Below are 288,358 nucleotides of genomic sequence, written 5' to 3'. Positions count from 1 at the left end.
AAATTATGAGTAAAGCTGCTATGGATATTTTTCATCAAGTCTTGTTGTGAACAAATGCTGTCATTTCTCTTTGGTAAGTGCCTAGGAGAGGCATTGTTGCATCTCCTGTGATAGGTACACACGGTATTTTTTTGTTTTTTGGTCGTACCATGCAGCTTGCGGGATCTTAGTCCCCCGACCAGAGATTGAACCTGTGCCCCCTGCAGTGGAAGCATGGACCCCTAACCACTTACCGCCAGGGAATTCCCAGTACACACACATTATGATTGTTATGTCATCTTGATGAATCTACCACTTTTATCATGATGAGAAGTCTGTCCTGGTAATAATATATTTGTTCTGACGTCTACTTTGTCTAATATTGTTATAATCACTCGAGCTTTCTTGATATTGGTGTTTGCATGGTATGTCTGTTCTCTGACCTCTGCCTTGTAATTAGACTATTTAGACCATTTACACTTGAATAATTACCAGTTTAGTTGGATTTAAATCTCGTATGTATTATTTGTTTCCTTGTTGCTTTTTTCTTCTCCAGTCTTCTTTTGGATTGAGTATATCCTAGTAAGTTGTCATCACCACTGGCTTATAATAGCTATATAGCTCTTCATTTCATTTATTTTTCTGGTGTTTCCAGGCACCTCGTCTTCCATGAACTCCTGGTGCCTTTGCCTCGGCAGGACCACCATGGTCTGCTTGGGTCCCCCTCCCAGCACCACATTTCAGAAAGTGCCTCCAGGCGAAGAGCTGACGCAGCCTGGGGTCCTCCTAGTTTGCTTCCCTTCTTTCAGGGACTCTAGCCCCTTCTGTGTCTGAAAACAGTTACTTCATATACTTTGTCCAGTTTTCTGGTTGTTATTGTGGGAGCTTAGGTTCGGCTCTGGTTACCATATTATGTTCTGAAGTGTAATTTTATTTTTGAAATAAAGTATTTGGTTCTTGGCAGGAGAATGTGTTAAATATGTGAAATTGGGACTGCCTGTAAAACCCTAGATGCATAACACCATTGTTATGACTTCACAAAGTGATGTAAAGATGGTGATGATCAGTTTCCGGCTTACGCATAGCAGCACGTGTAAACCTCAGAAGCAGAAGCTTTGAAAAGTTCTGTATCAGTCCCGTTTGAATGATAACAGCCCATAATCGAGCCCTTAGGTGCTCAGTGTTCTACATACAGATCTTTTTTAAAAAAATCATCTTACGTGTGTGTTTTTTAAATTATTTATTTATTTATTTATTTATTTTTGGCTGCGTTGAGTCTTCGTTGCTGTGCACGGGTTTTCTCTAGTTGCGGCGAGCGGGGGCTGCTCTTCGTTGTGGTGTGAGGGCTTCTCACTGTGGTAGCTTCTCTTGTTGCAGAGCACGGGCTGTAGCACGCGGGCTTCAGTAGTTGTGGTGCGTGGGCTTCAGTAGTTGTGGCTCACCGGCTCTAGAGCGCAGGCTCAGTAGTTGTAGTGCACGGGCTTAGTTGCTCCGAGGCATGTGGGATCTTCCCGGACCAGGGCTTAAACCCGTGTCCCCTGCATTGACAGGCGGATTCTTAACCACTGTGCCACCAGGGAAGCCCCTGAGGTTTTAATTTAATTTTAATTCATTTAAATTGAAATAGCCCCATGTGGCTAGTGGCTGCCGTATTAGACAGCAAAACTCCAGGTAGCAAGGGAGCAGGGGTAGAAAGACAGCCCTGTGATGGAGCAGTCAGGGGAGCCTCCCAGCAAAAGACTGACCAGCCTCTTGCCTCACTGTGGCAGGGGAAGCCCCAGGCTGGAAATGGCAAATACTTGGCACAGGCACCACTCCGAACCATTCCTGCGCCCATGGCAGACATTGCTAGTCAATCACCACACACTTTCTTGCTAGTTCAGCCATAGCTCAGGATCCTTCTCAATACAACACTCCAGGCAGTCCCCAACTACAGATCAGTAGATGCTAGCATTTGAGAGAAATATTACTGGTCATCCCTAGGCCAGGAGGCCCATCTGGGAGGTCCAGGATCTCACCAGGCTGTAAGGTGGCTGGCAAGGGACGTGTGGCCAACCTGGGTCAGTGAGGCAACCACAAATATGGAGAGTGGAGAGGCAATGTGCTGGAGGAGCCAAGATTTTTCTATTTCTTCAAGAAACACTCAGAGCATGATTTAGGGAGAGAGGAAGGGGGTGGGGGGAGAGGTGAAGACTTGTCAAAGCCAGCTGATGTGCAAAGCATTTGGAGATTTTTATTGAGCTGGGTGCAATATTGTGATTTATGAAGAAAAATACATATTTGGTCATTCAGACCAAAAATATATATTTGGCCATCTCCCACGTGGCCCAAACCTTAAAATATTTACATTTTCGCCCTTTTTGGAAAAAAAAAATTTGCGGACCCTTATTCTAGAGAGGGTTCTGAATTGCCCACAAAAGTGGACTTGCTGGATTAAAGGAAATATGCATTGAAAATTTCAGCAGATGCTGCCCTTCATACTTGCACTAGCAGTGTATGAGATTGCCTGTTCCCCAGTATCCTCACCAACACAGAGTAATATCAAACTTTTCCATGTGGCCAATTTGATAGGTGAAAATGGTATTTCACTATAGTTTTAATTGTACTTACCTTATTAGCAGTAAGATTTAGTATTAGGCAGTAGGTATAATAAAATATATATTTGGTCTTTGTCCCTCATTCCTGGCACAAAACTTCTAAACCCCGTGGAATTTCCAGATAGGAGTGTCTTTTGATATTCATAACAAAACCCTTTCAACCACACCTGAGTTTGTGTTAATGAGGTGACTTTTGGAAAGCCCCTAAGGAAGGGGCTGGTTGCCAGGGGAACCAACCAGAATTAGAGGATTGGAACTTTCAGTCTCTTCCACCCTCCCCCCCACCCCCTTGAAGGGGAGAGGGGCTTGAGGTTGAATCAGTTAATCCTGTCTACATAACGAAGCTTCAGTGAAATTAAAAGAATGGAGTTTGGGGCTTCCCTGGTGGCGCAGTGGTTGAGAGTCTGCCTGCCAATGCAGGGGACGCGGGCTCGAGCCCTGGTCTGGGAAGATGCCACATGACACGGAGCAAGTGGGCCCGTGAGCCACAACTGCTGAGCCTGCGCGTCTGGAGCCTGTGCTCCGCAACAAGAGAGGCCGCGATGGTGAGAGACCCGCGCATCGCGATGAAGAGTGGCCCCCGCTTGCCACAACTAGAGAAAGCCCTTGCACAGAAACGAAGACCCAACACAACTAAAATAAATAAATAAATAAATAATTTTTAAAAAAAGTTCTTCAAAATTATTAAAAAAAAAAAAAAAAGAATGGAGTTTGGAGAGCTTCTGGATTGGTGTACCCAGGGAGGTGCCAGGTGGGACAGCATGGAAGCTTTGCACCCCTTTCCCCATACCTTGCCCTGTGCGTCTCTTCCATATGGCTGTTCCTGAGTTAGATCTTTTTATAATAAACTGGTAATCTAGAAAGGAAAAAAAAAAATATTATATATATATATATATTTGGTCATCTCATATATATTTGGCTTTCCAAAAGTCACCTCATTAACATAACAAAAGGCACCTTTTTTAAAAAATTAATTTTATTTGAGCGTAGTTCTGCTGTACAGCAAAGTGAATCAGCTATACATATACATATATCCCCTCTTTTTTGGATTTCCTTCCCATTTAGGTCACCACAGAGCATTGAGTAGAGTTCCCTGTGCTATACAGTAGGTTCTCATTAGCCTGGAAGGGCGACGCTGCACTCTCCCCTCCGTTGCCAGGCAGGCTGTGCTTCTGTTACTGCAGCCCAAGGCCCCGAGAGCCTGCTCTGGTTCCTTAGGGGCCCCTGGGAGGGGTGTTTGTCACAGGTCTCTCCGCAAGCCCAGTTCTCTCGACCGTGACTGTCCTCGATTGCGGCGTCTGCTACACGGCCTGGGTCAAAGAGCCTAAAAGTGCGGGGATTGGGACCCAACCTGGTAGGAGGAACTTGAGTCCCGTGATCCCCCTAAGCCCCTGTAACCCTGCGGTGGGCGTGGGTCCCCCTCAAGTCACGCTGCCTCCCACACCCACAGCTTCCTTCTGTCTTTGGCTGAGTCCCCTCTGGTTCCTCAAATGGCCACCAGGTGGGAGCAGAGACCTGCGGTGAGGCTGGGACTGAGGCCTCCTTGAAGATGGGCTAGGAGGGCTCCAGGCAGGGCTGGGGGCCTCTCTCACTGGGGGTCTGGGCTTGCCGGGTGGCTGGGAGCTGGGTGCGTGCCTGGGGGTGCAGGCCTCTTTTGGGGTGAGTGTGCTGTGACTGCGTGGGGTGTAGATGGGCACACCTGTGTGCAGAGGCCTCTGCAGCTGTTGGGTGCGTGTGCCCTTGAGCATGCCCGTGTGCAAGCATGCAGGGGGTACCTGTGTGTGACTGTGACTGTGGGGCCTGGGTCTGCAGAATCCTCCCTGTTCCCCTGCAGGCCTGAGAAGGCTGACGATTGGGATAGCCTGGCCCTTGAACTTTATGTTTCCAAAGCGGCAGGTGGCTCCGAGGCTCGGACCTCAGGACCCCCTGCCCGCTGCGTTCCCTTAGGCTGTGTCCAGCCAGTGTGGCGGCTTGTCCTACTTTGCCAGGTTTGGGGTCCTGCTGAGCCTTTTTTATTTATTTATTTATTTTAACATCTTTATTGGAGTATACTTGCTTTACAATGGTGTGTTAGTTTCTGCTGTGTAACAAAGTGAATCAGTTATACATATACGTATGTTCCCATATCTCTTCCCTCTTGCATCTCCCTCCCTCCCACCCTCCCTATCCCACCCCTCTAGGTGGTCACAAAGCACCAAGCTGATCTCCCTGTGCTCTGCGGCTGCTTCCCACTAGCTCTCTATTTGACGTTTGATAGTGTATATATGTCCATGCCACTCTCTCACTTTGTCACATCTTACCCTTCCCCCTCCCCATATCCTCAGGTCCATTCTCTAGTAGGTCTGTGAGCCTTTTGATTTGTGTCAGGATGGGGACTCATTGCTGTTCCTGGGGGCCTCGGGGTAGGAAAGGCCAACAGTGCACTGGGGGTGCTCCTTAGCCCCAGGCTGGGGGTTCGGGGAGGGGGAGGGCCGCCACACCGGAGTTTGTGCCCCTGGTCCTGCCAAGCCACTGGGAGGGTGGATGCTAGCCCACTTGTCACCCGCTTAGCATCCTGGGCTTCCAAGGTCCTCCTCCAGCCAGGCCCGTTTCCCTGCTCCCTTTGGTGCCTTTCTACTGCCCTCACTACCTCCACCGCCCTCTTCCGTTCTCCCTGAAAACCACGCTAAGCAGACATTTGTCAAGGTCACAGTGACCTCCATGCTGCCAAGCCCAGTGGACAATTCTCCGGCCTCCTCTGACTTGACCCTCAGCAGCACTTCAGGGGCTGGTCCTTCCCTCCTCCTGCCATCACTCCCTTCCGCAGCTCAGGAATTCCGCTCTCCTGGTTTTCCTTCTGTCCCGCTGGCCCTCCCTCTCAGCCTCCTTTGCTGGTCCCTGATCTCTCCAAGTCTGGGTGCCCCATCCCTACACCTCTTCTGTCTCCCTCTTTAAACGCCCACTTCCTTGGTGATCTCATCCAAGCTCATGGCTTTCAAATGACTCCCGTTCAGTATAATTTAATTAGTTGGTTTTTTATCATCTGTCTTCTCCCAAAGGAAAGCAAGCTCTACAGGCAGGGCTTTTTTTGTCTTAAGTCAGGTTTATTAAGGTATAATTTACATACAGTTAATGTCACCCTTTTTAGTGTTCACTTCTGTAAGTTTTTGACAAACACGTATAGTTGTGAAACTGTCTCTGCCGTCAATTACAGGACAGTTCCCATCACCCCCAAAAGTTCTCCATACCCTTGTGGTCATCCCCTCCCCCATGTCCCGCCCTGGGCAGCCACTAATCTGTTCTTTTGTCCCTTTTCCCTAGTTGTGCCTTTTCTGAAAAGTCATATAAATGGGATTGTACTGCGTGTAACCTTTGGAATCGGCTTCTTCCACTTATCACAATGCACAGCGCATTTGAGATTCACCCATATTGTTGCAGCTGTGAGCCGTTAGTTCTTTTATTCTATTGTATTTTATTGCACAGCTTTGTTTATCTGTTCGGAGGGGGACCAGTTGTCCTGGTTTCCGTGGGAGGGAATGGTTTTTCTGGGACATGGGACTTTCAGTGCTAAAACCAGGGTGGTTGGTTATCTTAGTTCTTTAGTTGAGGGACATTTGGGTTGTTTCTAGGTTGTTGATGATTTTGAATACCTACTCAATATAACCAGTGACAGAGGGTTTTTTGGTGAACACAAATGTCCATTTCTCTTGGGTAAATACCTAGGAGTGGGGTTGCTCAGTTGTATGACGAGTGTACGTATCACTGTAAAAGAGGCTGCCAAGCTGTTCTCCAGAGTGGCTGTATTGTGTAGCATTGTGGGAGAATTCCACTTGCTCTGCATCTTAACCAGAACTTGGTAGTGTGTCAAAAAAAATTAAAAACCGGTTTTTTAGCCATCTTAATAGGTGTATAATGATATCTCCTCACGGTTGGCAGAGATTTCCTTTATTCGCCTTGAGTAGTGTTGTGCCCCCAGTGCCTGGGTTAGTGCCTGCTATGTAGTAGACACTCAATGAATTTTTTTTTTTTTTACTGAGTGAATGGATGTATGGATGGATGAATGAATGAAGTCAAAGGGGCTTCCGGTATCTAAATCTGTTATAGCAAATACATAGCACACGTACCGCCAATTCCCCCATGCCCCATTCTGTTTCCATGGCAGACGTCACTCATCAATTGAGCCATTTTATCCACCTGCTTCATTTCAGACAGGTACGATCCAGTCCTTTGTGTAGCAAGTGAGATGAGCCCCATGAGCTAATGCAGCTTTAGTTCAAGCCTCTCATTGGCTGAAGAAGAGGCCAGGTTCAGAGCAGGGTCCAAGGCTGCCCAAGGACTCACAGCGAGCCAGTGGCAGGACTAGATCTCCAGGCTGGGCTCTCCCCAGAAAAATGCACGACGTCTCTGACAAGGCTGGAGTAGGATGGGAGGCATGGACGTGGATCTGGGCCTGAGGCCGGGTTGGAGCATTGTGGAGTGCTCCCTGGGCCCCGGCTGGGTGGGAAGGCTGATGCCGGCGCTCTTCCTGCAGGTGCCCAGGAGCTGCTGGGATGGCCTACCCGCCCACGTTGGCTCCCTGGCCCAGCGGGCGTACTGGGCTCTGCTGAGCCAGCAGAGGGACCAGAGCATCGTGGCCCTGGGCCAGAGCGGTGCTGGCAAGACCACCTGCTGCGAGCAGGTCCTGGAGCACCTGGTGGGGATGGCAGGCAGTGTGGATGGCAGGGTCTCAGGTACAGTGGTCTCCAGGTGACGTGCAGCTGGGACGTGGTGGGGGCGGTGGCGTGGGGGAAGGGAAGGGAGAGTCAGAGGGGGTGCTGGGCGGCTCTTTCTTATATCTGCTCAGCTAGCGTTCACTGAGCACCTGTGTGCAGACCCTGTGCTGGCTTCTGGGCAGGGCCACCCCTAGTCTGTTGGGTACTTTTGTGTGAATTAGAAACAGGTACTCCTTGCCTAAGACACTCACTGCCACATGTGGAACCGTCGTCACGCATTGACATTGTTAGAACCAAACACTTGACCACCACGTTCTGGGCCATCATCCTAATAAGTATACAGGCCTATGGCTATCTGATATAAATGCTGTGCCCTTAGGTGTGGTGTCCTTGTGCAGCGCACAGCCCACTGGACTGTGCAGAGGACCCGATAAGTAAAAACAAAGACAAGGAGGCACTGACAGCCGGAAGGGAGACTCAGCTGCACATCTGTGCCAGACTCCAGTGCTCTGCACCGCTTGCTGGCCGAGCTGGGGAGGGGAGAGGCGGAGGGAGCACAGAGAAGGGGCCGGGGGGCTTCCTTGAGGAAATGATGTTTGAGCTGGGCATTAAAGAAAGAGTTTCAACATTGTAAATCAACTATACTTCAATAAAAAATAGTGTCAGTTGGTGATAATAATTACAATATTGATGGGGATCGTGGTAAATGCTTGCTGAGGACTTACGCGCCAGGCTCTATTCCAAGCAGGTTAACTTATTTATTATTTAAAACATCCCTATAAGGTAGACATTATTATTATTTGAATTTTATAGATGAGGCCATTAAAACGCAGGGAGGTTAACCAGCTTGCCCAAGGCCACACAGCTCATACATCCTAGCACCGAGATTCAAACACAGACAGTTTGGCTCCAGAGCTGTTACCCCTGGGCCAGTGTTCTCAATGTATTGTTGCCCCTCTGAGGAGCCTTTTTAGTTGTTCTTTCTCCTAATCGTCTCCCACCATGAAAAGTTAATGCCATAGATTCACCATATATTTGTTTATGCAGTGTGTGTGTATGTGTGTATATATATACAGACACACACAGACGTGTGTGTGTGTGTGTGTATCTGTGCTCTATTCTATACATAAGAAAGGAAAACTGCCCCCATCCTCAAGAATCAGTTTCTGCCCTCTTGGGGGCAGTATTCCCCCTGCTGAGAATATATGGCCCAGGCAGTATTGCTTTTCTAATAATAACAAACAATACTAACACCACCACATTTGGAGCATGTTCTGAGCACTTTACATTATTAAAGCTTTTAGTCTTTGTGGCAACCACATGAGGTAAGTAAGTACTATTATTACCCCCATCTTATAGATGGGGTATCTGAGGCACAGGGGGGTTAATTTATTCGCTCCAAATCAGGTGACTAACAACGGGGAGAGGCCATATTCAAGCTTGTTTAACCATTGTACTATCCTGCTTCTCCACTGGGCTTATTCCAATGCTTTATTGATCACCTGTTCTGCACCTGGCCCAGGTTAGAGCCCTGTGAGGAGCTGGGGATACAGCAAGGAGAGGCCCTCCCAGAATGTAGATCTGCTGAAAGTGTGTGTTGGGGGAGTGGGAGTCAGGCTAGGCTGTATCCAGGTGCCTAGCACATAGTGGGTGCTTGTTAAATAGTTATGTTAAAAAGCTTGGGACTGCTGGGCTTTTTGAGCTGGCTGTGATGGGCGTTCCCCGACAGCAGGTCCAAGAATGTTAATGCTCTGCCCTCCTCCTAGACTCCACCAGGCCCAGGAGGCCCTAGGGCAGCCCTTGTCACTCAGATCGTACCAATCCTAGGTGTGTGTATCTCCCCTTCTGGGCTCACTCTTGCTCACCCCGCGCCCCTGCTTGCAGCACAGGGCCAGCCCAGCAGCGGAAGAGGTGTGGCTTAGAGCTGAGTTGGGGGAGTGGAGGGGCCCCTGCTGGGGCCTGGGGCCAGAATGGGGTCCTGTGAGAGGTGGGGGTGGCAGCACCCGGGCCACGGGTGATGCCCTGTCTGTGCCCCACCAGTGGAGAAGATTCGAGCCACCTTCACTGTCCTCCGGGCCTTTGGCTCCGTGTTCACCGGCCACAGCCGCCGTGCCACCCGGTGCTCCATGGTGATGTCACTGGACTTGAACGCCACAGGCCGAGTCACGGCCGCCCAGCTCCAGGTGAGGCCTCTGGGTGGGAGGGAGAGGGGGCTCTTTAGGGCTGCAGTAGCCTCAGCCCCACTCAGCAGGGCCCACGCCTCCAGCTGGGACCCTGGAATGTGTCTAAATGGTCATCGCTCCCCAGGCCAAGGCCAGCTCCTTCCCACCTCACTCAGTGCCCAGACATCTCCTCCTGGAGCAGGCCAGCTCGTCTGTGCCTCGGAGTATCACAGGGATGAAATATTCATGAGTAGATACATAATTCAGCCGCTCATTAGCTGGGTCTTAAAAGCGTAAGCTGAAATTAAACAGGCGCTCGCTGGCCTTCTGCGGCAGCCCGTGTGTGACAGGCACATGGCCTGTTTGTTCCTCTCTCTGAAATCACCTGGCTCCTCCCCTTCCCCCCCCCCCCGCCCCCACCAACATTCTGTTTGAACAGAAAACAGGATTAGGTTATTAGAAGGGTTGTTTGTATGTGGAGCTAGGAGAATACCCAGACTCGCTGGTGCACGATAAATCCCTTTCTGTCCCGGCCCTGAAAGTCTACCGTGCATCACCATGTGGGTCAAGTTATTAAGGGCTTCGGTTGCATAAGAGTGTGTTGGAGGGCGGCTCTGGGTTAATTGTTAGTACCCTTGGATTCCTTCATCGGAATGAGCCCGTTGCATTCGTTGATTGCCTGCGTGGACTCTGAATCAGTGAGACAAAGGCCTGGCACGTTTTGATTTGGAGGCGTCCAGCCAAGTTGGGGCCTGAGGTGCTGCCTCGAAGAGTGGGCCTGGGGGTTGGTGGGGGTGTGCGGGCAGCCTAGCGGGGCCTCGTGCTGACCGGCGCCTGTCCTCTCCCCTGGCAGACGATGCTGTTGGAGAAGAGCCACGTGGCCCCGCAGCTGGAAGGGGAAGGCAATTTCGAGGTTTTCTCCCAGATGCTATCCGGATTGGACCTGGCTCTCAGGTGAGCGACTGGGCTGAGCAGGGACAGCCGAGGGCAGTGAGACAAAGGGCCTCCGCTCTCCAGGGCCCCAGCCCTGCCTCTGCCCAGAGGTGAGAGGCAGTGGAGCCCAGTGGTTAGGAATCTGGCCTCTGATTCTTGCTGCCTGGTACTGCTCCTGGGCTGGGTGAACCTGGCCAGGTGTCACCTGCTCTGAACCTCCGTTTCTTCCTCTGTAAAGTGGAAATAGTACCTTGACTGCTGACCTTACAGGATTAAGTGAGATAATTCACATATGGCTCTTTATACACGCTGGGGGGTGGTGGTGGGTGTCTGCTGTGACGGTGACATTTTGGTACAGGTTCTGACAGCAGCGTGGGAGGTGGGCAAGGAACAGCAGACCCCAAATCTTCCAGAAGCTCCTAAACTCTGTGAGAGCCTTGGGTGCACCTGAGGTAGCTCAGGGCGAGGAGGCACCAGGTGGAACAGCAGAGAAGCCACAAGACTCATCTGGGAGGGCCTTCTGGGGGAGGTGGCCCAGGGAGTCATCTCTGCCCCTCGCTGACTCCTGGGAATTCTTGGACATGTGGCTCCCTGTCTCTGAGCCTTGGTTTCCTCATCTGTTGAACGAATGAGTAAGGTTCTATCTAGTGAAGCTCCAGGGAGTGCTCACCCCAGGCGAGGGGTGATAATTTTCAATTTGCCTCTGCGTCCCCCATCATTTGTCTCCTGCCTTCCACCCCCGTCTGAAGGGCAGGCCCAACCTGTCCTGAGCCTCTTGGCTAAGGCCAGAGGGGCACCTTACCCTTTGGAGAGAGGGCAGATTAGGGAGGAAACTCCCAGTTTTCAGAGCAGGGTAACTGAGGAGTAAGGAAGCTTCTGGAAGGCCTTCACTTAAGAAGGGCCCATTGAGGGCAGCAAGTGAGGAATATTCGGGAGGCAGGGCCAGGGCCTGAGGCAGACCCCAGGGCCACCTGGGGCACTCTGTGGAGCCCCATGCCATGATGCCCACCTGCCCTGCCAGGCCACTGGTGTGGGTGGGTCCTCCCTTACTTCTGGTCCCTTCTCTGTTTCCAGGACAGAACTGTACCTGCACCAGCTGGCAGACAGCAGCTCCTTCGGCATGGGCGTGTGGCCTAAGGTAAAGAGGAGGTCCTTCTGGGTGTGAGTGGGTGTCTGTGTCCCCATGGCCAAGATGGGCGGGTCCCCTGTGTGGCTCGTCCCTCTGCCACTGGGGTAAGTAGTTGGCAAGGGCTGGTCACGTGGGGGAGGCAGGGTTGCCTTTATGGGGCCTGGGCTTGTCAGGGAAATGAGTCTTGTGCTAATAAAGGGAACCAGGAGGTGGTTTGTGTAGAGGTAAGGGCGTGGTCTCCGGGACAGGCTGTCTGGGTTCAAACCCCGGCTCTGACACTTACTGGATATGAGACCTCAGGCATGGACCCTAGCCTCTCTGAATGTCTGTGTCCTCTTTGGTAAAATAACAACAGAACGGGCGGGCAGGCTGAAGGGAGGACAGAGCGTGGCACGGCCTGCCCGCCTGGACCACGGGGAGAAGGTCGGGGCGCCGCCCGCGCCCTCGTTCCGCTGCCTGGCGTCCTTTGTGGAGGCAGGGCTCCCAAGGAGCTCAAAGGCCAGGGAAGGACACACGGGACGGTCCAGAGCCACCCTACCGCTCCAGTGGTGCAGCACCCTCTCTGAATTCCTACTGCCACCAAAACACATCCCTAAGGCCTTTGGGAAGAATTGCTAGGACCCAGGAAGGCGGCCCCTTGCTGTGGTCCAGACTTCAGCAGCTGCCGATGACCAGAGGGAGCCAGCCGGCCGGCCGTGAGCAGGAGGACAGGACACGGGGACAGGGACAGCCACAGCCGGGCTTCCCGCAGCTGTGCCCACCGCCAGAACCAGCTCCAGCCAGTCACAGCCCCCGAGATGCCAAACAGTGACGGGCGAGAGGCCGGCAGGAAACTGACACCCCCTCACTGGAGAGCCTGCCCGGTCGGGGTGCGGGGCACCATCCCCGTCTGAACTCACCCCACAGCTCAGCCGTCTCCCAGTGACCCAGACGCGTCACCACGGCCCCAGGGCTGATCCCCGACCAAGGTCAGAACTCCCCCCAGTGTGACGGCCCCCATGCCACTCCTGTGGTGGAAGGGACGGCAGGCAGAGACCAGGAGTAGAGTCTTTTTTATTAATGGCTGCGTTTTCAAAGAACCGTTTTGTTACCAGGAAAGCTCCCCAGGAAGGGATTGCATTAGTGCAACAAGGGGGAGCCTTGATGCCAGGCTTTCCAGACACTTCCAGGTGGAGACTTTTGGCCTAGGCCGGCCGCCGGGGACTCGGGGGCTGGGAGGACACACGGCCCCTCCCCCGCCCCGACGGGGCGCTAAGGCACCCGGCCCGCCTGGGGGGGCAAAACCCCGTGCCGTCAGCAGGCCGGCGGCTTGCAGCCCTCAACCTGCAGCCCTTTGCTCAGGAGGAAGGCGTCCTGCATGGGGTCACAACCCAGGAAGAGCTTCACCATGCCCTTGGCATCCTCGGAGCCCCCTGGCCTCAGAATGCAGCTTCTGTAGTCCATGGCAACCTGAGGAGAGGGGGCGGGGCTGCAGGAGGGTGGAGCACCCCCTTCACGGAGGGTGTGGATGTGGCCACCTCTGCTGTGACTCAACAAAGGGCAGGGGAGCAGGGGGTTCTGGGCAGGGCCCTCAGAGCCTGGCAGGCCCAGGCGGGCGGCACAAGCATCTAGGCCCAGGCCAAGGACCTCCGTGTTGGTCTGCACGGCAGGCCGGCCTCTCACCTTGCCACTCAGGACGCCCTCCTGCTTGAAACGAGTGTGTGGACCGTGTCCGCGGAGTACACCTCGCTGCACAGGTAGCCATAGGACTGGGCGTCGTAGCTTCCTGCCAGGTGGCCGAAGGTCGCAGGCAGGTGGGTCCCTGGGACACACGCGGAGAGGCTCCTGCCCGGCCCCCTGGCCGCTCCGTGCCCCTTCCCCAGAGCCCAGAGCTTGGGGCCTCAAAGCAGCCCTGTCTGAGTCCCCTGCCACTAGAGGGAGTATTGGCCCAACACTTCTAGAAAACGGGGACCTTGCGGGCAACTCAGTGGAGGGACACAAATCAATCTTTGCCGACTTTCTGCTGAAGCTCACGAGGGTTCACCCCTAAGCCTCTTACAGGGACAGCTGCCCGAGGCTCCGAGGGATGAGTCAGGGCTCGCCCTCCAGCACGGGGAGAGCGCGGGTTAAAGCGCTCACGAGGGAGTGAACTGCGTCTCCGCACCGACACGCTCGGGCAAACCTCGTCGACGCGTTCCGTCCAGGGTATGAAGCCCTCTCCTGCCTCTTCCAGGCTCTCCAGAAAGCACGTGCAGATACGCCCAGCCCACCCTCGGACTCCGCGGGCCACAGCTGGAGGGACCAGCCCAGGAACCCAGGCAGGAAGAGGCCAGAGGTCAGCGAGCCTCGACCAGAGCCCGTCAGTCGGTCCCCCTTCACACACCACCAGAGGATCCTCTTGACCTGGGCAGTAGCCGCCAACCGACCGCTAAGGTGGGCCCGGCGTGCGCTTGGCTACCTGGCGTGGCTGGGACCCCGAGGATCTCCTGGCAGAGGCGGGCATTGTCCTAGGCCGGGTCCGAGGGCGTCTGCGTGTGCAGGGCCTGGTCCACCTTGGCCAGGACGATCTGGCGCAGGTTGAAGAGGCCTGGAGGGCGGGAGGAAGGAGACGGGGGCGCTGGCACTGTGTCCAGGCCGCGCTTTCCAGCCGGGCGGTCCGGGAGCCCCTTTCCTTTCCCTCGGCCCGGCCGCACGGGGGTTGGCCAGCCGGGACTTGATGAGCTTGTCCAGCAGCTCCTGGGGGACGGCGCTGCTCGTGCCCCGCCGAGACTGGCAGCAGCGCCAGGGCTTCACAGGGCGCGGCGCTCCCGGCCCCAGAGCCTACCCTCTGGTTCTCATCCCCGGCTGTCACCAGAGTCGCAGGCAACGTGCCCTTCTTTTCGTTTGTCTTTTTTCCGGCCCTCGACCACGCAAAGGTGTGAAGCCCTGCCACTCGCTGCCACGTGGATGCACCGTGAGAACACGGTGCTCAGCGAGAGAAGTCAGACACAGAAGGACACACAGGGTGTGACCCCACTGAGGGGAAACGTCCAGAACAGGTAGATCCACAGAGTCAGAGTGGGTTCCTGGTTGTCAGGGACAGGGGAGGGGAGGGAATGATAACTAAGGGCGTGAGGGACCTTTTTGGGGTGAGGGAAATGTTCCAGAACAGGGCAGTAGTGACGGCTGCACAGCTCAGTAAAGTGTCCCCACGCGCTCCGGTTGCAGTCTGTGAGAGCATCGCTCTCAGGACGAAGGGCTGACTGCAGGAAGACTGAACGAGCACTGGGTCCTGGGCCCAGACGCTCATCTGGGGACCCCCCCCACATTGGGAAGTCACTGGGACTTGCTGAGCCTCCACCGAGACTGGCAGCAGCCCCAGGGCCTCACAGGGCGTGGTGCTCCCGGCCCCAGAGCCTAACCTCTGGTTCTCATCACCGCCTGTCACCAGCCTTGCATGCAACGTTCCTTTCTTCTATTTTGTCTTTTTTAAAGGCAACTCTTGAATACCTGTATTTAACATTGCAGGGAACCAGTCCTGACTCCTTGATCTGGGACTTCCAGCCTCCAGAGTCTCGAGGACATCCACTTCCGTTGTTTACGCGCCCAGTGCGTGGGGTTTGATGATGGAAACTGACACCGAGGGCGTCTCCTCGTGCGGGGTGACATCAGCGGAAGAATCCCGTGGCGAGGGCCTGCCTGAGGACCACGGGAGAGCCCGGGCCCTCCCCGCCCCCTGCCTTCAGCCCCTCGCCCGCACCCTCCTGGGAGCGGAGCTGGTGCATCGCTTGCCAGAACTCATGGAAGTAGGTCTCCAGCTCATCATGCTGGAACAGGGAGGGCGGGTTGGGCGTAGGCTTGGTGAAGTTGGCCACCATGGCCGCGATGGCAATCTGGCGCCTCCCGTCCTGCTGCAGGCAGCCCGGCTGCAGGCCAAAGCAGGCCATGTGCCCGGACTTCCCTTCCCTGGGGAGGGACGCGGGTGAGGCCCCGCTACCCCCGCTACCACAGAGGAGCCCCGGCCCACGGCCAACAGGTTCCCCCACGCATGCACCGAGGGTAGAGGTCCAGGTAGAACTTGCTGATGGATGACCTTGCCCGAGGCCGCGTCCCGGACCGTGTAGAGCCTCACATCTTCATCTTCGTGACGCATGTTGGCGCCTTCCTCCAGGTCGAAGGTCAGCCCCAGCAGCTCCTGGGAGATGCCCAGCCGCCCGCGCGTGACCACCTGCATGGGGAAGGACTCATTGAGCAGGTACTGGTCCACGTGGTAGCGCGTCTCCTCCCCCTGGTTCATGTAGTAGCGCAGGTCCTAGACGTTGATGGGCCCGTCAAAGTGCAGGCCCCGCCTCTGGCACTCAGCCTTCTTTAGCTCCAGGATCACGGCCGCTCCTGCTCCCCGAGGGGCTTCAGCTTCTGGGCCAGCTCATCTGCGGGCGGAGGGGAGAGGCTCAGCTATGTCCCTGTGGCAGCCGCCCAGCCGCCCCCCACCCCACGCCCCTCGAGGCAGAATGAAGGGTTGGGGAAGGCGACCCCCAAGGGCTGACACAGTGGGGTCTCAGGCAGCACCACGTCCAGTCAAGGTCCACCTGACCCCCGTCCCCACTGGGACTCGGGGAGGCGGGGTTACCTAGGAAAGTGGCCACCACCTGGCTGGTCTTGGCCATGTTCATCTCCAGCACAGAGTCGGCACGCGTGCTGAATCCCAGCAGGCGGGACTTCTGAGCCTGCAGCCTTACCAGCTCCCCGAGGATCGCGCAGTTCTCCTGGAACCCAGAGACAGCCAGCGCTGGGGACCGTGGGCCACGCCCTCCCCACAGGCCCCGGGCCAGGTCTCTGTGGGTGGGAGGGCTCTCAGGCCACTGGCGGGCACAGCCAAACCCCCTCCCTCCTCCTCCTGGCCTGGATTTCTAGACACTTTGGTGCTGTCCTAACATGTGGTCTTTATGAACACAGGTCCTTTTGGAACCAGAAACGGCGTGAACCATGATGAGCTCTAAGGCCAAGGGCAGGAAGAAATGTGACCAGGCTCTCCAGGAGCCACCCAGGGGCCTCCCCGGGCTCAACAATACAAACTTGGCTGCCGTGCAGACAGCAGCTCATCCCCACGGCGCCCGAACACCCAGCCCCTGGACGGCGAGAGACCTGTTGCTGCAGGTGCCCCGTGGTTGGCTGGTGAGGCCTGGCCCCAGGCGTACGCCACCTTCTCTGGGGCCACCTCTCTGGGTCTGCGGTGGGGTTCTCCTGGGAGCCCCCAGTCACCACAGGACCAACGTGGCCTGTCTGCAGCCCAAGAAGGTGGGGACACAGGTCTGTCCCCCGTGGACATCACCCGCGAGGCCGAGCAAGCACCAGTGGTGTCTGCGGGGAAGATGAAGGGCTCATGCACAGCCCCCATCTACTGAAGATGCTAAACGGGAGAAGCACAGACTGCAGCCACATGCGGTATGGACCAAACGCAAGTGTCCTTGCAGGAACCGATGTCTGAATGTCGAGGCTGTTCCCGGGCCACAGTGAGAAGGCCCAGGCCCCACGCAAGGCACAGAGAGGGGATGGGGGGAACATCTGCGAATCTGAGCTCATCGGGCATCACCCCAGAAGGAGAGGGAGAGAGCCAGAAGGAGATACGGAGGGAGAGGGAGAGAGAGGGAGGTACAGACGTCTCTCCTTTCCCTGGGGGTTCTCTAGTGCAGCCAAGCCTGAAAACCACTGCATTTCGGGAGATGGGTCCTCGTGGAAAAGTTAAATAGTAGCTCATGGCATTATCGACACATATTAAAATGGCCCCAAATCTTGGGGAGTCAGGGAGGGGAGCTGGCGGCTGCCTCGTAAACGAGGAGAGATTGGGCGTCAGAGGAGGTGCCTGCCTCCACCACCTCCGCCGCCGCTGCCCCCCCCCCAGGGCCCCGCAGACTTCATCTCCCAGCTGTGGTCCTGGGCTGGAAGGCAGCGGGGAGGTCAGGCCGTCCCAAGCATCAACGTTGACTTCAGGGCTGATCTGAAAGGCGCCTGGTGTTTGTTGAAGCAGAAAAAAGAGAAAGCAGTGGGCAGAGGATGGGAGGGGGAGGGAGCCCCCATCAGCCCTTCTCCCTGTCTCCCTCTCTGTCTCCCTCCCTCCCTCCCTCCCTCTACCTCCCTGCCTCTCACTCTCCCTCCATCTCTCCCTCTGCCTCTCTCCCTCCCTCTCTCCCTCCCTCTCTCCCTGTCCATCTTGCCCTGTCCTGTCCCTCTCTCCCTCCCTCCATCCCTGTCTCTCTTTCCCTGTCCCTCTCTCCCTCTCCCTCTATCCGTCCCCCCTCCCTTTCCCCGTTTCCATCTCCCTCTCTGCCTCCCTCTTTCCCTGTCCCTGTTTCCCTGCTCTGCTCTCCCTCTCCCTCTCCCTCTCTCCCTGTCCCCCTTTCCCTGTTTCCCTGTTCCGCTCTTCCTATACCTCTTTCCCTCTCCCTCTCTCCCTCTCGTGCTCCCTCTCCCTCTCCCTCTCCCTCCACCTCCTTCCCTCTCCAGAGAGGGAAGGAGGTGGAGGGAGAGGGACAGGGAGCAGGAGAGGGAGGGGGGAGAGGGAGAGAGGGATAGAGGGAGGGAGAGGGACAGGGAGCAGGAGAGGGAGGGGGAAGAGGGAGAGAGTGATAGAGGAAGGGAGGGAAAGACAAAGACATCTCTCCCTCCCTCCCTCTATCCCTCTCTCCCTCTCTCCCTCCCTCTCTCCCTCTTCCTCGCTCCCTCTCCTCCCTCTCCCTCCGTCTCTCCATCTCCCTCACTCCCTCCCAGAGACAGAGAGACGAAGAGGCAGAGACAAGGGAGAGGGAGAGAGGGAGAGGGAGAGAGAGGGGGAGAGAGGGAGAGACGGAGAGAGGGAGAGAGAGAGAGGTCTCTTCCTCCCTTTCCCTCTCTCCTCCTTCTCTCCCTCTCTCCCACTCTCCCTCTTCCCTCTCCCTCCCTCCCCCCTCCCTCTCTCCCTCTCCCCCTCTCCCTCGTCTCTCCCTCTCCCTCCATCTCTCCCTCTCTGGGAGGGAGTGAGGGAGAGGGAGAGACAGAGGGAGGGAGGGGGTGAGACAGAGGGAGGGAGAGGGAGAGAGGAAGAGAAAGGGCGAGGGAGGGAGAGGGAAGGAGGACGAGACGTCTCTCCCTCTCCGTCTCCCTCCCCCTCCCTCTCTCCCTCTCCCTCCCTTCCTCTCCCTCTCCCTCCCTTCCTCTCCCTCTCCCTCTCCCTCTCCTAGAGGGAGGGAGGGAGAGGGAGAGACAGAGGGAGAGGAGAGGGGGAGTCGGAGAAGGAGGTAGGGAGAGGGAGAAGGCGAGAGGGTGCCTGCTTCCCTCTCTGTCTCCCTCCCTCCCTCCCTCCCTCTCCGTGTCCCTGTCTCCCCCCTCTCCCTCTCCCTCTGTCTCTCCCTCTCTGGGAGGGAGAGAGGGAGAGGGAGAAGGAGGGAAAGTGATGGAGGGAGGGAGAGGGAGAGAGGGTGAGGGAGAGAGGGAGAGAAGGAGGAGAGAGGGAGAGGGAGGGAGGAAGAGAGCTCTCCCTCTCTCCCCCCTCTCTCTCCCCCTCCCTCTCTCCCTCTCCCCCTCTCCCTTGCCTTTGCCTCTCCCTCCGTCTCTCCCTCTCTGAGAGGGAGTGAGGGAGGCGGAGAGATGGAGGGAGAGGGAAAGGGAGGAGAGGGAGGGAGGGAGGGAGAGACGTTTCCTCCCTCCCTTTCCTCCCTCTTCTCCCTCTCCCTCTCCCTCTCCGTCTAACTCTCCCGCTCCCTCCATCTCTCCATCTCCCTCACTCCCTCCCAGAGGGAGAGGGGAGGGAGAGAAGGAGAGGGAAAGAGGAGAGGGAAGAGGGAGAGGAAAGAGGCAGAGGAAAGAAGCAGAGGGAAGAGGCAGAGAGGGAAGAGGGAGAGAGGGAGAGGGAGAGAGAGGGGGAGAGAGGGAGAGACGGAGAGAGGGAGAAAGAGAGAGGTCTCTTCCTCCCTTTCCCTCTCTCCTCCTTCTCTCCCTCTCTCCCACTCTCCCTCTTCCCTCTCCCTCTCTCCCCCCTCCCTCTCTCCCTCTCCCCCTCTCCCTCGTCTCTCCCTCTCCCTCCATCTCTCCCTCTCTGGGAGGGAGTGAGGGAGAGGGAGAGAGAGAGGGAGGGAGAGGGTGAGACAGAGGGAGGGAGAGGGAGAGAGGAAGGGAAAGGGCGAGGGAGGGAGAGGGAAGGAGGGCGAGACGTCTCTCCCTCTCCGTCTCCCTCCCCCTCCCTCTCTCCCTCTCCCTCCCTTCCTCTCCCTCTCCCTCTCCTAGAGGGAGGGAGGGAGAGGGAGAGACAGAGGGAGAGGAGAGGGGGAGTCGGAGAAGGAGGTAGGGAGAGGGAGAAGGCGAGAGGGTGCCTGCTTCCCTCTCTGTCTCCCTCCCTCCCTCCCTCCCTCTCCGTGTCCCTGTCTCCCCCCTCTCCCTCTCCCTCTGTCTCTCCCTCTCTGGGAGGGAGAGAGGGAGAGGGAGAAGGAGGGAAAGTGATGGAGGGAGGGAGAGGGAGAGAGGGTGAGGGAGAGAGGGAGAGAAGGAGGAGAGAGGGAGAGGGAGGGAGGAAGAGAGCTCTCCCTCTCTCCCCCCTCTCTCTCCCCCTCCCTCTCTCCCTCTCCCCCTCTCCCTTGTCTTTGCCTCTCCCTCCGTCTCTCCCTCTCTGAGAGGGAGTGAGGGAGACGGAGAGACGGAGGGAGAGGGAAAGAGAGGAGAGGGAGGGAGGCAGAGGGAGGGAGGGAGGGAGAGACATCTCCTCCCTCCCTCTCCTCCCTCTTCTCCCTCTCCCTCTCCCTCCAACTCTCCCGCTCCCTCCATCTCTCCATCTCCCTCACTCCCTCCCAGAGGGAGAGACGGAGGGAGAGGCAGAGACAGGGGAGAGGGAGAGAGGAAGAGGGAGAGAGAGGGGGGAGAGAGGGAGAGGGAGAGAGGGGGAGGGAGAGAAGGAGAGGGAAAGAGGAGAGGGAAGAGGGAGAGGAAAGAGAGGAAAGAGGCAGAGGGAAGAGGGAGAGGAAGAGGGAAGAGGGAGAGAGGAGAGAGGGAGATAGGGAGAGGAAAGAGAGAGGGAGAGGGAGGGAGAGGGAGAGAGGGAGGGAGAGAGGAAGCGACAGAGGGAGAGACAGAGAGGGAGTGGGAAAGAGGTAGAGGGAGAGCGGAACAGGGAAAGAGGTACAGGGAGAGAGGGAGGCAGAGAGGGAGGAGAGGAAGCAGGGAGAAAAGAGAGAAAGAACACACCGTCTACATTTCTGTCAAATGACACCGGGGATCCTTACACAACCAGGAGAAAGTAACACAGGGAGGCTCTTTCTCAGCTGGAACTGGAACTGCAGACGGGGCCAAACACCACCAGGCTGGCCACACGTGTCCAGCCGCCGCTCCAGCCCCGTCAGCCGTGAGTCCGGTCACCAGGGCTCTGAGTGTCTGCTCCAGGGAGCTGGGGTTCACCCTCTCACCCGGGAGGCCGGGCCAAGAGAGCAGGGCCCCGGGCTGGACACATAGGGGAAAACGCATCCCCACAGGACAGCTTGTGCGAGCAGATTCAGCTACCAGATTCTAGAGGCCCGGGACCACCCTGTGGCCCGTGAAACCCAGGAGCCACGAGGGTCTTGCAACGTGATTCCTGTCCGTTGGACTGTAAAGTTTGTGTAGGGAATCTTGGAAACAGTGGTAACAAGGCTGAATTGGAACGAGCTTTAGGCTATTATGGACCACTCTGAAGTGTGTGGGGTGCTAAAAACCCTCCCGGCTTCGCTCTCGTTGAATGTGAAGATCCCCGAGATGCAGCCGATGCTGTCCGAGAACTAGATGGGAGAACACTATGTGGCTGCCGAGTAAGAGTGGACCTGTCGAATGGGGAAAAGAGAAGTCGAAATCGTGACCGCCTCCTTCTTGGGGTCGTCGCCCTCAAGATGATTATGGGAGAAGGAGTCCTCCACCTCCCGCACATCTCCAAGATGGAGAGCCTTCTCCGTCAGCCAGAGCAGGTCCCTTTCTAGATATAGGAGAAGAGAGAGATCCCTGTCCCAAGAGAGAAATCACAAGCCGTCCTGATCTTTCTCTAGGTCTCCTAGCCGATCTAGGTCAGATGAAAGGAAATAGAAGACCACTTTGCAAGAGGAGTGGTGTACAGGCAATAACTTCATTTGGCAGGAGTATGTACAGAAAATTCAAGTTTTGTTTGAGACTTCCGAAGCTTGGTGCACTTTTTAAATGTTTTAGTTGTTCACATTTGTTTGTCTCTTGGGACAGTGACACATAAAGGTGTCATTCTCTATGGTTTGAAATGGGTCCTGGGAGGCATGTAATATGAAGAATTGTTACCTTACAATGTTCCCTTAAGCAAAATTGAACTTGCTTTGAATTTTTGGTCTTGCCTAGACTGATAATAAAACTCTAACTCCTGCCCACCTAAAGTGTGATGTTTACTATTATGGAAACAACACTGGCAAACATTGAAAAGACTTTCTGTAGCTGGGATATGGTATGCAGCTGTAGTTAAGCAAGCAGTCTTTAAAAGGTGCTGTGAACCCAAGCCAGCAGGTAAAAATGAAAGCCGCACCCTTACCCTAGATTAGAGGTTTAAAAATTCCACTAGTCTTCACACCGGACAAGAGATTGTCCAGGGAGTTTAAAATCTAAGAAGTTTCAAGGAAGTTAGTTTACCTTTGAGTTAGGTCATACGTCCCCTCTGTGGTTGCTGTACATGAATACATAGCTCTTTGTAATATTTTTTGGAAATTTGAGATTATCAAGATACCAATGTCCTGCCAGATTAAGAGTATATTGTAGAGCTGAACTTTGAGTTACTGTGCAATTTTTTTTTTTCATGCTGTCATTGGTAATATGTTTTGTGAGAATCCTTGGGATTAACGTTTTGGTTGCAAAAGAAAAAAAGAAAAGAATCCGCCTGCCAATGCAGGGGACACAGGTTCAAGCCCTGGTCCGGGAAGATCCCAGGTGCCGCAGATCAACTAAGCCCGTGGGCCACAACTACTGAGCCTGCACTCTAGATCCTGGGAGCCAGAACTACTGAGCCCCCGTGCCACAACTACAGAAGCCCACACGCAACGAAGACCCAACGCAGCAAGAAAAAAAAGACGATACTGGCCAGGTGATCAAGGGTAAAATCGTTTGTCATAAGTCCCGTTGATGGTGTGTATCCTTGATGTGACCTGAGGAGAATGGCATTTTTATCTCTGTCTGGGTCTTCCGCCCCAAACCCCATAGCTCCAGACCAACCATAAGAAAACATCAGAAAACAAACAGACTAACAAATTGAGGGACAAAACACCTGACCAGTCCTCCTCAAAACTTTCAAGGTATCAAAACCCAGCGACGTCTGAGAAATGTCACAGCCCAGAGGAGACTGGGACAGAAAAAGGATGTTAGGGGAACACTAGGGAAATTCTAATAAAGTGTGGACTTTAGTTAATAACAATGTATCCATCTTGGTTCCTTAGTTGGATAAACATGTCACACTAAGGTACTAATGAGTTGGAAATAGGGGTACTGGGTCAGGGTCCACGGCACTCTGTACACTCTGTACAGATCTTTGCAACTTTTTTGTAACTCTAAGCTCTTGTAAAATTAAGCGAGTACTGAACAGAGCTAAGAATGTTATTTCCCTGATTTGAACATGCCTGAGTTTCTTTTCATGGTCACATTTTTGCTATTTGGATGTGTCTTGGAATCAGTAGCAAAGGAGAGTTGCCAGCCCCTGGGAAGATGTGGGTGGTTCGCAGGTGGCTTGCTCTGGAGCTGAAGACCACGGTGGGAAGTCTGCAGCCTCGGGCTGCACTTAGAAACATGGGAGGGGATGGGCCAGCTCAGTTAGGGATGGAACCTATAAATAAAACTTTTTTCTTTTCCGTTATGGCTTATCACAGGATACTGAATATAGTTCCCTGTGCTAGACAGTAGGACGTTGTAGTTTATCCATCCTATATTTAATAGTTTGCATCTGCTAACCCCAAACTCCCAATCCAACCCTCCCTCACTGTTTCTCCCCCTTGGCAACCACAAGTCTGTTCTCTATGTCTGTGAGTCTGTTTTTGTTTTGTAGACGAGTTCATTTGTGTCGTATTTTAGATTTCACATATAAGTGAGATCATATGATATTTGTCTTTCTCTTCTGACTTACTTCACTTAGTATGATAATCTCTAGGTCCATCCACGTTGCTGCAAATAGCATTATTTCATTCTTTTTATGGCTGAATAATATTCCATTGTATATATGTACCACATCTTCTTTATCCATTCATCCATCAGTGGACATTTAGGTAGCTTCCATGTCTTGGCTACTGTAAATAGTGCTGCAATGAACGTTGGGGTGCATGTATCTTTCTTTCTTTCTTCTTTCCTTCTTCCTTTCTTCCTTTCTTTCTCTCTCTCTCTTTCTCTTTCTTTCTTTCTTTCTTTCTCTCTTTCTCTCTTTCTTTCTTTCTTTTTTCTTTCTTCTTTTATTGTCACACGGCATGTGAGATCTTAGTTCCCTGACCAGAGATGGAACCCACGCCCCCTGCACTGGAAGCATGGATTCTTAACCACTGGACCACCAGGGAAATGCCAGGGGTGTATGTATAGTTTTGAATTAGAGTTTTCTCCGGATCTATGCCCGGGAGTGGAATTGTGGGACCCTATGGCAGCTGTATCTGTTCCTGCACGCCTCACATCAACCACCTGCACTCCAATCCTTGCTCTCAACGTCATCTTCGGGGAACCCAACCTGCGACAGGGACCTTGACAAGAAGAAATGGCTCAGGGAAAAGCTACCTGCACGGGGAGGAGATAGAGACCATCGCCCCTGGGGTGCGGAGGGGAGAGTGGGTGCAGAGGTTTGTCATTTCACCCCCGATACTCATCTCAGCCCTCGTGGCTGCCCCACTCTAGGTCACCTCGGGATACAGAGGTGAGCCGGTTAGAGTCCCTGCCTGTGCAGGAATCGGGGCACCAGCGGGTCTGAATAATACTAGTGCAGGGTCTCCCCCGTGGCACTGGGGTTATTCGGGGCGGGTCATCCTCTGCTGAGGGCCCCTCCTGGGCACTGTGTGGGGTTTAGCAGCATCCCTGGCCTCACCCATTTGATTCCAGGGGCCCTCCCTCCCAGTTGTGACAACCACAGATTTTCCCCACACATCACGGAAGAACTGGGTGAGGCGGGGGCAGGATGGCTCTGGGCGAGGACAGCTGTGTTGAAGCAACCAGCCTGGCCCAGGGCAAGGTCTGCCCCAATCCCGTCAGCGCCTGCATTTAGAACTGCCCCTTTCCTCTCCCACCTCCCCTGCCCTGCAGTGGTCTCCGAGACATCATCCCCATGTAATAAATCACACCTTCTCAGTTTACTGTTTGCTGCCCTCGCTAGAACGTGAGCTGTTTGAGGACAGGGATGCTGTTATGTCCCCAGCACCTAGAAGAGTGTCTGCTGTGTAGTAGATGCTTCATAAATACTTGCTGAATAAAGGAGTTGAATAAAGGGATGAGTGGATGAATGAATGAAGGTTACAATGGAAGGAGGGGGGAGATTCCCTTTCTGGCTCTCGGGGGTTGGGAGATCAAGTGAAAGATCTGTCCTAAATAGGCTGACCAGCCTTCTGGGGTTCCCCGGGACTGAGAGTTTCCCCAGAGTTCCAGCGCTCAAACCTGAGCGGTCCTGGGCAAACTGGGGGCGGGTGTTGGTCACCCTATCTAAACACAGTAACAATTCCAGCTGCAATAGCAATGGCCAATGACCTCTACGGTCTTATTGACCATGCACAGTTCTCTACCTGGCGGGGAAGGGTGGGCCGGGATTGGAATTCTGGTGATCCAGGGCGGGTGAGGGCACACCCTGGGCTTGTGGAGGGGAGTCCAGGAAGGTTCTGGAGGAAGTGACAGTGACACAGGAGGGAGGGAGGAGTCTAAGGAAGAACATCCCACATGACAACCTGTGCCAATGGCCCTGGGCCCAAGGTCACACCTGACCAGGGCTTGCTTTTTTTTTTTTTCTAATTTACTTTTCCCCACATGGATATGCAATTGTCCTAATGCCATTTATTGAAAACTCCTTAATTTCCCCACTTTCTATCATATCAAGTTCTCATATATCTGTTTCTGGACCTTTTTTCTATACCATAGAGCTATACGTCCCATCCTTGCACCACTAGGGCTGTTTCATCACTATAACTTTATTTATTCATTTTGTTTTGGCCGTGCTGTGTGGCATGTGGGATCTTATGTCCCTGACCAGGGATCGAACCCGCGTCCCCTGCAGTGGAAGCTCGGAGTCTTAATCACTGGACCTCCAGGGAAGTCCCCAGGGCTTGCTTTGACATCCATGGAATGGTGGCAGGTGGGCACGGGGAGCAGCTGTCTGTGAGCCATCCTGGGTAGAAATGCAGGGTGGAGGGGAGGACAGATGGAGCTGGAGGGGAAGAAGCGGAGGAGGGAGGGAGGAAGGGAGGGAGGCCGGGCGAGAGACAGACAGAGAGTTTCCGGAGACAATAGCTCTGGCCGTGTCCTAGGGCATGAAAGCTGAAAATAGCTCCTAGTGCCGGGAGCCTTGGAGCCGGAGGCTGGGAGCCAGGGTGACTGGCTCTCCTCCCTGGTGTGTGTGTGTTGCGGGGGGGTGGGTGGCTCTGGGCTTCTCAGGCTGGGAATGGGGTGCACAGAGCAGGAACGGAGCAGGGACCCTTCTCTCTGGAACCTCGTGGGCCATCCTCAGCTCACAAAGCTGAGCCACTCCTTGCCCTACGAGTGGGGGGCTTATCCTCCCTGTCCCCTGGATCATACCCCCTCACACACAACTTCCCCGTGTGTGTTCCCAGCAACCAAGAGAATCTGTTTTTAAAAGATTTGGGGGAGGGGGGTAACCATACAAACAAGAGCAGAATGGATACTTTTTCAGGATATGAATGGCTCTGTGTAAGCCCACCCCCAGGGTAACCACAGTCCTGACCTCTAACACTCTTGACGAGTCAGCCTTGGTCTGGGCTTGCGGACCCACGGAAGCTTCCTCATTCCCTCCTTCAGGTCCTGACTCTCCCTCGGCGTCTTTGTGAGAAGCACCCGGGGAAGTGGGACTGCTAGGCTGTACTGCTGCTAGAACTCCACCTGGGCTCCACCAGGCTCCAGCCCCCCGCCCTGTCCACCTAACTGACCCTGAGGCACCTCAACTGGTAGGAGCAGCATCACCTTCCCTCCTGGGACTCGTGATACTTAAGGGAGACACCGAAAGACAAGCCTTTGGCTCCCTGGCTGGCAAAGAGCAGGTACTCAATTGTCATAAGTGTCCGTATCAGTGAGGGTTCTCCAGACAAACAGAATCCATATGGGGTGTGTGTGTATATACACACACACGTACATATGTACAAGCATACAAAAATATACAGCTGTGTACATATGCAGTATGTGTACACACATATACACACATAGTATATACAATACACACATACATATATACACACATATAAAATGCAGTTCGTATATATACAGTATGTATACACACATATACACACAATATAGACAATACACACATACATATACACTATACATACACACATATAAAATGCATAGTTGGTATGTATACAGTATGTACACATACGTATAACATATGCAATATACACACCTAGGTACATATATAGCATACATATATACACACATACAAAGATATTTAGGTGTGCATATAGACAGTATACATACATACACATATAATATATGCAATACATACACGTACATACATATAGACACACATATACACCTACATATAAAAGCATATAGCATAAAAATATATATGTACTGTATATAGAAATTCATCGTATATATACATACATATATCATATATATAAGATATATACACATACATATATACAATGTGTACACACACACACCTATATGTAAATATGCGCATGTACATACACATATAAATTCATACGCAAGTGTGTATATAATAGTATATTCATATATACATATAATACCTAGAAACATTTTGGGGGGGGAGGTGTCACGGTACGTCAAGGGGGGGAGTCGAACCCGCCACCCCAGGCCCCGAGGGGTCTCACCGGGTCTCCACTTCGGGCCGGTGGGTGTGGCCGGGGGGGGGGCAGCTGAAGACGTGCGTGCGTGCTTTGCGTGCGAACGTGCGTGCGTGCGTACGTGCGTACGTGCGTACGTGCGTGCGTGGGGGCGGGTCCACGGGGCGGGAGGCGCTCGCTGCGAGTGAGTGGTTCAGCCGGGCCCCGGCTCATTGTGCTTGCCTCACGCCGGCCCCAGTTGGCAGCAGCGCTGGAGGCCCCGGGCCTGTGACCACAAAGAGGGAGCCGGGGGCCGGACGGGAGCAGGCCGGCGGCGGCGGCGGCGGCGGCGCCGGCTGAGGCCCAGGCCAGGCTCCCTCCCCTCAGCCTCCCGCCCGCCCGCCCGCCTGTCCCGCCCCCGCCGGCGGCGCCCCGCCCCTCCCCCAACCGCCAGACTAGCCTGGTGCGGGGGCCGCGCGCGAAAACGTGGGGGAGAAGCTGAGGCTGGAGTCGCCCGTGGTGGCCGAGCCCGCCGTCTACCCATGGCTGCTGCTGGTCTACGTGAGTGCCGCCCGTCCCCTCTTCCCGGACCTCCACCTCTCTTCCCCCACGGCGCGCGCTGAGCCCACCGAGTAACGGAGCGACTCGAGTCGCCAGACCCTCTTTGGAGCCCCCCTTCCCGCCCTGCCTGGTTCTCCGCGGCCGTTTCCAGCCCCCGCGCGCAGGGTGGGCAGAGGGGAGCCGGGGCCGGCCGGGGCCACAGACTCGGCAGCGGGGACCCCGCGCTTCCGAGGGGCGCCCGCGCCGGTCTGCCGTTGGCCCTGTAGGGCTGGGGACCCAGGTCCGCCCCCCCGCCCCCCGGCCTGGACTGCCGGCAGGCTTGCCCTTCCATACTTTATGATCTGACACGTCGGGTTTCTTTTTCCTGGCCAGCTTTACCATTACCTGACCAGCTTTCCCAGCATCCCCTGATAATGTGTTAGATATTCAAGTTTTAGGGCCCGGTCCCAGCCCTATGGAATCAGCAACTCTGGTGGGGCTCAGTGATCTCTGTTACAACAGGCCCTCCAGATGATTTTTATTCACCTTAAAGTTTGAAAATATCTGCATTGTCAGCTGGCCGAAGCGTCCACCAGCAGGTGAAGGGGAGTGGCGCCTGGAAAAGATAGGGACTAGCCAAGGTAAGTACAGTAGCATTTGCCATGGTAGTAATGGAGAATGCCTTTTCTCCACTGGTTGGCACAGACTAGTATCTGGGAGCAGTGGCAGGGTTATTTAGGATGCTTTACATTGCAGTGTAGAGTGACCGCTGTCCTGGTTTGCCAGGGACTTCCCCTGTGTGAGCACTTAAAATCTCATCCTGGCAAACCCCTTAGCCTTGGGTTTGATAAACTTAGGGAATAACGTGAAATTTAGGGGAAACATGATCTAGGTTTTGGGCAAGTCACAAGTGCTAATTAAAGCTAAGCAAGTATGGACAACATCTAGCCTTCTTTACCCCTTTGCGGGGAGGTAAATCTTGATTGGGTGAGAGGACTTATTGTTAAGAGATCTTTGTAGAAACATCCCCTTCTGCTTAGTCCGCTGGTTCTCCGTTCTGGCTAGACATTGGCATCGTCTGAGGAGAGTTAAAAGGATTGTATTGGTCTAGTATGACCAACCGTCGGTGTGAGGGTTTTTAAAAAGTGCTTCAGAGGATTCTAATGTGCAGCCAAATTTAGGTGCCACTGCTTAAGCTTTTGAACCGCTGCTACGTATTTTCACCTCATCTTGCTGTGAGAATATCCAACTGTAGTTGAGGTTTGTTGTTTTTCTTTTTCTTTTTTTAACTGTCTTATTATAAGATTTACTGTCTTAAATAAGATTGAATGGACAGAAAATCCTGCTAGTCCATCTGGTATAGCTGGATACCCAGAGTAATATCGTTAAGATATGTACCATTTAAGTATTGTGACTGGCCTTTTAAAAATTAACATATGCATTAAATTAGTATTGATAGTATAGATCTCTTTCGAAGTTGTCATGTTGGGGAGCTATACCTCTAATCTGCTGCCATTGCTAAATATCTGGACACCTCTTACTAGGAATTGCTTTTAAAAATCTTTAGGGATTAAAACCAAGATTGCTGTATTATTTGTACTGGGACCACAAAAACCTCACAGAGTTCCCCCGCTGTACCTTCTACCCCCATCTCTAACCCTTGGCAACTTCTAATCTGTTCTCCATCTCCACAGTTTTGTTATTTTAAGAATAATATGTAAACATAATCATGAATTACTTAATCTTCGGAGATTGGCTTTTAAAAACTTTTCCCTCGGCATCATTCCCTTGAAGTTCATTTCAATTTTTGCATATATTAATAATTTGTTCCTTGTTGTTGCTCGGTAGTATTCTATCATAAGATTTTATCACAATCTGTTTCAACATTCACCCATTGAAAGACATTTGGGGAGTTGCCAGTTTGTGGCTATTAGAAATAAAACTGCTATGAACATTTATGTGTAAGTTTCTGTGGGAACTTCATTAAGTTTTTGTTTCTTTTGGATAAATGCTCAAGAGTACAATTACTGCATTGTAGGGTGAATCTACTTTTAGGATTAAAAGAGACTGTCAAGCTGTTTCTCAGAGTGGCTAAACCATTTTATTTTCCCACCAGTGATGTGATATAATTTTTCTACGTACTCGCTAGCATTTGATGTTGTCACTATACTTTAATTTTAGTTATTCTCTGATATCTCATTATGGTCTTAATTTGCATTTCCCTGATGGCTAACGATGTTGAACATCTTTTCATGTGCTTCTTTGCCATGTGTATATTCTCTTCCATGAAATGTCTGTTCCTGTCTTCTGCCTATTCTCTAGTTGGATTTTTTTAAGTTGTTTGGAGAGTTCTTTGTATATTATAGATACAAGTCATTTGTCTCCTATGGGATTTTCAAATATGTTTTCCCACTGTGTAATTTGAGTTTTCATCCACTTAAAAGGATCTTCTATGAAGCATCTTTAACTCATTTTGATGAGATCCAATTGATCAGTTTTTGCTTTTATTGATCATACTTTCGGTGTCAAGTCTAAGAATTATTCACCTAGTTGTAGATGCCAAAGATTTTCTCCTATTTTTTTTTTTCTAAAAATGTCCTGCTTTTACATTTAAGATTATGATCCACTTTGATTTAATTTTTGTGTAAGATGTGTAAGGTTTAGGTTAAGGTTCATTGTTTGTTTGTTTGTTTTTGTCGAGGGATGTCCAACTGTTTCAGTACCATTTTTTGAAAAGTCTATTCTTCCTTGATAGCTTTTGCACTGCTGTCAAAACCAAGTTAAATGTATTTGTGTCAGTCTATTGCTGGGTTCTCTGTTCCATTCCATTGATCTATGTATCTACCCTCCATCACTACTGCGAAATCTTGAAATTGGGTAGATTAATTCCTCCCATTTTAATCTTCCTTTACAAATTGTTTTAGCTGTTCTTCAGCCTCTTCCTACCATATAAATCTTAGAATAAGCTTGTCTATATCCACAAAAACCTTGAGGGCATTTTAAGAGTAATTGTGTTAAGCCTCTTAACTTGGGGAGAATTGACAGCTTTATTATGTTGTGTTTTCTAATCCATGAACAAGGTATGTCTCCCTCTTTGTTTGGGACTTTTAAAATTTTCTTCATCAGCATTTTGTAATTTTCAGTATAGAGGTCCTATAAATGTCTTATTGGGCTTCTATTTAAGTATTTATTTAGGTCAGTTGTAAATGGCATCACATATTTTTATTTAAGCTTCTACACATTTGTTATTAATATATAATTTGATAAAATTGTGTGGATCTTGTACTCTAAAACATTTACAAACTAATATTATTTCTCAAGCTTTATGTGGATTCCTTGGTATTTTCTCCATTTAGATTATCATCTCATCTTCAGATATAGACAGTTTTAGTTTTCCTTATTCAATATAATAGGATATATTACTATTCAACATTCAGGAGGATATATTCCTTCCTATTCAACATAGTAGGAATAGTTCTTTCATCTTTTAAATAAACTTTTTAAAAATTTAACTTTTAAATTTATCTATTTATTTATTTTTGCTTTATTTTCTTACTAGAACCCCCAGTAATATATTTAATAAAAGTGGTGAGAGCAGATATCGGTGCCTTGTTTCTGATCTTACAGAGAAAGCGTTCAGTCTTTCACAGTTAAATATAATGTCGGTATAGGTTGTTTGTAGATCATCTTTATGAGTTTCTGTATGTTCCTTTTCTATTCCTAGTTTGCTTGGAGTTTCTTTTCTTCTTTTTTTTTAAATCATGAATGGGATTGGATTTTGTCAAATGCTTTCTCTGCATTAATGATTAGGATCACATGACTTTTCCCCCTTAATCTATTGGATATGGTAGATTACATTGTTTGATTTTCAAATATTTAACCAACTTTGCATAACTGGAATAAATACCACTTGGTCATGGTATATTATTCTTTTTATATATTTCTGGAGTTAATTTGCTAATATTTGGCTGAAGATTTTTACAGCCAATTTCATAAAAAATACTGGCCTGTAGTTTTCTTCTTTCTATACTATCCCAGTCTGGTTTTGGTATCAAGGTAATACTGGCTTCATAAAATTAATTAGGAACTGTTCCCTCTACTTCTGTTTCTTATCAAGTCATGTAAAATTGGTGTTAATTCTTTAAGTCTTGGGTAAAAGTGAAACATCTAAGCCTGAATATTTCTTTTGGGAGTTTTTAAATGAAAAATCAGTGTTTCTCATAGTTACAGGAAAATTGAGATTGTCTCTTTCATCTTGGCTGAGTTTTGGTAGTTTTGGGTGTAGACGCATTGGTCCATTTCATCCACATTTTTGAATTTATAGTGTAGACTTGTTCATAATAACTTGTCCCTTATTAACCTGCAGGATATGTCATGGTATCCTTGGTTGCATTTCTGATATCTGTGATTTGTGCCATCTCTCTTTTTATCTTGATCAGTCTTGCTACATCTTTCTTGATGAGATTGTTTATTTTGAAGAACCAGCCTTTTGTTTCATTGATTTCCTCCCCCCCCCCCCATTTTCCTGTTTTCAGTTTCATGGATTTTTGTTTCATCTTTATTATTTCCTTCTTTCTGCTTGTTTAGTGTTTTTTCCTCTTCCGTTTTTACTATTTTAATATAGAAAATTAGACTATTTCTTTGAAATATTTTCTTTCCCAATTTAGTGCTATAGACTTCCCTTTCAGCATTGCTTTCACTTCATTCCACAAATGTTGATCTGTTATATCTCCATTTTCTTTTATTCTATGCATTTAAAAATTTTTCCTTGACTTTTTACCCATGAGTTATTTGGAATTGTGATGTTTAGTTTTCATGTGATTGAAGATTTTCCTGTTGTCTTTCTGTTATTGATTTCTAGTCTGGTTCCATTATGGCTAGAGAATATACTCTCTATGATTTTAATTCTTTTAAATCTGCTAATGTTTTTTTTTATCACCCAGTGTATGGTATATGAGTGAATGTTCCATGGACACTTGAATATGTATTCTGCTTTTATTGAGTGTGTTCTTTAAATGTCAGTTATATCCTGTTGATTGATGATGTTTTCAGTTCTTCCATACCCTTGCTGATTTTTGTCTCTGGGAGTTCTATAAATTGCTGTGTTGAAGTCTCAAATAATACTTGTGGATTTGAAATTCTCTCCTTTTACCTTTTTCAGTGTTTGCTTCATGTGTTTTGAAGTTCTGTTGTTTGGTGCACACACATTTAGTATCACTAGGTCATCTAGGTGGATTATTCCTGTTATCTTTATGTAATGACCCTCTTTGCCCCTAATAATTTCCTTTGCTCTGAAATCTACTTTATCTGATATTAATATAGCCATTCCTGCTTTTTCTGATGAATGTTCACATGATATACCTTTTTCATCCTTTTACTTTGAACTACCTATATCATGATGTTTAAAGTAAGCTTCTTATAGACAGTATAGAGTTGGATCATGCTTGTGATTTTTTCATCTACTCTTCCAATCTCTGTCTTTGACTTGGTTATTTAGATCGTTTACAGTTAATGTAATTATTGCTATGTTAAAGATTAGGTCTACCATTTTATTTTTTGTTTTGTCTTTTACCTTAGTTTCTCAATCCTGTGTTTCTCTTATTTTGCCTTCTTGTGGGTTACTTAAACATTTTTTGGTAAGTCCATTTTAATCTAATTTATTTATAATCATTTGTGTATACTGTTTGTATAGTTTTCTTAGTGGTTGCTTTTGGCCTTACACTATACATATGTAACTTATCATAGCCTACTGGAATCTGTCTTTTATTACTTCAAGTGAAGTTTCAAAATTTTACTTCCATTTAGGTCTCTTAATAGTCCCCAGTTTTAAAGTATGATTTTCTGTAGTATTTCCTTTATATACATTGAGAACCACATCAGATGGTGTCATAATTTTTGCTTTGACCGTCATAGGGAATTTAAGAAACTCATGAGGCTAATGATAGTCTCTTATATTTATCCCACTTGTTTTCACCCATTCCATTTTTCCCCTTTTCTTTCTGAAGTTGCCAGTCTTCTGTTATTGTTTTTTATGTTTTCATAACAGTAGGTGATATCTGGGCTTTCCAGTGCCATTGGATATGAGTTTCAGGAAACACTGAGCCTGGCTCACTTAATGCTACTGAGTTGGAGGGTTTGTATACGTTGGGCCTGTTGGCACAGCAGATGCTAGCAGATTAGACTAATGCTGATGGGACTAGTGCCACAGGAGGATGCATTCCCATTCAGGCTACGCTGCTGCTACAGTAGATCAAATCCCCCTCTACCTCAAGTGTGGGGCAGTGACCTGCTGCTGTCACTGCTTCTTTATTAGGCTGCTTTCGCCTCAGGTGTGTGGTGGGATCCCTTGGAAGCTGCTGCTGCTGTGAATCACAGGGTTAAATTCATTTTAGAAATACTTAAATATAAATATATAGCCTGGCTCTTGTAGGACGTCTGTATTTGTTTTTTATTGCTTTCATACGAATTACCGCAAATTGAGTGACTCAAAGTATCGTAAATTTATTACCTTACAAGTCTGACATTGGTCTCAGTTGAGTAAAGTAAAACTGTTGGCAGGATCGACAGATGAATGGATAAAGCTGTGGCACATATATACAATGGACTATTACTCAGCCATAAAAAGAAATGAAATTGAGTTATTTGTAGTGAGGTGGATTGACCTAGAGACTGTCATACAGAGTGAAGTAAGTCAGAAAGAGAAAAACAAATACCGTATGCTAACACATATATATGGAATCTAAAAAAAAAGAAAAAAATGGTTATGAAGAACCTAGGGGCAGGACAGGAATAAAGACTCAGCCATAGAGAATGGACTTGAGGACACAGGGAGGGGGAAGGGTAATCTGGGATGAAGTGAGAGAGTGGCATGGACATATATACACTACCAAATGTAAACTAGATAGCTATTGGGAAGCAGCCACAAAGCACAGGGAGTGGAATCCTGCAGTGTTTGCTGATGGTCATTTGACTGGTGTGAGCTGAAACCTTTTTGACGTTGAATTTGCATGTGGCTAATAATTCCTTATACTGAGCTTTAGGCATGTCCTTTTTTTTCTTTTCCTTTTTTTTAAAGAGTGACTACAACTTCCCTCTTCATATTGACGTCTTGAAAAATTTGTCATGTGTTGAATTTCCTTGCCTATTCCCTACCCCAGGGCATTTTTTGAGGGCAGGCGTCATTTACAGCCCAGCAGTCCTTGTGACTATTAAGCTACCATTAGCACTGGGTTTAAAGCTGCTGTTGTGGGAAAGAGCCACAAGGTGGCAGCATTATTTCGTTCTCAACTCTTGTTACTAGGGCAACAGAGTCTTCCTGGAGGTAGCGTTCCAAGGTTGTAAATTAGAGTGGAATGTGCTGGGACAAGCCCCCAGAAGTTTATGTCTCCTTACTTATGTTTGTTTTTTAAATTTAATTTCTATTTCTTATCGGAGTAAATTTGATTAGAGTGTTGTGATTGTTTGGCTGTACAGAATCTGCTCAATGATTCATGCATATGTCTGTTCATCTTCGGATCCTGTTACCATGTATGTTATTACAGAATGTTGAGTAGACCTCCCTTGGTATTTGGTAGGTGTTTTGTCATTATATATTTTCTATGTATTAGTGATTATATAATTCATATAGTTTATATGTTATATGTTTATATACATTTAACATACATTAATCTATGTATGTTAGCCCCTTAGTCCTAAATTATCCATCCTCCCACCTTTCATTTTGGTTAACCATTAGTTTGTTTTATAAGTCTGTGAGTGTCTTTTTCTGTGGAAATATGTTCATTGGTAGCAATCTTAGGATAACATGTATAAATGATATCATAGGATATTTGTCATTCCCTTTTGACTGACTTAACCTAATATGATTATTTCTAGGCTCATGTGTAGTCCTGAAAACGGCATTGTTCATTTTTTTCCCGAGGCTACTATTCCATTCGGTACGTATACCACTTCTTCTTTGTCCATTTATCTGTTGATGGGCATTTTGTTTGCTTCCATGTCTTGCCTATTGTAAATACTGCTGCAATACACGATTTTCCATCCCGTGTCTTTTGGATTCTGGCTTTCACAGGTGACAGGCCCAATAGTGGGCCTTCCAGATCATATGGTGACTCACTTTTTACCTTTAAACACACTGCCATTCTGTTCCTATTATTGGCTGTTACCAGTTTACATCCCACTTAGACCGAGAGGTTATGCTGTTCTCCACAACTTCTTCAACATCTATTGTTTGTTGACTTTTTGCTGATGGTCATTCTGACTGGTGTGAGGTGATACCTTTGTGTAGATTGGGTTTCCATGCGTCTGACAATTCCTGATGTTTTGCGTTTATCAATGTCCTTTTCATTTTTTTTTAAGATTGAGCTAAACTTACAACTTCTAATTGCCTTCTTGAAAAATTTGCCGCGTTTGGATTTTTTGGCCATTCCCTGCCCCAGGATATTTTTTGAGGGCATGAGTCATTTACAGCCCTGCAGTCCTTGTGAATATTAGTGACCATTAGCAGTAGATTTGAGCTGCTGTTTGAGGAAACGGCCTTAGGGTGGGAAGACTTCTACGTTGCCAACTCTGCTTGCTAGGGAAACAGAACCTTGCTGCAAGTTGTGCTTTTAGGTTACAGATTAGAGTGGAATGTGCCAGGACAAACCCCCATAAGTTTTAGCCTCCTTAATTCTTGTCTGTGTCTTTAAGTTGTAGTTTTTATCAGAGCAAACTTGATTGAAAAATGTCTTTTTTTCTAGGTGTACAGAATCTTGTTCATTTACACATATACATATATCTATTGATCTTTGGGTTCTTTTCCATGTAGGTTATTACAGAGTGTTGAGTAGACCACTCTTGGTATTCCATAGGTCTTTGGGGATTATATATTTTATATGTATTAGTATATGTGTGTTAACCCCAATATCCTAATTTATCCATTCCTCACACCTTTTCTTTGGCTTAACCATAAGTTTGTCTTCTCAATCTGAGATTGCCTTTCTCTGTGGAAATATGTTCATTTTTATGAATTTTCAGATAACATAAGTGATATCAAAAGGCATTTGTCTTTCGCATTCTGATTTACTTCACGTTGTGTGATTATCTCTAGGCTCATGTGTGGTGCTGCATATGCCATTCTTTTACTTTTTTTCGTGACTTATATTCCATTCTGTCTATATACCACTTCTTCTTTGTCCATTCATCTGTTTATGGACCTTTTTTTTGCTTCCATATCTTGGCTATTTCAATATTGCTGCAGTGCACATTTGCCTGCCTCTGTCTTTCCGATTCTGGTGGCCTTAGGTTATAGGCCCAAAAGGTGCCCTGCCGCATCATATGGTAGCTGAATTTTTACCTTTTAAAGCAGCTCCATTCAGTTTGTGTTAGTGCTGTTACCACTTTACATCCCACCAGCAGCTAGAAGGTACACAGTTCTCTAAAAGCCCTTCAGCATTTATAGTTTGTAGACTTTTTGCTGATGGTCATTTGACTGGTGTGAGCTGAAACCTTTTTGGACGTTGGATTTGCATATGGCTAAGAATTCCTTATAGTGAACTTTAGGCATGTCCTTTTTTTTCTTTTCCTTTTTTTTTTAAAGAGTGACTACACCTTCCCTCTTCATATTGAGTTCTTGAAAAATTTGTCATGTGTTGAATTTCCTTGCCTATGCCCTACCCCAGAGCATTTTTTGAGGGCAGGCGTCATTTACAGTTTTTTTTTAAATTTAATTTATTTTATTTTTTATTTTATTTTATTTTTGGCTGTGTTGGGTCTTCATTGCTGCGCACTGGCTTCCTCTAGTTGCGGTGAGCGGGGGCTACTCTTTGTTACAGTGCGCAGGCCTCTCATTGTGGTGGCTTCTCTTATTGTGGAGCACGGGCTCTAGGGTGCGCGGGCTTCAGTAGTTGTGGCACGCGGGCTCAGTAGTTGTGGCGCACGGGCTTAGTTGCTCCGCGGCATGTGGGATCTTCCGGGACCAGGGCTCGAACCCGTGTCCCCTGCGTTGGCAGGCGGATTCGTAACCACTGCGCCACCAGGGAAGGCCAAGAAGGTGTTTTTTAACGTGTAATTTGAGCAAGTGGTTCCGTGTTATTAACATGCCCGGGGCGGGGTGGGGGGTCGGTGTGACAGGCCTGCCCTCCTCTGCAGGTCTAGTTCCAGTCTCTGAAAGGCATTGAGGATTCTGTTTGAGGATTCTGTCTTCCTTTGTGTTTTCTGCTCCCCACGCTCCCTCCTGTAACCCCTTTCTGCCATCCCCACTCCCCCCACCCCCCCAGTCACACGTTGCAAACCCCAGACCCGTTTTTTCCGTTGTGATTAAACCGTCACCTGAAGCCGCCTCCAGGAGCCTCTGATCTGAACCCCCTAGTGGCATTAACGTGGCCCTCGTGCTATTAACTTCAGCCTCACAGACTTTCCCCGCTGAGAACAGCTTTGCTGGGCACTGAGGGTCTGTGACTTTTATCTCAGTTAGGCCGTTAAAAAACTGAAACATGGTTTAGATAAATAAATAACTCCTCCTTCCCTTCCTCCTGGCTCTGAGCTTGGAGCTGGTGAGCTGTCTGGGGAGAAGGTCACGGGATGGGGGCTGGGGGATGGGGAGAGGGGACAAGGTAACCGTGCCTGACACGGATCTGTAACTACACGTGGACAGAGCTCTATACTGAACGTGTCTGGTCCCTCCTTTGCTCCGAGGCGTTCCCGTTTTCTGGTTGGTGTGAGGGGTGGGGCAGAGTGGAAGGTGGACCAAGGTTGCAGTAGCTTTGTCTGACTCTAGGTCTGTGACATCCCCCTTCAAGCACATCCCTCTTCCCCACTGTCTCCCCATCTCTTCCCTCCGCCCCTTTCCGTGACTGTCTCCCTGTGTTTCCACCTTGTTGCTTTTCTGTGGTCCCTCTGTTTCTCTTTCACCCTCTACCTGTCTCCGCCTTTTGTCTCCTTCCGAGCCTTCCAGCATCCCCTGTGCTGCGGTTGGCGCATGGTTTGGGGGATCGCCCTCCAACGCGGGCTGCAGGCGACTTGTCAGACTGCTTTGTGAAACCAAAAAATGTAGAAATCTTTCATTTCCTTGGCCTCTGAGGCTTCGCTGGGGTGGCGGGCAATTGGCAGGCCTGTCGGCTACACCCCACACTGGTCGTTGTTTCATATTCTTAGCTATAAAAGTGGGGATACAAATGGTACCTGCTTCATAAGGCCGTAGTGAGGATCCAGCAGGAAGTGGATGCGAAGCCCTGAGCACAGTGATTGATTCTCAGCAGATGCTCAATGAATGAAATCTCTTAAATGAAATCGTTTATTATAAAAATGTTTAGTCCGGGGTAAAAGTGGACCAGAACAATGAGCCCCCATGCATATACATCAGCCAGATTCGGTATGTTTCAACATTTTGTGTACCTGCTTTGTCCATCCCCTCTTCTTGTGGTTGCCGGAATATTTTAAAGCAATTAGCAAACCCCTCGTAGCATTTCAGCCCTATGTGCGTCTCTAAAAAATCTGAATGTTTTCTCATACAACCTTAAGACCTTTATGCCAACCAATGAAAATGATGATTCTTACTTTAATACTGAGTCCATATTCAGGTTTTTCTGATTAACTTTAAAATGTCCTTTTACTCTTGTGTTTTTTGAATCAGGATCCAAATATTGTTCTTGTATTGTAATTGGTAATAACATCCCATTAATCCAGAACAGCCCCCCACCCCACCCCCACCCCCACCCCCAGGTAATTGACGTATTGAAGAAACTGGGCCGGCTGTAGAGTGTTCCACATTCTGGATTTCTCTGTTTGCTTTTTCGTGGTGTCATTTAAATTGCACTTCTGCTTCCTAAATTTCCTATGAGCTGAAAGCCAGCTCCAACAGCTGGATTAGCGTGTTAGGTTCGGACTTTGTAGCAAGAGGCACATGACACGTAGGGGCCGCTCTGCCGTCCGTCACTTCTCTAAAGTGGGCTCAGGTGCGCTCAGCTCTCCGGCTCCTCACTCAGCTGTCATCTGCCATTCGTTTCATTTTCACTGACGATCTCTGCATAAATCGATTATTTTATTAGGAAGTTAGGAAGCGGTGAGTTTGCTAATCATGCCATTCCTTCCACGTTGACTGCTTTTTACTCATCCACTTGCGCTATATATTTGCCTGTAAAGACAGTCAGGTGCGGTTGGCAGATTTCTGCGACGTCTCCCGTGACTTTTAAAAGCCTCCAGGGGTTACTCCCAGGGGTAACCCGCTGAAAGAGATTTTGCAGATATAATTAAGGTTGTGTTCTGGGTGGGTTGAATTTGCTCACACCAGCCCTTTAAAAGCAGAGAATGTCCTCAGGCCGGCAGCAGAAGTCAGAGAGATTGAAGCAGGAGAAAGGTGGGACGCACCCTTGGCAACTTTGCAGGTGGAGGGGGCCCCATGAGAAGGATTGTGAGTGTGTCGAGGAGCTGAGGGTGACCCCTCCTCCTTGGCAGGCAGCAAGGGAACGGGGACCTCAGTCCTACAGCCCTCGGAACTGCATTCTGCCAACAGCATGAATGAGTTTGGGAGCAGATTCCTCCCTGGAGCCTCTAGATAAGAACCCAGGTTGCCAGCACCTTGATTCTGGCTTTGTGAGCCCCTAGGCAGAAAACCCAGCAGAGCCAGCCAGGACTTCTGACCTCCAGAACTGGGAGGTATTTATTAGCGGTGTTTTTAAGTCACTGAGTTTGTGGGTGTTTGTTACACAGCAATAGAAGACTAATAGAGCAGGATCAATGCTTAACTTCTTTGTTTTTAATTGCCGGTTTCCAGAATAAAAAAGGTTAAGTAAATGACAGCTGCCTTTATCTTCCTCATCCTAACATAGAAACCATACGTCTTAACGGACATCAATGAAGTGGATTCCTAATTTGCTGTCAGTAAAACTTACTCATTTAGAGATTGACAAGTGTCCTGGGTTTGGCTCATTGAAAGAATGGTTTTAAAGGGATACTGGTTATCAAATAGACAGTAAAATCAATTTGTCGGTTAAAATCAATTTGTATGGTTAAGATGTTTTGCTACCATTTTCTTCTGTGATATACTGAAATAATTTCATCATATGCAAGTGGGGCACATAACATTTGATAAATTCCATCTGTCTGTTGACAATCTACTCACTTCTCTGACTGCATACCCTCTCCTGTTAGAGAAGGATGTTTCCGATTATAAGGAGACTCCAAAATAGATGCTTAATTCATAAAGTATGCAAATGTTACTCTCATATATAAAGAACATCATGGTTAAAGTACTATGACGTCACATCATTATTGCCATGGAAGACATTTCATTTTCTCACACTGACTTCAGAGCTTAATCCAGAGTCTGAATATTGATCTTTTTGAATTCGTGTGAGAATTGGTGTCTTTGAAACATGGTTTTGGTCAAAACAAAATTTTGCAACTTTTACTCTTTGAAAAACAGCTTTATCGAGGCATGCTATTACATGTTATAAAATTCACTCACTATGAGTGTAAATTTGATGAGTTTTAGTAAACTCTGAGTTGTGCAGCCAGCACCACAGTCTAATTTTAAAACATTTCCATGTGTCAAAGAGACCCCCTGTGCCCACTTGTAGTCACTTCCTGCTCCCATCCCCAGGCAACCAATAATCTGCTTTCTGTCTCTATAGTAATTTTCCTTTTCTGAACATTTCATATGAGTGGAATCTTACAGGTTGTAGACTGTTTGTCTTTTGCACATGGCTTCTTTCATTTAACACCAGGTTTTGGAGGTTGATCCACGTTGTGTGTTCCGGTCTCTCGTTCCCTTTTGTTGCTGAATAATATTCCATTACGTGGATAGACCACATTTTGTTTATCCCTTCGCCAGTTGATGGACATTTGAATTATTCCCACTTTTGGTCTATTACAAACGATGCTGCTGTGTTCACATTCACGTACAAGTGTGGATGTATGTTTTCATTTCTCCTGGGTATGTAACTAGGAGTGGAATTGCTGGGCTGTATGGTGAATTCATGTTTAACTTTCTAAGGAATCACTAGTTGCTTTCTAAATTATACTACATTTACATTCTCACCATCATTTTATGAGAGTTCCGGGTTTGCCATAGCCTCATCAACACTTGCTGTTGTCTTTGATTCTAGCCTTCCTAGTGGGTGTGAAGTGGTGCTTCATTGGGGTCTTGATTTGCATTTCCCTAACAGTTAGTGATATTGGACATGTTTGTGGTGATTAGCCATTCTTATATCTTCTTTGGTGAAATATCTATTTAAATCTTATGCCCATTTAAAAAATTGATTGTCTTTATTTATGTTATTTATCATGTGTATAATTCACAAATACTTCCTCCCAGTCAGTGGCTTCTTTTTCATTTTCTTCATAGTGACTTTTGAAGTACAGAAGGTTTTAATTTTGAAGTCCAGTTTACAACTTTTTGGAATGAATTTTAGTGTCTTATCTAAGAACTTTTTGCCTAACTGAATTCCCCAAAGATTTTTTTCTCTTTTTCTTCTAGAAGTGTTTTAGCATTTTAGCTCTTAGGTCTTTGTTTGATTTTTGAGTTGTCATGTATAACGTGAGGTAAGGGTCTAAATTCATCTTTTTTTGCATGTAGCTATCTAGTTGTCTGAAAAATGTTTGTTTTTTTGTTTGAAGATAAAAACGTTTTCTTCCCCCGTTGGATTGTCTTGGCACCTTTGTTGAAAATTGATTGACCATAAACTTAAGGACTTATTTCTGGACTCTTAGTTTTGTTCTGTGGATGTATATGTCTGTCCTTATGCTGGTCCCACAGTGTCTTGATTACTGTAGCTTTATAGTAAGTTTTGAAATCAGGAAATAAAAATCTTCTCACTTTATTCTTTTCTTTCTTTTTTTTTTTCAAACTTGTTTTTGGCTCTTCTGGATCCTTTGCATTTCCATATGAATTTTAGCATCAGTTTTTCAATTTCTGCCCCCCCTCAAAAAAAAGCCTACTCAGATTTTGGTAGGGATTTTGTTGAATGTATAGATTTGGAGACAACTGTCATTTTAACAACATTAAGTCTTCCAATCCATGAATGAAATGTCTCTACAGTTGTTTACGTCGTCCCTAATTTCTCTCAGCAGTGCTTTGTAGTTTTCAGTCTTATGTGTCTTCTTAAATTTATTCACAAATATTTTAATGTTTTTGATGCTATTATGGATGAAATTGTTTCTTTAATTTCATTTTTGGTTGTTCATTGCTAGTACATGGAAATAGAATTGGATTTTGTATGGTGATCTTGTATCCTACAATCTTGCTGAACTAATTTATTAGTTCTAGTAGATTTGTGTATGTGTGTATGTGTGTGAGTTCTTCAGGATTTTCTACATGTAAGATCCTGTCTCTGAATAAAAACAAATGTACTCCTTTCTTTCCAGTCTGGTGCCTTTTCTTTTCGATTTTTCCTTTTCACTTTAATTTCTTAAATATTTATTAACGTTGGTCTCAAACATATTTAGCATGCTTTCAAAGAACATTCGGGTTGAAAGAATGCATAAATTATATTTGGCGTTTGGGGCTAAGGCATAAGAAATATACTTGCCATGGACTTTGAAAAAAAAATGTATGTTTCATTATAAAAAGGATACATTGGAAAGACAGAAATTGCTACCTTACAAAGTTCTTTTTTTTAAATTATTATTTATTTATTTATTTATTTATTTAGTTTTGGCTGTGTTGGGTCTTCGTTTCTGTGCGAGGGCTTCCTCTAGCTGCGGCAAGTGGGGGCCACTCTTCATCGCGGTGCGTGGGCCTCACTATCGTGGCCTTTCGTTGCGGAGCACAGGCTCCAGACGCGCAGGCTCAGTAGTTGTGGCTCACGGGCCTAGTTGCTCCGCGGCATGTGGGATCTTCCCAGACCAGGGCTCGAACCCGTGTCCCCTGCATTGGCAGGCAGATTCTCAACCACTGCGCCACCAGGGAAGCCCTGGGTTTTTTTTTAATTGAAGTATAGTTGATAGAATGTTGTGTTAGTTTCAGGTGTACAGCAAAGTGATTCAGCTATACATATATATATTGTTTTTCAGATTCTTTTCCATTATAGGTTATTACAAGATACTGAATGTAGTTCCCTGTGCCATACAGTAGGTCCTTGTGTTTATCTATTTTATATATAATGGTGTGTATCTGTTAATCCCAAACTCCTAATTTATCCCTCACCACGTTTCTCCTTCGGTAGCCATGAGTTTGTTTTCTATGTCTGTGAGTCTATTTCTGTTTTGTAAATCAGTTCATTTGTATCATTTTTTTAGATTCCATGTATAAGTGATACCATGTAATATTTGTCTTTCTCTGTCTGACTCACTTCACTTAGTATGATCATCTCTAGGTCCGTCCATGTTGCTGCAAATGGCATTATTTCATTCTTTTTCATGGCTGCATAATATACCATTGTGTATATATTGATATATACCACATCATCTTTATCCATTCATCTGTGGACGGACATTTAGGCTGCTTCCATGTCTTGGCTATTGTAAGTAGTGCTGGAGTTTGTTTTTTAAAAAAGCGTATAAACTATACAATTCCTAGTTAATATATCATGATACTAAAATCCAGAATTTGGGGGCAGTGCACAGGTCTCTGCTTTATGTGCTTTGTTGAATGAGACATTGAGAATCTAATATATATTAAGTGCTCCACTGGAAATGTCTTATTAAACAAAACAGCACATAGGGGAGACTAGAACAGCGTCAGGCCACAGAGGACTTTCCACCTGCCACCAGCTCACTCTGCAAAAGGATGGATGTGAAACCCACAGACCTCTGGCATGCCAGTATCAGACAGCTGTAAGGAGTGTTTACTACTGCCCAGAAGTCTCCGAAATTCTTGGAAGGGGCTACTGGTGATGTTTCAGCGCCATGAGTTTAGATCCCACGGCAAGTGTGGGGAAACCACTCTTAGCCAAAAGGAAAGTCTAGCCAATCAGCCAACATCTGTAACTGACTCAACTTTGTAGCTGTCTCGTTGCCTGGGTCCACATAATTAAGGGAAAATGCTACATGCTCTAGCAATATTAGCAAAGCTGGGGTCTTAATATATATTCCTAGAGAGTTCTAAGGACCCAGGAAACATCACCTCTACTGGAAAAGTTGACCGTCAGCTTTTTGAACTGACAGTAGAGGGATGATTGGGCGGGTTTAGGACTTTAGGAGCCCCAAACGCCTGAAATTCCAGGTGGCAGTGCACTGTCATTAATATCCCCTGGTTTTAGCTCTTTGGGAGATACCTTTTCTGAGGGTTTTATACATTATTTTTGATTTATTTTAGTATTCCTACTTCTAGTCAAAGTCAAGACCAGGAAATGTAGAGATATGCTATGAGGTGGTTCTCGGGCTTTGTTTGAAATCTACTAAAAATTCCGTCATTCGTTCAGTGACTTTCACTGTGTACCATGCATCCGTGAGTAGTACTGCTATGGGTGCCCCTATGGAGCTGACATTCTTTGTTTAATATATTTATTTAATTATTTATTTGGCTGCGCTGGGTCTTAGTTGTGGCACGTGGGATCTTTTAGTTGCAGCATGCGAACTCTTAGTTGTGGCATGTGGGATCTAGTGCCCTGACCAGGGATCGAACCCGGGCCCCCCTGCACTTAGCCACTGGACCACCAGGGAAGTCCCTGGAGCTAACATTCTACCGGGGGGTTGGGGGGGGGGCGGGAGACAGACCAACGAATACACACTGTCCGCACAGTAGTAAATGTTGTGGAGAATTGTAGAGGCCAGAGGGGGGCAGGGCTTGCCGGTATGTGCGGCAGTTTCAAAAGGGTGTTTGGAGAAGGCACCACTTATAAAGGGACGGTTGAACAGCGTCCTGGGGAGGTGTGAGGGCTGAGCCCCTGTGTACTGGGGGGAAGTGGGTCCAGGCAGAGGGCTCAGCAGGGCAGAGACCCTAAGACTGGAACCACGTGGTGGAGGAAGAGCAAGGTGGCTGCAGCCAAGGGGCTGAGTGCGAGGGACCGCGAGACAGGTGGGGGGTGGTTGGCGAGGCTTTTTAGGCAATCACGAGGATCTCCACTTTTACTGGTCCTGGGATGGGGCACAGGAAAGTTTGAGCACTGGGGCGGCACACCCTGACTCAAGTGCTCATGCAGCATCGTCTCGGTGCTGTGGAAGCAAGAAGCAGGAGATGCTGCAGCGCTCAGCAAGAGATGATCCCGGCTTTGGGACCAGCGGCCAGCAGTGGAGGTGGTGAGAAGTCATCTGAAGATGGGAGGATAGATTTGCAGTGAATTGTGCTGTGGTACAAAAGCGGGTGGGAGGCACAGGGGCTTGCAGGGTACCATGTGCTTGGGTTCAGCTGGGGTCAGAAGGTGAAAGAAAGGCTCAGGCAAGAGCCTGAGGGTGTAGGGCGATGACTGTGTTCATGCATCTCGGAATTAAGGTGACTTGCTTGCTTTGCACAGTGGGCCGTCTGCTGAAGAGTATTGTCACACCCGCTCTGTGTTCTGCGTGATGCTTTTAGGTCAGCCTTAGAGTTCAGAGCTTTGTCCCAACTCTGCTCGCTGATGAACAGAGAAGATTCTTGTGATTTGGTGGTTTCCAAGAGAAATCCCAGCAAAGTGTGGATGGAGGTGGGGGCAGAGAGAATTGCTTTAGTCCCTCAAAGAGACTGTTTATAACAGTAGAACACAGTGAGAGCAACTAGGACAGCTTCTTCAAGAAGCACATATTCTTTCTTCCCTTGTAAGAGGCACTTACTCTCCAAAGAAATCTTTTTTTTTTTTCCTTACTGGAAATATTTCACTGCTTTGATTTTATTTTTTAATTCATTGTCTTCAAAGTTTGCTCTTTCAGAATTCATTTGCTTACCATATAATCTATGACTATTTCAGAAGATTGAAATTAGGTTTGTTTTGTGGCTTCTACTTTTAAACCAAGAAGTGGGTTCAGAATTGGTGATGGAAGAGAACTTGAAATAGGATAGCTTATTGGGAACATTGATTTGGGCCCTTTTCTTCTAGTGTTAACTTTTTAGCTTATCTCTTTCAGAATATGCCTGATTTCCTTCTCGTGAGATACCACATGTCTAAGGATCCAGTTGTTACTTAATTTTTCTTTGTTTACTGATAAATATGCTGTATGCTTTTGTTCTTTTAAAAAGCAATTTTATTGAGGTATAAAACACTCACAATAAAATACATCCAATTTAAGTATAGAGTTTGAGTTTTGACAAAAGTGTGCACCCGCGTACCTGTTACCACGATCCATATATGGACCATTTCCATCACTTTAAAAAGTACACTCTGGGCCCGTTTCTAAATAGCTCATCCCACCCAGCCCCAGGCAAACACTGATCTGCTTCTGCTTCCAGTCACAATAGATTATATTTGCCTTTTCTAGAACATCCTATCAATAGAATCAAATCCTATGCACTCTTTTGGGTCTGGCCCCTTTGCCTCAGCACCATGTTCTTCCTTGAGGTTCATTATCATGTTGCTTGTGTTGGGATTTTTGTTTCTTTTATTGCTGAATAGTATTCCAATGTATGGACTTATTAACACACTTCACTTTTCATGGACATCGGGTTGTTTCCAGTTCAGGGAAATTATGAGTAAAGCTGCTATGGATATTTTTCATCAAGTCTTGTTGTGAACAAATGCTGTCATTTCTCTTTGGTAAGTGCCTAGGAGAGGCATTGTTGCATCTCCTGTGATAGGTACACACGGTATTTTTTTGTTTTTTGGTCGTACCATGCAGCTTGCGGGATCTTAGTCCCCCGACCAGAGATTGAACCTGTGCCCCCTGCAGTGGAAGCATGGACCCCTAACCACTTACCGCCAGGGAATTCCCAGTACACACACATTATGATTGTTATGTCATCTTGATGAATCTACCACTTTTATCATGATGAGAAGTCTGTCCTGGTAATAATATATTTGTTCTGACGTCTACTTTGTCTAATATTGTTATAATCACTCGAGCTTTCTTGATATTAGTGTTTGCATGGTATGTCTATTCTCTGACCTCTGCCTTGTAATTAGACTATTTAGACCATTTACACTTGAATAATTACCAATTTAGTTGGATTTAAATCTCGTATGTATTATTTGTTTCCTTGTTGCTTTTTTCTTCTCCAGTCTTCTTTTGGATTGAGTATATCCTAGTAAGTTGTCATCACCACTGGCTTATAATAGCTATATAGCTCTTCATTTCATTTATTTTTCTGGTGTTTCCAGGCACCTCGTCTTCCATGAACTCCTGGTGCCTTTGCCTCGGCAGGACCACCATGGTCTGCTTGGGTCCCCCTCCCAGCACCACATTTCAGAAAGTGCCTCCAGGCGAAGAGCTGACGCAGCCTGGGGTCCTCCTAGTTTGCTTCCCTTCTTTCAGGGACTCTAGCCCCTTCTGTGTCTGAAAACAGTTACTTCATATACTTTGTCCAGTTTTCTGGTTGTTATTGTGGGAGCTTAGGTTCGGCTCTGGTTACCATATTATGTTCTGAAGTGTAATTTTATTTTTGAAATAAAGTATTTGGTTCTTGGCAGGAGAATGTGTTAAATATGTGAAATTGGGACTGCCTGTAAAACCCTAGATGCATAACACCATTGTTATGACTTCACAAAGTGATGTAAAGATGGTGATGATCAGTTTCCGGCTTACGCATAGCAGCACATGTAAACCTCAGAAGCAGAAGCTTTGAAAAGTTCTGTATCAGTCCCGTTTGAATGATAACAGCCCATAATCGAGCCCTTAGGTGCTCAGTGTTCTACATACAGATCTTTTTTAAAAAAATCATCTTACGTGTGTGTTTTTTAAATTATTTATTTATTTATTTATTTATTTTTGGCTGCGTTGAGTCTTCGTTGCTGTGCACGGGTTTTCTCTAGTTGCGGCGAGCGGGGGCTGCTCTTCGTTGTGGTGTGAGGGCTTCTCACTGTGGTAGCTTCTCTTGTTGCAGAGCACGGGCTGTAGCACGCGGGCTTCAGTAGTTGTGGTGCGTGGGCTTCAGTAGTTGTGGCTCACCGGCTCTAGAGCGCAGGCTCAGTAGTTGTAGTGCACGGGCTTAGTTGCTCCGAGGCATGTGGGATCTTCCCGGACCAGGGCTTAAACCCGTGTCCCCTGCATTGACAGGCGGATTCTTAACCACTGTGCCACCAGGGAAGCCCCTGAGGTTTTAATTTAATTTTAATTCATTTAAATTGAAATAGCCCCATGTGGCTAGTGGCTGCCGTATTAGACAGCAAAACTCCAGGTAGCAAGGGAGCAGGGGTAGAAAGACAGCCCTGTGATGGAGCAGTCAGGGGAGCCTCCCAGCAAAAGACTGACCAGCCTCTTGCCTCACTGTGGCAGGGGAAGCCCCAGGCTGGAAATGGCAAATACTTGGCACAGGCACCACTCCGAACCATTCCTGCGCCCATGGCAGACATTGCTAGTCAATCACCACACACTTTCTTGCTAGTTCAGCCATAGCTCAGGATCCTTCTCAATACAACACTCCAGGCAGTCCCCAACTACAGATCAGTAGATGCTAGCATTTGAGAGAAATATTACTGGTCATCCCTAGGCCAGGAGGCCCATCTGGGAGGTCCAGGATCTCACCAGGCTGTAAGGTGGCTGGCAAGGGACGTGTGGCCAACCTGGGTCAGTGAGGCAACCACAAATATGGAGAGTGGAGAGGCAATGTGCTGGAGGAGCCAAGATTTTTCTATTTCTTCAAGAAACACTCAGAGCATGATTTAGGGAGAGAGGAAGGGGGTGGGGGGAGAGGTGAAGACTTGTCAAAGCCAGCTGATGTGCAAAGCATTTGGAGATTTTTATTGAGCTGGGTGCAATATTGTGATTTATGAAGAAAAATACATATTTGGTCATTCAGACCAAAAATATATATTTGGCCATCTCCCACGTGGCCCAAACCTTAAAATATTTACATTTTCGCCCTTTTTGGAAAAAAAAAATTTGCGGACCCTTATTCTAGAGAGGGTTCTGAATTGCCCACAAAAGTGGACTTGCTGGATTAAAGGAAATATGCATTGAAAATTTCAGCAGATGCTGCCCTTCATACTTGCACTAGCAGTGTATGAGATTGCCTGTTCCCCAGTATCCTCACCAACACAGAGTAATATCAAACTTTTCCATGTGGCCAATTTGATAGGTGAAAATGGTATTTCACTATCGTTTTAATTGTACTTACCTTATTAGCAGTAAGATTTAGTATTAGGCAGTAGGTATAATAAAATATATATTTGGTCTTTGTCCCTCATTCCTGGCACAAAACTTCTAAACCCCGTGGAATTTCCAGATAGGAGTGTCTTTTGATATTCATAACAAAACCCTTTCAACCACACCTGAGTTTGTGTTAATGAGGTGACTTTTGGAAAGCCCCTAAGGAAGGGGCTGGTTGCCAGGGGAACCAACCAGAATTAGAGGATTGGAACTTTCAGTCTCTTCCACCCTCCCCCCCACCCCCTTGAAGGGGAGAGGGGCTTGAGGTTGAATCAGTTAATCCTGTCTACATAACGAAGCTTCAGTGAAATTAAAAGAATGGAGTTTGGGGCTTCCCTGGTGGCGCAGTGGTTGAGAGTCTGCCTGCCAATGCAGGGGACGCGGGCTCGAGCCCTGGTCTGGGAAGATCCCACATGACACGGAGCAAGTGGGCCCGTGAGCCACAACTGCTGAGCCTGCGCGTCTGGAGCCTGTGCTCCGCAACAAGAGAGGCCGCGATGGTGAGAGACCCGCGCATCGCGATGAAGAGTGGCCCCCGCTTGCCACAACTAGAGAAAGCCCTTGCACAGAAACGAAGACCCAACACAACTAAAATAAATAAATAAATAAATAATTTTTAAAAAAAGTTCTTCAAAATTATTAAAAAAAAAAAAAAAAAGAATGGAGTTTGGAGAGCTTCTGGATTGGTGTACCCAGGGAGGTGCCAGGTGGGACAGCATGGAAGCTTTGCACCCCTTTCCCCATACCTTGCCCTGTGCGTCTCTTCCATATGGCTGTTCCTGAGTTAGATCTTTTTATAATAAACTGGTAATCTAGAAAGGAAAAAAAAATATTATATATATATATATATTTGGTCATCTCATATATATTTGGCTTTCCAAAAGTCACCTCATTAACATAACAAAAGGCACCTTTTTTAAAAAATTAATTTTATTTGAGCGTAGTTCTGCTGTACAGCAAAGTGAATCAGCTATACATATACATATATCCCCTCTTTTTTGGATTTCCTTCCCATTTAGGTCACCACAGAGCATTGAGTAGAGTTCCCTGTGCTATACAGTAGGTTCTCATTAGCCTGGAAGGGCGACGCTGCACTCTCCCCTCTGTTGCCAGGCAGGCTGTGCTTCTGTTACTGCAGCCCAAGGCCCCGAGAGCCTGCTCTGGTTCCTTAGGGGCCCCTGGGAGGGGTGTTTGTCACAGGTCTCTCCGCAAGCCCAGTTCTCTCGACCGTGACTGTCCTCGATTGCGGCGTCTGCTACACGGCCTGGGTCAAAGAGCCTAAAAGTGCGGGGATTGGGACCCAACCTGGTAGGAGGAACTTGAGTCCCGTGATCCCCCTAAGCCCCTGTAACCCTGCGGTGGGCGTGGGTCCCCCTCAAGTCACGCTGCCTCCCACACCCACAGCTTCCTTCTGTCTTTGGCTGAGTCCCCTCTGGTTCCTCAAATGGCCACCAGGTGGGAGCAGAGACCTGCGGTGAGGCTGGGACTGAGGCCTCCTTGAAGATGGGCTAGGAGGGCTCCAGGCAGGGCTGGGGGCCTCTCTCACTGGGGGTCTGGGCTTGCCGGGTGGCTGGGAGCTGGGTGCGTGCCTGGGGGTGCAGGCCTCTTTTGGGGTGAGTGTGCTGTGACTGCGTGGGGTGTAGATGGGCACACCTGTGTGCAGAGGCCTCTGCAGCTGTTGGGTGCGTGTGCCCTTGAGCATGCCCGTGTGCAAGCATGCAGGGGGTACCTGTGTGTGACTGTGGGGCCTGGGTCTGCAGAATCCTCCCTGTTCCCCTGCAGGCCTGAGAAGGCTGACGATTGGGATAGCCTGGCCCTTGAACTTTATGTTTCCAAAGCGGCAGGTGGCTCCGAGGCTCGGACCTCAGGACCCCCTGCCCGCTGCGTTCCCTTAGGCTGTGTCCAGCCAGTGTGGCGGCTTGTCCTACTTTGCCAGGTTTGGGGTCCTGCTGAGCCTTTTTTATTTATTTATTTATTTTAACATCTTTATTGGAGTATACTTGCTTTACAATGGTGTGTTAGTTTCTGCTGTGTAACAAAGTGAATCAGTTATACATATACGTATGTTCCCATATCTCTTCCCTCTTGCATCTCCCTCCCTCCCACCCTCCCTATCCCACCCCTCTAGGTGGTCACAAAGCACCAAGCTGATCTCCCTGTGCTCTGCGGCTGCTTCCCACTAGCTCTCTATTTGACGTTTGATAGTGTATATATGTCCATGCCACTCTCTCACTTTGTCACATCTTACCCTTCCCCCTCCCCATATCCTCAGGTCCATTCTCTAGTAGGTCTGTGAGCCTTTTGATTTGTGTCAGGATGGGGACTCATTGCTGTTCCTGGGGGCCTCGGGGTAGGAAAGGCCAACAGTGCACTGGGGGTGCTCCTTAGCCCCAGGCTGGGGGTTCGGGGAGGGGGAGGGCCGCCACACCGGAGTTTGTGCCCCTGGTCCTGCCAAGCCACTGGGAGGGTGGATGCTAGCCCACTTGTCACCCGCTTAGCATCCTGGGCTTCCAAGGTCCTCCTCCAGCCAGGCCCGTTTCCCTGCTCCCTTTGGTGCCTTTCTACTGCCCTCACTACCTCCACCGCCCTCTTCCGTTCTCCCTGAAAACCACGCTAAGCAGACATTTGTCAAGGTCACAGTGACCTCCATGCTGCCAAGCCCAGTGGACAATTCTCCGGCCTCCTCTGACTTGACCCTCAGCAGCACTTCAGGGGCTGGTCCTTCCCTCCTCCTGCCATCACTCCCTTCCGCAGCTCAGGAATTCCGCTCTCCTGGTTTTCCTTCTGTCCCGCTGGCCCTCCCTCTCAGCCTCCTTTGCTGGTCCCTGATCTCTCCAAGTCTGGGTGCCCCATCCCTACACCTCTTCTGTCTCCCTCTTTAAACGCCCACTTCCTTGGTGATCTCATCCAAGCTCATGGCTTTCAAATGACTCCCGTTGAGTATAATTTAATTAGTTGGTTTTTTATCATCTGTCTTCTCCCAAAGGAAAGCAAGCTCTACAGGCAGGGCTTTTTTTGTCTTAAGTCAGGTTTATTAAGGTATAATTTACATACAGTTAATGTCACCCTTTTTAGTGTTCACTTCTGTAAGTTTTTGACAAACACGTATAGTTGTGAAACTGTCTCTGCCGTCAATTACAGGACAGTTCCCATCACCCCCAAAAGTTCTCCATACCCTTGTGGTCATCCCCTCCCCCATGTCCCGCCCTGGGCAGCCACTAATCTGTTCTTTTGTCCCTTTTCCCTAGTTGTGCCTTTTCTGAAAAGTCATATAAATGGGATTGTACTGCGTGTAACCTTTGGAATCGGCTTCTTCCACTTATCACAATGCACAGCGCATTTGAGATTCACCCATATTGTTGCAGCTGTGAGCCGTTAGTTCTTTTATTCTATTGTATTTTATTGCACAGCTTTGTTTATCTGTTCGGAGGGGGACCAGTTGTCCTGGTTTCCGTGGGAGGGAATGGTTTTTCTGGGACATGGGACTTTCAGTGCTAAAACCAGGGTGGTTGGTTATCTTAGTTCTTTAGTTGAGGGACATTTGGGTTGTTTCTAGGTTGTTGATGATTTTGAATACCTACTCAATATAACCAGTGACAGAGGGTTTTTTGGTGAACACAAATGTCCATTTCTCTTGGGTAAATACCTAGGAGTGGGGTTGCTCAGTTGGATGACGAGTGTACGTATCACTGTAAAAGAGGCTGCCAAGCTGTTCTCCAGAGTGGCTGTATTGTGTAGCATTGTGGGAGAATTCCACTTGCTCTGCATCTTAACCAGAACTTGGTAGTGTGTCAAAAAAAATTAAAAACCGGTTTTTTAGCCATCTTAATAGGTGTATAATGATATCTCCTCACGGTTGGCAGAGATTTCCTTTATTCGCCTTGAGTAGTGTTGTGCCCCCAGTGCCTGGGTTAGTGCCTGCTATGTAGTAGACACTCAATGAATTTTTTTTTTTTTTACTGAGTGAATGGATGTATGGATGGATGAATGAATGAAGTCAAAGGGGCTTCCGGTATCTAAATCTGTTATAGCAAATACATAGCACACGTACCGCCAATTCCCCCATGCCCCATTCTGTTTCCATGGCAGACGTCACTCATCAATTGAGCCATTTTATCCACCTGCTTCATTTCAGACAGGTACGATCCAGTCCTTTGTGTAGCAAGTGAGATGAGCCCCATGAGCTAATGCAGCTTTAGTTCAAGCCTCTCATTGGCTGAAGAAGAGGCCAGGTTCAGAGCAGGGTCCAAGGCTGCCCAAGGACTCACAGCGAGCCAGTGGCAGGACTAGATCTCCAGGCTGGGCTCTCCCCAGAAAAATGCACGACGTCTCTGACAAGGCTGGAGTAGGATGGGAGGCATGGACGTGGATCTGGGCCTGAGGCCGGGTTGGAGCATTGTGGAGTGCTCCCTGGGCCCCGGCTGGGTGGGAAGGCTGATGCCGGCGCTCTTCCTGCAGGTGCCCAGGAGCTGCTGGGATGGCCTACCCGCCCACGTTGGCTCCCTGGCCCAGCGGGCGTACTGGGCTCTGCTGAGCCAGCAGAGGGACCAGAGCATCGTGGCCCTGGGCCAGAGCGGTGCTGGCAAGACCACCTGCTGCGAGCAGGTCCTGGAGCACCTGGTGGGGATGGCAGGCAGTGTGGATGGCAGGGTCTCAGGTACAGTGGTCTCCAGGTGACGTGCAGCTGGGACGTGGTGGGGGCGGTGGCGTGGGGGAAGGGAAGGGAGAGTCAGAGGGGGTGCTGGGCGGCTCTTTCTTATATCTGCTCAGCTAGCGTTCACTGAGCACCTGTGTGCAGACCCTGTGCTGGCTTCTGGGCAGGGCCACCCCTAGTCTGTTGGGTACTTTTGTGTGAATTAGAAACAGGTACTCCTTGCCTAAGACACTCACTGCCACATGTGGAACCGTCGTCACGCATTGACATTGTTAGAACCAAACACTTGACCACCACGTTCTGGGCCATCATCCTAATAAGTATACAGGCCTATGGCTATCTGATATAAATGCTGTGCCCTTAGGTGTGGTGTCCTTGTGCAGCGCACAGCCCACTGGACTGTGCAGAGGACCCGATAAGTAAAAACAAAGACAAGGAGGCACTGACAGCCGGAAGGGAGACTCAGCTGCACATCTGTGCCAGACTCCAGTGCTCTGCACCGCTTGCTGGCCGAGCTGGGGAGGGGAGAGGCGGAGGGAGCACAGAGAAGGGGCCGGGGGGCTTCCTTGAGGAAATGATGTTTGAGCTGGGCATTAAAGAAAGAGTTTCAACATTGTAAATCAACTATACTTCAATAAAAAATAGTGTCAGTTGGTGATAATAATTACAATATTGATGGGGATCGTGGTAAATGCTTGCTGAGGACTTACGCGCCAGGCTCTATTCCAAGCAGGTTAACTTATTTATTATTTAAAACATCCCTATAAGGTAGACATTATTATTATTTGAATTTTATAGATGAGGCCATTAAAACGCAGGGAGGTTAACCAGCTTGCCCAAGGCCACACAGCTCATACATCCTAGCACCGAGATTCAAACACAGACAGTTTGGCTCCAGAGCTGTTACCCCTGGGCCAGTGTTCTCAATGTATTGTTGCCCCTCTGAGGAGCCTTTTTAGTTGTTCTTTCTCCTAATCGTCTCCCACCATGAAAAGTTAATGCCATAGATTCACCATATATTTGTTTATGCAGTGTGTGTGTATGTGTGTATATATATACAGACACACACAGACGTGTGTGTGTGTGTGTGTATCTGTGCTCTATTCTATACATAAGAAAGGAAAACTGCCCCCATCCTCAAGAATCAGTTTCTGCCCTCTTGGGGGCAGTATTCCCCCTGCTGAGAATATATGGCCCAGGCAGTATTGCTTTTCTAATAATAACAAACAATACTAACACCACCACATTTGGAGCATGTTCTGAGCACTTTACATTATTAAAGCTTTTAGTCTTTGTGGCAACCACATGAGGTAAGTAAGTACTATTATTACCCCCATCTTATAGATGGGGTATCTGAGGCACAGGGGGGTTAATTTATTCGCTCCAAATCAGGTGACTAACAACGGGGAGAGGCCATATTCAAGCTTGTTTAACCATTGTACTATCCTGCTTCTCCACTGGGCTTATTCCAATGCTTTATTGATCACCTGTTCTGCACCTGGCCCAGGTTAGAGCCCTGTGAGGAGCTGGGGATACAGCAAGGAGAGGCCCTCCCAGAATGTAGATCTGCTGAAAGTGTGTGTTGGGGGAGTGGGAGTCAGGCTAGGCTGTATCCAGGTGCCTAGCACATAGTGGGTGCTTGTTAAATAGTTATGTTAAAAAGCTTGGGACTGCTGGGCTTTTTGAGCTGGCTGTGATGGGCGTTCCCCGACAGCAGGTCCAAGAATGTTAATGCTCTGCCCTCCTCCTAGACTCCACCAGGCCCAGGAGGCCCTAGGGCAGCCCTTGTCACTCAGATCGTACCAATCCTAGGTGTGTGTATCTCCCCTTCTGGGCTCACTCTTGCTCACCCCGCGCCCCTGCTTGCAGCACAGGGCCAGCCCAGCAGCGGAAGAGGTGTGGCTTAGAGCTGAGTTGGGGGAGTGGAGGGGCCCCTGCTGGGGCCTGGGGCCAGAATGGGGTCCTGTGAGAGGTGGGGGTGGCAGCACCCGGGCCACGGGTGATGCCCTGTCTGTGCCCCACCAGTGGAGAAGATTCGAGCCACCTTCACTGTCCTCCGGGCCTTTGGCTCCGTGTTCACCGGCCACAGCCGCCGTGCCACCCGGTGCTCCATGGTGATGTCACTGGACTTGAACGCCACAGGCCGAGTCACGGCCGCCCAGCTCCAGGTGAGGCCTCTGGGTGGGAGGGAGAGGGGGCTCTTTAGGGCTGCAGTAGCCTCAGCCCCACTCAGCAGGGCCCACGCCTCCAGCTGGGACCCTGGAATGTGTCTAAATGGTCATCGCTCCCCAGGCCAAGGCCAGCTCCTTCCCACCTCACTCAGTGCCCAGACATCTCCTCCTGGAGCAGGCCAGCTCGTCTGTGCCTCGGAGTATCACAGGGATGAAATATTCATGAGTAGATACATAATTCAGCCGCTCATTAGCTGGGTCTTAAAAGCGTAAGCTGAAATTAAACAGGCGCTCGCTGGCCTTCTGCGGCAGCCCGTGTGTGACAGGCACATGGTCTGTTTGTTCCTCTCTCTGAAATCACCTGGCTCCTCCCCTTCCCCCCCCCCCCCGCCCCCACCAACATTCTGTTTGAACAGAAAACAGGATTAGGTTATTAGAAGGGTTGTTTGTATGTGGAGCTAGGAGAATACCCAGACTCGCTGGTGCACGATAAATCCCTTTCTGTCCCGGCCCTGAAAGTCTACCGTGCATCACCATGTGGGTCAAGTTATTAAGGGCTTCGGTTGCATAAGAGTGTGTTGGAGGGCGGCTCTGGGTTAATTGTTAGTACCCTTGGATTCCTTCATCGGAATGAGCCCGTTGCATTCGTTGATTGCCTGCGTGGACTCTGAATCAGTGAGACAAAGGCCTGGCACGTTTTGATTTGGAGGCGTCCAGCCAAGTTGGGGCCTGAGGTGCTGCCTCGAAGAGTGGGCCTGGGGGTTGGTGGGGGTGTGCGGGCAGCCTAGCGGGGCCTCGTGCTGACCGGCGCCTGTCCTCTCCCCTGGCAGACGATGCTGTTGGAGAAGAGCCACGTGGCCCCGCAGCTGGAAGGGGAAGGCAATTTCGAGGTTTTCTCCCAGATGCTATCCGGATTGGACCTGGCTCTCAGGTGAGCGACTGGGCTGAGCAGGGACAGCCGAGGGCAGTGAGACAAAGGGCCTCCGCTCTCCAGGGCCCCAGCCCTGCCTCTGCCCAGAGGTGAGAGGCAGTGGAGCCCAGTGGTTAGGAATCTGGCCTCTGATTCTTGCTGCCTGGTACTGCTCCTGGGCTGGGTGAACCTGGCCAGGTGTCACCTGCTCTGAACCTCCGTTTCTTCCTCTGTAAAGTGGAAATAGTACCTTGACTGCTGACCTTACAGGATTAAGTGAGATAATTCACATATGGCTCTTTATACACGCTGGGGGGTGGTGGTGGGTGTCTGCTGTGACGGTGACATTTTGGTACAGGTTCTGACAGCAGCGTGGGAGGTGGGCAAGGAACAGCAGACCCCAAATCTTCCAGAAGCTCCTAAACTCTGTGAGAGCCTTGGGTGCACCTGAGGTAGCTCAGGGCGAGGAGGCACCAGGTGGAACAGCAGAGAAGCCACAAGACTCATCTGGGAGGGCCTTCTGGGGGAGGTGGCCCAGGGAGTCATCTCTGCCCCTCGCTGACTCCTGGGAATTCTTGGACATGTGGCTCCCTGTCTCTGAGCCTTGGTTTCCTCATCTGTTGAACGAATGAGTAAGGTTCTATCTAGTGAAGCTCCAGGGAGTGCTCACCCCAGGCGAGGGGTGATAATTTTCAATTTGCCTCTGCGTCCCCCATCATTTGTCTCCTGCCTTCCACCCCCGTCTGAAGGGCAGGCCCAACCTGTCCTGAGCCTCTTGGCTAAGGCCAGAGGGGCACCTTACCCTTTGGAGAGAGGGCAGATTAGGGAGGAAACTCCCAGTTTTCAGAGCAGGGTAACTGAGGAGTAAGGAAGCTTCTGGAAGGCCTTCACTTAAGAAGGGCCCATTGAGGGCAGCAAGTGAGGAATATTCGGGAGGCAGGGCCAGGGCCTGAGGCAGACCCCAGGGCCACCTGGGGCACTCTGTGGAGCCCCATGCCATGATGCCCACCTGCCCTGCCAGGCCACTGGTGTGGGTGGGTCCTCCCTTACTTCTGGTCCCTTCTCTGTTTCCAGGACAGAACTGTACCTGCACCAGCTGGCAGACAGCAGCTCCTTCGGCATGGGCGTGTGGCCTAAGGTAAAGAGGAGGTCCTTCTGGGTGTGAGTGGGTGTCTGTGTCCCCATGGCCAAGATGGGCGGGTCCCCTGTGTGGCTCGTCCCTCTGCCACTGGGGTAAGTAGTTGGCAAGGGCTGGTCACGTGGGGGAGGCAGGGTTGCCTTTATGGGGCCTGGGCTTGTCAGGGAAATGAGTCTTGTGCTAATAAAGGGAACCAGGAGGTGGTTTGTGTAGAGGTAAGGGCGTGGTCTCCGGGACAGGCTGTCTGGGTTCAAACCCCGGCTCTGACACTTACTGGATATGAGACCTCAGGCATGGACCCTAGCCTCTCTGAATGTCTGTGTCCTCTTTGGTAAAATAACAACAGAACGGGCGGGCAGGCTGAAGGGAGGACAGAGCGTGGCACGGCCTGCCCGCCTGGGCCACGGGGAGAAGGTCGGGGCGCCGCCCGCGCCCTCGTTCCGCTGCCTGGCGTCCTTTGTGGAGGCAGGGCTCCCAAGGAGCTCAAAGGCCAGGGAAGGACACACGGGACGGTCCAGAGCCACCCTACCGCTCCAGTGGTGCAGCACCCTCTCTGAATTCCTACTGCCACCAAAACACATCCCTAAGGCCTTTGGGAAGAATTGCTAGGACCCAGGAAGGCGGCCCCTTGCTGTGGTCCAGACTTCAGCAGCTGCCGATGACCAGAGGGAGCCAGCCGGCCGGCCGTGAGCAGGAGGACAGGACACGGGGACAGGGACAGCCACAGCCGGGCTTCCCGCAGCTGTGCCCACCGCCAGAACCAGCTCCAGCCAGTCACAGCCCCCGAGATGCCAAACAGTGACGGGCGAGAGGCCGGCAGGAAACTGACACCCCCTCACTGGAGAGCCTGCCCGGTCGGGGTGCGGGGCACCATCCCCGTCTGAACTCACCCCACAGCTCAGCCGTCTCCCAGTGACCCAGACGCGTCACCACGGCCCCAGGGCTGATCCCCGACCAAGGTCAGAACTCCCCCCAGTGTGACGGCCCCCATGCCACTCCTGTGGTGGAAGGGACGGCAGGCAGAGACCAGGAGTAGAGTCTTTTTTATTAATGGCTGCGTTTTCAAAGAACCGTTTTGTTACCAGGAAAGCTCCCCAGGAAGGGATTGCATTAGTGCAACAAGGGGGAGCCTTGATGCCAGGCTTTCCAGACACTTCCAGGTGGAGACTTTTGGCCTAGGCCGGCCGCCGGGGACTCGGGGGCTGGGAGGACACACGGCCCCTCCCCCGCCCCGACGGGGCGCTAAGGCACCCGGCCCGCCTGGGGGGGCAAAACCCCGTGCCGTCAGCAGGCCGGCGGCTTGCAGCCCTCAACCTGCAGCCCTTTGCTCAGGAGGAAGGCGTCCTGCATGGGGTCACAACCCAGGAAGAGCTTCACCATGCCCTTGGCATCCTCGGAGCCCCCTGGCCTCAGAATGCAGCTTCTGTAGTCCATGGCAACCTGAGGAGAGGGGGCGGGGCTGCAGGAGGGTGGAGCACCCCCTTCACGGAGGGTGTGGATGTGGCCACCTCTGCTGTGACTCAACAAAGGGCAGGGGAGCAGGGGGTTCTGGGCAGGGCCCTCAGAGCCTGGCAGGCCCAGGCGGGCGGCACAAGCATCTAGGCCCAGGCCAAGGACCTCCGTGTTGGTCTGCACGGCAGGCCGGCCTCTCACCTTGCCACTCAGGACGCCCTCCTGCTTGAAACGAGTGTGTGGACCGTGTCCGCGGAGTACACCTCGCTGCACAGGTAGCCATAGGACTGGGCGTCGTAGCTTCCTGCCAGGTGGCCGAAGGTCGCAGGCAGGTGGGTCCCTGGGACACACGCGGAGAGGCTCCTGCCCGGCCCCCTGGCCGCTCCGTGCCCCTTCCCCAGAGCCCAGAGCTTGGGGCCTCAAAGCAGCCCTGTCTGAGTCCCCTGCCACTAGAGGGAGTATTGGCCCAACACTTCTAGAAAACGGGGACCTTGCGGGCAACTCAGTGGAGGGACACAAATCAATCTTTGCCGACTTTCTGCTGAAGCTCACGAGGGTTCACCCCTAAGCCTCTTACAGGGACAGCTGCCCGAGGCTCCGAGGGATGAGTCAGGGCTCGCCCTCCAGCACGGGGAGAGCGCGGGTTAAAGCGCTCACGAGGGAGTGAACTGCGTCTCCGCACCGACACGCTCGGGCAAACCTCGTCGACGCGTTCCGTCCAGGGTATGAAGCCCTCTCCTGCCTCTTCCAGGCTCTCCAGAAAGCACGTGCAGATACGCCCAGCCCACCCTCGGACTCCGCGGGCCACAGCTGGAGGGACCAGCCCAGGAACCCAGGCAGGAAGAGGCCAGAGGTCAGCGAGCCTCGACCAGAGCCCGTCAGTCGGTCCCCCTTCACACACCACCAGAGGATCCTCTTGACCTGGGCAGTAGCCGCCAACCGACCGCTAAGGTGGGCCCGGCGTGCGCTTGGCTACCTGGCGTGGCTGGGACCCCGAGGATCTCCTGGCAGAGGCGGGCATTGTCCTAGGCCGGGTCCGAGGGCGTCTGCGTGTGCAGGGCCTGGTCCACCTTGGCCAGGACGATCTGGCGCAGGTTGAAGAGGCCTGGAGGGCGGGAGGAAGGAGACGGGGGCGCTGGCACTGTGTCCAGGCCGCGCTTTCCAGCCGGGCGGTCCGGGAGCCCCTTTCCTTTCCCTCGGCCCGGCCGCACGGGGGTTGGCCAGCCGGGACTTGATGAGCTTGTCCAGCAGCTCCTGGGGGACGGCGCTGCTCGTGCCCCGCCGAGACTGGCAGCAGCGCCAGGGCTTCACAGGGCGCGGCGCTCCCGGCCCCAGAGCCTACCCTCTGGTTCTCATCCCCGGCTGTCACCAGAGTCGCAGGCAACGTGCCCTTCTTTTCGTTTGTCTTTTTTCCGGCCCTCGACCACGCAAAGGTGTGAAGCCCTGCCACTCGCTGCCACGTGGATGCACCGTGAGAACACGGTGCTCAGCGAGAGAAGTCAGACACAGAAGGACACACAGGGTGTGACCCCACTGAGGGGAAACGTCCAGAACAGGTAGATCCACAGAGTCAGAGTGGGTTCCTGGTTGTCAGGGACAGGGGAGGGGAGGGAATGATAACTAAGGGCGTGAGGGACCTTTTTGGGGTGAGGGAAATGTTCCAGAACAGGGCAGTAGTGACGGCTGCACAGCTCAGTAAAGTGTCCCCACGCGCTCCGGTTGCAGTCTGTGAGAGCATCGCTCTCAGGACGAAGGGCTGACTGCAGGAAGACTGAACGAGCACTGGGTCCTGGGCCCAGACGCTCATCTGGGGACCCCCCCCACATTGGGAAGTCACTGGGACTTGCTGAGCCTCCACCGAGACTGGCAGCAGCCCCAGGGCCTCACAGGGCGTGGTGCTCCCGGCCCCAGAGCCTAACCTCTGGTTCTCATCACCGCCTGTCACCAGCCTTGCATGCAACGTTCCTTTCTTCTATTTTGTCTTTTTTAAAGGCAACTCTTGAATACCTGTATTTAACATTGCAGGGAACCAGTCCTGACTCCTTGATCTGGGACTTCCAGCCTCCAGAGTCTCGAGGACATCCACTTCCGTTGTTTACGCGCCCAGTGCGTGGGGTTTGATGATGGAAACTGACACCGAGGGCGTCTCCTCGTGCGGGGTGACATCAGCGGAAGAATCCCGTGGCGAGGGCCTGCCTGAGGACCACGGGAGAGCCCGGGCCCTCCCCGCCCCCTGCCTTCAGCCCCTCGCCCGCACCCTCCTGGGAGCGGAGCTGGTGCATCGCTTGCCAGAACTCATGGAAGTAGGTCTCCAGCTCATCATGCTGGAACAGGGAGGGCGGGTTGGGCGTAGGCTTGGTGAAGTTGGCCACCATGGCCGCGATGGCAATCTGGCACCTCCCGTCCTGCTGCAGGCAGCCCGGCTGCAGGCCAAAGCAGGCCATGTGCCCGGACTTCCCTTCCCTGGGGAGGGACGCGGGTGAGGCCCCGCTACCCCCGCTACCACAGAGGAGCCCCGGCCCACGGCCAACAGGTTCCCCCACGCATGCACCGAGGGTAGAGGTCCAGGTAGAACTTGCTGATGGATGACCTTGCCCGAGGCCGCGTCCCGGACCGTGTAGAGCCTCACATCTTCATCTTCGTGACGCATGTTGGCGCCTTCCTCCAGGTCGAAGGTCAGCCCCAGCAGCTCCTGGGAGATGCCCAGCCGCCCGCGCGTGACCACCTGCATGGGGAAGGACTCATTGAGCAGGTACTGGTCCACGTGGTAGCGCGTCTCCTCCCCCTGGTTCATGTAGTAGCGCAGGTCCTAGACGTTGATGGGCCCGTCAAAGTGCAGGCCCCGCCTCTGGCACTCAGCCTTCTTTAGCTCCAGGATCACGGCCGCTCCTGCTCCCCGAGGGGCTTCAGCTTCTGGGCCAGCTCATCTGCGGGCGGAGGGGAGAGGCTCAGCTATGTCCCTGTGGCAGCCGCCCAGCCGCCCCCCACCCCACGCCCCTCGAGGCAGAATGAAGGGTTGGGGAAGGCGACCCCCAAGGGCTGACACAGTGGGGTCTCAGGCAGCACCACGTCCAGTCAAGGTCCACCTGACCCCCGTCCCCACTGGGACTCGGGGAGGCGGGGTTACCTAGGAAAGTGGCCACCACCTGGCTGGTCTTGGCCATGTTCATCTCCAGCACAGAGTCGGCACGCGTGCTGAATCCCAGCAGGCGGGACTTCTGAGCCTGCAGCCTTACCAGCTCCCCGAGGATCGCGCAGTTCTCCTGGAACCCAGAGACAGCCAGCGCTGGGGACCGTGGGCCACGCCCTCCCCACAGGCCCCGGGCCAGGTCTCTGTGGGTGGGAGGGCTCTCAGGCCACTGGCGGGCACAGCCAAACCCCCTCCCTCCTCCTCCTGGCCTGGATTTCTAGACACTTTGGTGCTGTCCTAACATGTGGTCTTTATGAACACAGGTCCTTTTGGAACCAGAAACGGCGTGAACCATGATGAGCTCTAAGGCCAAGGGCAGGAAGAAATGTGACCAGGCTCTCCAGGAGCCACCCAGGGGCCTCCCCGGGCTCAACAATACAAACTTGGCTGCCGTGCAGACAGCAGCTCATCCCCACGGCGCCCGAACACCCAGCCCCTGGACGGCGAGAGACCTGTTGCTGCAGGTGCCCCGTGGTTGGCTGGTGAGGCCTGGCCCCAGGCGTACGCCACCTTCTCTGGGGCCACCTCTCTGGGTCTGCGGTGGGGTTCTCCTGGGAGCCCCCAGTCACCACAGGACCAACGTGGCCTGTCTGCAGCCCAAGAAGGTGGGGACACAGGTCTGTCCCCCGTGGACATCACCCGCGAGGCCGAGCAAGCACCAGTGGTGTCTGCGGGGAAGATGAAGGGCTCATGCACAGCCCCCATCTACTGAAGATGCTAAACGGGAGAAGCACAGACTGCAGCCACATGCGGTATGGACCAAACGCAAGTGTCCTTGCAGGAACCGATGTCTGAATGTCGAGGCTGTTCCCGGGCCACAGTGAGAAGGCCCAGGCCCCACGCAAGGCACAGAGAGGGGATGGGGGGAACATCTGCGAATCTGAGCTCATCGGGCATCACCCCAGAAGGAGAGGGAGAGAGCCAGAAGGAGATACGGAGGGAGAGGGAGAGAGAGGGAGGTACAGACGTCTCTCCTTTCCCTGGGGGTTCTCTAGTGCAGCCAAGCCTGAAAACCACTGCATTTCGGGAGATGGGTCCTCGTGGAAAAGTTAAATAGTAGCTCATGGCATTATCGACACATATTAAAATGGCCCCAAATCTTGGGGAGTCAGGGAGGGGAGCTGGCGGCTGCCTCGTAAACGAGGAGAGATTGGGCGTCAGAGGAGGTGCCTGCCTCCACCACCTCCGCCGCCGCTGCCCCCCCCCCAGGGCCCCGCAGACTTCATCTCCCAGCTGTGGTCCTGGGCTGGAAGGCAGCGGGGAGGTCAGGCCGTCCCAAGCATCAACGTTGACTTCAGGGCTGATCTGAAAGGCGCCTGGTGTTTGTTGAAGCAGAAAAAAGAGAAAGCAGTGGGCAGAGGATGGGAGGGGGAGGGAGCCCCCATCAGCCCTTCTCCCTGTCTCCCTCTCTGTCTCCCTCCCTCCCTCCCTCCCTCTACCTCCCTGCCTCTCACTCTCCCTCCATCTCTCCCTCTGCCTCTCTCCCTCCCTCTCTCCCTCCCTCTCTCCCTGTCCATCTTGCCCTGTCCTGTCCCTCTCTCCCTCCCTCCATCCCTGTCTCTCTTTCCCTGTCCCTCTCTCCCTCTCCCTCTATCCGTCCCCCCTCCCTTTCCCCGTTTCCATCTCCCTCTCTGCCTCCCTCTTTCCCTGTCCCTGTTTCCCTGCTCTGCTCTCCCTCTCCCTCTCCCTCTCTCCCTGTCCCCCTTTCCCTGTTTCCCTGTTCCGCTCTTCCTATACCTCTTTCCCTCTCCCTCTCTCCCTCTCGTGCTCCCTCTCCCTCTCCCTCTCCCTCCACCTCCTTCCCTCTCCAGAGAGGGAAGGAGGTGGAGGGAGAGGGACAGGGAGCAGGAGAGGGAGGGGGGAGAGGGAGAGAGGGATAGAGGGAGGGAGAGGGACAGGGAGCAGGAGAGGGAGGGGGAAGAGGGAGAGAGTGATAGAGGAAGGGAGGGAAAGACAAAGACATCTCTCCCTCCCTCCCTCTATCCCTCTCTCCCTCTCTCCCTCCCTCTCTCCCTCTTCCTCGCTCCCTCTCCTCCCTCTCCCTCCGTCTCTCCATCTCCCTCACTCCCTCCCAGAGACAGAGAGACGAAGAGGCAGAGACAAGGGAGAGGGAGAGAGGGAGAGGGAGAGAGAGGGGGAGAGAGGGAGAGACGGAGAGAGGGAGAGAGAGAGAGGTCTCTTCCTCCCTTTCCCTCTCTCCTCCTTCTCTCCCTCTCTCCCACTCTCCCTCTTCCCTCTCCCTCCCTCCCCCCTCCCTCTCTCCCTCTCCCCCTCTCCCTCGTCTCTCCCTCTCCCTCCATCTCTCCCTCTCTGGGAGGGAGTGAGGGAGAGGGAGAGACAGAGGGAGGGAGGGGGTGAGACAGAGGGAGGGAGAGGGAGAGAGGAAGAGAAAGGGCGAGGGAGGGAGAGGGAAGGAGGACGAGACGTCTCTCCCTCTCCGTCTCCCTCCCCCTCCCTCTCTCCCTCTCCCTCCCTTCCTCTCCCTCTCCCTCCCTTCCTCTCCCTCTCCCTCTCCCTCTCCTAGAGGGAGGGAGGGAGAGGGAGAGACAGAGGGAGAGGAGAGGGGGAGTCGGAGAAGGAGGTAGGGAGAGGGAGAAGGCGAGAGGGTGCCTGCTTCCCTCTCTGTCTCCCTCCCTCCCTCCCTCCCTCTCCGTGTCCCTGTCTCCCCCCTCTCCCTCTCCCTCTGTCTCTCCCTCTCTGGGAGGGAGAGAGGGAGAGGGAGAAGGAGGGAAAGTGATGGAGGGAGGGAGAGGGAGAGAGGGTGAGGGAGAGAGGGAGAGAAGGAGGAGAGAGGGAGAGGGAGGGAGGAAGAGAGCTCTCCCTCTCTCCCCCCTCTCTCTCCCCCTCCCTCTCTCCCTCTCCCCCTCTCCCTTGCCTTTGCCTCTCCCTCCGTCTCTCCCTCTCTGAGAGGGAGTGAGGGAGACGGAGAGATGGAGGGAGAGGGAAAGGGAGGAGAGGGAGGGAGGGAGGGAGAGACGTTTCCTCCCTCCCTTTCCTCCCTCTTCTCCCTCTCCCTCTCCCTCTCCGTCTAACTCTCCCGCTCCCTCCATCTCTCCATCTCCCTCACTCCCTCCCAGAGGGAGAGGGGAGGGAGAGAAGGAGAGGGAAAGAGGAGAGGGAAGAGGGAGAGGAAAGAGGCAGAGGAAAGAAGCAGAGGGAAGAGGCAGAGAGGGAAGAGGGAGAGAGGGAGAGGGAGAGAGAGGGGGAGAGAGGGAGAGACGGAGAGAGGGAGAAAGAGAGAGGTCTCTTCCTCCCTTTCCCTCTCTCCTCCTTCTCTCCCTCTCTCCCACTCTCCCTCTTCCCTCTCCCTCTCTCCCCCCTCCCTCTCTCCCTCTCCCCCTCTCCCTCGTCTCTCCCTCTCCCTCCATCTCTCCCTCTCTGGGAGGGAGTGAGGGAGAGGGAGAGAGAGAGGGAGGGAGAGGGTGAGACAGAGGGAGGGAGAGGGAGAGAGGAAGGGAAAGGGCGAGGGAGGGAGAGGGAAGGAGGGCGAGACGTCTCTCCCTCTCCGTCTCCCTCCCCCTCCCTCTCTCCCTCTCCCTCCCTTCCTCTCCCTCTCCCTCTCCTAGAGGGAGGGAGGGAGAGGGAGAGACAGAGGGAGAGGAGAGGGGGAGTCGGAGAAGGAGGTAGGGAGAGGGAGAAGGCGAGAGGGTGCCTGCTTCCCTCTCTGTCTCCCTCCCTCCCTCCCTCCCTCTCCGTGTCCCTGTCTCCCCCCTCTCCCTCTCCCTCTGTCTCTCCCTCTCTGGGAGGGAGAGAGGGAGAGGGAGAAGGAGGGAAAGTGATGGAGGGAGGGAGAGGGAGAGAGGGTGAGGGAGAGAGGGAGAGAAGGAGGAGAGAGGGAGAGGGAGGGAGGAAGAGAGCTCTCCCTCTCTCCCCCCTCTCTCTCCCCCTCCCTCTCTCCCTCTCCCCCTCTCCCTTGTCTTTGCCTCTCCCTCCGTCTCTCCCTCTCTGAGAGGGAGTGAGGGAGACGGAGAGACGGAGGGAGAGGGAAAGAGAGGAGAGGGAGGGAGGCAGAGGGAGGGAGGGAGGGAGAGACATCTCCTCCCTCCCTCTCCTCCCTCTTCTCCCTCTCCCTCTCCCTCTCCCTCCAACTCTCCCGCTCCCTCCATCTCTCCATCTCCCTCACTCCCTCCCAGAGGGAGAGACGGAGGGAGAGGCAGAGACAGGGGAGAGGGAGAGAGGAAGAGGGAGAGAGAGGGGGGAGAGAGGGAGAGGGAGAGAGGGGGAGGGAGAGAAGGAGAGGGAAAGAGGAGAGGGAAGAGGGAGAGGAAAGAGAGGAAAGAGGCAGAGGGAAGAGGGAGAGGAAGAGGGAAGAGGGAGAGAGGAGAGAGGGAGATAGGGAGAGGAAAGAGAGAGGGAGAGGGAGGGAGAGGGAGAGAGGGAGGGAGAGAGGAAGCGACAGAGGGAGAGACAGAGAGGGAGTGGGAAAGAGGTAGAGGGAGAGCGGAACAGGGAAAGAGGTACAGGGAGAGAGGGAGGCAGAGAGGGAGGAGAGGAAGCAGGGAGAAAAGAGAGAAAGAACACACCGTCTACATTTCTGTCAAATGACACCGGGGATCCTTACACAACCAGGAGAAAGTAACACAGGGAGGCTCTTTCTCAGCTGGAACTGGAACTGCAGACGGGGCCAAACACCACCAGGCTGGCCACACGTGTCCAGCCGCCGCTCCAGCCCCGTCAGCCGTGAGTCCGGTCACCAGGGCTCTGAGTGTCTGCTCCAGGGAGCTGGGGTTCACCCTCTCACCCGGGAGGCCAGGCCAAGAGAGCAGGGCCCCGGGCTGGACACATAGGGGAAAACGCATCCCCACAGGACAGCTTGTGCGAGCAGATTCAGCTACCAGATTCTAGAGGCCCGGGACCACCCTGTGGCCCGTGAAACCCAGGAGCCACGAGGGTCTTGCAACGTGATTCCTGTCCGTTGGACTGTAAAGTTTATGTAGGGAATCTTGGAAACAGTGGTAACAAGGCTGAATTGGAACGAGCTTTAGGCTATTATGGACCACTCTGAAGTGTGTGGGGTGCTAAAAACCCTCCCGGCTTCGCTCTCGTTGAATGTGAAGATCCCCAAGATGCAGCCGATGCTGTCCGAGAACTAGATGGGAGAACACTATGTGGCTGCCGAGTAAGAGTGGACCTGTCGAATGGGGAAAAGAGAAGTCGAAATCGTGACCGCCTCCTTCTTGGGGTCGTCGCCCTCGAGATGATTATGGGAGGAGGAGTCCTCCACCTCCCGCACATCTCCAAGATGGAGAGCCTTCTCCGTCAGCCAGAGCAGGTCCCTTTCTAGATATAGGAGAAGAGAGAGATCCCTGTCCCAAGAGAGAAATCACAAGCCGTCCTGATCTTTCTCTAGGTCTCCTAGCCGATCTAGGTCAGATGAAAGGAAATAGAAGACCACTTTGCAAGAGGAGTGGTGTACAGGCAATAACTTCATTTGGCAGGAGTATGTACAGAAAATTCAAGTTTTGTTTGAGACTTCCGAAGCTTGGTGCACTTTTTAAATGTTTTAGTTGTTCACATTTGTTTGTCTCTTGGGACAGTGACACATAAAGGTGTCATTCTCTATGGTTTGAAATGGGTCCTGGGAGGCATGTAATATGAAGAATTGTTACCTTACAATGTTCCCTTAAGCAAAATTGAACTTGCTTTGAATTTTTGGTCTTGCCTAGACTGATAATAAAACTCTAACTCCTGCCCACCTAAAGTGTGATGTTTACTATTATGGAAACAACACTGGCAAACATTGAAAAGACTTTCTGTAGCTGGGATGTGGTATGCAGCTGTAGTTAAGCAAGCAGTCTTTAAAAGGTGCTGTGAACCCAAGCCAGCAGGTAAAAATGAAAGCCGCACCCTTACCCTAGATTAGAGGTTTAAAAATTCCACTAGTCTTCACACCGGACAAGAGATTGTCCAGGGAGTTTAAAATCTAAGAAGTTTCAAGGAAGTTAGTTTACCTTTGAGTTAGGTCATACGTCCCCTCTGTGGTTGCTGTACATGAATACATAGCTCTTTGTAATATTTTTTGGAAATTTGAGATTATCAAGATACCAATGTCCTGCCAGATTAAGAGTATATTGTAGAGCTGAACTTTGAGTTACTGTGCAATTTTTTTTTTTCATGCTGTCATTGGTAATATGTTTTGTGAGAATCCTTGGGATTAACGTTTTGGTTGCAAAAGAAAAAAAGAAAAGAATCCGCCTGCCAATGCAGGGGACACAGGTTCAAGCCCTGGTCCGGGAAGATCCCAGGTGCCGCAGATCAACTAAGCCCGTGGGCCACAACTACTGAGCCTGCACTCTAGATCCTGGGAGCCAGAACTACTGAGCCCCCGTGCCACAACTACAGAAGCCCACACGCAACGAAGACCCAACGCAGCAAGAAAAAAAAGACGATACTGGCCAGGTGATCAAGGGTAAAATCGTTTGTCATAAGTCCCGTTGATGGTGTGTATCCTTGATGTGACCTGAGGAGAATGGCATTTTTATCTCTGTCTGGGTCTTCCGCCCCAAACCCCATAGCTCCAGACCAACCATAAGAAAACATCAGAAAACAAACAGACTAACAAATTGAGGGACAAAACACCTGACCAGTCCTCCTCAAAACTTTCAAGGTATCAAAACCCAGCGACGTCTGAGAAATGTCACAGCCCAGAGGAGACTGGGACAGAAAAAGGATGTTAGGGGAACACTAGGGAAATTCTAATAAAGTGTGGACTTTAGTTAATAACAATGTATCCATCTTGGTTCCTTAGTTGGATAAACATGTCACACTAAGGTACTAATGAGTTGGAAATAGGGGTACTGGGTCAGGGTCCACGGCACTCTGTACACTCTGTACAGATCTTTGCAACTTTTTTGTAACTCTAAGCTCTTGTAAAATTAAGCGAGTACTGAACAGAGCTAAGAATGTTATTTCCCTGATTTGAACATGCCTGAGTTTCTTTTCATGGTCACATTTTTGCTATTTGGATGTGTCTTGGAATCAGTAGCAAAGGAGAGTTGCCAGCCCCTGGGAAGATGTGGGTGGTTCGCAGGTGGCTTGCTCTGGAGCTGAAGACCACGGTGGGAAGTCTGCAGCCTCGGGCTGCACTTAGAAACATGGGAGGGGATGGGCCAGCTCAGTTAGGGATGGAACCTATAAATAAAACTTTTTTCTTTTCCGTTATGGCTTATCACAGGATACTGAATATAGTTCCCTGTGCTAGACAGTAGGACGTTGTAGTTTATCCATCCTATATTTAATAGTTTGCATCTGCTAACCCCAAACTCCCAATCCAACCCTCCCTCACTGTTTCTCCCCCTTGGCAACCACAAGTCTGTTCTCTATGTCTGTGAGTCTGTTTTTGTTTTGTAGACGAGTTCATTTGTGTCGTATTTTAGATTTCACATATAAGTGAGATCATATGATATTTGTCTTTCTCTTCTGACTTACTTCACTTAGTATGATAATCTCTAGGTCCATCCACGTTGCTGCAAATAGCATTATTTCATTCTTTTTATGGCTGAATAATATTCCATTGTATATATGTACCACATCTTCTTTATCCATTCATCCATCAGTGGACATTTAGGTAGCTTCCATGTCTTGGCTACTGTAAATAGTGCTGCAATGAACGTTGGGGTGCATGTATCTTTCTTTCTTTCTTCTTTCCTTCTTCCTTTCTTCCTTTCTTTCTCTCTCTCTCTTTCTCTTTCTTTCTTTCTTTCTTTCTCTCTTTCTCTCTTTCTTTCTTTCTTTTTTCTTTCTTCTTTTATTGTCACACGGCATGTGAGATCTTAGTTCCCTGACCAGAGATGGAACCCACGCCCCCTGCACTGGAAGCATGGATTCTTAACCACTGGACCACCAGGGAAATGCCAGGGGTGTATGTATAGTTTTGAATTAGAGTTTTCTCCGGATCTATGCCCGGGAGTGGAATTGTGGGACCCTATGGCAGCTGTATCTGTTCCTGCACGCCTCACATCAACCACCTGCACTCCAATCCTTGCTCTCAACGTCATCTTCGGGGAACCCAACCTGCGACAGGGACCTTGACAAGAAGAAATGGCTCAGGGAAAAGCTACCTGCACGGGGAGGAGATAGAGACCATCGCCCCTGGGGTGCGGAGGGGAGAGTGGGTGCAGAGGTTTGTCATTTCACCCCCGATACTCATCTCAGCCCTCGTGGCTGCCCCACTCTAGGTCACCTCGGGATACAGAGGTGAGCCGGTTAGAGTCCCTGCCTGTGCAGGAATCGGGGCACCAGCGGGTCTGAATAATACTAGTGCAGGGTCTCCCCCGTGGCACTGGGGTTATTCGGGGCGGGTCATCCTCTGCTGAGGGCCCCTCCTGGGCACTGTGTGGGGTTTAGCAGCATCCCTGGCCTCACCCATTTGATTCCAGGGGCCCTCCCTCCCAGTTGTGACAACCACAGATTTTCCCCACACATCACGGAAGAACTGGGTGAGGCGGGGGCAGGATGGCTCTGGGCGAGGACAGCTGTGTTGAAGCAACCAGCCTGGCCCAGGGCAAGGTCTGCCCCAATCCCGTCAGCGCCTGCATTTAGAACTGCCCCTTTCCTCTCCCACCTCCCCTGCCCTGCAGTGGTCTCCGAGACATCATCCCCATGTAATAAATCACACCTTCTCAGTTTACTGTTTGCTGCCCTCGCTAGAACGTGAGCTGTTTGAGGACAGGGATGCTGTTATGTCCCCAGCACCTAGAAGAGTGTCTGCTGTGTAGTAGATGCTTCATAAATACTTGCTGAATAAAGGAGTTGAATAAAGGGATGAGTGGATGAATGAATGAAGGTTACAATGGAAGGAGGGGGGAGATTCCCTTTCTGGCTCTCGGGGGTTGGGAGATCAAGTGAAAGATCTGTCCTAAATAGGCTGACCAGCCTTCTGGGGTTCCCCGGGACTGAGAGTTTCCCCAGAGTTCCAGCGCTCAAACCTGAGCGGTCCTGGGCAAACTGGGGGCGGGTGTTGGTCACCCTATCTAAACACAGTAACAATTCCAGCTGCAATAGCAATGGCCAATGACCTCTACGGTCTTATTGACCATGCACAGTTCTCTACCTGGCGGGGAAGGGTGGGCCGGGATTGGAATTCTGGTGATCCAGGGCGGGTGAGGGCACACCCTGGGCTTGTGGAGGGGAGTCCAGGAAGGTTCTGGAGGAAGTGACAGTGACACAGGAGGGAGGGAGGAGTCTAAGGAAGAACATCCCACATGACAACCTGTGCCAATGGCCCTGGGCCCAAGGTCACACCTGACCAGGGCTTGCTTTTTTTTTTTTTCTAATTTACTTTTCCCCACATGGATATGCAATTGTCCTAATGCCATTTATTGAAAACTCCTTAATTTCCCCACTTTCTATCATATCAAGTTCTCATATATCTGTTTCTGGACCTTTTTTCTATACCATAGAGCTATACGTCCCATCCTTGCACCACTAGGGCTGTTTCATCACTATAACTTTATTTATTCATTTTGTTTTGGCCGTGCTGTGTGGCATGTGGGATCTTATGTCCCTGACCAGGGATCGAACCCGCGTCCCCTGCAGTGGAAGCTCGGAGTCTTAATCACTGGACCTCCAGGGAAGTCCCCAGGGCTTGCTTTGACATCCATGGAATGGTGGCAGGTGGGCACGGGGAGCAGCTGTCTGTGAGCCATCCTGGGTAGAAATGCAGGGTGGAGGGGAGGACAGATGGAGCTGGAGGGGAAGAAGCGGAGGAGGGAGGGAGGAAGGGAGGGAGGCCGGGCGAGAGACAGACAGAGAGTTTCCGGAGACAATAGCTCTGGCCGTGTCCTAGGGCATGAAAGCTGAAAATAGCTCCTAGTGCCGGGAGCCTTGGAGCCGGAGGCTGGGAGCCAGGGTGACTGGCTCTCCTCCCTGGTGTGTGTGTGTTGCGGGGGGGTGGGTGGCTCTGGGCTTCTCAGGCTGGGAATGGGGTGCACAGAGCAGGAACGGAGCAGGGACCCTTCTCTCTGGAACCTCGTGGGCCATCCTCAGCTCACAAAGCTGAGCCACTCCTTGCCCTACGAGTGGGGGGCTTATCCTCCCTGTCCCCTGGATCATACCCCCTCACACACAACTTCCCCGTGTGTGTTCCCAGCAACCAAGAGAATCTGTTTTTAAAAGATTTGGGGGAGGGGGGTAACCATACAAACAAGAGCAGAATGGATACTTTTTCAGGATATGAATGGCTCTGTGTAAGCCCACCCCCAGGGTAACCACAGTCCTGACCTCTAACACTCTTGACGAGTCAGCCTTGGTCTGGGCTTGCGGACCCACGGAAGCTTCCTCATTCCCTCCTTCAGGTCCTGACTCTCCCTCGGCGTCTTTGTGAGAAGCACCCGGGGAAGTGGGACTGCTAGGCTGTACTGCTGCTAGAACTCCACCTGGGCTCCACCAGGCTCCAGCCCCCCGCCCTGTCCACCTAACTGACCCTGAGGCACCTCAACTGGTAGGAGCAGCATCACCTTCCCTCCTGGGACTCGTGATACTTAAGGGAGACACCGAAAGACAAGCCTTTGGCTCCCTGGCTGGCAAAGAGCAGGTACTCAATTGTCATAAGTGTCCGTATCAGTGAGGGTTCTCCAGACAAACAGAATCCATATGGGGTGTGTGTGTATATACACACACACGTACATATGTACAAGCATACAAAAATATACAGCTGTGTACATATGCAGTATGTGTACACACATATACACACATAGTATATACAATACACACATACATATATACACACATATAAAATGCAGTTCGTATATATACAGTATGTATACACACATATACACACAATATAGACAATACACACATACATATACACTATACATACACACATATAAAATGCATAGTTGGTATGTATACAGTATGTACACATACGTATAACATATGCAATATACACACCTAGGTACATATATAGCATACGTATATACACACATACAAAGATATTTAGGTGTGCATATAGACAGTATACATACATACACATATAATATATGCAATACATACACGTACATACATATAGACACACATATACACCTACATATAAAAGCATATAGCATAAAAATATATATGTACTGTATATAGAAATTCATCGTATATATACATACATATATCATATATATAAGATATATACACATACATATATACAATGTGTACACACACACACCTATATGTAAATATGCGCATGTACATACACATATAAATTCATACGCAAGTGTGTATATAATAGTATATTCATATATACATATAATACCTAGAAACATTTTGGGGGGGGAGGTGTCACGGTACGTCAAGGGGGGGAGTCGAACCCGCCACCCCAGGCCCCGAGGGGTCTCCCCGGGTCTCCACTTCGGGCCGGTGGGTGTGGCCGGGGGGGGGGGCAGCTGAAGACGTGCGTGCGTGCTTTGCGTGCGTACGTGCGTGCGTGCGTACGTGCGTACGTGCGTACGTGCGTGCGTGGGGGCGGGTCCACGGGGCGGGAGGCGCTCGCTGCGAGTGAGTGGTTCAGCCGGGCCCCGGCTCATTGTGCTTGCCTCACGCCGGCCCCAGTTGGCAGCAGCGCTGGAGGCCCCGGGCCTGTGACCACAAAGAGGGAGCCGGGGGCCGGACGGGAGCAGGCCGGCGGCGGCGGCGGCGGCGGCGCCGGCTGAGGCCCAGGCCAGGCTCCCTCCCCTCAGCCTCCCGCCCGCCCGCCCGCCTGTCCCGCCCCCGCCGGCGGCGCCCCGCCCCTCCCCCAACCGCCAGACTAGCCTGGTGCGGGGGCCGCGCGCGAAAACGTGGGGGAGAAGCTGAGGCTGGAGTCGCCCGTGGTGGCCGAGCCCGCCGTCTACCCATGGCTGCTGCTGGTCTACGTGAGTGCCGCCCGTCCCCTCTTCCCGGACCTCCACCTCTCTTCCCCCACGGCGCGCGCTGAGCCCACCGAGTAACGGAGCGACTCGAGTCGCCAGACCCTCTTTGGAGCCCCCCTTCCCGCCCTGCCTGGTTCTCCGCGGCCGTTTCCAGCCCCCGCGCGCAGGGTGGGCAGAGGGGAGCCGGGGCCGGCCGGGGCCACAGACTCGGCAGCGGGGACCCCGCGCTTCCGAGGGGCGCCCGCGCCGGTCTGCCGTTGGCCCTGTAGGGCTGGGGACCCAGGTCCGCCCCCCCGCCCCCCGGCCTGGACTGCCGGCAGGCTTGCCCTTCCATACTTTATGATCTGACACGTCGGGTTTCTTTTTCCTGGCCAGCTTTACCATTACCTGACCAGCTTTCCCAGCATCCCCTGATAATGTGTTAGATATTCAAGTTTTAGGGCCCGGTCCCAGCCCTATGGAATCAGCAACTCTGGTGGGGCTCAGTGATCTCTGTTACAACAGGCCCTCCAGATGATTTTTATTCACCTTAAAGTTTGAAAATATCTGCATTGTCAGCTGGCCGAAGCGTCCACCAGCAGGTGAAGGGGAGTGGCGCCTGGAAAAGATAGGGACTAGCCAAGGTAAGTACAGTAGCATTTGCCATGGTAGTAATGGAGAATGCCTTTTCTCCACTGGTTGGCACAGACTAGTATCTGGGAGCAGTGGCAGGGTTATTTAGGATGCTTTACATTGCAGTGTAGAGTGACCGCTGTCCTGGTTTGCCAGGGACTTCCCCTGTGTGAGCACTTAAAATCTCATCCTGGCAAACCCCTTAGCCTTGGGTTTGATAAACTTAGGGAATAACGTGAAATTTAGGGGAAACATGATCTAGGTTTTGGGCAAGTCACAAGTGCTAATTAAAGCTAAGCAAGTATGGACAACATCTAGCCTTCTTTACCCCTTTGCGGGGAGGTAAATCTTGATTGGGTGAGAGGACTTATTGTTAAGAGATCTTTGTAGAAACATCCCCTTCTGCTTAGTCCGCTGGTTCTCCGTTCTGGCTAGACATTGGCATCGTCTGAGGAGAGTTAAAAGGATTGTATTGGTCTAGCATGACCAACCGTCGGTGTGAGGGTTTTTAAAAAGTGCTTCAGAGGATTCTAATGTGCAGCCAAATTTAGGTGCCACTGCTTAAGCTTTTGAACCGCTGCTACGTATTTTCACCTCATCTTGCTGTGAGAATATCCAACTGTAGTTGAGGTTTGTTGTTTTTCTTTTTCTTTTTTTAACTGTCTTATTATAAGATTTACTGTCTTAAATAAGATTGAATGGACAGAAAATCCTGCTAGTCCATCTGATATAGCTGGATACCCAGAGTAATATCGTTAAGATATGTACCATTTAAGTATTGTGACTGGCCTTTTAAAAATTAACATATGCATTAAATTAGTATTGATAGTATAGATCTCTTTCGAAGTTGTCATGTTGGGGAGCTATACCTCTAATCTGCTGCCATTGCTAAATATCTGGACACCTCTTACTAGGAATTGCTTTTAAAAATCTTTAGGGATTAAAACCAAGATTGCTGTATTATTTGTACTGGGACCACAAAAACCTCACAGAGTTCCCCCGCTGTACCTTCTACCCCCATCTCTAACCCTTGGCAACTTCTAATCTGTTCTCCATCTCCACAGTTTTGTTATTTTAAGAATAATATGTAAACATAATCATGAATTACTTAATCTTCGGAGATTGGCTTTTAAAAACTTTTCCCTCGGCATCATTCCCTTGAAGTTCATTTCAATTTTTGCATATATTAATAATTTGTTCCTTGTTGTTGCTCGGTAGTATTCTATCATAAGATTTTATCACAATTTGTTTCAACATTCACCCATTGAAAGACATTTGGGGAGTTGCCAGTTTGTGGCTATTAGAAATAAAACTGCTATGAACATTTATGTGTAAGTTTCTGTGGGAACTTCATTAAGTTTTTGTTTCTTTTGGATAAATGCTCAAGAGTACAATTACTGCATTGTAGGGTGAATCTACTTTTAGGATTAAAAGAGACTGTCAAGCTGTTTCTCAGAGTGGCTAAACCATTTTATTTTCCCACCAGTGATGTGATATAATTTTTCTACGTACTCGCTAGCATTTGATGTTGTCACTATACTTTAATTTTAGTTATTCTCTGATATCTCATTATGGTCTTAATTTGCATTTCCCTGATGGCTAACGATGTTGAACATCTTTTCATGTGCTTCTTTGCCATGTGTATATTCTCTTCCATGAAATGTCTGTTCCTGTCTTCTGCCTATTCTCTAGTTGGATTTTTTTAAGTTGTTTGGAGAGTTCTTTGTATATTATAGATACAAGTCATTTGTCTCCTATGGGATTTTCAAATATGTTTTCCCACTGTGTAATTTGAGTTTTCATCCACTTAAAAGGATCTTCTATGAAGCATCTTTAACTCATTTTGATGAGATCCAATTGATCAGTTTTTGCTTTTATTGATCATACTTTCGGTGTCAAGTCTAAGAATTATTCACCTAGTTGTAGATGCCAAAGATTTTCTCCTATTTTTTTTTTCTAAAAATGTCCTGCTTTTACATTTAAGATTATAATCCACTTTGATTTAATTTTTGTGTAAGATGTGTAAGGTTTAGGTTAAGGTTCATTGTTTGTTTGTTTGTTTTTGTCGAGGGATGTCCAACTGTTTCAGTACCATTTTTTGAAAAGTCTATTCTTCCTTGATAGCTTTTGCACTGCTGTCAAAACCAAGTTAAATGTATTTGTGTCAGTCTATTGCTGGGTTCTCTGTTCCATTCCATTGATCTATGTATCTACCCTCCATCACTACTGCGAAATCTTGAAATTGGGTAGATTAATTCCTCCCATTTTAATCTTCCTTTACAAATTGTTTTAGCTGTTCTTCAGCCTCTTCCTACCATATAAATCTTAGAATAAGCTTGTCTATATCCACAAAAACCTTGAGGGCATTTTAAGAGTAATTGTGTTAAGCCTCTTAACTTGGGGAGAATTGACAGCTTTATTATGTTGTGTTTTCTAATCCATGAACAAGGTATGTCTCCCTCTTTGTTTGGGACTTTTAAAATTTTCTTCATCAGCATTTTGTAATTTTCAGTATAGAGGTCCTATAAATGTCTTATTGGGCTTCTATTTAAGTATTTATTTAGGTCAGTTGTAAATGGCATCACATATTTTTATTTAAGCTTCTACACATTTGTTATTAATATATAATTTGATAAAATTGTGTGGATCTTGTACTCTAAAACATTTACAAACTAATATTATTTCTCAAGCTTTATGTGGATTCCTTGGTATTTTCTCCATTTAGATTATCATCTCATCTTCAGATATAGACAGTTTTAGTTTTCCTTATTCAATATAATAGGATATATTACTATTCAACATTCAGGAGGATATATTCCTTCCTATTCAACATAGTAGGAATAGTTCTTTCATCTTTTAAATAAACTTTTTAAAAATTTAACTTTTAAATTTATCTATTTATTTATTTTTGCTTTATTTTCTTACTAGAACCCCCAGTAATATATTTAATAAAAGTGGTGAGAGCAGATATCGGTGCCTTGTTTCTGATCTTACAGAGAAAGCGTTCAGTCTTTCACAGTTAAATATAATGTCGGTATAGGTTGTTTGTAGATCATCTTTATGAGTTTCTGTATGTTCCTTTTCTATTCCTAGTTTGCTTGGAGTTTCTTTTCTTCTTTTTTTTTAAATCATGAATGGGATTGGATTTTGTCAAATGCTTTCTCTGCATTAATGATTAGGATCACATGACTTTTCCCCCTTAATCTATTGGATATGGTAGATTACATTGTTTGATTTTCAAATATTTAACCAACTTTGCATAACTGGAATAAATACCACTTGGTCATGGTATATTATTCTTTTTATATATTTCTGGAGTTAATTTGCTAATATTTGGCTGAAGATTTTTACAGCCAATTTCATAAAAAATACTGGCCTGTAGTTTTCTTCTTTCTATACTATCCCAGTCTGGTTTTGGTATCAAGGTAATACTGGCTTCATAAAATTAATTAGGAACTGTTCCCTCTACTTCTGTTTCTTATCAAGTCATGTAAAATTGGTGTTAATTCTTTAAGTCTTGGGTAAAAGTGAAACATCTAAGCCTGAATATTTCTTTTGGGAGTTTTTAAATGAAAAATCAGTGTTTCTCATAGTTACAGGAAAATTGAGATTGTCTCTTTCATCTTGGCTGAGTTTTGGTAGTTTTGGGTGTAGACGCATTGGTCCATTTCATCCACATTTTTGAATTTATAGTGTAGACTTGTTCATAATAACTTGTCCCTTATTAACCTGCAGGATATGTCATGGTATCCTTGGTTGCATTTCTGATATCTGTGATTTGTGCCATCTCTCTTTTTATCTTGATCAGTCTTGCTACATCTTTCTTGATGAGATTGTTTATTTTGAAGAACCAGCCTTTTGTTTCATTGATTTCCTCCCCCCCCCCATTTTCCTGTTTTCAGTTTCATGGATTTTTGTTTCATCTTTATTATTTCCTTCTTTCTGCTTGTTTAGTGTTTTTTCCTCTTCCGTTTTTACTATTTTAATATAGAAAATTAGACTATTTCTTTGAAATATTTTCTTTCCCAATTTAGTGCTATAGACTTCCCTTTCAGCATTGCTTTCACTTCATTCCACAAATGTTGATCTGTTATATCTCCATTTTCTTTTATTCTATGCATTTAAAAATTTTTCCTTGACTTTTTACCCATGAGTTATTTGGAATTGTGATGTTTAGTTTTCATGTGATTGAAGATTTTCCTGTTGTCTTTCTGTTATTGATTTCTAGTCTGGTTCCATTATGGCTAGAGAATATACTCTCTATGATTTTAATTCTTTTAAATCTGCTAATGTTTTTTTTTATCACCCAGTGTATGGTATATGAGTGAATGTTCCATGGACACTTGAATATGTATTCTGCTTTTATTGAGTGTGTTCTTTAAATGTCAGTTATATCCTGTTGATTGATGATGTTTTCAGTTCTTCCATACCCTTGCTGATTTTTGTCTCTGGGAGTTCTATAAATTGCTGTGTTGAAGTCTCAAATAATACTTGTGGATTTGAAATTCTCTCCTTTTACCTTTTTCAGTGTTTGCTTCATGTGTTTTGAAGTTCTGTTGTTTGGTGCACACACATTTAGTATCACTAGGTCATCTAGGTGGATTATTCCTGTTATCTTTATGTAATGACCCTCTTTGCCCCTAATAATTTCCTTTGCTCTGAAATCTACTTTATCTGATATTAATATAGCCATTCCTGCTTTTTCTGATGAATGTTCACATGATATACCTTTTTCATCCTTTTACTTTGAACTACCTATATCATGATGTTTAAAGTAAGCTTCTTATAGACAGTATAGAGTTGGATCATGCTTGTGATTTTTTCATCTACTCTTCCAATCTCTGTCTTTGACTTGGTTATTTAGATCGTTTACAGTTAATGTAATTATTGCTATGTTAAAGATTAGGTCTACCATTTTATTTTTTGTTTTGTCTTTTACCTTAGTTTCTCAATCCTGTGTTTCTCTTATTTTGCCTTCTTGTGGGTTACTTAAACATTTTTTGGTAAGTCCATTTTAATCTAATTTATTTATAATCATTTGTGTATACTGTTTGTATAGTTTTCTTAGTGGTTGCTTTTGGCCTTACACTATACATATGTAACTTATCATAGCCTACTGGAATCTGTCTTTTATTACTTCAAGTGAAGTTTCAAAATTTTACTTCCATTTAGGTCTCTTAATAGTCCCCAGTTTTAAAGTATGATTTTCTGTAGTATTTCCTTTATATACATTGAGAACCACATCAGATGGTGTCATAATTTTTGCTTTGACCGTCATAGGGAATTTAAGAAACTCATGAGGCTAATGATAGTCTCTTATATTTATCCCACTTGTTTTCACCCATTCCATTTTTCCCCTTTTCTTTCTGAAGTTGCCAGTCTTCTGTTATTGTTTTTTATGTTTTCATAACAGTAGGTGATATCTGGGCTTTCCAGTGCCATTGGATATGAGTTTCAGGAAACACTGAGCCTGGCTCACTTAATGCTACTGAGTTGGAGGGTTTGTATACGTTGGGCCTGTTGGCACAGCAGATGCTAGCAGATTAGACTAATGCTGATGGGACTAGTGCCACAGGAGGATGCATTCCCATTCAGGTTACGCTGCTGCTACAGTAGATCAAATCCCCCTCTACCTCAAGTGTGGGGCAGTGACCTGCTGCTGTCACTGCTTCTTTATTAGGCTGCTTTCGCCTCAGGTGTGTGGTGGGATCCCTTGGAAGCTGCTGCTGCTGTGAATCACAGGGTTAAATTCATTTTAGAAATACTTAAATATAAATATATAGCCTGGCTCTTGTAGGACGTCTGTATTTGTTTTTTATTGCTTTCATACGAATTACCGCAAATTGAGTGACTCAAAGTATCGTAAATTTATTACCTTACAAGTCTGACATTGGTCTCAGTTGAGTAAAGTAAAACTGTTGGCAGGATCGACAGATGAATGGATAAAGCTGTGGCACATATATACAATGGACTATTACTCAGCCATAAAAAGAAATGAAATTGAGTTATTTGTAGTGAGGTGGATTGACCTAGAGACTGTCATACAGAGTGAAGTAAGTCAGAAAGAGAAAAACAAATACCGTATGCTAACACATATATATGGAATCTAAAAAAAAAGAAAAAAATGGTTATGAAGAACCTAGGGGCAGGACAGGAATAAAGACTCAGCCATAGAGAATGGACTTGAGGACACAGGGAGGGGGAAGGGTAATCTGGGATGAAGTGAGAGAGTGGCATGGACATATATACACTACCAAATGTAAACTAGATAGCTATTGGGAAGCAGCCACAAAGCACAGGGAGTGGAATCCTGCAGTGTTTGCTGATGGTCATTTGACTGGTGTGAGCTGAAACCTTTTTGACGTTGAATTTGCATGTGGCTAATAATTCCTTATACTGAGCTTTAGGCATGTCCTTTTTTTTCTTTTCCTTTTTTTTAAAGAGTGACTACAACTTCCCTCTTCATATTGACGTCTTGAAAAATTTGTCATGTGTTGAATTTCCTTGCCTATTCCCTACCCCAGGGCATTTTTTGAGGGCAGGCGTCATTTACAGCCCAGCAGTCCTTGTGACTATTAAGCTACCATTAGCACTGGGTTTAAAGCTGCTGTTGTGGGAAAGAGCCACAAGGTGGCAGCATTATTTCGTTCTCAACTCTTGTTACTAGGGCAACAGAGTCTTCCTGGAGGTAGCGTTCCAAGGTTGTAAATTAGAGTGGAATGTGCTGGGACAAGCCCCCAGAAGTTTATGTCTCCTTACTTATGTTTGTTTTTTAAATTTAATTTCTATTTCTTATCGGAGTAAATTTGATTAGAGTGTTGTGATTGTTTGGCTGTACAGAATCTGCTCAATGATTCATGCATATGTCTGTTCATCTTCGGATCCTGTTACCATGTATGTTATTACAGAATGTTGAGTAGACCTCCCTTGGTATTTGGTAGGTGTTTTGTCATTATATATTTTCTATGTATTAGTGATTATATAATTCATATAGTTTATATGTTATATGTTTATATACATTTAACATACATTAATCTATGTATGTTAGCCCCTTAGTCCTAAATTATCCATCCTCCCACCTTTCATTTTGGTTAACCATTAGTTTGTTTTATAAGTCTGTGAGTGTCTTTTTCTGTGGAAATATGTTCATTGGTAGCAATCTTAGGATAACATGTATAAATGATATCATAGGATATTTGTCATTCCCTTTTGACTGACTTAACCTAATATGATTATTTCTAGGCTCATGTGTAGTCCTGAAAACGGCATTGTTCATTTTTTTCCCGAGGCTACTATTCCATTCGGTACGTATACCACTTCTTCTTTGTCCATTTATCTGTTGATGGGCATTTTGTTTGCTTCCATGTCTTGCCTATTGTAAATACTGCTGCAATACACGATTTTCCATCCCGTGTCTTTTGGATTCTGGCTTTCACAGGTGACAGGCCCAATAGTGGGCCTTCCAGATCATATGGTGACTCACTTTTTACCTTTAAACACACTGCCATTCTGTTCCTATTATTGGCTGTTACCAGTTTACATCCCACTTAGACCGAGAGGTTATGCTGTTCTCCACAACTTCTTCAACATCTATTGTTTGTTGACTTTTTGCTGATGGTCATTCTGACTGGTGTGAGGTGATACCTTTGTGTAGATTGGGTTTCCATGCGTCTGACAATTCCTGATGTTTTGCGTTTATCAATGTCCTTTTCATTTTTTTTTAAGATTGAGCTAAACTTACAACTTCTAATTGCCTTCTTGAAAAATTTGCCGCGTTTGGATTTTTTGGCCATTCCCTGCCCCAGGATATTTTTTGAGGGCATGAGTCATTTACAGCCCTGCAGTCCTTGTGAATATTAGTGACCATTAGCAGTAGATTTGAGCTGCTGTTTGAGGAAACGGCCTTAGGGTGGGAAGACTTCTACGTTGCCAACTCTGCTTGCTAGGGAAACAGAACCTTGCTGCAAGTTGTGCTTTTAGGTTACAGATTAGAGTGGAATGTGCCAGGACAAACCCCCATAAGTTTTAGCCTCCTTAATTCTTGTCTGTGTCTTTAAGTTGTAGTTTTTATCAGAGCAAACTTGATTGAAAAATGTCTTTTTTTCTAGGTGTACAGAATCTTGTTCATTTACACATATACATATATCTATTGATCTTTGGGTTCTTTTCCATGTAGGTTATTACAGAGTGTTGAGTAGACCACTCTTGGTATTCCATAGGTCTTTGGGGATTATATATTTTATATGTATTAGTATATGTGTGTTAACCCCAATATCCTAATTTATCCATTCCTCACACCTTTTCTTTGGCTTAACCATAAGTTTGTCTTCTCAATCTGAGATTGCCTTTCTCTGTGGAAATATGTTCATTTTTATGAATTTTCAGATAACATAAGTGATATCAAAAGGCATTTGTCTTTCGCATTCTGATTTACTTCACGTTGTGTGATTATCTCTAGGCTCATGTGTGGTGCTGCATATGCCATTCTTTTACTTTTTTTCGTGACTTATATTCCATTCTGTCTATATACCACTTCTTCTTTGTCCATTCATCTGTTTATGGACCTTTTTTTTGCTTCCATATCTTGGCTATTTCAATATTGCTGCAGTGCACATTTGCCTGCCTCTGTCTTTCCGATTCTGGTGGCCTTAGGTTATAGGCCCAAAAGGTGCCCTGCCGCATCATATGGTAGCTGAATTTTTACCTTTTCAAGCAGCTCCATTCAGTTTGTGTTAGTGCTGTTACCACTTTACATCCCACCAGCAGCTAGAAGGTACACAGTTCTCTAAAAGCCCTTCAGCATTTATAGTTTGTAGACTTTTTGCTGATGGTCATTTGACTGGTGTGAGCTGAAACCTTTTTGGACGTTGGATTTGCATATGGCTAAGAATTCCTTATAGTGAACTTTAGGCATGTCCTTTTTTTTCTTTTCCTTTTTTTTTTAAAGAGTGACTACACCTTCCCTCTTCATATTGAGTTCTTGAAAAATTTGTCATGTGTTGAATTTCCTTGCCTATGCCCTACCCCAGGGCATTTTTTGAGGGCAGGCGTCATTTACAGTTTTTTTTTAAATTTAATTTATTTTATTTTTTATTTTATTTTATTTTTGGCTGTGTTGGGTCTTCATTGCTGCGCACTGGCTTCCTCTAGTTGCGGTGAGCGGGGGCTACTCTTTGTTACAGTGCGCAGGCCTCTCATTGTGGTGGCTTCTCTTATTGTGGAGCACGGGCTCTAGGGTGCGCGGGCTTCAGTAGTTGTGGCACGCGGGCTCAGTAGTTGTGGTGCACGGGCTTAGTTGCTCCGCGGCATGTGGGATCTTCCGGGACCAGGGCTCGAACCCGTGTCCCCTGCGTTGGCAGGCGGATTCGTAACCACTGCGCCACCAGGGAAGGCCAAGAAGGTGTTTTTTAACGTGTAATTTGAGCAAGTGGTTCCGTGTTATTAACATGCCCGGGGCGGGGTGGGGGGTCGGTGTGACAGGCCTGCCCTCCTCTGCAGGTCTAGTTCCAGTCTCTGAAAGGCATTGAGGATTCTGTTTGAGGATTCTGTCTTCCTTTGTGTTTTCTGCTCCCCACGCTCCCTCCTGTAACCCCTTTCTGCCATCCCCACTCCCCCCACCCCCCCAGTCACACGTTGCAAACCCCAGACACGTTTTTTCCGTTGTGATTAAACCGTCACCTGAAGCCGCCTCCAGGAGCCTCTGATCTGAACCCCCTAGTGGCATTAACGTGGCCCTCGTGCTATTAACTTCAGCCTCACAGACTTTCCCCGCTGAGAACAGCTTTGCTGGGCACTGAGGGTCTGTGACTTTTATCTCAGTTAGGCCGTTAAAAAACTGAAACATGGTTTAGATAAATAAATAACTCCTCCTTCCCTTCCTCCTGGCTCTGAGCTTGGAGCTGGTGAGCTGTCTGGGGAGAAGGTCACGGGATGGGGGCTGGGGGATGGGGAGAGGGGACAAGGTAACCGTGCCTGACACGGATCTGTAACTACACGTGGACAGAGCTCTATACTGAACGTGTCTGGTCCCTCCTTTGCTCCGAGGCGTTCCCGTTTTCTGGTTGGTGTGAGGGGTGGGGCAGAGTGGAAGGTGGACCAAGGTTGCAGTAGCTTTGTCTGACTCTAGGTCTGTGACATCCCCCTTCAAGCACATCCCTCTTCCCCACTGTCTCCCCATCTCTTCCCTCCGCCCCTTTCCGTGACTGTCTCCCTGTGTTTCCACCTTGTTGCTTTTCTGTGGTCCCTCTGTTTCTCTTTCACCCTCTACCTGTCTCCGCCTTTTGTCTCCTTCCGAACCTTCCAGCATCCCCTGTGCTGCGGTTGGCGCATGGTTTGGGGGATCGCCCTCCAACGCGGGCTGCAGGCGACTTGTCAGACTGCTTTGTGAAACCAAAAAATGTAGAAATCTTTCATTTCCTTGGCCTCTGAGGCTTCGCTGGGGTGGCGGGCAATTGGCAGGCCTGTCGGCTACACCCCACACTGGTCGTTGTTTCATATTCTTAGCTATAAAAGTGGGGATACAAATGGTACCTGCTTCATAAGGCCGTAGTGAGGATCCAGCAGGAAGTGGATGCGAAGCCCTGAGCACAGTGATTGATTCTCAGCAGATGCTCAATGAATGAAATCTCTTAAATGAAATCGTTTATTATAAAAATGTTTAGTCCGGGGTAAAAGTGGACCAGAACAATGAGCCCCCATGCATATACATCAGCCAGATTCGGTATGTTTCAACATTTTGTGTACCTGCTTTGTCCATCCCCTCTTCTTGTGGTTGCCGGAATATTTTAAAGCAATTAGCAAACCCCTCGTAGCATTTCAGCCCTATGTGCGTCTCTAAAAAATCTGAATGTTTTCTCATACAACCTTAAGACCTTTATGCCAACCAATGAAAATGATGATTCTTACTTTAATACTGAGTCCATATTCAGGTTTTTCTGATTAACTTTAAAATGTCCTTTTACTCTTGTGTTTTTTGAATCAGGATCCAAATATTGTTCTTGTATTGTAATTGGTAATAACATCCCATTAATCCAGAACAGCCCCCCACCCCACCCCCACCCCCACCCCCAGGTAATTGACGTATTGAAGAAACTGGGCCGGCTGTAGAGTGTTCCACATTCTGGATTTCTCTGTTTGCTTTTTCGTGGTGTCATTTAAATTGCACTTCTGCTTCCTAAATTTCCTATGAGCTGAAAGCCAGCTCCAACAGCTGGATTAGCGTGTTAGGTTCGGACTTTGTAGCAAGAGGCACATGACACGTAGGGGCCGCTCTGCCGTCCGTCACTTCTCTAAAGTGGGCTCAGGTGCGCTCAGCTCTCCGGCTCCTCACTCAGCTGTCATCTGCCATTCGTTTCATTTTCACTGACGATCTCTGCATAAATCGATTATTTTATTAGGAAGTTAGGAAGCGGTGAGTTTGCTAATCATGCCATTCCTTCCACGTTGACTGCTTTTTACTCATCCACTTGCGCTATATATTTGCCTGTAAAGACAGTCAGGTGCGGTTGGCAGATTTCTGCGACGTCTCCCGTGACTTTTAAAAGCCTCCAGGGGTTACTCCCAGGGGTAACCCGCTGAAAGAGATTTTGCAGATATAATTAAGGTTGTGTTCTGGGTGGGTTGAATTTGCTCACACCAGCCCTTTAAAAGCAGAGAATGTCCTCAGGCCGGCAGCAGAAGTCAGAGAGATTGAAGCAGGAGAAAGGTGGGACGCACCCTTGGCAACTTTGCAGGTGGAGGGGGCCCCATGAGAAGGATTGTGAGTGTGTCGAGGAGCTGAGGGTGACCCCTCCTCCTTGGCAGGCAGCAAGGGAACGGGGACCTCAGTCCTACAGCCCTCGGAACTGCATTCTGCCAACAGCATGAATGAGTTTGGGAGCAGATTCCTCCCTGGAGCCTCTAGATAAGAACCCAGGTTGCCAGCACCTTGATTCTGGCTTTGTGAGCCCCTAGGCAGAAAACCCAGCAGAGCCAGCCAGGACTTCTGACCTCCAGAACTGGGAGGTATTTATTAGCGGTGTTTTTAAGTCACTGAGTTTGTGGGTGTTTGTTACACAGCAATAGAAGACTAATAGAGCAGGATCAATGCTTAACTTCTTTGTTTTTAATTGCCGGTTTCCAGAATAAAAAAGGTTAAGTAAATGACAGCTGCCTTTATCTTCCTCATCCTAACATAGAAACCATACGTCTTAACGGACATCAATGAAGTGGATTCCTAATTTGCTGTCAGTAAAACTTACTCATTTAGAGATTGACAAGTGTCCTGGGTTTGGCTCATTGAAAGAATGGTTTTAAAGGGATACTGGTTATCAAATAGACAGTAAAATCAATTTGTCGGTTAAAATCAATTTGTATGGTTAAGATGTTTTGCTACCATTTTCTTCTGTGATATACTGAAATAATTTCATCATATGCAAGTGGGGCACATAACATTTGATAAATTCCATCTGTCTGTTGACAATCTACTCACTTCTCTGACTGCATACCCTCTCCTGTTAGAGAAGGATGTTTCCGATTATAAGGAGACTCCAAAATAGATGCTTAATTCATAAAGTATGCAAATGTTACTCTCATATATAAAGAACATCATGGTTAAAGTACTATGACGTCACATCATTATTGCCATGGAAGACATTTCATTTTCTCACACTGACTTCAGAGCTTAATCCAGAGTCTGAATATTGATCTTTTTGAATTCGTGTGAGAATTGGTGTCTTTGAAACATGGTTTTGGTCAAAACAAAATTTTGCAACTTTTACTCTTTGAAAAACAGCTTTATCGAGGCATGCTATTACATGTTATAAAATTCACTCACTATGAGTGTAAATTTGATGAGTTTTAGTAAACTCTGAGTTGTGCAGCCAGCACCACAGTCTAATTTTAAAACATTTCCATGTGTCAAAGAGACCCCCTGTGCCCACTTGTAGTCACTTCCTGCTCCCATCCCCAGGCAACCAATAATCTGCTTTCTGTCTCTATAGTAATTTTCCTTTTCTGAACATTTCATATGAGTGGAATCTTACAGGTTGTAGACTGTTTGTCTTTTGCACATGGCTTCTTTCATTTAACACCAGGTTTTGGAGGTTGATCCACGTTGTGTGTTCCGGTCTCTCGTTCCCTTTTGTTGCTGAATAATATTCCATTACGTGGATAGACCACATTTTGTTTATCCCTTCGCCAGTTGATGGACATTTGAATTATTCCCACTTTTGGTCTATTACAAACGATGCTGCTGTGTTCACATTCACGTACAAGTGTGGATGTATGTTTTCATTTCTCCTGGGTATGTAACTAGGAGTGGAATTGCTGGGCTGTATGGTGAATTCATGTTTAACTTTCTAAGGAATCACTAGTTGCTTTCTAAATTATACTACATTTACATTCTCACCATCATTTTATGAGAGTTCCGGGTTTGCCATAGCCTCATCAACACTTGCTGTTGTCTTTGATTCTAGCCTTCCTAGTGGGTGTGAAGTGGTGCTTCATTGGGGTCTTGATTTGCATTTCCCTAACAGTTAGTGATATTGGACATGTTTGTGGTGATTAGCCATTCTTATATCTTCTTTGGTGAAATATCTATTTAAATCTTATGCCCATTTAAAAAATTGATTGTCTTTATTTATGTTATTTATCATGTGTATAATTCACAAATACTTCCTCCCAGTCAGTGGCTTCTTTTTCATTTTCTTCATAGTGACTTTTGAAGTACAGAAGGTTTTAATTTTGAAGTCCAGTTTACAACTTTTTGGAATGAATTTTAGTGTCTTATCTAAGAACTTTTTGCCTAACTGAATTCCCCAAAGATTTTTTTCTCTTTTTCTTCTAGAAGTGTTTTAGCATTTTAGCTCTTAGGTCTTTGTTTGATTTTTGAGTTGTCATGTATAACGTGAGGTAAGGGTCTAAATTCATCTTTTTTTGCATGTGGCTATCTAGTTGTCTGAAAAATGTTTGTTTTTTTGTTTGAAGATAAAAACGTTTTCTTCCCCCGTTGGATTGTCTTGGCACCTTTGTTGAAAATTGATTGACCATAAACTTAAGGACTTATTTCTGGACTCTTAGTTTTGTTCTGTGGATGTATATGTCTGTCCTTATGCTGGTCCCACAGTGTCTTGATTACTGTAGCTTTATAGTAAGTTTTGAAATCAGGAAATAAAAATCTTCTCACTTTATTCTTTTCTTTCTTTTTTTTTTTCAAACTTGTTTTTGGCTCTTCTGGATCCTTTGCATTTCCATATGAATTTTAGCATCAGTTTTTCAATTTCTGCCCCCCCTCAAAAAAAAGCCTACTCAGATTTTGGTAGGGATTTTGTTGAATGTATAGATTTGGAGACAACTGTCATTTTAACAACATTAAGTCTTCCAATCCATGAATGAAATGTCTCTACAGTTGTTTACGTCGTCCCTAATTTCTCTCAGCAGTGCTTTGTAGTTTTCAGTCTTATGTGTCTTCTTAAATTTATTCACAAATATTTTAATGTTTTTGATGCTATTATGGATGAAATTGTTTCTTTAATTTCATTTTTGGTTGTTCATTGCTAGTACATGGAAATAGAATTGGATTTTGTATGGTGATCTTGTATCCTACAATCTTGCTGAACTAATTTATTAGTTCTAGTAGATTTGTGTATGTGTGTATGTGTGTGAGTTCTTCAGGATTTTCTACATGTAAGATCCTGTCTCTGAATAAAAACAAATGTACTCCTTTCTTTCCAGTCTGGTGCCTTTTCTTTTCGATTTTTCCTTTTCACTTTAATTTCTTAAATATTTATTAACGTTGGTCTCAAACATATTTAGCATGCTTTCAAAGAACATTCGGGTTGAAAGAATGCATAAATTATATTTGGCGTTTGGGGCTAAGGCATAAGAAATATACTTGCCATGGACTTTGAAAAAAAAATGTATGTTTCATTATAAAAAGGATACATTGGAAAGACAGAAATTGCTACCTTACAAAGTTCTTTTTTTTAAATTATTATTTATTTATTTATTTATTTATTTAGTTTTGGCTGTGTTGGGTCTTCGTTTCTGTGCGAGGGCTTCCTCTAGCTGCGGCAAGTGGGGGCCACTCTTCATCGCGGTGCGTGGGCCTCACTATCGTGGCCTTTCGTTGCGGAGCACAGGCTCCAGACGCGCAGGCTCAGTAGTTGTGGCTCACGGGCCTAGTTGCTCCGCGGCATGTGGGATCTTCCCAGACCAGGGCTCGAACCCGTGTCCCCTGCATTGGCAGGCAGATTCTCAACCACTGCGCCACCAGGGAAGCCCTGGGTTTTTTTTTAATTGAAGTATAGTTGATAGAATGTTGTGTTAGTTTCAGGTGTACAGCAAAGTGATTCAGCTATACATATATATATTCTTTTTCAGACTCTTTTCCATTATAGGTTATTACAAGATACTGAATGTAGTTCCCTGTGCCATACAGTAGGTCCTTGTGTTTATCTATTTTATATATAATGGTGTGTATCTGTTAATCCCAAACTCCTAATTTATCCCTCCCCACGTTTCTCCTTCGGTAGCCATGAGTTTGTTTTCTATGTCTGTGAGTCTATTTCTGTTTTGTAAATCAGTTCATTTGTATCATTTTTTTAGATTCCATGTATAAGTGATACCATGTAATATTTGTCTTTCTCTGTCTGACTCACTTCACTTAGTATGATCATCTCTAGGTCCGTCCATGTTGCTGCAAATGGCATTATTTCATTCTTTTTTATGGCTGCATAATATACCATTGTGTATATATTGATATATACCACATCATCTTTATCCATTCATCTGTGGACGGACATTTAGGCTGCTTCCATGTCTTGGCTATTGTAAGTAGTGCTGGAGTTTGTTTTTTAAAAAAGCATATAAACTATACAATTCCTAGTTAATATATCATGATACTAAAATCCAGAATTTGGGGGCAGTGCACAGGTCTCTGCTTTATGTGCTTTGTTGAATGAGACATTGAGAATCTAATATATATTAAGTGCTCCACTGGAAATGTCTTATTAAACAAAACAGCACATAGGGGAGACTAGAACAGCGTCAGGCCACAGAGGACTTTCCACCTGCCACCAGCTCACTCTGCAAAAGGATGGATGTGAAACCCACAGACCTCTGGCATGCCAGTATCAGACAGCTGTAAGGAGTGTTTACTACTGCCCAGAAGTCTCCGAAATTCTTGGAAGGGGCTACTGGTGATGTTTCAGCGCCATGAGTTTAGATCCCACGGCAAGTGTGGGGAAACCACTCTTAGCCAAAAGGAAAGTCTAGCCAATCAGCCAACATCTGCAACTGACTCAACTTTGTAGCTGTCTCGTTGCCTGGGTCCACATAATTAAGGGAAAATGCTACATGCTCTAGCAATATTAGCAAAGCTGGGGTCTTAATATATATTCCTAGAGAGTTCTAAGGACCCAGGAAACATCACCTCTACTGGAAAAGTTGACCGTCAGCTTTTTGAACTGACAGTAGAGGGATGATTGGGCGGGTTTAGGACTTTAGGAGCCCCAAACGCCTGAAATTCCAGGTGGCAGTGCACTGTCATTAATATCCCCTGGTTTTAGCTCTTTGGGAGATACCTTTTCTGAGGGTTTTATACATTATTTTTGATTTATTTTAGTATTCCTACTTCTAGTCAAAGTCAAGACCAGGAAATGTAGAGATATGCTATGAGGTGGTTCTCGGGCTTTGTTTGAAATCTACTAAAAATTCCGTCATTCGTTCAGTGACTTTCACTGTGTACCATGCATCCGTGAGTAGTACTGCTATGGGTGCCCCTATGGAGCTGACATTCTTTGTTTAATATACTTATTTAATTATTTATTTGGCTGCGCTGGGTCTTAGTTGTGGCACGTGGGATCTTTTAGTTGCAGCATGCGAACTCTTAGTTGTGGCATGTGGGATCTAGTGCCCTGACCAGGGATCGAACCCGGGCCCCCCTGCACTTAGCCACTGGACCACCAGGGAAGTCCCTGGAGCTAACATTCTACCGGGGGGTTGGGGGGGGGGCGGGAGACAGACCAACGAATACACACTGTCCGCACAGTAGTAAATGTTGTGGAGAATTGTAGAGGCCAGAGGGGGGCAGGGCTTGCCGGTATGTGCGGCAGTTTCAAAAGGGTGTTTGGAGAAGGCACCACTTATAAAGGGACGGTTGAACAGCGTCCTGGGGAGGTGTGAGGGCTGAGCCCCTGTGTACTGGGGGGAAGTGGGTCCAGGCAGAGGGCTCAGCAGGGCAGAGACCCTAAGACTGGAACCACGTGGTGGAGGAAGAGCAAGGTGGCTGCAGCCAAGGGGCTGAGTGCGAGGGACCGCGAGACAGGTGGGGGGTGGTTGGCGAGGCTTTTTAGGCAATCACGAGGATCTCCACTTTTACTGGTCCTGGGATGGGGCACAGGAAAGTTTGAGCACTGGGGCGGCACACCCTGACTCAAGTGCTCATGCAGCATCGTCTCGGTGCTGTGGAAGCAAGAAGCAGGAGATGCTGCAGCGCTCAGCAAGAGATGATCCCGGCTTTGGGACCAGCGGCCAGCAGTGGAGGTGGTGAGAAGTCATCTGAAGATGGGAGGATAGATTTGCAGTGAATTGTGCTGTGGTACAAAAGCGGGTGGGAGGCACAGGGGCTTGCAGGGTACCATGTGCTTGGGTTCAGCTGGGGTCAGAAGGTGAAAGAAAGGCTCAGGCAAGAGCCTGAGGGTGTAGGGCGATGACTGTGTTCATGCATCTCGGAATTAAGGTGACTTGCTTGCTTTGCACAGTGGGCCGTCTGCTGAAGAGTATTGTCACACCCGCTCTGTGTTCTGCGTGATGCTTTTAGGTCAGCCTTAGAGTTCAGAGCTTTGTCCCAACTCTGCTCGCTGATGAACAGAGAAGATTCTTGTGATTTGGTGGTTTCCAAGAGAAATCCCAGCAAAGTGTGGATGGAGGTGGGGGCAGAGAGAATTGCTTTAGTCCCTCAAAGAGACTGTTTATAACAGTAGAACACAGTGAGAGCAACTAGGACAGCTTCTTCAAGAAGCACATATTCTTTCTTCCCTTGTAAGAGGCACTTACTCTCCAAAGAAATCTTTTTTTTTTTCCTTACTGGAAATATTTCACTGCTTTGATTTTATTTTTTAATTCATTGTCTTCAAAGTTTGCTCTTTCAGAATTCATTTGCTTACCATATAATCTATGACTATTTCAGAAGATTGAAATTAGGTTTGTTTTGTGGCTTCTACTTTTAAACCAAGAAGTGGGTTCAGAATTGGTGATGGAAGAGAACTTGAAATAGGATAGCTTATTGGGAACATTGATTTGGGCCCTTTTCTTCTAGTGTTAACTTTTTAGCTTATCTCTTTCAGAATATGCCTGATTTCCTTCTCGTGAGATACCACATGTCTAAGGATCCAGTTGTTACTTAATTTTTCTTTGTTTACTGATAAATATGCTGTATGCTTTTGTTCTTTTAAAAAGCAATTTTATTGAGGTATAAAACACTCACAATAAAATACATCCAATTTAAGTATAGAGTTTGAGTTTTGACAAAAGTGTGCACCCGCGTACCTGTTACCACGATCCATATATGGACCATTTCCATCACTTTAAAAAGTACACTCTGGGCCCGTTTCTAAATAGCTCATCCCACCCAGCCCCAGGCAAACACTGATCTGCTTCTGCTTCCAGTCACAATAGATTATATTTGCCTTTTCTAGAACATCCTATCAATAGAATCAAATCCTATGCACTCTTTTGGGTCTGGCCCCTTTGCCTCAGCACCATGTTCTTCCTTGAGGTTCATTATCATGTTGCTTGTGTTGGGGTTTTTGTTTCTTTTATTGCTGAATAGTATTCCAATGTATGGACTTATTAACACACTTCACTTTTCATGGACATCGGGTTGTTTCCAGTTCAGGGAAATTATGAGTAAAGCTGCTATGGATATTTTTCATCAAGTCTTGTTGTGAACAAATGCTGTCATTTCTCTTTGGTAAGTGCCTAGGAGAGGCATTGTTGCATCTCCTGTGATAGGTACACACGGTATTTTTTTGTTTTTTGGTCGTACCATGCAGCTTGCGGGATCTTAGTCCCCCGACCAGAGATTGAACCTGTGCCCCCTGCAGTGGAAGCATGGACCCCTAACCACTTACCGCCAGGGAATTCCCAGTACACACACATTATGATTGTTATGTCATCTTGATGAATCTACCACTTTTATCATGATGAGAAGTCTGTCCTGGTAATAATATATTTGTTCTGACGTCTACTTTGTCTAATATTGTTATAATCACTCGAGCTTTCTTGATATTGGTGTTTGCATGGTATGTCTGTTCTCTGACCTCTGCCTTGTAATTAGACTATTTAGACCATTTACACTTGAATAATTACCAGTTTAGTTGGATTTAAATCTCGTATGTATTATTTGTTTCCTTGTTGCTTTTTTCTTCTCCAGTCTTCTTTTGGATTGAGTATATCCTAGTAAGTTGTCATCACCACTGGCTTATAATAGCTATATAGCTCTTCATTTCATTTATTTTTCTGGTGTTTCCAGGCACCTCGTCTTCCGTGAACTCCTGGTGCCTTTGCCTCGGCAGGACCACCATGGTCTGCTTGGGTCCCCCTCCCAGCACCACATTTCAGAAAGTGCCTCCAGGCGAAGAGCTGACGCAGCCTGGGGTCCTCCTAGCTTGCTTCCCTTCTTTCAGGGACTCTAGCCCCTTCTGTGTCTGAAAACTGTTACTTCATATACTTTGTCCAGTTTTCTGGTTGTTATTGTGGGAGCTTAGGTTCGGCTCTGGTTACCATATTATGTTCTGAAGTGTAATTTTATTTTTGAAATAAAGTATTTGGTTCTTGGCAGGAGAATGTGTTAAATATGTGAAATTGGGACTGCCTGTAAAACCCTAGATGCATAACACCATTGTTATGACTTCACAAAGTGATGTAAAGATGGTGATGATCAGTTTCCGGCTTACGCATAGCAGCACGTGTAAACCTCAGAAGCAGAAGCTTTGAAAAGTTCTGTATCAGTCCCGTTTGAATGATAACAGCCCATAATCGAGCCCTTAGGTGCTCAGTGTTCTACATACAGATCTTTTTTAAAAAAAATCATCTTACGTGTGTGTTTTTTAAATTATTTATTTATTTATTTTTGGCTGCGTTGAGTCTTCGTTGCTGTGCACGGGTTTTCTCTAGTTGTGGCGAGCGGGGGCTGCTCTTCGTTGTGGTGTGAGGGCTTCTCACTGTGGTAGCTTCTCTTGTTGCAGAGCACGGGCTGTAGCACGCGGGCTTCAGTAGTTGTGGTGCGTGGGCTTCAGTAGTTGTGGCTCACCGGCTCTAGAGCGCAGGCTCAGTAGTTGTAGTGCACGGGCTTAGTTGCTCCGAGGCATGTGGGATCTTCCTGGACCAGGGCTTAAACCCGTGTCCCCTGCATTGACAGGCGGATTCTTAACCACTGTGCCACCAGGGAAGCCCCTGAGGTTTTAATTTAATTTTAATTCATTTAAATTGAAATAGCCCCATGTGGCTAGTGGCTGCCGTATTAGACAGCAAAACTCCAGGTAGCAAGGGAGCAGGGGTAGAAAGACAGCCCTGTGATGGAGCAGTCAGGGGAGCCTCCCAGCAAAAGACTGACCAGCCTCTTGCCTCACTGTGGCAGGGGAAGCCCCAGGCTGGAAATGGCAAATACTTGGCACAGGCACCACTCCGAACCATTCCTGCGCCCATGGCAGACATTGCTAGTCAATCACCACACACTTTCTTGCTAGTTCAGCCATAGCTCAGGATCCTTCTCAATACAACACTCCAGGCAGTCCCCAACTACAGATCAGTAGATGCTAGCATTTGAGAGAAATATTACTGGTCATCCCTAGGCCAGGAGGCCCATCTGGGAGGTCCAGGATCTCACCAGGCTGTAAGGTGGCTGGCAAGGGACGTGTGGCCAACCTGGGTCAGTGAGGCAACCACAAATATGGAGAGTGGAGAGGCAATGTGCTGGAGGAGCCAAGATTTTTCTATTTCTTCAAGAAACACTCAGAGCATGATTTAGGGAGAGAGGAAGGGGGTGGGGGGAGAGGTGAAGACTTGTCAAAGCCAGCTGATGTGCAAAGCATTTGGAGATTTTTATTGAGCTGGGTGCAATATTGTGATTTATGAAGAAAAATACATATTTGGTCATTCAGACCAAAAATATATATTTGGCCATCTCCCACGTGGCCCAAACCTTAAAATATTTACATTTTCGCCCTTTTTGGAAAAAAAAAATTTGCGGACCCTTATTCTAGAGAGGGTTCTGAATTGCCCACAAAAGTGGACTTGCTGGATTAAAGGAAATATGCATTGAAAATTTCAGCAGATGCTGCCCTTCATACTTGCACTAGCAGTGTATGAGATTGCCTGTTCCCCAGTATCCTCACCAACACAGAGTAATATCAGACTTTTCCATGTGGCCAATTTGATAGGTGAAAATGGTATTTCACTATCGTTTTAATTGTACTTACCTTATTAGCAGTAAGATTTAGTATTAGGCAGTAGGTATAATAAAATATATATTTGGTCTTTGTCCCTCATTCCTGGCACAAAACTTCTAAACCCCGTGGAATTTCCAGATAGGAGTGTCTTTTGATATTCATAACAAAACCCTTTCAACCACACCTGAGTTTGTGTTAATGAGGTGACTTTTGGAAAGCCCCTAAGGAAGGGGCTGGTTGCCAGGGGAACCAACCAGAATTAGAGGATTGGAACTTTCAGTCTCTTCCACCCTCCCCCCCACCCCCTTGAAGGGGAGAGGGGCTTGAGGTTGAATCAGTTAATCCTGTCTACATAACGAAGCTTCAGTGAAATTAAAAGAATGGAGTTTGGGGCTTCCCTGGTGGCGCAGTGGTTGAGAGTCTGCCTGCCAATGCAGGGGACGCGGGCTCGAGCCCTGGTCTGGGAAGATGCCACATGACACGGAGCAAGTGGGCCCGTGAGCCACAACTGCTGAGCCTGCGCGTCTGGAGCCTGTGCTCCGCAACAAGAGAGGCCGCGATGGTGAGAGACCCGCGCATCGCGATGAAGAGTGGCCCCCGCTTGCCACAACTAGAGAAAGCCCTTGCACAGAAACGAAGACCCAACACAACTAAAATAAATAAATAAATAAATAATTTTAAAAAAACGTTCTTCAAAATTATTAAAAAAAAAAAAAAAAAAAGAATGGAGTTTGGAGAGCTTCTGGATTGGTGTACCCAGGGAGGTGCCAGGTGGGACAGCATGGAAGCTTTGCACCCCTTTCCCCATACCTTGCCCTGTGCGTCTCTTCCATATGGCTGTTCCTGAGTTAGATCTTTTTATAATAAACTGGTAATCTAGAAAGGAAAAAAAAATATTATATATATATATATATATATTTGGTCATCTCATATATATTTGGCTTTCCAAAAGTCACCTCATTAACATAACAAAAGGCACCTTTTTTAAAAAATTAATTTTATTTGAGCGTAGTTCTGCTGTACAGCAAAGTGAATCAGCTATACATATACATATATCCCCTCTTTTTTGGATTTCCTTCCCATTTAGGTCACCACAGAGCATTGAGTAGAGTTCCCTGTGCTATACAGTAGGTTCTCATTAGCCTGGAAGGGCGACGCTGCACTCTCCCCTCCGTTGCCAGGCAGGCTGTGCTTCTGTTACTGCAGCCCAAGGCCCCGAGAGCCTGCTCTGGTTCCTTAGGGGCCCCTGGGAGGGGTGTTTGTCACAGGTCTCTCCGCAAGCCCAGTTCTCTCGACCGTGACTGTCCTCGATTGCGGCGTCTGCTACACGGCCTGGGTCAAAGAGCCTAAAAGTGCGGGGATTGGGACCCAACCTGGTAGGAGGAACTTGAGTCCCGTGATCCCCCTAAGCCCCTGTAACCCTGCGGTGGGCGTGGGTCCCCCTCAAGTCACGCTGCCTCCCACACCCACAGCTTCCTTCTGTCTTTGGCTGAGTCCCCTCTGGTTCCTCAAATGGCCACCAGGTGGGAGCAGAGACCTGCGGTGAGGCTGGGACTGAGGCCTCCTTGAAGATGGGCTAGGAGGGCTCCAGGCAGGGCTGGGGGCCTCTCTCACTGGGGGTCTGGGCTTGCCGGGTGGCTGGGAGCTGGGTGCGTGCCTGGGGGTGCAGGCCTCTTTTGGGGTGAGTGTGCTGTGACTGCGTGGGGTGTAGATGGGCACACCTGTGTGCAGAGGCCTCTGCAGCTGTTGGGTGCGTGTGCCCTTGAGCATGCCCGTGTGCAAGCATGCAGGGGGTACCTGTGTGTGACTGTGGGGCCTGGGTCTGCAGAATCCTCCCTGTTCCCCTGCAGGCCTGAGAAGGCTGACGATTGGGATAGCCTGGCCCTTGAACTTTATGTTTCCAAAGCGGCAGGTGGCTCCGAGGCTCGGACCTCAGGACCCCCTGCCCGCTGCGTTCCCTTAGGCTGTGTCCAGCCAGTGTGGCGGCTTGTCCTACTTTGCCAGGTTTGGGGTCCTGCTGAGCCTTTTTTATTTATTTATTTATTTATTTTAACATCTTTATTGGAGTATACTTGCTTTACAATGGTGTGTTAGTTTCTGCTGTGTAACAAAGTGAATCAGTTATACATATACGTATGTTCCCATATCTCTTCCCTCTTGCATCTCCCTCCCTCCCACCCTCCCTATCCCACCCCTCTAGGTGGTCACAAAGCACCAAGCTGATCTCCCTGTGCTCTGCGGCTGCTTCCCACTAGCTCTCTGTTTGACGTTTGATAGTGTATATATGTCCATGCCACTGTCTCACTTTGTCACATCTTACCCTTCCCCCTCCCCATATCCTCAGGTCCATTCTCTAGTAGGTCTGTGAGCCTTTTGATTTGTGTCAGGATGGGGACTCATTGCTGTTCCTGGGGGCCTCGGGGTAGGAAAGGCCAACAGTGCACTGGGGGTGCTCCTTAGCCCCAGGCTGGGGGTTCGGGGAGGGGGAGGGCCGCCACACCGGAGTTTGTGCCCCTGGTCCTGCCAAGCCACTGGGAGGGTGGATGCTAGCCCACTTGTCACCCGCTTAGCATCCTGGGCTTCCAAGGTCCTCCTCCAGCCAGGCCCGTTTCCCTGCTCCCTTTGGTGCCTTTCTACTGCCCTCACTACCTCCACCGCCCTCTTCCGTTCTCCCTGAAAACCACGCTAAGCAGACATTTGTCAAGGTCACAGTGACCTCCATGCTGCCAAGCCCAGTGGACAATTCTCCGGCCTCCTCTGACTTGACCCTCAGCAGCACTTCAGGGGCTGGTCCTTCCCTCCTCCTGCCATCACTCCCTTCCGCAGCTCAGGAATTCCGCTCTCCTGGTTTTCCTTCTGTCCCGCTGGCCCTCCCTCTCAGCCTCCTTTGCTGGTCCCTGATCTCTCCAAGTCTGGGTGCCCCATCCCTACACCTCTTCTGTCTCCCTCTTTAAACGCCCACTTCCTTGGTGATCTCATCCAAGCTCATGGCTTTCAAATGACTCCCGTTGAGTATAATTTAATTAGTTGGTTTTTTATCATCTGTCTTCTCCCAAAGGAAAGCAAGCTCTACAGGCAGGGCTTTTTTTGTCTTAAGTCAGGTTTATTAAGGTATAATTTACATACAGTTAATGTCACCCTTTTTAGTGTTCACTTCTGTAAGTTTTTGACAAACACGTATAGTTGTGAAACTGTCTCTGCCGTCAATTACAGGACAGTTCCCATCACCCCCAAAAGTTCTCCATACCCTTGTGGTCATCCCCTCCCCCATGTCCCGCCCTGGGCAGCCACTAATCTGTTCTTTTGTCCCTTTTCCCTAGTTGTGCCTTTTCTGAAAAGTCATATAAATGGGATTGTACTGCGTGTAACCTTTGGAATCGGCTTCTTCCACTTATCACAATGCACAGCGCATTTGAGATTCACCCATATTGTTGCAGCTGTGAGCCGTTAGTTCTTTTATTCTATTGTATTTTATTGCACAGCTTTGTTTATCTGTTCGGAGGGGGACCAGTTGTCCTGGTTTCCGTGGGAGGGAATGGTTTTTCTGGGACATGGGACTTTCAGTGCTAAAACCAGGGTGGTTGGTTATCTTAGTTCTTTAGTTGAGGGACATTTGGGTTGTTTCTAGGTTGTTGATGATTTTGAATACCTACTCAATATAACCAGTGACAGAGGGTTTTTTGGTGAACACAAATGTCCATTTCTCTTGGGTAAATACCTAGGAGTGGGGTTGCTCAGTTGGATGACGAGTGTACGTATCACTGTAAAAGAGGCTGCCAAGCTGTTCTCCAGAGTGGCTGTATTGTGTAGCATTGTGGGAGAATTCCACTTGCTCTGCATCTTAACCAGAACTTGGTAGTGTGTCAAAAAAAATTAAAAACCGGTTTTTTAGCCATCTTAATAGGTGTATAATGATATCTCCTCACGGTTGGCAGAGATTTCCTTTATTCGCCTTGAGTAGTGTTGTGCCCCCAGTGCCTGGGTTAGTGCCTGCTATGTAGTAGACACTCAATGAATTTTTTTTTTTTTTTACTGAGTGAATGGATGTATGGATGGATGAATGAATGAAGTCAAAGGGGCTTCCGGTATCTAAATCTGTTATAGCAAATACATAGCACACGTACCGCCAATTCCCCCATGCCCCATTCTGTTTCCATGGCAGACGTCACTCATCAATTGAGCCATTTTATCCACCTGCTTCATTTCAGACAGGTACGATCCAGTCCTTTGTGTAGCAAGTGAGATGAGCCCCATGAGCTAATGCAGCTTTAGTTCAAGCCTCTCATTGGCTGAAGAAGAGGCCAGGCTCAGAGCAGGGTCCAAGGCTGCCCAAGGACTCACAGCGAGCCAGTGGCAGGACTAGATCTCCAGGCTGGGCTCTCCCCAGAAAAATGCACGACGTCTCTGACAAGGCTGGAGTAGGATGGGAGGCATGGACGTGGATCTGGGCTTGAGGCCGGGTTGGAGCATTGTGGAGTGCTCCCTGGGCCCCGGCCGGGTGGGAAGGCTGATGCCGGCGCTCTTCCTGCAGGTGCCCAGGAGCTGCTGGGATGGCCTACCCGCCCACGTTGGCTCCCTGGCCCAGCGGGCGTACTGGGCTCTGCTGAGCCAGCAGAGGGACCAGAGCATCGTGGCCCTGGGCCAGAGCGGTGCTGGCAAGACCACCTGCTGCGAGCAGGTCCTGGAGCACCTGGTGGGGATGGCAGGCAGTGTGGATGGCAGGGTCTCAGGTACAGTGGTCTCCAGGTGACGTGCAGCTGGGACGTGGTGGGGGCGGTGGCGTGGGGGAAGGGAAGGGAGAGTCAGAGGGGGTGCTGGGCGGCTCTTTCTTATATCTGCTCAGCTAGCGTTCACTGAGCACCTGTGTGCAGACCCTGTGCTGGCTTCTGGGCAGGGCCACCCCTAGTCTGTTGGGTACTTTTGTGTGAATTAGAAACAGGTACTCCTTGCCTAAGACACTCACTGCCACATGTGGAACCGTCGTCACGCATTGACATTGTTAGAACCAAACACTTGACCACCACGTTCTGGGCCATCATCCTAATAAGTATACAGGCCTATGGCTATCTGATATAAATGCTGTGCCCTTAGGTGTGGTGTCCTTGTGCAGCGCACAGCCCACTGGACTGTGCAGAGGACCCGATAAGTAAAAACAAAGACAAGGAGGCACTGACAGCCGGAAGGGAGACTCAGCTGCACATCTGTGCCAGACTCCAGTGCTCTGCACCGCTTGCTGGCCGAGCTGGGGAGGGGAGAGGCGGAGGGAGCACAGAGAAGGGGCCGGGGGGCTTCCTTGAGGAAATGATGTTTGAGCTGGGCATTAAAGAAAGAGTTTCAACATTGTAAATCAACTATACTTCAATAAAAAATAGTGTCAGTTGGTGATAATAATTACAATATTGATGGGGATCGTGGTAAATGCTTGCTGAGGACTTACGCGCCAGGCTCTATTCCAAGCAGGTTAACTTATTTATTATTTAAAACATCCCTATAAGGTAGACATTATTATTATTTGAATTTTATAGATGAGGCCATTAAAACGCAGGGAGGTTAACCAGCTTGCCCAAGGCCACACAGCTCATACATCCTAGCACCGAGATTCAAACACAGACAGTTTGGCTCCAGAGCTGTTACCCCTGGGCCAGTGTCCTCAATGTATTGTTGCCCCTCTGAGGAGCCTTTTTAGTTGTTCTTTCTCCTAATCGTCTCCCACCGTGAAAAGTTAATGCCATAGATTCACCATATATTTGTTTATGCAGTGTGTGTGTATGTGTGTATATATATACAGACACACACAGACGTGTGTGTGTGTGTGTGTGTGTATCTGTGCTCTATTCTATACATAAGAAAGGAAAACTGCCCCCATCCTCAAGAATCAGTTTCTGCCCTCTTGGGGGCAGTATTCCCCCTGCTGAGAATATATGGCCCAGGCAGTATTGCTTTTCTAATAATAACAAACAATACTAACACCACCACATTTGGAGCATGTTCTGAGCACTTTACATTATTAAAGCTTTTAGTCTTTGTGGCAACCACATGAGGTAAGTAAGTACTATTATTACCCCCATCTTATAGATGGGGTATCTGAGGCACAGGGGGGTTAATTTATTCGCTCCAAATCAGGTGACTAACAACGGGGAGAGGCCATATTCAAGCTTGTTTAACCATTGTACTATCCTGCTTCTCCACTGGGCTTATTCCAATGCTTTATTGATCACCTGTTCTGCACCTGGCCCAGGTTAGAGCCCTGTGAGGAGCTGGGGATACAGCAAGGAGAGGCCCTCCCAGAATGTAGATCTGCTGAAAGTGTGTGTTGGGGGAGTGGGAGTCAGGCTAGGCTGTATCCAGGTGCCTAGCACATAGTGGGTGCTTGTTAAATAGTTATGTTAAAAAGCTTGGGACTGCTGGGCTTTTTGAGCTGGCTGTGATGGGCGTTCCCCGAGAGCAGGTCCAAGAATGTTAATGCTCTGCCCTCCTCCTAGACTCCACCAGGCCCAGGAGGCCCTAGGGCAGCCCTTGTCACTCAGATCGTACCAATCCTAGGTGTGTGTATCTCCCCTTCTGGGCTCACTCTTGCTCACCCCGCGCCCCTGCTTGCAGCACAGGGCCAGCCCAGCAGCGGAAGAGGTGTGGCTTAGAGCTGAGTTGGGGGAGTGGAGGGGCCCCTGCTGGGGCCTGGGGCCAGAATGGGGTCCTGTGAGAGGTGGGGGTGGCAGCACCCGGGCCACGGGTGATGCCCTGTCTGTGCCCCACCAGTGGAGAAGATTCGAGCCACCTTCACTGTCCTCCGGGCCTTTGGCTCCGTGTTCACCGGCCACAGCCGCCATGCCACCCGGTGCTCCATGGTGATGTCACTGGACTTGAACGCCACAGGCCGAGTCACGGCCGCCCAGCTCCAGGTGAGGCCTCTGGGTGGGAGGGAGAGGGGGCTCTTTAGGGCTGCAGTAGCCTCAGCCCCACTCAGCAGGGCCCACGCCTCCAGCTGGGACCCTGGAATGTGTCTAAATGGTCATCGCTCCCCAGGCCAAGGCCAGCTCCTCCCCACCTCACTCAGTGCCCAGACATCTCCTCCTGGAGCAGGCCAGCTCGTCTGTGCCTCGGAGTATCACAGGGATGAAATATTCATGAGTAGATACATAATTCAGCCGCTCATTAGCTGGGTCTTAAAAGCGTAAGCTGAAATTAAACAGGCGCTCGCTGGCCTTCTGCGGCAGCCCGTGTGTGACAGGCACATGGCCTGTTTGTTCCTCTCTCTGAAATCACCTGGCTCCTCCCCCCCCCCCCCCCCGCCCCCACCAACATTCTGTTTGAACAGAAAACAGGATTAGGTTATTAGAAGGGTTGTTTGTATGTGGAGCTAGGAGAATACCCAGACTCGCTGGTGCACGATAAATCCCTTTCTGTCCCGGCCCTGAAAGTCTACCGTGCATCACCATGTGGGTCAAGTTATTAAGGGCTTCGGTTGCATAAGAGTGTGTTGGAGGGCGGCTCTGGGTTAATTGTTAGTACCCTTGGATTCCTTCATCGGAATGAGCCCGTTGCATTCGTTGATTGCCTGCGTGGACTCTGAATCAGTGAGACAAAGGCCTGGCACGTTTTGATTTGGAGGCGTCCAGCCAAGTTGGGGCCTGAGGTGCTGCCTCGAAGAGTGGGCCTGGGGGTTGGTGGGGGTGTGCGGGCAGCCTAGCGGGGCCTCGTGCTGACCGGCGCCTGTCCTCTCCCCTGGCAGACGATGCTGTTGGAGAAGAGCCACGTGGCCCCGCAGCTGGAAGGGGAAGGCAATTTCGAGGTTTTCTCCCAGATGCTATCCGGATTGGACCTGGCTCTCAGGTGAGCGACTGGGCTGAGCAGGGACAGCCGAGGGCAGTGAGACAAAGGGCCTCCGCTCTCCAGGGCCCCAGCCCTGCCTCTGCCCAGAGGTGAGAGGCAGTGGAGCCCAGTGGTTAGGAATCTGGCCTCTGATTCTTGCTGCCTGGTACTGCTCCTGGGCTGGGTGAACCTGGCCAGGTGTCACCTGCTCTGAACCTCCGTTTCTTCCTCTGTAAAGTGGAAATAGTACCTTGACTGCTGACCTTACAGGATTAAGTGAGATAATTCACATATGGCTCTTTATACACGCTGGGGGGTGGTGGTGGGTGTCTGCTGTGACGGTGACATTTTGGTACAGGTTCTGACAGCAGCGTGGGAGGTGGGCAAGGAACAGCAGACCCCAAATCTTCCAGAAGCTCCTAAACTCTGTGAGAGCCTTGGGTGCACCTGAGGTAGCTCAGGGCGAGGAGGCACCAGGTGGAACAGCAGAGAAGCCACAAGACTCATCTGGGAGGGCCTTCTGGGGGAGGTGGCCCAGGGAGTCATCTCTGCCCCTCGCTGACTCCTGGGAATTCTTGGACATGTGGCTCCCTGTCTCTGAGCCTTGGTTTCCTCATCTGTTGAACGAATGAGTAAGGTTCTATCTAGTGAAGCTCCAGGGAGTGCTCACCCCAGGCGAGGGGTGATAATTTTCAATTTGCCTCTGCGTCCCCCATCATTTGTCTCCTGCCTTCCACCCCCGTCTGAAGGGCAGGCCCAACCTGTCCTGAGCCTCTTGGCTAAGGCCAGAGGGGCACCTTACCCTTTGGAGAGAGGGCAGATTAGGGAGGAAACTCCCAGTTTTCAGAGCAGGGTAACTGAGGAGTAAGGAAGCTTCTGGAAGGCCTTCACTTAAGAAGGGCCCATTGAGGGCAGCAAGTGAGGAATATTCGGGAGGCAGGGCCAGGGCCTGAGGCAGACCCCGGGGCCACCTGGGGCACTCTGTGGAGCCCCGTGCCATGATGCCCACCTGCCCTGCCAGGCCACTGGTGTGGGTGGGTCCTCCCTTACTTCTGGTCCCTTCTCTGTTTCCAGGACAGAACTGTACCTGCACCAGCTGGCAGACAGCAGCTCCTTCGGCATGGGCGTGTGGCCTAAGGTAAAGAGGAGGTCCTTCTGGGTGTGAGTGGGTGTCTGTGTCCCCATGGCCAAGATGGGCGGGTCCCCTGTGTGGCTCGTCCCTCTGCCACTGGGGTAAGTAGTTGGCAAGGGCTGGTCACGTGGGGGAGGCAGGGTTGCCTTTATGGGGCCTGGGCTTGTCAGGGAAATGAGTCTTGTGCTAATAAAGGGAACCAGGAGGTGGTTTGTGTAGAGGTAAGGGCGCGGTCTCCGGGACAGGCTGTCTGGGTTCAAACCCCGGCTCTGACACTTACTGGATATGAGACCTCAGGCATGGACCCTAGCCTCTCTGAATGTCTGTGTCCTCTTTGGTAAAATAACAACAGAACGGGCGGGCAGGCTGAGGGGAGGACAGAGCGTGGCACGGCCTGCCCGCCTGGGCCACGGGGAGAAGGTCGGGGCGCCGCCCGCGCCCTCGTTCCGCTGCCTGGCGTCCTTTGTGGAGGCAGGGCTCCCAAGGAGCTCAAAGGCCAGGGAAGGACACACGGGACGGTCCAGAGCCACCCTACCGCTCCAGTGGTGCAGCACCCTCTCTGAATTCCTACTGCCACCAAAACACATCCCTAAGGCCTTTGGGAAGAATTGCTAGGACCCAGGAAGGCGGCCCCTTGCTGTGGTCCAGACTTCAGCAGCTGCCGATGACCAGAGGGAGCCAGCCGGCCGGCCGTGAGCAGGAGGACAGGACACGGGGACAGGGACAGCCACAGCCGGGCTTCCCGCAGCTGTGCCCACCGCCAGAACCAGCTCCAGCCAGTCACAGCCCCCGAGATGCCAAACAGTGACGGGCGAGAGGCCGGCAGGAAACTGACACCCCCTCACTGGAGAGCCTGCCCGGTCGGGGTGCGGGGCACCATCCCCGTCTGAACTCACCCCACAGCTCAGCCGTCTCCCAGTGACCCAGACGCGTCACCACGGCCCCAGGGCTGATCCCCGACCAAGGTCAGAACTCCCCCCAGTGTGACGGCCCCCATGCCACTCCTGTGGTGGAAGGGACGGCAGGCAGAGACCAGGAGTAGAGTCTTTTTTATTAATGGCTGCGTTTTCAAAGAACCGTTTTGTTACCAGGAAAGCTCCCCAGGAAGGGATTGCATTAGTGCAACAAGGGGGAGCCTTGATGCCAGGCTTTCCAGACACTTCCAGGTGGAGACTTTTGGCCTAGGCCGGCCGCCGGGGACTCGGGGGCTGGGAGGACACACGGCCCCTCCCCCGCCCCGACGGGGCGCTAAGGCACCCGGCCCGCCCGGGGGGGCAAAACCCCGTGCCGTCAGCAGGCCGGCGGCTTGCAGCCCTCAACCTGCAGCCCTTTGCTCAGGAGGAAGGCGTCCTGCATGGGGTCACAACCCAGGAAGAGCTTCACCATGCCCTTGGCATCCTCGGAGCCCCCTGGCCTCAGAATGCAGCTTCTGTAGTCCATGGCAACCTGAGGAGAGGGGGCGGGGCTGCAGGAGGGTGGAGCACCCCCTTCACGGAGGGTGTGGATGTGGCCACCTCTGCTGTGACTCAACAAAGGGCAGGGGAGCAGGGGGTTCTGGGCAGGGCCCTCAGAGCCTGGCAGGCCCAGGCGGGCGGCACAAGCATCTAAGCCCAGGCCAAGGACCTCCGTGTTGGTCTGCACGGCAGGCCGGCCTCTCACCTTGCCACTCAGGACGCCCTCCTGCTTGAAACGAGTGTGTGGACCGTGTCCGCGGAGTACACCTCGCTGCACAGGTAGCCATAGGACTGGGCGTTGTAGCTTCCTGCCAGGTGGCCGAAGGTCGCAGGCAGGTGGGTCCCTGGGACACACGCGGAGAGGCTCCTGCCCGGCCCCCTGGCCGCTCCGTGCCCCTTCCCCAGAGCCCAGAGCTTGGGGCCTCAAAGCAGCCCTGTCTGAGTCCCCTGCCACTAGAGGGAGTATTGGCCCAACACTTCTAGAAAACGGGGACCTTGCGGGCAACTCAGTGGAGGGACACAAATCAATCTTTGCCGACTTTCTGCTGAAGCTCACGAGGGTTCACCCCTAAGCCTCTTACAGGGACAGCTGCCCGAGGCTCCGAGGGATGAGTCAGGGCTCGCCCTCCAGCACGGGGAGAGCGCGGGTTAAAGCGCTCACGAGGGAGTGAACTGCGTCTCCGCACCGACACGCTCGGGCAAACCTCGTCGACGCGTTCCGTCCAGGGTATGAAGCCCTCTCCTGCCTCTTCCAGGCTCTCCAGAAAGCACGTGCAGATACGCCCAGCCCACCCTCGGACTCCGCGGGCCACAGCTGGAGGGACCAGCCCAGGAACCCAGGCAGGAAGAGGCCAGAGGTCAGCGAGCCTCGACCAGAGCCCGTCAGTCGGTCCCCCTTCACACACCACCAGAGGATCCTCTTGACCTGGGCAGTAGCCGCCAACCGACCGCTAAGGTGGGCCCGGCGTGCGCTTGGCTACCTGGCGTGGCTGGGACCCCGAGGATCTCCTGGCAGAGGCGGGCATTGTCCTAGGCCGGGTCCGAGGGCGTCTGCGTGTGCAGGGCCTGGTCCACCTTGGCCAGGACGATCTGGCGCAGGTTGAAGAGGCCTGGAGGGCGGGAGGAAGGAGACGGGGGCGCTGGCACTGTGTCCAGGCCGCGCTTTCCAGCCGGGCGGTCCGGGAGCCCCTTTCCTTTCCCTCGGCCCGGCCGCACGGGGGTTGGCCAGCCGGGACTTGATGAGCTTGTCCAGCAGCTCCTGGGGGACGGCGCTGCTCGTGCCCCGCCGAGACTGGCAGCAGCGCCAGGGCTTCACAGGGCGCGGCGCTCCCGGCCCCAGAGCCTACCCTCTGGTTCTCATCCCCGGCTGTCACCAGAGTCGCAGGCAACGTGCCCTTCTTTTCGTTTGTCTTTTTTCCGGCCCTCGACCACGCAAAGGTGTGAAGCCCTGCCACTCGCTGCCACGTGGATGCACCGTGAGAACACGGTGCTCAGCGAGAGAAGTCAGACACAGAAGGACACACAGGGTGTGACCCCACTGAGGGGAAACGTCCAGAACAGGTAGATCCACAGAGTCAGAGTGGGTTCCTGGTTGTCAGGGACAGGGGAGGGGAGGGAATGATAACTAAGGGCGTGAGGGACCTTTTTGGGGTGAGGGAAATGTTCCAGAACAGGGCAGTAGTGACGGCTGCACAGCTCAGTAAAGTGTCCCCACGCGCTCCGGTTGCAGTCTGTGAGAGCATCGCTCTCAGGACGAAGGGCTGACTGCAGGAAGACTGAACGAGCACTGGGTCCTGGGCCCAGACGCTCATCTGGGGACCCCCCCCACATTGGGAAGTCACTGGGACTTGCTGAGCCTCCACCGAGACTGGCAGCAGCCCCAGGGCCTCACAGGGCGTGGTGCTCCCGGCCCCAGAGCCTAACCTCTGGTTCTCATCACCGCCTGTCACCAGCCTTGCATGCAACGTTCCTTTCTTCTATTTTGTCTTTTTTAAAGGCAACTCTTGAATACCTGTATTTAACATTGCAGGGAACCAGTCCTGACTCCTTGATCTGGGACTTCCAGCCTCCAGAGTCTCGAGGACATCCACTTCCGTTGTTTACGCGCCCAGTGCGTGGGGTTTGATGATGGAAACTGACACCGAGGGCGTCTCCTCGTGCGGGGTGACATCAGCGGAAGAATCCCGTGGCGAGGGCCTGCCTGAGGACCACGGGAGAGCCCGGGCCCTCCCCGCCCCCTGCCTTCAGCCCCTCGCCCGCACCCTCCTGGGAGCGGAGCTGGTGCATCGCTTGCCAGAACTCATGGAAGTAGGTCTCCAGCTCATCATGCTGGAACAGGGAGGGCGGGTTGGGCGTAGGCTTGGTGAAGTTGGCCACCATGGCCGCGATGGCAATCTGGCGCCTCCCGTCCTGCTGCAGGCAGCCCGGCTGCAGGCCAAAGCAGGCCATGTGCCCGGACTTCCCTTCCCTGGGGAGGGACGCGGGTGAGGCCCCGCTACCCCCGCTACCACAGAGGAGCCCCGGCCCACGGCCGACAGGTTCCCCCACGCATGCACCGAGGGTAGAGGTCCAGGTAGAACTTGCTGATGGATGACCTTGCCCGAGGCCGCGTCCCGGACCGTGTAGAGCCTCACATCTTCATCTTCGTGACGCATGTTGGCGCCTTCCTCCAGGTCGAAGGTCAGCCCCAGCAGCTCCTGGGAGATGCCCAGCCGCCCGCGCGTGACCACCTGCATGGGGAAGGACTCATTGAGCAGGTACTGGTCCACGTGGTAGCGCGTCTCCTCCCCCTGGTTCATGTAGTAGCGCAGGTCCTAGACGTTGATGGGCCCGTCAAAGTGCAGGCCCCGCCTCTGGCACTCAGCCTTCTTTAGCTCCAGGATCACGGCCGCTCCTGCTCCCCGAGGGGCTTCAGCTTCTGGGCCAGCTCATCTGCGGGCGGAGGGGAGAGGCTCAGCTATGTCCCTGTGGCAGCCGCCCAGCCGCCCCCCACCCCACGCCCCTCGAGGCAGAATGAAGGGTTGGGGAAGGCGACCCCCAAGGGCTGACACAGTGGGGTCTCAGGCAGCACCACGTCCAGTCAAGGTCCACCTGACCCCCGTCCCCACTGGGACTCGGGGAGGCGGGGTTACCTAGGAAAGTGGCCACCACCTGGCTGGTCTTGGCTATGTTCATCTCCAGCACAGAGTCGGCACGCGTGCTGAATCCCAGCAGGCGGGACTTCTGAGCCTGCAGCCTTACCAGCTCCCCGAGGATCGCGCAGTTCTCCTGGAACCCAGAGACAGCCAGCGCTGGGGACCGTGGGCCACGCCCTCCCCACAGGCCCCGGGCCAGGTCTCTGTGGGTGGGAGGGCTCTCAGGCCACTGGCGGGCACAGCCAAACCCCCTCCCTCCTCCTCCTGGCCTGGATTTCTAGACACTTTGGTGCTGTCCTAACATGTGGTCTTTATGAACACAGGTCCTTTTGGAACCAGAAACGGCGTGAACCATGATGAGCTCTAAGGCCAAGGGCAGGAAGAAATGTGACCAGGCTCTCCAGGAGCCACCCAGGGGCCTCCCCGGGCTCAACAATACAAACTTGGCTGCCGTGCAGACAGCAGCTCATCCCCACGGCGCCCGAACACCCAGCCCCTGGACGGCGAGAGACCTGTTGCTGCAGGTGCCCCGTGGTTGGCTGGTGAGGCCTGGCCCCAGGCGTACGCCACCTTCTCTGGGGCCACCTCTCTGGGTCTGCGGTGGGGTTCTCCTGGGAGCCCCCAGTCACCACAGGACCAACGTGGCCTGTCTGCAGCCCAAGAAGGTGGGGACACAGGTCTGTCCCCCGTGGACATCACCCGCGAGGCCGAGCAAGCACCAGTGGTGTCTGCGGGGAAGATGAAGGGCTCATGCACAGCCCCCATCTACTGAAGATGCTAAACGGGAGAAGCACAGACTGCAGCCACATGCGGTATGGACCAAACGCAAGTGTCCTTGCAGGAACCGATGTCTGAATGTCGAGGCTGTTCCCGGGCCACAGTGAGAAGGCCCAGGCCCCACGCAAGGCACAGAGAGGGGATGGGGGGAACATCTGCGAATCTGAGCTCATCGGGCATCACCCCAGAAGGAGAGGGAGAGAGCCAGAAGGAGATACGGAGGGAGAGGGAGAGAGAGGGAGGTACAGACGTCTCTCCTTTCCCTGGGGGTTCTCTAGTGCAGCCAAGCCTGAAAACCACTGCATTTCGGGAGATGGGTCCTCGTGGAAAAGTTAAATAGTAGCTCATGGCATTATCGACACATATTAAAATGGCCCCAAATCTTGGGGAGTCAGGGAGGGGAGCTGGCGGCTGCCTCGTAAACGAGGAGAGATTGGGCGTCAGAGGAGGTGCCTGCCTCCACCACCTCCGCCGCCGCTGCCCCCCCCCAGGGCCCCGCAGACTTCATCTCCCAGCTGTGGTCCTGGGCTGGAAGGCAGCGGGGAGGTCAGGCCGTCCCAAGCATCAACGTTGACTTCAGGGCTGATCTGAAAGGCGCCTGGTGTTTGTTGAAGCAGAAAAAAGAGAAAGCAGTGGGCAGAGGATGGGAGGGGGAGGGAGCCCCCATCAGCCCTTCTCCCTGTCTCCCTCTCTGTCTCCCTCCCTCCCTCCCTCCCTCTACCTCCCTGCCTCTCACTCTCCCTCCATCTCTCCCTCTGCCTCTCTCCCTCCCTCTCTCCCTCCCTCTCTCCCTGTCCCTCTTGCCCTGTCCTGTCCCTCTCTCCCTCCCTCCATCCCTGTCTCTCTTTCCCTGTCCCTCTCTCCCTCTCCCTCTATCCGTCCCCCCTCCCTTTCCCCGTTTCCATCTCCCTCTCTGCCTCCCTCTTTCCCTGTCCCTGTTTCCCTGCTCTGCTCTCCCTCTCCCTCTCCCTCTTTCCCTCTCCCTCTCTCCCTGTCCCCCTTTCCCTGTCCCTGTTTCCCTGTTCCGCTCTTCCTATACCTCTTTCCCTCTCCCTCTCTCCCTCTCGTGCTCCCTCTCCCTCACCCTCTCCCTCCACCTCCTTCCCTCTCCAGAGAGGGAAGGAGGTGGAGGGAGAGGGACAGGGAGCAGGAGAGGGAGGGGGGAGAGGGAGAGAGGGATAGAGGGAGGGAGAGGGACAGGGAGCAGGAGAGGGAGGGGGAAGAGGGAGAGAGTGATGGAGGGAGGGAAAGACAAAGACATCTCTCCCTCCCTCCCTCTATCCCTCTCTCCCTCTCTCCCTCCCTCTCTCCCTCTTCCTCGCTCCCTCTCCTCCCTCTCCCTCCGTCTCTCCATCTCCCTCACTCCCTCCCAGAGACAGAGAGACGAAGAGGCAGAGACAAGGGAGAGGGAGAGAGGGAGAGGGAGAGAGAGGGGGAGAGAGGGAGAGACGGAGAGAGGGAGAGAGAGAGAGGTCTCTTCCTCCCTTTCCCTCTCTCCTCCTTCTCTCCCTCTCTCCCACTCTCCCTCTTCCCTCTCCCTCCCTCCCCCCTCCCTCTCTCCCTCTCCCCCTCTCCCTCGTCTCTCCCTCTCCCTCCATCTCTCCCTCTCTGGGAGGGAGTGAGGGAGAGGGAGAGACAGAGGGAGGGAGGGGGTGAGACAGAGGGAGGGAGAGGGAGAGAGGAAGAGAAAGGGCGAGGGAGGGAGAGGGAAGGAGGATGAGACGTCTCTCCCTCTCCGTCTCCCTCCCCCTCCCTCTCTCCCTCTCCCTCCCTTCCTCTCCCTCTCCCTCCCTTCCTCTCCCTCTCCCTCTCCCTCTCCTAGAGGGAGGGAGGGAGAGGGAGAGACAGAGGGAGAGGAGAGGGGGAGTCGGAGAAGGAGGTAGGGAGAGGGAGAAGGCGAGAGGGTGCCTGCTTCCCTCTCTGTCTCCCTCCCTCCCTCCCTCCCTCTCCGTGTCCCTGTCTCCCCCCTCTCCCTCTCCCTCTGTCTCTCCCTCTCTGGGAGGGAGAGAGGGAGAGGGAGAAGGAGGGAAAGTGATGGAGGGAGGGAGAGGGAGAGAAGGAGGGGAGAGGGAGAGGGAGGGAGGAAGAGAGCTCTCCCTCTCTCCCCCCTCTCTCTCCCCCTCCCTCTCTCCCTCTCCCCCTCTCCCCCTCTCCCTTGTCTTTGCCTCTCCCTCCGTCTCTCCCTCTCTGAGAGGGAGTGAGGGAGACGGAGAGACGGAGGGAGAGGGAAAGGGAGGAGAGGGAGGGAGGGAGGGAGAGACGTTTCCTCCCTCCCTTTCCTCCCTCTTCTCCCTCTCCTTCTCCCTCTCCGTCTAACTCTCCCGCTCCCTCCATCTCTCCATCTCCCTCACTCCCTCCCAGAGGGAGAGGGGAGGGAGAGAAGGAGAGGGAAAGAGGAGAGGGAAGAGGGAGAGGAAAGAGGCAGAGGAAAGAAGCAGAGGGAAGAGGCAGAGAGGGAAGAGGGAGAGAGGGAGAGGGAGAGAGAGGGGGAGAGAGGGAGAGACGGAGAGAGGGAGAAAGAGAGAGGTCTCTTCCTCCCTTTCCCTCTCTCCTCCTTCTCTCCCTCTCTCCCACTCTCCCTCTTCCCTCTCCCTCTCTCCCCCCTCCCTCTCTCCCTCTCCCCCTCTCCCTCGTCTCTCCCTCTCCCTCCATCTCTCCCTCTCTGGGAGGGAGTGAGGGAGAGGGAGAGACAGAGGGAGGGAGAGGGAGAGACAGAGGGAGGGAGAGGGTGAGACAGAGGGAGGGAGAGGGAGAGAGGAAGGGAAAGGGCGAGGGAGGGAGAGGGAAGGAGGGCGAGACGTCTCTCCCTCTCCGTCTCCCTTCCCCTCCCTCTCTCTCTCTCCCTCCCTTCCTCTCCCTCTCCCTCTCCTAGAGGGAGGGAGGGAGGGAGAGGGAGAGACAGAGGGAGAGGAGAGGGGGAGTCGGAGAAGGAGGTAGGGAGAGGGAGAAGGCGAGAGGGTGCCTGCTTCCCTCTCTGTCTCCCTCCCTCCCTCCCTCCCTCTCCGTGTCCCTGTCTCCCCCCTCTCCCTCTCCCTCTGTCTCTCCCTCTCTGGGAGGGAGAGAGGGAGAAGGAGGGAAAGTGATGGAGGGAGGGAGAGGGAGAGAGGGTGAGGGAGAGAGGGAGAGAAGGAGGAGAGAGGGAGAAGGAGGGAGGAAGAGAGCTCTCCCTCTCTCCCCCCTCTCTCTCCCCCTCCCTCTCTCCCTCTCCCCCTCTCCCCCTCTCCCCCTCTCCCTTGTCTTTGCCTCTCCCTCCGTCTCTCCCTCTCTGAGAGGGAGTGAGGGAGATGGAGAGACGGAGGGAGAGGGAAAGGGAGGAGAGGGAGGGAGGCAGAGGGAGGGAGGGAGGGAGAGACGTCTTCTCCCTCCCTCTCCTCCCTCTTCTCCCTCTCCCTCTCCCTCTCCCTCCAACTCTCCCGCTCCCTCCATCTCTCCATCTCCCTCACTCCCTCCCAGAGGGAGAGACGGAGGGAGAGGCAGAGACAGGGGAGAGGGAGAGAGGAAGAGGGAGAGAGAGGGGGGAGAGAGGGAGAGGGAGAGAGGGGGAGGGAGAGAAGGAGAGGGAAAGAGGAGAGGGAAGAGGGAGAGGAAAGAGGCAGAGGAAAGAGGCAGAGGGAAGAGGGAGAGGAAGAGGGAAGAGGGAGAGAGGAGAGAGGGAGATAGGGAGAGGAAAGAGAGAGGGAGAGGGAGGGAGAGGGAGAGAGGGAGGGAGAGAGGAAGAGACAGAGGGAGAGCGAGAGAGGGAGTGGGAAAGAGGTAGAGGGAGAGCGGAACAGGGAAAGAGGTACAGGGAGAGAGGGAGGCAGAGAGGGAGGAGAGGAAGCAGGGAGAAAAGAGAGAAAGAACACACCGTCTACATTTCTGTCAAATGACACCGGGGATCCTTACACAACCAGGAGAAAGTAACACAGGGAGGCTCTTTCTCAGCTGGAACTGGAACTGCAGACGGGGCCAAACACCACCAGGCTGGCCACACGTGTCCAGCCGCCGCTCCAGCCCCGTCAGCCGTGAGTCCGGTCACCAGGGCTCTGAGTGTCTGCTCCAGGGAGCTGGGGTTCACCCTCTCACCCGGGAGGCCAGGCCAAGAGAGCAGGGCCCCGGGCTGGACACATAGGGGAAAACGCATCCCCACAGGACAGCTTGTGCGAGCAGATTCAGCTACCAGATTCTAGAGGCCCGGGACCACCCTGTGGCCCGTGAAACCCAGGAGCCACGAGGGTCTTGCAACGTGATTCCTGTCCGTTGGACTGTAAAGTTTATGTAGGGAATCTTGGAAACAGTGGTAACAAGGCTGAATTGGAACAAGCTTTAGGCTATTATGGACCACTCTGAAGTGTGTGGGGTGCTAAAAACCCTCCCGGCTTCGCTCTCGTTGAATGTGAAGATCCCCAAGATGCAGCCGATGCTGTCCGAGAACTAGATGGGAGAACACTATGTGGCTGCCGAGTAAGAGTGGACCTGTCGAATGGGGAAAAGAGAAGTCGAAATCGTGACCGCCTCCTTCTTGGGGTCGTCGCCCTCGAGATGATTATGGGAGGAGGAGTCCTCCACCTCCCGCACATCTCCAAGATGGAGAGCCTTCTCCGTCAGCCAGAGCAGGTCCCTTTCTAGATATAGGAGAAGAGAGAGATCCCTGTCCCAAGAGAGAAATCACAAGCCGTCCCGATCTTTCTCTAGGTCTCCTAGCCGATCTAGGTCAGATGAAAGGAAATAGAAGACCACTTTGCAAGAGGAGTGGTGTACAGGCAATAACTTCATTTGGCAGGAGTATGTACAGAAAATTCAAGTTTTGTTTGAGACTTCCGAAGCTTGGTGCACTTTTTAAATGTTTTAGTTGTTCACATTTGTTTGTCTCTTGGGACAGTGACACATAAAGGTGTCATTCTCTATGGTTTGAAATGGGTCCTGGGAGGCATGTAATATGAAGAATTGTTACCTTACAATGTTCCCTTAAGCAAAATTGAACTTGCTTTGAATTTTTGGTCTTGCCTAGACTGATAATAAAACTCTAACTCCTGCCCACCTAAAGTGTGATGTTTACTATTATGGAAACAACACTGGCAAACATTGAAAAGACTTTCTGTAGCTGGGATATGGTATGCAGCTGTAGTTAAGCAAGCAGTCTTTAAAAGGTGCTGTGAACCCAAGCCAGCAGGTAAAAATGAAAGCCGCACCCTTACCCTAGATTAGAGGTTTAAAAATTCCACTAGTCTTCACACCGGACAAGAGATTGTCCAGGGAGTTTAAAATCTAAGAAGTTTCAAGGAAGTTAGTTTACCTTTGAGTTAGGTCATACATCCCCTCTGTGATTGCTGTACATGAATACATAGCTCTTTGTAATATTTTTTGGAAATTTGAGATTATCAAGATACCAATGTCCTGCCAGATTAAGAGTATATTGTAGAGCTGAACTTTGAGTTACTGTGCAATTTTTTTTTTCATGCTGTCATTTGTAATATGTTTTGTGAGAATCCTTGGGATTAACGTTTTGGTTGCAAAAGAAAAAAAGAAAAGAAAAGAATCCGCCTGCCAATGCAGGGGACACAGGTTCAAGCCCTGGTCCGGGAAGATCCCAGGTGCTGCAGATCAACTAAGCCCGTGGGCCACAACTACTGAGCCTGCACTCTAGATCCTGGGAGCCAGAACTACTGAGCCCCCGTGCCACAACTACAGAAGCCCACACGCAACGAAGACCCAACGCAGCAAGAAAAAAAAGACGATACTGGCCAGGTGATCAAGGGTAAAATCGTTTGTCATAAGTCCCGTTGATGGTGTGTATCCTTGATGTGACCTGAGGAGAATGGCATTTTTATCTCTGTCTGGGTCTTCCGCCCCAAACCCCATAACTCCAGACCAACCATAAGAAAACATCAGAAAACAAACAGACTAACAAATTGAGGGACAAAACACCTGACCAGTCCTCCTCAAAACTTTCAAGGTATCAAAACCCAGCGACGTCTGAGAAATGTCACAGCCCAGAGGAGACTGGGACAGAAAAAGGATGTTAGGGGAACACTAGGGAAATTCTAATAAAGTGTGGACTTTAGTTAATAACAATGTATCCATCTTGGTTCCTTAGTTGGATAAACATGTCACACTAAGGTACTAATGAGTTGGAAATAGGGGTACTGGGTCAGGGTCCACGGCACTCTGTACACTCTGTACAGATCTTTGCAACTTTTTTGTAACTCTAAGCTCTTGTAAAATTAAGCAAGTACTGAACAGAGCTAAGAATGTTATTTCCCTGATTTGAACATGCCTGAGTTTCTTTTCATGGTCACATTTTTGCTATTTGGATGTGTCTTGGAATCAGTAGCAAAGGAGAGTTGCCAGCCCCTGGGAAGATGTGGGTGGTTCGCAGGTGGCTTGCTCTGGAGCTGAAGACCACGGTGGGAAGTCTGCAGCCTCGGGCTGCACTTAGAAACATGGGAGGGGATGGGCCAGCTCAGTTAGGGATGGAACCTATAAATAAAACATTTTTCTTTTCCGTTATGGCTTATCACAGGATACTGAATATAGTTCCCTGTGCTAGACAGTAGGACGTTGTAGTTTATCCATCCTATATTTAATAGTTTGCATCTGCTAACCCCAAACTCCCAATCCAACCCTCCCTCACTGTTTCTCCCCCTTGGCAACCACAAGTCTGTTCTCTATGTCTGTGAGTCTGTTTTTGTTTTGTAGACGAGTTCATTTGTGTCGTATTTTAGATTTCACATATAAGTGAGATCATATGATATTTGTCTTTCTCTTCTGACTTACTTCACTTAGTATGATAATCTCTAGGTCCATCCACGTTGCTGCAAATAGCATTATTTCATTCTTTTTATGGCTGAATAATATTCCATTGTATATATGTACCACATCTTCTTTATCCATTCATCCATCAGTGGACATTTAGGTAGCTTCCATGTCTTGGCTACTGTAAATAGTGCTGCAATGAACGTTGGGGTGCATGTATCTTTCTTTCTTCTTTCCTTCTTCCTTTCTTCCTTTCTTTCTTTCTCTCTCTCTCTTTCTCTTTCTTTCTTTCTTTCTTTCTCTCTCTTTCTCTCTTTCTTTCTTTCTTTTTTCTTTCTTCTTTTATTGTCACACGGCATGTGAGATCTTAGTTCCCTGACCAGAGATGGAACCCACGCCCCCTGCACTGGAAGCATGGATTCTTAACCACTGGACCACCAGGGAAATGCCAGGGGTGTATGTATAGTTTTGAATTAGAGTTTTCTCCGGATCTATGCCCGGGAGTGGAATTGTGGGACCCTATGGCAGCTGTATCTGTTCCTGCACGCCTCACATCAACCACCTGCACTCCAATCCTTGCTCTCAACGTCATCTTCGGGGAACCCAACCTGCGACAGGGACCTTGACAAGAAGAAATGGCTCAGGGAAAAGCTACCTGCACGGGGAGGAGATAGAGACCATCGCCCCTGGGGTGCGGAGGGGAGAGTGGGTGCAGAGGTTTGTCATTTCACCCCCGATACTCATCTCAGCCCTCGTGGCTGCCCCACTCTAGGTCACCTCGGGATACAGAGGTGAGCCGGTTAGAGTCCCTGCCTGTGCAGGAATCGGGGCACCAGCGGGTCTGAATAATACTAGTGCAGGGTCTCCCCCGTGGCACTGGGGTTATTCGGGGCGGGTCATCCTCTGCTGAGGGCCCCTCCTGGGCACTGTGTGGGGTTTAGCAGCATCCCTGGCCTCACCCATTTGATTCCAGGGGCCCTCCCTCCCAGTTGTGACAACCACAGATTTTCCCCACACATCACGGAAGAACTGGGTGAGGCGGGGGCAGGATGGCTCTGGGCGAGGACAGCTGTGTTGAAGCAACCAGCCTGGCCCAGGGCAAGGTCTGCCCCAATCCCGTCAGCGCCTGCATTTAGAACTGCCCCTTTCCTCTCCCACCTCCCCTGCCCTGCAGTGGTCTCCGAGACATCATCCCCATGTAATAAATCACACCTTCTCAGTTTACTGTTTGCTGCCCTCGCTAGAACGTGAGCTCTTTGAGGACAGGGATGCTGTTATGTCCCCAGCACCTAGAAGAGTGTCTGCTGTGTAGTAGATGCTTCATAAATACTTGCTGAATAAAGGAGTTGAATAAAGGGATGAGTGGGTGAATGAATGAAGGTTACAATGGAAGGAGGGGGGAGATTCCCTTTCTGGCTCTCGGGGGTTGGGAGATCAAGTGAAAGATCTGTCCTAAATAGGCTGACCAGCCTTCTGGGGTTCCCCGGGACTGAGAGTTTCCCCAGAGTTCCAGCGCTCAAACCTGAGCGGTCCTGGGCAAACTGGGGGCGGGTGTTGGTCACCCTATCTAAACACAGTAACAATTCCAGCTGCAATAGCAATGGCCAATGACCTCTACGGTCTTATTGACCATGCACAGTTCTCTACCTGGCGGGGAAGGGTGGGCCGGGATTGGAATTCTGGTGATCCAGGGCGGGTGAGGGCACACCCCGGGCTTGTGGAGGGGAGTCCAGGAAGGTTCTGGAGGAAGTGACAGTGACACAGGAGGGAGGGAGGAGTCTAAGGAAGAACATCCCACATGACAACCTGTGCCAATGGCCCTGGGCCCAAGGTCACACCTGACCAGGGCTTGCTTTTTTTTTTTTCTAATTTACTTTTCCCCACATGGATATGCAATTGTCCTAATGCCATTTATTGAAAACTCCTTAATTTCCCCACTTTCTATCATATCAAGTTCTCATATATCTGTTTCTGGACCTTTTTTCTATACCATAGAGCTATACGTCCCATCCTTGCACCACTAGGGCTGTTTCATCACTATAACTTTATTTATTCATTTTGTTTTGGCCGTGCTGTGTGGCATGTGGGATCTTATGTCCCTGACCAGGGATCGAACCCGCGTCCCCTGCAGTGGAAGCTCGGAGTCTTAATCACTGGACCTCCAGGGAAGTCCCCAGGGCTTGCTTTGACATCCATGGAATGGTGGCAGGTGGGCACGGGGAGCAGCTGTCTGTGAGCCATCCTGGGTAGAAATGCAGGGTGGAGGGGAGGACAGATGGAGCTGGAGGGGAAGAAGCGGAGGAGGGAGGGAGGAAGCGAGGGAGGCCGGGGGAGAGACAGACAGAGAGTTTCCGGAGACAATAGCTCTGGCCGTGTCCTAGGGCATGAAAGCTGAAAATAGCTCCTAGTGCCGGGAGCCTTGGAGCCGGAGGCTGGGAGCCAGGGTGACTGGCTCTCCTCCCTGGTGTGTGTGTGTTGCGGGGGGGTGGGTGGCTCTGGGCTTCTCAGGCTGGGAATGGGGTGCACAGAGCAGGAACGGAGCAGGGACCCTTCTCTCTGGAACCTCGTGGGCCATCCTCAGCTCACAAAGCTGAGCCACTCCTTGCCCTACGAGTGGGGGGCTTATCCTCCCTGTCCCCTGGATCATACCCCCTCACACACAACTTCCCCGTGTGTGTTCCCAGCAACCAAGAGAATCTGTTTTTAAAAGATTTGGGGGAGGGGGGTAACCATACAAACAAGAGCAGAATGGATACTTTTTCAGGATATGAATGGCTCTGTGTAAGCCCACCCCCAGGGTAACCACAGTCCTGACCTCTAACACTCTTGACGAGTCAGCCTTGGTCTGGGCTTGCGGACCCACGGAAGCTTCCTCATTCCCTCCTTCAGGTCCCGACTCTCCCTCGGCGTCTTTGTGAGAAGCACCCGGGGAAGTGGGACTGCTAGGCTGTACTGCTGCTAGAACTCCACCTGGGCTCCATCAGGCTCCAGCCCCCCGCCCTGTCCACCTAACTGACCCTGAGGCACCTCAACTGGTAGGAGCAGCATCACCTTCCCTCCTGGGACTCGTGATACTTAAGGGAGACACCGAAAGACAAGCCTTTGGCTCCCTGGCTGGCAAAGAGCAGGTACTCAATTGTCATAAGTGTCCGTATCAGTGAGGGTTCTCCAGACAAACAGAATCCATATGGGGTGTGTGTGTATATACACACACACGTACATATGTACAAGCATACAAAAATATACAGCTGTGTACATATGCAGTATGCGTACACACATATACACACATAGTATATACAATACACACATACATATATACACACATATAAAATGCAGTTCGTATATATACAGTATGTATACACACATATACACACAATATAGACAATACACACATACATATACACTATACATACACACATATAAAATGCATAGTTGGTATGTATACAGTATGTACACATACGTATAACATATGCAATATACACACCTAGGTACATATATAGCATACGTATATACACACATACAAAGATATTTAGGTGTGCATATAGACAGTATACATACATACACATATAATATATGCAATACATACACGTACATACATATAGACACACATATACACCTACATATAAAAGCATATAGCATAAAAATATATATGTACTGTATATAGAAATTCATCATATATATACATACATATATCATATATATAAGATATATACACATACATATATACAATGTGTACACACACACACCTATATGTAAATATGCGCATGTACATACACATATAAATTCATACGCAAGTGTGTATATAATAGTATATTCATATATACATATAATACCTAGAAACATATTGGGGGGGGAGGTGTCACGGTACGTCAAGGGGGGGAGTCGAACCCGCCACCCCAGGCCCCGAGGGGTCTCCCCGGGTCTCCACTTCGGTCCGGTGGGTGTGGCCGGGGGAGGGGGGGGCAGCTGAAGACGTGCGTGCGTACGTGCGTGCGTGCGTACGTGCGTACGTGCGTACGTGCGTGCGTGGGGGCGGGTCCACGGGGCGGGAGGCGCTCGCTGCGAGTGAGTGGTTCAGCCGGGCCCCGGCTCATTGTGCTTGCCTCACGCCGGCCCCAGTTGGCAGCAGCGCTGGAGGCCCCGGGCCTGTGACCACAAAGAGGGAGCCGGGGGCCGGACGGGAGCAGGCCGGCGGCGGCGGCGGCGGCGGCGCCGGCTGAGGCCCAGGCCAGGCTCCCTCCCCTCAGCCTCCCGCCCGCCCGCCCGCCTGTCCCGCCCCCGCCGGCGGCGCCCCGCCCCTCCCCCAACCGCCAGACTAGCCTGGTGCGGGGGCCGCGCGCGAAAACGTGGGGGAGAAGCTGAGGCTGGAGTCGCCCGTGGTGGCCGAGCCCGCCGTCTACCCATGGCTGCTGCTGGTCTACGTGAGTGCCGCCCGTCCCCTCTTCCCGGACCTCCACCTCTCTTCCCCCACGGCGCGCGCTGAGCCCACCGAGTAACGGAGCGACTCGAGTCGCCAGACCCTCTTTGGAGCCCCCCTTCCCGCCCTGCCTGGTTCTCCGCGGCCGTTTCCAGCCCCCGCGCGCAGGGTGGGCAGAGGGGAGCCGGGGCCGGCCGGGGCCACAGACTCGGCAGCGGGGACCCCGCGCTTCCGAGGGGCGCCCGAGCCGGTCTGCCGTTGGCCCTGTAGGGCTGGGGACCCAGGTCCGCCCCCCCGCCCCCCGGCCTGGACTGCCGGCGGGCTTGCCCTTCCATACTTTATGATCTGACACGTCGGGTTTCTTTTTCCTGGCCAGCTTTACCATTACCTGACCAGCTTTCCCAGCATCCCCTGATAATGTGTTAGATATTCAAGTTTTAGGGCCCGGTCCCAGCCCTATGGAATCAGCAACTCTGGTGGGGCTCAGTGATCTCTGTTACAACAGGCCCTCCAGATGATTTTTATTCACCTTAAAGTTTGAAAATATCTGCATTGTCAGCTGGCCGAAGCGTCCACCAGCAGGTGAAGGGGAGTGGCGCCTGGAAAAGATAGGGACTAGCCAAGGTAAGTACAGTAGCATTTGCCATGGTAGTAATGGAGAATGCCTTTTCTCCACTGGTTGGCACAGACTAGTATCTGGGAGCAGTGGCAGGGTTATTTAGGATGCTTTACATTGCAGTGTAGAGTGACCGCTGTCCTGGTTTGCCAGGGACTTCCCCTGTGTGAGCACTTAAAATCTCATCCTGGCAAACCCCTTAGCCTTGGGTTTGATAAACTTAGGGAATAACGTGAAATTTAGGGGAAACATGATCTAGGTTTTGGGCAAGTCACAAGTGCTAATTAAAGCTAAGCAAGTATGGACAACATCTAGCCTTCTTTACCCCTTTGCGGGGAGGTAAATCTTGATTGGGTGAGAGGACTTATTGTTAAGAGATCTTTGTAGAAACATCCCCTTCTGCTTAGTCCGCTGGTTCTCCGTTCTGGCTAGACATTGGCATCGTCTGAGGAGAGTTAAAAGGATTGTATTGGTCTAGCATGACCAACCGTCGGTGTGAGGGTTTTTAAAAAGTGCTTCAGAGGATTCTAATGTGCAGCCAAATTTAGGTGCCACTGCTTAAGCTTTTGAACCGCTGCTACGTATTTTCACCTCATCTTGCTGTGAGAATATCCAACTGTAGTTGAGGTTTGTTGTTTTTCTTTTTCTTTTTTTAACTGTCTTATTATAAGATTTACTGTCTTAAATAAGATTGAATGGACAGAAAATCCTGCTAGTCCATCTGGTATAGCTGGATACCCAGAGTAATATCGTTAAGATATGTACCATTTAAGTATTGTGACTGGCCTTTTAAAAATTAACATATGCATTAAATTAGTATTGATAGTATAGATCTCTTTCGAAGTTGTCATGTTGGGGAGCTATACCTCTAATCTGCTGCCATTGCTAAATATCTGGACACCTCTTACTAGGAATTGCTTTTAAAAATCTTTAGGGATTAAAACCAAGATTGCTGTATTATTTGTACTGGGACCACAAAAACCTCACAGAGTTCCCCCGCTGTACCTTCTACCCCCATCTCTAACCCTTGGCAACTTCTAATCTGTTCTCCATCTCCACAGTTTTGTTATTTTAAGAATAATATGTAAACATAATCATGAATTACTTAATCTTCGGAGATTGGCTTTTAAAAACTATTCCCTCGGCATCATTCCCTTGAAGTTCATTTCAATTTTTGCATATATTAATAATTTGTTCCTTGTTGTTGCTCAGTAGTATTCTATCATAAGATTTTATCACAATCTGTTTCAACATTCACCCATTGAAAGACATTTGGGGAGTTGCCAGTTTGTGGCTATTAGAAATAAAACTGCTATGAACATTTATGTGTAAGTTTCTGTGGGAACTTCATTAAGTTTTTGTTTCTTTTGGATAAATGCTCAAGAGTACAATTACTGCATTGTAGGGTGAATCTACTTTTAGGATTAAAAGAGACTGTCAAGCTGTTTCTCAGAGTGGCTAAACCATTTTATTTTCCCACCAGTGATGTGATATAATTTTTCTACGTACTCGCTAGCATTTGATGTTGTCACTATACTTTAATTTTAGTTATTCTCTGATATCTCATTATGGTCTTAATTTGCATTTCCCTGATGGCTAACGATGTTGAACATCTTTTCATGTGCTTCTTTGCCATGTGTATATTCTCTTCCATGAAATGTCTGTTCCTGTCTTCTGCCTATTCTCTAGTTGGATTTTTTTAAGTTGTTTGGAGAGTTCTTTGTATATTATAGATACAAGTCATTTGTCTCCTATGGGATTTTCAAATATGTTTTCCCACTGTGTAATTTGAGTTTTCATCCACTTAAAAGGATCTTCTATGAAGCATCTTTAACTCATTTTGATGAGATCCAATTGATCAGTTTTTGCTTTTATTGATCATACTTTCGGTGTCAAGTCTAAGAATTATTCACCTAGTTGTAGATGCCAAAGATTTTCTCCTATTTTTTTTTTCTAAAAATGTCCTGCTTTTACATTTAAGATTATGATCCACTTTGATTTGATTTTTGTGTAAGATGTGTAAGGTTTAGGTTAAGGTTCATTGTTTGTTTGTTTGTTTTTGTCGAGGGATGTCCAACTGTTTCAGTACCATTTTTTGAAAAGTCTATTCTTCCTTGATAGCTTTTGCACTGCTGTCAAAACCAAGTTAAATGTATTTGTGTCAGTCTATTGCTGGGTTCTCTGTTCCATTCCATTGATCTATGTATCTACCCTCCATCACTACTGCGAAATCTTGAAATTGGGTAGATTAATTCCTCCCATTTTAATCTTCCTTTACAAATTGTTTTAGCTGTTCTTCAGCCTCTTCCTACCATATAAATCTTAGAATAAGCTTGTCTATATCCACAAAAACCTTGAGGGCATTTTAAGAGTAATTGTGTTAAGCCTCTTAACTTGGGGAGAATTGACAGCTTTATTATGTTGTGTTTTCTAATCCATGAACAAGGTATGTCTCCCTCTTTGTTTGGGACTTTTAAAATTTTCTTCATCAGCATTTTGTAATTTTCAGTATAGAGGTCCTATAAATGTCTTATTGGGCTTCTATTTAAGTATTTATTTAGGTCAGTTGTAAATGGCATCACATATTTTTATTTAAGCTTCTACACATTTGTTATTAATATATAATTTGATAAAATTGTGTGGATCTTGTACTCTAAAACATTTACAAACTAATATTATTTCTCAAGCTTTATGTGGATTCCTTGGTATTTTCTCCATTTAGATTATCATCTCATCTTCAGATACAGACAGTTTTAGTTTTCCTTATTCAATATAATAGGATATATTACTATTCAACATTCAGGAGGATATATTCCTTCCTATTCAACATAGTAGGAATAGTTCTTTCATCTTTTAAATAAACTTTTTAAAAATTTAACTTTTAAATGTATCTATTTATTTATTTTTGCTTTATTTTCTTACTAGAACCTCCAGTAATATATTTAATAAAAGTGGTGAGAGCAGATATCGGTGCCTTGTTTCTGATCTTACAGAGAAAGCGTTCAGTCTTTCACAGTTAAATATAATGTCGGTATAGGTTGTTTGTAGATCATCTTTATGAGTTTCTGTATGTTCCTTTTCTATTCCTAGTTTGCTTGGAGTTTCTTTTCTTCTTTTTTTTTAAATCATGAATGGGATTGGATTTTGTCAAATGCTTTCTCTGCATTAATGATTAGGATCACATGACTTTTCCCCCTTAATCTATTGGATATGGTAGATTACATTGTTTGATTTTCAAATATTTAACCAACTTTGCATAACTGGAATAAATACCACTTGGTCATGGTATATTATTCTTTTTATATATTTCTGGAGTTAATTTGCTAATATTTGGCTGAAGATTTTTACAGCCAATTTCATAAAAAATACTGGCCTGTAGTTTTCTTCTTTCTATACTATCCCAGTCTGGTTTTGGTATCAAGGTAATACTGGCTTCATAAAATTAATTAGGAACTGTTCCCTCTACTTCTGTTTCTTATCAAGTCATGTAAAATTGGTGTTAATTCTTTAAGTCTTGGGTAAAAGTGAAACATCTAAGCCTGAATATTTCTTTTGGGAGTTTTTAAATGAAAAATCAGTGTTTCTCATAGTTACAGGAAAATTGAGATTGTCTCTTTCATCTTGGCTGAGTTTTGGTAGTTTTGGGTGTAGACGCATTGGTCCATTTCATCCACATTTTTGAATTTATAGTGTAGACTTGTTCATAATAACTTGTCCCTTATTAACCTGCAGGATATGTCATGGTATCCTTGGTTGCATTTCTGATATCTGTGATTTGTGCCATCTCTCTTTTTATCTTGATCAGTCTTGCTACATCTTTCTTGATGAGATTGTTTATTTTGAAGAACCAGCCTTTTGTTTCATTGATTTCCTCCCCCCCCCCCATTTTCCTGTTTTCAGTTTCATGGATTTTTGTTTCATCTTTATTATTTCCTTCTTTCTGCTTGTTTAGTGTTTTTTCCTCTTCCGTTTTTACTATTTTAATATAGAAAATTAGACTATTTCTTTGAAATATTTTCTTTCCCAATTTAGTGCTATAGACTTCCCTTTCAGCATTGCTTTCACTTCATTCCACAAATGTTGATCTGTTATATCTCCATTTTCTTTTATTCTATGCATTTAAAAATTTTTCCTTGACTTTTTACCCATGAGTTATTTGGAATTGTGATGTTTAGTTTTCATGTGATTGAAGATTTTCCTGTTGTCTTTCTGTTATTGATTTCTAGTCTGGTTCCATTATGGCTAGAGAATATACTCTCTATGATTTTAATTCTTTTAAATCTGCTAATGTTTTTTTTTAGCACCCAGTGTATGGTATATGAGTGAATGTTCCATGGACACTTGAATATGTATTCTGCTTTTATTGAGTGTGTTCTTTAAATGTCAGTTATATCCTGTTGATTGATGATGTTTTCAGTTCTTCCATACCCTTGCTGATTTTTCTCTCTGGGAGTTCTATAAATTGCTGTGTTGAAGTCTCAAATAATAATTGTGGATTTGAAATTCTCTCCTTTTACCTTTTTCAGTGTTTGCTTCATGTGTTTTGAAGTTCTGTTGTTTGGTGCACACACATTTAGTATCACTAGGTCATCTAGGTGGATTATTCCTGTTATCTTTATGTAATGACCCTCTTTGCCCCTAATAATTTCCTTTGCTCTGAAATCTACTTTATCTGATATTAATATAGCCATTCCTGCTTTTTCTGATGAATGTTCACATGATATACCTTTTTCATCCTTTTACTTTGAACTACCTATATCATGATGTTTAAAGTAAGCTTCTTATAGACAGTATAGAGTTGGATCATGCTTGTGATTTTTTCATCTACTCTTCCAATCTCTGTCTTTGACTTGGTTATTTAGATCGTTTACAGTTAATGTAATTATTGCTATGTTAAAGATTAGGTCTACCATTTTATTTTTTGTTTTGTCTTTTACCTTAGTTTCTCAATCCTGTGTTTCTCTTATTTTGCCTTCTTGTGGGTTACTTAAACATTTTTTGGTAAGTCCATTTTAATCTAATTTATTTATAATCATTTGTGTATACTGTTTGTATAGTTTTCTTAGTGGTTGCTTTTGGCATTACACTATACATATGTAACTTATCATAGCCTACTGGAATCTGTCTTTTATTACTTCAAGTGAAGTTTCAAAATTTTACTTCCATTTAGGTCTCTTAATAGTCCCCAGTTTTAAAGTATGATTTTCTGTAGTATTTCCTTTATATACATTGAGAACCACATCAGATGGTGTCATAATTTTTGCTTTGACCATCATAGGGAATTTAAGAAACTCATGAGGCTAATGATAGTCTCTTATATTTATCCCACTTGTTTTCACCCATTCCATTTTTCCCCTTTTCTTTCTGAAGTTGCCAGTCTTCTGTTATTGTTTTTTATGTTTTCATAACAGTAGGTGATATCTGGGCTTTCCAGTGCCATTGGATATGAGTTTCAGGAAACACTGAGCCTGGCTCACTTAATGCTACTGAGTTGGAGGGTTTGTATACGTTGGGCCTGTTGGCACAGCAGATGCTAGCAGATTAGACTAATGCTGATGGGACTAGTGCCACAGGAGGATGCATTCCCATTCAGGCTACGCTGCTGCTACAGTAGATCAAATCCCCCTCTACCCCAAGTGTGGGGCAGTGACCTGCTGCTGTCACTGCTTCTTTATTAGGCTGCTTTCGCCTCAGGTGTGTGGTGGGATCCCTTGGAAGCTGCTGCTGCTGGGAATCACAGGGTTAAATTCATTTTAGAAATACTTAAATATAAATATATAGCCTGGCTCTTGTAGGACCTCTGTATTTGTTTTTTATTGCTTTCATACGAATTACCGCAAATTGAGTGACTCAAAAACATCGTAAATTTATTACCTTACAAGTCTGACATTGGTCTCAGTTGAGTAAAGTAAAAGTGTTGGCAGGATCGACAGATGAATGGATAAAGCTGTGGCACATATATACAATGGACTATTACTCAGCCATAAAAAGAAATGAAATTGAGTTATTTGTAGTGAGGTGGATTGACCTAGAGACTGTCATACAGAGTGAAGTAAGTCAGAAAGAGAAAAACAAATACCGTATGCTAACACATATATATGGAATCTAAAAAAAAAGAAAAAAATGGTTATGAAGAACCTAGGGGCAGGACAGGAATAAAGACTCAGCCATAGAGAATGGACTTGAGGACACAGGGAGGGGGAAGGGTAATCTGGGATGAAGTCAGAGAGTGGCATGGACATATATACACTACCAAATGTAAACTAGATAGCTATTGGGAAGCAGCCACAAAGCACAGGGAGTGGAATCCTGCAGTGTTTGCTGATGGTCATTTGACTGGTGTGAGCTGAAACCTTTTTGACGTTGAATTTGCATGTGGCTAATAATTCCTTATACTGAGCTTTAGGCATGTCCTTTTTTTTCTTTTCCTTTTTTTTAAAGAGTGACTACAACTTCCCTCTTCATATTGACGTCTTGAAAAATTTGTCATGTGTTGAATTTCCTTGCCTATTCCCTACCCCAGGGCATTTTTTGAGGGCAGGCGTCATTTACAGCCCAGCAGTCCTTGTGACTATTAAGCTACCATTAGCACTGGGTTTAAAGCTGCTGTTGTGGGAAAGAGCCACAAGGTGGCAGCATTATTTCGTTCTCAACTCTTGTTACTAGGGCAACAGAGTCTTCCTGGAGGTAGCGTTCCAAGGTTGTAAATTAGAGTGGAATGTGCTGGGACAAGCCCCCAGAAGTTTATGTCTCCTTACTTATGTTTGTTTTTTAAATTTAATTTCTATTTCTTATCGGAGTAAATTTGATTAGAGTGTTGTGATTGTTTGGCTGTACAGAATCTGCTCAATGATTCATGCATATGTCTGTTCATCTTCGGATCCTGTTACCATGTATGTTATTACAGAATGTTGAGTAGACCTCCCTTGGTATTTGGTAGGTGTTTTGTCATTATATATTTTCTATGTATTAGTGATTATATAATTCATATAGTTTATATGTTATATGTTTATATACATTTAACATACATTAATCTATGTATGTTAGCCCCTTAGTCCTAAATTATCCATCCTCCCACCTTTCATTTTGGTTAACCATTAGTTTGTTTTATAAGTCTGTGAGTGTCTTTTTCTGTGGAAATATGTTCATTGGTAGCAATCTTAGGATAACATGTATAAATGATATCATAGGATATTTGTCATTCCCTTTTGACTGACTTAACCTAATATGATTATTTCTAGGCTCATCTGTAGTCCTGTAAACGGCATTGTTCATTTTTTTCCCGAGGCTACTATTCCATTCGGTACGTATACCACTTCTTCTTTGTCCATTTATCTGTTGATGGGCATTTTGTTTGCTTCCATGTCTTGCCTATTGTAAATACTGCTGCAATACACGATTTTCCATCCCGTGTCTTTTGGATTCTGGCTTTCACAGGTGACAGGCCCAATAGTGGGCCTTCCAGATCATATGGTGACTCACTTTTTACCTTTAAACACACTGCCATTCTGTTCCTATTATTGGCTGTTACCAGTTTACATCCCACTTAGACCGAGAGGTTATGCTGTTCTCCACAACTTCTTCAACATCTATTGTTTGTTGACTTTTTGCTGATGGTCATTCTGACTGGTGTGAGGTGATACCTTTGTGTAGATTGGGCTTCCATGCGTCTGACAATTCCTGATGTTTTGCGTTTATCAATGTCCTTTTCATTTTTTTTTAAGATTGAGCTAAACTTACAACTTCTAATTGCCTTCTTGAAAAATTTGCCGCGTTTGGATTTTTTGGCCATTCCCTGCCCCAGGATATTTTTTGAGGGCATGAGTCATTTACAGCCCTGCAGTCCTTGTGAATATTAGTGACCATTAGCAGTAGATTTGAGCTGCTGTTTGAGGAAACGGCCTTAGGGTGGGAAGACTTCTACGTTGCCAACTCTGCTTGCTAGGGAAACAGAACCTTGCTGCAAGTTGTGCTTTTAGGTTGCAGATTAGAGTGGAATGTGCCAGGACAAACCCCCATAAGTTTTAGCCTCCTTAATTCTTGTCTGTGTCTTTAAGTTGTAGTTTTTATCAGAGCAAACTTGATTGAAAAATGTCTTTTTTTCTAGGTGTACAGAATCTTGTTCATTTACACATATACATATATCTATTGATCTTTGGGTTCTTTTCCATGTAGGTTATTACAGAGTGTTGAGTAGACCACTCTTGGTATTCCATAGGTCTTTGGGGATTATATATTTTATATGTATTAGTATATGTGTGTTAACCCCAATATCCTAATTTATCCATTCCTCACACCTTTTCTTTGGCTTAACCATAAGTTTGTCTTCTCAATCTGAGATTGCCTTTCTCTGTGGAAATATGTTCATTTTTATGAATTTTCAGATAACATAAGTGATATCAAAAGGCATTTGTCTTTCGCGTTCTGATTTACTTCACGTTGTGTGATTATCTCTAGGCTCATGTGTGGTGCTGCATATGCCATTCTTTTACTTTTTTTCGTGACTTATATTCCATTCTGTCTATATACCACTTCTTCTTTGTCCATTCATCTGTTTATGGACCTTTTTTTTGCTTCCATATCTTGGCTATTTCAATATTGCTGCAGTGCACATTTGCCTGCCTCTGTCTTTCCGATTCTGGTGGCCTTAGGTTATAGGCCCAAAAGGTGCCCTGCCGCATCATATGGTAGCTGAATTTTTACCTTTTCAAGCAGCTCCATTCAGTTTGTGTTAGTGCTGTTACCACTTTACATCCCACCAGCAGCTAGAAGGTACACAGTTCTCTAAAAGCCCTTCAGCATTTATAGTTTGTAGCCTTTTTGCTGATGGTCATTTGACTGGTGTGAGCTGAAACCTTTTTGGACGTTGGATTTGCATATGGCTAAGAATTCCTTATAGTGAACTTTAGGCATGTCCTTTTTTTTCTTTTCCTTTTTTTTTTAAAGAGTGACTACACCTTCCCTCTTCATATTGAGTTCTTGAAAAATTTGTCATGTGTTGAATTTCCTTGCCTATGCCCTACCCCAGGGCATTTTTTGAGGGCAGGCGTCATTTACAGTTTTTTTTTAAATTTAATTTATTTTATTTTTTATTTTATTTTATTTTTGGCTGTGTTGGGTCTTCATTGCTGCGCACTGGCTTCCTCTAGTTGCGGTGAGCGGGGGCTACTCTTTGTTACAGTGCGCAGGCCTCTCATTGTGGTGGCTTCTCTTATTGTGGAGCACGGGCTCTAGGGTGCGCGGGCTTCAGTAGTTGTGGCACGCGGGCTCAGTAGTTGTGGCGCACGGGCTTAGTTGCTCCGCGGCATGTGGGATCTTCCGGGACCAGGGCTCGAACCCGTGTCCCCTGCGTTGGCAGGCGGATTCGTAACCACTGCGCCACCAGGGAAGGCCAAGAAGGTGTTTTTTAACGTGTAATTTGAGCAAGTGGTTCCGTGTTATTAACATGCCCGGGGCGGGGTGGGGGGTCGGTGTGACAGGGCTGCCCTCCTCTGCAGGTCTAGTTCCAGTCTCTGAAAGGCATTGAGGATTCTGTTTGAGGATTCTGTCTTCCTTTGTGTTTTCTGCTCCCCACGCTCCCTCCTGTAACCCCTTTCTGCCATCCCCACTCCCCCCACCCCCCCAGTCACACGTTGCAAACCCCAGACCCGTTTTTTCCGTTGTGATTAAACCGTCACCTGAAGCCGCCTCCAGGAGCCTCTGATCTGAACCCCCTAGTGGCATTAACGTGGCCCTCGTGCTATTAACTTCAGCCTCACAGACTTTCCCCGCTGAGAACAGCTTTGCTGGGCACTGAGGGTCTGTGACTTTTATCTCAGTTAGGCCGTTAAAAAACTGAAACATGGTTTAGATAAATAAATAACTCCTCCTTCCCTTCCTCCTGACTCTGAGCTTGGAGCTGGTGAACTGTCTGGGGAGAAGGTCACGGGATGGGGGCTGGGGGATGGGGAGAGAGGACAAGGTAACCGTGCCTGACACGGATCTGTAACTACACGTGGACAGAGCTCTATACTGAACGTGTCTGGTCCCTCCTTTGCTCCGAGGCGTTCCCGTTTTCTGGTTGGTGTGAGGGGTGGGGCAGAGTGGAAGGTGGACCAAGGTTGCAGTAGCTTTGTCTGACTCTAGGTCTGTGACATCCCCCTTCAAGCACATCCCTCTTCCCCACTGTCTCCCCATCTCTTCCCTCCACCCCTTTCCGTGACTGTCTCCCTGTGTTTCCACCTTGTTGCTTTTCTGTGGTCCCTCTGTTTCTCTTTCACCCTCTACCTGTCTCCGCCTTTTGTCTCCTTCCGAGCCTTCCAGCATCCCCTGTGCTGCGGTTGGCGCATGGTTTGGGGGATCGCCCTCCAACGCGGGCTGCAGGCGACTTGTCAGACTGCTTTGTGAAACCAAAAAATGTAGAAATCTTTCATTTCCTTGGCCTCTGAGGCTTCGCTGGGGTGGCGGGCAATTGGCAGGCCTGTCGGCTACACCCCACACTGGTCGTTGTTTCATATTCTTAGCTATAAAAGTGGGGATACAAATGGTACCTGCTTCATAAGGCCGTAGTGAGGATCCAGCAGGAAGTGGATGCGAAGCCCTGAGCACAGTGATTGATTCTCAGCAGATGCTCAATGAATGAAATCTCTTAAATGAAATCGTTTATTATAAAAATGTTTAGTCCGGGGTAAAAGTGGACCAGAACAATGAGCCCCCATGCATATACATCAGCCAGATTCGGTATGTTTCAACATTTTGTGTACCTGCTTTGTCCATCCCCTCTTCTTGTGGTTGCCGGAATATTTTAAAGCAATTAGCAAACCCCTCGTAGCATTTCAGCCCTATGTGCGTCTCTAAAAAATCTGAATGTTTTCTCATACAACCTTAAGACCTTTATGCCAACCAATGAAAATGATGATTCTTACTTTAATACTGAGTCCATATTCAGGTTTTTCTGATTAACTTTAAAATGTCCTTTTACTCTTGTGTTTTTTGAATCAGGATCCAAATATTGTTCTTGTATTGTAATTGGTAATAACATCCCATTAATCCAGAACAGCCCCCCACCCCACCCCCACCCCCACCCCCAGGTAATTGACGTATTGAAGAAACTGGGCCGGCTGTAGAGTGTTCCACATTCTGGATTTCTCTGTTTGCTTTTTCGTGGTGTCATTTAAATTGCACTTCTGCTTCCTAAATTTCCTATGAGCTGAAAGCCAGCTCCAACAGCTGGATTAGCGTGTTAGGTTCGGACTTTGTAGCAAGAGGCACATGACACGTAGGGGCCGCTCTGCCGTCCGTCACTTCTCTAAAGTGGGCTCAGGTGCGCTCAGCTCTCCGGCTCCTCACTCAGCTGTCATCTGCCATTCGTTTCATTTTCACTGACGATCTCTGCATAAATCGATTATTTTATTAGGAAGTTAGGAAGCGGTGAGTTTGCTAATCATGCCATTCCTTCCACGTTGACTGCTTTTTACTCATCCACTTGCGCTATATATTTGCCTGTAAAGACAGTCAGGTGCGGTTGGCAGATTTCTGCGACGTCTCCCGTGACTTTTAAAAGCCTCCAGGGGTTACTCCCAGGGGTAACCCGCTGAAAGAGATTTTGCAGATATAATTAAGGTTGTGTTCTGGGTGGGTTGAATTTGCTCACACCAGCCCTTTAAAAGCAGAGAATGTCCTCAGGCCGGCAGCAGAAGTCAGAGAGATTGAAGCAGGAGAAAGGTGGGACGCACCCTTGGCAACTTTGCAGGTGGAGGGGGCCCCATGAGAAGGATTGTGAGTGTGTCGAGGAGCTGAGGGTGACCCCTCCTCCTTGGCAGGCAGCAAGGGAACGGGGACCTCAGTCCTACAGCCCTCGGAACTGCATTCTGCCAACAGCATGAATGAGTTTGGGAGCAGATTCCTCCCTGGAGCCTCTAGATAAGAACCCAGGTTGCCAGCACCTTGATTCTGGCTTTGTGAGCCCCTAGGCAGAAAACCCAGCAGAGCCAGCCAGGACTTCTGACCTCCAGAACTGGGAGGTATTTATTAGCGGTGTTTTTAAGTCACTGAGTTTGTGGATGTTTGTTACACAGCAATAGAAGACTAATAGAGCAGGATCAATGCTTAACTTCTTTGTTTTTAATTGCCGGTTTCCAGAATAAAAAAGGTTAAGTAAATGACAGCTGCCTTTATCTTCCTCATCCTTACATAGAAACCATACGTCTTAACGGACATCAATGAAGTGGATTCCTAATTTGCTGTCAGTAAAACTTACTCATTTAGAGATTGACAAGTGTCCTGGGTTTGGCTCATTGAAAGAATGGTTTTAAAGGGATACTGGTTATCAAATAGACAGTAAAATCAATTTGTCGGTTAAAATCAATTTGTATGGTTAAGATGTTTTGCTACCATTTTCTTCTGTGATATACTGAAATAATTTCATCATATGCAAGTGGGGCACATAACATTTGATAAATTCCATCTGTCTGTTGACAATCTACTCACTTCTCTGACTGCATACCCTCTCCTGTTAGAGAAGGATGTTTCCGATTATAAGGAGACTCCAAAATAGATGCTTAATTCATAAAGTATGCAAATGTTACTCTCATATATAAAGAACATCATGGTTAAAGTACTATGACGTCACATCATTATTGCCATGGAAGACATTTCATTTTCTCACACTGACTTCAGAGCTTAATCCAGAGTCTGAATATTGATCTTTTTGAATTCGTGTGAGAATTGGTGTCTTTGAAACATGGTTTTGGTCAAAACAAAATTTTGCAACTTTTACTCTTTGAAAAACAGCTTTATCGAGGCATGCTATTACATGTTATAAAATTCACTCACTATGAGTGTAAATTTGATGAGTTTTAGTAAACTCTGAGTTGTGCAGCCAGCACCACAGTCTAATTTTAAAACATTTCCATGTGTCAAAGAGACCCCCTGTGCCCACTTGTAGTCACTTCCTGCTCCCATCCCCAGGCAACCAATAATCTGCTTTCTGTCTCTATAGTAATTTTCCTTTTCTGAACATTTCATATGAGTGGAATCTTACAGGTTGTAGACTGTTTGTCTTTTGCACATGGCTTCTTTCATTTAACACCAGGTTTTGGAGGTTGATCCACGTTGTGTGTTCTGGTCTCTCGTTCCCTTTTGTTGCTGAATAATATTCCATTACGTGGATAGACCACATTTTGTTTATCCCTTCGCCAGTTGATGGACATTTGAATTATTCCCACTTTTGGTCTATTACAAACGATGCTGCTGTGTTCACATTCACGTACAAGTGTGGATGTATGTTTTCATTTCTCCTGGGTATGTAACTAGGAGTGGAATTGCTGGGCTGTATGGTGAATTCATGTTTAACTTTCTAAAGAATCACTAGTTGCTTTCTAAATTATACTACATTTACATTCTCACCATCATTTTATGAGAGTTCCGGGTTTGCCATAGCCTCATCAACACTTCCTGTTGTCTTTGATTCTAGCCTTCCTAGTGGGTGTGAAGTGGTGCTTCATTGGGGTCTTGATTTGCATTTCCCTAACAGTTAGTGATATTGGACATGTTTGTGGTGATTAGCCATTCTTATATCTTCTTTGGTGAAATATCTATTTAAATCTTATGCCCATTTAAAAAATTGATTGTCTTTATTTATGTTATTTATCATGTGTATAATTCACAAATACTTCCTCCCAGTCAGTGGCTTCTTTTTCATTTTCTTCATAGTGACTTTTGAAGTACAGAAGGTTTTAATTTTGAAGTCCAGTTTACAACTTTTTGGAATGAATTTTAGTGTCTTATCTACGAACTTTTTGCCTAACTGAATTCCCCAAAGATTTTTTTCTCTTTTTCTTCTAGAAGTGTTTTAGCATTTTAGCTCTTAGGTCTTTGTTTGATTTTTGAGTTGTCATGTATAACGTGAGGTAAGGGTCTAAATTCATCTTTTTTTGCATGTGGCTATCTAGTTGTCTGAAAAATGTTTGTTTTTTTGTTTGAAGATAAAAACGTTTTCTTCCCCCGTTGGATTGTCTTGGCACCTTTGTTGAAAATTGATTGACCATAAACTTAAGGACTTATTTCTGGACTCTTAGTTTTGTTCTGTGGATGTATATGTCTGTCCTTATGCTGGTCCCACAGTGTCTTGATTACTGTAGCTTTATAGTAAGTTTTGAAATCAGGAAATAAAAATCTTCTCACTTTATTCTTTTCTTTCTTTTTTTTTTTCAAACTTGTTTTTGGCTCTTCTGGATCCTTTGCATTTCCATATGAATTTTAGCATCAGTTTTTCAATTTCTGCCCCCCCCTCAAAAAAAAGCCTACTCAGATTTTGGTAGGGATTTTGTTGAATGTATAGATTTGGAGACAACTGTCATTTTAACAACATTAAGTCTTCCAATCCATGAATGAAATGTCTCTACAGTTGTTTACGTCGTCCCTAATTTCTCTCAGCAGTGCTTTGTAGTTTTCAGTCTTATGTGTCTTCTTAAATTTATTCACAAATATTTTAATGTTTTTGATGCTATTATGGATGAAATTGTTTCTTTAATTTCATTTTTGGTTGTTCATTGCTAGTACATGGAAATAGAATTGGATTTTGTATGGTGATCTTGTATCCTACAATCTTGCTGAACTAATTTATTAGTTCTAGTAGATTTGTGTATGTGTGTATGTGTGTGAGTTCTTCAGGATTTTCTACATGTAAGATCCTGTCTCTGAATAAAAACAAATGTACTCCTTTCTTTCCAGTCTGGTGCCTTTTCTTTTCGATTTTTCCTTTTCACTTTAATTTCTTAAATATTTATTAACGTTGGTCTCAAACATATTTAGCATGCTTTCAAAGAACATTCGGGTTGAAAGAATGCATAAATTATATTTGGCGTTTGGGGCTAAGGCATAAGAAATATACTTGCCATGGACTTTGAAAAAAAAATGTATGTTTCATTATAAAAAGGATACATTGGAAAGACAAATTGCTATCTTACAAAGTTCTTTTTTTTTAAATTATTATTTATTTATTTATTTATTTATTTATTTTTGGCTGTGTTGGGTCTTCGTTTCTGTGCGAGGGCTTCCTCTAGCTGCGGCAAGTGGGAGCCACTCTTCATCGCGGTGCGTGGGCCTCACTATCGTGGCCTTTCGTTGCGGAGCACGGGCTCCAGACGCGCAGGCTCAGTAGTTGTGGCTCACGGGCCTAGTTGCTCCGCGGCATGCGGGATCTTCCCAGACCAGGGCTCGAACCTGTGTCCCCTGCATTGGCAGGCAGAGTCTCAACCACTGCGCCACCAGGGAAGCCCCAAAGTTCTTTTTAAAAGGATTTTCTAAGCAGGCCTGTAGAAAGAAAGATGGACACAGACATGACCTAGAGACCTCTTTTTTTAATTTGGTAATTATATGCAAAATACAGGACCACAGAAGTACTGAAAAAAAAATAAGCGACACAGAGGAAAACATTTTAGGTTTACTTTTTTGTCAGTTTCAAGGAACAAAGTTACCAGCCTATTGTATGATTATAAAATTATTGCTCGAAGTGCTTTGTGCTTCAAAACATGGTAGGTGGCTAAAATCTGCAAATACTTAACCTCTGTGCAACTTCTGACTTGAAGAGCAGAGTTAAATGATAGAACATCGAGCCCTTTTGCTTGTGGTCGTAGAGAGGGAAATCTTAACCTGGGAACCCCCCTTCAGGCTTTGTTTTCTCTTTTGTTTCCACCTTTGTTTGGAAGAGTTTGTTTGTGTCCCTGTGCAGGGCCTTCCCCAGACAAACAGCCTCCCTGATTGACAGTCACAGATGGCCGCCGTCCCACCCTGTCTGACGTGTAAAACTTCCTCCAGCTGAGAGCCACCAGCCCCAAAAGGGAAGAAAACCTGAGGCCCCATTCAACCCTGCATCAATTATCCATGGCTTTGTGGAGACTTCTAGTGAGGGAAAGAGTTAAAGATCCATTTAAACTTTCAAACAGCAGAGGTAAACACTTGGCTAAGCACAGCTGATTGGATTTTCAATTGAAGAGGCCAGGCAGCCACAGGCAACGGGTGGTGAGGAACCCACAGAAATGATGGACACAGATTCTGCACTTTCAACTTGCATCTCTAGACAGAAATGCCGCCTAGAGAGGAAAGACACTGAAGAAGAGGGAAAGGCTGTGAGTCCAAACCCCACTGGTAGGCAGTCCTTTGGGCTGACTCCTTATCTGTGTTGGCTCCCACAAGCCTGGGTATTGGCGCCCCGGGTTGGAGACGCCACCTGCCCTGCCACGCAGCCTCTGCGGCTCTGAAAACTGGGGACATCTGAGAAAATTGTGGCAGCTTTCAAAGAGAGTAAAAAGGCTTAAACCAGTCCTATGAGAAATTTCGTTGTCTTTTTTGTTCGTTTATTTTAAACCAGTTTATTTGGGCCGGTTTTCCTCTTACAAGACATCATTCAGGTTCTAAGATCAGCCATGATTATCTCTTCCCAGAAAAATTCAGAAGAGCTACACTTCTGCTGGAATGGCACAATCCTTTAACATCTGCTAATCACTAGAACTATAGGAACCCTGGCATGTGACCACCAGACCCCTGATCTGCAGGCTGGCAACTCTCTCTCTGATCTTGTAGGTGGTTGCTATTTAATTTTCCCTGAGCTCTTCTGAGCCCGTGGTTGATGGGAATTACTGTTGGTTTAAGACAGTGATGGCCACCTGTGTACTAAACACAGCACTAGTATTTTCTATGCTAGTTAAAATAATGTGACCAAGTTTGCCCATCCCCCAAAAAGCAGAGCCTGAATAGGAGGTAGGCACTTCACAACTGCTATTTTCCGTCTGTCACCAGGAAAAGTTAGTGGGGAAATGAGCACGCCTCGGGGTTTTTTTTTTTATTTTATTTTTTTCTTTAAATTTATTTATTTATATTTATTTTTGGCTGTGTTGGGTCTTTGTTTCTACGCGAGGGCTTTTCTCCAGTTGCGGCAAGCGGGGGCCACTCTTCATCGCGGTGCGCCGGCCTCTCACTCTCGCGGCCTCTCTTGTTGCGGAGCACAGGCTCCAGACGCGCAGGCTCAGTAGTTGTGGCTCACGGGCCTAGTTGCTCCGCGGCATGTGGGATCTTCCCAGACCAGGGCTCGAACCCGTGTCCCCTGCATTGGCAGGCAGATTCTCAACCACTGCACCACCAGGGAAGCCCTGGGTTTTTTTTTAATTGAAGTATAGTTGATAGAATGTTGTGTTAGTTTCAGGTGTACAGCAAAGTGATTCAGCTATACATATATATATTGTTTTTCAGATTCTTTTCCATTATAGGTTATTACAAGATACTGAATGTAGTTCCCTGTGCCATACAGTAGGTCCTTGTGTTTATCTATTTTATATATAATGGTGTGTATCTGTTAATCCCAAACTCCTAATTTATCCCTCCCCACGTTTCTCCTTCGGTAGCCATAAGTTTGTTTTCTATGTCTGTGAGTCTATTTCTGTTTTGTAAATCAGTTCATTTGTATCATTTTTTTAGATTCCATGTATAAGTGATACCATGTAATATTTGTCTTTCTCTGTCTGACTCACTTCACTTAGTATGATCATCTCTAGGTCCGTCCATGTTGCTGCAAATGGCATTATTTCATTCTTTTTTATGGCTGCATAATATACCATTGTGTATATATTGATATATACCACATCATCTTTATCCATTCATCTGTGGACGGACATTTAGGCTGCTTCCATGTCTTGGCTATTGTAAGTAGTGCTGGAGTTTGTTTTTTAAAAAAGCATATAAACTATACAATTCCTAGTTAATATATCATGATACTAAAATCCAGAATTTGGGGGCAGTGCACAGGTCTCTGCTTTATGTGCTTTGTTGAATGAGACATTGAGAATCTAATATATATTAAGTGCTCCACTGGAAATGTCTTATTAAACAAAACAGCACATAGGGGAGACTAGAACAGCGTCAGGCCACAGAGGACTTTCCACCTGCCACCAGCTCACTCTGCAAAAGGATGGATGTGAAACCCACAGACCTCTGGCATGCCAGTATCAGACAGCTGTAAGGAGTGTTTACTACTGCCCAGAAGTCTCCGAAATTCTTGGAAGGGGCTACTGGTGATGTTTCAGCGCCATGAGTTTAGATCCCACGGCAAGTGTGGGGAAACCACTCTTAGCCAAAAGGAAAGTCTAGCCAATCAGCCAACATCTGCAACTGACTCAACTTTGTAGCTGTCTCGTTGCCTGGGTCCACATAATTAAGGGAAAATGCTACATGCTCTAGCAATATTAGCAAAGCTGGGGTCTTAATATATATTCCTAGAGAGTTCTAAGGACCCAGGAAACATCACCTCTACTGGAAAAGTTGACCGTCAGCTTTTTGAACTGACAGTAGAGGGATGATTGGGCGGGTTTAGGACTTTAGGAGCCCCAAACGCCTGAAATTCCAGGTGGCAGTGCACTGTCATTAATATCCCCTGGTTTTAGCTCTTTGGGAGATACCTTTTCTGAGGGTTTTATACATTATTTTTGATTTATTTTAGTATTCCTACTTCTAGTCAAAGTCAAGACCAGGAAATGTAGAGATATGCTATGAGGTGGTTCTCGGGCTTTGTTTGAAATCTACTAAAAATTCCGTCATTCGTTCAGTGACTTTCACTGTGTACCATGCATCCGTGAGTAGTACTGCTATGGGTGCCCCTATGGAGCTGACATTCTTTGTTTAATATACTTATTTAATTATTTATTTGGCTGCGCTGGGTCTTAGTTGTGGCACGTGGGATCTTTTAGTTGCAGCATGCGAACTCTTAGTTGTGGCATGTGGGATCTAGTGCCCTGACCAGGGATCGAACCCGGGCCCCCCTGCACTTAGCCACTGGACCACCAGGGAAGTCCCTGGAGCTAACATTCTACCGGGGGGTTGGGGGGGGGGCGGGAGACAGACCAACGAATACACACTGTCCGCACAGTAGTAAATGTTGTGGAGAATTGTAGAGGCCAGAGGGGGGCAGGGCTTGCCGGTATGTGCGGCAGTTTCAAAAGGGTGTTTGGAGAAGGCACCACTTATAAAGGGACGGTTGAACAGCGTCCTGGGGAGGTGTGAGGGCTGAGCCCCTGTGTACTGGGGGGAAGTGGGTCCAGGCAGAGGGCTCAGCAGGGCAGAGACCCTAAGACTGGAACCACGTGGTGGAGGAAGAGCAAGGTGGCTGCAGCCAAGGGGCTGAGTGCGAGGGACCGCGAGACAGGTGGGGGGTGGTTGGCGAGGCTTTTTAGGCAATCACGAGGATCTCCACTTTTACTGGTCCTGGGATGGGGCACAGGAAAGTTTGAGCACTGGGGCGGCACACCCTGACTCAAGTGCTCATGCAGCATCGTCTCGGTGCTGTGGAAGCAAGAAGCAGGAGATGCTGCAGCGCTCAGCAAGAGATGATCCCGGCTTTGGGACCAGCGGCCAGCAGTGGAGGTGGTGAGAAGTCATCTGAAGATGGGAGGATAGATTTGCAGTGAATTGTGCTGTGGTACAAAAGCGGGTGGGAGGCACAGGGGCTTGCAGGGTACCATGTGCTTGGGTTCAGCTGGGGTCAGAAGGTGAAAGAAAGGCTCAGGCAAGAGCCTGAGGGTGTAGGGCGATGACTGTGTTCATGCATCTCAGAATTAAGGTGACTTGCTTGCTTTGCACAGTGGGCCGTCTGCTGAAGAGTATTGTCACACCCGCTCTGTGTTCTGCGTGATGCTTTTAGGTCAGCCTTAGAGTTCAGAGCTTTGTCCCAACTCTGCTCGCTGATGAACAGAGAAGATTCTTGTGATTTGGTGGTTTCCAAGAGAAATCCCAGCAAAGTGTGGATGGAGGTGGGGGCAGAGAGAATTGCTTTAGTCCCTCAAAGAGACTGTTTATAACAGTAGAACACAGTGAGAGCAACTAGGACAGCTTCTTCAAGAAGCACATATTCTTTCTTCCCTTGTAAGAGGCACTTACTCTCCAAAGAAATCTTTTTTTTTTTTCCTTACTGGAAATATTTCACTGCTTTGATTTTATTTTTTAATTCATTGTCTTCAAAGTTTGCTCTTTCAGAATTCATTTGCTTACCATATAATCTATGACTATTTCAGAAGATTGAAATTAGGTTTGTTTTGTGGCTTCTACTTTTAAACCAAGAAGTGGGTTCAGAATTGGTGATGGAAGAGAACTTGAAATAGGATAGCTTATTGGGAACATTGATTTGGGCCCTTTTCTTCTAGTGTTAACTTTTTAGCTTATCTCTTTCAGAATATGCCTGATTTCCTTCTCGTGAGATACCACATGTCTAAGGATCCAGTTGTTACTTAATTTTTCTTTGTTTACTGATAAATATGCTGTATGCTTTTGTTCTTTTAAAAAGCAATTTTATTGAGGTATAAAACACTCACAATAAAATACATCCAATTTAAGTATAGAGTTTGAGTTTTGACAAAAGTGTGCACCCGCGTACCTGTTACCACGATCCATATATGGACCATTTCCATCACTTTAAAAAGTACACTCTGGGCCCGTTTCTAAATAGCTCATCCCACCCAGCCCCAGGCAAACACTGATCTGCTTCTGCTTCCAGTCACAATAGATTATATTTGCCTTTTCTAGAACATCCTATCAATAGAATCAAATCCTATGCACTCTTTTGGGTCTGGCCCCTTTGCCTCAGCACCATGTTCTTCCTTGAGGTTCATTATCATGTTGCTTGTGTTGGGGTTTTTGTTTCTTTTATTGCTGAATAGTATTCCAATGTATGGACTTATTAACACACTTCACTTTTCATGGACATCGGGTTGTTTCCAGTTCAGGGAAATTATGAGTAAAGCTGCTATGGATATTTTTCATCAAGTCTTGTTGTGAACAAATGCTGTCATTTCTCTTTGGTAAGTGCCTAGGAGAGGCATTGTTGCATCTCCTGTGATAGGTACACACGGTATTTTTTTGTTTTTTGGTCGTACCATGCAGCTTGCGGGATCTTAGTCCCCCGACCAGAGATTGAACCTGTGCCCCCTGCAGTGGAAGCATGGACCCCTAACCACTTACCGCCAGGGAATTCCCAGTACACACACATTATGATTGTTATGTCATCTTGATGAATCTACCACTTTTATCATGATGAGAAGTCTGTCCTGGTAATAATATATTTGTTCTGACGTCTACTTTGTCTAATATTGTTATAATCACTCGAGCTTTCTTGATATTGGTGTTTGCATGGTATGTCTGTTCTCTGACCTCTGCCTTGTAATTAGACTATTTAGACCATTTACACTTGAATAATTACCAGTTTAGTTGGATTTAAATCTCGTATGTATTATTTGTTTCCTTGTTGCTTTTTTCTTCTCCAGTCTTCTTTTGGATTGAGTATATCCTAGTAAGTTGTCATCACCACTGGCTTATAATAGCTATATAGCTCTTCATTTCATTTATTTTTCTGGTGTTTCCAGGCACCTCGTCTTCCGTGAACTCCTGGTGCCTTTGCCTCGGCAGGACCACCATGGTCTGCTTGGGTCCCCCTCCCAGCACCACATTTCAGAAAGTGCCTCCAGGCGAAGAGCTGACGCAGCCTGGGGTCCTCCTAGCTTGCTTCCCTTCTTTCAGGGACTCTAGCCCCTTCTGTGTCTGAAAACAGTTACTTCATATACTTTGTCCAGTTTTCTGGTTGTTATTGTGGGAGCTTAGGTTCGGCTCTGGTTACCATATTATGTTCTGAAGTGTAATTTTATTTTTGAAATAAAGTATTTGGTTCTTGGCAGGAGAATGTGTTAAATATGTGAAATTGGGACTGCCTGTAAAACCCTAGATGCATAACACCATTGTTATGACTTCACAAAGTGATGTAAAGATGGTGATGATCAGTTTCCGGCTTAGGCATAGCAGCACGTGTAAACCTCAGAAGCAGAAGCTTTGAAAAGTTCTGTATCAGTCCCGTTTGAATGATAACAGCCCATAATCGAGCCCTTAGGTGCTCAGTGTTCTACATACAGATCTTTTTTAAAAAAAAATCATCTTACGTGTGTGTTTTTTAAATTATTTATTTATTTATTTTTGGCTGCGTTGAGTCTTCGTTGCTGTGCACGGGTTTTCTCTAGTTGCGGCGAGCGGGGGCTGCTCTTCGTTGTGGTGTGAGGGCTTCTCACTGTGGTAGCTTCTCTTGTTGCAGAGCACGGGCTGTAGCACGCGGGCTTCAGTAGTTGTGGTGCGTGGGCTTCAGTAGTTGTGGCTCACCGGCTCTAGAGCGCAGGCTCAGTAGTTGTAGTGCACGGGCTTAGTTGCTCCGAGGCATGTGGGATCTTCCCGGACCAGGGCTTAAACCCGTGTCCCCTGCATTGACAGGCGGATTCTTAACCACTGTGCCACCAGGGAAGCCCCTGAGGTTTTAATTTAATTTTAATTCATTTAAATTGAAATAGCCCCATGTGGCTAGTGGCTGCCGTATTAGACAGCAAAACTCCAGGTAGCAAGGGAGCAGGGGTAGAAAGACAGCCCTGTGATGGAGCAGTCAGGGGAGCCTCCCAGCAAAAGACTGACCAGCCTCTTGCCTCACTGTGGCAGGGGAAGCCCCAGGCTGGAAATGGCAAATACTTGGCACAGGCACCACTCCGAACCATTCCTGCGCCCATGGCAGACACTGCTAGTCAATCACCACACACTTTCTTGCTAGTTCAGCCATAGCTCAGGATCCTTCTCAATACAACACTCCAGGCAGTCCCCAACTACAGATCAGTAGATGCTAGCATTTGAGAGAAATATTACTGGTCATCCCTAGGCCAGGAGGCCCATCTGGGAGGTCCAGGATCTCACCAGGCTGTAAGGTGGCTGGCAAGGGACGTGTGGCCAACCTGGGTCAGTGAGGCAACCACAAATATGGAGAGTGGAGAGGCAATGTGCTGGAGGAGCCAAGATTTTTCTATTTCTTCAAGAAACACTCAGAGCATGATTTAGGGAGAGAGGAAGGGGGTGGGGGGAGAGGTGAAGACTTGTCAAAGCCAGCTGATGTGCAAAGCATTTGGAGATTTTTATTGAGCTGGGTGCAATATTGTGATTTATGAAGAAAAATACATATTTGGTCATTCAGACCAAAAATATATATTTGGCCATCTCCCACGTGGCCCAAACCTTAAAATATTTACATTTTCGCCCTTTTTGGAAAAAAAAAATTTGCGGACCCTTATTCTAGAGAGGGTTCTGAATTGCCCACAAAAGTGGACTTGCTGGATTAAAGGAAATATGCATTGAAAATTTCAGCAGATGCTGCCCTTCATACTTGCACTAGCAGTGTATGAGATTGCCTGTTCCCCAGTATCCTCACCAACACAGAGTAATATCAGACTTTTCCATGTGGCCAATTTGATAGGTGAAAATGGTATTTCACTATCGTTTTAATTGTACTTACCTTATTAGCAGTAAGATTTAGTATTAGGCAGTAGGTATAATAAAATATATATTTGGTCTTTGTCCCTCATTCCTGGCACAAAACTTCTAAACCCCGTGGAATTTCCAGATAGGAGTGTCTTTTGATATTCATAACAAAACCCTTTCAACCACACCTGAGTTTGTGTTAATGAGGTGACTTTTGGAAAGCCCCTAAGGAAGGGGCTGGTTGCCAGGGGAACCAACCAGAATTAGAGGATTGGAACTTTCAGTCTCTTCCACCCTCCCCCCCACCCCCTTGAAGGGGAGAGGGGCTTGAGGTTGAATCAGTTAATCCTGTCTACATAACGAAGCTTCAGTGAAATTAAAAGAATGGAGTTTGGGGCTTCCCTGGTGGCGCAGTGGTTGAGAGTCTGCCTGCCAATGCAGGGGACGCGGGCTCGAGCCCTGGTCTGGGAAGATGCCACATGACACGGAGCAAGTGGGCCCGTGAGCCACAACTGCTGAGCCTGCGCGTCTGGAGCCTGTGCTCCGCAACAAGAGAGGCCGCGATGGTGAGAGACCCGCGCATCGCGATGAAGAGTGGCCCCCGCTTGCCACAACTAGAGAAAGCCCTTGCACAGAAACGAAGACCCAACACAACTAAAATAAATAAATAAATAAATAATTTTAAAAAAACGTTCTTCAAAATTATTAAAAAAAAAAAAAAAAAAAGAATGGAGTTTGGAGAGCTTCTGGATTGGTGTACCCAGGGAGGTGCCAGGTGGGACAGCATGGAAGCTTTGCACCCCTTTCCCCATACCTTGCCCTGTGCGTCTCTTCCATATGGCTGTTCCTGAGTTAGATCTTTTTATAATAAACTGGTAATCTAGAAAGGAAAAAAAAATATTATATATATATATATATATATTTGGTCATCTCATATATATTTGGCTTTCCAAAAGTCACCTCATTAACATAACAAAAGGCACCTTTTTTAAAAAATTAATTTTATTTGAGCGTAGTTCTGCTGTACAGCAAAGTGAATCAGCTATACATATACATATATCCCCTCTTTTTTGGATTTCCTTCCCATTTAGGTCACCACAGAGCATTGAGTAGAGTTCCCTGTGCTATACAGTAGGTTCTCATTAGCCTGGAAGGGCGACGCTGCACTCTCCCCTCCGTTGCCAGGCAGGCTGTGCTTCTGTTACTGCAGCCCAAGGCCCCGAGAGCCTGCTCTGGTTCCTTAGGGGCCCCTGGGAGGGGTGTTTGTCACAGGTCTCTCCGCAAGCCCAGTTCTCTCGACCGTGACTGTCCTCGATTGCGGCGTCTGCTACACGGCCTGGGTCAAAGAGCCTAAAAGTGCGGGGATTGGGACCCAACCTGGTAGGAGGAACTTGAGTCCCGTGATCCCCCTAAGCCCCTGTAACCCTGCGGTGGGCGTGGGTCCCCCTCAAGTCACGCTGCCTCCCACACCCACAGCTTCCTTCTGTCTTTGGCTGAGTCCCCTCTGGTTCCTCAAATGGCCACCAGGTGGGAGCAGAGACCTGCGGTGAGGCTGGGACTGAGGCCTCCTTGAAGATGGGCTAGGAGGGCTCCAGGCAGGGCTGGGGGCCTCTCTCACTGGGGGTCTGGGCTTGCCGGGTGGCTGGGAGCTGGGTGCGTGCCTGGGGGTGCAGGCCTCTTTTGGGGTGAGTGTGCTGTGACTGCGTGGGGTGTAGATGGGCACACCTGTGTGCAGAGGCCTCTGCAGCTGTTGGGTGCGTGTGCCCTTGAGCATGCCCGTGTGCAAGCATGCAGGGGGTACCTGTGTGTGACTGTGGGGCCTGGGTCTGCAGAATCCTCCCTGTTCCCCTGCAGGCCTGAGAAGGCTGACGATTGGGATAGCCTGGCCCTTGAACTTTATGTTTCCAAAGCGGCAGGTGGCTCCGAGGCTCGGACCTCAGGACCCCCTGCCCGCTGCGTTCCCTTAGGCTGTGTCCAGCCAGTGTGGCGGCTTGTCCTACTTTGCCAGGTTTGGGGTCCTGCTGAGCCTTTTTTATTTATTTATTTATTTATTTTAACATCTTTATTGGAGTATACTTGCTTTACAATGGTGTGTTAGTTTCTGCTGTGTAACAAAGTGAATCAGTTATACATATACGTATGTTCCCATATCTCTTCCCTCTTGCATCTCCCTCCCTCCCACCCTCCCTATCCCACCCCTCTAGGTGGTCACAAAGCACCAAGCTGATCTCCCTGTGCTCTGCGGCTGCTTCCCACTAGCTCTCTGTTTGACGTTTGATAGTGTATATATGTCCATGCCACTGTCTCACTTTGTCACATCTTACCCTTCCCCCTCCCCATATCCTCAGGTCCATTCTCTAGTAGGTCTGTGAGCCTTTTGATTTGTGTCAGGATGGGGACTCATTGCTGTTCCTGGGGGCCTCGGGGTAGGAAAGGCCAACAGTGCACTGGGGGTGCTCCTTAGCCCCAGGCTGGGGGTTCGGGGAGGGGGAGGGCCGCCACACCGGAGTTTGTGCCCCTGGTCCTGCCAAGCCACTGGGAGGGTGGATGCTAGCCCACTTGTCACCCGCTTAGCATCCTGGGCTTCCAAGGTCCTCCTCCAGCCAGGCCCGTTTCCCTGCTCCCTTTGGTGCCTTTCTACTGCCCTCACTACCTCCACCGCCCTCTTCCGTTCTCCCTGAAAACCACGCTAAGCAGACATTTGTCAAGGTCACAGTGACCTCCATGCTGCCAAGCCCAGTGGACAATTCTCCGGCCTCCTCTGACTTGACCCTCAGCAGCACTTCAGGGGCTGGTCCTTCCCTCCTCCTGCCATCACTCCCTTCCGCAGCTCAGGAATTCCGCTCTCCTGGTTTTCCTTCTGTCCCGCTGGCCCTCCCTCTCAGCCTCCTTTGCTGGTCCCTGATCTCTCCAAGTCTGGGTGCCCCATCCCTACACCTCTTCTGTCTCCCTCTTTAAACGCCCACTTCCTTGGTGATCTCATCCAAGCTCATGGCTTTCAAATGACTCCCGTTGAGTATAATTTAATTAGTTGGTTTTTTATCATCTGTCTTCTCCCAAAGGAAAGCAAGCTCTACAGGCAGGGCTTTTTTTGTCTTAAGTCAGGTTTATTAAGGTATAATTTACATACAGTTAATGTCACCCTTTTTAGTGTTCACTTCTGTAAGTTTTTGACAAACACGTATAGTTGTGAAACTGTCTCTGCCGTCAATTACAGGACAGTTCCCATCACCCCCAAAAGTTCTCCATACCCTTGTGGTCATCCCCTCCCCCATGTCCCGCCCTGGGCAGCCACTAATCTGTTCTTTTGTCCCTTTTCCCTAGTTGTGCCTTTTCTGAAAAGTCATATAAATGGGATTGTACTGCGTGTAACCTTTGGAATCGGCTTCTTCCACTTATCACAATGCACAGCGCATTTGAGATTCACCCATATTGTTGCAGCTGTGAGCCGTTAGTTCTTTTATTCTATTGTATTTTATTGCACAGCTTTGTTTATCTGTTCGGAGGGGGACCAGTTGTCCTGGTTTCCGTGGGAGGGAATGGTTTTTCTGGGACATGGGACTTTCAGTGCTAAAACCAGGGTGGTTGGTTATCTTAGTTCTTTAGTTGAGGGACATTTGGGTTGTTTCTAGGTTGTTGATGATTTTGAATACCTACTCAATATAACCAGTGACAGAGGGTTTTTTGGTGAACACAAATGTCCATTTCTCTTGGGTAAATACCTAGGAGTGGGGTTGCTCAGTTGGATGACGAGTGTACGTATCACTGTAAAAGAGGCTGCCAAGCTGTTCTCCAGAGTGGCTGTATTGTGTAGCATTGTGGGAGAATTCCACTTGCTCTGCATCTTAACCAGAACTTGGTAGTGTGTCAAAAAAAATTAAAAACCGGTTTTTTAGCCATCTTAATAGGTGTATAATGATATCTCCTCACGGTTGGCAGAGATTTCCTTTATTCGCCTTGAGTAGTGTTGTGCCCCCAGTGCCTGGGTTAGTGCCTGCTATGTAGTAGACACTCAATGAATTTTTTTTTTTTTTACTGAGTGAATGGATGTATGGATGGATGAATGAATGAAGTCAAAGGGGCTTCCGGTATCTAAATCTGTTATAGCAAATACATAGCACACGTACCGCCAATTCCCCCATGCCCCATTCTGTTTCCATGGCAGACGTCACTCATCAATTGAGCCATTTTATCCACCTGCTTCATTTCAGACAGGTACGATCCAGTCCTTTGTGTAGCAAGTGAGATGAGCCCCATGAGCTAATGCAGCTTTAGTTCAAGCCTCTCATTGGCTGAAGAAGAGGCCAGGTTCAGAGCAGGGTCCAAGGCTGCCCAAGGACTCACAGCGAGCCAGTGGCAGGACTAGATCTCCAGGCTGGGCTCTCCCCAGAAAAATGCACGACGTCTCTGACAAGGCTGGAGTAGGATGGGAGGCATGGACGTGGATCTGGGCTTGAGGCCGGGTTGGAGCATTGTGGAGTGCTCCCTGGGCCCCGGCCGGGTGGGAAGGCTGATGCCGGCGCTCTTCCTGCAGGTGCCCAGGAGCTGCTGGGATGGCCTACCCGCCCACGTTGGCTCCCTGGCCCAGCGGGCGTACTGGGCTCTGCTGAGCCAGCAGAGGGACCAGAGCATCGTGGCCCTGGGCCAGAGCGGTGCTGGCAAGACCACCTGCTGCGAGCAGGTCCTGGAGCACCTGGTGGGGATGGCAGGCAGTGTGGATGGCAGGGTCTCAGGTACAGTGGTCTCCAGGTGACGTGCAGCTGGGACGTGGTGGGGGCGGTGGCGTGGGGGAAGGGAAGGGAGAGTCAGAGGGGGTGCTGGGCGGCTCTTTCTTATATCTGCTCAGCTAGCGTTCACTGAGCACCTGTGTGCAGACCCTGTGCTGGCTTCTGGGCAGGGCCACCCCTAGTCTGTTGGGTACTTTTGTGTGAATTAGAAACAGGTACTCCTTGCCTAAGACACTCACTGCCACATGTGGAACCGTCGTCACGCATTGACATTGTTAGAACCAAACACTTGACCACCACGTTCTGGGCCATCATCCTAATAAGTATACAGGCCTATGGCTATCTGATATAAATGCTGTGCCCTTAGGTGTGGTGTCCTTGTGCAGCGCACAGCCCACTGGACTGTGCAGAGGACCCGATAAGTAAAAACAAAGACAAGGAGGCACTGACAGCCGGAAGGGAGACTCAGCTGCACATCTGTGCCAGACTCCAGTGCTCTGCACCGCTTGCTGGCCGAGCTGGGGAGGGGAGAGGCGGAGGGAGCACAGAGAAGGGGCCGGGGGGCTTCCTTGAGGAAATGATGTTTGAGCTGGGCATTAAAGAAAGAGTTTCAACATTGTAAATCAACTATACTTCAATAAAAAATAGTGTCAGTTGGTGATAATAATTACAATATTGATGGGGATCGTGGTAAATGCTTGCTGAGGACTTACGCGCCAGGCTCTATTCCAAGCAGGTTAACTTATTTATTATTTAAAACATCCCTATAAGGTAGACATTATTATTATTTGAATTTTATAGATGAGGCCATTAAAACGCAGGGAGGTTAACCAGCTTGCCCAAGGCCACACAGCTCATACATCCTAGCACCGAGATTCAAACACAGACAGTTTGGCTCCAGAGCTGTTACCCCTGGGCCAGTGTCCTCAATGTATTGTTGCCCCTCTGAGGAGCCTTTTTAGTTGTTCTTTCTCCTAATCGTCTCCCACCGTGAAAAGTTAATGCCATAGATTCACCATATATTTGTTTATGCAGTGTGTGTGTATGTGTGTATATATATACAGACACACACAGACATGTGTGTGTGTGTGTGTGTGTATCTGTGCTCTATTCTATACATAAGAAAGGAAAACTGCCCCCATCCTCAAGAATCAGTTTCTGCCCTCTTGGGGGCAGTATTCCCCCTGCTGAGAATATATGGCCCAGGCAGTATTGCTTTTCTAATAATAACAAACAATACTAACACCACCACATTTGGAGCATGTTCTGAGCACTTTACATTATTAAATCTTTTAGTCTTTGTGGCAACCACATGAGGTAAGTAAGTACTATTATTACCCCCATCTTATAGATGGGGTATCTGAGGCACAGGGGGGTTAATTTATTCGCTCCAAATCAGGTGACTAACAACGGGGAGAGGCCATATTCAAGCTTGTTTAACCATTGTACTATCCTGCTTCTCCACTGGGCTTATTCCAATGCTTTATTGATCACCTGTTCTGCACCTGGCCCAGGTTAGAGCCCTGTGAGGAGCTGGGGATACAGCAAGGAGAGGCCCTCCCAGAATGTAGATCTGCTGAAAGTGTGTGTTGGGGGAGTGGGAGTCAGGCTAGGCTGTATCCAGGTGCCTAGCACATAGTGGGTGCTTGTTAAATAGTTATGTTAAAAAGCTTGGGACTGCTGGGCTTTTTGAGCTGGCTGTGATGGGCGTTCCCCGAGAGCAGGTCCAAGAATGTTAATGCTCTGCCCTCCTCCTAGACTCCACCAGGCCCAGGAGGCCCTAGGGCAGCCCTTGTCACTCAGATCGTACCAATCCTAGGTGTGTGTATCTCCCCTTCTGGGCTCACTCTTGCTCACCCCGCGCCCCTGCTTGCAGCACAGGGCCAGCCCAGCAGCGGAAGAGGTGTGGCTTAGAGCTGAGTTGGGGGAGTGGAGGGGCCCCTGCTGGGGCCTGGGGCCAGAATGGGGTCCTGTGAGAGGTGGGGGTGGCAGCACCCGGGCCACGGGTGATGCCCTGTCTGTGCCCCACCAGTGGAGAAGATTCGAGCCACCTTCACTGTCCTCCGGGCCTTTGGCTCCGTGTTCACCGGCCACAGCCGCCGTGCCACCCGGTGCTCCATGGTGATGTCACTGGACTTGAACGCCACAGGCCGAGTCACGGCCGCCCAGCTCCAGGTGAGGCCTCTGGGTGGGAGGGAGAGGGGGCTCTTTAGGGCTGCAGTAGCCTCAGCCCCACTCAGCAGGGCCCACGCCTCCAGCTGGGACCCTGGAATGTGTCTAAATGGTCATCGCTCCCCAGGCCAAGGCCAGCTCCTCCCCACCTCACTCAGTGCCCAGACATCTCCTCCTGGAGCAGGCCAGCTCGTCTGTGCCTCGGAGTATCACAGGGATGAAATATTCATGAGTAGATACATAATTCAGCCGCTCATTAGCTGGGTCTTAAAAGCGTAAGCTGAAATTAAACAGGCGCTCGCTGGCCTTCTGCGGCAGCCCGTGTGTGACAGGCACATGGCCTGTTTGTTCCTCTCTCTGAAATCACCTGGCTCCTCCCCTTCCCCCCCCCCGCCCCCACCAACATTCTGTTTGAACAGAAAACAGGATTAGGTTATTAGAAGGGTTGTTTGTATGTGGAGCTAGGAGAATACCCAGACTCGCTGGTGCACGATAAATCCCTTTCTGTCCCGGCCCTGAAAGTCTACCGTGCATCACCATGTGGGTCAAGTTATTAAGGGCTTCGGTTGCATAAGAGTGTGTTGGAGGGCGGCTCTGGGTTAATTGTTAGTACCCTTGGATTCCTTCATCGGAATGAGCCCGTTGCATTCGTTGATTGCCTGCGTGGACTCTGAATCAGTGAGACAAAGGCCTGGCACGTTTTGATTTGGAGGCGTCCAGCCAAGTTGGGGCCTGAGGTGCTGCCTCGAAGAGTGGGCCTGGGGGTTGGTGGGGGTGTGCGGGCAGCCTAGCGGGGCCTCGTGCTGACCGGCGCCTGTCCTCTCCCCTGGCAGACGATGCTGTTGGAGAAGAGCCACGTGGCCCCGCAGCTGGAAGGGGAAGGCAATTTCGAGGTTTTCTCCCAGATGCTATCCGGATTGGACCTGGCTCTCAGGTGAGCGACTGGGCTGAGCAGGGACAGCCGAGGGCAGTGAGACAAAGGGCCTCCGCTCTCCAGGGCCCCAGCCCTGCCTCTGCCCAGAGGTGAGAGGCAGTGGAGCCCAGTGGTTAGGAATCTGGCCTCTGATTCTTGCTGCCTGGTACTGCTCCTGGGCTGGGTGAACCTGGCCAGGTGTCACCTGCTCTGAACCTCCGTTTCTTCCTCTGTAAAGTGGAAATAGTACCTTGACTGCTGACCTTACAGGATTAAGTGAGATAATTCACATATGGCTCTTTATACACGCTGGGGGGTGGTGGTGGGTGTCTGCTGTGACGGTGACATTTTGGTACAGGTTCTGACAGCAGCGTGGGAGGTGGGCAAGGAACAGCAGACCCCAAATCTTCCAGAAGCTCCTAAACTCTGTGAGAGCCTTGGGTGCACCTGAGGTAGCTCAGGGCGAGGAGGCACCAGGTGGAACAGCAGAGAAGCCACAAGACTCATCTGGGAGGGCCTTCTGGGGGAGGTGGCCCAGGGAGTCATCTCTGCCCCTCGCTGACTCCTGGGAATTCTTGGACATGTGGCTCCCTGTCTCTGAGCCTTGGTTTCCTCATCTGTTGAACGAATGAGTAAGGTTCTATCTAGTGAAGCTCCAGGGAGTGCTCACCCCAGGCGAGGGGTGATAATTTTCAATTTGCCTCTGCGTCCCCCATCATTTGTCTCCTGCCTTCCACCCCCGTCTGAAGGGCAGGCCCAACCTGTCCTGAGCCTCTTGGCTAAGGCCAGAGGGGCACCTTACCCTTTGGAGAGAGGGCAGATTAGGGAGGAAACTCCCAGTTTTCAGAGCAGGGTAACTGAGGAGTAAGGAAGCTTCTGGAAGGCCTTCACTTAAGAAGGGCCCATTGAGGGCAGCAAGTGAGGAATATTCGGGAGGCAGGGCCAGGGCCTGAGGCAGACCCCGGGGCCACCTGGGGCACTCTGTGGAGCCCCGTGCCATGATGCCCACCTGCCCTGCCAGGCCACTGGTGTGGGTGGGTCCTCCCTTACTTCTGGTCCCTTCTCTGTTTCCAGGACAGAACTGTACCTGCACCAGCTGGCAGACAGCAGCTCCTTCGGCATGGGCGTGTGGCCTAAGGTAAAGAGGAGGTCCTTCTGGGTGTGAGTGGGTGTCTGTGTCCCCATGGCCAAGATGGGCGGGTCCCCTGTGTGGCTCGTCCCTCTGCCACTGGGGTAAGTAGTTGGCAAGGGCTGGTCACGTGGGGGAGGCAGGGTTGCCTTTATGGGGCCTGGGCTTGTCAGGGAAATGAGTCTTGTGCTAATAAAGGGAACCAGGAGGTGGTTTGTGTAGAGGTAAGGGCGCGGTCTCCGGGACAGGCTGTCTGGGTTCAAACCCCGGCTCTGACACTTACTGGATATGAGACCTCAGGCATGGACCCTAGCCTCTCTGAATGTCTGTGTCCTCTTTGGTAAAATAACAACAGAACGGGCGGGCAGGCTGAGGGGAGGACAGAGCGTGGCACGGCCTGCCCGCCTGGGCCACGGGGAGAAGGTCGGGGCGCCGCCCGCGCCCTCGTTCCGCTGCCTGGCGTCCTTTGTGGAGGCAGGGCTCCCAAGGAGCTCAAAGGCCAGGGAAGGACACACGGGACGGTCCAGAGCCACCCTACCGCTCCAGTGGTGCAGCACCCTCTCTGAATTCCTACTGCCACCAAAACACATCCCTAAGGCCTTTGGGAAGAATTGCTAGGACCCAGGAAGGCGGCCCCTTGCTGTGGTCCAGACTTCAGCAGCTGCCGATGACCAGAGGGAGCCAGCCGGCCGGCCGTGAGCAGGAGGACAGGACACGGGGACAGGGACAGCCACAGCCGGGCTTCCCGCAGCTGTGCCCACCGCCAGAACCAGCTCCAGCCAGTCACAGCCCCCGAGATGCCAAACAGTGACGGGCGAGAGGCCGGCAGGAAACTGACACCCCCTCACTGGAGAGCCTGCCCGGTCGGGGTGCGGGGCACCATCCCCGTCTGAACTCACCCCACAGCTCAGCCGTCTCCCAGTGACCCAGACGCGTCACCACGGCCCCAGGGCTGATCCCCGACCAAGGTCAGAACTCCCCCCAGTGTGACGGCCCCCATGCCACTCCTGTGGTGGAAGGGACGGCAGGCAGAGACCAGGAGTAGAGTCTTTTTTATTAATGGCTGCGTTTTCAAAGAACCGTTTTGTTACCAGGAAAGCTCCCCAGGAAGGGATTGCATTAGTGCAACAAGGGGGAGCCTTGATGCCAGGCTTTCCAGACACTTCCAGGTGGAGACTTTTGGCCTAGGCCGGCCGCCGGGGACTCGGGGGCTGGGAGGACACACGGCCCCTCCCCCGCCCCGACGGGGCGCTAAGGCACCCGGCCCGCCCGGGGGGGCAAAACCCCGTGCCGTCAGCAGGCCGGCGGCTTGCAGCCCTCAACCTGCAGCCCTTTGCTCAGGAGGAAGGCGTCCTGCATGGGGTCACAACCCAGGAAGAGCTTCACCATGCCCTTGGCATCCTCGGAGCCCCCTGGCCTCAGAATGCAGCTTCTGTAGTCCATGGCAACCTGAGGAGAGGGGGCGGGGCTGCAGGAGGGTGGAGCACCCCCTTCACAGAGGGTGTGGGTGTGGCCACCTCTGCTGTGACTCAACAAAGGGCAGGGGAGCAGGGGGTTCTGGGCAGGGCCCTCAGAGCCTGGCAGGCCCAGGCGGGCGGCACAAGCATCTAGGCCCAGGCCAAGGACCTCCGTGTTGGTCTGCACGGCAGGCCGGCCTCTCACCTTGCCACTCAGGACGCCCTCCTGCTTGAAACGAGTGTGTGGACCGTGTCCGCGGAGTACACCTCGCTGCACAGGTAGCCATAGGACTGGGCGTCGTAGCTTCCTGCCAGGTGGCCGAAAGTCGCAGGCAGGTGGGTCCCTGGGACACACGCGGAGAGGCTCCTGCCCGGCCCCCTGGCCGCTCCGTGCCCCTTCCCCAGAGCCCAGAGCTTGGGGCCTCAAAGCAGCCCTGTCTGAGTCCCCTGCCACTAGAGGGAGTATTGGCCCAACACTTCTAGAAAACGGGGACCTTGCAGGCAACTCAGTGGAGGGACACAATTCAATCTTTGCCGACTTTCTGCTGAAGCTCACGAGGGTTCACCCCTAAGCCTCTTACAGGGACAGCTGCCCGAGGCTCCGAGGGATGAGTCAGGGCTCGCCCTCCAGCACGGGGAGAGCGCGGGTTAAAGCGCTCACGAGGGAGTGAACTGCGTCTCCGCACCGACACGCACGGGCAAACCTCGTCGACGCGTTCCGTCCGGGGTATGAAGCCCTCTCCTGCCTCTTCCAGGCTCTCCAGAAAGCACGTGCAGATAGGCCCAGCCCACCCTCGGACTCCGCGTGCCACAGCTGGAGGGACCAGCCCAGGAACCCAGGCAGGAAGAGGCCAGAGGTCAGCGGGCCTCGACCAGAGCCCGTCAGTCGGTCCCCCTTCACACACCACCAGAGGATCCTCTTGACCTGGGCAGTAGCCGCCAACCGACCGCTAAGGTGGGCCCGGCGTGTGCTTGGCTACCTGGCGTGGCTGGGACCCTGAGGATCTCCTGGCAGAGGCGGGCATTGTCCTAGGCCGGGTCCGAGGGCGTCTGCATGTGCAGGGCCTGGTCCACCTTGGCCAGGACGATCTGGCGCAGGTTGAAGAGGCCTGGAGGGCGGGAGGAAGGAGACGGGGGCGCTGGCACTGTGTCCAGGCCGTGCTTTCCAGCCGGGCGGTCCGGGAGCCCCTTTCCTTTCCCTCGGCCCGGCCGCACGGGGGTTGGCCAGCCGGGACTTGATGAGCTTGTCCAGCAGCTCCTGGGGGACGGCGCTGCCCGTGCCCCGCCGAGACTGGCAGCAGCGCCAGGGCTTCACAGGGCGCGGCGCTCCCGGCCCCAGAGCCTACCCTCTGGTTCTCATCCCCGGCTGTCACCAGAGTCGCAGGCAACGTGCCCTTCTTTTCGTTTGTCTTTTTTCCGGCCCGCAGCCACGCAAAGCTGTGAAGCCCTGCCACTCGCTGCCACGTGGATGCACCCTGAGAACACGATGCTCAGCGAGAGAAGTCAGACACAGAAGGACACACAGGGTGTGACCCCACTGAGGGGAAACGTCCAGAACAGGTAGATCCACAGAGTCAGAGTGGGTTCCTGGTTGTCAGGGACAGGGGAGGGGAGGGAATGATAACTAAGGGCGTGAGGGACCTTTTTGGGGTGAGGGAAATGTTCCAGAACAGGGCAGTAGTGACGGCTGCACAGCTCAGTAAAGTGTCCCCACGCGCTCCGGTTGCAGTCTGTGAGAGCATCGCTCTCAGGACGAAGGGCTGACTGCAGGAAGACTGAACGAGCACTGGGTCCTGGGCCCAGACGCTCAGCTGGGGACCCCCCCCACATTGGGAAGTCACTGGGACTTGCTGAGCCTCCACCGAGACTGGCAGCAGCCCCAGGGCCTCACAGGGCGTGGTGCTCCCGGCCCCAGAGCCTAACCTCTGGTTCTCATCACTCATCACTCACCAGCCTTGCATGCAACGTTCCTTTCTTCTATTTTGTCTTTTTTAAAGGCAACTCTTGAATACCTGTATTTAACATGCAGGGAACCAGTCCTGACTCCTTGATCTGGGACTTCCAGCCTCCAGAGTCTCGAGGACATCCACTTCCGTTGTTTACGCGCCCAGTGCGTGGGGTTTGATGATGGAAACTGACACCGAGGGCGTCTCCTCGTGCGGGGTGACATCAGCGGAAGAATCCCGTGGCGAGGGCCTGCCTGAGGACCACGGGAGAGCCCGGGCCCTCCCCGCCCCCTGCCTTCAGCCCCTCGCCTGCACCCTCCTGGGAGCGGAGCTGGTGCATCGCTTGCCAGAACTCATGGAAGTAGGTCTCCAGCTCATCATGCTGGAACAGGGAGGGCGGGTTGGGCGTAGGCTTGGTGAAGTTGGCCACCATGGCCGCGATGGCAATCTGGCGCCTCCCGTCCTGCTGCAGGCAGCCCGGCTGCAGGCCAAAGCAGGCCATGTGCCCGGACTTCCCTTCCCTGGGGAGGGACGCGGGTGAGGCCCCGCTACCACAGAGGAGCCCCGGCCCACGGCCGACAGGTTCCCCCACGCATGCACCGAGGGTAGAGGTCCAGGTAGAACTTGCTGATGGATGACCTTGCCCGAGGCCGCGTCCCGGACCGTGTAGAGCCTCACATCTTCATCTTCGTGACGCATGTTGGCGCCTTCCTCCAGGTCGAAGGTCAGCCCCAGCAGCTCCTGGGAGATGCCCAGCCGCCCGCGCGTGACCACCTGCATGGGGAAGGACTCATTGAGCAGGTACTGGTCCACGTGGTAGCGCGTCTCCTCCCCCTGGTTCATGTAGTAGCGCAGGTCCTAGACGTTGATGGGCCCGTCAAAGTGCAGGCCCCGCCTCTGGCACTCAGCCTTCTTTAGCTCCAGGATCACGGCCGCTCCTGCTCCCCGAGGGGCTTCAGCTTCTGGGCCAGCTCATCTGCGGGCGGAGGGGAGAGGCTCAGCTATGTCCCTGTGGCAGCCGCCCAGCCGCCCCCCACCCCACGCCCCTCGAGGCAGAATGAAGGGTTGGGGAAGGCGACCCCCAAGGGCTGACACAGTGGGGTCTCAGGCAGCACCACGTCCAGTCAAGGTCCACCTGACCCCCGTCCCCACTGGGACTCGGGGAGGCGGGGTTACCTAGGAAAGTGGCCACCACCTGGCTGGTCTTGGCCATGTTCATCTCCAGCACAGAGTCGGCTCGCGTGCTGAATCCCAGCAGGCGGGACTTCTGAGCCTGCAGCCTTACCAGCTCCCCGAGGATCGCGCAGTTCTCCTGGAACCCAGAGACAGCCAGCGCTGGGGACCGTGGGCCACGCCCTCCCCACAGGCCCCGGGCCAGGTCTCTGTGGGTGGGAGGGCTCTCAGGCCACTGGCGGGCACAGCCAAACCCCCTCCCTCCTCCTCCTGGCCTGGATTTCTAGACACTTTGGTGCTGTCCTAACATGTGGTCTTTATGAACACAGGTCCTTTTGGAACCAGAAACGGCGTGAACCATGATGAGCTCTAAGGCCAAGGGCAGGAAGAAATGTGACCAGGCTCTCCAGGAGCCACCCAGGGGCCTCCCCGGGCTCAACAATACAAACTTGGCTGCCGTGCAGACAGCAGCTCATCCCCACGGCGCCCGAACACCCAGCCCCTGGACGGCGAGAGACCTGTTGCTGCAGGTGCCCCGTGGTTGGCTGGTGAGGCCTGGCCCCAGGCGTACGCCACCTTCTCTGGGGCCACCTCTCTGGGTCTGCGGTGGGGTTCTCCTGGGAGCCCCCAGTCACCACAGGACCAACGTGGCCTGTCTGCAGCCCAAGAAGGTGGGGACACAGGTCTGTCCCCCGTGGACATCACCCGCGAGGCCGAGCAAGCACCAGTGGTGTCTGCGGGGAAGATGAAGGGCTCATGCACAGCCCCCATCTACTGAAGATGCTAAACGGGAGAAGCACAGACTGCAGCCACATGCGGTATGGACCAAACGCAAGTGTCCTTGCAGGAACCGATGTCTGAATGTCGAGGCTGTTCCCGGGCCACAGTGAGAAGGCCCAGGCCCCACGCAAGGCACAGAGAGGGGATGGGGGGAACATCTGCGAATCTGAGCTCATCGGGCATCACCCCAGAAGGAGAGGGAGAGAGCCAGAAGGAGATACGGAGGGAGAGGGAGAGAGAGGGAGGTACAGACGTCTCTCCTTTCCCTGGGGGTTCTCTAGTGCAGCCAAGCCTGAAAACCACTGCATTTCGGGAGATGGGTCCTCGTGGAAAAGTTAAATAGTAGCTCATGGCATTATCGACACATATTAAAATGGCCCCAAATCTTGGGGAGTCAGGGAGGGGAGCTGGCGGCTGCCTCGTAAACGAGGAGAGATTGGGCGTCAGAGGAGGTGCCTGCCTCCACCACCTCCGCCGCCGCTGCCCCCCCCCAGGGCCCCGCAGACTTCATCTCCCAGCTGTGGTCCTGGGCTGGAAGGCAGCGGGGAGGTCAGGCCGTCCCAAGCATCAACGTTGACTTCAGGGCTGATCTGAAAGGCGCCTGGTGTTTGTTGAAGCAGAAAAAAGAGAAAGCAGTGGGCAGAGGATGGGAGGGGGAGGGAGCCCCCATCAGCCCTTCTCCCTGTCTCCCTCTCTGTCTCCCTCCCTCCCTCCCTCCCTCTACCTCCCTGCCTCTCACTCTCCCTCCATCTCTCCCTCTGCCTCTCTCCCTCCCTCTCTCCCTCCCTCTCTCCCTGTCCCTCTTGCCCTGTCCTGTCCCTCTCTCCCTCCCTCCATCCCTGTCTCTCTTTCCCTGTCCCTCTCTCCCTCTCCCTCTATCCGTCCCCCCTCCCTTTCCCCGTTTCCATCTCCCTCTCTGCCTCCCTCTTTCCCTGTCCCTGTTTCCCTGCTCTGCTCTCCCTCTCCCTCTCCCTCTTTCCCTCTCCCTCTCTCCCTGTCCCCCTTTCCCTGTCCCTGTTTCCCTGTTCCGCTCTTCCTATACCTCTTTCCCTCTCCCTCTCTCCCTCTCGTGCTCCCTCTCCCTCTCCCTCTCCCTCCACCTCCTTCCCTCTCCAGAGAGGGAAGGAGGTGGAGGGAGAGGGACAGGGAGCAGGAGAGGGAGGGGGGAGAGGGAGAGAGGGATAGAGGGAGGGAGAGGGACAGGGAGCAGGAGAGGGAGGGGGAAAAGGGAGAGAGTGATAGAGGGAGGGAGGGAAAGACAAAGACATCTCTCCCTCGCTCCCTCCCTCCCTCTCTCCCTCCCTCTCTCCCTCCCTCTCTCCCTCTTCCTCGCTCCCTCTCCTCCCTCTCCCTCCGTCTCTCCATCTCCCTCACTCCCTCCCAGAGACAGAGAGACGAAGAGGCAGAGACAAGGGAGAGGGAGAGAGGGAGAGGGAGAGAGAGGGGGAGAGAGGGAGAGACGGAGAGAGGGAGAGAGAGAGAGGTCTCTTCCTCCCTTTCCCTCTCTCCTCCTTCTCTCCCTCTCTCCCACTCTCCCTCTTCCCTCTCCCTCCCTCCCCCCTCCCTCTCTCCCTCTCCCCCTCTCCCTCGTCTCTCCCTCTCCCTCCATCTCTCCCTCTCTGGGAGGGAGTGAGGGAGAGGGAGAGACAGAGGGAGGGAGAGGGTGAGACAGAGGGAGGGAGAGGGAGAGAGGAAGAGAAAGGGCGAGGGAGGGAGAGGGAAGGAGGACGAGACGTCTCTCCCTCTCCGTCTCCCTCCCCCTCCCTCTCTCCCTCTCCCTCCCTTCCTCTCCCTCTCCCTCTCCTAGAGGGAGGGAGGGAGAGGGAGAGACAGAGGGAGAGGAGAGGGGGAGTCGGAGAAGGAGGTAGGGAGAGGGAGAAGGCGAGAGGGTGCCTGCTTCCCTCTCTGTCTCCCTCCCTCCCTCCCTCCCTCTCCGTGTCCCTGTCTCCCCCCTCTCCCTCTCCCTCTGTCTCTCCCTCTCTGGGAGGGAGAGAGGGAGAGGGAGAAGGAGGGAAAGTGATGGAGGGAGGGAGAGGGAGAGAGGGTGAGGGAGAGAGGGAGAGAAGGAGGAGAGAGGGAGAGGGAGGGAGGAAGAGAGCTCTCCCTCTCTCCCCCCTCTCTCTCCCCCTCCCTCTCTCCCTCTCCCCCTCTCCCTTGTCTTTGCCTCTCCCTCCGTCTCTCCCTCTCTGAGAGGGAGTGAGGGAGACGGAGAGACGGAGGGAGAGAGAAAGGGAGGAGAGGGAGGGAGGGAGGGAGAGACGTTTCCTCCCTCCCTTTCCTCCCTCTTCTCCCTCTCCCTCTCCCTCTCCGTCTAACTCTCCCGCTCCCTCCATCTCTCCATCTCCCTCACTCCCTCCCAGAGGGAGAGGGGAGGGAGAGAAGGAGAGGGAAAGAGGAGAGGGAAGAGGGAGAGGAAAGAGGCAGAGGAAATAGGCAGAGGGAAGAGGGAGAGAGGGAAGAGGGAGAGAGGGAGAGGGAGAGAGGGAGAGGAAAGAGGGAGAGGGAGGGAGAGGGAGAGAGGGAGGGATAGAGGAAGAGACAGAGAGGGAGAGAGAGGGGGAGTGGGAAAGAGGTAGAGGGAGAGCGGAACAGGGAAAGAGGTACAGGGAGAGAGGGAGGCAGAGAGGGAGGAGAGGAAGCAGGGAGAAAAGAGAGAAAGAACACACCGTCTACATTTCTGTCAAATGACACCGGGGATCCTTACACAACCAGGAGAAAGTAACACAGGGAGGCTCTTTCTCAGCTGGAGCTGGAACTGCAGACGGGGCCAAACACCACCAGGCTGGCCACACGCATCCAGCCACCGCTCCAGCCCCATCAGCCGTGAGTCCGGTCACCAGGGCTCTGAGTGTCTGCTCCAGGGATCTGGGGTTCACCCTCTCACCCGGGAGGCCGGGCCAAGACAGCAGGGCCCCGGGCTGGACACATAGGGGGAAACGCATCCCCACAGGACAGCTTGTGCGAGCAGATTCAGCTACCAGATTCTAGAGGCCCGGGACCACCCTGTGGCCCGTGAAACCCAGGAGCCACGAGAGTCTTGCAACGTGATTCCTGTCCGTTGGACTGTAAAGTTTATGTAGGGAATCTTGGAAACAGTGGTAACAAGGCTGAATTGGAACGAGCTTTAGGCTATTATGGACCACTCTGAAGTGTGTGGGTTGCTAAAAACCCTCCCGGCTTCGCTCTCGTTGAATGTGAAGATCCCCGAGATGCAGCCGATGCTGTCCGAGAACTAGATGGGAGAACACTATGTGGCTGCCGAGTAAGAGTGGACCTGTCGAATGGGAAAAGAGAAGTCGAAATCGTGACTGCCTCCTTCTTGGGGTCGTCGCCCTCGAGATGATTATGGGAGGAGGAGTCCTCCACCTCCCACACATCTCCAAGATGGAGAGCCTTCTCCGTCAGCCAGAGCAGGTCCCTTTCTAGATATAGGAGAAGAGAGAGATCCCTGTCCCAAGAGAGAAATCACAAGCCGTCCTGATCTTTCTCTAGGTCTCCTAGCCGATCTAGGTCAGATGAAAGGAAATAGAAGACCACTTTGCAAGAGGAGTGGTGTACAGGCAATAACTTCATTTGGCAGGAGTATGTACAGAAAATTCAAGTTTTGTTTGAGACTTCCGAAGCTTGGTGCACTTTTTAAATGTTTTAGTTGTTCACATTTGTTTGTCTCTTGGGAGAGTGACACATAAAGGTGTCATTCTCTATGGTTTGAAATGGGTCCTGTGAGGCATGTAATATGAAGAATTGTTACCTTACAATGTTCCCTTAAGCAAAATTGAACTTGCTTTGAATTTTTGGTCTTGCCTAGACTGATAATAAAACTCTAACTCCTGCCCACCTAAAGTGTGATGTTTACTATTATGGAAACAACACTGGCAAACATTGAAAAGACTTTCTGTAGCTGGGATATGGTATGCAGCTGTAGTTAAGCAAGCAGTCTTTAAAAGGTGCTGTGAACCCAAGCCAGCAGGTAAAAATGAAAGCCGCACCCTTACCCTAGATTAGAGGTTTAAAAATTCCACTAGTCTTCACACCGGACAAGAGGTTGTCCAGGGAGTTTAAAATCTAAGAAGTTTCAAGGAAGTTAGTTTACCTTTGAGTTAGGTCATACGTCCCCTCTGTGATTGCTGTACATGAATACATAGCTCTTTGTAATATTTTTTGGAAATTTGAGATTATCAAGATACCAATGTCCTGCCAGATTAAGAGTATATTGTAGAGCTGAACTTTGAGTTACTGTGCAATTTTTTTTTTCATGCTGTCATTTGTAATATGTTTTGTGAGAATCCTTGGGATTAAAGTTTTGGTTGCAAAAGAAAAAAAGAAAAGAAAAGAATCTGCCTGCCAATGCAGGGGACACAGGTTCAAGCCCTGGTCCGGGAAGATCCCAGGTGCCGCAGATCAACTAAGCCCGTGGGCCACAACTACTGAGCCTGCACTCTAGATCCTGGGAGCGAGAACTACTGGAGCCCACACGCAACGAAGACCCAACGCAGCAAGAAAAAAAAGACGATACTGGCCAGGTGATCAAGGGTAAAATCGTTTGTCATAAGTCCCGTTGATGGTGTGTATCCTTGATGTGACCTGAGGAGAATGGCATTTTTATCTCTGTCTGGGTCTTCCGCCCCAAACCCCATAACTCCAGACCAACCATAAGAAAACACCAGAAAACAAACAGACAAACAAATTGAGGGACAAAACACCTGACCAGTCCTCAAAACTTTCAAGGTATCAAAACCCAGCGACGTCTGAGAAATGTCACAGCCCAGAGGAGACTGGGACAGAAAAAGGATGTTAGGGGAACACTAGGGAAATTCTAATAAAATGTGGACTTTAGTTAATAACAATGTATCCATCTTGGTTCCTTAGTTGGATAAACATCTCGTACTAAGGTACTAACGAGTTGGAAATAGGGGTACTGGGTCAGGGTCCACGGCACTCTGTACAGATCTTTGCAACTTTTTTGTAACTCTAAGCTCTTGTAAAATTAAGCGAGTACTGAACAGAGCTAAGAATGTTATTTCCCTGATTTGAACATGCCTGAGTTTCTTTTCATGGTCACATTTTTGCTATTTGGATGTGTCTTGGAATCAGTAGCAAAGGAGAGTTGCCAGCCGCTGGGAAGATGTGGGTGGTTCGCAGGTGGCTTGCTCTGGAGCTGAAGACCACGGTGGGAAGTCTGCAGCCTCGGGCTGCACTTAGAACCATGGGAGGCGATGGGCCAGCTCAGTTAGGGATGGAACCTATAAATAAAACTTTTTTCTTTTCCGTTATGGCTTATCACAGGATACTGAATATAGTTCCCTGTGCTAGACAGTAGGACGTTGTAGTTTATCCATCCTATATTTAATAGTTTGCATCTGCTAACCCCAAACTCCCAATCCAACCCTCCCTCACTGTTTCTCCCCCTTGGCAACCACAAGTCTGTTCTCTATGTCTGTGAGTCTGTTTTTGTTTTGTAGACGAGTTCATTTGTGTCGTATTTTAGATTTCACATATAAGTGAGATCATATGATATTTGTCTTTCTCTTCTGACTTACTTCACTTAGTATGATAATCTCTAGGTCCATCCACGTTGCTGCAAATAGCATTATTTCATTCTTTTTATGGCTGAATAATATTCCATTGTATATATGTACCACATCTTCTTTATCCATTCATCCATCAGTGGACATTTAGGTAGCTTCCATGTCTTGGCTACTGTAAATAGTGCTGCAATGAACGTTGGGGTGCATGTATCTTTCTTTCTTCTTTCCTTCTTCCTTTCTTCCTTTCTTTCTTTCTCTCTCTCTCTTTTTCTTTCTTTCTTTCTTTCTCTCTCTTTCTCTCTTTCTCTCTTTCTTTCTTTTTTCTTTCTTCTTTTATTGTCACACGGCATGTGAGATCTTAGTTCCCTGACCAGAGATGGAACCCACGCCCCCTGCACTGGAAGCGTGGATTCTTAACCACTGGACCACCAGGGAAATGCCAGGGGTGTATGTATAGTTTTGAATTAGAGTTTTCTCCGGATCTATGCCCGGGAGTGGAATTGTGGGACCCTATGGCAGCTGTATCTGTTCCTGCACGCCTCACATCAACCACCTGCACTCCAATCCTTGCTCTCAACGTCATCTTCGGGGAACCCAACCTGCGACAGGGACCTTGACAAGAAGAAATGGCTCAGGGAAAAGCTACCTGCACGGGGAGGAGATAGAGACCATCGCCCCTGGGGTGCGGAGGGGAGAGTGGGTGCAGAGGTTTGTCATTTCACCCCTGATACTCATCTCAGCCCTCGTGGCTGCCCCACTCTAGGTCACCTCGGGATACAGAGGTGAGCCGGTTAGAGTCCCTGCCTGTGCAGGAATCGGGGCACCAGCGGGTCTGAATAATATTAGTGCAGGGTCTCCCCCGTGGCACTGGGGTTATTCGGGGCGGGTCATCCTCTGCTGAGGGCCCCTCCTGGGCACTGTGTGGGGTTTAGCAGCATCCCTGGCCTCACCCATTTGATTCCAGGGGCCCTCCCTCCCAGTTGTGACAACCACAGATTTTCCCCACACATCACGGAAGAACTGGGTGAGGCGGGGGCAGGATGGCTCTGGGCGAGGACAGCTGTGTTGAAGCAACCAGCCTGGCCCAGGGCAAGGTCTGCCCCAATCCCGTCAGCGCCTGCATTTAGAACTGCCCCTTTCCTCTCCCACCTCCCCTGCCCTGCAGTGGTCTCCGAGACATCATCCCCATGTAATAAATCACACCTTCTCAGTTTACTGTTTGCTGCCCTCGCTAGAACGTGAGCTCTTTGAGGACAGGGATGCTGTTATGTCCCCAGCACCTAGAAGAGTGTCTGCTGTGTAGTAGATGCTTCATAAATACTTGCTGAATAAAGGAGTTGAATAAAGGGATGAGTGGATGAATGAATGAAGGTTACAATGGAAGGAGGGGGGAGATTCCCTTTCTGGCTCTCGGGGGTTGGGAGATCAAGTGAAAGATCTGTCCTAAATAGGCTGACCAGCCTTCTGGGGTTCCCCGGGACTGAGAGTTTCCCCAGAGTTCCAGCGCTCAAACCTGAGCGGTCCTGGGCAAACTGGGGGCGGGTGTTGGTCACCCTATCTAAACACAGTAACAATTCCAGCTGCAATAGCAATGGCCAATGACCTCTACGGTCTTATTGACCATGCACAGTTCTCTACCTGGCGGGGAAGGGTGGGCCGGGATTGGAATTCTGGTGATCCAGGGCGGGTGAGGGCACACCCCGGGCTTGTGGAGGGGAGTCCAGGAAGGTTCTGGAGGAAGTGACAGTGACACAGGAGGGAGGGAGGAGTCTAAGGAAGAACATCCCACATGACAACCTGTGCCAATGGCCCTGGGCCCAAGGTCACACCTGACCAGGGCTTGCTTTTTTTTTTTCTAATTTACTTTTCCCCACATGGATATGCAATTGTCCTAATGCCATTTATTGAAAACTCCTTAATTTCCCCACTTTCTATCATATCAAGTTCTCATATATCTGTTTCTGGACCTTTTTTCTATACCATAGAGCTATACGTCCCATCCTTGCACCACTAGGGCTGTTTCATCACTATAACTTTATTTATTCATTTTGTTTTGGCCGTGCTGTGTGGCATGTGGGATCTTATGTCCCTGACCAGGGATCGAACCCGCGTCCCCTGCAGTGGAAGCTCGGAGTCTTAATCACTGGACCTCCAGGGAAGTCCCCAGGGCTTGCTTTGACATCCATGGAATGGTGGCAGGTGGGCACGGGGAGCAGCTGTCTGTGAGCCATCCTGGGTAGAAATGCAGGGTGGAGGGGAGGACAGATGGAGCTGGAGGGGAAGAAGCGGAGGAGGGAGGGAGGAAGGGAGGGAGGCCGGGGGAGAGACAGACAGAGAGTTTCCGGAGACAATAGCTCTGGCCGTGTCCTAGGGCATGAAAGCTGAAAATAGCTCCTAGTGCCGGGAGCCTTGGAGCCGGAGGCTGGGAGCCAGGGTGACTGGCTCTCCTCCCTGGTGTGTGTGTGTTGCGGGGGGGTGGGTGGCTCTGGGCTTCTCAGGCTGGGAATGGGGTGCACAGAGCAGGAACGGAGCAGGGACCCTTCTCTCTGGAACCTCGTGGGCCATCCTCAGCTCACAAAGCTGAGCCACTCCTTGCCCTACGAGTGGGGGGCTTATCCTCCCTGTCCCCTGGATCATACCCCCTCACACACAACTTCCCCGTGTGTGTTCCCAGCAACCAAGAGAATCTGTTTTTAAAAGATTTGGGGGAGGGGGGTAACCATACAAACAAGAGCAGAATGGATACTTTTTCAGGATATGAATGGCTCTGTGTAAGCCCACCCCCAGGGTAACCACAGTCCTGACCTCTAACACTCTTGACGAGTCAGCCTTGGTCTGGGCTTGCGGACCCACGGAAGCTTCCTCATTCCCTCCTTCAGGTCCCGACTCTCCCTCGGCGTCTTTGTGAGAAGCACCCGGGGAAGTGGGACTGCTAGGCTGTACTGCTGCTAGAACTCCACCTGGGCTCCACCAGGCTCCAGCCCCCCGCCCTGTCCACCTAACTGACCCTGAGGCACCTCAACTGGTAGGAGCAGCATCACCTTCCCTCCTGGGACTCGTGATACTTAAGGGAGACACCAAAAGACAAGCCTTTGGCTCCCTGGCTGGCAAAGAGCAGGTACTCAATTGTCATAAGTGTCCGTATCAGTGAGGGTTCTCCAGACAAACAGAATCCATATGGGGTGTGTGTGTATATACACACACATGTACATATGTACAAGCATACAAAAATATACAGCTGTGTACACATGCAGTATGCGTACACACATATACACATATAGTATATACAATACACACATACATATATACACACATACAAAGATATTTAGGTGTGCATATAGACAGTATACATACATACACATATAATATATGCAATACATACACGTACATACATATAGACACACATATACACCTACATATAAAAGCATATAGCATAAAAATATATATGTACTGTATATAGAAATTCATCGTATATATACATACATATATCATATATATAAGATATATACACATACATATATACAATGTGTACACACACACACCTATATGTAAATATGCGCATGTACATACACATATAAATTCATACGCAAGTGTGTATATAATAATATATTCATATATACATATAATACCTAGAAACATATTGGGGGGGAGGTGTCACGGTACGTCAAGGGGGGAAGTCGAACCCGCCACCCCAGGCCCCGAGGGGTCTCCCCGGGTCTCCACTTCGGGCCGGTGGGTGTGGCCGGGGGGCAGCTGAAGACGTGCGTGCGTGCTTGCGTGCGTACGTGCGTGCGTTCGTGCGTGCGTGCGTGGGGGCGGGTCCACGGGGCGGGAGGCGCTCGCTGCGTGTGAGTGGTTCAGCTGGGCCCCGGCTCATTGTGCTTGCCTCACGCCGGCCCCAGTTGGCAGCAGCGCTGGAGGCCCCGGGCCTGTGACCACAAAGAGGGAGCCGGGGGCCGGACGGGAGCAGGCCGGCGGCGGCGGCGGCGGCGCCGGCTGAGGCCCAGGCCAGGCTCCCTCCCCTCAGCCTCCCGCCCGCCCGCCTGTCCCGCCCCCGCCGGCGGCGCCCCGCCCCTCCCCCAACCGCCAGACTAGCCTGGTGCAGGGGCCGCGCGCGAAAACGTGGGGGAGAAGCTGAGGCTGGAGTCGCCCGTGGTGGCCGAGCCCGCCGTCTACCCATGGCTGCTGCTGGTCTACGTGAGTGCCGCCCGTCCCCTCTTCCCGGACCTCCACCTCTCTTCCCCCACGGCGCGCGCTGAGCCCACCGAGTAACGGAGCGACTCGAGTCGCCAGACCCTCTTTGGAGCCCCCCTTCCCGCCCTGCCTGGTTCTCCGCGGCCGTTTCCAGCCCCCGCGCGCAGGGTGGGCAGAGGGGAGCCGGGGCCGGCCGGGGGCACAGACTCGGCCGCGGGGATCCCGCGCTTCCGAGGGGCGCCCGAGCCGGTCTGCCGTTGGCCCTGTAGGGCTGGGGACCCAGGTCCCCCCCTCCCCCGGCCTGGACTGCCGGCGGGCTTGCCCTTCCGTACTTTATGATCTGACATGTCGGGTTTCTTTTTCCTGGCCAGCTTTACCATTACCTGACCAGCTTTCCCAGCATCCCCTGATAATGTGTTAGATATTCAAGTTTTAGGGCCTGGTCCCAGCCCTATGGAATCAGCAACTCTGGTGGGGCTCAGTGATCTCTGTTACAACAGGCCCTCCAGATGATTTTTATTCACCTTAAAGTTTGAAAATATCTGCATTGTCAGCTGGCCGAAGCGTCCACCAGCAGGTGAAGGGGAGTGGCGCCTGGAAAAGATAGGGACTAGCCAAGGTAAGTACAGTAGCATTTGCCATGGTAGTAATGGAGAATGCCTTTTCTCCACTGGTTGGCACAGACTAGTATCTGGGAGCAGTGGCAGGGTTATTTAGGATGCTTTACATTGCAGTGTAGAGTGACCGCTGTCCTGGTTTGCCAGGGACTTCCCCTGTGTGAGCGCTTAAAATCTCATCCTGGCAAACCCCTTAGCCTTGGGTTTGAAAAACTTAGGGAATAACATGAAATTTAGGGGAAACATGATCTAGGTTTTGGGCAAGTCACAAGTGCTAATTAAAGCTAAGCAAGTATGGACAACATCTAGCCTTCTTTACCCCTTTGCGGGGAGGTAAATCTTGATTGGGTGAGAGGACTTATTGTTAAGAAATCTTTGTAGAAACATCCCCTTCTGCTTAGTCCGCTGGTTCTCCGTTCTGGCTAGACATTGGCATCGTCTGAGGAGAGTTAAAAGGATTGTATTGGTCTAGCATGACCAACCGTCGGTGTGAGGGTTTTTAAAAAGTGCTTCAGAGGATTCTAATGTGCAGCCAAATTTAGGTGCCACTGCTTAAGCTTTTGAACCGCTGCTATGTATTTTCACCTCATCTTGCTGTGAGAATATCCAACTGTAGTTGAGGTTTGTTGTTTTTCTTTTTCTTTTTTTAACTGTCTTATTATAAGATTTACTGTCTTAAATAAGATTGAATGGACAGAAAATCCTGCTAGTCCATCTGGTATAGCTGGATACCCAGAGTAATATCGTTAAGATATGTACCATTTAAGTATTGTGACTGGCCTTTTAAAAATTAACATATGCATTAAATTAGTATTGATAGTATAGATCTCTTTCGAAGTTGTCATGTTGGGGAGCTATACCTCTAATCTGCTGCCATTGCTAAATATCTGGACACCTCTTATTAGGAATTGCTTTTAAAAATCTTTAGGGATTAAAACCAAGATTGCTGTATTATTTGTACTGGGACCACAAAAACCTCACAAAGTTCCCCCGCTGTACCTTCTACCCCCATCTCTAACCCTTGGCAACTTGTAATCTGTTCTCCATCTCCACAGTTTTGTTATTTTAAGAATAATATGTAAACATAATCATGAATTACTTAATCTTCGGAGATTGGCTTTTAAAAACTTTTCCCTCGGCATCATTCCCTTGAAGTTCATTTCAATTTTTGCATATATTAATAATTTGTTCCTTGTTGCTCGGTAGTATTCTATCATAAGATTTTATCACAATTTGTTTCAACATTCACCCATTGAAAGACATTTGGGGAGTTGCCAGTTTGTGGCTATTAGAAATAAAACTGCTATGAACATTTATGTGTAAGTTTCTGTGGGAACTTCATTAAGTTTTTGTTTCTTTTGGATAAATGCTCAAGAGTACAATTACTGCATTGTAGGGTGAATCTACTTTTAGGATTAAAAGAGACTGTCAAGCTGTTTCTCAGAGTGGCTAAACCATTTTATTTTCCCACCAGTGATGTGATATAATTTTTCTACGTACTCGCTAGCATTTGATGTTGTCACTATACTTTAATTTTAGTTATTCTCTGATATCTCATTATGGTCTTAATTTGCATTTCCCTGATGGCTAACGATGTTGAACATCTTTTCATGTGCTTCTTTGCCATGTGTATATTCTCTTCCATGAAATGTCTGTTCCTGTCTTCTGCCTATTCTCTAGTTGGATTTTTTAAAGTTGTTTGGAGAGTTCTTTGTATATTATAGATACAAGTCATTTGTCTCCTATGGGATTTTCAAATATGTTTTCCCACTGTGTAATTTGAGTTTTCATCCACTTAAAAGGATCTTCTATGAAGCATTTTTAACTCATTTTGATGAGATCCAATTGATCAGTTTTTGCTTTTATTGATCATACTTTCGGTGTCAAGTCTAAGAATTATTCACCTAGTTGTAGATGCCAAAGATTTTCTCCTATTTTTTTTCTCTAAAAATGTCCTGCTTTTACATTTAAGATTATGATCCACTTTGATTTAATTTTTGTGTAAGATGTGTAAGGTTTAGGTTAAGGTTCATTGTTTGTTTGTTTGTTTTTGTCGAGGGATGTCCAACTGTTTCAGTACCATTTTTTGAAAAGTCTATTCTTCCTTGATAGCTTTTGCACTGCTGTCAAAACCAAGTTAAATGTATTTGTGTCAGTCTATTGCTGGGTTCTCTGTTCTATTCCATTGATCTATGTATCTACCCTCCATCATTACTGCGAAATCTTGAAATTGGGTAGATTAATTCCTCCCATTTTAATCTTCCTTTACAAATTGTTTTAGCTGTTCTTCAGCCTCTTCCTACCATATAAATCTTAGAATAAGCTTGTCTATATCCACAAAAACCTTGAGGGCATTTTAAGAGTAATTGTGTTAAGCCTCTTAACTTGGGGAGAATTGACAGCTTTATTATGTTGTGTTTTCTAATCTATGAACAAGGTATGTCTCCCTATTTGTTTGGGACTTTTAAAATTTTCTTCATCAGCATTTTGTAATTTTCAGTATAGAGGTCCTATAAATGTCTTATTGGGCTTCTATTTAAGTATTTATTTAGGTCAGTTGTAAATGGCATCACATATTTTTATTTAAGCTTCTACACATTTGTTATTAATATATAATTTGATAAAATTGTGTGGATCTTGTACTCTAAAACATTTACAAACTAATATTATTTCTCAAGCTTTATGTGGATTCCTTGGTATTTTCTCCATTTAGATTATCATCTCATCTTCAGATACAGACAGTTTTAGTTTTCCTTATTCAATATAATAGGATATATTACTATTCAACATTCAGGAGGATATATTCCTTCCTATTCAACATAGTAGGAATAGTTCTTTCATCTTTTAAATAAACTTTTTAAAAATTTAACTTTTAAATTTATCTGTTTATTTATTTTTGCTTTATTTTCTTACTAGAACCTCCAGTAATATATTTAATAAAAGTGGTGAGAGCAGATATCGGTGCCTTGTTTCTGATCTTACAGAGAAAGCGTTCAGTCTTTCACAGTTAAATATAATGTCGGTATAGGTTGTTTGTAGATCATCTTTATGAGTTTCAGTATGTTCCTTTTCTATTCCTAGTTTGCTTGGAGTTTCTTTTCTTCTTTTTTTAAAATCATGAATGGGATTGGATTTTGTCAAATGCTTTCTCTGCATTAATGATTAGGATCACATGACTTTTCCCCCTTAGTCTATTGGATATGGTAGATTACTTTGTTTGATTTTCAAATATTTAACCAACTTTGCATAACTGGAATAAATACCACTTGGTCATGGTATATTATTCTTTTTATATATTTCTGGAGTTAATTTGCTAATATTTGGCTGAGGATTTTTACAGCCAATTTCATAAAAAATACTGGCCTGTAGTTTTCTTCTTTCTATACTATCCCAGTCTGGTTTTGGTATCAAGGTAATACTGGCTTCATAAAATTAATTAGGAACTGTTCCCTCTACTTCTGTTTCTTATCAAGTCATGTAAAATTGGTGTTAATTCTTTAAGTCTTGGGTAAAAGTGAAACATCTAAGCCTGAATATTTCTTTTGGGAGTTTTTAAATGAAAAATCAGTGTTTCTCATAGTTACAGGAAAATTGAGATTGTCTCTTTCATCTTGGCTGAGTTTTGGTAGTTTTGGGTGTAGACGCATTGGTCCATTTCATCCACATTTTTGAATTTATAGTGTAGACTTGTTCATAATAACTTGTCCCTTAGTAACCTGCAGGATATGTCATGGTATCCCTGGTTGCATTTCTGATATCTGTGATTTGTGCCATCTCTCTTTTTATCTTTATCAGTCTTGCTACATCTTTCTTGATGAGATTGTTTATTTTGAAGAACCAGCCTTTTGTTTCATTGATTTCCTCCCCCCCCATTTTCCTGTTTTCAGTTTCATGGATTTTTGTTTCATCTTTATTATTTCCTTCTTTCTGCTTGTTTAGTGTTTTTTCCTCTTCCGTTTTTACTATTTTAATATAGAAAATTAGACTATTTCTTTGAAATATTTTCTTTCCCAATTTAGTGCTATAAACTTCCCTTTCAGCATTGCTTTCACTTTATTCCACAAATGTTGATCTGTTATATCTCCATTTTCTTTTATTCTATGCATTAAAAAATTTTTCCTTGACTTTTTACCCATGAGTTATTTGGAATTGTGATGTTTAGTTTTCATGTGATTGAAGATTTTCCTGTTGTCTTTCTGTTATTGATTTCTAGTCTGGTTCCATTATGGCTAGAGAATATACTCTCTATGATTTTAATTCTTTTAAATCTGCTAATGTTTTTTTTTTATCACCCAGTGTATGGTATATGAGTGAATGTTCCATGGACACTTGAATATGTATTCTGCTTTTATTGAGTGTGTTCTTTAAATGTCAGTTATATCCTGTTGATTGATGATGTTTTCAGTTCTTCCATACCCTTGCTGATTTTTCTCTCTGGGAGTTCTATAAATTGCTGTGTTGAAGTCTCAAATAATAATTGTGGATTTGAAATTCTCTCCTTTTACCTTTTTCAGTGTTTGCTTCATGTGTTTTGAAGTTCTGTTGTTTGGTGCACACACATTTAGTATCACTAGGTCATCTAGGTGGATTATTCCTGTTATCTTTATGTAATGACCCTCTTTGCCCCTAATAATTTCCTTTGCTCTGAAATCTACTTTATCTGATATTAATATAGCCATTCCTGCTTTTTCTGATGAATGTTCACATGATATACCTTTTTCATCCTTTTACTTTGAACTACCTATATCATGATGTTTAAAGTAAGCTTCTTATAGACAGTATAGAGTTGGATCATGCTTGTGATTTTTTCATCTACTCTTTCAATCTCTGTCTTTGACTTGGTTATTTAGATCATTTACAGTTAATGTAATTATTGCTATGTTAAAGATTAGGTCTACCATTTTATTTTTTGTTTTGTCTTTTACCTTAGTTTCTCAATCCTGTGTTTCTCTTATTTTGCCTTCTTGTGGGTTACTTAAACATTTTTTGGTAAGTCCATTTTAATCTAATTTATTTATAATCATTTGTGTATACTGTTTGTATAGTTTTCTTAGTGGTTGCTTTTGGCCTTACACTATACATATGTAACTTATCATAGCCTACTGGAATCTGTCTTTTATTACTTCAAGTGAAGTTTCAAAATTTTACTTCCATTTAGGTCTCTTAATAGTCCCCAGTTTTAAAGTATGATTTTCTGTAGTATTTCCTCTATATACATTGAGAACCACATCAGATGGTGTCATAATTTTTGCTTTGACCATCATAGGGAATTTAAGAAACTCATGAGACTAATGATAGTCTCTTATATTTATCCCACTTGTTTTCACCCATTCCATTGTTCCCCTTTTCTTTCTGAAGTTGCCAGTCTTCTGTTATTGTTTTTTTTTTATGTTTTCATAACACTAGGTGATATCTGGGCTTTCCAGTGCCATTGGATATGAGTTTCAGGAAACACTGAGCCTGGCTCACTTAATGCTACTGAGTTGGAGGGTTTGTATACGTTGGGCCTGTTGGCACAGCAGATGCTAGCAGATTAGAGTAATGCTGATGGGACTAGTGCCACAGGAGGATGCATTCCCATTCAGGCTATGCTGCTGCTACAGTAGATCAAATCCCCCTCTACCCCAAGTGTGGGGCAGTGACCTGCTGCTGTCACTGCTTCCTTATTAGGCTGCTTTCGCCTCAGGTGTGTGGTGGGATCCCTTGGAAGCTGCTGCTGCTGTGAATCACAGGGTTAAATTCATTTTAGAAATACTTAAATATAAATATATAGCCTGGCTCTTGTAGGACCTCTGTATTTGTTTTTTATTGCTTTCATACGAATTACCACAAATTGAGTGACTCAAAACATCGTAAATTTATTACCTTACAAGTCTGACATTGGTCTCAGTTGAGTAAAGTAAAAGTGTTGGCAGGATCGACAGATGAATGGATAAAGCTGTGGCACATATATACAGTGGAATATTACTCAGCCATAAAAAGAAATGAAATTGAGTTATTTGTAGTGAGGTGGATTGACCTAGAGACTGTCATACAGAGTGAAGTAAGTCAGAAAGAGAAAAACAAATACCGTATGCTAACACATATATATGGAATCTAAAAAAAAAGAAAAAATGGTTATGAAGAACCTAGGGGCAGGACAGGAATAAAGACTCAGCCATAGAGAATGGACTTGAGGACACAGGGAGGGGGAAGGGTAATCTGGGATGAAGTGAGAGAGTGGCATGGACATATATACACTACCAAATGTAAACTAGATAGTTAGTGGGAAGCAGCCACAAAGCACAGGGAGTGGAATCCTGCAGTGTTTGCTGATGGGTCATTTTGGAAGAGCTGACTTTCAGTCTGAAGCTCTGCCTGTTTGCATCTGAAGAATCTGCATTTAAGGAGAGGGTGTATGAGGAAGGGGGTGTATGGGACAAAGGTGTCCTGGGTGCAGATGAGCCAGGACCTGACCAGCTGCCTTTTGTGTCCTCTGGTCCCATCTCTTGGTCTGTGCCTCATCTGCATCATCACTGTCCCCGCTGGCACCCCTGGGGTGTTGTTGTCTGAGTGAGATTCCCCTGGTGCCCCTGCTCTCCTCCCCTCCTCCTGCTGGTTGGGGAGGGAACTGCTTATTGTGTGGTCTGTACTCCTGAGGCACGAAGGACCCTGTAGCATGGACCTGCAGAGTGTGGGATGTGGTCCCAAGAGCATGGGGCCCACATAGGACACAACATCGGGGCATGACCAGTATTAGGGCTGCCTCATCACTGACAGGGAATGTTGTCCAGATCCTGCTCGGGAGGGTATGGTGGGTGGCCTGGGACCCTAGAGGCCCCATTCCTATCCTGGAGCTTGGAAAGTGCATCCCCATGGGCTCCAGATTCACCCCATATCTCAGCCATATCCCTCTGTCCTGTCTTTGAACTCAGGAAAACGAGCTCTCTTGTCCACAACATAGGCCTGGTCCTGTTGGTATTAGGATTCTTTAAGTTAGGCATCCTGGGATAGCTCTTTTTAGGCCTGAGAAGGAACAACTCAGGAGTGTACAACAATTTCAGATGAAACTGATATTCAATGACTATCTCTAACTACTCGGTTGTTGACTTCTATTAGTCATTATTCTCCTGGTTTTAGCTCTGATGTGGGGATTACAGAGGAGTCAACATTTAAATCTTCATAATCTGTGTATTTGTAGCTTCAGTATCATTACTGACCCATAGTTTTTATGGTTTGGGAAGAGTTATTGATTTCATGTGTCATGTAAAGGATTCACAATGATGATAGGGCAATTAAGATTACAATAATGGCTAGTAAATTGTTCACATTTTCTCTACCTGTGCATCTATTCTATGCATATGAGTCAGTTTAGATGTCAATATTAGTGAAATGATATAGAGGACTAGAGAACTTATTTTAAAAATCACTATTAATGTGTGATGATGAAAATGTAAAAGTCCTTCCGTAATCGGTGATGTTGTATCTTGAGAGCCTAGATGAAACTGATATGCCTTAGTGATATACAGGATTTTAGCCTATGATTTAACTTTGACAAAGCTACATCACTTTTTACTTTTATCTCATTTATTGAGAAAGACATAATTGTTATGGTGTTGGCTTGAAACTGGTTGAGAAGGACTTGAGTCCTTCCTTATTTTACATTTACATAGGTAGGATCTTGAAACATAGGATATGGTGGAGGGCATTCGTGTAACCATTCTAGGTTAGGAGTAGCAATTTCCACTGCTAAGACTTCTTGTTTAGACGCAAATGCTTTTCAAAGTATGAAGATTATTAGCATTACTGCTGCTACTGAGATGAATGAGCCTAAAGATAAAATATTTCATGTTGTGTGTGCCTCAGGGTACTCAGACTAATGTAGTGACATCCCTGAGAGGCCAAGAAAGTGCTGCAGGAAGTCATATTTACTACTACAAATATACTTGTGAAGTGAATTTTTGCTCATGCTGAGTTAACTGTATAACCTGAGAATAGTGGGAATCAGTGTAGGAAGCCTCCTATAATAGTGAAGACTGCTCCCATGGACATTAGGTCATGGAAGTGTGCTACTACATAGTATGTATCCTGGAGGACAATGTCTGGGGATGAGTTGGCTAAGATGATTCCTGTCAAACCACCTACTGTAAAAAGAAAAACTAAAGCCTAAAACTCATAGTATAGTGGGAGGTCATATAATATTACCTCCGTGAACAGTTGCTAACCAGGGACTTCCCTGGTGACACAGTGGTTAAGAATTCGCCTGCCAATGCAGGGGACATGGGTTCGAGCCCTCGTCTGGGAAGATTCCGCATGCCGCGGAGCAAAAAGCCCGTGCACCACAACTACTGAGCTGCCCTCTAGAGCCCGCAAGCCACAACTACTGAAGCCCACGCGCCTAGAGGCTGTGCTCTGCAACAAGAGACGCCACTGCAATGAAAAGGCCGTGCACCGCAACCAGAGAAAGCCCACGTGCAGCAACCAAGACCCAACGCAGCCAAAAAAAAAAAAGAAACGAGAAAGAAAACTTAAATAAAGAGTTGCTAATCAGCTAGATACTTTTACTCCTGTAGGGATAGAAGTAATTACGGTAGCTGATGCAAAGTATGCTCCTGAGTCAACAGCTATCCCTATGGTAAACATATGATGGGCCCACAAGAGAAATCCTAAAAAGCCAGTGGACATGACTCATACTAGTCCCAAATAGCTGAAAGGCACTTTTTGTCCTAAATAGTATGTAATGATATGTGAGATTATAACAAAGCCTGGTAGGCCATGAATACAGACTTCAGGGTGACCAAAGAGTCAAAATAGCTGTTGGTATAGGATTCAGTCTCCTCCTGCAGGGTCAAAGAAAGTAGTGTTTAGATTTCTATCTCTTAACAATATGGCAATTCTGGCTGCTCAGACTGAGAGTGGTAATTATGTAATATGTCTATAGTTGGGAAAGATTAAACAAATACTGGTGTTTGGTATTGGGATATGACTGCTAGTTTTGTATTAAAGACTATAGTAATAAAAGTAATAGCACCAAGAATTGAAGAGACACCTGCTAAATGTAAGGAGAAAATGGTTAGGTCGACAGAGGCTCCTTCATGGGCCAGATTGCAGGCTAGAGCTGAATATAGGGTTCCACTTGTACCAGAACCAGCTTCTACTATTGGTGATATGAGTAGGAGTAAGAATGATGGGGGAAGTAGTCAAAAGTTTATATGATATATTGGGGGAAATGCTACCTCAGGTGCCCCAGTTATTAGTGGCCCAAGTCAGTTTTCAAACCCTGAAATCATAATGGGTACAACTATAAAGAAAATTATTACAAGTGCAGGGACTGTTATGACTACCTTACAGATTTGGGCATCTCCAAGTAGCGCTCCAGGTTAGCATAGCTCAGCCAGGATTAATATACTTAAGGCGCTGCCTGCTACTCCAGCTCAAGCACCAAATAGTAAAGATAAAATGCCGATATCTTTGTGATTTATTGAAGATAATCAGCAGTGTATGAACAGAGGTAAAATGACTGAGCTAGCATTCGACTGTAAATCTAAAGACAGAGATTGAGCCCTCTTTCTGGCAAACCCTGTGGTGAATCAACAGATTGAATTGTAACTTGAGAGAAGCAGCTTCAATTCTGCTGGTGATTTTCCTGCCTTTTTTTTTCTTCTTTTTTCTTTCTCAAAGGCAGGAGAAGTAGATTGAAGCCAGTTGACTAGAGGATTTGCCTGTTAACTAAAATTTCCTGGGGTTAAAACTCATCAATCTCGTAAGGATTTGGCTTAATTACAGTGTTTGCTTTGCATTCAATTGATATAGGAGAAAGTCCTGCAGTCCTTATTTTTAGAAATTAAGTAAATTGTACTTGTTTAGGGTTTTGAAAGCTCTTGGTCTAAACTAACCTAAATTCCTAGTCCAGCACTGATAGGATGGGTGTTATGGGTAGTAACCGTGTGGCTATTATGATGAGTAATGATAGGAAAGTTATTTGTTTTGTATGTTCAAATTGTTGTACTTTTGTGTTGTTTAATGAAGGGAATATAGTTAGTGATGTGGAGTATGTTAGCTGCAAGTAGAAATATATGCTGAGGACTGCTGTGATGGCTATTAGTGTTGGTAGAATGATGTTATCATTTTTGTTATCTCTTGGATAATTATTCATTTGGGTCAAAACCCTGATAATGGTGGGCGACCTCCTAATGACACTATAATGCTGAGGATAAGGATCCTGATGGGAGGTGTTTTATCTCATGTGTGTGATAATGATACCCTTGTAGTACATGATCTGGGTATAAATAGGAAGAAGATAGTGTTGTTATGATATAAATTAGTATGTTTAGGATTGTTATACTTGGAATATACATTATAATAGCTGTTATTCATCCTATATGGGCAACTGATGAGGAGGCTGTAATTTTTTCCAGGTGAGTATGGCTAAGTCTGCCTCAGCGTCCAACTATGATTTATAATATCACTATGATTAACAGTATGTTTAGGTTGATGGATGGTGACATGTGGTATAAAACTGATAGGGGTGCAATTTTGTCATGTTGATAGCATCAGGCCTGCTGTTCATGGAATGCCTTGAGTTACTTCGGGCACTCAGAAGTGAAATGGGGAATGTCCTACTTTTGTGACAAGGACGATTGTCATGATAGTGGATGCTGCTGGATTAAAGATTTTTGTAATTCATTGTGTTCTTTGACCAGAGTATATTAGATTAATGATAATAGCCATTATAAGTAGTATTGATGTGGTGGATTGTTTTAGAAAATATTTGTTGGATGCTTCTGTAGCTTATGGGTTCATGTTTTTTATTAGAATGGGGATACCATTAACCAGTGTGAGCTTGTTACTACAATTATATTTCCTGAAATAATGGTCAGTAGAATGATAGTAAAAACAATGAGAGTTTATTAGTACAGGAAGGATATACAACAATATTTTGGGGGTATGGGCCTTGAAGCTTTCTTAGAGAACCTTACTATATAGCATTGTGGTGTAATGTGGTAGCATGGAGAATGTAAAATTCTTAGAAATAAGTTCAATTCCAGGAATAAGCGCATTTAAACCTCTATCATTTACTTTATCAAAGTAACTCTTTAGTCAAACATAATTCTTAAGTTTGCTGTGGGTTGCCTGGTATGATGACAGGTAGTGAAAACTCTCATATACATAGGGCTAATGTTAGTAGTAAAAAATATTTTTATAAGAGATGTATACGTTGATCATATCAAAATTGTGGGTAGGATGCTTGAATTCATAGAAAGGAGATTGTTAGATGTGTTTTAATGATGACTTGGGCTGTATATAATTCTGGCACGTAGGGATTGTCAAATGCTCCTAAAAATAGAATGTTGTGAAAATGTTTATTATAAGGAAATTGACATATTCTCTAGGAAGGACGGGGTGAATGGGCCTGCTACATTTTCTACATTGAAGACATATACAGGTTTTGATTCTACTTCTGTTAAATCAAGTGGGGCTTCATTGGATTTCTGCTACTGCGGAGATAATCAAATTCTGGGTAAGGGTCAGGGGAAAATTAGTCATAGGTGTTCTTGTGTAATAATTACTGTTGAAAGTGTAAATGATCCATTTAGCATTAGGACTGAGAATAGAATAACTGCCAGCAAGACTTCATATGAGATTGTCTGTGCTACTGTCCGTAGAGCTCCAGTGAGTGAGTATTTTGAATCTGAAGCTCAACCAGATCAGAGGATGGAATAAATGGCTAGGCTTGATATGGCTAACATAAATAGTATGCCTACATTTATATTAATTAGTGGATAAGATATGGGAAGAGGAATTCATGTTGTGAGAGCCATGGTTAAGGCTAGCATTGGGGCAATAATATATAAATTGATGATGTTGATGGTCATGGTGGTTCTTTAAGAAATAATTTGAATGTCTCAGTAATGGGTTGTAATAATCCATAGGGGCTGATGACTTTTGGCCCTTTCTGGATTTGTATATAGCCTAGGATTCTCCATTTAGTTAATATGAGGACTGCTATGGTGAATTAAATTGGGTACTTTGTGAAAGAATGTTGATTATAAACATATTCTTAGGAAGAGAACTTGAACCACTGCAGATAAATGTTTCAGTTTTACCTAATTACCGGGCTCTGCCACCGTAACAAACCCTGTTCTACAGTAGGGTATGTATAAATTAACTGAATGTAGATTATATCATCATTTGGTTTGAAGACATTTTGTAAAGTAAGCCGTATTGCTCTTGTCCTTTCATACTGGAAGAAATCTGCAATAGACAGAAACCAACCAGGATGACTCCAGTCTGAACTCAGATCACGTGAGACTTTAATCGTTGAACAAACAGACAGTTAATAGCAGTTATGCCATTGAAATGTCGTGATCCAGCATCAAGGTCATAAAACATATTGCCGATATGAACTCCAGAATACAATTACTCTGTTATCCCTAGTAAAACTTGTTCCGTTGATCAGTGGTTTAGAAGAACAGGTGATAAAGCATTTTGACTAGCTGGTCTAGATTTTAATCACTCAGAGGCAGTTTTATTCTCCAAAAAATAAATGGCGCACGGGCTCAAGGCACACCATCTTCAGTACTTGTGGCACGCAGGCTCAGTAGTTGTGGCCCACTGGCTTAGTTGCTCCGTGGCACGTGGGAAATTCCCAGACCAGGGATCGAACCGGGTCCCCTGCATTGGCAGGCGAATTCTTAACCACTGCATCACCAGGGAAGTCCCAGAATCGCAGTCTCCCTTTTAATATACCTTAAGCCCAAAGAATCCATGGAAAATTGTTACAGAAAATAAGACAAAAAAATATTGTAAGGACTATAACAGAAGCATATAATACACAGTTCATATAGACACATCCCAAGCAGTTACAAAGTATATTAAAAGGGAGACTGCGATTTTAAAAAAATAAGATAAATTATACCCACAAACTCCTAGTCTTTCCTGAAACATTGCAATCTGAAACCCTATTGTAGGAAGCAGAAGATTCCAGGAGACATTCTACAAATGAAGGACTCTAAACCCTGTGGTTGGAAAAGGAATTCTGGAAGGAAGGTATCCTCACCCAAGGAGAGCAGGTTCCTATACTTCTCTAACATCACACCCCTGTACAATTCCCATTGATCTTGGTCCAGGCATTGTCACTCCTCTTGAGAGAAATCTATGGCCACATCCTGGAATGGCAGCAGTCCCTGAAATTAAAAGTACACATGCCATGTGGCCACGGGAAGAGTTCATAATGTGACCCAAGAAGAAAACAGCAAGTTAAGAGAAGTGCTTTTAATTTAGAAGACTGTCTTCAATTATCCACTAATATATATATATTTACAAAGTAACTTTCTCTACCTTATTTGTAACTACAAGAAAAGAGTATGGCATGTGATCCACAAAACCAGTGTAGAGACTATACTTATCTGGAAAAGAAATGATAAAATGATGGTTTCAACACAGGCATATGCATTTTTGAGTGTTTTATTTATATCAAACTGGATAAAATGTGTGTATTTCTCAGACAGAAAAGACATGTCGAGGTAGAAATGTACCTTTCAACTATTCATGGGTACCCAAGTACACTGGGGAGATTGTAAAAGTGCAGATCGTGATTCAGTAGGTCTGGTGGGCCTGAGTTCTATTTTTTCCTCAAGCTCATTTTTAACTAGTGATGCCACAGTCTCTGATTCATTAACCACAGTTGGGAATAGCAGAGACATAATTAGAAAGGTAAAAATTCGTATTTAACTTTGAACTTAAAGTGTTTTATGGATTTTACACCTTTAATAGAATAGTAAGCACAGCAGCAACAATCATTTGTGAATATTTACTATAGACTGTATCTTTCTTTCTTGTGTAGGATTCCAGGAAAAAGGCCTGGGCTGCGGCCACAGTGGGCGGGGCCCCCAGGCCGGGCCGCCCCTCCAGGACCCCCGGAAGGGCTCCTGGAGGCTCCAGGCGGCTCCTCCCCCGGCGCCGCCCTCCCTCCCGGAAGGCCTGGGGGCAGAGCGGTCCCACCTCCTCGCCCAGAACGATCCCGCGTTTCCGCAGAGCTGGAACTCCCGGCTCGGGGTCTCTTGCCTCCGCCGTCACTAAAGTGCCCCGGAGCCCGAGGGGAGGGCGGCCTCACTGAGGCTGCCGGCTCTGGAGGGGCCCCGGCCGCCAAAGCCGCGACAGTCCTGGGGACCGCGGGCCGGGTAAGTGGGCGCCAACCCTCCTCCTGGTCTGGTGCCCGGGCGTCAGTGCAAGACCAGCTTCTGAGGGGCAGGGGTTCGCTGCCACCCACCGCTGCTGTGCAGAAAGAGCAGCCCCTAGCGTTCTGGTCCCGGGGAACGTCGGTCCCTTCTCTCGCCCCTGCCCTCGGCCTGGCTCGCGGGGCCTGGTGGGCGTGGGGAGTGGGTCGGCCTGAGCGTCCTGAGGGGAAACGGGGAAAGGGAGGCCCAGGGTCCGGTTGGAGCGTCAGCGCCCCTCCTCCTGACTGCGGGGAAAGCGGCTGAAAACGCATCCCCAGGCTCGGAGGTCCCTTGTTCAGCCGAGTCTCTCTGCGCTCCTTCCTCCCTGAGCTAAAGTACTGGGGGGAGGGGACAGGGGAGGGGAATGGCGCAGGTAATGGGGAACATCAAAAGGTGATTGTTAACTAAGGAAAACCAGCTCTCCCAAGGTGAGGAATGTAGCGCTTTTCTTTGTATGGGAAGATGCAAGCGTCTGGGCTCACTGAAATCCTTCCTTTGATATGCACCTCAGCTCTCTGGGGCCAGCATTCTGTATTTGCATATCCTGAGTTCCTCAGGGCCCACCGGCTCACATTGGAGGGCTGCAAGTGCTGATGACTGTGACATCCTTTTTTTACTGATATGGCAAGAAATATTCCATTTCTTACAGGCTTGAGGGGCAGAGAGTGAAAAAGAGTAGGAGAATCTCACTCAGCATGTAATTTGGCATATATATATATATATATATATATATATATATATATATATATATATATATATAAAATATTTATATTTAACTGTGCTAATAGAGGCTCTCAATTCCAATCAATTTGTACTACTGCCCTCTATGTATTAATTTCATCAATATCATATGATAAATGCCTATAAAGTTGACGTAATCCATTTAAACAGGATAATGATTTTTAAAGGAAACATAATAGAAATATAACAACAAAACCCTTACCACCAAAGGCTGTGTGTGGAACAACCTAAATACATGTTCCATTGTTAAAATATTGAAAGATGTATTCAGTAGAAATATCAACAAAATGAAAAATAATAAGGGCAACGGAATGCTGAAATGTTGTATCTTTATCATTAAAGTGGCAGAAAATCATTTATTAGTAGGCAGTGAGGGCAGAGGATGCCTGATTTTTATATCTTTTTCATATTTGTGCAGTTGTTTCAGCAAGTAACTTAAAGACAAAATGGAAAAACAAGGAGGTTTGTGCCTGAGATCATGTTGATGTGAAACCAGGGATGGCCACCTTGTGCCAGGTGCGTGAAGTTTACCTGGCCAGGTAGACCGCAGAGCTCCTGAGAAGCCAGGGTTGGAATTCTTCTGCTGGGTGCCCCTTAGCTTCTGTGACTTGATTGATTTTGAGTCATGTTGGGGGATAGACCTGATCACAGGAAATGGGTGGAAATAGAGTGATTTGGGGAGCAGCTAACGACATTCATCACAGCTCATGGCCTGATTGAATTTTAAAGAAACAGGAAAACAAATGCTTCTTATGGAATCAGAGAATGTGAGGGCTGGACAATCCCAGAAAATGAGAAACACCCATCCCATTTTCCAGATGAGAAAACAGAGGCCCAGCAAGGTGAAATCCCTCACCTAAGTTGCACCTGTCTCTCCTCCCCACTACATGGTTCATGAAAGTAGGACTCTTCCTGTCTTGATCACTGCTGAACTCCAAACAGGGCCAGGCATCTAGCAGCTGCTTCAAAAATTTTGGTTGGGCTTCCCTGGTGGTGCGGTGGTTGAGAATCTGCCTGCCAATGCAGGGGACGCGGGTTCGAGCCCTGGTCTGGGAAGATCCCACATGCCGCGGAGCAACTCGGCCTGTGAGCCACAATTACTGAGCCTGCATGTCTGGAGCCTGTGCTTGGCAACGAGAGGCCACGATCGTGAGAGGCCCGCGCACAGCGATGAAGAGTGGCCCACGCTTGCCACAACTAGAGAAAGCCCTCGCACAGAAACGAGGACCCAACACAGCCATACATACATACATACATACATACATAAAAAGAATGTAAGCAGACAAGAATAGCATTAAAAAAATAAAAAATAAAAAAAAAATTTTGGTTGACTGGATGAACAACGCTATTTCTTTCTTTCTCACTCTTATTCAGGACTGTGCCAAGAACTCCCCAGGTTGCAATGTAATTTGATAAATGTAAATATTAATTGAGTTTTGTTGTGATGAGGGCTTAGGCTTTGAAGGTTACAGACTTGGTTCAGATCCTGGTTCTGCCACTCAATAGCTGTTTGGCTTTGGGAAAATTACTAAACCTCTCTGAGCTTACTTCCTCCTTTGTAAAGTGGGGATAAAACTATCTGAGCCAGCAGAGCACCTGCATCAGGGATGTGTACTAAGTATTGGTCTTTCTCACTCTCCCACTCCTTCCCTCTGTTCTTCCCCAAGAAGATGTATAGAAGGATATAGTAGTTTTTTAAAAAAATTAATTATTTTTGGCTGCGTTTGGTCTTCGTTGCTGCGTGTGGGCTTTCTCTAGTTGCAGTGAGCGGGGGTTACTGTTTGTTGCGGTGCGCGGGCTTCTCATTGTGGTGGATTCTCTTGTTGCGCTTGTTGTGGAGCACCGGCTTTAGGCGCGCAGGCTTCAGTAGTTGTGGCCTCCAGGCTCAGTAGTTGTGGCACATGGGCTTAGCTGCTCCGCAGCATTTGGGATCTTCCCTGACCAGGACTCGAGCCCAGGTCCCCTGCCTTGGCAGGCAGATTCTTAACCACTGCGCCACCAGGGAAGTCCAATATAGTACTTTTTAAAAAGGGGTTTTAATTTATTTCAGAAAATATACATTTTTCTTGTAGAAAAGTTTATTCCCCTATAGAAACATAAACACGCAAACCACTCCAAATGCTGTATTCTATGGGTTAGATATTATCAGTCACATTTTATAAGTAATTGGGCAAATGCCAAAGCACTAGCTACTGGGGAGTAAGAAGACTCAAATCTGGGGTGCCCCCCACCCCAATTTCAAGAGCATGGTGTGTTTTTCAAATCCATGTTTCATCTGGTCTTTGTTTCTCATCCATATTCTGTGTCTGCCTTTCTCCAGAAGGCTCAGATCCTCCTCTTTCACACCCTCCCGGCTGGCTGTGCCCCAGCTCCCGCCCTGGAACCTCTGCATGCCTGGGTGTGCCTGCTCCCCCTGTGCATCACCAGCTTTGCCAGGGAGCTGCTGTATCGTGCACTGCTTGCTGTGCCCAGAGTACCTGGACCCTTCTGGTACATGAAGTACACCCTCATCACCATGTGTGCACGCCCATCCCCTTACCTTATATCCTGCCTCTAAGCCAGGGTTGGGGGTGACTACAGTGTGCATTCAGCTGTGTGAGGTGCTGGGATCAAAGTGAAGTTCCCAACTTTTGAAGTTGCAGGCTTGAGGGGCATACAGTGATTTAAAATCAGGTCACCTGACTTAAAGGGGGGACTGATTGATTTAAAGCCAAGGCAGCTGACTTAAAGCCTGCGTCCCTCAGCTGCAAGACGAGACCAGCTTTGGCGGTGCACGGGTTCGCTCCAAGCCAGGACTGCTGTTCAGGAAGAGCTTCCAGTAGTGCCTTAGTGCAGGGGGACTTGGTCCGTGGTCTTGCCCCTGCCCTCAGAGGGGGGCCACCTGCTCTTCTGGAGAATCAGGGAGGGGGAAGTGCAGAGTCCCAGCTGGAGTTGCGTCACCCTTGTCTGATGGCAAGGAAAGGGGGGCGGGGCTGTGTGGTGTCCTGGGGCTGGACTCACCAGGTTGACTCAGCCTCTCAGCCCCCTAACCTCCCCTCACACACCCCACAAGAGTTTTCAGTAATATGTAATTGCGCCTTAGGTTCTCCGTCTTCAAACTCATACCCAGGCTCCCAGATCCCTTGATTCAGCCTATTCCTCTGTGCTCTTTCTTCTATTACATACAGTCCGAGAGGGAGGGGCTGGGGGATGGGACTGGAGCGATCCCGGCAGCACTGGCCTCAGCTGACTAAAGAGATCCGGGGCCTGCGCTATCACACGTGTGCGAGGACCCTTAAGGCGGAATCGAGGGGGCCAGTTAGAGGCAGTGCTTGCTGCCTCAAGTGAGTATGGATCACCGTCGGGTGGGGAGCACGCTGACCCCTGAGAAGTACTGTTAGGAGGATGTGTTCCTCCTTCGGCTTCAAGGACGTGGGTGGGCTTCAGGGCTCCAGTTCCTCTCCAGGCCTCCAGGTCCGACTGCACCGCAGCGGGCTTGCAGACCTGTCTTCCTGTCCCAGAACTTGCCAGGCTCCAGGAAGAATCCAGACTGCAGAAATGGTGCCTGAGCACTCCAGCGTAAGAAGTGCTGTCCCTGGGGACCCAACAGTGGAGGGAGGAAGGGTGAAGGGACTGGGGGTTAGGGTCGGGAGGGGTGGCTGCCCTGGGAGACATTGAGAGAGAAATATCGCCCCCCACACCCCTGCCCCTGCAACTGACCCATTGATGCCATAGGATCTCAGGGCCTTTTAGTCAGAGATGCCTCTGCTTCTTTACTCCTGTGTTCAAAACTATGCAAAACCAACTCTTCATCCTCTTGCTGCCTTGCCAGGACTTTTAAAGCACTGTTCTTTTGAAGCACTCGTTCCCTAAACTGCAGTTTGGAGCTGTCCCAGCTATTTAAAAGTGTTCTCCTTAAACTGAGACTAAATCCTACTCTTTTGGGAAAATGTCCTTAACTTCATTGGAGATCATCTTTTCTGCCCATTTCTTCCTTCTACTGCCCTCTTAAGAACCCCTGTGCTCAAAGAGCTTGGTGATTTATTTTTTGCTTGATGTCAAAAAGAAACCTTCCCCATGCACCCCAAAAAGCTTTCCTGGATCATAGGTGTTTCACAACCATGACAGTGTTTTGCAGTTAGTATACACTGGGTAGAGTGCCTAGCAATCCCTCCAAGAGCCAGAGGTGAGCAACACCTTTGCTTAGTTGATTGGATGTCCTTCAAGTTTAGGAAGGTACCATTCTTATGACCCAGGAGATAAGACAGAGCCCTGGATGGCTGTGGCTGTGATTAGATAACTTCTGATGATTTTATTTCCCTTACTGAGCTGCTGCTTCTAGGTTAATTTCATTTCATTACCTGTCCATTTTTAAAGAAAGACTGACAAAGTCACTGGAATAGGTCAGGAGTCTGAGCTCAGGGTTGGTCAAAGGTACTCACAGGGAGGAAGGTGGATAAAAATAGGTGGGTAAATAGGAGGGTTGGCAAGTACAGCCAGGACACCCGTGTTCATCGTGCATACTAATAAAGGCCAGAATCTCCTCATTTATCTCTGGTGGGAAGTTCTGATGGTTTCACAGGATCAAATTCAAGTCATATTCAAACTAGGGGCTTTCCCTGAGCATAAAAGGAAGTATCCATCCCTAGCAGGAGTCGCTGCAGAGGAATAAAGACGTAGCTGTAGAGAATGGACTTAAGGACACAGGGAGGGGCAAGGGTAAGCTGGGATGAAGTGAGAGAGTGGCATGGACATATATACACTACCAAAGGTGAAATAGATAGCTATTGGGAAGCAGCTGCATACAGCACAGGGAGATCAGCTCAGTGCTTTGTGACCACCTAGAGGGGTGGGTTAGGGAAGGTGGGAAGGAGACACAAGAGGGAGAGGATATGGGAATATATGTATACGAATAGTTGATTCACTTTGTTATACAGCAGAAGCTAACACAACAAGGTAAAGTAATTATACTCCAAGAAATATGTTAACAATAGCAACAACAAAAAAACCCAAATCTAAGTCAATCAAGCCAACGGAGACATTGTATGTGTTTATAGTTCAAGAAATCCACAAGAGAATCCTTTATTCTGTAGGCAATGAATTGTCCATTCGAAAAGAAAAAAACTTTCTAAAATGTTGTTTTTCCATTTATTGTTCAGAACATCCTTTTTATACCTCTGAATTTCTTACTATTCAAAGCCAAGTCACGTGAGTTACAGGGAAGCAGCTGATTGATTTAAAGTTGGGTCATGTGATTTAAAAACCAGTGGCAGTTGTTTGATTTAAATCCCAGTTAAATGACATGAGGAAGGGGTGCTAGAAACTGCTTTTTCATCTCTGGCTCAGAATATCATATTTACCTTGGTTCTTCTTATGATTTAGAAAACTTGTGCTGTCTCTCCTTGGAATCATCAGGAGAAAAATACAGTATTTCAGGTTCATTCTTGATACCAACTTCTCACAGTTAAGGTGTATTGACTAAAAGATCTTCCTTCTTCAAGAGATTCCAAACTTCTGTAAGACACTTCATTGTAATTGGAGAAAAAAGAAGAATGAAATCAGGCCAGCAGCTGCAGGAGACCAAGGCAGCCCTCATGACTAGGGAAGGAGAAGGAAGGGCTGAGAGTTGGCTTTAGAGCAGACAACCTCCAGAGGGCGCTGAAGCACGGGCAGAGCCCAACTGCCACTCCCAGTTTGGCACTCCAGGGTCAGATTTGGGTTTGGAGATGGGGTTGCTGTAACCCCAAGGAGGTGAGCAGAGAGGAGGAGTTGATTACCTCTGATTATCCTCTGACTCTCTGATTTGATTATCCTCTGACTCTCTGGCCCAAATTGCCTGACGTCACAGGGGGGGGGCAGAGTTTTGCTTTCAGCAACTGATGGGACACTTCCAGGCTGGTCGGGTCGCCCAGTGGCCCGACAGCCTGACAGGCTGACTGCGGTATGATCGCCCTTCTTTTCTCCAGAATCTGTACATCAGGAGGTGCATGGGTGTGGGAGCCCATTCACCGCCACCCCCCACCCCCAGGGGGGATGGCACCTTCCCTGGCTGTACCCTATGATCACCAGGTGCTTGAAATGAATGCAAGATTTTTGACTTCAAGGAAAAGCTCACGTAACCACTTCTGCCTCATAATGTGTGGGATTTACTATAATGGAAGGACATTATAAAGAACAGGTAGAAAACTCACCTGTTGGTCTCCATGTAGGAGTTAATTTTGCATGAATCCCTCCTACATGAGTAGATAGCAGAGGTTTATTTTTGTTCCCGTGTGTGTAGTTGTGTCAGAGGATGTAGGTATGGTGATTTGAAGCCGTCAAAGAAATATTCTCAGAACTCTCAAGACTTCTCTTGATTGGAACCGAAAGAGACCTGGAAAAGGAGGAAAAGAAAAGGAGGAGGGAGAAAGAATGACTGTTTCTCAGTAAATTCACCTTCCTGGTTGATTGTTCTCTCTTCTCATTTCTTTTAACTTCCATGTATGTCTAGTGGAATAATGTAGAAAGGCTGATTTTTATGCTTTAAAAGATTTTACATCACAAAGAAACTAGAAGTGGCTAACAGAACTTATTCAAATCAATTTTACCTAGAGACTTTGATAGTAAATTTGTATACTGAAATGGGTTTATCCAAATTTTCTCTTTCTTTTTGAGTGAATATTTGTAACATATTTTTGTAGATAATAATTTATCCTAGATATACAAAATTGTGAGAATGGGTACCATTTTTTACCACTTAAATGATTTCTTTTAAATGAATAGATTGTACACTTTAAATGCCAATGTTGTGTCTTACATGTTGTGTTTTAATTCCTGATTTCCAAAACTTGTGTTTATTTAATTGATTTCTATCTAATAATCTGTCTCCCCTTTATTGTTTCTTACTTTATATTTTATTGATCTATAGTTAATTTACATTATTATATTAGTTTCAGAGGTACAACAGTGATTCATAAATGTTTAGGTTCTTCTCCATTTATAGTTATTATAAAAGAGTGGCTATATTCCCCATGCTATACAGTACACCACTGTAGATTATTGATTTTATACATAGTGGATTGTACCTCAAAATCTCCTACCACTATTTTGCTCCTCCACCCTATCTCTCCCTGCTGGTAACCACTAGTCTGTTCTTTAATCTGTGAGTCTGTTTTTTTGTTGTTGTTGTTTGTGTTGTATTCAAATTTTTAGATGCCACGTGTAAATGATAACATACCATGCTTGTTTTCTCATAACATACCATGCTTTTTTTCTCATAACATACCATGCTTGTTTTCTCTGCGGCTTATTTTACTAAGCATAATACCCTCCAAGTCCATCCATGTTCTTGCAAATGGCAAAATTTCATTTTTTGCTGAAGTCATCATAAAAAATCTTTTTTATCCACTAAGCTATTGATGAACACTTACTTTGACTCTGTATCTTGGCTATGGCAAATAACACTGTTATGAACATTGGGGTGCAGTTATTTTTTTGAAATAGTGTTTTTGTTTTCTTCTGATATACCCAAGAGTGAAACGGCTGGATATTATGGTAGTTCTATTTTTAGTTTTTTGTGGAACCTCCATTCTGCTTTCCACAGTAGCTGCACTAATTCACATTCAAATCAAGAGTGTACAAGAGTTTCCCTTTCTCCACATCCTCACTAACCTTTGTTACTTGTGATCTTTTTGATGACAGCCATTCTGACAAGACTGAGGTGATATATCTCATAGTTTTGATTTGCATTTTACTGCCGATTAGCTATGTTTAGCATCTTTGTGAGTTCTGGCTGTCTATCTGTATATTTTCCTTGGAAAAGTGTCTATTTAGGTCTTCTCATTTAAAAAAAAAGATTTTGGGTGTTTTTTTGATACTGAGTTGTATGTGCTCTTTCTGTAGTTTAGCTATGAACCCTTGCTTAGTCATCTTTTTGGTGTTAACCTCTTATCATGTGCAAATATTTTCTCTCCTTCAGCAGGTTGTCTTTTCATTTTGTCTTTGGTTACCTTTGCTGTGCAAAATCTTTTAAGTTTAGTGAAGTCCCATTTTTTTAGTTTTGCTTTTGTTTCATTTGCCTTAGTAGATTGAACTTAAAACTGTTGCTATCATTTATGTTGAAGAATGTTCTATATTTTCCTCTAGGGGTTTTATGGTTTCTGGTCCTACATTTAGGTGTTTATTCAGTTTTGCATTTATTTTATATATGGTGTTCTAAAATAATCTAATTTTATTCTTTTCCATGTAGCTGACCAGTTTTCCTAGTACCACTTATTGAAGAGACAGTTTTTTCTCCATATTGCCTGCTTTGTCATAAATCAATTAAATATAAGTGTGTGGGCTTATTTCTGGGATCTCTGTTCTCTTCCAGTGATCTTTGTGTCTGTTTTTGCTCTGGTACGATTCTCTCTGATTACTGTCACTTTGCAGTATAGTCTGAAGTCAAGGTGCGTGATGCCTCCAGCTCTGTTCTTTCTCAAGATTGTTTGGCTATTTGGGGCCTTTGTGTTTCTATACAAATTTTAAAATTACTTTTTCAAGTTCTGTGCAAATGCTTTGGTATTCTGATAGGGATTGCATTAAATCTGTTGCATTAAGACTGTCTTTGGTAGTATGGTTATTTTAAGAGTATTAATTCTTCCAGTCCATGCACATGCTATGTTTTTCCATCTTTTTGTGTTGCCTTCAACTTCTTTCACCAATGGCTGATAGATTTCTGAGCACATGTCTTTTTTTTATAGTGATTTCTTTAATTTATTTATTACTTATTTATTATTTATTTTTTGGCTGTGTTGGGTCTTCGTTTCTGTGCGAGGGCTTTCTCCAGCCGCGGCAAGCGGGGGCCACTCTTCATCGCGATGCGTGGGCCTCTCACTATCGTGGCCTCTCCTGTTGCGGAGCACAGGCTCCAGACGCGCAGGCTCAGTAGTTGTGGCTCACGGGCCCAGCTGTTCCGCAGAATGTGGGATCTTCCCAGACCAGGGCTCGAACCCGTGTCCCCTGCATTGGCAGGCAGACTCTCAACCACTGCGCCACCAGGGAAGCCCTGAGCACATGTCTTTTACCTGCTTAGGTGTGTTTATTCCTAGGTATCTTATTCTTTTTGATGTGATTGCATATGGCATAGTTTTCTTAATTTTTCTTTCTGACAGCTTTGGGTTTTGTTTTTTCTTCTTTTTCTAATTCCTTCAGGTGTAGTGTTAGGTTGTTTATTTGATATTTTTCTTGTTTCCTAAGAAAAAGCTTGTATCACTATAACTTCCCCCGTGAACTGCGTTGGCTGTGTCCCATAGATTTTGGATCATTGTGTGTTCATTTTCATTTGTCTTGGGTATTTTTAGAATCCCTCTTTAATTTCTTCAGTGTTCCTTTCTTCCCTGTTTATTCCCTTCATCTGTGACGTGAGGACTATCTTTAATATTATGTTTGGATTTCTTTCAGTTTTGTGTGAGTGTGTATGTGTGTGATTATTTAAGTTGCTGAGCTCTTAATTTCACATGGACACTACCAACCATGCATTGTTACTCTCCTCCCCCACAGTTACTGAATTTGACCTTATATTTTACATCTACTTGTTTTGTGTGTCCCTTAACTTCTTATTGTGAATATAGATGGTTTTATTGCTGTTTTCTTTCATCCTTCCTATTAGCTGTGTACATGGTTGATTTACTACCTTTGTTGAATATTTGCCTTAACCAATGAGGTTTTTCCTTTAGTAAGTTTCCTTTCCTAATTTTTATGTTTCAGTCGTGGCCTTTTCTTTTTCACTTAGAAAAGCCCCCTTAAGATTTCTCATAAAGCTGGTTTGGCGATGCTGAGCTCTTTTAGTTTTGCTTCTCTGTAAAACTTTAGATCTCTCCATCAAATCTGAAGGAGAGCCTTGCTGGGTAGAGTATTTTTGGTTATGGGCTTTTCCCTTTCATGACTTTAAATATACCATGCCACTCCCTTCTGGCATGCAGAGGTTATCCTGAAAAGTCAGCTGATAACTTTATGCAAGTTCCCATGTTTGTAACTTGTTGCTTTTCCTTTGCTCCTTTTAATAGTGTCTTTTTATCTTTATTTTTTTTGCCATTTTAATTACAGTGAGTCTTGGTGTGGTCCTCTTTGGGTTGATCCTGTTTTGGCCTTACTGTGTTTACTGGCCTTGGATGTCTGTTTTCTTTCCCAGGTTACGGAAGTTTTCAGCTCGTATGTCTTCAGGTAGGTTCTACACTGCTTTCTCTTCCCTTTTGCTTCTGGGACCAGTATAATGCAAATATTAGTACACTTGATGTTGTTTCACAAGTCTGTTCAACTTTCCTCATTTCATTTTAATCTATTGTTTTACCGTTCATCTTCAGTGATTGCCAGTACTCTGTCCTTCAGTTTTCTGATTCATTCCTCTGTATCATTTAGTCTACAGTAGTTTCCTTTTAGTGTATTTTTCATTTCAGTTATTGCATTCCTCATCTCTGTTTTGTTGTTCTTTAATGGTCTAACTCTTTTTTAAAAACTTCTAACTTCTTGCTCTGGTCGTCCATTCTTCTCCTGAGTTCTTTGATCATCTTTACCGTCATTACCTTGAACTCTTTCTTGAGTAGATTGGCTATCTCCACTTCACTTAGATCTTCTTCTGAGTTCTTATCTTGTTCCTTCATTTGGATCGTGTTTCTGTGTCACCTCATTTTTCTTAACTTGCTGTTTTTATTGCTATGTATGTAGTAGGTTCGTTACATTTCCTGACCTTGGAGAAGTGGCCTTTTGTAGGAGAGGTCCTATGTGTCCCAGCAACCCAGTGTCCCCTGGTCACTAGAACTATATGTTCTAGGTGTACCCCCTATGTGGGCTGCTTGGGCTCTTCTGTTGTGGTGGGCTGACTACTGTGGGTGGTCTGGTAGGCTTGGCTGCCCCCAGACTGCTCGTTTGCCAGGCTCTGCCTAGTATGGAGGCTGTCTGTGCTGCTTGGTGAGACTAAATCATAAGGCAGCTGGCTGCACAACTCTGGGGGACACCAAATCTAGTGCTGGTTCACTTATGGGTAGAACTGCAGTCCAGGTGATAATCAGGGCTAGTGCCCAGTCACTGGTCCTGGGACTATGCTGGCTACTGGGAGGAAGAGACAGGTCCTGAGTTCTGGCTGCAGGGCCCAGGAGTCGCAAAGTTGGTGTTGGATCACTGTTCCTGACACAGCTATCTCCAGGGTCTGGGGTATCCCTAATCTTGTGTTGGCATTCTGGTGGGCAGGGTCAGGACCCAGCTGAGTCCATGGCTGCTTCTGGCCTGCAAGTGAGTGTTCTGGTCACACAGGCTGCTGAGCTGTGGTATTCCTGGAGCTGGTGTGTGCCTGTTGGTGTATGAGGCTGATCCCAATGCTAGAGCAGGTTTGCTGTTGGGTAGGTCCAAGCTCCATCCAGTCCCTGTGCAGTTATCACCTGCCGATGGTGAGGCTGACTCCAAGGCCAGAGTAGGCTCACTTGTCAGAGGGGCCAGGGACTCTGGGGCTGGTGCCTGTCCACTGAGGTGTGGAGGCTGGTCCTGGGGCTTTTGGTGGCTGGGCCCATGTCCAGGGGCAGCTGTGCATTGAGAGGGTCTGAAGGCAGCCTGTTTGCCGGTGGGTGGGGCTATGCCCCTGCTCAGTTAGTTGCTTGGCCTGCAGCATCCTAGTACTTGTGTCTCTAGTCTGGTGGAAATGGGTAGGGCTAGGTCTTGAGGCTAAAAAGATAGAGGGAGGATTCTGAAATTATGCTTGCTGGTACCAGTGTCCACGAGGTAGAAGGAGCTCCCCCGAATGGCTGCTGCCAGTGTCTCTGTCCCTGAGGCTGTGCTGTAGTTGCCTCTTGCCTCTCTGGGAGACTCTCCAAGATCAGGAGGTAGGTGTGACCCGGGATCCTTTCAAATGACTGCTTCTGTTCTGATTCTCGGATCATGTGGGATTTTGTGAGCATCTTTTAAGAGTGGAATCTCTATTTCCCACAACCCTCTGGCTCTCTGGAAAATAAGTACTACTGGTCTTCAAAGCCCAACTTTCTAGGAACTCTTCTTTCCAGAACAGGATCCCTGGGCTTGGGAGCCTGATGTTGGCTTCATACCCCTTGCTACCTGGGAGCACCTCTGAAATTGTAATTATTCTCCCATTTGTGGGCCACCCACCTGGTGGTATGGGTCTTGACTCTACTGAGATTTTGCCCTTCCTTCCTGTCTTGTCGAGGTGCCGTCCTTATGTCTTTAGCTGTAAAACATCTTTTACGGTAGGTCCCGGTTTTTTTCATCAATTGCTGTTCTGTAAACTGTTGTGACTTTGGTGTGCCCATGAGAGGCATCAAGCTCTGGGTCTTTGAATGCTACCATATTGGACAATCTGTCCACTTCATTCTTAAATCATATTATTTAATTTTTCTTAGTATCTTATTTGATTAGCGACAGTTTGAAATTTATTATCACTCATGTTTACTTCGCCTGTTTAAAGAAATTGAATAGTGCATTCATTCATTTTGAAATGAAGGTAGTGACCTGTGAATTTCCATACCTCAAAAATCAAGGATAGGACAAAAGCCTTTTCTACCTGTGTTACCCTCAAACTCTGCACCCCACCCCAGCCTGGGGATTAACCTCTTGCACCCATGCTCACTTTCTTTTTTTGGACCATTAACCATCATTGCATCTGTATGTGTGTTGACAAAGTGAACTCTAGTCTTTCGAGTTTTTGAGTTTTGTTTTTTGGTTTAGGGAAGAGTCCTACTATGAATGTACATTTAGTGGTCTGCTGGAGTTCATATATAAACCTGTCAAGCACATTACTAGAATTGGAATTGCTTGTATATACACTTTGATAAATTTTAGAGACAATGGTAGAACAGAAGTGAATTGTATTTCAAATCCCACAGTATTTTCACACCATGAAAACCCTTCCCTGTTTAATATATTTGTGTGTAGTTTATCTTTATGCCCATACTATATTTCCCAGAGATGGGTAAGTGTTATGTTTCTTGCTAGCACATTTACCGTATTGTTCAAAGTCAGGCGTTTAGTGGTTTTAGCATGATCCTATTTCCATGAACTCGCAAATACAAGACCTTCTCTCACACTGTCTTTTACTCCCTGCTGTTTTATATTGCCCTCCTAATTCTCAGTCCTGGTCTTTCTTTATGTTCTTCATCAACCTGGATAGGTTATACTATTTTCTCCCTTATTCAAGACCAATAGAATAGAATAGAACACCCAGAAATAAACCCTGATATATGGCCATATGATTTTTGACAAGTTGCCAAGACTTTTCAAAGTAGAAAGGATAGTATTTTCAACAAATGGTGCTGAGAAGTCATGTTGTCAACATGCAAAAGTAGGAAGATGGACCCATACCTAACATCATATGCAAAAATTAATGAAAACGTATCAAGAAACTAACTATAAGACCTAATAAAATAAAAAGTCTTATTAGAAGATACAGGACAAGGGCTTTATGACATTGGATTTGGCAGTGTTTTCCTCAATATGAAACGACGGAACAACAAAGGTACAGCTAACAAAACAATTAAAAATGTGCAGTACATAATTTAAAAAAAAAATGTGTATCAAAGAAATGTAAACAGAATAAAATGGCAACCCACAAGATGGGAGAAAATATTTGATAGCCATGTATCTGACAAGAGATTTCTATTCAGAATATACAGAGAATTCCTACATCTCAACAAAAAGCAAACACCCTGATTCAAAAATGGATAAAAGACTTGAATGGATGGTTCTTCAAAAAGATGTACAAATGACTAAGCACTTGAATAGATGCTCCATATCACTAAATGCATGTTTATATATTTGTGTGCATGCATACACACACAAGCACACACACACATACACAAGCAGAAAGCAAGTATTGGTGAGGATGTGAGGGAGTTGGAACCATTGTGCTATGTCAGTGGGCATGTAGAATGATACAGCTGCTTTGCAAAAGAATATGGCAATTTTTCAGATATTGAAAAATAGAATTACTACATGATCCAAGAATTTTACTATGAGGTATACCCAAAGGAATTGAAATCAGAGTCTTAAATATTTGTACTCCAGTGTTTAGAGCAGTAATAATCACAGTAGCTAAAATATGAAAGCAACCTAAGTGTTCATCCACTAGTTCCTGGATAAGCAAAGTGTGGTATAACCATATAACACAATATTATTCAGCCTTAAGAAGGAAAAGATCTAGGAATATGCTACAACATGGATGAATCTTGAGGAAATTTAGCTACCAAAAATGCCATTTTTTGTGACTTTTAGTGAGTCATAACAATATAACTACTTATTTCAATTATATGGGGTACTTAGTGTAGTCAAAACCATAGAAATTGGGGGGGTAATGATGCTTTTCAGGTGGTTATGGAACAAAAAGGAAAGTTATGTTTAAAGGATACAGAGTTACAGTTTTAAAACGTAGAAAAGAATTAGAAAGATAAATGGTGATGTTGATCACCCAATAATATGAATGTATTTAATATAACTGAACGGTGCACTTTATAATAATTAACATGTTATATTTTATGTTATTTGATTTTACCAACATACACAATTGGGAAAGAATGTAATATCAGGAAAGGGAGTGGACCTGGGGTAGAGCAGAGAGTAATCAGAAGGGTGAGACCCTGCATATGTTGAAGAAGAAGAACTGAGAGTCTTCATTGGCCAGAAGAGACTTTATAAAAAAAAATTACTCTGAGGGTGTATTAAATAGATATCTATGGGTACACTGCTATCTCCCATGGGTTATCTTAAAGAGTCTTTAATAAAGTCCATAAGGCTTGCTGAGGCTTTTTTAAAAACTGGATTCCCTAGGAGATAATTAGATGGTGGTACTTAAGTCTATGTCTAGGTTGACAGATTTTGCAGGGAAGACGAACTTGAGAACAGTGAAGGTCCTGAGAGTGTAAGTACATGGAAATTAGAAAAAAATAATAAAGGGAATTAGGAAAACTGTGGACTTCGAAGGTCATGTATTAGTGAGTCAGACCTGAGGTTTCTAAGGAGTTATATACACAGTTGCTATTTGGATTACTTGTTGATAAAGATAAGTGGAAAAACTAGAGTCGTTTCCAAGTGTAGGTAAGATATAATGAGAGGATGGAGGTGGAAAGTAGGGAGGCCCAGAGAGAAGTGGGAAGGTCATATTGGGCCAAGATGGTGGTAATATCCAGCAGAACAGATGGTAGGGCAGACTATGGGTTCATCTTTTTCATTTCGGCCCCCCACCTCATCCGTAATAATTCTTTGGGAATATTTCATGGCTCTGTGATGCAGGTACAGAATTCGAGTGAGGAGACTACACCCTCAGTGTCCAGCTGTCTGAGTCCTCAGTGTGCTTCAAATGATGGAGAACTATTGTTTCTTTATGAGAAGAGTTAGTACCTCGTAGCTAAGCTTAAGCTGGAGCTTATGCAATATTGATTCCATTTTATATATACTGTTGGCATGGAGGTTCCTCCTCCTCTTTTCTTGACCATTATGAAATGAATCTATATTTCTCAATATTTGGGTATATCAGGTAAATACATTAAGTAAAGGAATCTTATATATTGCTCCCTGCATAATTTGCTCTTTCTTTTTTATTTTAAAGAAATTCACGTTATTAATTAATTAATTAATTAATTAATTAATTAATTATGACTGTGTTGAGTCTTTGTTTCCGTGCGAGGGCTTTCTCCAGTTGTGGCAAGTGGGGACCACTCTTCATCGCGGTGCGCGGGCCTCTCACCATCGCGTCCTCTCTTGTTGCGGAGCACAGGCTCCAGACGCGCAGGCTCAGTAATTGTGGCTCATGGGCCCAGTTACTCCGCGGCATGTGGGATCTTCACAGACCAGGGCTCAAACCCGCATCCCCTGCATTGGCAGGCAGACTCTCAACCACTGCGCCACCAGGGAAGCCCGTTTGCTCTTTCTTGTTTCTCTTTTACCTTTACTAAATTAGCACAGGGAGAGACCTTGAAATGTTCTAATCAGGAGACATTAGAACATCATATTTCTAGAGAGGTTGGTTGGACAGAGCAGGGGTCCCAGTGAAAATCAAAGCTTCTGTTTCTACTTAGAAGTGTACCTGTATAGAGTAGAGGGCTCCAGGAAATATCCTAGAATATTCCAATGTCCCTGCAGGAGATCATTAACAGAGGTAGGATCTGGTACCAGATCAGTGTACTATGACATGTTTGTCAGTCATCTGATGTGAGATTCTCAGAGCCAATCCCATATGGTAGGGCTGAGTGCAGAATGATGAAGAACCTGTGAAAGCCTTTGATTTCATGTTAAAGATGAAGCTCTGATTTCGGGTAGAATTTTCTTACCTGACTGAATGTCACCCTTCTGTGGTGATGAGATTCTGTGCTTTACCTCCGTTGGTGACCACTGACTGAAAATCATTAGAGAGTCATGTCTAGAAAGCATTCTTTATTTAATTTCTTAAAGAAGAAAACATAGAAAACATTTTTATCCACTTTCAAATTGAGGATCAAAGGGAATGACATCAGTGAAAATGTCAGAGTAAGGAGCTCTGGCTTGTGTCCACCCCCAGAAACACTAACATACGTGGTACAACCTGTCAAAATGATCTTATCAACACATGTAAGTTTTCTTTTCTTTTCGCCCTGTAGATTTATCTTTCATTGAAACTTTGCTTACTAGAGGATGTGGAGAATAAACAGGGAAGTAGAAACTGTATTTCCTGATGAGAGAATCACTAAGTCACATTAGCTGTTCTGAGCTACGTCTTACTCACCGTGACTGTAATTAAAACAAACAAACAAAACACTTTTTTTTGGTAAGTCAGTTCTGACATTTCCTCGTTAAAGACATGGTAACATGGTAACATGGTAACAGATACAGACTTAGACATTTGCCTGCCTCTGTCTTTCCGATTCTTGTGGTCTTAGGTAATAGGCCCAAAAGGTGCCCTGCCACATCATCTGGTAGCTCAATTTTTACCTTTTCAAGCAGCTCCATTCAGTTTGTGTTAGTGCTGTTACCACTTTACATCCCAGCAGCAGCTAGAAGGTACAGAGTTCTCTAAAACCCCTTCAACATTTATAGTTTGTAGACTTTTGCTGATGGTCATTTGACTGGTGTGAGCTGAAACCTTTTTCGACATTGGATTTGCATATGGCTAATAATTCCTTATACTAAGCTTTAGGCATGTCCTTTTTTTCTTTTCCTTTTTTTTGAAGAGTGACTACAACTTCCCTCTTCTTATTGACTTCTTGAAAAATTTGTCTTGTGTTGAATTTTCTTGCGTATTCCCTACCGCAGAGCATTTTTTGAGGGCAGGTGTCATTTACAGCCCTGCAGTCCTTGTGACTATTAAGCAAACATTAGCACTTTGTTTAAAGCTGCTGTTGTGGGAAACAGCCACAAGGCGGCAGCATCATTACGTTCTCAACTCTTGTTACTAGTGCAAAAGAGTCTTCCTGGAGGTAGTGTTCCAAGGTTGTAAATTAGAGTGGAATGTGCTGGGACAAGCCCCCAGAAGTTTATTTCTCCTTACTTATGTTTGCTTTTTAAATTGAATTTCTATTTCTTATCGGAGTAAACTTGATTAGAGTTTTGTGATTGTCTGGCTGTACAGAATCTGCTCAATGATTCATACATATGTCTGTTCATGTTCGGATCCTGTTACCAGGTATGTTATTACAGAATGTTGAGTAGACCTCCCTTGGTATTTGGTAGGTGTTTTGTCATTATATATTTTATATGTATTGGTGACTATATAATTCATATAGTTTATATGTTACATGTTTATATATATTTAACATACATTAGTATATCTATGTTAGCCCCATAGTCTTAATTTATCCATCCTCCCACCTTTCATTTTGGCTAACCATTAGTTTGTTGTATAAGTCTGTGAGTGTCTGTTTCTGTGGAAATATGTTCATTGGTAGTAATCTTAGGATAACATGTACACATGATATCATAGGATATTTGTCATTCCCTTTTGACTTACTTAACCTAATATGATTATTTCTAGGCTCATCTGTAGTCCTGAAAACAGCATTGTTCATTTTTTTCCCGAGGCTACTATTCCATTTGGTATGTGTACCACTTCTTCTTTGTCCATTTATCTGTTGATGGACATTTTGTTTGCTTCCATGTCTTGGCTATTGTAAATACTGCTGCAATACACGATTTTCCATCCCGTGTCTTTTTTTTTTTAAGATTTTTTTTAAATTAATTAATTTATTTATTTATTTATTTTTGGCTGTGCTGGTTCCTTGTTTCTGTGCGAGGGCTTTCTCCAGTTGCGGCAAGTGGGGGCCACTCCTCATCACGGTGCGCGGGCCTCCCACCATCGCGGCCTCTCCCACTGCGGAGCACAGGCTCCAGATGCGCAGGCTCAGCAGCTTTGGCTCACGGGCCCAATTGCTCCGCGGCATGCGGGATCCTCCCAGACCAGGGATCGAACCCGTGGCCCCTGCCTTGGCAGGCAGACTCTCAACCACTGCACCACCAGGGAAGCCCCATCCCGTGTCTTTTTGATTCTGACTTTCACAGGTGAAAGGCCCAATAGTGGGACTTCCGGATCATATAGTGACTCAATTTTTACCTTTAAATGCGCTGCCATTCTGTTCCTATTATTGGCCGTTACCAGTTTACATCCCACTTAGACCGAGAGGTTACGCTATTCTCCACAACTTCTTCAACATCTATTGTTTGTAGACTTTTTGCTGATGGTCATTCTGACTGGTGTGAGGTGATACCTTTGTGTAGATTGGATTTGCATGCGTCTCATATTTCCTGATGTTTTGCGTTTATCAGTGTCCTTTTCACTTTTTTTTTAAGATTGAGCGAAACGTACAACTTCTAACTGCCTTCTTGAAAAATTTGCTGCGTTTGGATTTTTTTGGCCATTCCCTTCCCCAGGACATTTTTTGAGGGCATGAGTCATTTACAGCCCTGCAGTCCTTGTGAATATTAGTGACCATTAGCAGTAGATTTAAAGCTGCTGTTTGAGGAAACGGCTTTTGGGTGGCAGGATTTCTACGTTGCCAACTCTGCTTGCTAGGGAAACAGAACTTCGCTGCAAGTTGTGGTTTTAGGTTGCAGATTAGAGTGGAATGTGCCAGGACAAACCCCCATAAGTTTAACCTCCGTAATTCTTGTCTGTCTCTTTAAGTTGTAGTTTTTATCAGAGCAAATTTGATTGAAAAAAAATTTTTTTTTGTAGGAGTACAGAATCTTGTTCATTTACACATATACCTATATTTATTGATCTTTGGGTCCTTTTCCATGTAGGTTGTTACAGAGTGTTGAGTAGACCACTCTTGGTATTCCATAGGTCTTTGGGGATTATATATTTTATATGTATTAGTATATGTGTGTTAACCCCAATATCCTAATTTATCCATTCCTCACACGTTTTCTTTGGCTTAACCATAAGTTTGTCTTCTCAATCTGAGATTGCCTTTCTCTATGGAAATATGTTCATTTTTATGAATTTTCAGATAACATAAGGGACATCATAGGGCATTTGTCTTTCTCATTCTGACTTACTTCACGTTGTGTGATTATCTCTAGGCTCCTCTGTGGTGCTGCATATGCCATTCTTTTATTTTTTTCCGTGACGGATATTCCATTCTGTCCATATTACCACTTCTTCTTTGTCCATTCATCTGATTATGGACCTTTTTTGTGTTTCCATGTCTTGGCTATTTCAGTATTGCTGCAGTGCACATTTGCCTGCCTCTGTCTTTCCGATTCTTGTGGTCTTAGGTTATAGGCCCAAAAGGTGCCCTGCCGCATCATATGGTAGCTCAATTTTTACGTTTTAAAGCAGCTCCGTTCAGTTTTCGTTAGTGCTGTTACCACTTTACATTCCACCAGCATCTAGAAATTACAGAGTTCTCTAAAAGCCCTTAGCATTTATAGTTTGTAGACTTTTTGCTGATGGTCATTTGACTGGTGTGAGCTGAAACGTTTTCACGTTGGATTTGCATGTGGCTAATAATTCCTTATACTGAACTTTAGGCATGTCCTCTTTTTTCTTTTCCTTCTTTTTTAAAGAGTGACTACAACTTCCCTCTTCGTATTGACTTCTTGAAAAAGTTGTAATGTGTAGAATTTTCTTGCCTATTCCCTACCCCAGGGCATTTGTTGAGGGCAGGTGTCATTTACAGCCCTGCAGTCCTTGTGACTATTAAGCAACCATTAGCACTTGGTTTAAAGCTGCTGTTATGGGAAACAACCACAAGGCGGCAGCATTATTACGTTCTCAACGCTTGTTACTAGTGCAAAAGAGTCTTCCTGAAAGTAGTGTTCCAAGGTTGTAAATTAGAGTGGAATGTGCTGGGACAAGCCCCCAGAAGTTTATGTCACCTTACTTATGTTTGTTTTTTAAATTTAATTTCTATTTCTTATCAGAGTAAATTTGATTAGAGTGTTGTGGTTTTCTGGCTGTACAGAATCTGCTCAATGATTCATACATATGTCTGTTCATCTTCGGATCCTGTTACCTTGTATGTTATTACAGAAAGTTGAGTAGACCTCCCTTGGTATTTGGTAGGTGTTTTGTCTTTATATATTTTATATGTATTGGTGAGTATATAATTCATATGGTTTATATGTTATATGTTTATATACATTTAACATACATTAGTATATCTATGTTAGCCCCATAGTCCTAATTTATCCATCCTCCCACCTTTCATTTTGGCTAACCATTAGTTTGTTTTATAAGTCTGTGAGTGTCTTTTTCTGTGAAAATATGTTTATTGGTAGCAACCTTAGGCTAACATGTATACAAGATATCATAGGATATTTATCATTCCCTCTTGACTTACTTAAGCTAATATGATTATTTCTAGGCTCATGTGTAGTCCTGAAAACGGCATTGTTCATTTTTTTCCCGAGGCTACTCTTCCATTCGGTATGTGTACCACTTCTTCTGTGTCCATTTATCTGTTGATGGACATTTTGTTTGCTTCCATGTCTTGGCTATTGTAAATACTGCTGCAATACACGATTTTCCATCCCGTGTCTTTTTTTTTTTAAGATTTTTTTTTAAATTAATTAATGAATTTATTTATTTATTTTTGGCTGTGCTGGTTCCTTGTTTCTGTGCGAGGGCTTTCTCCAGTTGCGGCAAGTGGGGGCCACTCCTCATCACGGTGCGCGGGCCTCCCACCATCGCGGCCTCTCCCGCTGCGGAGCACAGGCTCCAGATGCGCAGGCTCAGCAGCTTTGGCTCACGGGCCCAATTGCTCCGCGGCATGCGGGATCCTCCCAGACCAGGGATCGAACCCGTGGCCCCTGCCTTGGCAGGCAGACTCTCAACCACTGCACCACCAGGGAAGCCCCATCCCGTGTCTTTTTGATTCTGACTTTCACAGGTGAAAGGCCCAATAGTGGGACTTCCGGATCATATGGTGACTCAATTTTTACCTTTAAATGCGCTGCCATTCTGTTCCTATTATTGGCCGTTACCAGTTTACATCCCACTTAGACCGAGAGGTTACGCTATTCTCCACAACTTCTTCAACATCTATTGTTTGTAGACTTTTTGCTGATGGTCATTCTGACTGGTGTGAGGTGATACCTTTGTGTAGATTGGATTTGCATGCGTCTCATATTTCCTGATGTTTTGCGTTTATCAGTGTCCTTTTCACTTTTTTTTTAAGATTGAGTGAAACGTACAACTTCTAACTGCCTTCTTGAAAAATTTGCTGCGTTTGGATTTTTTTGGCCATTCCCTTCCCCAGGACATTTTTTGAGGGCATGAGTCATTTACAGCCCTGCAGTCCTTGTGAATATTAGTGACCATTAGCAGTAGATTTAAAGCTGCTGTTTGAGGAAACGGCTTTTGGGTGGCAGGATTTCTACGTTGCCAACTCTGCTTGCTAGGGAAACAGAACTTCGCTGCAAGTTGTGGTTTTAGGTTGCAGATTAGAGTGGAATGTGCCAGGACAAACCCCCATAAGTTTAACCTCCGTAATTCTTGTCTGTCTCTTTAAGTTGTAGTTTTTATCAGAGCAAATTTGATTGAAAAAAAATTTTTTTTTGTAGGAGTACAGAATCTTGTTCATTTACACATATACCTATATTTATTGATCTTTGGGTCCTTTTCCATGTAGGTTGTTACAGAGTGTTGAGTAGACCACTCTTGGTATTCCATAGGTCTTTGGGGATTATATATTTTATATGTATTAGTATATGTGTGTTAACCCCAATATCCTAATTTATCCATTCCTCACACGTTTTCTTTGGCTTAACCATAAGTTTGTCTTCTCAATCTGAGATTGCCTTTCTCTATGGAAATATGTTCATTTTTATGAATTTTCAGATAACATAAGGGACATCATAGGGCATTTGTCTTTCTCATTCTGACTTACTTCACGTTGTGTGATTATCTCTAGGCTCCTCTGTGGTGCTGCATATGCCATTCTTTTATTTTTTTCCGTGACGGATATTCCATTCTGTCCATATTACCACTTCTTCTTTGTCCATTCATCTGATTATGGACCTTTTTTGTGTTTCCATGTCTTGGCTATTTCAGTATTGCTGCAGTGCACATTTGCCTGCCTCTGTCTTTCCGATTCTTGTGGTCTTAGGTTATAGGCCCAAAAGGTGCCCTGCCGCATCATATGGTAGCTCAATTTTTACGTTTTAAAGCAGCTCCGTTCAGTTTTCGTTAGTGCTGTTACCACTTTACATTCCACCAGCATCTAGAAATTACAGAGTTCTCTAAAAGCCCTTAGCATTTATAGTTTGTAGACTTTTTGCTGATGGTCATTTGACTGGTGTGAGCTGAAACGTTTTCACGTTGGATTTGCATGTGGCTAATAATTCCTTATACTGAACTTTAGGCATGTCCTCTTTTTTCTTTTCCTTCTTTTTTAAAGAGTGACTACAACTTCCCTCTTCGTATTGACTTCTTGAAAAATTTGTAATGTGTAGAATTTTCTTGCCTATTCCCTACCCCAGGGCATTTGTTGAGGGCAGGTGTCATTTACAGCCCTGCAGTCCTTGTGACTATTAAGCAACCATTAGCACTTGGTTTAAAGCTGCTGTTATGGGAAACAACCACAAGGCGGCAGCATTATTACGTTCTCAACGCTTGTTACTAGTGCAAAAGAGTCTTCCTGAAAGTAGTGTTCCAAGGTTGTAAATTAGAGTGGAATGTGCTGGGACAAGCCCCCAGAAGTTTATGTCACCTTACTTATGTTTGTTTTTTAAATTTAATTTCTATTTCTTATCGGAGTAAATTTGATTAGAGTGTTGTGGTTTTCTGGCTGTACAGAATCTGCTCAATGATTCATACATATGTCTGTTCATCTTCGGATCCTGTTACCTTGTATGTTATTACAGAAAGTTGAGTAGACCTCCCTTGGTATTTGGTAGGTGTTTTGTCTTTATATATTTTATATGTATTGGTGAGTATATAATTCATATGGTTTATATGTTATATGTTTATATACATTTAACATACATTAGTATATCTATGTTAGCCCCATAGTCCTAATTTATCCATCCTCCCACCTTTCATTTTGGCTAACCATTAGTTTGTTTTATAAGTCTGTGAGTGTCTTTTTCTGTGAAAATATGTTTATTGGTAGCAACCTTAGGCTAACATGTATACAAGATATCATAGGATATTTATCATTCCCTCTTGACTTACTTAAGCTAATATGATTATTTCTAGGCTCATGTGTAGTCCTGAAAACGGCATTGTTCATTTTTTTCCCGAGGCTACTCTTCCATTCGGTATGTGTACCACTTCTTCTGTGTCCATTTATCTGTTGATGGACATTTTGTTTGCTTCCATGTCTTGGCTATTGTAAATACTGCTGCAATACACGATTTTCCATCCCGTGTCTTTTTTTTTTTAAGATTTTTTTTTTAAATTAATTAATGAATTTATTTATTTATTTTTGGCTGTGCTGGTTCCTTGTTTCTGTGCGAGGGCTTTCTCCAGTTGCGGCAAGTGGGGGCCACTCCTCATCACGGTGCGCGGGCCTCCCACCATCGCGGCCTCTCCCGCTGCGGAGCACAGGCTCCAGATGCGCAGGCTCAGCAGCTTTGGCTCACGGGCCCAATTGCTCCGCGGCATGCGGGATCCTCCCAGACCAGGGATCGAACCCGTGGCCCCTGCCTTGGCAGGCAGACTCTCAACCACTGCACCACCAGGGAAGCCCCATCCCGTGTCTTTTTGATTCTGACTTTCACAGGTGAAAGGCCCAATAGTGGGACTTCCGGATCATATGGTGACTCAATTTTTACCTTTAAATGCGCTGCCATTCTGTTCCTATTATTGGCCGTTACCAGTTTACATCCCACTTAGACCGAGAGGTTACGCTATTCTCCACAACTTCTTCAACATCTATTGTTTGTAGACTTTTTGCTGATGGTCATTCTGACTGGTGTGAGGTGATACCTTTGTGTAGATTGGATTTGCATGCGTCTCATATTTCCTGATGTTTTGCGTTTATCAGTGTCCTTTTCACTTTTTTTTTAAGATTGAGCGAAACGTACAACTTCTAACTGCCTTCTTGAAAAATTTGCTGCGTTTGGATTTTTTTGGCCATTCCCTTCCCCAGGACATTTTTTGAGGGCATGAGTCATTTACAGCCCTGCAGTCCTTGTGAATATTAGTGACCATTAGCAGTAGATTTAAAGCTGCTGTTTGAGGAAACGGCTTTTGGGTGGCAGGATTTCTACGTTGCCAACTCTGCTTGCTAGGGAAACAGAACTTCGCTGCAAGTTGTGGTTTTAGGTTGCAGATTAGAGTGGAATGTGCCAGGACAAACCCCCATAAGTTTAACCTCCGTAATTCTTGTCTGTCTCTTTAAGTTGTAGTTTTTATCAGAGCAAATTTGATTGAAAAAAAATTTTTTTTTGTAGGAGTACAGAATCTTGTTCATTTACACATATACCTATATTTATTGATCTTTGGGTCCTTTTCCATGTAGGTTGTTACAGAGTGTTGAGTAGACCACTCTTGGTATTCCATAGGTCTTTGGGGATTATATATTTTATATGTATTAGTATATGTGTGTTAACCCCAATATCCTAATTTATCCATTCCTCACACGTTTTCTTTGGCTTAACCATAAGTTTGTCTTCTCAATCTGAGATTGCCTTTCTCTATGGAAATATGTTCATTTTTATGAATTTTCAGATAACATAAGGGACATCATAGGGCATTTGTCTTTCTCATTCTGACTTACTTCACGTTGTGTGATTATCTCTAGGCTCCTCTGTGGTGCTGCATATGCCATTCTTTTATTTTTTTCCGTGACGGATATTCCATTCTGTCCATATTACCACTTCTTCTTTGTCCATTCATCTGATTATGGACCTTTTTTGTGTTTCCATGTCTTGGCTATTTCAGTATTGCTGCAGTGCACATTTGCCTGCCTCTGTCTTTCCGATTCTTGTGGTCTTAGGTTATAGGCCCAAAAGGTGCCCTGCCGCATCATATGGTAGCTCAATTTTTACGTTTTAAAGCAGCTCCGTTCAGTTTTCGTTAGTGCTGTTACCACTTTACATTCCACCAGCATCTAGAAATTACAGAGTTCTCTAAAAGCCCTTAGCATTTATAGTTTGTAGACTTTTTGCTGATGGTCATTTGACTGGTGTGAGCTGAAACGTTTTCACGTTGGATTTGCATGTGGCTAATAATTCCTTATACTGAACTTTAGGCATGTCCTCTTTTTTCTTTTCCTTCTTTTTTAAAGAGTGACTACAACTTCCCTCTTCGTATTGACTTCTTGAAAAATTTGTAATGTGTAGAATTTTCTTGCCTATTCCCTACCCCAGGGCATTTGTTGAGGGCAGGTGTCATTTACAGCCCTGCAGTCCTTGTGACTATTAAGCAACCATTAGCACTTGGTTTAAAGCTGCTGTTATGGGAAACAACCACAAGGCGGCAGCATTATTACGTTCTCAACGCTTGTTACTAGTGCAAAAGAGTCTTCCTGAAAGTAGTGTTCCAAGGTTGTAAATTAGAGTGGAATGTGCTGGGACAAGCCCCCAGAAGTTTATGTCACCTTACTTATGTTTGTTTTTTAAATTTAATTTCTATTTCTTATCGGAGTAAATTTGATTAGAGTGTTGTGGTTTTCTGGCTGTACAGAATCTGCTCAATGATTCATACATATGTCTGTTCATCTTCGGATCCTGTTACCTTGTATGTTATTACAGAAAGTTGAGTAGACCTCCCTTGGTATTTGGTAGGTGTTTTGTCTTTATATATTTTATATGTATTGGTGAGTATATAATTCATATGGTTTATATGTTATATGTTTATATACATTTAACATACATTAGTATATCTATGTTAGCCCCATAGTCCTAATTTATCCATCCTCCCACCTTTCATTTTGGCTAACCATTAGTTTGTTTTATAAGTCTGTGAGTGTCTTTTTCTGTGAAAATATGTTTATTGGTAGCAACCTTAGGCTAACATGTATACAAGATATCATAGGATATTTATCATTCCCTCTTGACTTACTTAAGCTAATATGATTATTTCTAGGCTCATGTGTAGTCCTGAAAACGGCATTGTTCATTTTTTTCCCGAGGCTACTCTTCCATTCGGTATGTGTACCACTTCTTCTGTGTCCATTTATCTGTTGATGGACATTTTGTTTGCTTCCATGTCTTGGCTATTGTAAATACTGCTGCAATACACGATTTTCCATCCCGTGTCTTTTTTTTTTTAAGATTTTTTTTTTAAATTAATTAATGAATTTATTTATTTATTTTTGGCTGTGCTGGTTCCTTGTTTCTGTGCGAGGGCTTTCTCCAGTTGCGGCAAGTGGGGGCCACTCCTCATCATGGTGCGCGGGCCTCCCACCATCGCGGCCTCTCCCGCTGCGGAGCACAGGCTCCAGATGCGCAGGCTCAGCAGCTTTGGCTCACGGGCCCAATTGCTCCGCGGCATGCGGGATCCTCCCAGACCAGGGATCGAACCCGTGGCCCCTGCCTTGGCAGGCAGACTCTCAACCACTGCACCACCAGGGAAGCCCCATCCCGTGTCTTTTTGATTCTGACTTTCACAGGTGAAAGGCCCAATAGTGGGACTTCCGGATCATATGGTGACTCAATTTTTACCTTTAAATGCGCTGCCATTCTGTTCCTATTATTGGCCGTTACCAGTTTACATCCCACTTAGACCGAGAGGTTACGCTATTCTCCACAACTTCTTCAACATCTATTGTTTGTAGACTTTTTGCTGATGGTCATTCTGACTGGTGTGAGGTGATACCTTTGTGTAGATTGGATTTGCATGCGTCTCATATTTCCTGATGTTTTGCGTTTATCAGTGTCCTTTTCACTTTTTTTTTAAGATTGAGCGAAACGTACAACTTCTAACTGCCTTCTTGAAAAATTTGCTGCGTTTGGATTTTTTTGGCCATTCCCTTCCCCAGGACATTTTTTGAGGGCATGAGTCATTTACAGCCCTGCAGTCCTTGTGAATATTAGTGACCATTAGCAGTAGATTTAAAGCTGCTGTTTGAGGAAACGGCTTTTGGGTGGCAGGATTTCTACGTTGCCAACTCTGCTTGCTAGGGAAACAGAACTTCGCTGCAAGTTGTGGTTTTAGGTTGCAGATTAGAGTGGAATGTGCCAGGACAAACCCCCATAAGTTTAACCTCCGTAATTCTTGTCTGTCTCTTTAAGTTGTAGTTTTTATCAGAGCAAATTTGATTGAAAAAAAATTTTTTTTTGTAGGAGTACAGAATCTTGTTCATTTACACATATACCTATATTTATTGATCTTTGGGTCCTTTTCCATGTAGGTTGTTACAGAGTGTTGAGTAGACCACTCTTGGTATTCCATAGGTCTTTGGGGATTATATATTTTATATGTATTAGTATATGTGTGTTAACCCCAATATCCTAATTTATCCATTCCTCACACGTTTTCTTTGGCTTAACCATAAGTTTGTCTTCTCAATCTGAGATTGCCTTTCTCTATGGAAATATGTTCATTTTTATGAATTTTCAGATAACATAAGGGACATCATAGGGCATTTGTCTTTCTCATTCTGACTTACTTCACGTTGTGTGATTATCTCTAGGCTCCTCTGTGGTGCTGCATATGCCATTCTTTTATTTTTTTCCGTGACGGATATTCCATTCTGTCCATATTACCACTTCTTCTTTGTCCATTCATCTGATTATGGACCTTTTTTGTGTTTCCATGTCTTGGCTATTTCAGTATTGCTGCAGTGCACATTTGCCTGCCTCTGTCTTTCCGATTCTTGTGGTCTTAGGTTATAGGCCCAAAAGGTGCCCTGCCGCATCATATGGTAGCTCAATTTTTACGTTTTAAAGCAGCTCCGTTCAGTTTTCGTTAGTGCTGTTACCACTTTACATTCCACCAGCATCTAGAAATTACAGAGTTCTCTAAAAGCCCTTAGCATTTATAGTTTGTAGACTTTTTGCTGATGGTCATTTGACTGGTGTGAGCTGAAACGTTTTCACGTTGGATTTGCATGTGGCTAATAATTCCTTATACTGAACTTTAGGCATGTCCTCTTTTTTCTTTTCCTTCTTTTTTAAAGAGTGACTACAACTTCCCTCTTCGTATTGACTTCTTGAAAAAGTTGTAATGTGTAGAATTTTCTTGCCTATTCCCTACCCCAGGGCATTTGTTGAGGGCAGGTGTCATTTACAGCCCTGCAGTCCTTGTGACTATTAAGCAACCATTAGCACTTGGTTTAAAGCTGCTGTTATGGGAAACAACCACAAGGCGGCAGCATTATTACGTTCTCAACGCTTGTTACTAGTGCAAAAGAGTCTTCCTGAAAGTAGTGTTCCAAGGTTGTAAATTAGAGTGGAATGTGCTGGGACAAGCCCCCAGAAGTTTATGTCACCTTACTTATGTTTGTTTTTTAAATTTAATTTCTATTTCTTATCGGAGTAAATTTGATTAGAGTGTTGTGGTTTTCTGGCTGTACAGAATCTGCTCAATGATTCATACATATGTCTGTTCATCTTCGGATCCTGTTACCTTGTATGTTATTACAGAAAGTTGAGTAGACCTCCCTTGGTATTTGGTAGGTGTTTTGTCTTTATATATTTTATATGTATTGGTGAGTATATAATTCATATGGTTTATATGTTATATGTTTATATACATTTAACATACATTAGTATATCTATGTTAGCCCCATAGTCCTAATTTATCCATCCTCCCACCTTTCATTTTGGCTAACCATTAGTTTGTTTTATAAGTCTGTGAGTGTCTTTTTCTGTGAAAATATGTTTATTGGTAGCAACCTTAGGCTAACATGTATACAAGATATCATAGGATATTTATCATTCCCTCTTGACTTACTTAAGCTAATATGATTATTTCTAGGCTCATGTGTAGTCCTGAAAACGGCATTGTTCATTTTTTTCCCGAGGCTACTCTTCCATTCGGTATGTGTACCACTTCTTCTGTGTCCATTTATCTGTTGATGGACATTTTGTTTGCTTCCATGTCTTGGCTATTGTAAATACTGCTGCAATACACGATTTTCCATCCCGTGTCTTTTTTTTTTTAAGATTTTTTTTTTAAATTAATTAATGAATTTATTTATTTATTTTTGGCTGTGCTGGTTCCTTGTTTCTGTGCGAGGGCTTTCTCCAGTTGCGGCAAGTGGGGGCCACTCCTCATCACGGTGCGCGGGCCTCCCACCATCGCGGCCTCTCCCGCTGCGGAGCACAGGCTCCAGATGCGCAGGCTCAGCAGCTTTGGCTCACGGGCCCAATTGCTCCGCGGCATGCGGGATCCTCCCAGACCAGGGATCGAACCCGTGGCCCCTGCCTTGGCAGGCAGACTCTCAACCACTGCACCACCAGGGAAGCCCCATCCCGTGTCTTTTTGATTCTGACTTTCACAGGTGAAAGGCCCAATAGTGGGACTTCCGGATCATATGGTGACTCAATTTTTACCTTTAAATGCGCTGCCATTCTGTTCCTATTATTGGCCGTTACCAGTTTACATCCCACTTAGACCGAGAGGTTACGCTATTCTCCACAACTTCTTCAACATCTATTGTTTGTAGACTTTTTGCTGATGGTCATTCTGACTGGTGTGAGGTGATACCTTTGTGTAGATTGGATTTGCATGCGTCTCATATTTCCTGATGTTTTGCGTTTATCAGTGTCCTTTTCACTTTTTTTTTAAGATTGAGCGAAACGTACAACTTCTAACTGCCTTCTTGAAAAATTTGCTGCGTTTGGATTTTTTTGGCCATTCCCTTCCCCAGGACATTTTTTGAGGGCATGAGTCATTTACAGCCCTGCAGTCCTTGTGAATATTAGTGACCATTAGCAGTAGATTTAAAGCTGCTGTTTGAGGAAACGGCTTTTGGGTGGCAGGATTTCTACGTTGCCAACTCTGCTTGCTAGGGAAACAGAACTTCGCTGCAAGTTGTGGTTTTAGGTTGCAGATTAGAGTGGAATGTGCCAGGACAAACCCCCATAAGTTTAACCTCCGTAATTCTTGTCTGTCTCTTTAAGTTGTAGTTTTTATCAGAGCAAATTTGATTGAAAAAAAATTTTTTTTTGTAGGAGTACAGAATCTTGTTCATTTACACATATACCTATATTTATTGATCTTTGGGTCCTTTTCCATGTAGGTTGTTACAGAGTGTTGAGTAGACCACTCTTGGTATTCCATAGGTCTTTGGGGATTATATATTTTATATGTATTAGTATATGTGTGTTAACCCCAATATCCTAATTTATCCATTCCTCACACGTTTTCTTTGGCTTAACCATAAGTTTGTCTTCTCAATCTGAGATTGCCTTTCTCTATGGAAATATGTTCATTTTTATGAATTTTCAGATAACATAAGGGACATCATAGGGCATTTGTCTTTCTCATTCTGACTTACTTCACGTTGTGTGATTATCTCTAGGCTCCTCTGTGGTGCTGCATATGCCATTCTTTTATTTTTTTCCGTGACGGATATTCCATTCTGTCCATATTACCACTTCTTCTTTGTCCATTCATCTGATTATGGACCTTTTTTGTGTTTCCATGTCTTGGCTATTTCAGTATTGCTGCAGTGCACATTTGCCTGCCTCTGTCTTTCCGATTCTTGTGGTCTTAGGTTATAGGCCCAAAAGGTGCCCTGCCGCATCATATGGTAGCTCAATTTTTACGTTTTAAAGCAGCTCCGTTCAGTTTTCGTTAGTGCTGTTACCACTTTACATTCCACCAGCATCTAGAAATTACAGAGTTCTCTAAAAGCCCTTAGCATTTATAGTTTGTAGACTTTTTGCTGATGGTCATTTGACTGGTGTGAGCTGAAACGTTTTCACGTTGGATTTGCATGTGGCTAATAATTCCTTATACTGAACTTTAGGCATGTCCTCTTTTTTCTTTTCCTTCTTTTTTAAAGAGTGACTACAACTTCCCTCTTCGTATTGACTTCTTGAAAAAGTTGTAATGTGTAGAATTTTCTTGCCTATTCCCTACCCCAGGGCATTTGTTGAGGGCAGGTGTCATTTACAGCCCTGCAGTCCTTGTGACTATTAAGCAACCATTAGCACTTGGTTTAAAGCTGCTGTTATGGGAAACAACCACAAGGCGGCAGCATTATTACGTTCTCAACGCTTGTTACTAGTGCAAAAGAGTCTTCCTGAAAGTAGTGTTCCAAGGTTGTAAATTAGAGTGGAATGTGCTGGGACAAGCCCCCAGAAGTTTATGTCACCTTACTTATGTTTGTTTTTTAAATTTAATTTCTATTTCTTATCGGAGTAAATTTGATTAGAGTGTTGTGGTTTTCTGGCTGTACAGAATCTGCTCAATGATTCATACATATGTCTGTTCATCTTCGGATCCTGTTACCTTGTATGTTATTACAGAAAGTTGAGTAGACCTCCCTTGGTATTTGGTAGGTGTTTTGTCTTTATATATTTTATATGTATTGGTGAGTATATAATTCATATGGTTTATATGTTATATGTTTATATACATTTAACATACATTAGTATATCTATGTTAGCCCCATAGTCCTAATTTATCCATCCTCCCACCTTTCATTTTGGCTAACCATTAGTTTGTTTTATAAGTCTGTGAGTGTCTTTTTCTGTGAAAATATGTTTATTGGTAGCAACCTTAGGCTAACATGTATACAAGATATCATAGGATATTTATCATTCCCTCTTGACTTACTTAAGCTAATATGATTATTTCTAGGCTCATGTGTAGTCCTGAAAACGGCATTGTTCATTTTTTTCCCGAGGCTACTCTTCCATTCGGTATGTGTACCACTTCTTCTGTGTCCATTTATCTGTTGATGGACATTTTGTTTGCTTCCATGTCTTGGCTATTGTAAATACTGCTGCAATACACGATTTTCCATCCCGTGTCTTTTTTTTTTTAAGATTTTTTTTTTAAATTAATTAATGAATTTATTTATTTATTTTTGGCTGTGCTGGTTCCTTGTTTCTGTGCGAGGGCTTTCTCCAGTTGCGGCAAGTGGGGGCCACTCCTCATCACGGTGCGCGGGCCTCCCACCATCGCGGCCTCTCCCGCTGCGGAGCACAGGCTCCAGATGCGCAGGCTCAGCAGCTTTGGCTCACGGGCCCAATTGCTCCGCGGCATGCGGGATCCTCCCAGACCAGGGATCGAACCCGTGGCCCCTGCCTTGGCAGGCAGACTCTCAACCACTGCACCACCAGGGAAGCCCCATCCCGTGTCTTTTTGATTCTGACTTTCACAGGTGAAAGGCCCAATAGTGGGACTTCCGGATCATATGGTGACTCAATTTTTACCTTTAAATGCGCTGCCATTCTGTTCCTATTATTGGCCGTTACCAGTTTACATCCCACTTAGACCGAGAGGTTACGCTATTCTCCACAACTTCTTCAACATCTATTGTTTGTAGACTTTTTGCTGATGGTCATTCTGACTGGTGTGAGGTGATACCTTTGTGTAGATTGGATTTGCATGCGTCTCATATTTCCTGATGTTTTGCGTTTATCAGTGTCCTTTTCACTTTTTTTTTAAGATTGAGCGAAACGTACAACTTCTAACTGCCTTCTTGAAAAATTTGCTGCGTTTGGATTTTTTTGGCCATTCCCTTCCCCAGGACATTTTTTGAGGGCATGAGTCATTTACAGCCCTGCAGTCCTTGTGAATATTAGTGACCATTAGCAGTAGATTTAAAGCTGCTGTTTGAGGAAACGGCTTTTGGGTGGCAGGATTTCTACGTTGCCAACTCTGCTTGCTAGGGAAACAGAACTTCGCTGCAAGTTGTGGTTTTAGGTTGCAGATTAGAGTGGAATGTGCCAGGACAAACCCCCATAAGTTTAACCTCCGTAATTCTTGTCTGTCTCTTTAAGTTGTAGTTTTTATCAGAGCAAATTTGATTGAAAAAAAATTTTTTTTTGTAGGAGTACAGAATCTTGTTCATTTACACATATACCTATATTTATTGATCTTTGGGTCCTTTTCCATGTAGGTTGTTACAGAGTGTTGAGTAGACCACTCTTGGTATTCCATAGGTCTTTGGGGATTATATATTTTATATGTATTAGTATATGTGTGTTAACCCCAATATCCTAATTTATCCATTCCTCACACGTTTTCTTTGGCTTAACCATAAGTTTGTCTTCTCAATCTGAGATTGCCTTTCTCTATGGAAATATGTTCATTTTTATGAATTTTCAGATAACATAAGGGACATCATAGGGCATTTGTCTTTCTCATTCTGACTTACTTCACGTTGTGTGATTATCTCTAGGCTCCTCTGTGGTGCTGCATATGCCATTCTTTTATTTTTTTCCGTGACGGATATTCCATTCTGTCCATATTACCACTTCTTCTTTGTCCATTCATCTGATTATGGACCTTTTTTGTGTTTCCATGTCTTGGCTATTTCAGTATTGCTGCAGTGCACATTTGCCTGCCTCTGTCTTTCCGATTCTTGTGGTCTTAGGTTATAGGCCCAAAAGGTGCCCTGCCGCATCATATGGTAGCTCAATTTTTACGTTTTAAAGCAGCTCCGTTCAGTTTTCGTTAGTGCTGTTACCACTTTACATTCCACCAGCATCTAGAAATTACAGAGTTCTCTAAAAGCCCTTAGCATTTATAGTTTGTAGACTTTTTGCTGATGGTCATTTGACTGGTGTGAGCTGAAACGTTTTCACGTTGGATTTGCATGTGGCTAATAATTCCTTATACTGAACTTTAGGCATGTCCTCTTTTTTCTTTTCCTTCTTTTTTAAAGAGTGACTACAACTTCCCTCTTCGTATTGACTTCTTGAAAAAGTTGTAATGTGTAGAATTTTCTTGCCTATTCCCTACCCCAGGGCATTTGTTGAGGGCAGGTGTCATTTACAGCCCTGCAGTCCTTGTGACTATTAAGCAACCATTAGCACTTGGTTTAAAGCTGCTGTTATGGGAAACAACCACAAGGCGGCAGCATTATTACGTTCTCAACGCTTGTTACTAGTGCAAAAGAGTCTTCCTGAAAGTAGTGTTCCAAGGTTGTAAATTAGAGTGGAATGTGCTGGGACAAGCCCCCAGAAGTTTATGTCACCTTACTTATGTTTGTTTTTTAAATTTAATTTCTATTTCTTATCGGAGTAAATTTGATTAGAGTGTTGTGGTTTTCTGGCTGTACAGAATCTGCTCAATGATTCATACATATGTCTGTTCATCTTCGGATCCTGTTACCTTGTATGTTATTACAGAAAGTTGAGTAGACCTCCCTTGGTATTTGGTAGGTGTTTTGTCTTTATATATTTTATATGTATTGGTGAGTATATAATTCATATGGTTTATATGTTATATGTTTATATACATTTAACATACATTAGTATATCTATGTTAGCCCCATAGTCCTAATTTATCCATCCTCCCACCTTTCATTTTGGCTAACCATTAGTTTGTTTTATAAGTCTGTGAGTGTCTTTTTCTGTGAAAATATGTTTATTGGTAGCAACCTTAGGCTAACATGTATACAAGATATCATAGGATATTTATCATTCCCTCTTGACTTACTTAAGCTAATATGATTATTTCTAGGCTCATGTGTAGTCCTGAAAACGGCATTGTTCATTTTTTTCCCGAGGCTACTCTTCCATTCGGTATGTGTACCACTTCTTCTGTGTCCATTTATCTGTTGATGGACATTTTGTTTGCTTCCATGTCTTGGCTATTGTAAATACTGCTGCAATACACGATTTTCCATCCCGTGTCTTTTTTTTTTTAAGATTTTTTTTTTAAATTAATTAATGAATTTATTTATTTATTTTTGGCTGTGCTGGTTCCTTGTTTCTGTGCGAGGGCTTTCTCCAGTTGCGGCAAGTGGGGGCCACTCCTCATCACGGTGCGCGGGCCTCCCACCATCGCGGCCTCTCCCGCTGCGGAGCACAGGCTCCAGATGCGCAGGCTCAGCAGCTTTGGCTCACGGGCCCAATTGCTCCGCGGCATGCGGGATCCTCCCAGACCAGGGATCGAACCCGTGGCCCCTGCCTTGGCAGGCAGACTCTCAACCACTGCACCACCAGGGAAGCCCCATCCCGTGTCTTTTTGATTCTGACTTTCACAGGTGAAAGGCCCAATAGTGGGACTTCCGGATCATATGGTGACTCAATTTTTACCTTTAAATGCGCTGCCATTCTGTTCCTATTATTGGCCGTTACCAGTTTACATCCCACTTAGACCGAGAGGTTACGCTATTCTCCACAACTTCTTCAACATCTATTGTTTGTAGACTTTTTGCTGATGGTCATTCTGACTGGTGTGAGGTGATACCTTTGTGTAGATTGGATTTGCATGCGTCTCATATTTCCTGATGTTTTGCGTTTATCAGTGTCCTTTTCACTTTTTTTTTAAGATTGAGCGAAACGTACAACTTCTAACTGCCTTCTTGAAAAATTTGCTGCGTTTGGATTTTTTTGGCCATTCCCTTCCCCAGGACATTTTTTGAGGGCATGAGTCATTTACAGCCCTGCAGTCCTTGTGAATATTAGTGACCATTAGCAGTAGATTTAAAGCTGCTGTTTGAGGAAACGGCTTTTGGGTGGCAGGATTTCTACGTTGCCAACTCTGCTTGCTAGGGAAACAGAACTTCGCTGCAAGTTGTGGTTTTAGGTTGCAGATTAGAGTGGAATGTGCCAGGACAAACCCCCATAAGTTTAACCTCCGTAATTCTTGTCTGTCTCTTTAAGTTGTAGTTTTTATCAGAGCAAATTTGATTGAAAAAAAATTTTTTTTTGTAGGAGTACAGAATCTTGTTCATTTACACATATACCTATATTTATTGATCTTTGGGTCCTTTTCCATGTAGGTTGTTACAGAGTGTTGAGTAGACCACTCTTGGTATTCCATAGGTCTTTGGGGATTATATATTTTATATGTATTAGTATATGTGTGTTAACCCCAATATCCTAATTTATCCATTCCTCACACGTTTTCTTTGGCTTAACCATAAGTTTGTCTTCTCAATCTGAGATTGCCTTTCTCTATGGAAATATGTTCATTTTTATGAATTTTCAGATAACATAAGGGACATCATAGGGCATTTGTCTTTCTCATTCTGACTTACTTCACGTTGTGTGATTATCTCTAGGCTCCTCTGTGGTGCTGCATATGCCATTCTTTTATTTTTTTCCGTGACGGATATTCCATTCTGTCCATATTACCACTTCTTCTTTGTCCATTCATCTGATTATGGACCTTTTTTGTGTTTCCATGTCTTGGCTATTTCAGTATTGCTGCAGTGCACATTTGCCTGCCTCTGTCTTTCCGATTCTTGTGGTCTTAGGTTATAGGCCCAAAAGGTGCCCTGCCGCATCATATGGTAGCTCAATTTTTACGTTTTAAAGCAGCTCCGTTCAGTTTTCGTTAGTGCTGTTACCACTTTACATTCCACCAGCATCTAGAAATTACAGAGTTCTCTAAAAGCCCTTAGCATTTATAGTTTGTAGACTTTTTGCTGATGGTCATTTGACTGGTGTGAGCTGAAACGTTTTCACGTTGGATTTGCATGTGGCTAATAATTCCTTATACTGAACTTTAGGCATGTCCTCTTTTTTCTTTTCCTTCTTTTTTAAAGAGTGACTACAACTTCCCTCTTCGTATTGACTTCTTGAAAAAGTTGTAATGTGTAGAATTTTCTTGCCTATTCCCTACCCCAGGGCATTTGTTGAGGGCAGGTGTCATTTACAGCCCTGCAGTCCTTGTGACTATTAAGCAACCATTAGCACTTGGTTTAAAGCTGCTGTTATGGGAAACAACCACAAGGCGGCAGCATTATTACGTTCTCAACGCTTGTTACTAGTGCAAAAGAGTCTTCCTGAAAGTAGTGTTCCAAGGTTGTAAATTAGAGTGGAATGTGCTGGGACAAGCCCCCAGAAGTTTATGTCACCTTACTTATGTTTGTTTTTTAAATTTAATTTCTATTTCTTATCGGAGTAAATTTGATTAGAGTGTTGTGGTTTTCTGGCTGTACAGAATCTGCTCAATGATTCATACATATGTCTGTTCATCTTCGGATCCTGTTACCTTGTATGTTATTACAGAAAGTTGAGTAGACCTCCCTTGGTATTTGGTAGGTGTTTTGTCTTTATATATTTTATATGTATTGGTGAGTATATAATTCATATGGTTTATATGTTATATGTTTATATACATTTAACATACATTAGTATATCTATGTTAGCCCCATAGTCCTAATTTATCCATCCTCCCACCTTTCATTTTGGCTAACCATTAGTTTGTTTTATAAGTCTGTGAGTGTCTTTTTCTGTGAAAATATGTTTATTGGTAGCAACCTTAGGCTAACATGTATACAAGATATCATAGGATATTTATCATTCCCTCTTGACTTACTTAAGCTAATATGATTATTTCTAGGCTCATGTGTAGTCCTGAAAACGGCATTGTTCATTTTTTTCCCGAGGCTACTCTTCCATTCGGTATGTGTACCACTTCTTCTGTGTCCATTTATCTGTTGATGGACATTTTGTTTGCTTCCATGTCTTGGCTATTGTAAATACTGCTGCAATACACGATTTTCCATCCCGTGTCTTTTTTTTTTTAAGATTTTTTTTTTAAATTAATTAATGAATTTATTTATTTATTTTTGGCTGTGCTGGTTCCTTGTTTCTGTGCGAGGGCTTTCTCCAGTTGCGGCAAGTGGGGGCCACTCCTCATCACGGTGCGCGGGCCTCCCACCATCGCGGCCTCTCCCGCTGCGGAGCACAGGCTCCAGATGCGCAGGCTCAGCAGCTTTGGCTCACGGGCCCAATTGCTCCGCGGCATGCGGGATCCTCCCAGACCAGGGATCGAACCCGTGGCCCCTGCCTTGGCAGGCAGACTCTCAACCACTGCACCACCAGGGAAGCCCCATCCCGTGTCTTTTTGATTCTGACTTTCACAGGTGAAAGGCCCAATAGTGGGACTTCCGGATCATATGGTGACTCAATTTTTACCTTTAAATGCGCTGCCATTCTGTTCCTATTATTGGCCGTTACCAGTTTACATCCCACTTAGACCGAGAGGTTACGCTATTCTCCACAACTTCTTCAACATCTATTGTTTGTAGACTTTTTGCTGATGGTCATTCTGACTGGTGTGAGGTGATACCTTTGTGTAGATTGGATTTGCATGCGTCTCATATTTCCTGATGTTTTGCGTTTATCAGTGTCCTTTTCACTTTTTTTTTAAGATTGAGCGAAACGTACAACTTCTAACTGCCTTCTTGAAAAATTTGCTGCGTTTGGATTTTTTTGGCCATTCCCTTCCCCAGGACATTTTTTGAGGGCATGAGTCATTTACAGCCCTGCAGTCCTTGTGAATATTAGTGACCATTAGCAGTAGATTTAAAGCTGCTGTTTGAGGAAACGGCTTTTGGGTGGCAGGATTTCTACGTTGCCAACTCTGCTTGCTAGGGAAACAGAACTTCGCTGCAAGTTGTGGTTTTAGGTTGCAGATTAGAGTGGAATGTGCCAGGACAAACCCCCATAAGTTTAACCTCCGTAATTCTTGTCTGTCTCTTTAAGTTGTAGTTTTTATCAGAGCAAATTTGATTGAAAAAAAATTTTTTTTTGTAGGAGTACAGAATCTTGTTCATTTACACATATACCTATATTTATTGATCTTTGGGTCCTTTTCCATGTAGGTTGTTACAGAGTGTTGAGTAGACCACTCTTGGTATTCCATAGGTCTTTGGGGATTATATATTTTATATGTATTAGTATATGTGTGTTAACCCCAATATCCTAATTTATCCATTCCTCACACGTTTTCTTTGGCATAACCATAAGTTTGTCTTCTCAATCTGAGATTGCCTTTCTCTATGGAAATATGTTCATTTTTATGAATTTTCAGATAACATAAGGGACATCATAGGGCATTTGTCTTTCTCATTCTGACTTACTTCACGTTGTGTGATTATCTCTAGGCTCCTCTGTGGTGCTGCATATGCCATTCTTTTATTTTTTTCCGTGACGGATATTCCATTCTGTCCATATTACCACTTCTTCTTTGTCCATTCATCTGATTATGGACCTTTTTTGTGTTTCCATGTCTTGGCTATTTCAGTATTGCTGCAGTGCACATTTGCCTGCCTCTGTCTTTCCGATTCTTGTGGTCTTAGGTTATAGGCCCAAAAGGTGCCCTGCCGCATCATATGGTAGCTCAATTTTTACGTTTTAAAGCAGCTCCGTTCAGTTTTCGTTAGTGCTGTTACCACTTTACATTCCACCAGCATCTAGAAATTACAGAGTTCTCTAAAAGCCCTTAGCATTTATAGTTTGTAGACTTTTTGCTGATGGTCATTTGACTGGTGTGAGCTGAAACGTTTTCACGTTGGATTTGCATGTGGCTAATAATTCCTTATACTGAACTTTAGGCATGTCCTCTTTTTTCTTTTCCTTCTTTTTTAAAGAGTGACTACAACTTCCCTCTTCGTATTGACTTCTTGAAAAAGTTGTAATGTGTAGAATTTTCTTGCCTATTCCCTACCCCAGGGCATTTGTTGAGGGCAGGTGTCATTTACAGCCCTGCAGTCCTTGTGACTATTAAGCAACCATTAGCACTTGGTTTAAAGCTGCTGTTATGGGAAACAACCACAAGGCGGCAGCATTATTACGTTCTCAACGCTTGTTACTAGTGCAAAAGAGTCTTCCTGAAAGTAGTGTTCCAAGGTTGTAAATTAGAGTGGAATGTGCTGGGACAAGCCCCCAGAAGTTTATGTCACCTTACTTATGTTTGTTTTTTAAATTTAATTTCTATTTCTTATCGGAGTAAATTTGATTAGAGTGTTGTGGTTTTCTGGCTGTACAGAATCTGCTCAATGATTCATACATATGTCTGTTCATCTTCGGATCCTGTTACCTTGTATGTTATTACAGAAAGTTGAGTAGACCTCCCTTGGTATTTGGTAGGTGTTTTGTCTTTATATATTTTATATGTATTGGTGAGTATATAATTCATATGGTTTATATGTTATATGTTTATATACATTTAACATACATTAGTATATCTATGTTAGCCCCATAGTCCTAATTTATCCATCCTCCCACCTTTCATTTTGGCTAACCATTAGTTTGTTTTATAAGTCTGTGAGTGTCTTTTTCTGTGAAAATATGTTTATTGGTAGCAACCTTAGGCTAACATGTATACAAGATATCATAGGATATTTATCATTCCCTCTTGACTTACTTAAGCTAATATGATTATTTCTAGGCTCATGTGTAGTCCTGAAAACGGCATTGTTCATTTTTTTCCCGAGGCTACTCTTCCATTCGGTATGTGTACCACTTCTTCTGTGTCCATTTATCTGTTGATGGACATTTTGTTTGCTTCCATGTCTTGGCTATTGTAAATACTGCTGCAATACACGATTTTCCATCCCGTGTCTTTTTTTTTTTAAGATTTTTTTTTTAAATTAATTAATGAATTTATTTATTTATTTTTGGCTGTGCTGGTTCCTTGTTTCTGTGCGAGGGCTTTCTCCAGTTGCGGCAAGTGGGGGCCACTCCTCATCACGGTGCGCGGGCCTCCCACCATCGCGGCCTCTCCCGCTGCGGAGCACAGGCTCCAGATGCGCAGGCTCAGCAGCTTTGGCTCACGGGCCCAATTGCTCCGCGGCATGCGGGATCCTCCCAGACCAGGGATCGAACCCGTGGCCCCTGCCTTGGCAGGCAGACTCTCAACCACTGCACCACCAGGGAAGCCCCATCCCGTGTCTTTTTGATTCTGACTTTCACAGGTGAAAGGCCCAATAGTGGGACTTCCGGATCATATGGTGACTCAATTTTTACCTTTAAATGCGCTGCCATTCTGTTCCTATTATTGGCCGTTACCAGTTTACATCCCACTTAGACCGAGAGGTTACGCTATTCTCCACAACTTCTTCAACATCTATTGTTTGTAGACTTTTTGCTGATGGTCATTCTGACTGGTGTGAGGTGATACCTTTGTGTAGATTGGATTTGCATGCGTCTCATATTTCCTGATGTTTTGCGTTTATCAGTGTCCTTTTCACTTTTTTTTTAAGATTGAGCGAAACGTACAACTTCTAACTGCCTTCTTGAAAAATTTGCTGCGTTTGGATTTTTTTGGCCATTCCCTTCCCCAGGACATTTTTTGAGGGCATGAGTCATTTACAGCCCTGCAGTCCTTGTGAATATTAGTGACCATTAGCAGTAGATTTAAAGCTGCTGTTTGAGGAAACGGCTTTTGGGTGGCAGGATTTCTACGTTGCCAACTCTGCTTGCTAGGGAAACAGAACTTCGCTGCAAGTTGTGGTTTTAGGTTGCAGATTAGAGTGGAATGTGCCAGGACAAACCCCCATAAGTTTAACCTCCGTAATTCTTGTCTGTCTCTTTAAGTTGTAGTTTTTATCAGAGCAAATTTGATTGAAAAAAAATTTTTTTTTGTAGGAGTACAGAATCTTGTTCATTTACACATATACCTATATTTATTGATCTTTGGGTCCTTTTCCATGTAGGTTGTTACAGAGTGTTGAGTAGACCACTCTTGGTATTCCATAGGTCTTTGGGGATTATATATTTTATATGTATTAGTATATGTGTGTTAACCCCAATATCCTAATTTATCCATTCCTCACACGTTTTCTTTGGCTTAACCATAAGTTTGTCTTCTCAATCTGAGATTGCCTTTCTCTATGGAAATATGTTCATTTTTATGAATTTTCAGATAACATAAGGGACATCATAGGGCATTTGTCTTTCTCATTCTGACTTACTTCACGTTGTGTGATTATCTCTAGGCTCCTCTGTGGTGCTGCATATGCCATTCTTTTATTTTTTTCCGTGACGGATATTCCATTCTGTCCATATTACCACTTCTTCTTTGTCCATTCATCTGATTATGGACCTTTTTTGTGTTTCCATGTCTTGGCTATTTCAGTATTGCTGCAGTGCACATTTGCCTGCCTCTGTCTTTCCGATTCTTGTGGTCTTAGGTTATAGGCCCAAAAGGTGCCCTGCCGCATCATATGGTAGCTCAATTTTTACGTTTTAAAGCAGCTCCGTTCAGTTTTCGTTAGTGCTGTTACCACTTTACATTCCACCAGCATCTAGAAATTACAGAGTTCTCTAAAAGCCCTTAGCATTTATAGTTTGTAGACTTTTTGCTGATGGTCATTTGACTGGTGTGAGCTGAAACGTTTTCACGTTGGATTTGCATGTGGCTAATAATTCCTTATACTGAACTTTAGGCATGTCCTCTTTTTTCTTTTCCTTCTTTTTTAAAGAGTGACTACAACTTCCCTCTTCGTATTGACTTCTTGAAAAAGTTGTAATGTGTAGAATTTTCTTGCCTATTCCCTACCCCAGGGCATTTGTTGAGGGCAGGTGTCATTTACAGCCCTGCAGTCCTTGTGACTATTAAGCAACCATTAGCACTTGGTTTAAAGCTGCTGTTATGGGAAACAACCACAAGGCGGCAGCATTATTACGTTCTCAACGCTTGTTACTAGTGCAAAAGAGTCTTCCTGAAAGTAGTGTTCCAAGGTTGTAAATTAGAGTGGAATGTGCTGGGACAAGCCCCCAGAAGTTTATGTCACCTTACTTATGTTTGTTTTTTAAATTTAATTTCTATTTCTTATCGGAGTAAATTTGATTAGAGTGTTGTGGTTTTCTGGCTGTACAGAATCTGCTCAATGATTCATACATATGTCTGTTCATCTTCGGATCCTGTTACCTTGTATGTTATTACAGAAAGTTGAGTAGACCTCCCTTGGTATTTGGTAGGTGTTTTGTCTTTATATATTTTATATGTATTGGTGAGTATATAATTCATATGGTTTATATGTTATATGTTTATATACATTTAACATACATTAGTATATCTATGTTAGCCCCATAGTCCTAATTTATCCATCCTCCCACCTTTCATTTTGGCTAACCATTAGTTTGTTTTATAAGTCTGTGAGTGTCTTTTTCTGTGAAAATATGTTTATTGGTAGCAACCTTAGGCTAACATGTATACAAGATATCATAGGATATTTATCATTCCCTCTTGACTTACTTAAGCTAATATGATTATTTCTAGGCTCATGTGTAGTCCTGAAAACGGCATTGTTCATTTTTTTCCCGAGGCTACTCTTCCATTCGGTATGTGTACCACTTCTTCTGTGTCCATTTATCTGTTGATGGACATTTTGTTTGCTTCCATGTCTTGGCTATTGTAAATACTGCTGCAATACACGATTTTCCATCCCGTGTCTTTTTTTTTTTAAGATTTTTTTTTTAAATTAATTAATGAATTTATTTATTTATTTTTGGCTGTGCTGGTTCCTTGTTTCTGTGCGAGGGCTTTCTCCAGTTGCGGCAAGTGGGGGCCACTCCTCATCACGGTGCGCGGGCCTCCCACCATCGCGGCCTCTCCCGCTGCGGAGCACAGGCTCCAGATGCGCAGGCTCAGCAGCTTTGGCTCACGGGCCCAATTGCTCCGCGGCATGCGGGATCCTCCCAGACCAGGGATCGAACCCGTGGCCCCTGCCTTGGCAGGCAGACTCTCAACCACTGCACCACCAGGGAAGCCCCATCCCGTGTCTTTTTGATTCTGACTTTCACAGGTGAAAGGCCCAATAGCGGGACTTCCGGATCATATGGTGACTCAATTTTTACCTTTAAATGCGCTGCCATTCTGTTCCTATTATTGGCCGTTACCAGTTTACATCCCACTTAGACCGAGAGGTTACGCTATTCTCCACAACTTCTTCAACATCTATTGTTTGTAGACTTTTTGCTGATGGTCATTCTGACTGGTGTGAGGTGATACCTTTGTGTAGATTGGATTTGCATGCGTCTCATATTTCCTGATGTTTTGCGTTTATCAGTGTCCTTTTCACTTTTTTTTTAAGATTGAGCGAAACGTACAACTTCTAACTGCCTTCTTGAAAAATTTGCTGCGTTTGGATTTTTTTGGCCATTCCCTTCCCCAGGACATTTTTTGAGGGCATGAGTCATTTACAGCCCTGCAGTCCTTGTGAATATTAGTGACCATTAGCAGTAGATTTAAAGCTGCTGTTTGAGGAAACGGCTTTTGGGTGGCAGGATTTCTACGTTGCCAACTCTGCTTGCTAGGGAAACAGAACTTCGCTGCAAGTTGTGGTTTTAGGTTGCAGATTAGAGTGGAATGTGCCAGGACAAACCCCCATAAGTTTAACCTCCGTAATTCTTGTCTGTCTCTTTAAGTTGTAGTTTTTATCAGAGCAAATTTGATTGAAAAAAAATTTTTTTTTGTAGGAGTACAGAATCTTGTTCATTTACACATATACCTATATTTATTGATCTTTGGGTCCTTTTCCATGTAGGTTGTTACAGAGTGTTGAGTAGACCACTCTTGGTATTCCATAGGTCTTTGGGGATTATATATTTTATATGTATTAGTATATGTGTGTTAACCCCAATATCCTAATTTATCCATTCCTCACACGTTTTCTTTGGCTTAACCATAAGTTTGTCTTCTCAATCTGAGATTGCCTTTCTCTATGGAAATATGTTCATTTTTATGAATTTTCAGATAACATAAGGGACATCATAGGGCATTTGTCTTTCTCATTCTGACTTACTTCACGTTGTGTGATTATCTCTAGGCTCCTCTGTGGTGCTGCATATGCCATTCTTTTATTTTTTTCCGTGACGGATATTCCATTCTGTCCATATTACCACTTCTTCTTTGTCCATTCATCTGATTATGGACCTTTTTTGTGTTTCCATGTCTTGGCTATTTCAGTATTGCTGCAGTGCACATTTGCCTGCCTCTGTCTTTCCGATTCTTGTGGTCTTAGGTTATAGGCCCAAAAGGTGCCCTGCCGCATCATATGGTAGCTCAATTTTTACGTTTTAAAGCAGCTCCGTTCAGTTTTCGTTAGTGCTGTTACCACTTTACATTCCACCAGCATCTAGAAATTACAGAGTTCTCTAAAAGCCCTTAGCATTTATAGTTTGTAGACTTTTTGCTGATGGTCATTTGACTGGTGTGAGCTGAAACGTTTTCACGTTGGATTTGCATGTGGCTAATAATTCCTTATACTGAACTTTAGGCATGTCCTCTTTTTTCTTTTCCTTCTTTTTTAAAGAGTGACTACAACTTCCCTCTTCGTATTGACTTCTTGAAAAAGTTGTAATGTGTAGAATTTTCTTGCCTATTCCCTACCCCAGGGCATTTGTTGAGGGCAGGTGTCATTTACAGCCCTGCAGTCCTTGTGACTATTAAGCAACCATTAGCACTTGGTTTAAAGCTGCTGTTATGGGAAACAACCACAAGGCGGCAGCATTATTACGTTCTCAACGCTTGTTACTAGTGCAAAAGAGTCTTCCTGAAAGTAGTGTTCCAAGGTTGTAAATTAGAGTGGAATGTGCTGGGACAAGCCCCCAGAAGTTTATGTCACCTTACTTATGTTTGTTTTTTAAATTTAATTTCTATTTCTTATCGGAGTAAATTTGATTAGAGTGTTGTGGTTTTCTGGCTGTACAGAATCTGCTCAATGATTCATACATATGTCTGGTCATCTTCGGATCCTGTTACCTTGTATGTTATTACAGAAAGTTGAGTAGACCTCCCTTGGTATTTGGTAGGTGTTTTGTCTTTATATATTTTATATGTATTGGTGAGTATATAATTCATATGGTTTATATGTTATATGTTTATATACATTTAACATACATTAGTATATCTATGTTAGCCCCATAGTCCTAATTTATCCATCCTCCCACCTTTCATTTTGGCTAACCATTAGTTTGTTTTATAAGTCTGTGAGTGTCTTTTTCTGTGAAAATATGTTTATTGGTAGCAACCTTAGGCTAACATGTATACAAGATATCATAGGATATTTATCATTCCCTCTTGACTTACTTAAGCTAATATGATTATTTCTAGGCTCATGTGTAGTCCTGAAAACGGCATTGTTCATTTTTTTCCCGAGGCTACTCTTCCATTCGGTATGTGTACCACTTCTTCTGTGTCCATTTATCTGTTGATGGACATTTTGTTTGCTTCCATGTCTTGGCTATTGTAAATACTGCTGCAATACACGATTTTCCATCCCGTGTCTTTTTTTTTTTAAGATTTTTTTTTTAAATTAATTAATGAATTTATTTATTTATTTTTGGCTGTGCTGGTTCCTTGTTTCTGTGCGAGGGCTTTCTCCAGTTGCGGCAAGTGGGGGCCACTCCTCATCACGGTGCGCGGGCCTCCCACCATCGCGGCCTCTCCCGCTGCGGAGCACAGGCTCCAGATGCGCAGGCTCAGCAGCTTTGGCTCACGGGCCCAATTGCTCCGCGGCATGCGGGATCCTCCCAGACCAGGGATCGAACCCGTGGCCCCTGCCTTGGCAGGCAGACTCTCAACCACTGCACCACCAGGGAAGCCCCATCCCGTGTCTTTTTGATTCTGACTTTCACAGGTGAAAGGCCCAATAGCGGGACTTCCGGATCATATGGTGACTCAATTTTTACCTTTAAATGCGCTGCCATTCTGTTCCTATTATTGGCCGTTACCAGTTTACATCCCACTTAGACCGAGAGGTTACGCTATTCTCCACAACTTCTTCAACATCTATTGTTTGTAGACTTTTTGCTGATGGTCATTCTGACTGGTGTGAGGTGATACCTTTGTGTAGATTGGATTTGCATGCGTCTCATATTTCCTGATGTTTTGCGTTTATCAGTGTCCTTTTCACTTTTTTTTTAAGATTGAGCGAAACGTACAACTTCTAACTGCCTTCTTGAAAAATTTGCTGCGTTTGGATTTTTTTGGCCATTCCCTTCCCCAGGACATTTTTTGAGGGCATGAGTCATTTACAGCCCTGCAGTCCTTGTGAATATTAGTGACCATTAGCAGTAGATTTAAAGCTGCTGTTTGAGGAAACGGCTTTTGGGTGGCAGGATTTCTACGTTGCCAACTCTGCTTGCTAGGGAAACAGAACTTCGCTGCAAGTTGTGGTTTTAGGTTGCAGATTAGAGTGGAATGTGCCAGGACAAACCCCCATAAGTTTAACCTCCGTAATTCTTGTCTGTCTCTTTAAGTTGTAGTTTTTATCAGAGCAAATTTGATTGAAAAAAAATTTTTTTTTGTAGGAGTACAGAATCTTGTTCATTTACACATATACCTATATTTATTGATCTTTGGGTCCTTTTCCATGTAGGTTGTTACAGAGTGTTGAGTAGACCACTCTTGGTATTCCATAGGTCTTTGGGGATTATATATTTTATATGTATTAGTATATGTGTGTTAACCCCAATATCCTAATTTATCCATTCCTCACACGTTTTCTTTGGCTTAACCATAAGTTTGTCTTCTCAATCTGAGATTGCCTTTCTCTATGGAAATATGTTCATTTTTATGAATTTTCAGATAACATAAGGGACATCATAGGGCATTTGTCTTTCTCATTCTGACTTACTTCACGTTGTGTGATTATCTCTAGGCTCCTCTGTGGTGCTGCATATGCCATTCTTTTATTTTTTTCCGTGACGGATATTCCATTCTGTCCATATTACCACTTCTTCTTTGTCCATTCATCTGATTATGGACCTTTTTTGTGTTTCCATGTCTTGGCTATTTCAGTATTGCTGCAGTGCACATTTGCCTGCCTCTGTCTTTCCGATTCTTGTGGTCTTAGGTTATAGGCCCAAAAGGTGCCCTGCCGCATCATATGGTAGCTCAATTTTTACGTTTTAAAGCAGCTCCGTTCAGTTTTCGTTAGTGCTGTTACCACTTTACATTCCACCAGCATCTAGAAATTACAGAGTTCTCTAAAAGCCCTTAGCATTTATAGTTTGTAGACTTTTTGCTGATGGTCATTTGACTGGTGTGAGCTGAAACGTTTTCACGTTGGATTTGCATGTGGCTAATAATTCCTTATACTGAACTTTAGGCATGTCCTCTTTTTTCTTTTCCTTCTTTTTTAAAGAGTGACTACAACTTCCCTCTTCGTATTGACTTCTTGAAAAAGTTGTAATGTGTAGAATTTTCTTGCCTATTCCCTACCCCAGGGCATTTGTTGAGGGCAGGTGTCATTTACAGCCCTGCAGTCCTTGTGACTATTAAGCAACCATTAGCACTTGGTTTAAAGCTGCTGTTATGGGAAACAACCACAAGGCGGCAGCATTATTACGTTCTCAACGCTTGTTACTAGTGCAAAAGAGTCTTCCTGAAAGTAGTGTTCCAAGGTTGTAAATTAGAGTGGAATGTGCTGGGACAAGCCCCCAGAAGTTTATGTCACCTTACTTATGTTTGTTTTTTAAATTTAATTTCTATTTCTTATCGGAGTAAATTTGATTAGAGTGTTGTGGTTTTCTGGCTGTACAGAATCTGCTCAATGATTCATACATATGTCTGTTCATCTTCGGATCCTGTTACCTTGTATGTTATTACAGAAAGTTGAGTAGACCTCCCTTGGTATTTGGTAGGTGTTTTGTCTTTATATATTTTATATGTATTGGTGAGTATATAATTCATATGGTTTATATGTTATATGTTTATATACATTTAACATACATTAGTATATCTATGTTAGCCCCATAGTCCTAATTTATCCATCCTCCCACCTTTCATTTTGGCTAACCATTAGTTTGTTTTATAAGTCTGTGAGTGTCTTTTTCTGTGAAAATATGTTTATTGGTAGCAACCTTAGGCTAACATGTATACAAGATATCATAGGATATTTATCATTCCCTCTTGACTTACTTAAGCTAATATGATTATTTCTAGGCTCATGTGTAGTCCTGAAAACGGCATTGTTCATTTTTTTCCCGAGGCTACTCTTCCATTCGGTATGTGTACCACTTCTTCTGTGTCCATTTATCTGTTGATGGACATTTTGTTTGCTTCCATGTCTTGGCTATTGTAAATACTGCTGCAATACACGATTTTCCATCCCGTGTCTTTTTTTTTTTAAGATTTTTTTTTTAAATTAATTAATGAATTTATTTATTTATTTTTGGCTGTGCTGGTTCCTTGTTTCTGTGCGAGGGCTTTCTCCAGTTGCGGCAAGTGGGGGCCACTCCTCATCACGGTGCGCGGGCCTCCCACCATCGCGGCCTCTCCCGCTGCGGAGCACAGGCTCCAGATGCGCAGGCTCAGCAGCTTTGGCTCACGGGCCCAATTGCTCCGCGGCATGCGGGATCCTCCCAGACCAGGGATCGAACCCGTGGCCCCTGCCTTGGCAGGCAGACTCTCAACCACTGCACCACCAGGGAAGCCCCATCCCGTGTCTTTTTGATTCTGACTTTCACAGGTGAAAGGCCCAATAGTGGGACTTCCGGATCATATGGTGACTCAATTTTTACCTTTAAATGCGCTGCCATTCTGTTCCTATTATTGGCCGTTACCAGTTTACATCCCACTTAGACCGAGAGGTTACGCTATTCTCCACAACTTCTTCAACATCTATTGTTTGTAGACTTTTTGCTGATGGTCATTCTGACTGGTGTGAGGTGATACCTTTGTGTAGATTGGATTTGCATGCGTCTCATATTTCCTGATGTTTTGCGTTTATCAGTGTCCTTTTCACTTTTTTTTTAAGATTGAGCGAAACGTACAACTTCTAACTGCCTTCTTGAAAAATTTGCTGCGTTTGGATTTTTTTGGCCATTCCCTTCCCCAGGACATTTTTTGAGGGCATGAGTCATTTACAGCCCTGCAGTCCTTGTGAATATTAGTGACCATTAGCAGTAGATTTAAAGCTGCTGTTTGAGGAAACGGCTTTTGGGTGGCAGGATTTCTACGTTGCCAACTCTGCTTGCTAGGGAAACAGAACTTCGCTGCAAGTTGTGGTTTTAGGTTGCAGATTAGAGTGGAATGTGCCAGGACAAACCCCCATAAGTTTAACCTCCGTAATTCTTGTCTGTCTCTTTAAGTTGTAGTTTTTATCAGAGCAAATTTGATTGAAAAAAAATTTTTTTTTGTAGGAGTACAGAATCTTGTTCATTTACACATATACCTATATTTATTGATCTTTGGGTCCTTTTCCATGTAGGTTGTTACAGAGTGTTGAGTAGACCACTCTTGGTATTCCATAGGTCTTTGGGGATTATATATTTTATATGTATTAGTATATGTGTGTTAACCCCAATATCCTAATTTATCCATTCCTCACACGTTTTCTTTGGCTTAACCATAAGTTTGTCTTCTCAATCTGAGATTGCCTTTCTCTATGGAAATATGTTCATTTTTATGAATTTTCAGATAACATAAGGGACATCATAGGGCATTTGTCTTTCTCATTCTGACTTACTTCACGTTGTGTGATTATCTCTAGGCTCCTCTGTGGTGCTGCATATGCCATTCTTTTATTTTTTTCCGTGACGGATATTCCATTCTGTCCATATTACCACTTCTTCTTTGTCCATTCATCTGATTATGGACCTTTTTTGTGTTTCCATGTCTTGGCTATTTCAGTATTGCTGCAGTGCACATTTGCCTGCCTCTGTCTTTCCGATTCTTGTGGTCTTAGGTTATAGGCCCAAAAGGTGCCCTGCCGCATCATATGGTAGCTCAATTTTTACGTTTTAAAGCAGCTCCGTTCAGTTTTCGTTAGTGCTGTTACCACTTTACATTCCACCAGCATCTAGAAATTACAGAGTTCTCTAAAAGCCCTTAGCATTTATAGTTTGTAGACTTTTTGCTGATGGTCATTTGACTGGTGTGAGCTGAAACGTTTTCACGTTGGATTTGCATGTGGCTAATAATTCCTTATACTGAACTTTAGGCATGTCCTCTTTTTTCTTTTCCTTCTTTTTTAAAGAGTGACTACAACTTCCCTCTTCGTATTGACTTCTTGAAAAAGTTGTAATGTGTAGAATTTTCTTGCCTATTCCCTACCCCAGGGCATTTGTTGAGGGCAGGTGTCATTTACAGCCCTGCAGTCCTTGTGACTATTAAGCAACCATTAGCACTTGGTTTAAAGCTGCTGTTATGGGAAACAACCACAAGGCGGCAGCATTATTACGTTCTCAACGCTTGTTACTAGTGCAAAAGAGTCTTCCTGAAAGTAGTGTTCCAAGGTTGTAAATTAGAGTGGAATGTGCTGGGACAAGCCCCCAGAAGTTTATGTCACCTTACTTATGTTTGTTTTTTAAATTTAATTTCTATTTCTTATCGGAGTAAATTTGATTAGAGTGTTGTGGTTTTCTGGCTGTACAGAATCTGCTCAATGATTCATACATATGTCTGTTCATCTTCGGATCCTGTTACCTTGTATGTTATTACAGAAAGTTGAGTAGACCTCCCTTGGTATTTGGTAGGTGTTTTGTCTTTATATATTTTATATGTATTGGTGAGTATATAATTCATATGGTTTATATGTTATATGTTTATATACATTTAACATACATTAGTATATCTATGTTAGCCCCATAGTCCTAATTTATCCATCCTCCCACCTTTCATTTTGGCTAACCATTAGTTTGTTTTATAAGTCTGTGAGTGTCTTTTTCTGTGAAAATATGTTTATTGGTAGCAACCTTAGGCTAACATGTATACAAGATATCATAGGATATTTATCATTCCCTCTTGACTTACTTAAGCTAATATGATTATTTCTAGGCTCATGTGTAGTCCTGAAAACGGCATTGTTCATTTTTTTCCCGAGGCTACTCTTCCATTCGGTATGTGTACCACTTCTTCTGTGTCCATTTATCTGTTGATGGACATTTTGTTTGCTTCCATGTCTTGGCTATTGTAAATACTGCTGCAATACACGATTTTCCATCCCGTGTCTTTTTTTTTTTAAGATTTTTTTTTTAAATTAATTAATGAATTTATTTATTTATTTTTGGCTGTGCTGGTTCCTTGTTTCTGTGCGAGGGCTTTCTCCAGTTGCGGCAAGTGGGGGCCACTCCTCATCACGGTGCGCGGGCCTCCCACCATCGCGGCCTCTCCCGCTGCGGAGCACAGGCTCCAGATGCGCAGGCTCAGCAGCTTTGGCTCACGGGCCCAATTGCTCCGCGGCATGCGGGATCCTCCCAGACCAGGGATCGAACCCGTGGCCCCTGCCTTGGCAGGCAGACTCTCAACCACTGCACCACCAGGGAAGCCCCATCCCGTGTCTTTTTGATTCTGACTTTCACAGGTGAAAGGCCCAATAGTGGGACTTCCGGATCATATGGTGACTCAATTTTTACCTTTAAATGCGCTGCCATTCTGTTCCTATTATTGGCCGTTACCAGTTTACATCCCACTTAGACCGAGAGGTTACGCTATTCTCCACAACTTCTTCAACATCTATTGTTTGTAGACTTTTTGCTGATGGTCATTCTGACTGGTGTGAGGTGATACCTTTGTGTAGATTGGATTTGCATGCGTCTCATATTTCCTGATGTTTTGCGTTTATCAGTGTCCTTTTCACTTTTTTTTTAAGATTGAGCGAAACGTACAACTTCTAACTGCCTTCTTGAAAAATTTGCTGCGTTTGGATTTTTTTGGCCATTCCCTTCCCCAGGACATTTTTTGAGGGCATGAGTCATTTACAGCCCTGCAGTCCTTGTGAATATTAGTGACCATTAGCAGTAGATTTAAAGCTGCTGTTTGAGGAAACGGCTTTTGGGTGGCAGGATTTCTACGTTGCCAACTCTGCTTGCTAGGGAAACAGAACTTCGCTGCAAGTTGTGGTTTTAGGTTGCAGATTAGAGTGGAATGTGCCAGGACAAACCCCCATAAGTTTAACCTCCGTAATTCTTGTCTGTCTCTTTAAGTTGTAGTTTTTATCAGAGCAAATTTGATTGAAAAAAAATTTTTTTTTGTAGGAGTACAGAATCTTGTTCATTTACACATATACCTATATTTATTGATCTTTGGGTCCTTTTCCATGTAGGTTGTTACAGAGTGTTGAGTAGACCACTCTTGGTATTCCATAGGTCTTTGGGGATTATATATTTTATATGTATTAGTATATGTGTGTTAACCCCAATATCCTAATTTATCCATTCCTCACACGTTTTCTTTGGCTTAACCATAAGTTTGTCTTCTCAATCTGAGATTGCCTTTCTCTATGGAAATATGTTCATTTTTATGAATTTTCAGATAACATAAGGGACATCATAGGGCATTTGTCTTTCTCATTCTGACTTACTTCACGTTGTGTGATTATCTCTAGGCTCCTCTGTGGTGCTGCATATGCCATTCTTTTATTTTTTTCCGTGACGGATATTCCATTCTGTCCATATTACCACTTCTTCTTTGTCCATTCATCTGATTATGGACCTTTTTTGTGTTTCCATGTCTTGGCTATTTCAGTATTGCTGCAGTGCACATTTGCCTGCCTCTGTCTTTCCGATTCTTGTGGTCTTAGGTTATAGGCCCAAAAGGTGCCCTGCCGCATCATATGGTAGCTCAATTTTTACGTTTTAAAGCAGCTCCGTTCAGTTTTCGTTAGTGCTGTTACCACTTTACATTCCACCAGCATCTAGAAATTACAGAGTTCTCTAAAAGCCCTTAGCATTTATAGTTTGTAGACTTTTTGCTGATGGTCATTTGACTGGTGTGAGCTGAAACGTTTTCACGTTGGATTTGCATGTGGCTAATAATTCCTTATACTGAACTTTAGGCATGTCCTCTTTTTTCTTTTCCTTCTTTTTTAAAGAGTGACTACAACTTCCCTCTTCGTATTGACTTCTTGAAAAAGTTGTAATGTGTAGAATTTTCTTGCCTATTCCCTACCCCAGGGCATTTGTTGAGGGCAGGTGTCATTTACAGCCCTGCAGTCCTTGTGACTATTAAGCAACCATTAGCACTTGGTTTAAAGCTGCTGTTATGGGAAACAACCACAAGGCGGCAGCATTATTACGTTCTCAACGCTTGTTACTAGTGCAAAAGAGTCTTCCTGAAAGTAGTGTTCCAAGGTTGTAAATTAGAGTGGAATGTGCTGGGACAAGCCCCCAGAAGTTTATGTCACCTTACTTATGTTTGTTTTTTAAATTTAATTTCTATTTCTTATCGGAGTAAATTTGATTAGAGTGTTGTGGTTTTCTGGCTGTACAGAATCTGCTCAATGATTCATACATATGTCTGTTCATCTTCGGATCCTGTTACCTTGTATGTTATTACAGAAAGTTGAGTAGACCTCCCTTGGTATTTGGTAGGTGTTTTGTCTTTATATATTTTATATGTATTGGTGAGTATATAATTCATATGGTTTATATGTTATATGTTTATATACATTTAACATACATTAGTATATCTATGTTAGCCCCATAGTCCTAATTTATCCATCCTCCCACCTTTCATTTTGGCTAACCATTAGTTTGTTTTATAAGTCTGTGAGTGTCTTTTTCTGTGAAAATATGTTTATTGGTAGCAACCTTAGGCTAACATGTATACAAGATATCATAGGATATTTATCATTCCCTCTTGACTTACTTAAGCTAATATGATTATTTCTAGGCTCATGTGTAGTCCTGAAAACGGCATTGTTCATTTTTTTCCCGAGGCTACTCTTCCATTCGGTATGTGTACCACTTCTTCTGTGTCCATTTATCTGTTGATGGACATTTTGTTTGCTTCCATGTCTTGGCTATTGTAAATACTGCTGCAATACACGATTTTCCATCCCGTGTCTTTTTTTTTTTAAGATTTTTTTTTTAAATTAATTAATGAATTTATTTATTTATTTTTGGCTGTGCTGGTTCCTTGTTTCTGTGCGAGGGCTTTCTCCAGTTGCGGCAAGTGGGGGCCACTCCTCATCACGGTGCGCGGGCCTCCCACCATCGCGGCCTCTCCCGCTGCGGAGCACAGGCTCCAGATGCGCAGGCTCAGCAGCTTTGGCTCACGGGCCCAATTGCTCCGCGGCATGCGGGATCCTCCCAGACCAGGGATCGAACCCGTGGCCCCTGCCTTGGCAGGCAGACTCTCAACCACTGCACCACCAGGGAAGCCCCATCCCGTGTCTTTTTGATTCTGACTTTCACAGGTGAAAGGCCCAATAGTGGGACTTCCGGATCATATGGTGACTCAATTTTTACCTTTAAATGCGCTGCCATTCTGTTCCTATTATTGGCCGTTACCAGTTTACATCCCACTTAGACCGAGAGGTTACGCTATTCTCCACAACTTCTTCAACATCTATTGTTTGTAGACTTTTTGCTGATGGTCATTCTGACTGGTGTGAGGTGATACCTTTGTGTAGATTGGATTTGCATGCGTCTCATATTTCCTGATGTTTTGCGTTTATCAGTGTCCTTTTCACTTTTTTTTTAAGATTGAGCGAAACGTACAACTTCTAACTGCCTTCTTGAAAAATTTGCTGCGTTTGGATTTTTTTGGCCATTCCCTTCCCCAGGACATTTTTTGAGGGCATGAGTCATTTACAGCCCTGCAGTCCTTGTGAATATTAGTGACCATTAGCAGTAGATTTAAAGCTGCTGTTTGAGGAAACGGCTTTTGGGTGGCAGGATTTCTACGTTGCCAACTCTGCTTGCTAGGGAAACAGAACTTCGCTGCAAGTTGTGGTTTTAGGTTGCAGATTAGAGTGGAATGTGCCAGGACAAACCCCCATAAGTTTAACCTCCGTAATTCTTGTCTGTCTCTTTAAGTTGTAGTTTTTATCAGAGCAAATTTGATTGAAAAAAAATTTTTTTTTGTAGGAGTACAGAATCTTGTTCATTTACACATATACCTATATTTATTGATCTTTGGGTCCTTTTCCATGTAGGTTGTTACAGAGTGTTGAGTAGACCACTCTTGGTATTCCATAGGTCTTTGGGGATTATATATTTTATATGTATTAGTATATGTGTGTTAACCCCAATATCCTAATTTATCCATTCCTCACACGTTTTCTTTGGCTTAACCATAAGTTTGTCTTCTCAATCTGAGATTGCCTTTCTCTATGGAAATATGTTCATTTTTATGAATTTTCAGATAACATAAGGGACATCATAGGGCATTTGTCTTTCTCATTCTGACTTACTTCACGTTGTGTGATTATCTCTAGGCTCCTCTGTGGTGCTGCATATGCCATTCTTTTATTTTTTTCCGTGACGGATATTCCATTCTGTCCATATTACCACTTCTTCTTTGTCCATTCATCTGATTATGGACCTTTTTTGTGTTTCCATGTCTTGGCTATTTCAGTATTGCTGCAGTGCACATTTGCCTGCCTCTGTCTTTCCGATTCTTGTGGTCTTAGGTTATAGGCCCAAAAGGTGCCCTGCCGCATCATATGGTAGCTCAATTTTTACGTTTTAAAGCAGCTCCGTTCAGTTTTCGTTAGTGCTGTTACCACTTTACATTCCACCAGCATCTAGAAATTACAGAGTTCTCTAAAAGCCCTTAGCATTTATAGTTTGTAGACTTTTTGCTGATGGTCATTTGACTGGTGTGAGCTGAAACGTTTTCACGTTGGATTTGCATGTGGCTAATAATTCCTTATACTGAACTTTAGGCATGTCCTCTTTTTTCTTTTCCTTCTTTTTTAAAGAGTGACTACAACTTCCCTCTTCATATTGACTTCTTGAAAAAGTTGTAATGTGTAGAATTTTCTTGCCTATTCCCTACCCCAGGGCATTTGTTGAGGGCAGGTGTCATTTACAGCCCTGCAGTCCTTGTGACTATTAAGCAACCATTAGCACTTGGTTTAAAGCTGCTGTTATGGGAAACAACCACAAGGCGGCAGCATTATTACGTTCTCAACGCTTGTTACTAGTGCAAAAGAGTCTTCCTGAAAGTAGTGTTCCAAGGTTGTAAATTAGAGTGGAATGTGCTGGGACAAGCCCCCAGAAGTTTATGTCACCTTACTTATGTTTGTTTTTTAAATTTAATTTCTATTTCTTATCGGAGTAAATTTGATTAGAGTGTTGTGGTTTTCTGGCTGTACAGAATCTGCTCAATGATTCATACATATGTCTGGTCATCTTCGGATCCTGTTACCTTGTATGTTATTACAGAAAGTTGAGTAGACCTCCCTTGGTATTTGGTAGGTGTTTTGTCTTTATATATTTTATATGTATTGGTGAGTATATAATTCATATGGTTTATATGTTATATGTTTATATACATTTAACATACATTAGTATATCTATGTTAGCCCCATAGTCCTAATTTATCCATCCTCCCACCTTTCATTTTGGCTAACCATTAGTTTGTTTTATAAGTCTGTGAGTGTCTTTTTCTGTGAAAATATGTTTATTGGTAGCAACCTTAGGCTAACATGTATACAAGATATCATAGGATATTTATCATTCCCTCTTGACTTACTTAAGCTAATATGATTATTTCTAGGCTCATGTGTAGTCCTGAAAACGGCATTGTTCATTTTTTTCCCGAGGCTACTCTTCCATTCGGTATGTGTACCACTTCTTCTGTGTCCATTTATCTGTTGATGGACATTTTGTTTGCTTCCATGTCTTGGCTATTGTAAATACTGCTGCAATACACGATTTTCCATCCCGTGTCTTTTTTTTTTTAAGATTTTTTTTTTAAATTAATTAATGAATTTATTTATTTATTTTTGGCTGTGCTGGTTCCTTGTTTCTGTGCGAGGGCTTTCTCCAGTTGCGGCAAGTGGGGGCCACTCCTCATCACGGTGCGCGGGCCTCCCACCATCGCGGCCTCTCCCGCTGCGGAGCACAGGCTCCAGATGCGCAGGCTCAGCAGCTTTGGCTCACGGGCCCAATTGCTCCGCGGCATGCGGGATCCTCCCAGACCAGGGATCGAACCCGTGGCCCCTGCCTTGGCAGGCAGACTCTCAACCACTGCACCACCAGGGAAGCCCCATCCCGTGTCTTTTTGATTCTGACTTTCACAGGTGAAAGGCCCAATAGTGGGACTTCCGGATCATATGGTGACTCAATTTTTACCTTTAAATGCGCTGCCATTCTGTTCCTATTATTGGCCGTTACCAGTTTACATCCCACTTAGACCGAGAGGTTACGCTATTCTCCACAACTTCTTCAACATCTATTGTTTGTAGACTTTTTGCTGATGGTCATTCTGACTGGTGTGAGGTGATACCTTTGTGTAGATTGGATTTGCATGCGTCTCATATTTCCTGATGTTTTGCGTTTATCAGTGTCCTTTTCACTTTTTTTTTAAGATTGAGCGAAACGTACAACTTCTAACTGCCTTCTTGAAAAATTTGCTGCGTTTGGATTTTTTTGGCCATTCCCTTCCCCAGGACATTTTTTGAGGGCATGAGTCATTTACAGCCCTGCAGTCCTTGTGAATATTAGTGACCATTAGCAGTAGATTTAAAGCTGCTGTTTGAGGAAACGGCTTTTGGGTGGCAGGATTTCTACGTTGCCAACTCTGCTTGCTAGGGAAACAGAACTTCGCTGCAAGTTGTGGTTTTAGGTTGCAGATTAGAGTGGAATGTGCCAGGACAAACCCCCATAAGTTTAACCTCCGTAATTCTTGTCTGTCTCTTTAAGTTGTAGTTTTTATCAGAGCAAATTTGATTGAAAAAAAATTTTTTTTTGTAGGAGTACAGAATCTTGTTCATTTACACATATACCTATATTTATTGATCTTTGGGTCCTTTTCCATGTAGGTTGTTACAGAGTGTTGAGTAGACCACTCTTGGTATTCCATAGGTCTTTGGGGATTATATATTTTATATGTATTAGTATATGTGTGTTAACCCCAATATCCTAATTTATCCATTCCTCACACGTTTTCTTTGGCTTAACCATAAGTTTGTCTTCTCAATCTGAGATTGCCTTTCTCTATGGAAATATGTTCATTTTTATGAATTTTCAGATAACATAAGGGACATCATAGGGCATTTGTCTTTCTCATTCTGACTTACTTCACGTTGTGTGATTATCTCTAGGCTCCTCTGTGGTGCTGCATATGCCATTCTTTTATTTTTTTCCGTGACGGATATTCCATTCTGTCCATATTACCACTTCTTCTTTGTCCATTCATCTGATTATGGACCTTTTTTGTGTTTCCATGTCTTGGCTATTTCAGTATTGCTGCAGTGCACATTTGCCTGCCTCTGTCTTTCCGATTCTTGTGGTCTTAGGTTATAGGCCCAAAAGGTGCCCTGCCGCATCATATGGTAGCTCAATTTTTACGTTTTAAAGCAGCTCCGTTCAGTTTTCGTTAGTGCTGTTACCACTTTACATTCCACCAGCATCTAGAAATTACAGAGTTCTCTAAAAGCCCTTAGCATTTATAGTTTGTAGACTTTTTGCTGATGGTCATTTGACTGGTGTGAGCTGAAACGTTTTCACGTTGGATTTGCATGTGGCTAATAATTCCTTATACTGAACTTTAGGCATGTCCTCTTTTTTCTTTTCCTTCTTTTTTAAAGAGTGACTACAACTTCCCTCTTCGTATTGACTTCTTGAAAAAGTTGTAATGTGTAGAATTTTCTTGCCTATTCCCTACCCCAGGGCATTTGTTGAGGGCAGGTGTCATTTACAGCCCTGCAGTCCTTGTGACTATTAAGCAACCATTAGCACTTGGTTTAAAGCTGCTGTTATGGGAAACAACCACAAGGCGGCAGCATTATTACGTTCTCAACGCTTGTTACTAGTGCAAAAGAGTCTTCCTGAAAGTAGTGTTCCAAGGTTGTAAATTAGAGTGGAATGTGCTGGGACAAGCCCCCAGAAGTTTATGTCACCTTACTTATGTTTGTTTTTTAAATTTAATTTCTATTTCTTATCGGAGTAAATTTGATTAGAGTGTTGTGGTTTTCTGGCTGTACAGAATCTGCTCAATGATTCATACATATGTCTGGTCATCTTCGGATCCTGTTACCTTGTATGTTATTACAGAAAGTTGAGTAGACCTCCCTTGGTATTTGGTAGGTGTTTTGTCTTTATATATTTTATATGTATTGGTGAGTATATAATTCATATGGTTTATATGTTATATGTTTATATACATTTAACATACATTAGTATATCTATGTTAGCCCCATAGTCCTAATTTATCCATCCTCCCACCTTTCATTTTGGCTAACCATTAGTTTGTTTTATAAGTCTGTGAGTGTCTTTTTCTGTGAAAATATGTTTATTGGTAGCAACCTTAGGCTAACATGTATACAAGATATCATAGGATATTTATCATTCCCTCTTGACTTACTTAAGCTAATATGATTATTTCTAGGCTCATGTGTAGTCCTGAAAACGGCATTGTTCATTTTTTTCCCGAGGCTACTCTTCCATTCGGTATGTGTACCACTTCTTCTGTGTCCATTTATCTGTTGATGGACATTTTGTTTGCTTCCATGTCTTGGCTATTGTAAATACTGCTGCAATACACGATTTTCCATCCCGTGTCTTTTTTTTTTTAAGATTTTTTTTTTAAATTAATTAATGAATTTATTTATTTATTTTTGGCTGTGCTGGTTCCTTGTTTCTGTGCGAGGGCTTTCTCCAGTTGCGGCAAGTGGGGGCCACTCCTCATCACGGTGCGCGGGCCTCCCACCATCGCGGCCTCTCCCGCTGCGGAGCACAGGCTCCAGATGCGCAGGCTCAGCAGCTTTGGCTCACGGGCCCAATTGCTCCGCGGCATGCGGGATCCTCCCAGACCAGGGATCGAACCCGTGGCCCCTGCCTTGGCAGGCAGACTCTCAACCACTGCACCACCAGGGAAGCCCCATCCCGTGTCTTTTTGATTCTGACTTTCACAGGTGAAAGGCCCAATAGTGGGACTTCCGGATCATATGGTGACTCAATTTTTACCTTTAAATGCGCTGCCATTCTGTTCCTATTATTGGCCGTTACCAGTTTACATCCCACTTAGACCGAGAGGTTACGCTATTCTCCACAACTTCTTCAACATCTATTGTTTGTAGACTTTTTGCTGATGGTCATTCTGACTGGTGTGAGGTGATACCTTTGTGTAGATTGGATTTGCATGCGTCTCATATTTCCTGATGTTTTGCGTTTATCAGTGTCCTTTTCACTTTTTTTTTAAGATTGAGCGAAACGTACAACTTCTAACTGCCTTCTTGAAAAATTTGCTGCGTTTGGATTTTTTTGGCCATTCCCTTCCCCAGGACATTTTTTGAGGGCATGAGTCATTTACAGCCCTGCAGTCCTTGTGAATATTAGTGACCATTAGCAGTAGATTTAAAGCTGCTGTTTGAGGAAACGGCTTTTGGGTGGCAGGATTTCTACGTTGCCAACTCTGCTTGCTAGGGAAACAGAACTTCGCTGCAAGTTGTGGTTTTAGGTTGCAGATTAGAGTGGAATGTGCCAGGACAAACCCCCATAAGTTTAACCTCCGTAATTCTTGTCTGTCTCTTTAAGTTGTAGTTTTTATCAGAGCAAATTTGATTGAAAAAAAATTTTTTTTTGTAGGAGTACAGAATCTTGTTCATTTACACATATACCTATATTTATTGATCTTTGGGTCCTTTTCCATGTAGGTTGTTACAGAGTGTTGAGTAGACCACTCTTGGTATTCCATAGGTCTTTGGGGATTATATATTTTATATGTATTAGTATATGTGTGTTAACCCCAATATCCTAATTTATCCATTCCTCACACGTTTTCTTTGGCTTAACCATAAGTTTGTCTTCTCAATCTGAGATTGCCTTTCTCTATGGAAATATGTTCATTTTTATGAATTTTCAGATAACATAAGGGACATCATAGGGCATTTGTCTTTCTCATTCTGACTTACTTCACGTTGTGTGATTATCTCTAGGCTCCTCTGTGGTGCTGCATATGCCATTCTTTTATTTTTTTCCGTGACGGATATTCCATTCTGTCCATATTACCACTTCTTCTTTGTCCATTCATCTGATTATGGACCTTTTTTGTGTTTCCATGTCTTGGCTATTTCAGTATTGCTGCAGTGCACATTTGCCTGCCTCTGTCTTTCCGATTCTTGTGGTCTTAGGTTATAGGCCCAAAAGGTGCCCTGCCGCATCATATGGTAGCTCAATTTTTACGTTTTAAAGCAGCTCCGTTCAGTTTTCGTTAGTGCTGTTACCACTTTACATTCCACCAGCATCTAGAAATTACAGAGTTCTCTAAAAGCCCTTAGCATTTATAGTTTGTAGACTTTTTGCTGATGGTCATTTGACTGGTGTGAGCTGAAACGTTTTCACGTTGGATTTGCATGTGGCTAATAATTCCTTATACTGAACTTTAGGCATGTCCTCTTTTTTCTTTTCCTTCTTTTTTAAAGAGTGACTACAACTTCCCTCTTCGTATTGACTTCTTGAAAAAGTTGTAATGTGTAGAATTTTCTTGCCTATTCCCTACCCCAGGGCATTTGTTGAGGGCAGGTGTCATTTACAGCCCTGCAGTCCTTGTGACTATTAAGCAACCATTAGCACTTGGTTTAAAGCTGCTGTTATGGGAAACAACCACAAGGCGGCAGCATTATTACGTTCTCAACGCTTGTTACTAGTGCAAAAGAGTCTTCCTGAAAGTAGTGTTCCAAGGTTGTAAATTAGAGTGGAATGTGCTGGGACAAGCCCCCAGAAGTTTATGTCACCTTACTTATGTTTGTTTTTTAAATTTAATTTCTATTTCTTATCGGAGTAAATTTGATTAGAGTGTTGTGGTTTTCTGGCTGTACAGAATCTGCTCAATGATTCATACATATGTCTGGTCATCTTCGGATCCTGTTACCTTGTATGTTATTACAGAAAGTTGAGTAGACCTCCCTTGGTATTTGGTAGGTGTTTTGTCTTTATATATTTTATATGTATTGGTGAGTATATAATTCATATGGTTTATATGTTATATGTTTATATACATTTAACATACATTAGTATATCTATGTTAGCCCCATAGTCCTAATTTATCCATCCTCCCACCTTTCATTTTGGCTAACCATTAGTTTGTTTTATAAGTCTGTGAGTGTCTTTTTCTGTGAAAATATGTTTATTGGTAGCAACCTTAGGCTAACATGTATACAAGATATCATAGGATATTTATCATTCCCTCTTGACTTACTTAAGCTAATATGATTATTTCTAGGCTCATGTGTAGTCCTGAAAACGGCATTGTTCATTTTTTTCCCGAGGCTACTCTTCCATTCGGTATGTGTACCACTTCTTCTGTGTCCATTTATCTGTTGATGGACATTTTGTTTGCTTCCATGTCTTGGCTATTGTAAATACTGCTGCAATACACGATTTTCCATCCCGTGTCTTTTTTTTTTTAAGATTTTTTTTTTAAATTAATTAATGAATTTATTTATTTATTTTTGGCTGTGCTGGTTCCTTGTTTCTGTGCGAGGGCTTTCTCCAGTTGCGGCAAGTGGGGGCCACTCCTCATCACGGTGCGCGGGCCTCCCACCATCGCGGCCTCTCCCGCTGCGGAGCACAGGCTCCAGATGCGCAGGCTCAGCAGCTTTGGCTCACGGGCCCAATTGCTCCGCGGCATGCGGGATCCTCCCAGACCAGGGATCGAACCCGTGGCCCCTGCCTTGGCAGGCAGACTCTCAACCACTGCACCACCAGGGAAGCCCCATCCCGTGTCTTTTTGATTCTGACTTTCACAGGTGAAAGGCCCAATAGTGGGACTTCCGGATCATATGGTGACTCAATTTTTACCTTTAAATGCGCTGCCATTCTGTTCCTATTATTGGCCGTTACCAGTTTACATCCCACTTAGACCGAGAGGTTACGCTATTCTCCACAACTTCTTCAACATCTATTGTTTGTAGACTTTTTGCTGATGGTCATTCTGACTGGTGTGAGGTGATACCTTTGTGTAGATTGGATTTGCATGCGTCTCATATTTCCTGATGTTTTGCGTTTATCAGTGTCCTTTTCACTTTTTTTTTAAGATTGAGCGAAACGTACAACTTCTAACTGCCTTCTTGAAAAATTTGCTGCGTTTGGATTTTTTTGGCCATTCCCTTCCCCAGGACATTTTTTGAGGGCATGAGTCATTTACAGCCCTGCAGTCCTTGTGAATATTAGTGACCATTAGCAGTAGATTTAAAGCTGCTGTTTGAGGAAACGGCTTTTGGGTGGCAGGATTTCTACGTTGCCAACTCTGCTTGCTAGGGAAACAGAACTTCGCTGCAAGTTGTGGTTTTAGGTTGCAGATTAGAGTGGAATGTGCCAGGACAAACCCCCATAAGTTTAACCTCCGTAATTCTTGTCTGTCTCTTTAAGTTGTAGTTTTTATCAGAGCAAATTTGATTGAAAAAAAATTTTTTTTTGTAGGAGTACAGAATCTTGTTCATTTACACATATACCTATATTTATTGATCTTTGGGTCCTTTTCCATGTAGGTTGTTACAGAGTGTTGAGTAGACCACTCTTGGTATTCCATAGGTCTTTGGGGATTATATATTTTATATGTATTAGTATATGTGTGTTAACCCCAATATCCTAATTTATCCATTCCTCACACGTTTTCTTTGGCTTAACCATAAGTTTGTCTTCTCAATCTGAGATTGCCTTTCTCTATGGAAATATGTTCATTTTTATGAATTTTCAGATAACATAAGGGACATCATAGGGCATTTGTCTTTCTCATTCTGACTTACTTCACGTTGTGTGATTATCTCTAGGCTCCTCTGTGGTGCTGCATATGCCATTCTTTTATTTTTTTCCGTGACGGATATTCCATTCTGTCCATATTACCACTTCTTCTTTGTCCATTCATCTGATTATGGACCTTTTTTGTGTTTCCATGTCTTGGCTATTTCAGTATTGCTGCAGTGCACATTTGCCTGCCTCTGTCTTTCCGATTCTTGTGGTCTTAGGTTATAGGCCCAAAAGGTGCCCTGCCGCATCATATGGTAGCTCAATTTTTACGTTTTAAAGCAGCTCCGTTCAGTTTTCGTTAGTGCTGTTACCACTTTACATTCCACCAGCATCTAGAAATTACAGAGTTCTCTAAAAGCCCTTAGCATTTATAGTTTGTAGACTTTTTGCTGATGGTCATTTGACTGGTGTGAGCTGAAACGTTTTCACGTTGGATTTGCATGTGGCTAATAATTCCTTATACTGAACTTTAGGCATGTCCTCTTTTTTCTTTTCCTTCTTTTTTAAAGAGTGACTACAACTTCCCTCTTCGTATTGACTTCTTGAAAAAGTTGTAATGTGTAGAATTTTCTTGCCTATTCCCTACCCCAGGGCATTTGTTGAGGGCAGGTGTCATTTACAGCCCTGCAGTCCTTGTGACTATTAAGCAACCATTAGCACTTGGTTTAAAGCTGCTGTTATGGGAAACAACCACAAGGCGGCAGCATTATTACGTTCTCAACGCTTGTTACTAGTGCAAAAGAGTCTTCCTGAAAGTAGTGTTCCAAGGTTGTAAATTAGAGTGGAATGTGCTGGGACAAGCCCCCAGAAGTTTATGTCACCTTACTTATGTTTGTTTTTTAAATTTAATTTCTATTTCTTATCGGAGTAAATTTGATTAGAGTGTTGTGGTTTTCTGGCTGTACAGAATCTGCTCAATGATTCATACATATGTCTGGTCATCTTCGGATCCTGTTACCTTGTATGTTATTACAGAAAGTTGAGTAGACCTCCCTTGGTATTTGGTAGGTGTTTTGTCTTTATATATTTTATATGTATTGGTGAGTATATAATTCATATGGTTTATATGTTATATGTTTATATACATTTAACATACATTAGTATATCTATGTTAGCCCCATAGTCCTAATTTATCCATCCTCCCACCTTTCATTTTGGCTAACCATTAGTTTGTTTTATAAGTCTGTGAGTGTCTTTTTCTGTGAAAATATGTTTATTGGTAGCAACCTTAGGCTAACATGTATACAAGATATCATAGGATATTTATCATTCCCTCTTGACTTACTTAAGCTAATATGATTATTTCTAGGCTCATGTGTAGTCCTGAAAACGGCATTGTTCATTTTTTTCCCGAGGCTACTCTTCCATTCGGTATGTGTACCACTTCTTCTGTGTCCATTTATCTGTTGATGGACATTTTGTTTGCTTCCATGTCTTGGCTATTGTAAATACTGCTGCAATACACGATTTTCCATCCCGTGTCTTTTTTTTTTTAAGATTTTTTTTTTAAATTAATTAATGAATTTATTTATTTATTTTTGGCTGTGCTGGTTCCTTGTTTCTGTGCGAGGGCTTTCTCCAGTTGCGGCAAGTGGGGGCCACTCCTCATCACGGTGCGCGGGCCTCCCACCATCGCGGCCTCTCCCGCTGCGGAGCACAGGCTCCAGATGCGCAGGCTCAGCAGCTTTGGCTCACGGGCCCAATTGCTCCGCGGCATGCGGGATCCTCCCAGACCAGGGATCGAACCCGTGGCCCCTGCCTTGGCAGGCAGACTCTCAACCACTGCACCACCAGGGAAGCCCCATCCCGTGTCTTTTTGATTCTGACTTTCACAGGTGAAAGGCCCAATAGTGGGACTTCCGGATCATATGGTGACTCAATTTTTACCTTTAAATGCGCTGCCATTCTGTTCCTATTATTGGCCGTTACCAGTTTACATCCCACTTAGACCGAGAGGTTACGCTATTCTCCACAACTTCTTCAACATCTATTGTTTGTAGACTTTTTGCTGATGGTCATTCTGACTGGTGTGAGGTGATACCTTTGTGTAGATTGGATTTGCATGCGTCTCATATTTCCTGATGTTTTGCGTTTATCAGTGTCCTTTTCACTTTTTTTTTAAGATTGAGCGAAACGTACAACTTCTAACTGCCTTCTTGAAAAATTTGCTGCGTTTGGATTTTTTTGGCCATTCCCTTCCCCAGGACATTTTTTGAGGGCATGAGTCATTTACAGCCCTGCAGTCCTTGTGAATATTAGTGACCATTAGCAGTAGATTTAAAGCTGCTGTTTGAGGAAACGGCTTTTGGGTGGCAGGATTTCTACGTTGCCAACTCTGCTTGCTAGGGAAACAGAACTTCGCTGCAAGTTGTGGTTTTAGGTTGCAGATTAGAGTGGAATGTGCCAGGACAAACCCCCATAAGTTTAACCTCCGTAATTCTTGTCTGTCTCTTTAAGTTGTAGTTTTTATCAGAGCAAATTTGATTGAAAAAAAATTTTTTTTTGTAGGAGTACAGAATCTTGTTCATTTACACATATACCTATATTTATTGATCTTTGGGTCCTTTTCCATGTAGGTTGTTACAGAGTGTTGAGTAGACCACTCTTGGTATTCCATAGGTCTTTGGGGATTATATATTTTATATGTATTAGTATATGTGTGTTAACCCCAATATCCTAATTTATCCATTCCTCACACGTTTTCTTTGGCTTAACCATAAGTTTGTCTTCTCAATCTGAGATTGCCTTTCTCTATGGAAATATGTTCATTTTTATGAATTTTCAGATAACATAAGGGACATCATAGGGCATTTGTCTTTCTCATTCTGACTTACTTCACGTTGTGTGATTATCTCTAGGCTCCTCTGTGGTGCTGCATATGCCATTCTTTTATTTTTTTCCGTGACGGATATTCCATTCTGTCCATATTACCACTTCTTCTTTGTCCATTCATCTGATTATGGACCTTTTTTGTGTTTCCATGTCTTGGCTATTTCAGTATTGCTGCAGTGCACATTTGCCTGCCTCTGTCTTTCCGATTCTTGTGGTCTTAGGTTATAGGCCCAAAAGGTGCCCTGCCGCATCATATGGTAGCTCAATTTTTACGTTTTAAAGCAGCTCCGTTCAGTTTTCGTTAGTGCTGTTACCACTTTACATTCCACCAGCATCTAGAAATTACAGAGTTCTCTAAAAGCCCTTAGCATTTATAGTTTGTAGACTTTTTGCTGATGGTCATTTGACTGGTGTGAGCTGAAACGTTTTCACGTTGGATTTGCATGTGGCTAATAATTCCTTATACTGAACTTTAGGCATGTCCTCTTTTTTCTTTTCCTTCTTTTTTAAAGAGTGACTACAACTTCCCTCTTCGTATTGACTTCTTGAAAAAGTTGTAATGTGTAGAATTTTCTTGCCTATTCCCTACCCCAGGGCATTTGTTGAGGGCAGGTGTCATTTACAGCCCTGCAGTCCTTGTGACTATTAAGCAACCATTAGCACTTGGTTTAAAGCTGCTGTTATGGGAAACAACCACAAGGCGGCAGCATTATTACGTTCTCAACGCTTGTTACTAGTGCAAAAGAGTCTTCCTGAAAGTAGTGTTCCAAGGTTGTAAATTAGAGTGGAATGTGCTGGGACAAGCCCCCAGAAGTTTATGTCACCTTACTTATGTTTGTTTTTTAAATTTAATTTCTATTTCTTATCGGAGTAAATTTGATTAGAGTGTTGTGGTTTTCTGGCTGTACAGAATCTGCTCAATGATTCATACATATGTCTGGTCATCTTCGGATCCTGTTACCTTGTATGTTATTACAGAAAGTTGAGTAGACCTCCCTTGGTATTTGGTAGGTGTTTTGTCTTTATATATTTTATATGTATTGGTGAGTATATAATTCATATGGTTTATATGTTATATGTTTATATACATTTAACATACATTAGTATATCTATGTTAGCCCCATAGTCCTAATTTATCCATCCTCCCACCTTTCATTTTGGCTAACCATTAGTTTGTTTTATAAGTCTGTGAGTGTCTTTTTCTGTGAAAATATGTTTATTGGTAGCAACCTTAGGCTAACATGTATACAAGATATCATAGGATATTTATCATTCCCTCTTGACTTACTTAAGCTAATATGATTATTTCTAGGCTCATGTGTAGTCCTGAAAACGGCATTGTTCATTTTTTTCCCGAGGCTACTCTTCCATTCGGTATGTGTACCACTTCTTCTGTGTCCATTTATCTGTTGATGGACATTTTGTTTGCTTCCATGTCTTGGCTATTGTAAATACTGCTGCAATACACGATTTTCCATCCCGTGTCTTTTTTTTTTTAAGATTTTTTTTTTAAATTAATTAATGAATTTATTTATTTATTTTTGGCTGTGCTGGTTCCTTGTTTCTGTGCGAGGGCTTTCTCCAGTTGCGGCAAGTGGGGGCCACTCCTCATCACGGTGCGCGGGCCTCCCACCATCGCGGCCTCTCCCGCTGCGGAGCACAGGCTCCAGATGCGCAGGCTCAGCAGCTTTGGCTCACGGGCCCAATTGCTCCGCGGCATGCGGGATCCTCCCAGACCAGGGATCGAACCCGTGGCCCCTGCCTTGGCAGGCAGACTCTCAACCACTGCACCACCAGGGAAGCCCCATCCCGTGTCTTTTTGATTCTGACTTTCACAGGTGAAAGGCCCAATAGTGGGACTTCCGGATCATATGGTGACTCAATTTTTACCTTTAAATGCGCTGCCATTCTGTTCCTATTATTGGCCGTTACCAGTTTACATCCCACTTAGACCGAGAGGTTACGCTATTCTCCACAACTTCTTCAACATCTATTGTTTGTAGACTTTTTGCTGATGGTCATTCTGACTGGTGTGAGGTGATACCTTTGTGTAGATTGGATTTGCATGCGTCTCATATTTCCTGATGTTTTGCGTTTATCAGTGTCCTTTTCACTTTTTTTTTAAGATTGAGCGAAACGTACAACTTCTAACTGCCTTCTTGAAAAATTTGCTGCGTTTGGATTTTTTTGGCCATTCCCTTCCCCAGGACATTTTTTGAGGGCATGAGTCATTTACAGCCCTGCAGTCCTTGTGAATATTAGTGACCATTAGCAGTAGATTTAAAGCTGCTGTTTGAGGAAACGGCTTTTGGGTGGCAGGATTTCTACGTTGCCAACTCTGCTTGCTAGGGAAACAGAACTTCGCTGCAAGTTGTGGTTTTAGGTTGCAGATTAGAGTGGAATGTGCCAGGACAAACCCCCATAAGTTTAACCTCCGTAATTCTTGTCTGTCTCTTTAAGTTGTAGTTTTTATCAGAGCAAATTTGATTGAAAAAAAATTTTTTTTTGTAGGAGTACAGAATCTTGTTCATTTACACATATACCTATATTTATTGATCTTTGGGTCCTTTTCCATGTAGGTTGTTACAGAGTGTTGAGTAGACCACTCTTGGTATTCCATAGGTCTTTGGGGATTATATATTTTATATGTATTAGTATATGTGTGTTAACCCCAATATCCTAATTTATCCATTCCTCACACGTTTTCTTTGGCTTAACCATAAGTTTGTCTTCTCAATCTGAGATTGCCTTTCTCTATGGAAATATGTTCATTTTTATGAATTTTCAGATAACATAAGGGACATCATAGGGCATTTGTCTTTCTCATTCTGACTTACTTCACGTTGTGTGATTATCTCTAGGCTCCTCTGTGGTGCTGCATACGCCATTCTTTTATTTTTTTCCGTGACGGATATTCCATTCTGTCCATATTACCACTTCTTCTTTGTCCATTCATCTGATTATGGACCTTTTTTGTGTTTCCATGTCTTGGCTATTTCAGTATTGCTGCAGTGCACATTTGCCTGCCTCTGTCTTTCCGATTCTTGTGGTCTTAGGTTATAGGCCCAAAAGGTGCCCTGCCGCATCATATGGTAGCTCAATTTTTACGTTTTAAAGCAGCTCCGTTCAGTTTTCGTTAGTGCTGTTACCACTTTACATTCCACCAGCATCTAGAAATTACAGAGTTCTCTAAAAGCCCTTAGCATTTATAGTTTGTAGACTTTTTGCTGATGGTCATTTGACTGGTGTGAGCTGAAACGTTTTCACGTTGGATTTGCATGTGGCTAATAATTCCTTATACTGAACTTTAGGCATGTCCTCTTTTTTCTTTTCCTTCTTTTTTAAAGAGTGACTACAACTTCCCTCTTCGTATTGACTTCTTGAAAAAGTTGTAATGTGTAGAATTTTCTTGCCTATTCCCTACCCCAGGGCATTTGTTGAGGGCAGGTGTCATTTACAGCCCTGCAGTCCTTGTGACTATTAAGCAACCATTAGCACTTGGTTTAAAGCTGCTGTTATGGGAAACAACCACAAGGCGGCAGCATTATTACGTTCTCAACGCTTGTTACTAGTGCAAAAGAGTCTTCCTGAAAGTAGTGTTCCAAGGTTGTAAATTAGAGTGGAATGTGCTGGGACAAGCCCCCAGAAGTTTATGTCACCTTACTTATGTTTGTTTTTTAAATTTAATTTCTATTTCTTATCGGAGTAAATTTGATTAGAGTGTTGTGGTTTTCTGGCTGTACAGAATCTGCTCAATGATTCATACATATGTCTGGTCATCTTCGGATCCTGTTACCTTGTATGTTATTACAGAAAGTTGAGTAGACCTCCCTTGGTATTTGGTAGGTGTTTTGTCTTTATATATTTTATATGTATTGGTGAGTATATAATTCATATGGTTTATATGTTATATGTTTATATACATTTAACATACATTAGTATATCTATGTTAGCCCCATAGTCCTAATTTATCCATCCTCCCACCTTTCATTTTGGCTAACCATTAGTTTGTTTTATAAGTCTGTGAGTGTCTTTTTCTGTGAAAATATGTTTATTGGTAGCAACCTTAGGCTAACATGTATACAAGATATCATAGGATATTTATCATTCCCTCTTGACTTACTTAAGCTAATATGATTATTTCTAGGCTCATGTGTAGTCCTGAAAACGGCATTGTTCATTTTTTTCCCGAGGCTACTCTTCCATTCGGTATGTGTACCACTTCTTCTGTGTCCATTTATCTGTTGATGGACATTTTGTTTGCTTCCATGTCTTGGCTATTGTAAATACTGCTGCAATACACGATTTTCCATCCCGTGTCTTTTTTTTTTTAAGATTTTTTTTTTAAATTAATTAATGAATTTATTTATTTATTTTTGGCTGTGCTGGTTCCTTGTTTCTGTGCGAGGGCTTTCTCCAGTTGCGGCAAGTGGGGGCCACTCCTCATCACGGTGCGCGGGCCTCCCACCATCGCGGCCTCTCCCGCTGCGGAGCACAGGCTCCAGATGCGCAGGCTCAGCAGCTTTGGCTCACGGGCCCAATTGCTCTGCGGCATGCGGGATCCTCCCAGACCAGGGATCGAACCCGTGGCCCCTGCCTTGGCAGGCAGACTCTCAACCACTGCACCACCAGGGAAGCCCCATCCCGTGTCTTTTTGATTCTGACTTTCACAGGTGAAAGGCCCAATAGTGGGACTTCCGGATCATATGGTGACTCAATTTTTACCTTTAAATGCGCTGCCATTCTGTTCCTATTATTGGCCGTTACCAGTTTACATCCCACTTAGACCGAGAGGTTACGCTATTCTCCACAACTTCTTCAACATCTATTGTTTGTAGACTTTTTGCTGATGGTCATTCTGACTGGTGTGAGGTGATACCTTTGTGTAGATTGGATTTGCATGCGTCTCATATTTCCTGATGTTTTGCGTTTATCAGTGTCCTTTTCACTTTTTTTTTAAGATTGAGCGAAACGTACAACTTCTAACTGCCTTCTTGAAAAATTTGCTGCGTTTGGATTTTTTTGGCCATTCCCTTCCCCAGGACATTTTTTGAGGGCATGAGTCATTTACAGCCCTGCAGTCCTTGTGAATATTAGTGACCATTAGCAGTAGATTTAAAGCTGCTGTTTGAGGAAACGGCTTTTGGGTGGCAGGATTTCTACGTTGCCAACTCTGCTTGCTAGGGAAACAGAACTTCGCTGCAAGTTGTGGTTTTAGGTTGCAGATTAGAGTGGAATGTGCCAGGACAAACCCCCATAAGTTTAACCTCCGTAATTCTTGTCTGTCTCTTTAAGTTGTAGTTTTTATCAGAGCAAATTTGATTGAAAAAAAATTTTTTTTTGTAGGAGTACAGAATCTTGTTCATTTACACATATACCTATATTTATTGATCTTTGGGTCCTTTTCCATGTAGGTTGTTACAGAGTGTTGAGTAGACCACTCTTGGTATTCCATAGGTCTTTGGGGATTATATATTTTATATGTATTAGTATATGTGTGTTAACCCCAATATCCTAATTTATCCATTCCTCACACGTTTTCTTTGGCTTAACCATAAGTTTGTCTTCTCAATCTGAGATTGCCTTTCTCTATGGAAATATGTTCATTTTTATGAATTTTCAGATAACATAAGGGACATCATAGGGCATTTGTCTTTCTCATTCTGACTTACTTCACGTTGTGTGATTATCTCTAGGCTCCTCTGTGGTGCTGCATACGCCATTCTTTTATTTTTTTCCGTGACGGATATTCCATTCTGTCCATATTACCACTTCTTCTTTGTCCATTCATCTGATTATGGACCTTTTTTGTGTTTCCATGTCTTGGCTATTTCAGTATTGCTGCAGTGCACATTTGCCTGCCTCTGTCTTTCCGATTCTTGTGGTCTTAGGTTATAGGCCCAAAAGGTGCCCTGCCGCATCATATGGTAGCTCAATTTTTACGTTTTAAAGCAGCTCCGTTCAGTTTTCGTTAGTGCTGTTACCACTTTACATTCCACCAGCATCTAGAAATTACAGAGTTCTCTAAAAGCCCTTAGCATTTATAGTTTGTAGACTTTTTGCTGATGGTCATTTGACTGGTGTGAGCTGAAACGTTTTCACGTTGGATTTGCATGTGGCTAATAATTCCTTATACTGAACTTTAGGCATGTCCTCTTTTTTCTTTTCCTTCTTTTTTAAAGAGTGACTACAACTTCCCTCTTCGTATTGACTTCTTGAAAAAGTTGTAATGTGTAGAATTTTCTTGCCTATTCCCTACCCCAGGGCATTTGTTGAGGGCAGGTGTCATTTACAGCCCTGCAGTCCTTGTGACTATTAAGCAACCATTAGCACTTGGTTTAAAGCTGCTGTTATGGGAAACAACCACAAGGCGGCAGCATTATTACGTTCTCAACGCTTGTTACTAGTGCAAAAGAGTCTTCCTGAAAGTAGTGTTCCAAGGTTGTAAATTAGAGTGGAATGTGCTGGGACAAGCCCCCAGAAGTTTATGTCACCTTACTTATGTTTGTTTTTTAAATTTAATTTCTATTTCTTATCGGAGTAAATTTGATTAGAGTGTTGTGGTTTTCTGGCTGTACAGAATCTGCTCAATGATTCATACATATGTCTGGTCATCTTCGGATCCTGTTACCTTGTATGTTATTACAGAAAGTTGAGTAGACCTCCCTTGGTATTTGGTAGGTGTTTTGTCTTTATATATTTTATATGTATTGGTGAGTATATAATTCATATGGTTTATATGTTATATGTTTATATACATTTAACATACATTAGTATATCTATGTTAGCCCCATAGTCCTAATTTATCCATCCTCCCACCTTTCATTTTGGCTAACCATTAGTTTGTTTTATAAGTCTGTGAGTGTCTTTTTCTGTGAAAATATGTTTATTGGTAGCAACCTTAGGCTAACATGTATACAAGATATCATAGGATATTTATCATTCCCTCTTGACTTACTTAAGCTAATATGATTATTTCTAGGCTCATGTGTAGTCCTGAAAACGGCATTGTTCATTTTTTTCCCGAGGCTACTCTTCCATTCGGTATGTGTACCACTTCTTCTGTGTCCATTTATCTGTTGATGGACATTTTGTTTGCTTCCATGTCTTGGCTATTGTAAATACTGCTGCAATACACGATTTTCCATCCCGTGTCTTTTTTTTTTTAAGATTTTTTTTTTAAATTAATTAATGAATTTATTTATTTATTTTTGGCTGTGCTGGTTCCTTGTTTCTGTGCGAGGGCTTTCTCCAGTTGCGGCAAGTGGGGGCCACTCCTCATCACGGTGCGCGGGCCTCCCACCATCGCGGCCTCTCCCGCTGCGGAGCACAGGCTCCAGATGCGCAGGCTCAGCAGCTTTGGCTCACGGGCCCAATTGCTCTGCGGCATGCGGGATCCTCCCAGACCAGGGATCGAACCCGTGGCCCCTGCCTTGGCAGGCAGACTCTCAACCACTGCACCACCAGGGAAGCCCCATCCCGTGTCTTTTTGATTCTGACTTTCACAGGTGAAAGGCCCAATAGTGGGACTTCCGGATCATATGGTGACTCAATTTTTACCTTTAAATGCGCTGCCATTCTGTTCCTATTATTGGCCGTTACCAGTTTACATCCCACTTAGACCGAGAGGTTACGCTATTCTCCACAACTTCTTCAACATCTATTGTTTGTAGACTTTTTGCTGATGGTCATTCTGACTGGTGTGAGGTGATACCTTTGTGTAGATTGGATTTGCATGCGTCTCATATTTCCTGATGTTTTGCGTTTATCAGTGTCCTTTTCACTTTTTTTTTAAGATTGAGCGAAACGTACAACTTCTAACTGCCTTCTTGAAAAATTTGCTGCGTTTGGATTTTTTTGGCCATTCCCTTCCCCAGGACATTTTTTGAGGGCATGAGTCATTTACAGCCCTGCAGTCCTTGTGAATATTAGTGACCATTAGCAGTAGATTTAAAGCTGCTGTTTGAGGAAACGGCTTTTGGGTGGCAGGATTTCTACGTTGCCAACTCTGCTTGCTAGGGAAACAGAACTTCGCTGCAAGTTGTGGTTTTAGGTTGCAGATTAGAGTGGAATGTGCCAGGACAAACCCCCATAAGTTTAACCTCCGTAATTCTTGTCTGTCTCTTTAAGTTGTAGTTTTTATCAGAGCAAATTTGATTGAAAAAAAATTTTTTTTTGTAGGAGTACAGAATCTTGTTCATTTACACATATACCTATATTTATTGATCTTTGGGTCCTTTTCCATGTAGGTTGTTACAGAGTGTTGAGTAGACCACTCTTGGTATTCCATAGGTCTTTGGGGATTATATATTTTATATGTATTAGTATATGTGTGTTAACCCCAATATCCTAATTTATCCATTCCTCACACGTTTTCTTTGGCTTAACCATAAGTTTGTCTTCTCAATCTGAGATTGCCTTTCTCTATGGAAATATGTTCATTTTTATGAATTTTCAGATAACATAAGGGACATCATAGGGCATTTGTCTTTCTCATTCTGACTTACTTCACGTTGTGTGATTATCTCTAGGCTCCTCTGTGGTGCTGCATACGCCATTCTTTTATTTTTTTCCGTGACGGATATTCCATTCTGTCCATATTACCACTTCTTCTTTGTCCATTCATCTGATTATGGACCTTTTTTGTGTTTCCATGTCTTGGCTATTTCAGTATTGCTGCAGTGCACATTTGCCTGCCTCTGTCTTTCCGATTCTTGTGGTCTTAGGTTATAGGCCCAAAAGGTGCCCTGCCGCATCATATGGTAGCTCAATTTTTACGTTTTAAAGCAGCTCCGTTCAGTTTTCGTTAGTGCTGTTACCACTTTACATTCCACCAGCATCTAGAAATTACAGAGTTCTCTAAAAGCCCTTAGCATTTATAGTTTGTAGACTTTTTGCTGATGGTCATTTGACTGGTGTGAGCTGAAACGTTTTCACGTTGGATTTGCATGTGGCTAATAATTCCTTATACTGAACTTTAGGCATGTCCTCTTTTTTCTTTTCCTTCTTTTTTAAAGAGTGACTACAACTTCCCTCTTCGTATTGACTTCTTGAAAAAGTTGTAATGTGTAGAATTTTCTTGCCTATTCCCTACCCCAGGGCATTTGTTGAGGGCAGGTGTCATTTACAGCCCTGCAGTCCTTGTGACTATTAAGCAACCATTAGCACTTGGTTTAAAGCTGCTGTTATGGGAAACAACCACAAGGCGGCAGCATTATTACGTTCTCAACGCTTGTTACTAGTGCAAAAGAGTCTTCCTGAAAGTAGTGTTCCAAGGTTGTAAATTAGAGTGGAATGTGCTGGGACAAGCCCCCAGAAGTTTATGTCACCTTACTTATGTTTGTTTTTTAAATTTAATTTCTATTTCTTATCGGAGTAAATTTGATTAGAGTGTTGTGGTTTTCTGGCTGTACAGAATCTGCTCAATGATTCATACATATGTCTGTTCATCTTCGGATCCTGTTACCTTGTATGTTATTACAGAAAGTTGAGTAGACCTCCCTTGGTATTTGGTAGGTGTTTTGTCTTTATATATTTTATATGTATTGGTGAGTATATAATTCATATGGTTTATATGTTATATGTTTATATACATTTAACATACATTAGTATATCTATGTTAGCCCCATAGTCCTAATTTATCCATCCTCCCACCTTTCATTTTGGCTAACCATTAGTTTGTTTTATAAGTCTGTGAGTGTCTTTTTCTGTGAAAATATGTTTATTGGTAGCAACCTTAGGCTAACATGTATACAAGATATCATAGGATATTTATCATTCCCTCTTGACTTACTTAAGCTAATATGATTATTTCTAGGCTCATGTGTAGTCCTGAAAACGGCATTGTTCATTTTTTTCCCGAGGCTACTCTTCCATTCGGTATGTGTACCACTTCTTCTGTGTCCATTTATCTGTTGATGGACATTTTGTTTGCTTCCATGTCTTGGCTATTGTAAATACTGCTGCAATACACGATTTTCCATCCCGTGTCTTTTTTTTTTTAAGATTTTTTTTTTAAATTAATTAATGAATTTATTTATTTATTTTTGGCTGTGCTGGTTCCTTGTTTCTGTGCGAGGGCTTTCTCCAGTTGCGGCAAGTGGGGGCCACTCCTCATCACGGTGCGCGGGCCTCCCACCATCGCGGCCTCTCCCGCTGCGGAGCACAGGCTCCAGATGCGCAGGCTCAGCAGCTTTGGCTCACGGGCCCAATTGCTCCGCGGCATGCGGGATCCTCCCAGACCAGGGATCGAACCCGTGGCCCCTGCCTTGGCAGGCAGACTCTCAACCACTGCACCACCAGGGAAGCCCCATCCCGTGTCTTTTTGATTCTGACTTTCACAGGTGAAAGGCCCAATAGTGGGACTTCCGGATCATATGGTGACTCAATTTTTACCTTTAAATGCGCTGCCATTCTGTTCCTATTATTGGCCGTTACCAGTTTACATCCCACTTAGACCGAGAGGTTACGCTATTCTCCACAACTTCTTCAACATCTATTGTTTGTAGACTTTTTGCTGATGGTCATTCTGACTGGTGTGAGGTGATACCTTTGTGTAGATTGGATTTGCATGCGTCTCATATTTCCTGATGTTTTGCGTTTATCAGTGTCCTTTTCACTTTTTTTTTAAGATTGAGCGAAACGTACAACTTCTAACTGCCTTCTTGAAAAATTTGCTGCGTTTGGATTTTTTTGGCCATTCCCTTCCCCAGGACATTTTTTGAGGGCATGAGTCATTTACAGCCCTGCAGTCCTTGTGAATATTAGTGACCATTAGCAGTAGATTTAAAGCTGCTGTTTGAGGAAACGGCTTTTGGGTGGCAGGATTTCTACGTTGCCAACTCTGCTTGCTAGGGAAACAGAACTTCGCTGCAAGTTGTGGTTTTAGGTTGCAGATTAGAGTGGAATGTGCCAGGACAAACCCCCATAAGTTTAACCTCCGTAATTCTTGTCTGTCTCTTTAAGTTGTAGTTTTTATCAGAGCAAATTTGATTGAAAAAAAATTTTTTTTTGTAGGAGTACAGAATCTTGTTCATTTACACATATACCTATATTTATTGATCTTTGGGTCCTTTTCCATGTAGGTTGTTACAGAGTGTTGAGTAGACCACTCTTGGTATTCCATAGGTCTTTGGGGATTATATATTTTATATGTATTAGTATATGTGTGTTAACCCCAATATCCTAATTTATCCATTCCTCACACGTTTTCTTTGGCTTAACCATAAGTTTGTCTTCTCAATCTGAGATTGCCTTTCTCTATGGAAATATGTTCATTTTTATGAATTTTCAGATAACATAAGGGACATCATAGGGCATTTGTCTTTCTCATTCTGACTTACTTCACGTTGTGTGATTATCTCTAGGCTCCTCTGTGGTGCTGCATATGCCATTCTTTTATTTTTTTCCGTGACGGATATTCCATTCTGTCCATATTACCACTTCTTCTTTGTCCATTCATCTGATTATGGACCTTTTTTGTGTTTCCATGTCTTGGCTATTTCAGTATTGCTGCAGTGCACATTTGCCTGCCTCTGTCTTTCCGATTCTTGTGGTCTTAGGTTATAGGCCCAAAAGGTGCCCTGCCGCATCATATGGTAGCTCAATTTTTACGTTTTAAAGCAGCTCCGTTCAGTTTTCGTTAGTGCTGTTACCACTTTACATTCCACCAGCATCTAGAAATTACAGAGTTCTCTAAAAGCCCTTAGCATTTATAGTTTGTAGACTTTTTGCTGATGGTCATTTGACTGGTGTGAGCTGAAACGTTTTCACGTTGGATTTGCATGTGGCTAATAATTCCTTATACTGAACTTTAGGCATGTCCTCTTTTTTCTTTTCCTTCTTTTTTAAAGAGTGACTACAACTTCCCTCTTCGTATTGACTTCTTGAAAAAGTTGTAATGTGTAGAATTTTCTTGCCTATTCCCTACCCCAGGGCATTTGTTGAGGGCAGGTGTCATTTACAGCCCTGCAGTCCTTGTGACTATTAAGCAACCATTAGCACTTGGTTTAAAGCTGCTGTTATGGGAAACAACCACAAGGCGGCAGCATTATTACGTTCTCAACGCTTGTTACTAGTGCAAAAGAGTCTTCCTGAAAGTAGTGTTCCAAGGTTGTAAATTAGAGTGGAATGTGCTGGGACAAGCCCCCAGAAGTTTATGTCACCTTACTTATGTTTGTTTTTTAAATTTAATTTCTATTTCTTATCGGAGTAAATTTGATTAGAGTGTTGTGGTTTTCTGGCTGTACAGAATCTGCTCAATGATTCATACATATGTCTGTTCATCTTCGGATCCTGTTACCTTGTATGTTATTACAGAAAGTTGAGTAGACCTCCCTTGGTATTTGGTAGGTGTTTTGTCTTTATATATTTTATATGTATTGGTGAGTATATAATTCATATGGTTTATATGTTATATGTTTATATACATTTAACATACATTAGTATATCTATGTTAGCCCCATAGTCCTAATTTATCCATCCTCCCACCTTTCATTTTGGCTAACCATTAGTTTGTTTTATAAGTCTGTGAGTGTCTTTTTCTGTGAAAATATGTTTATTGGTAGCAACCTTAGGCTAACATGTATACAAGATATCATAGGATATTTATCATTCCCTCTTGACTTACTTAAGCTAATATGATTATTTCTAGGCTCATGTGTAGTCCTGAAAACGGCATTGTTCATTTTTTTCCCGAGGCTACTCTTCCATTCGGTATGTGTACCACTTCTTCTGTGTCCATTTATCTGTTGATGGACATTTTGTTTGCTTCCATGTCTTGGCTATTGTAAATACTGCTGCAATACACGATTTTCCATCCCGTGTCTTTTTTTTTTTAAGATTTTTTTTTTAAATTAATTAATGAATTTATTTATTTATTTTTGGCTGTGCTGGTTCCTTGTTTCTGTGCGAGGGCTTTCTCCAGTTGCGGCAAGTGGGGGCCACTCCTCATCACGGTGCGCGGGCCTCCCACCATCGCGGCCTCTCCCGCTGCGGAGCACAGGCTCCAGATGCGCAGGCTCAGCAGCTTTGGCTCACGGGCCCAATTGCTCCGCGGCATGCGGGATCCTCCCAGACCAGGGATCGAACCCGTGGCCCCTGCCTTGGCAGGCAGACTCTCAACCACTGCACCACCAGGGAAGCCCCATCCCGTGTCTTTTTGATTCTGACTTTCACAGGTGAAAGGCCCAATAGTGGGACTTCCGGATCATATGGTGACTCAATTTTTACCTTTAAATGCGCTGCCATTCTGTTCCTATTATTGGCCGTTACCAGTTTACATCCCACTTAGACCGAGAGGTTACGCTATTCTCCACAACTTCTTCAACATCTATTGTTTGTAGACTTTTTGCTGATGGTCATTCTGACTGGTGTGAGGTGATACCTTTGTGTAGATTGGATTTGCATGCGTCTCATATTTCCTGATGTTTTGCGTTTATCAGTGTCCTTTTCACTTTTTTTTTAAGATTGAGCGAAACGTACAACTTCTAACTGCCTTCTTGAAAAATTTGCTGCGTTTGGATTTTTTTGGCCATTCCCTTCCCCAGGACATTTTTTGAGGGCATGAGTCATTTACAGCCCTGCAGTCCTTGTGAATATTAGTGACCATTAGCAGTAGATTTAAAGCTGCTGTTTGAGGAAACGGCTTTTGGGTGGCAGGATTTCTACGTTGCCAACTCTGCTTGCTAGGGAAACAGAACTTCGCTGCAAGTTGTGGTTTTAGGTTGCAGATTAGAGTGGAATGTGCCAGGACAAACCCCCATAAGTTTAACCTCCGTAATTCTTGTCTGTCTCTTTAAGTTGTAGTTTTTATCAGAGCAAATTTGATTGAAAAAAAATTTTTTTTTGTAGGAGTACAGAATCTTGTTCATTTACACATATACCTATATTTATTGATCTTTGGGTCCTTTTCCATGTAGGTTGTTACAGAGTGTTGAGTAGACCACTCTTGGTATTCCATAGGTCTTTGGGGATTATATATTTTATATGTATTAGTATATGTGTGTTAACCCCAATATCCTAATTTATCCATTCCTCACACGTTTTCTTTGGCTTAACCATAAGTTTGTCTTCTCAATCTGAGATTGCCTTTCTCTATGGAAATATGTTCATTTTTATGAATTTTCAGATAACATAAGGGACATCATAGGGCATTTGTCTTTCTCATTCTGACTTACTTCACGTTGTGTGATTATCTCTAGGCTCCTCTGTGGTGCTGCATATGCCATTCTTTTATTTTTTTCCGTGACGGATATTCCATTCTGTCCATATTACCACTTCTTCTTTGTCCATTCATCTGATTATGGACCTTTTTTGTGTTTCCATGTCTTGGCTATTTCAGTATTGCTGCAGTGCACATTTGCCTGCCTCTGTCTTTCCGATTCTTGTGGTCTTAGGTTATAGGCCCAAAAGGTGCCCTGCCGCATCATATGGTAGCTCAATTTTTACGTTTTAAAGCAGCTCCGTTCAGTTTTCGTTAGTGCTGTTACCACTTTACATTCCACCAGCATCTAGAAATTACAGAGTTCTCTAAAAGCCCTTAGCATTTATAGTTTGTAGACTTTTTGCTGATGGTCATTTGACTGGTGTGAGCTGAAACGTTTTCACGTTGGATTTGCATGTGGCTAATAATTCCTTATACTGAACTTTAGGCATGTCCTCTTTTTTCTTTTCCTTCTTTTTTAAAGAGTGACTACAACTTCCCTCTTCGTATTGACTTCTTGAAAAAGTTGTAATGTGTAGAATTTTCTTGCCTATTCCCTACCCCAGGGCATTTGTTGAGGGCAGGTGTCATTTACAGCCCTGCAGTCCTTGTGACTATTAAGCAACCATTAGCACTTGGTTTAAAGCTGCTGTTATGGGAAACAACCACAAGGCGGCAGCATTATTACGTTCTCAACGCTTGTTACTAGTGCAAAAGAGTCTTCCTGAAAGTAGTGTTCCAAGGTTGTAAATTAGAGTGGAATGTGCTGGGACAAGCCCCCAGAAGTTTATGTCACCTTACTTATGTTTGTTTTTTAAATTTAATTTCTATTTCTTATCGGAGTAAATTTGATTAGAGTGTTGTGGTTTTCTGGCTGTACAGAATCTGCTCAATGATTCATACATATGTCTGGTCATCTTCGGATCCTGTTACCTTGTATGTTATTACAGAAAGTTGAGTAGACCTCCCTTGGTATTTGGTAGGTGTTTTGTCTTTATATATTTTATATGTATTGGTGAGTATATAATTCATATGGTTTATATGTTATATGTTTATATACATTTAACATACATTAGTATATCTATGTTAGCCCCATAGTCCTAATTTATCCATCCTCCCACCTTTCATTTTGGCTAACCATTAGTTTGTTTTATAAGTCTGTGAGTGTCTTTTTCTGTGAAAATATGTTTATTGGTAGCAACCTTAGGCTAACATGTATACAAGATATCATAGGATATTTATCATTCCCTCTTGACTTACTTAAGCTAATATGATTATTTCTAGGCTCATGTGTAGTCCTGAAAACGGCATTGTTCATTTTTTTCCCGAGGCTACTCTTCCATTCGGTATGTGTACCACTTCTTCTGTGTCCATTTATCTGTTGATGGACATTTTGTTTGCTTCCATGTCTTGGCTATTGTAAATACTGCTGCAATACACGATTTTCCATCCCGTGTCTTTTTTTTTTTAAGATTTTTTTTTAAATTAATTAATGAATTTATTTATTTATTTTTGGCTGTGCTGGTTCCTTGTTTCTGTGCGAGGGCTTTCTCCAGTTGCGGCAAGTGGGGGCCACTCCTCATCACGGTGCGCGGGCCTCCCACCATCGCGGCCTCTCCCGCTGCGGAGCACAGGCTCCAGATGCGCAGGCTCAGCAGCTTTGGCTCACGGGCCCAATTGCTCCGCGGCATGCGGGATCCTCCCAGACCAGGGATCGAACCCGTGGCCCCTGCCTTGGCAGGCAGACTCTCAACCACTGCACCACCAGGGAAGCCCCATCCCGTGTCTTTTTGATTCTGACTTTCACAGGTGAAAGGCCCAATAGTGGGACTTCCGGATCATATGGTGACTCAATTTTTACCTTTAAATGCGCTGCCATTCTGTTCCTATTATTGGCCGTTACCAGTTTACATCCCACTTAGACCGAGAGGTTACGCTATTCTCCACAACTTCTTCAACATCTATTGTTTGTAGACTTTTTGCTGATGGTCATTCTGACTGGTGTGAGGTGATACCTTTGTGTAGATTGGATTTGCATGCGTCTCATATTTCCTGATGTTTTGCGTTTATCAGTGTCCTTTTCACTTTTTTTTTAAGATTGAGCGAAACGTACAACTTCTAACTGCCTTCTTGAAAAATTTGCTGCGTTTGGATTTTTTTGGCCATTCCCTTCCCCAGGACATTTTTTGAGGGCATGAGTCATTTACAGCCCTGCAGTCCTTGTGAATATTAGTGACCATTAGCAGTAGATTTAAAGCTGCTGTTTGAGGAAACGGCTTTTGGGTGGCAGGATTTCTACGTTGCCAACTCTGCTTGCTAGGGAAACAGAACTTCGCTGCAAGTTGTGATTTTAGGTTGCAGATTAGAGTGGAATGTGCCAGGACAAACCCCCATAAGTTTAACCTCCGTAATTCTTGTCTGTCTCTTTAAGTTGTAGTTTTTATCAGAGCAAATTTGATTGAAAAAAAATTTTTTTTTGTAGGAGTACAGAATCTTGTTCATTTACACATATACCTATATTTATTGATCTTTGGGTCCTTTTCCATGTAGGTTGTTACAGAGTGTTGAGTAGACCACTCTTGGTATTCCATAGGTCTTTGGGGATTATATATTTTATATGTATTAGTATATGTGTGTTAACCCCAATATCCTAATTTATCCATTCCTCACACGTTTTCTTTGGCTTAACCATAAGTTTGTCTTCTCAATCTGAGATTGCCTTTCTCTATGGAAATATGTTCATTTTTATGAATTTTCAGATAACATAAGGGACATCATAGGGCATTTGTCTTTCTCATTCTGACTTACTTCACGTTGTGTGATTATCTCTAGGCTCCTCTGTGGTGCTGCATATGCCATTCTTTTATTTTTTTCCGTGACGGATATTCCATTCTGTCCATATTACCACTTCTTCTTTGTCCATTCATCTGATTATGGACCTTTTTTGTGTTTCCATGTCTTGGCTATTTCAGTATTGCTGCAGTGCACATTTGCCTGCCTCTGTCTTTCCGATTCTTGTGGTCTTAGGTTATAGGCCCAAAAGGTGCCCTGCCGCATCATATGGTAGCTCAATTTTTACGTTTTAAAGCAGCTCCGTTCAGTTTTCGTTAGTGCTGTTACCACTTTACATTCCACCAGCATCTAGAAATTACAGAGTTCTCTAAAAGCCCTTAGCATTTATAGTTTGTAGACTTTTTGCTGATGGTCATTTGACTGGTGTGAGCTGAAACGTTTTCACGTTGGATTTGCATGTGGCTAATAATTCCTTATACTGAACTTTAGGCATGTCCTCTTTTTTCTTTTCCTTCTTTTTTAAAGAGTGACTACAACTTCCCTCTTCGTATTGACTTCTTGAAAAAGTTGTAATGTGTAGAATTTTCTTGCCTATTCCCTACCCCAGGGCATTTGTTGAGGGCAGGTGTCATTTACAGCCCTGCAGTCCTTGTGACTATTAAGCAACCATTAGCACTTGGTTTAAAGCTGCTGTTATGGGAAACAACCACAAGGCGGCAGCATTATTACGTTCTCAACGCTTGTTACTAGTGCAAAAGAGTCTTCCTGAAAGTAGTGTTCCAAGGTTGTAAATTAGAGTGGAATGTGCTGGGACAAGCCCCCAGAAGTTTATGTCACCTTACTTATGTTTGTTTTTTAAATTTAATTTCTATTTCTTATCGGAGTAAATTTGATTAGAGTGTTGTGGTTTTCTGGCTGTACAGAATCTGCTCAATGATTCATACATATGTCTGGTCATCTTCGGATCCTGTTACCTTGTATGTTATTACAGAAAGTTGAGTAGACCTCCCTTGGTATTTGGTAGGTGTTTTGTCTTTATATATTTTATATGTATTGGTGAGTATATAATTCATATGGTTTATATGTTATATGTTTATATACATTTAACATACATTAGTATATCTATGTTAGCCCCATAGTCCTAATTTATCCATCCTCCCACCTTTCATTTTGGCTAACCATTAGTTTGTTTTATAAGTCTGTGAGTGTCTTTTTCTGTGAAAATATGTTTATTGGTAGCAACCTTAGGCTAACATGTATACAAGATATCATAGGATATTTATCATTCCCTCTTGACTTACTTAAGCTAATATGATTATTTCTAGGCTCATGTGTAGTCCTGAAAACGGCATTGTTCATTTTTTTCCCGAGGCTACTCTTCCATTCGGTATGTGTACCACTTCTTCTGTGTCCATTTATCTGTTGATGGACATTTTGTTTGCTTCCATGTCTTGGCTATTGTAAATACTGCTGCAATACACGATTTTCCATCCCGTGTCTTTTTTTTTTTAAGATTTTTTTTTTAAATTAATTAATGAATTTATTTATTTATTTTTGGCTGTGCTGGTTCCTTGTTTCTGTGCGAGGGCTTTCTCCAGTTGCGGCAAGTGGGGGCCACTCCTCATCACGGTGCGCGGGCCTCCCACCATCGCGGCCTCTCCCGCTGCGGAGCACAGGCTCCAGATGCGCAGGCTCAGCAGCTTTGGCTCACGGGCCCAATTGCTCCGCGGCATGCGGGATCCTCCCAGACCAGGGATCGAACCCGTGGCCCCTGCCTTGGCAGGCAGACTCTCAACCACTGCACCACCAGGGAAGCCCCATCCCGTGTCTTTTTGATTCTGACTTTCACAGGTGAAAGGCCCAATAGTGGGACTTCCGGATCATATGGTGACTCAATTTTTACCTTTAAATGCGCTGCCATTCTGTTCCTATTATTGGCCGTTACCAGTTTACATCCCACTTAGACCGAGAGGTTACGCTATTCTCCACAACTTCTTCAACATCTATTGTTTGTAGACTTTTTGCTGATGGTCATTCTGACTGGTGTGAGGTGATACCTTTGTGTAGATTGGATTTGCATGCGTCTCATATTTCCTGATGTTTTGCGTTTATCAGTGTCCTTTTCACTTTTTTTTTAAGATTGAGCGAAACGTACAACTTCTAACTGCCTTCTTGAAAAATTTGCTGCGTTTGGATTTTTTTGGCCATTCCCTTCCCCAGGACATTTTTTGAGGGCATGAGTCATTTACAGCCCTGCAGTCCTTGTGAATATTAGTGACCATTAGCAGTAGATTTAAAGCTGCTGTTTGAGGAAACGGCTTTTGGGTGGCAGGATTTCTACGTTGCCAACTCTGCTTGCTAGGGAAACAGAACTTCGCTGCAAGTTGTGGTTTTAGGTTGCAGATTAGAGTGGAATGTGCCAGGACAAACCCCCATAAGTTTAACCTCCGTAATTCTTGTCTGTCTCTTTAAGTTGTAGTTTTTATCAGAGCAAATTTGATTGAAAAAAAATTTTTTTTTGTAGGAGTACAGAATCTTGTTCATTTACACATATACCTATATTTATTGATCTTTGGGTCCTTTTCCATGTAGGTTGTTACAGAGTGTTGAGTAGACCACTCTTGGTATTCCATAGGTCTTTGGGGATTATATATTTTATATGTATTAGTATATGTGTGTTAACCCCAATATCCTAATTTATCCATTCCTCACACGTTTTCTTTGGCTTAACCATAAGTTTGTCTTCTCAATCTGAGATTGCCTTTCTCTATGGAAATATGTTCATTTTTATGAATTTTCAGATAACATAAGGGACATCATAGGGCATTTGTCTTTCTCATTCTGACTTACTTCACGTTGTGTGATTATCTCTAGGCTCCTCTGTGGTGCTGCATATGCCATTCTTTTATTTTTTTCCGTGACGGATATTCCATTCTGTCCATATTACCACTTCTTCTTTGTCCATTCATCTGATTATGGACCTTTTTTGTGTTTCCATGTCTTGGCTATTTCAGTATTGCTGCAGTGCACATTTGCCTGCCTCTGTCTTTCCGATTCTTGTGGTCTTAGGTTATAGGCCCAAAAGGTGCCCTGCCGCATCATATGGTAGCTCAATTTTTACGTTTTAAAGCAGCTCCGTTCAGTTTTCGTTAGTGCTGTTACCACTTTACATTCCACCAGCATCTAGAAATTACAGAGTTCTCTAAAAGCCCTTAGCATTTATAGTTTGTAGACTTTTTGCTGATGGTCATTTGACTGGTGTGAGCTGAAACGTTTTCACGTTGGATTTGCATGTGGCTAATAATTCCTTATACTGAACTTTAGGCATGTCCTCTTTTTTCTTTTCCTTCTTTTTTAAAGAGTGACTACAACTTCCCTCTTCGTATTGACTTCTTGAAAAAGTTGTAATGTGTAGAATTTTCTTGCCTATTCCCTACCCCAGGGCATTTGTTGAGGGCAGGTGTCATTTACAGCCCTGCAGTCCTTGTGACTATTAAGCAACCATTAGCACTTGGTTTAAAGCTGCTGTTATGGGAAACAACCACAAGGCGGCAGCATTATTACGTTCTCAACGCTTGTTACTAGTGCAAAAGAGTCTTCCTGAAAGTAGTGTTCCAAGGTTGTAAATTAGAGTGGAATGTGCTGGGACAAGCCCCCAGAAGTTTATGTCACCTTACTTATGTTTGTTTTTTAAATTTAATTTCTATTTCTTATCGGAGTAAATTTGATTAGAGTGTTGTGGTTTTCTGGCTGTACAGAATCTGCTCAATGATTCATACATATGTCTGGTCATCTTCGGATCCTGTTACCTTGTATGTTATTACAGAAAGTTGAGTAGACCTCCCTTGGTATTTGGTAGGTGTTTTGTCTTTATATATTTTATATGTATTGGTGAGTATATAATTCATATGGTTTATATGTTATATGTTTATATACATTTAACATACATTAGTATATCTATGTTAGCCCCATAGTCCTAATTTATCCATCCTCCCACCTTTCATTTTGGCTAACCATTAGTTTGTTTTATAAGTCTGTGAGTGTCTTTTTCTGTGAAAATATGTTTATTGGTAGCAACCTTAGGCTAACATGTATACAAGATATCATAGGATATTTATCATTCCCTCTTGACTTACTTAAGCTAATATGATTATTTCTAGGCTCATGTGTAGTCCTGAAAACGGCATTGTTCATTTTTTTCCCGAGGCTACTCTTCCATTCGGTATGTGTACCACTTCTTCTGTGTCCATTTATCTGTTGATGGACATTTTGTTTGCTTCCATGTCTTGGCTATTGTAAATACTGCTGCAATACACGATTTTCCATCCCGTGTCTTTTTTTTTTTAAGATTTTTTTTTTAAATTAATTAATGAATTTATTTATTTATTTTTGGCTGTGCTGGTTCCTTGTTTCTGTGCGAGGGCTTTCTCCAGTTGCGGCAAGTGGGGGCCACTCCTCATCACGGTGCGCGGGCCTCCCACCATCGCGGCCTCTCCCGCTGCGGAGCACAGGCTCCAGATGCGCAGGCTCAGCAGCTTTGGCTCACGGGCCCAATTGCTCCGCGGCATGCGGGATCCTCCCAGACCAGGGATCGAACCCGTGGCCCCTGCCTTGGCAGGCAGACTCTCAACCACTGCACCACCAGGGAAGCCCCATCCCGTGTCTTTTTGATTCTGACTTTCACAGGTGAAAGGCCCAATAGTGGGACTTCCGGATCATATGGTGACTCAATTTTTACCTTTAAATGCGCTGCCATTCTGTTCCTATTATTGGCCGTTACCAGTTTACATCCCACTTAGACCGAGAGGTTACGCTATTCTCCACAACTTCTTCAACATCTATTGTTTGTAGACTTTTTGCTGATGGTCATTCTGACTGGTGTGAGGTGATACCTTTGTGTAGATTGGATTTGCATGCGTCTCATATTTCCTGATGTTTTGCGTTTATCAGTGTCCTTTTCACTTTTTTTTTAAGATTGAGCGAAACGTACAACTTCTAACTGCCTTCTTGAAAAATTTGCTGCGTTTGGATTTTTTTGGCCATTCCCTTCCCCAGGACATTTTTTGAGGGCATGAGTCATTTACAGCCCTGCAGTCCTTGTGAATATTAGTGACCATTAGCAGTAGATTTAAAGCTGCTGTTTGAGGAAACGGCTTTTGGGTGGCAGGATTTCTACGTTGCCAACTCTGCTTGCTAGGGAAACAGAACTTCGCTGCAAGTTGTGGTTTTAGGTTGCAGATTAGAGTGGAATGTGCCAGGACAAACCCCCATAAGTTTAACCTCCGTAATTCTTGTCTGTCTCTTTAAGTTGTAGTTTTTATCAGAGCAAATTTGATTGAAAAAAAATTTTTTTTTGTAGGAGTACAGAATCTTGTTCATTTACACATATACCTATATTTATTGATCTTTGGGTCCTTTTCCATGTAGGTTGTTACAGAGTGTTGAGTAGACCACTCTTGGTATTCCATAGGTCTTTGGGGATTATATATTTTATATGTATTAGTATATGTGTGTTAACCCCAATATCCTAATTTATCCATTCCTCACACGTTTTCTTTGGCTTAACCATAAGTTTGTCTTCTCAATCTGAGATTGCCTTTCTCTATGGAAATATGTTCATTTTTATGAATTTTCAGATAACATAAGGGACATCATAGGGCATTTGTCTTTCTCATTCTGACTTACTTCACGTTGTGTGATTATCTCTAGGCTCCTCTGTGGTGCTGCATATGCCATTCTTTTATTTTTTTCCGTGACGGATATTCCATTCTGTCCATATTACCACTTCTTCTTTGTCCATTCATCTGATTATGGACCTTTTTTGTGTTTCCATGTCTTGGCTATTTCAGTATTGCTGCAGTGCACATTTGCCTGCCTCTGTCTTTCCGATTCTTGTGGTCTTAGGTTATAGGCCCAAAAGGTGCCCTGCCGCATCATATGGTAGCTCAATTTTTACGTTTTAAAGCAGCTCCGTTCAGTTTTCGTTAGTGCTGTTACCACTTTACATTCCACCAGCATCTAGAAATTACAGAGTTCTCTAAAAGCCCTTAGCATTTATAGTTTGTAGACTTTTTGCTGATGGTCATTTGACTGGTGTGAGCTGAAACGTTTTCACGTTGGATTTGCATGTGGCTAATAATTCCTTATACTGAACTTTAGGCATGTCCTCTTTTTTCTTTTCCTTCTTTTTTAAAGAGTGACTACAACTTCCCTCTTCGTATTGACTTCTTGAAAAAGTTGTAATGTGTAGAATTTTCTTGCCTATTCCCTACCCCAGGGCATTTGTTGAGGGCAGGTGTCATTTACAGCCCTGCAGTCCTTGTGACTATTAAGCAACCATTAGCACTTGGTTTAAAGCTGCTGTTATGGGAAACAACCACAAGGCGGCAGCATTATTACGTTCTCAACGCTTGTTACTAGTGCAAAAGAGTCTTCCTGAAAGTAGTGTTCCAAGGTTGTAAATTAGAGTGGAATGTGCTGGGACAAGCCCCCAGAAGTTTATGTCACCTTACTTATGTTTGTTTTTTAAATTTAATTTCTATTTCTTATCGGAGTAAATTTGATTAGAGTGTTGTGGTTTTCTGGCTGTACAGAATCTGCTCAATGATTCATACATATGTCTGGTCATCTTCGGATCCTGTTACCTTGTATGTTATTACAGAAAGTTGAGTAGACCTCCCTTGGTATTTGGTAGGTGTTTTGTCTTTATATATTTTATATGTATTGGTGAGTATATAATTCATATGGTTTATATGTTATATGTTTATATACATTTAACATACATTAGTATATCTATGTTAGCCCCATAGTCCTAATTTATCCATCCTCCCACCTTTCATTTTGGCTAACCATTAGTTTGTTTTATAAGTCTGTGAGTGTCTTTTTCTGTGAAAATATGTTTATTGGTAGCAACCTTAGGCTAACATGTATACAAGATATCATAGGATATTTATCATTCCCTCTTGACTTACTTAAGCTAATATGATTATTTCTAGGCTCATGTGTAGTCCTGAAAACGGCATTGTTCATTTTTTTCCCGAGGCTACTCTTCCATTCGGTATGTGTACCACTTCTTCTGTGTCCATTTATCTGTTGATGGACATTTTGTTTGCTTCCATGTCTTGGCTATTGTAAATACTGCTGCAATACACGATTTTCCATCCCGTGTCTTTTTTTTTTTAAGATTTTTTTTTTAAATTAATTAATGAATTTATTTATTTATTTTTGGCTGTGCTGGTTCCTTGTTTCTGTGCGAGGGCTTTCTCCAGTTGCGGCAAGTGGGGGCCACTCCTCATCACGGTGCGCGGGCCTCCCACCATCGCGGCCTCTCCCGCTGCGGAGCACAGGCTCCAGATGCGCAGGCTCAGCAGCTTTGGCTCACGGGCCCAATTGCTCCGCGGCATGCGGGATCCTCCCAGACCAGGGATCGAACCCGTGGCCCCTGCCTTGGCAGGCAGACTCTCAACCACTGCACCACCAGGGAAGCCCCATCCCGTGTCTTTTTGATTCTGACTTTCACAGGTGAAAGGCCCAATAGTGGGACTTCCGGATCATATGGTGACTCAATTTTTACCTTTAAATGCGCTGCCATTCTGTTCCTATTATTGGCCGTTACCAGTTTACATCCCACTTAGACCGAGAGGTTACGCTATTCTCCACAACTTCTTCAACATCTATTGTTTGTAGACTTTTTGCTGATGGTCATTCTGACTGGTGTGAGGTGATACCTTTGTGTAGATTGGATTTGCATGCGTCTCATATTTCCTGATGTTTTGCGTTTATCAGTGTCCTTTTCACTTTTTTTTTAAGATTGAGCGAAACGTACAACTTCTAACTGCCTTCTTGAAAAATTTGCTGCGTTTGGATTTTTTTGGCCATTCCCTTCCCCAGGACATTTTTTGAGGGCATGAGTCATTTACAGCCCTGCAGTCCTTGTGAATATTAGTGACCATTAGCAGTAGATTTAAAGCTGCTGTTTGAGGAAACGGCTTTTGGGTGGCAGGATTTCTACGTTGCCAACTCTGCTTGCTAGGGAAACAGAACTTCGCTGCAAGTTGTGGTTTTAGGTTGCAGATTAGAGTGGAATGTGCCAGGACAAACCCCCATAAGTTTAACCTCCGTAATTCTTGTCTGTCTCTTTAAGTTGTAGTTTTTATCAGAGCAAATTTGATTGAAAAAAAATTTTTTTTTGTAGGAGTACAGAATCTTGTTCATTTACACATATACCTATATTTATTGATCTTTGGGTCCTTTTCCATGTAGGTTGTTACAGAGTGTTGAGTAGACCACTCTTGGTATTCCATAGGTCTTTGGGGATTATATATTTTATATGTATTAGTATATGTGTGTTAACCCCAATATCCTAATTTATCCATTCCTCACACGTTTTCTTTGGCTTAACCATAAGTTTGTCTTCTCAATCTGAGATTGCCTTTCTCTATGGAAATATGTTCATTTTTATGAATTTTCAGATAACATAAGGGACATCATAGGGCATTTGTCTTTCTCATTCTGACTTACTTCACGTTGTGTGATTATCTCTAGGCTCCTCTGTGGTGCTGCATACGCCATTCTTTTATTTTTTTCCGTGACGGATATTCCATTCTGTCCATATTACCACTTCTTCTTTGTCCATTCATCTGATTATGGACCTTTTTTGTGTTTCCATGTCTTGGCTATTTCAGTATTGCTGCAGTGCACATTTGCCTGCCTCTGTCTTTCCGATTCTTGTGGTCTTAGGTTATAGGCCCAAAAGGTGCCCTGCCGCATCATATGGTAGCTCAATTTTTACGTTTTAAAGCAGCTCCGTTCAGTTTTCGTTAGTGCTGTTACCACTTTACATTCCACCAGCATCTAGAAATTACAGAGTTCTCTAAAAGCCCTTAGCATTTATAGTTTGTAGACTTTTTGCTGATGGTCATTTGACTGGTGTGAGCTGAAACGTTTTCACGTTGGATTTGCATGTGGCTAATAATTCCTTATACTGAACTTTAGGCATGTCCTCTTTTTTCTTTTCCTTCTTTTTTAAAGAGTGACTACAACTTCCCTCTTCGTATTGACTTCTTGAAAAAGTTGTAATGTGTAGAATTTTCTTGCCTATTCCCTACCCCAGGGCATTTGTTGAGGGCAGGTGTCATTTACAGCCCTGCAGTCCTTGTGACTATTAAGCAACCATTAGCACTTGGTTTAAAGCTGCTGTTATGGGAAACAACCACAAGGCGGCAGCATTATTACGTTCTCAACGCTTGTTACTAGTGCAAAAGAGTCTTCCTGAAAGTAGTGTTCCAAGGTTGTAAATTAGAGTGGAATGTGCTGGGACAAGCCCCCAGAAGTTTATGTCACCTTACTTATGTTTGTTTTTTAAATTTAATTTCTATTTCTTATCGGAGTAAATTTGATTAGAGTGTTGTGGTTTTCTGGCTGTACAGAATCTGCTCAATGATTCATACATATGTCTGGTCATCTTCGGATCCTGTTACCTTGTATGTTATTACAGAAAGTTGAGTAGACCTCCCTTGGTATTTGGTAGGTGTTTTGTCTTTATATATTTTATATGTATTGGTGAGTATATAATTCATATGGTTTATATGTTATATGTTTATATACATTTAACATACATTAGTATATCTATGTTAGCCCCATAGTCCTAATTTATCCATCCTCCCACCTTTCATTTTGGCTAACCATTAGTTTGTTTTATAAGTCTGTGAGTGTCTTTTTCTGTGAAAATATGTTTATTGGTAGCAACCTTAGGCTAACATGTATACAAGATATCATAGGATATTTATCATTCCCTCTTGACTTACTTAAGCTAATATGATTATTTCTAGGCTCATGTGTAGTCCTGAAAACGGCATTGTTCATTTTTTTCCCGAGGCTACTCTTCCATTCGGTATGTGTACCACTTCTTCTGTGTCCATTTATCTGTTGATGGACATTTTGTTTGCTTCCATGTCTTGGCTATTGTAAATACTGCTGCAATACACGATTTTCCATCCCGTGTCTTTTTTTTTTTAAGATTTTTTTTTTAAATTAATTAATGAATTTATTTATTTATTTTTGGCTGTGCTGGTTCCTTGTTTCTGTGCGAGGGCTTTCTCCAGTTGCGGCAAGTGGGGGCCACTCCTCATCACGGTGCGCGGGCCTCCCACCATCGCGGCCTCTCCCGCTGCGGAGCACAGGCTCCAGATGCGCAGGCTCAGCAGCTTTGGCTCACGGGCCCAATTGCTCTGCGGCATGCGGGATCCTCCCAGACCAGGGATCGAACCCGTGGCCCCTGCCTTGGCAGGCAGACTCTCAACCACTGCACCACCAGGGAAGCCCCATCCCGTGTCTTTTTGATTCTGACTTTCACAGGTGAAAGGCCCAATAGTGGGACTTCCGGATCATATGGTGACTCAATTTTTACCTTTAAATGCGCTGCCATTCTGTTCCTATTATTGGCCGTTACCAGTTTACATCCCACTTAGACCGAGAGGTTACGCTATTCTCCACAACTTCTTCAACATCTATTGTTTGTAGACTTTTTGCTGATGGTCATTCTGACTGGTGTGAGGTGATACCTTTGTGTAGATTGGATTTGCATGCGTCTCATATTTCCTGATGTTTTGCGTTTATCAGTGTCCTTTTCACTTTTTTTTTAAGATTGAGCGAAACGTACAACTTCTAACTGCCTTCTTGAAAAATTTGCTGCGTTTGGATTTTTTTGGCCATTCCCTTCCCCAGGACATTTTTTGAGGGCATGAGTCATTTACAGCCCTGCAGTCCTTGTGAATATTAGTGACCATTAGCAGTAGATTTAAAGCTGCTGTTTGAGGAAACGGCTTTTGGGTGGCAGGATTTCTACGTTGCCAACTCTGCTTGCTAGGGAAACAGAACTTCGCTGCAAGTTGTGGTTTTAGGTTGCAGATTAGAGTGGAATGTGCCAGGACAAACCCCCATAAGTTTAACCTCCGTAATTCTTGTCTGTCTCTTTAAGTTGTAGTTTTTATCAGAGCAAATTTGATTGAAAAAAAATTTTTTTTTGTAGGAGTACAGAATCTTGTTCATTTACACATATACCTATATTTATTGATCTTTGGGTCCTTTTCCATGTAGGTTGTTACAGAGTGTTGAGTAGACCACTCTTGGTATTCCATAGGTCTTTGGGGATTATATATTTTATATGTATTAGTATATGTGTGTTAACCCCAATATCCTAATTTATCCATTCCTCACACGTTTTCTTTGGCTTAACCATAAGTTTGTCTTCTCAATCTGAGATTGCCTTTCTCTATGGAAATATGTTCATTTTTATGAATTTTCAGATAACATAAGGGACATCATAGGGCATTTGTCTTTCTCATTCTGACTTACTTCACGTTGTGTGATTATCTCTAGGCTCCTCTGTGGTGCTGCATACGCCATTCTTTTATTTTTTTCCGTGACGGATATTCCATTCTGTCCATATTACCACTTCTTCTTTGTCCATTCATCTGATTATGGACCTTTTTTGTGTTTCCATGTCTTGGCTATTTCAGTATTGCTGCAGTGCACATTTGCCTGCCTCTGTCTTTCCGATTCTTGTGGTCTTAGGTTATAGGCCCAAAAGGTGCCCTGCCGCATCATATGGTAGCTCAATTTTTACGTTTTAAAGCAGCTCCGTTCAGTTTTCGTTAGTGCTGTTACCACTTTACATTCCACCAGCATCTAGAAATTACAGAGTTCTCTAAAAGCCCTTAGCATTTATAGTTTGTAGACTTTTTGCTGATGGTCATTTGACTGGTGTGAGCTGAAACGTTTTCACGTTGGATTTGCATGTGGCTAATAATTCCTTATACTGAACTTTAGGCATGTCCTCTTTTTTCTTTTCCTTCTTTTTTAAAGAGTGACTACAACTTCCCTCTTCGTATTGACTTCTTGAAAAAGTTGTAATGTGTAGAATTTTCTTGCCTATTCCCTACCCCAGGGCATTTGTTGAGGGCAGGTGTCATTTACAGCCCTGCAGTCCTTGTGACTATTAAGCAACCATTAGCACTTGGTTTAAAGCTGCTGTTATGGGAAACAACCACAAGGCGGCAGCATTATTACGTTCTCAACGCTTGTTACTAGTGCAAAAGAGTCTTCCTGAAAGTAGTGTTCCAAGGTTGTAAATTAGAGTGGAATGTGCTGGGACAAGCCCCCAGAAGTTTATGTCACCTTACTTATGTTTGTTTTTTAAATTTAATTTCTATTTCTTATCGGAGTAAATTTGATTAGAGTGTTGTGGTTTTCTGGCTGTACAGAATCTGCTCAATGATTCATACATATGTCTGGTCATCTTCGGATCCTGTTACCTTGTATGTTATTACAGAAAGTTGAGTAGACCTCCCTTGGTATTTGGTAGGTGTTTTGTCTTTATATATTTTATATGTATTGGTGAGTATATAATTCATATGGTTTATATGTTATATGTTTATATACATTTAACATACATTAGTATATCTATGTTAGCCCCATAGTCCTAATTTATCCATCCTCCCACCTTTCATTTTGGCTAACCATTAGTTTGTTTTATAAGTCTGTGAGTGTCTTTTTCTGTGAAAATATGTTTATTGGTAGCAACCTTAGGCTAACATGTATACAAGATATCATAGGATATTTATCATTCCCTCTTGACTTACTTAAGCTAATATGATTATTTCTAGGCTCATGTGTAGTCCTGAAAACGGCATTGTTCATTTTTTTCCCGAGGCTACTCTTCCATTCGGTATGTGTACCACTTCTTCTGTGTCCATTTATCTGTTGATGGACATTTTGTTTGCTTCCATGTCTTGGCTATTGTAAATACTGCTGCAATACACGATTTTCCATCCCGTGTCTTTTTTTTTTTAAGATTTTTTTTTTAAATTAATTAATGAATTTATTTATTTATTTTTGGCTGTGCTGGTTCCTTGTTTCTGTGCGAGGGCTTTCTCCAGTTGCGGCAAGTGGGGGCCACTCCTCATCACGGTGCGCGGGCCTCCCACCATCGCGGCCTCTCCCGCTGCGGAGCACAGGCTCCAGATGCGCAGGCTCAGCAGCTTTGGCTCACGGGCCCAATTGCTCCGCGGCATGCGGGATCCTCCCAGACCAGGGATCGAACCCGTGGCCCCTGCCTTGGCAGGCAGACTCTCAACCACTGCACCACCAGGGAAGCCCCATCCCGTGTCTTTTTGATTCTGACTTTCACAGGTGAAAGGCCCAATAGTGGGACTTCCGGATCATATGGTGACTCAATTTTTACCTTTAAATGCGCTGCCATTCTGTTCCTATTATTGGCCGTTACCAGTTTACATCCCACTTAGACCGAGAGGTTACGCTATTCTCCACAACTTCTTCAACATCTATTGTTTGTAGACTTTTTGCTGATGGTCATTCTGACTGGTGTGAGGTGATACCTTTGTGTAGATTGGATTTGCATGCGTCTCATATTTCCTGATGTTTTGCGTTTATCAGTGTCCTTTTCACTTTTTTTTTAAGATTGAGCGAAACGTACAACTTCTAACTGCCTTCTTGAAAAATTTGCTGCGTTTGGATTTTTTTGGCCATTCCCTTCCCCAGGACATTTTTTGAGGGCATGAGTCATTTACAGCCCTGCAGTCCTTGTGAATATTAGTGACCATTAGCAGTAGATTTAAAGCTGCTGTTTGAGGAAACGGCTTTTGGGTGGCAGGATTTCTACGTTGCCAACTCTGCTTGCTAGGGAAACAGAACTTCGCTGCAAGTTGTGGTTTTAGGTTGCAGATTAGAGTGGAATGTGCCAGGACAAACCCCCATAAGTTTAACCTCCGTAATTCTTGTCTGTCTCTTTAAGTTGTAGTTTTTATCAGAGCAAATTTGATTGAAAAAAAATTTTTTTTTGTAGGAGTACAGAATCTTGTTCATTTACACATATACCTATATTTATTGATCTTTGGGTCCTTTTCCATGTAGGTTGTTACAGAGTGTTGAGTAGACCACTCTTGGTATTCCATAGGTCTTTGGGGATTATATATTTTATATGTATTAGTATATGTGTGTTAACCCCAATATCCTAATTTATCCATTCCTCACACGTTTTCTTTGGCTTAACCATAAGTTTGTCTTCTCAATCTGAGATTGCCTTTCTCTATGGAAATATGTTCATTTTTATGAATTTTCAGATAACATAAGGGACATCATAGGGCATTTGTCTTTCTCATTCTGACTTACTTCACGTTGTGTGATTATCTCTAGGCTCCTCTGTGGTGCTGCATATGCCATTCTTTTATTTTTTTCCGTGACGGATATTCCATTCTGTCCATATTACCACTTCTTCTTTGTCCATTCATCTGATTATGGACCTTTTTTGTGTTTCCATGTCTTGGCTATTTCAGTATTGCTGCAGTGCACATTTGCCTGCCTCTGTCTTTCCGATTCTTGTGGTCTTAGGTTATAGGCCCAAAAGGTGCCCTGCCGCATCATATGGTAGCTCAATTTTTACGTTTTAAAGCAGCTCCGTTCAGTTTTCGTTAGTGCTGTTACCACTTTACATTCCACCAGCATCTAGAAATTACAGAGTTCTCTAAAAGCCCTTAGCATTTATAGTTTGTAGACTTTTTGCTGATGGTCATTTGACTGGTGTGAGCTGAAACGTTTTCACGTTGGATTTGCATGTGGCTAATAATTCCTTATACTGAACTTTAGGCATGTCCTCTTTTTTCTTTTCCTTCTTTTTTAAAGAGTGACTACAACTTCCCTCTTCGTATTGACTTCTTGAAAAAGTTGTAATGTGTAGAATTTTCTTGCCTATTCCCTACCCCAGGGCATTTGTTGAGGGCAGGTGTCATTTACAGCCCTGCAGTCCTTGTGACTATTAAGCAACCATTAGCACTTGGTTTAAAGCTGCTGTTATGGGAAACAACCACAAGGCGGCAGCATTATTACGTTCTCAACGCTTGTTACTAGTGCAAAAGAGTCTTCCTGAAAGTAGTGTTCCAAGGTTGTAAATTAGAGTGGAATGTGCTGGGACAAGCCCCCAGAAGTTTATGTCACCTTACTTATGTTTGTTTTTTAAATTTAATTTCTATTTCTTATCGGAGTAAATTTGATTAGAGTGTTGTGGTTTTCTGGCTGTACAGAATCTGCTCAATGATTCATACATATGTCTGTTCATCTTCGGATCCTGTTACCTTGTATGTTATTACAGAAAGTTGAGTAGACCTCCCTTGGTATTTGGTAGGTGTTTTGTCTTTATATATTTTATATGTATTGGTGAGTATATAATTCATATGGTTTATATGTTATATGTTTATATACATTTAACATACATTAGTATATCTATGTTAGCCCCATAGTCCTAATTTATCCATCCTCCCACCTTTCATTTTGGCTAACCATTAGTTTGTTTTATAAGTCTGTGAGTGTCTTTTTCTGTGAAAATATGTTTATTGGTAGCAACCTTAGGCTAACATGTATACAAGATATCATAGGATATTTATCATTCCCTCTTGACTTACTTAAGCTAATATGATTATTTCTAGGCTCATGTGTAGTCCTGAAAACGGCATTGTTCATTTTTTTCCCGAGGCTACTCTTCCATTCGGTATGTGTACCACTTCTTCTGTGTCCATTTATCTGTTGATGGACATTTTGTTTGCTTCCATGTCTTGGCTATTGTAAATACTGCTGCAATACACGATTTTCCATCCCGTGTCTTTTTTTTTTTAAGATTTTTTTTTTAAATTAATTAATGAATTTATTTATTTATTTTTGGCTGTGCTGGTTCCTTGTTTCTGTGCGAGGGCTTTCTCCAGTTGCGGCAAGTGGGGGCCACTCCTCATCACGGTGCGCGGGCCTCCCACCATCGCGGCCTCTCCCGCTGCGGAGCACAGGCTCCAGATGCGCAGGCTCAGCAGCTTTGGCTCACGGGCCCAATTGCTCCGCGGCATGCGGGATCCTCCCAGACCAGGGATCGAACCCGTGGCCCCTGCCTTGGCAGGCAGACTCTCAACCACTGCACCACCAGGGAAGCCCCATCCCGTGTCTTTTTGATTCTGACTTTCACAGGTGAAAGGCCCAATAGTGGGACTTCCGGATCATATGGTGACTCAATTTTTACCTTTAAATGCGCTGCCATTCTGTTCCTATTATTGGCCGTTACCAGTTTACATCCCACTTAGACCGAGAGGTTACGCTATTCTCCACAACTTCTTCAACATCTATTGTTTGTAGACTTTTTGCTGATGGTCATTCTGACTGGTGTGAGGTGATACCTTTGTGTAGATTGGATTTGCATGCGTCTCATATTTCCTGATGTTTTGCGTTTATCAGTGTCCTTTTCACTTTTTTTTTAAGATTGAGCGAAACGTACAACTTCTAACTGCCTTCTTGAAAAATTTGCTGCGTTTGGATTTTTTTGGCCATTCCCTTCCCCAGGACATTTTTTGAGGGCATGAGTCATTTACAGCCCTGCAGTCCTTGTGAATATTAGTGACCATTAGCAGTAGATTTAAAGCTGCTGTTTGAGGAAACGGCTTTTGGGTGGCAGGATTTCTACGTTGCCAACTCTGCTTGCTAGGGAAACAGAACTTCGCTGCAAGTTGTGGTTTTAGGTTGCAGATTAGAGTGGAATGTGCCAGGACAAACCCCCATAAGTTTAACCTCCGTAATTCTTGTCTGTCTCTTTAAGTTGTAGTTTTTATCAGAGCAAATTTGATTGAAAAAAAATTTTTTTTTGTAGGAGTACAGAATCTTGTTCATTTACACATATACCTATATTTATTGATCTTTGGGTCCTTTTCCATGTAGGTTGTTACAGAGTGTTGAGTAGACCACTCTTGGTATTCCATAGGTCTTTGGGGATTATATATTTTATATGTATTAGTATATGTGTGTTAACCCCAATATCCTAATTTATCCATTCCTCACACGTTTTCTTTGGCTTAACCATAAGTTTGTCTTCTCAATCTGAGATTGCCTTTCTCTATGGAAATATGTTCATTTTTATGAATTTTCAGATAACATAAGGGACATCATAGGGCATTTGTCTTTCTCATTCTGACTTACTTCACGTTGTGTGATTATCTCTAGGCTCCTCTGTGGTGCTGCATACGCCATTCTTTTATTTTTTTCCGTGACGGATATTCCATTCTGTCCATATTACCACTTCTTCTTTGTCCATTCATCTGATTATGGACCTTTTTTGTGTTTCCATGTCTTGGCTATTTCAGTATTGCTGCAGTGCACATTTGCCAGCCTCTGTCTTTCCGATTCTTGTGGTCTTAGGTTATAGGCCCAAAAGGTGCCCTGCCGCATCATATGGTAGCTCA

The 288,358-nt window shown here is 45.7% G+C and overlaps 2 long non-coding RNA genes and 2 pseudogenes across 4 annotated transcripts; 3 read left to right on the top strand and 1 right to left on the bottom strand.

Moving 5' to 3' along the window:
* Positions 1–12,784: 12,784 nt before the first annotated feature.
* On the bottom strand, positions 12,785–16,221 carry LOC309621485 (thimet oligopeptidase-like; annotated as a pseudogene). Its single transcript has 7 exons — positions 16,080–16,221; positions 15,504–15,879; positions 15,220–15,415; positions 14,164–14,215; positions 13,929–14,057; positions 13,154–13,292; positions 12,785–12,940 (listed from the first exon to the last, which is right to left on the bottom strand). The product of its transcript is annotated as a thimet oligopeptidase-like (transcript).
* A 66,786-nt stretch (positions 16,222–83,007) lies between these two features.
* LOC309621484 lies at positions 83,008–204,487 on the top strand. Its single transcript, XR_014240049.1, has 3 exons — positions 83,008–83,350; positions 130,793–130,854; positions 204,360–204,487. It is a non-coding gene; the product is annotated as an uncharacterized lncRNA (long non-coding RNA).
* Positions 116,008–116,494, top strand: LOC309621482 (serine/arginine-rich splicing factor 3 pseudogene; annotated as a pseudogene). Its single transcript has one exon. The product of its transcript is annotated as a serine/arginine-rich splicing factor 3 pseudogene (transcript).
* Positions 183,006–187,728, top strand: LOC309621483. The gene is made up of 3 exons (XR_014240048.1): positions 183,006–184,537; positions 185,311–185,647; positions 186,843–187,728. It is a non-coding gene; the product is annotated as an uncharacterized lncRNA (long non-coding RNA).
* Positions 204,488–288,358: the final 83,871 nt, after the last annotated feature.

This window comes from Balaenoptera borealis (assembly GCF_965194805.1).
Source record: "Balaenoptera borealis genome assembly, contig: HAP1_SCAFFOLD_501, whole genome shotgun sequence".
Lineage (NCBI taxonomy): Eukaryota > Metazoa > Chordata > Mammalia > Artiodactyla > Balaenopteridae > Balaenoptera > Balaenoptera borealis.
This window is presented reverse-complemented; position numbering and strand designations above follow the sequence as displayed.